General features: G+C 44.9%; 13 protein-coding genes and 4 non-coding genes across 31 annotated transcripts in view; 9 read left to right on the forward strand and 8 right to left on the reverse strand.

Annotated features, from left to right (window-relative positions):
• Positions 1–3119: 3119 nt before the first annotated feature.
• tmem38a (transmembrane protein 38A) lies at positions 3120–19831 on the forward strand. Its single transcript, XM_042342662.1, has 6 exons — positions 3120–3688; positions 13960–14116; positions 14554–14738; positions 15299–15386; positions 16825–16942; positions 17879–19831. The coding sequence occupies exons 1-6, from the start codon at positions 3565–3567 to the stop codon at positions 18107–18109; spliced, it is 903 nt and encodes a 300-aa protein (XP_042198596.1). The 5' UTR covers positions 3120–3564; the 3' UTR covers positions 18110–19831.
• A 1133-nt stretch (positions 19832–20964) lies between these two features.
• Positions 20965–35227, forward strand: LOC103183505 (zinc finger protein 462-like). Of its 3 annotated transcripts, none has more exons than XM_042342658.1 (10): positions 20965–20982; positions 24277–26693; positions 28585–28811; positions 29113–29162; positions 29586–29750; positions 30566–30794; positions 31239–31477; positions 32347–32570; positions 33323–33434; positions 33822–35227. In XM_042342658.1, exons 2-9 carry the CDS (start codon positions 24336–24338, stop codon positions 33410–33412), a joined length of 3582 nt encoding a protein of 1193 aa, XP_042198592.1. In that variant the 5' UTR covers positions 20965–20982; positions 24277–24335; the 3' UTR covers positions 33413–33434; positions 33822–35227. The 3 variants fall into 3 exon arrangements, with proteins under 3 accessions (XP_042198592.1, XP_007899223.2, XP_007899224.1); XM_007901033.2 differs by lacking the exon at positions 20965–20982 and having other exon boundaries at positions 26422–26570; positions 26666–26693; XM_007901032.2 differs by lacking the exon at positions 20965–20982 and having other exon boundaries at positions 24259–26693.
• A 7006-nt stretch (positions 35228–42233) lies between these two features.
• LOC103183504 (thiosulfate:glutathione sulfurtransferase) lies at positions 42234–46397 on the reverse strand. The gene is made up of 5 exons (XM_007901031.2): positions 46356–46397; positions 46095–46257; positions 44361–44486; positions 43528–43690; positions 42234–42486 (listed from the first exon to the last, which is right to left on the reverse strand). Exons 1-5 carry the CDS (start codon positions 46380–46382, stop codon positions 42441–42443), a joined length of 525 nt encoding a protein of 174 aa, XP_007899222.1. The 5' UTR covers positions 46383–46397; the 3' UTR covers positions 42234–42440.
• A 1224-nt stretch (positions 46398–47621) lies between these two features.
• On the reverse strand, positions 47622–77502 carry safb (scaffold attachment factor B). The gene is made up of 23 exons (XM_042342663.1): positions 77257–77502; positions 74847–74934; positions 74701–74762; positions 71679–71921; positions 69407–69487; positions 69039–69066; positions 66950–67454; positions 66392–66441; positions 65713–65822; positions 63372–63521; positions 62564–62691; positions 60956–61092; positions 60237–60328; positions 58448–58593; positions 55979–56135; positions 54218–54339; positions 53935–54096; positions 53019–53291; positions 51836–51869; positions 50834–50988; positions 50259–50377; positions 49087–49156; positions 47622–48025 (listed from the first exon to the last, which is right to left on the reverse strand). The coding sequence occupies exons 1-23, from the start codon at positions 77404–77406 to the stop codon at positions 47857–47859; spliced, it is 3231 nt and encodes a 1076-aa protein (XP_042198597.1). The 5' UTR covers positions 77407–77502; the 3' UTR covers positions 47622–47856.
• Positions 59543–59681, reverse strand: LOC121850562. Its single transcript, XR_006085656.1, has one exon. It is a non-coding gene; the product is annotated as a small nucleolar RNA SNORA42/SNORA80 family (small nucleolar RNA).
• Positions 60672–60810, reverse strand: LOC121850560. The gene has a single exon (XR_006085654.1). It is a non-coding gene; the product is annotated as a small nucleolar RNA SNORA42/SNORA80 family (small nucleolar RNA).
• Positions 61243–61381, reverse strand: LOC121850559. Its single transcript, XR_006085653.1, has one exon. It is a non-coding gene; the product is annotated as a small nucleolar RNA SNORA42/SNORA80 family (small nucleolar RNA).
• LOC121850561 lies at positions 64038–64175 on the reverse strand. The gene has a single exon (XR_006085655.1). It is a non-coding gene; the product is annotated as a small nucleolar RNA SNORA42/SNORA80 family (small nucleolar RNA).
• A 172-nt stretch (positions 77503–77674) lies between the features above and the next one.
• Positions 77675–95875, forward strand: LOC103183503 (scaffold attachment factor B2-like). 5 transcript variants are annotated; one of them, XM_007901027.2, is made up of 19 exons: positions 77824–77886; positions 79527–79595; positions 80607–80685; positions 81161–81210; positions 81685–81711; positions 82350–82377; positions 83829–84306; positions 84813–84859; positions 85002–85117; positions 86540–86689; positions 86967–87085; positions 87321–87457; positions 87927–87970; positions 88674–88810; positions 89954–90110; positions 92392–92492; positions 92717–92826; positions 93819–93888; positions 95058–95875. In XM_007901027.2, the coding sequence occupies exons 2-19, from the start codon at positions 79557–79559 to the stop codon at positions 95185–95187; spliced, it is 2019 nt and encodes a 672-aa protein (XP_007899218.1). In that variant the 5' UTR covers positions 77824–77886; positions 79527–79556; the 3' UTR covers positions 95188–95875. The 5 variants fall into 5 exon arrangements, with proteins under 5 accessions (XP_007899217.1, XP_042198593.1, XP_007899218.1 ...); XM_007901029.2 differs by lacking the exon at positions 77824–77886 and adding an exon at positions 78351–78495; XM_007901026.2 differs by lacking the exon at positions 79527–79595 and having other exon boundaries at positions 77675–77886.
• An 11538-nt stretch (positions 95876–107413) lies between these two features.
• si:ch1073-396h14.1 (disintegrin and metalloproteinase domain-containing protein 10) lies at positions 107414–139400 on the forward strand. The gene is made up of 16 exons (XM_042342849.1): positions 107414–107471; positions 110921–111071; positions 111153–111271; positions 112507–112665; positions 120046–120143; positions 121242–121364; positions 123057–123149; positions 123845–124013; positions 126955–127121; positions 127934–128114; positions 129683–129827; positions 134490–134673; positions 135507–135606; positions 137862–138082; positions 138568–138664; positions 139239–139400. The coding sequence occupies exons 1-16, from the start codon at positions 107414–107416 to the stop codon at positions 139271–139273; spliced, it is 2100 nt and encodes a 699-aa protein (XP_042198783.1). The 3' UTR covers positions 139274–139400.
• A 3364-nt stretch (positions 139401–142764) lies between these two features.
• LOC103183499 (lipoprotein lipase) lies at positions 142765–158045 on the forward strand. The gene is made up of 10 exons (XM_007901019.2): positions 142765–143128; positions 147732–147919; positions 149239–149418; positions 149899–150010; positions 150895–151128; positions 151747–151989; positions 154678–154798; positions 155459–155698; positions 156401–156496; positions 157073–158045. Exons 1-10 carry the CDS (start codon positions 143029–143031, stop codon positions 157104–157106), a joined length of 1548 nt encoding a protein of 515 aa, XP_007899210.1. The 5' UTR covers positions 142765–143028; the 3' UTR covers positions 157107–158045.
• A 1544-nt stretch (positions 158046–159589) lies between these two features.
• Positions 159590–171051, reverse strand: LOC103183498 (lipoprotein lipase). Of its 2 annotated transcripts, XM_007901018.2 has the most exons (10): positions 170412–171051; positions 167591–167766; positions 165633–165812; positions 164913–165024; positions 164333–164566; positions 163640–163882; positions 162998–163118; positions 162082–162315; positions 161608–161714; positions 159590–161227 (listed from the first exon to the last, which is right to left on the reverse strand). In XM_007901018.2, exons 1-9 carry the CDS (start codon positions 170494–170496, stop codon positions 161609–161611), a joined length of 1491 nt encoding a protein of 496 aa, XP_007899209.1. In that variant the 5' UTR covers positions 170497–171051; the 3' UTR covers positions 159590–161227; position 161608. The 2 variants fall into 2 exon arrangements, with proteins under 2 accessions (XP_007899209.1, XP_042198595.1); XM_042342661.1 differs by lacking the exon at positions 167591–167766 and having other exon boundaries at positions 170412–170430.
• Positions 171052–188253: 17202 nt separating this feature from the next.
• Positions 188254–223773, forward strand: LOC103183497 (tropomyosin alpha-1 chain). 4 transcript variants are annotated; one of them, XM_007901015.2, is made up of 9 exons: positions 188254–188640; positions 193527–193652; positions 212115–212248; positions 212758–212875; positions 213250–213320; positions 215787–215862; positions 217036–217098; positions 217290–217359; positions 223682–223773. In XM_007901015.2, the coding sequence occupies exons 1-9, from the start codon at positions 188527–188529 to the stop codon at positions 223762–223764; spliced, it is 855 nt and encodes a 284-aa protein (XP_007899206.1). In that variant the 5' UTR covers positions 188254–188526; the 3' UTR covers positions 223765–223773. The 4 variants fall into 4 exon arrangements, with proteins under 4 accessions (XP_007899206.1, XP_007899204.1, XP_007899208.1 ...); XM_007901013.2 differs by lacking the exon at positions 223682–223773 and adding an exon at positions 218463–218730 and having other exon boundaries at positions 188255–188640; XM_007901017.2 differs by lacking the exons at positions 188254–188640; positions 193527–193652 and adding an exon at positions 198503–198649.
• Positions 223774–232193: 8420 nt separating this feature from the next.
• LOC103183571 (E3 ubiquitin/ISG15 ligase TRIM25-like) lies at positions 232194–236944 on the forward strand. Its single transcript, XM_042342850.1, has 5 exons — positions 232194–232757; positions 233523–233618; positions 233971–234204; positions 235329–235479; positions 235864–236944. The coding sequence occupies exons 1-5, from the start codon at positions 232194–232196 to the stop codon at positions 236403–236405; spliced, it is 1587 nt and encodes a 528-aa protein (XP_042198784.1). The 3' UTR covers positions 236406–236944.
• Positions 236945–242912: 5968 nt separating this feature from the next.
• On the forward strand, positions 242913–264771 carry LOC103183495 (A-kinase anchor protein 2). 5 transcript variants are annotated; one of them, XM_007901009.2, is made up of 5 exons: positions 242913–243073; positions 246373–246562; positions 259882–262332; positions 262713–262870; positions 263130–263442. In XM_007901009.2, exons 3-5 carry the CDS (start codon positions 260253–260255, stop codon positions 263313–263315), a joined length of 2424 nt encoding a protein of 807 aa, XP_007899200.2. In that variant the 5' UTR covers positions 242913–243073; positions 246373–246562; positions 259882–260252; the 3' UTR covers positions 263316–263442. The 5 variants fall into 5 exon arrangements, with proteins under 5 accessions (XP_007899200.2, XP_042198714.1, XP_042198712.1 ...); XM_042342780.1 differs by lacking the exon at positions 263130–263442 and adding an exon at positions 264076–264771 and having other exon boundaries at positions 242917–243073; XM_042342778.1 differs by lacking the exons at positions 242913–243073; positions 246373–246562 and adding an exon at positions 249215–249462.
• A 4618-nt stretch (positions 264772–269389) lies between these two features.
• On the forward strand, positions 269390–275828 carry LOC103183496 (thymic stromal cotransporter homolog). The gene is made up of 4 exons (XM_007901012.2): positions 269390–270811; positions 273398–273481; positions 274309–274465; positions 275210–275828. Exons 1-4 carry the CDS (start codon positions 269848–269850, stop codon positions 275316–275318), a joined length of 1314 nt encoding a protein of 437 aa, XP_007899203.1. The 5' UTR covers positions 269390–269847; the 3' UTR covers positions 275319–275828.
• A 4492-nt stretch (positions 275829–280320) lies between these two features.
• Positions 280321–284380, reverse strand: part of LOC103183494 (ubiquitin domain-containing protein TINCR-like) — a 5689-nt gene continuing 1629 nt past the window's right edge. The window contains exons 2-4 of the mRNA XM_007901007.2: positions 283721–283961; positions 283127–283346; positions 280321–281479 (exon numbers count right to left, since the gene is read on the reverse strand). Of these exons, the coding sequence (XP_007899198.2) occupies positions 283333–283346; positions 283721–283961 (255 nt within the window). The 3' untranslated portion in view covers positions 280321–281479; positions 283127–283332. The remainder of the gene's footprint in view (positions 281480–283126; positions 283347–283720; positions 283962–284380) is intronic.

Here is a 284380-nt window from a genome sequence, read left to right on the forward strand (position 1 = left end):
CTCTCTTTCAAGCCCCACCTGAAAACCTTCCTCTTCTCTGAGACGCTACCCTGCATGGAGGGCACTATATGAGTTCAAGTTGTTGTTGTTGAAAGACAATGTACAAGTGTCAAGGTGTTGTGTGAGAGGGGGAAATTGGGAATGAAAGCAGACTTGGGTGCAAGCTCCTCACCCCTATGGCTAAACAGACTACCATACCCCCTGAGAAGATTTACACATGAGTAACAGCCACTCAGATGAGGCATACGTGGACCCTAGTAGGTGGATACACAGCCACCCGTGAGGAACTACCTTCCAGAGAAAAGGGTAGTGGAAATAAATGTAGCACTTACAGATGCAACCCGGCATTGTGCTGTATTAACCCGGACCTGCTGGTTGGTGAGGCTTAATCTCATTGACCAAATGTGGAGCAGAACATTTCCAACTCGTAAACTTGACACTGTATTTGTCACCCATAATTTTATATATAATAATAATAATAATAATCCTTGCATTTGATATAGCGCTTTTCACGTCGGGAGGACGTCCCAAAGCGCTTCACAGAATAGACTGTAAAGTGAATTGACTGTATATTTGTGGGCGAACGCAGCAGCCAATTGCGCACAGCAATGTCCCACAAACAGTCGTAGATTGAAAATGACCAATTTATTATTGTTTTTTTTGTTTTTGGAGGGATTATTAGTAGGCGTGTGGAGTAAGGAAACTTGCCCAAGGTTTCGCCCTCTGCCTGGAATTGAACTCAGGTCTCTCACTTGCAAAGCGAGTGCTCTAACCACTGAGCTACAGGACTCCACATATATTACATATACCACAAAATACACTTTACAATAAATTCTGTGAAGCTTTGAAATGTATCAACAACATGATAAAGCGCTATATCAAATCAAAGGATTATTATTATTAACACAACTCTACAACGACGACAACAAAATTACATTTGTATAGTGCCTTTCACGTCGGGAGGACATCCCAAGGCACTGGACAATCAGTGTTTCGGACCTGAGCTGGGGGTTGGGATTAGGCAGCGTGGAGGGAGGTTGATCGAAGGCACAGTTGAAGAGGCGGATCTTGAAGGAAACAAAGGAGTTGGCGAGGCAGAGGGACTGCGGGATGGAGTTACAGAGGGTGGGGGCAGAGTGGCTGAAGGTCTGCCTGCCACAATTGTGGGGCGGGTGAGGCAGAGGATGTGAAGCAGGCCGCAGAGGAGGGAGCCATGGAGGGCTTTGAAGGTGAGAACCAGGATCTTGAACTGTATCGTTTGTATGATGGGGAAGCCAGTGAAGTCAGACAAGGGTGGGGGTGATAGGGTCATTGAGCCTGGTGCGGTAGAGGATATAGGCTGCAGAGTTCAGGATGATCTGCAGCCTATGGAGGGAGGAGTTGGGGAGGCCGACAAACAAGGAGTTTGCGTCGTCAAATCTAGATGTTATGATTGCATGTATGAGGGTTTCAGTGGCCTGCAGTGTGAGACAGTGGCGGAGTCGGGCGATGTTGCGGAAGTGGGGGAAGGCAGAGCGGGTCATGGCACAGATGTGGGGTAGAAAGGATCGTTGATGGTCAAACAAGATGCTAAGGTTCCGGACTGGTTTAGTAAGGTGGAGTGTGTAACCATGAATGGTAATGCTATCAGCGCCTGAGGTGTAGAGGCACTGACGGGATCCAATTAGGAGAGCCTCAGTCTTGTTGACGTTCAACTGAAGAAAATTAGCTCTCATCCAGGACTTGATGTCTGACAGACATTCTGGAGACAAGGGTGGAGGCAGAGAGGTACAGTTGGGTGTCATCCATGTATACATGTGGCAGATGACCCCATGTCTGCGGATGACATCACCAAGAGGGAGCATATAATTGTTACAGAGGAGGGGACCAAGGACAGAGCCCTGAGGAACGCCGCATGAGACAGTGTGAGGGCTAGAGGAGAAACCGTTTGTGGAGATGAAGTGGAGGTAGTGTGAGAGGTACGATCTGAACCATTCAAGGACAGAGCCGTGAAGGTTGAGGTGAGAGGAGAGGTGTTGGAAGAGGATAAAAATGGTCAATGGTGTTGAAGGGAGCAGAGAGGTCAAAGAGGACGAGAAGGCAGAAGTCCTGGTCGTAGACGGACAAAATGTCATTTGTCACTTTGCCCAGGCCGTTTCTGTGCTGTGGGCGGCACGGAGACCCGATTGGAGGGGTTCATGAAGGGGGTCGCGGGAGAGGAGGGAGCGAAGCTGGGAAGCAATCACTCATTCCAGGACCTTGGAGAGGAAAAGGAGGTTGGAGATGGGACAGTAATTGGGAGAGTAGGAATGGGTCCAGGGAGGGTTTTTTTCGGATGTGAGTGATGACGGCCGTTTTTAAAGGGGTGGGAAGGGTATCAGCGGATAGGTTTATGATGTCTATGAGTAGAGGGATAAGGAGGTGGAGCTGGGAGGAAAGGAGAGGGGTAGGGATGGGGTCGAGAGAGCAATCAACAGAAAGCAATGGAGCTTGAGCTTGGTGGCTCCAACTCTATGCTGATCTTGTGTCGTCCTGCAGAAGGGTTTTGCTTCTTGGGTGGGTTGGAGTTTCCAGTATCCAGGGTGGGGGGTGGGGGGGGAGGGGGGGTCTGGTGTGCAATCCGTCCATCAGCGACTTCCAATTCTGGAGTCTTTTTAAAGTGGACCTTCACAACGAACGTGAAAAGCTGAGAACGCAACGAAAAGTGGCGACGTTTGGATTTTGACCGTTTTAGAACCACTCACGATTGGACCCTACTCTCTGGATTCGCACCGGTCACTCCTCTCCCTCCCTCTCTCTTCTCTCTTCTCTCTCTCTCTCTCGCTCTCTCTTCCACACTCAACTCAAACGATCCCCTGAAATGCGGAACTGGGGGCCAGTGTGGCTTTCTCAGGCGTCGGCATCATTGGGGAGTGAGTGAGTGAGTGTGTGAGTGAGAGTGAGTGTGTAAGTGAGAGAGAGTGTGTGAGTGAGAGTGAGTGTGTGAGTGAGAGTGAGTGTGTAAGTGAGAGAGTGTGTGAGAGTGAGTGTGAGAGTGAGTGAGAGAGTGAGTGAGTGAGAGAGTGGAGTGAGAGTGTGAGAGTCAGATTGAGTGAGTGTGTGTGTGAGTGAGAGAGAGTGGAGTGTGAGAGTGAGTGAGTGAGAGTGAGTGTGAGTGAGTGAGTGCTCTCCCAGCCTCGCCCTATTAGGGCCTGCAGCTTATTTACGTAAAATGCAGAGGATGTGCGGTGTCCAGTTTCAGGATTAGGGGCTCTGAGGTGTCTTTGCTCAGACGTTAGCGGTGCAATTATGTGTTATGCGCTTGACGTCAGGGGGCTATTTGTGATCACCCCCCAAGGGATGAGTTGGGAGTAGCTTTACCCCACTGTCAGCCTAACAGCCTGGTTAAAGCAGGGCAGGCGGAGAGACAGAAAGAGAGAGAGAGAGAGAGAGAGAGAGAAAGAGAGAGAGGTGGGGGGGGGAGGGAGAGAGAGAGAGTGAGAGAGAGAGACAAGACCTCTCAGAGCGATCTGAGCAGCAACACCAGTCACATCTTTGAGCAGCGACGCAGGAGGAACAGGTCCACCCCCCCACCACCCCATCAGTATGGATGTCCTGGCTCTGCTGAACCTGAGCGATGTGCCTCTGTACTGCTCAAAGATGTCCATGTTCCCGCTGTTTGACTTGGCGTATTACATCGTGTCCATCCTCTACCTCAAATACGAACCAGGTCAGTCCATGTCCCTCTCCTCCCCTCCCCTCCCCACCTTTTTATTATTATTTCTGCTCTGCCCGGGTTGCACCGTGAGGTCCTGCTGATAGGATCGCAGCAGCTGTGATGGAAACGCCAGGTTCAAGGGGGCTGTGGTGTTGTCTCCTCGGGTTGTTATTTATGATCATATTATGTTGTAATTGCAATTGTTATTGCGGGAACCGAAGCTCGCAAAGGCAGCACAGCTCAGAGGGGCTCTCTCTCTGTGTGTGTTGTGTGTGTGTGTGTGTGTGTTTGAATCGTTAATTTCCACTCATTTTGGGGTTTAAAGCTGCAGTGTGTATAACGCATCTGCCTGCCCTCCCTCGGTGGTTATTTTAAGGGCATTTCGTTGGCACAAGGACCACCACCACCACCACTCCAGAAATTCCCCAGTGCACCAGATACTGGGAGAATAAATAGAAACGTCTAAAAATAGTCCAGACCAGGCGGGATGGGGTGGGTGGGTTGTCACTGAGTGGGAAGCACTGTATTTATTTATTGTCGAGGTTTGCTGCTTCTGATATAAATGGTGGTTTTCTCCAGTGATTTCTTAAAAGGGTCCAGAGGGCGGTCTCGCTGCCTTCTTTTTTTTGTGTGTGTGTCTGGAGAAAAATGCAACTCCTGGCATTTGACAAAGCGCCTTTGGACGCTTCGCCTCGTGGGATTTTTAGAAGGATTGATAAAATGGCAAATTTGAACTTCTAACGAGGAAGGAAACACGATAGAACTTCCAGTGCATTGCTGGAGGAAATATTAACCAGGACGGGGAGAAATTCCCATTCTTTGAAATGCTTTGGAATCGTTAACATCCACTGGGACACCAGACAGAACATTGGTTTAGATTTCATTTGAAGGATGGCAGTGGAGTCAACAAGAACAACAAATTACACTTATACGGTGCCTTTCACGTTGGAAGGACGTCCCAAGGCACTGGGCAGTTAAGGGTTTGTACCCAAGCTGGGTATTGGAATCAAGAGGAGTGGGGGTGGGAGGGTGGGAGATGGCATGGCTAAAGAGGAAGGTCTAAATTTAAACCTTTACTGTCAGTGGAGATTATAAGCTTTAGTTCTGACGTGGGGCTTGAATCTGCAACCATTAGGACTCAGAGGTGAGAGTTCTATTCATGGAGCCAAACTGATATAGTTTGGGATATTGTTAATAAAAAAAACATATCTGCATAACAGTAAAGTGACTGGAATTGGGGAATTTATGTATTGTAATTTCTGTCTCTTTTTGAAGCTATTTCCTCCCCCTTTCCCTAGCCTCTCTGCATAAAACATAGCTGTGTCTGGTGGAGTAGGGGCAGGGAAGAAAATAATAGCTAACTCCATCTTCTGTTGGGAACACTTCTTATCTTCATTTGGGTTTTGCATAACATCTCTGACTGAATTATGGCATTCTTATGTGTTGATATCTACCACTATTGATTGTTCTTCAGGTAACCTGAAAGATCCCATGATATTATTTGAAAAGAGAGTTTCTTCTAGTGGTCTAACAATTCTCCAGATAAAATTAATTATTCACATCATAATAATAATAATAATCCTTGCATTTGAAAAAGCGCTTTTCATGTCTTCTAGACGTCCCAAAGCGCTTCACAGAACACACTGTAAAGTGAATTGACTATATATTTGTGGGTGAACGCGGCAGCCAATTGCGCACAGCAATGTCCCACAAACAGTCATGGATTGAAAATGACCAATTTATTATTGTTTTGTTTTTTTGGAGGGATTATTATTTGGCGTGTGGAGTAAGGAAACTTGCCCAAGGTATCATGGCTGCTTGTGGGACCATCCTGAGTGAAAAATGGTGCCTGCCAACAAAACCAGTCACTACTCTAAATAGCAATTATGTGTCAAGTGTTTTGAGATATTTCAGAATGATGAGGGGCTACACAATTCAAGTGCTTTTCTTTAGCATTCGGTGGTGCAGTTTGTCAACTCATCCCTACATTGCAGGGCCAATTTTGGATAAATTCCTTCAAACTATGAGCAACTGTAAAAGTTGGGTTGATGGAGCACATGCTGTTCACACTGTCTGTACCACAAGCACATTGCCTGGATCTTCCCACCAGAGGCATCCATCCAATAGGCCAACCAGCAATCCAGTACAGTTTCCTCACCCTCTCAATCCAAGTCATTATTTGGGCCCCATCCGCTCACCCCTTATTTCCCTTTTAAAGTCTTAAATCTACTAATTCTCACATTCTTTTTTCCCGTCATAACTCTTAAGCCTCATCTTATTTGGACTTCACTCATAGCACACCCGTGTCCCTAATTTTCCATCCAAGTGACCATGTTACCCATTGCGAGTTAGTTGTAAGTGGTGTTAAGTGCATAAAATAGGTTCTGCTCACTCTTTGAATATGAATTCTCAATGTAGCTTGTGGCCAGTCACTCTGTGCAAGTCCCTTTAAGATTCTTGGGGAATGGGCTCGGGTCAGTCAAACCATTCCTCTCTTTCACAATCGCTTGGACTTCTTTCTCGGTTCTTTTTCTTGTGTGTCTGCCGTGGCGCACGTATTTTTAATTGTGCCACTCACAGCGAGAATTCTCACTTGAGGTAGATCTTACCTGCAAGTTTAAACAAAGTTTTTACCACTTTGTGTTTTTGAGAAAGCAGAGAGTTGCTTGGCTTTCGTTGTACTGGTAATTCAGTTACTTTCTGCTGACATATTTGCATCAATCCATGTTTAAGTATATATAATATAATCCTTGCTTTTGAAATAGCGCCTTATCATGTCTTCGAGACATTTTAAAGTGATGCCATTGTCACTGGGTTATCCCAGCCACCATTAGCCATAGCTTCCTGACCCTTTCCCCTCCCCTTCATCGATTTCTTGCATAATCATGCAATAAACACCCTGCATTCCAACTCACTTTACGTCAGGTCTGGGACTCCCAACAGGAGTGCAATGATGGTGCTTCCCTGTGCGGTTCACATTTGGGTCAAGCCTCAGTCCTGATGAATTCACAATCTCTACGATATTTGTGATCTCTTAGAAACTGTCCCCATATCAACACTATCGCAAAATAACATTTTTTAAATTTATTTTTAAAAAAAAAAATATTTTATTTTATTGCACAATAACAAAGGCCCCAATGTGCCCCAAATATATTTAAAAGAAAAATCTTATTTCTGAGAATGCTTTTCCGAGTGTCTGGCACATGCAGAAAGCATCTCCGTATTTAAGAGTATTCAAGTCAGAATGAGGGTTCCACATACGTATGCCATCTACACACGGAAATTTCTATATATAGAATTTGCACTTTCTCCCTGGAGGAATGAACCCTGCTTCCCTAATTCCAGAGATTATTAGGCGCAGGTTGGCGAGTGCCAAGGTTTTGGGACTAGTGCATTGGTACTATCATACTGGAGATCAATCAACTAAAATCGCATGAATTGTCATTGAAAGCACTGTTTGGCAAGTTTCCCACTGCTTCTCCACCTACGCTACCCTACCCATTATGGCTTTGGCATGCAGAGTTAGCACGACATAACTGCTGAGGACAAATAATGATGGGATATAACAACAACAAAATTACATTTGTGTAGTGCCTTTCATGTCAGGAGGACGTCCCAAGGCACTGGACAATCAGTGTTTCGAACCTGAGGGTCGGGATCGGGCAGGGTGGAGGGCACAGGGTGAAAGAGGGTGATCAAAAGCACAGTCGAAGAGGAGGGTCTTGAGATGGGTCTTAAAGGAAGCAAGGGAGAGGGCAAGGCGGAGGGACTGCGGGATGGAGTTCAGAGGGTGGGGACAGAGTGGCTGAAGGCCAATGGTGGGGCGAGCGATGCAGGGGAACGTGAAGTGAAGCAGGCCGGAGCGCGCAAATTGATAGGGGGTAGGAGGTCGCAGAGGTAGAAGGAGCAAGACTATGGAGGGCTTTGAAGGTGAGGACCAGGATCTTGAACTGTATCCTCTGAGTGATGGAAAACCAGTGTAGTCGGGCGAGGAAGGGGGTCATCGGATCACGGAGCCTGGTGTGGGAGAGGACACGGGCTGCCGAGTTCCGGATGTTCTGCAGACTATGGAGGGAGGATTGGAGATTATAATAATCCTTGCATTTGATATGGCGCTTTTCATGTCTTCTCGACGTCTCAAAGCGCTTCACAGAATATACTGTAAAATGAATTGACTGTATATTTGTGGGTGAACGCGGCAGCCAATTATGCACAGCAATGTCCCACGAACAGTCGTGGATTGATAATGAACAATTTATTATTGTTTTGTTTTTGGAGGGATTATTATTAGATGTGTGGAGTAAGGAAACTTGCCCAAGGTTTCGACTCCAACAAGCAAGGAGTTTGCATAGTCAATCCTGGATGTTATGAATGCATGTATGAGGGTCTAAATAGGGGAGCAGAAACTGTGGTGCAATGCCAAGCTATAACAACAAGAAGATTACATTCACGTCGGGCCTTTTATAATGATTGAGGTCATAACATTTTAATTGTTAAGCTATTGAAGGCTATATCTGCTTCGGTACCACAACAGCCATATAGGGGCCAACTTAGGTCAAATATGAAACATTCAGGGTTGAAATATTTTTATGTTTATATCAGCTTACAGCTCCATTTCATTCTCATCTGATAATTCTATCACTCACATTTAAGCTCGATACTGCTACCAATTGACTAGTTTCTCTGGCTCTTTTTGGACTTAAGAGTTTCTCACTGAAGTGTTTCCCTTGTGTTCTTGTTTCTGAATCAGAAGGCACTGAATCAGTTGGTGTTCAACTCCCTTATTGGGACTTTGGGCTCATAGTCGAGGCTGACACTCCAAAGCAGTTGCATTATTGGAGGTGTTATCCTTTGAATGAGATGCTAAATCGAGTTCCTGTCTGTTCAGGTGGACTTTAAAGATCCCTTGCAAAAAGCGGTGTTTCTCTGGAGTTCCCTCAGATAAAATTGATCCTTCACTTCATGGCTGTTAGTGGCACTACACGCTACACAGTAAATCCTATAAAGCCCTTTATGATATTTTGATAATTTGAAAAGACGCTATATCAAAAGCAAGGATTATTACATTATTCTTTTATAATTAATCCCAGAATTTTGGCCCCAGAATTTTGTCTTGCATCATCTCCTCACATATGAAGCTGTAATCACCTGTTCTGCTCAAACTTCGCAGGGTCTGGTAATATTGGCTGATTTCCTGCTTCCTCATACCAATTGTGAGCTGTTTAACTATTGTCTTTATTATAATTAGGAATAAAAAAAATCATTGTGTAAGGAACAACCTGAGTGCACATCTGCTTAATGGATCATTTGCCATTGCTGCTGGGCTGTACAGCCAAGAAACAAAAGTTGGAAGCTTCACATATAAACAGTGCAGAATCTTGGCAACAGGCACCTCCTGCTATTTCAGAACAGGTTCAGCAGGATCCTCATACGTGAACAATAGTTGCCTGTGAGAAAATAGTCGGTTTATAATGAAAATGCTTGCTGGCAGATGGCTTTGTACGTTGTCGTGATAAGCAAATACATTGTAATGAAGTAATATTCACTTTTCCAACCCCTTTTAAAATTGTATATCTCTATAATGTTCCCTCTGAGACATCTGTGGAGTCCTGTAGCTCAGTGGTTAGAGCACTTGACTTGCAAGTGAGACACCTGGGTTCAATTCCAGGCAGGGCGAAACCTTGGGCAAGTTTCCTTATTCCACACGCATAATAATAATCCCTCCNAAAAACAAAACAATAATAAATTGGTCATTTTCAATCCACGACTGTTTGTGGGACACTGCTGTGCGCAATTGGCTGCCGCGTTTTGCCCACAAATATAGTCAATTCATTTTACATCATTCTGTGAAGCGCTTTGAGACGTCTAGAAGACGTGAAAAGCGCTATATCAAATGCAAGGATTATTATTATCTCCTTTCAGGACTTATCTCCTAACTTATCTAATTGTTGCTCATAGCTCATTATCATTAGCCTCGTTGCTCTCCTCTGCACTGCCTCTCGAGGGTTGGGTCACGGTTATCAGAATTGTACAACAATTTGCATTTATATAGCGCCCTAATCCAGAGTGCTTATGTATGCAGCAGAATGAATAAGGTGTGTGCTCGTTGTCAATTTAGTGATTCAGTGGGAGGACAAGCTGGGTGACAGAGTTTAACAGATTAAGAAAAGAGAGATTGAGTGGGGGAGGGAAGAAATAATATCAAGAGTATTTTCAGCATCCCAGTATCTTTTACATGTGAACTGCAGGCTCATCAGTCCCAGCACATGCAAGTGCGAACAGCTGCTCTGAGATTAATGTCCTTGCTCAGGGCACATTGAGATCCAGTGGAACCGATCTATAATAAACTAGGTTATTATTAGCAAGGCTGGATGGACTTTCAACCCTCAGAAGGAAATCTATCTTACCTTCATATAATTATATCCTGTATATCAAAATATTTCTATGTTAAAAGAGTAGTTCCATTTCAGCCGTACACGTGCGACCAATGACCCGAGAAATACCGAATAAACTGATTCAGTTACGTCACAGGCCCTTTGGAACCAAAACTGTGTTTAAAATATTTAAATAAATAAATAAAATTTTAAAAATGGATGCCAACTGTTACCTACAGCTGCTCAGTGTCAAAATGCTCTCTGCAGGGAATCTAGGTTAGAATTTCATATTAAAGAAGAGCTCACTCGCTCAAGGACTGTCACTGAAAGAGGAGATTATAATACGTTCATCACTCCCTCAGTCCGGTGGTCGAATCTTCAGGCACCAGGGCACTCTTCCAAAATCATCCTTCTTCAAAACATAAATTTATGCCCGTACCTTCAAGTAAAACCCTTAAATTGCACAGTCTTTCCTCCCCACTTGAGGATCATTGTTGTCTTTGTGAAGTGCTTTCAGATGTTCATGAAAGGCTTTTTAAGGAGAGAATACTATAGAGATTAAAGAGGGGGGCAATATGGTGACATATACAATAAAACATGAACTGCACTGGTAGCAGTCACAATCTTCTCTGAAAATCACACTGGCTACAGAAGCTTTGTGCCTGCTGTTTACAGCATATGAAACAGGGGCTGAAACATTATTCTTCACAACAACTGCTGGAGAGTCAATAGAGCTCCACAAAGTGAGTAACACAAGTGCACAGTGATAATATCTAGTTGGGACAGGGGGTGGGGGTGTACAAAGGGCCACATCTAACTGTATCTAACACCAAAGTTTTTTATATCTTTGGATTTAGGTGTCAAGATTCAGCCAGTGGCGCAGTGACCTCTACACATATGCACTATTGTCAAATGGAGCATTTCACCTGGTCTTAACCCAGGTGTTAACGCACAAAAAAATATTGGTAGAAGAATATTAGAAGTCACAGTATCCTAAAAGGGTGGCAATAACTTAATAATAATACTTGCATTTGATAAGAGCACTTTTCATGTCTTCTAGACTTCTCAAAGAGCTTTACAGAATATACTGTAAAGTGAACTGATTGTATGTTTGTGGGCGAAACGCGGCAGCCAATTGCGCACAGCAATGTCCCACAAACAGTTAATTAAATTTTTAACTTACATTAAAAATTGAATAAAAGATGAGGAAGTTTTTTTTATAGATTTTCAAAAAATAGAGGGATTAGGGGATATGGGGATAGGGCAGGTAATTAGAGTTAGGTCAGAAGATCAGCCATAATCTTATCGAATGGCGGGGCAGGGCTCGAGGGGCCGAATGGCCTACTCCTGCTCCTAATTCTCATGTTCTTATGTTCTAAGTGACCAACATTTTAATCAGTTGGAATTTGTAGTTCTCAATCGTTTGTTTCATTTTTAAATGCACCCAAAGGTACTGACATTTGCATGTGAATGGTGTGCTTAATGGTGGCATTGATCAGGTGATACCAATAATGCAGTACTGGTGCACACAATAAAGAGAAATGGTTGCAAAAGAGTTAAAATATTATAGATTCCTGAGATGAGTTTGTGAAAATACAAAAATGTTGTGGAGGAGCTTTATTCATCAAAGCATGGCATTTTCTCATGCCTCAATACATGTGCCCAAATTCACATCCATTGAAAGTATTGCTATCTTCATAGATCTAAGGCTAATGCAGGCTCAGCATAAATGCTAATCAAAATATAAATGGATAAAATTACTATTCCATTTCAGAGGCTAACATTGCATAAGTAATATTGACCAGGACAGCAGCAGCAAATGTGGAATGAAATTACTTCAGTTCTGATAAATTTGTGGGGGGGGGAAAAAAACAATGAGGGGGTACTGAATGCTTGAAGGATACATCTGTGAGGTGTTGCTCAATATTTGAAAAGAGTGTGACACCTTGTGTCAGTCAATGTGGGTCAGTCAATGTGCAAAGATTTGCACAACACCCCAGGAGATGAAAAGAAAATATTGGATCCCATATGTACATATACTGCTATCTGACACAGGAATTGTACTCTTCTGTGTACTGAGCATTTCTCCTGGTGTCCCTCCCAGTCAACAATCTCTCAGATTTTTAAAAAGATGGTCTCTCTCACTATTTCCCCTTTTAAGTCATTGCAGTTCCTCTCTGACTCCCTAAACTAATAATATAATGATGATAATAATCCTTGAATTTGATATAGTGCCTTATCACACCTTTGAGACGTCTCAAAGTGTTTCACAGAATATATACTGTAAATTGAAGTGACTGTACATTTTGTGGGTGAAACACGGCAGTCATTATAGTCAATGTTATGAAGCCCTGGCCATTTGCATTGGCCAGATGACATTTCCGTGACCCTACAGTGTTCCAGAGCATTGGGCCAACTAATTCTGCAATGTCTTCCATAAACCATATACCTTTCCAAGTTTATTTTAATTAAAAAAAAGTTTGAATCCACATAACATTTAATTGTTGTTTTTCTGTGAGCCTAATCCAATATCTAGAAATAAACACTTCTGATTTTTACTTAGCTTTGTATTTGTGTCGCTTTACGTTATATAATCAGCTGACATCCACACTCGTCATGCTGCTCAGGATTTCAAAGACCTGCATCACAACTCCATAAAAACTCAGCAAATGTGATATCATATATGAATATAGTGCAGAACATTTATGCCAAAAAGTGATAGATTCACAAACTACTGAAATCCTCATGTACCCCTTGGCAGTGAATCTTGACAGGCTATTAAACTTTCAAAAAAAGTATTGCAGAGAAATCCAATCCTGTCCAATGTGCATGTCCAGAAGAGGACGCTATTTAATAATTTGGAACAGGGGCAAGTGAATGTTTTTTTTCTCCTCCTTTAACCCAGGACTATTGAAGTGAATTTCTTACAGCTGGACCGGACTGAGATCAGATAACACAGCAGAGTCCAAAGATCAAACTTCAGATCTTGCCAGGTCCAGTCTGTTCACTGAACCAGCACAAGCCTTTGTTTATTTTTATTTGTCACAGAACCTGCAGGTTATATGAACTACATATTTGCATTGCACATATTACTAATCAAATTACCCAGCTGCCAAACAAAGCTGAAGATGAGTCAATGGAAGCTGTGTCTATTAATGGTCTTTCGGTTCTCTGCGTCTCAATCAGTGAGGCTTTCAAGGTCCTGCCAGGTTTCTGCCAATGTCAGTTGTATCAATAAGTCTCCCTCTCCTGGGAACCTTCCCTACAGATGGGCCCAGTGAACCACATGATGTACATGAAACCTCTATGATTCTAAGCTCACAATGGCTATTGGAAATGAAACATAGGACAGATATCGGTGCTGAACAAAGGATTTATTTAGACAATTTGTGGTTCAGGTTCTTCAGGCCTGAAGAGGGGTACATGGAACAGAGCTTGGGGGAGGAAAGAGGGTAAATTTAAGCTACAATGTCAGTAATGTTGGATAGCCAACATATCACGCACCAGTGATATGCCGATTCATATCCCTGATAAGCAACATCCTAAGTTCTCAAGCACAAAAGTAATGTCAGAAAGCAAGACCTGAGCAAGGGATCATTGCTTCCCTGGAGGGGTCTCCCCAGCTTCACTTTCCACAAAATCCAACTAATTCAAAACTCCAATGCATGTATACTCTAAACTCTGTATCCCCATCGCACCAGTCCTTGCCAAGCTCCACTGCCTCCCTATCACAGAATGGATCAACTTCAGAATACCCACACTCAACTACAAATCCTTTCATGGCCTGTTGAGCGCGATGAGATGCTGACCTGGGTGAAGAGCGCTATATAAATGCAAGTAGACGATTAATATACATTATATTAACCATTTGAAAGGTAAAGTGTATGACTGGCCTGTGTTCTTTTTCAGGTGCAGTGGAAGTGTCCAGGCGAAGTCCAATTGCCTCATGGATGAGTGCGATGCTTTACTGCTTTGCCAGTTATATAATGGCAGATGTTCTACTCGGGGAATCTCCTCTCCAATATTTTAGCAACACTTCCCACATCCTGCTGGCAACAGCTGTCTGGTGAGTGAACCTAGATTTTGACTTCCAAAATCTTTAATTTGAAAGTATCAAAGATTATTGCTGAGGAAGGACTTCAGTTTGGACAAAATCCAAAGAAGTTTAGTGCTGTGAATCGCTTGAAACTTGTTGATACACTTATTATCATTGTAATGCTCAGATAGTACAAAAATGATAATAATTTGGTATCTCAATCCACGACTGTTTGTGGGACACTGCTGTGTGCAATTGGCTGCTGCTTTTTGTCCACAAAAGTATAGTCAATTCACTTTGCAATGTATTCTGTGAAACAATTTGATACGTCTCAATGATGTGATAAGGCACTATATCAAATGCAAGGATTATTATTATTGGAAACTGCTTCTTAGATTATACTTTTTTAAACAATGGTATACGATGAAATAAATATTCACAAACTGATCCCTTGTTTTTCTGTTTAGGTACCTCACTTTTTATTGTCCACTCAATTTATTCTACAAGTGTGTGTCTTTCATGCCTGTGAAATTGGTCCTTGTCGCTATGAAGGAGGTGGTGCGGGTCCGTAAAATTAGTGTAGGCGTTGTACATGCTCATCATGCCTATCACCATGGATGGATCATCATGGCCTTGGTTGGATGGGCCAAAGGTAAGCCTTAGTTGAGATGAACTCCTTTTCACAGACCAGTCTGCTTGCTTACTAAAGAAGAAAGCGCTGCCTAAACTACCTTTAATAAAATTAGTTTCACCCACAAAATATACAGTCATTTCAATTTACACTATATTTTTTGAGACGTCTCAAAGATGCGATAAAGCGCTATATCAAATGCAAGGATTATTAGTATTATTATTACTAGTGAATCCAGGTATGTCTAAATGCCAAAAGTGTGCTTCAAAGTAGAATAGCAGAACCATTGTTTGTTTCTATGCTACAGGAGCCTGGAAATAATTCATCGGAAGACGTTAAAGTTTATATCACAATACATTCCAAATGTATACTTGGCATTCTAAGCTTCAAGTATCAAGAAATGCTGGGAATGATAGTCTGATTGTTTGCTTTGCTGCATCGGTGGAAATTGGAATGCTTTTGGCATCAGGGATTGCTGAATCTGTACAATGCCATTTGTAAAGATCTCAGAGGAATGACTGGTGATAGTAAAATAATTGAGGTTTGTGTCTTGTCAATCACTTGCTCTGTGTTCCTTGCAGGCGCTGGAGTTGCATTAATCTCCAACTTTGAACAGTTAGTTCGTGGAGTCTGGAAACCAGAAACAAATGAATTCCTCAACATGTCTTTGTAAGTAAAAATTGTAGCATGGTAGAGGTGTGCAGGAGAGAAATAACAACAGTTTTAAGTACTGAAGAATTTTAACATCAAATATCTGCCTGGTGTGGTTCAGTATGTATTTGAATTCGGAATCCCGAGACCTGGCTGAGACACGGGATGTGGCCCAAAGATTGCATAACACTATTGAGTTCTCCCCATTGCTGACATGGGCATTGGAGTCCAGAAGCCAGGAAGGAGACAACAACAACAAATTACATTTGTATCATGCCTTTCAGGTCAGGAGGACGTCGCAAGGCCCTGGACAGTCAGAGATCTGCACCCGAGCTGGTGGTTGGGTTCAGGAGGGGTGGAGGGCAGAGAGGGTGTGGGTAGGAGGGTGACCGAATGAAGGGTCGAAGAGGAGGGTCTTAAGACGGGTTTCAAGGGAGGCAACAGAGGGGGAGAGGCAGAGGGGCTGGGATGGAGTTTGAGAGGATGGGGGCAGAGAGGCTGAAGGCCCGCCCACCAATGGTGGGGCAGGCAAGGCAGAGGACATAAAGCAAGCCGGAGCCCGCTGAGTGGAGGGTCAGGTACCTTGGAGTAGCACCTAAAAAGTGATATTGGAGGAATTTAAGTTAGAGAATCTGAGGAGTATGCCACATATAGCACAATCAATAGTTGGATCAGTATAGCAGCACTACCAGTCAGTTGGTTTTGCAGCTCAGAAACTGCTGAAGCAGATTGACAGGTTGGGATTGTGGATGAAGCTATGAATAATGTAATCCACAAATTGAATATCAATGTTGCTATCCATGGATGTAGCAAATGGCACCATAAATTGAAAGATTCAGGTTTAACCCCTTTCCATTCCATTAAACTCCCATATTGAACAAGAGATATTGAGGATTTGCCAGGTCACTCTTCAAAGGGAAAGAAGATTGGAAGGAGCTGCACAACCATTCTCTTTGGAGCTGCTTGAAGACCAGAATTAATGGATGCTACATGGAGACTATAGAAACTTATATATCCCATATTTAGTAGGTTTTGGAATAACTCTGAACTATTGATCATTGTGGAGTCCTATAGCTTAGTTGTTAGAGCACTCGCCTCGCAAGCGAGAGGACCTGGGTTTGATTTCCTTCACAAACAAATAAATAATACAAATTTGGTCATTCAATCCATGATTGTGTGTGGGACACTGCTGTGTGCAATTGGCTGCTGCATTTTGCCCACAAAATATAGTCAATTCACTTTACAGTATATTGTGTGAATCGCTTTGAGATGTCTCAAAGACGTGCTAAGGCACTATATCAAATGCAAGGATTATTATTATTATCCCTGGATTAGGAAAAAAAGTAAAAGCATTTTGTTCCCTCACAAAAAAGCTATTGTGCAATGTAGAACATTGTACATTTGATGACAGGGTGGAATAATGTGATAACTACAGTTTTATCTTTACCTTTTGCAGCCCAACAAAGGCCAGTCTGGTTGGAGCAGTTCTCTTCACGTTACAGCAGGCTCGCTGGCTACCCATCTCTAAACATAACATCGTCTTCCTTTTCACTGCCTTCATGGTTGTCACTAAGGTAAATCAGGCAACAATTATTTATCATCAGTCAGGAGTTAAGGGAATTCGCTATATCAAATGCAAGGATTATTATTTTTGTTATTATTAAGTGGCACTCAATAGCGGATGTAGTGAGGTATCTGTTTCGCAATTACATGGTCATGAATTCTAGTGCTCAGTACTGTACTGGTAGAGATGGGCAAAATTGTGTCAGTTGATTGAGTTGGGATTGATTTTTTTTAGTCGAGGTAGATGATTCACATACATTGTTGGGATTCTGATCTGAGCTATGCCATAGATGGGATGCCATAGACTAATGTCTTGATGTCACCCCAAAGAAAGGGATGAAAAATCAAAGGGAGAGTCGCACCCTGGGTTTTGCTACTGGAACAAGTAGAGAGAAAAGGAGAAAAATACCTGATAATCAGCCAACATCTGCAATTCATTTGCTGTTTCAAATTTCAGGATATATATATATATTCCAGTAAAGAACTACCACCTACACGAATACATCCCAGTACAGGATTACTATAAATATTAATTCATACCACAGACACCAATACATTCTAATCTATTCCATAATATGTAGAAGGCAGAAACTGAATAGCAATACAATGTTTCAACAATATTTATATATTAATATCAATATTTCCCTTGCATTTGTTATGATGAGTCAGTAAAATTATATTTTAAAAAATTGTCAAGATCAGTCAAAACTAAAACATCCAAAGTCAAAGAGCAACCAGAACTGTACTGACAGCGTATATAAATATTGCAAATGTCTAGGAAATTGGCTCAGCAAAATCTGTACAACAACTTGCACTTATATAGCACCTTCCACGCAGGGTAGCGTCTGTACTACAACAAACAAAATTACATTTGTATAGTGCCTTTCACGTCGAGTAAATGAAAGAGATTTAATCCGATATTAATATTTTGTTTTATACTGTTTTAGGTATTCATGACAGCAAGACATTCGCATGGATCACCATTTGCTCCAATTGAAGCTGTTATCTGCCCCATCCTCTTTGGCGCTGCATCCTTTACCTCCGATGAACATGAGCATAGCCACTCCCGTGAAACTTCACAAAGTTATTCCCCTTCCAGCATATCTCCATATACGGCCAAGTCAAAGGAGGAACTGAACGAAGGGACAAGGAAGAAGAAGACCAAAAAAGTTGAATAAATAGCGCGACTCCCAAGACAGTTGCTAATATGTGTTGAAAGATCTCATCAAAGTGCAATTTCAGGATTTAAAGTAATCTGACTATGAGGAAAATGGACATAATTGTACTCATACACTATTCTAAGATTTGCGTTTGAGCTTGTCTGTCTCATTAAATGGAAAGGAAAAGTGTGAACAAATGCTGGTTAATCTGCCCATCCTAGGAATGCGACTGGTATTGAAAGAGTGTTACCAATCTCAAATCCTAGTGAGAAAAGGCAGATAAGTACTCTCACTGTCACAGATTTGTCAGTGTCTCTCAAAGAGGCCATCTGGATATAGTGTGTATAAGTAAATGGAAATATTCATCACGGATGTTCTGATGTGAAAATATTTGAGGCATAATTGTGGAACTATGTTAGAAGGAATCTCCTATATCAGTGGGTATCATGTTGTCACTGTTTACAAAGTTAAGTTTAATTCTTCAATACTAAGCATTACACACAGGAAAATCAAAATGCAAATAACCAGTTAGAGGCAAAATGGAATGGAACTATTATACTGCCTGCATTTTGCCACTTGGATTCACAGCAGATACTGAAACTGGCTCACTTTGGGCTCCATAAACTGAAAAGCATTGATATATAGGCACATTAGGACCCCAAAGTGCCTTGTGCCAATCCTTACACATAAGTGGCCGTACACACAGCACAATTCCCAAAATACCTAGAAGCTGTTTTTGTTAATAGTATGTTATTTCAAATTAGTATATTCAGATTAATATTCAGTATTAGTATTTTCTTCTTATACCACGTTTGGCTTGGAAATGTTTGTAGGTGGGGAGGATTGTGTTACTCACAATGGAATCAGATGGATTTTGATGACTGATATAACTAAATTTACAGGAAAAAGAAACAGGAGTGAAATTACAAGAGTAATGACAGTGATATCTTAAGTGCAGCACAATCCATGCTCAAAACTCCTCACATCTCATGATACCATAGGCAACTATGCACTTTTCCTAACTAAAAGAGTTTTAATTGTTTGCCCTTACACTAATTAATGGTGGTTGGTTGAAAAGTAAAATGGCAAAGACCTGTGAGCCAGTTAATCTCTCAGACCTATTCTCTCTCTCAACCAAAGGATGCTGTTTCGCAAAGAACTTGGGACTAGAGGACATGGATGACCTGAAAGGTCTTCTTTATCCAAATCTCTCTTGTACTCTGGAATTGGTTGAAAATACCAAAAATGAATTTAAAAAGTCGCTGATTTTTGTAACGATTTAAGTGGCCAGTTCTTTTTCATATACTCCTGTTTTTATACACAAAAAAATGACAGCATCTTCAGGGCAGTGGCTGACATACATTTTCCATATTATTTTCAACGTAATATAAATTTTTAGTTTCCACTTAGGTGCTCATATCTACTATTCACTGACACCTAAGCAATCACTCAGTTGGGCAAAGAGCCCTTTCACATCATAGCTTCGAAGGTGTGTATTATTTAACCGCAGAACGAACAAGTAGCAGAGTTCCAGCCATTTGAGAATAAGATAACCTTTGTGTAAAATAAAATGAATTTACAACAGAACACAATATTTGAGAATCAAGCCCTAAAAATGTTTACTGTACAATATGAAGTATAATAGTTTGTACCAAGATTACTCCCTAAAATTGCCAATACCAGAAACGTATAATATATTGATGTGCCTTTGTGAATTAAAAGCTATTTTCCTTCTTGTGATGAAACCTCTTCATATTTTATCAGTTTATCAGTCATTCTTTTCACACGACAATGCGGACATACTCAAGACATGGTAAGAACTACAATGTATGAAATGTTATACTTGTGGTCTTCCGAATAAAACTGATGCAACGTAATGCGACCAATCATGAACCAATCTTTGAGATGAAGCTCATCTCAGTCGGAGGCAAAATATATTGGTGATTACTTCCCAATAAGAGTCTCCTGCATATTCCGCGTTTAAGCAACACTCTGCGAAATTTTGCTCCGTGACCGTCGGTCATCTGGGAATAAATTGGATCGCTTTCCCGGGGGTACGGGGGGGCGGGGGGTAATAATAACTCCTTCGAAAATAAATAATAATTTGGTCACTCAATCCACGACCGCTTGTGGGGGCGCTGCTGTGGGCAATCGATCGGCCGCCGCGTTTCGCCCACGAAATATAATCAGTTCGCTTCACGGCGTATTCTTTGAGGCGTCTCGGAGACGTGATTGATAAGGCGCTGTATCAAATGCAAGGACTATTATTATCATTATTATTATTATCATCATCTGCGCCGTTCAGGTCAGGAGGACGTCCCAAAGCGCTTAACGGTAATGGCCGGGCACCCGAGCTGCAAGCGAGGGCGGGAGAAGGATGAACGAAAGCCTGGTCTGAATGCAGGACTTGAATAATACTAATAAAAAAACCTTTGCGTGTTATATATTTGCCTAAAAGCAGGAATGTGCACCTTTGATCGGCAGTTGAAGGCGAAGGCGAAGGCGCGTCGCGCGGACGACCGGATCGGACGGGGCCGCCTTTTCCCGCCCTTCCAGCGGGGGGGTCCCGCCCACCGCGCTGATTGGTCTCCCGACGGCCGGATGCCCGAGGCCTCGACCTCTGATTGGCCGCGGGCCTGTCGCTCAGGACCGGCGGCCGTTGGGCGGCGGCGGTTTGGAGCGAGGCGTGACGTAATTTGAAAAACGGCGAAAGAAAAATGGCGCCCGGAGGAGCGGGCGGACGGCGGCCCCGGACCTGGAGCCGGAGCCGAGAGGGCGTTTGACGCGCCCGGGCTGCGAGTGTGTGTGTGTTCAGCAGAAAAGAAAAAAGCCAAGTCAAATCGCGTACAATTAGTTGCCCCTTCTCTGTCCTTCCTGCTTGGATGTCGTAGGTTGGTGACGCCTTCCTCGGCCCTGGTTTTCCTCATGGCTGCCTTTCAGTGACTCCCCCATCCCCACCCACCGACCACCCACTCATCGCCCACCTCCCCCCCAACCCCACTCATCGCCCACCTCCCCCCCCAACCTCACTCATCGCCCACCTCCCCCAACCCACTCATCGCCCACCCCCCAACCCACTCATCGCCCACCCCCCAACCCCACTCATCGCCCACCCCCCCCACTCATCGCCCACCCCCCCAACCCCACTCATCGCCCCCCCCAACCCCACTCATCGCCCACCCCAACCCCACTCATCGCCCACCCCCCCCAACCCCACTCATCGCCCACCCCCCCAACCCCACTCATCGCCCACCTCGCCCCCAACCCCACTCATCGCCCAACCCCAACCCCACTCATCGCCCACCCCCCCAACCCCACTCATCGCCCACCCCCCAACCCCACTCATCGCCCACCCCCCCCAACCCCACTCATCGCCCACCCCCCCAACCCCACTCATCGCCCACCCCCCAACCCCACTCATCGCCCACCCCCCCAACCCCACTCATCGCCCACCCCCCCAACCCCACTCATCGCCACCCCCCCAACCCCACTCATCGCCCACCCCCCACCCACGAGGTAAAGGCAGAGAAGAGTAAGCTTATTTTCTGTCTTATAAGAAAATTTTGAAAATCTATATTCCTGTGAAGGGTAGGCTGTCACCTTTATGTGGGGTGTCTCTTAAGGATTGCTGAACGTTTTAATTCCTGAGTCGCCCCCACCCCCCCCCCCCCCCCCCTCAATTCAAATTAATTGAGTCGGCTGGTCATCCCGTTGGCATTCATCCTTGCATTTGATCCTGCGCTTTCGCACATTGTCAAAATGCCTCGAAGCGCTTCACAGGATTTACTGTAGAGTCTGGTGGCTGCATATTTGTAGGTGCACAGAGGAACGAATTTGCGCGCAGCGATGTCCCACCAACAGCCTTGAGTGACTAATTCTATCGGGAAATTATTGATCAAGGACACTGAGAGAAACTCCTTTCATTTTGAGCAGTGATCGGGCACCCGATCGGGCAGATTGGACCTTAATTTAACATCTCATCCGAAGGACAGCGCCTCTGACGATGCAGCACGTCCCCGGCATTGGATTGTCACATGTCGCATTTTGTTCCTGAATCTTAGGCGGAAAGGCTCAGAAATTAGACCCCTTGACTCCATAATGATATTTTAAAGTCATTTATTTGAAATGTGTTCTGTAAGATTGTGATGGACTGTGCTTCAACCATGGTTTGATAGCTTTTCCGATTATCTTATTTCCCATTATCTTTCTACTCTGTGGAGTCCTGTAGCTCAGTGGTTAGAGCACTCGCTTTGCAAGTGAGAGACCTGAGTTCAATTCCAGGCAGGTCAGGGCGAAACCTTGGGCAAGTTTCCTTACTCCACACAGAGCCTAATAATAATCCCTCCAAAAACCAAAAACAATAATAAAATTGGTCATTTTCAATCTACGACTGTTTGTGGGACATTGCTGTGCGCAATTGGCTGCCGCGTTCGCCCACAAATATACAGTCAATTCACTTTACAGTGTGTTCTGTGAAGCGCTTTGGGACGTCCTCCCGACGTGAAAAGCGCTATATCAATTGCAAGGATTATTATTATTATTATTATTACTATTTTATTAATATAGAGGTTGATAGATTTCTAATGTTTTTACTCCTACCCTAAAACATAGTTCAAAATCTATTGAACCGGATGCAATTGATCTGGGTGACCCAAAACTTAATAAACCTCTTCTAGAAATTGTTGAGGGGTAGGTCTAAGAATAAGAAATTTAGGGGGACTTCTTCAAGCAGTTTGGTGATAATGTGGAACTCGCTGATGGATGCTTGGTTTGAAGCAAAAAAATTAAACGTATTTAAGAGCACTCGATGCAGACAAGGGAATAGAAAGGGAATAGAAATGGTATAGGAGTGGTGGGGAGCTTGTGAAGTATAAACAATGGCATGGATTAATAATAATAATCTGCATTTGATATAGCGCCTTATCACGTTTTCAAGATTGGGCTGAATGGCCTATTAAAGTGTCATATGGGTCATGTCACTTAGAAAACTATATGGTCTGAAAATGTCTCCCATTTTGGAGGGGGAAAATGGTTTTCGAAATTGGATGCAGTCAGGGCAATCTTATTTTTACTCAACAAAATCAGTGGCCTAAATGGGTTAATGTATTTGCCATTTCTTGAAAGATTAAATGAACTCTACCCAGTTGGTTAATCCATTCAATTCGTTTGCAACTACTTATATTTTCAATATTTATTGAAAAATAATATGAAAATTGTGATGAGGGGCATTATTACTGTGTTATTTAGGTCATCAAGTGTTGGACGAGGGACAACTTTCTCCAACTGAACGTCAGCAAGACTGAGGCCCTCCTGATTGGCGCAGCGCCTCCGCACCTCGGCGCTAGCAGCATCAGCCTCCACGGCTGTACACTCAACCTCACTAAGCCAGTCAGGAACCTGGGTATCTTGTTTGACCCTGAACTGTCCTTTCTCCCCCATATCCATGCCATGACCGGGCACTACCTACCACCACCTCCGCAACATTGCCAGACTCCACCGCTGACGAAACCCTCACCCATGTATTTGTCACATCAAGGCTCGATTATGGAAACTCCCTCCTCATCGGCCTTCCCAACTCTTCCCTTCACAAGCTGCAGATCATCCAAAACTCTGCAGCTCGTGTACTCTCCTGCACCTGGCTCCGTGACCCCATCACTCCCACCTTCGCCTGACTCCACTGGCTCCCCATTCCCCAGAGGATCGAATTCAAAATCCTCGTCCTCACTTTCAAGGCTTTCCATGGCCTTGCCCCCTCCTACCTCTCTGACCTACTAACTCGCTATCAACCTGCCCACTCCCTCTGCTCAGCGGCTCCGGTCTGCTCCACGTCTCCAGCCCGACCCACCCTACCATTGGTGCCTGGGCTTTCATCCTCTCTGCCCCCACTCTCTGGAATTCCATCCCACAGTCCCTTCGCCTCGCTTCCTCCGTTGTCTCCTTCAAGACTAGTCTCAAGATCCTCCTCTTCGATCGTGCCTTCAGTCCCCCTCCCACCTCTCTGCCTTCCCTTACCCCACCCCTCCCCCATGCTCGGGTCCTGACCCCTGACTGTCCAGCGCCTTGGGATGTCCTCCCGACATGAAAGGCGTTCTATAAACTTAATTTTGTTATATTTTATTTATCTGAGACTGTTGGTAATGCAGTAGCTCATAATATTATGATAATCCAATTCTCTTTGTATGTAGGATAAGCGTGACCCATTGGAATTGCTGTGCCTTTATTGAGAATTTGATTCAATGTCAAAATGAACCCAGCTGCCATCAGTCACTTTGATAGTTTCCAAATCGACCGTGATTATTACCATGATGAACTTGGATATGAAATGGACAGTAGTACCATGAATGTTTGCTGCAAGTCTGTTGGAAAGTTAGGGTCTCCAAAAGATTCAAACAAAGTTGCTGTTTCCATTTGTACCTCTAGCCCCAACGTGAGTGACCACGTGATGGATGTGTGCCGTATGTCACATGATAATGAAACTATTGAGTGCCTATCCTTTGAGAATTCTGAGCTGGATAGTTCTCTGCTCAACGACAATATTAGTGTTGCTTCGTGTTTGAAAAGTAGTATTGAACTGGACACAGAATATTTGGATAACTCAAAGTTTAATGAAACTCTTTTGGAAATGACTGAGGAAACAGAATGGACTGAAGATTTGTTTTTTCTTACTACGGATGGAATCCAGAAAAGTACATCCAAAAAGAATATTCCTGATGAAATAACTAAAGCTCCTATTAGTGGGACTGGGCTAGACGTAGATGGAAAAACAGCAACCAGGACTGGTGAGAGACTATGCTGTATGGAACGTGGATATTGCACATTTAATAAACAGTGCTTTGAAGATCATACAAAGGAACTGCATAATTGTGTTCAATTTGGGAAAGATGCACCAAGGTCCCCAGTGGAGTTGAATTGCTCAAGATGTGTGGAGAATGACGTGAATTCTGATATGAATTTGTTTGAGTGTGAGCAGAAGCTTCCTCAGAATGAAGATGTATTAGTAAGAAAACGTGAATGTGTTGAAGGTGAAAATGCGGTTAGAAAACCTAATATGGATATAATCTCAAAAATATATGAGAGTAAACTAGAAAACCCATCAGCGTCGTCTCAAGGGCAATCTAATATTGGGCCAAAAAACAAGCGAAGAATATTAAAAGTTAAAAAGAAAATAGATATATTTTACATAAAATTGAATATGTTTCATTGCATTCTTTGTCCATTTTATACTTGGTACCGTCGATGTGTCTTACGCCATGTCAGAAATGTGCATGTCAGTCCAATTGGAAGTCGTAAACGTAAATGTTGCAATGTTTCTTGTAGCATAAGAAGACCAAAGCCCGGTACAACTGAACATGCTGCAAAAAAGGAGAGCACACAAAGCAAGACATTATCCATAGAACAAACCGACTTTACTACAATAAAACAATGTACTACCACGGATGAAATCGCAAATTTGACATCAAAGATTGAGAAGCAGTTGTCTTGCCCTAGTTGGCAACATTCACCTGGATCAAGCATCTGTATAATTAAACAGCACACAAGTTCAACCTGTGAGTCATCCTTGGCTCAGCAAAATACTGAGCAAGTAATGTTAGTGTCTTGCCTTTCAGCAACTGATTCAGATATGAAGTCAAACTCAAGAGTGTCTGTACAAAATGTGGATACTTCGTTACATTCTTCACACAATAAGATCACAATTGATGATGCTGTTGTTAAAGGGTCACTTACATCTAGTAAACGCCTAGCTTTAGAAACTATAGTAAACAAATTGAAAAGTCGAACCACATTAATCAAATGCAAACCAGCAGTCACCGTCCTGAATAATCAAAATACAAACCCCAGACATAGTATCCCATACTGTAGGATAACCAAGGAGGAGCAGGCCAAGGGGTTGATGGAGGCATACAACTTCTTAAACCAGCAGAAGATTGAAAGAGCGGCAGAATGTTTCGATTATAACAATGATGGAGAAGTTTTTGTTCCTAGTAGAATACCTGAAGTTGAAGTGGTGTTGTCTGGAGATGAGCCTGATGCTATACAGACATGGCCACAGACTTCTGGAGACAATGGATCAAACAAAACATCTCTGAAGTTAACCCAAGATGAAAGCAAAAATCTGAGTCTTCAGTCAAGTGTACAAAAGGAACCACGGAATATCTATACTGCACTATATCAGTGTGATACTTGTCATTTTGAAAGTTCTAATTTTATGTATCTTCTTTCACACTACGGTAAACAACATCCTGAAAAAAATATTTCCAGTAGCAGGATTCGAAAATATAGTCGTATGCTGAATGTAAAAACGGAGAGAGTTTTGCCAACGTTCATAAACACCATGTCTACATTAGATTCAGATTTTCCTGAAGTAGATGCATCTTGTTCTGAAGAAATTTCCGAGCTGTATTTCTGCAAACAGCGCTCAGCAAATGGAGAATCCATTTCCGTGTTTGATCATTGCCAAAAACAACAAACATGTAGAAAAGTAGGCAAAACATTTTTTCAGAAAACATTGGAGAGTGAATCTTGTGATGTTTTGCGAGTCAAGACACCATTGGAATCTTCATTTCTGTCTTGCAGTGCACCACAAGGAATATTTCAATACCAGGTCTGTAATTTTACATGCTCATCAAGGCGAGTTATTTGTAGGCATTATTGTCTCAGGCAGAGTGTTGTTGCATCTGCTCAAGTTAGGCTCTGATACTGTTTTTAAGTATGCTTATTTGTCTATACATAAATTTAATTCGGAAACGGCTTCTTAATCACTATGTCATGTACCATGACGTTGAGCTACATTCTGGCTCCCTTGCTTGAAGATTGGTGATATTGACTCAAAAATATCATCAGTACCCTGCAGTGAAGATCTGAAAGCTGCTATAGAAAAACGTATGTATGTTGTGCACATTTAAGACCATTAATCAAAAAGAACTTTCCTTCCATTACAAATTATGACACCCTATGTTTTTTTCCCAAAATAGGTGCATCATTGAGTGTAAAAATGTTACAAACTTACATAAAACTAATCTCGAGAAGCATTATTATGGAAAGATTACTTCTCGAGGAAATGAATATCAAAACTTTGTATTGAATTGGGATATGACCAAGAGGAATTTAACCTTTGGCAAAAGCAATGCATTGATTGGGAGTAATGGAGCTGAAAGCTTGGTTAAACCAGTGCAGGTTGCAGAGCACTTTAGTCATCAGAATAATACCCCTAGTCATTATAAAAGGAGAATTGACAATTCCTTAATGGATTTAAATCCAGTTGAAGTGGTGAAATTCTCATTTCATTAGGGAGATCAAGACTGGTACTCAGAATCTGCAAATACAATGTCAAAAAGACACAGAGTTGACTCCAGGGACAATTTCTGTGCAATTTCTGAATCCTTCAAGAAAATACATCAAACATAAAAGTAGAGTTCAAGATTGCATGTCTGGTACAGAAAATTTTTAGTTTTGTCACAGTTGTCAAATCAAATAATTTTTGTTTTGAATATAACTTTATAGTCGGAAATTGAACCTTCTGCTTAGCTTAATGTTGTATTTAACCTGAAATTTTTGGGGGTCTCATTTGTGCATTTGTGGAGCTGCTATTAAAAAAACATTAAAGTGGTGTACTTTCAATCTCAGTAATTTTGAACTTTTCGTGAAATAAAATATAGATTTTGACGTATTTATTATTTTGCTGTTATAGCAGGTAGTACTATAATTATGAATTTGTGAAATGAGCTGAAGTCCTTATCTTTTGTTTTATATTCCTTTGTACCTTGCCCTTTTTGAGGCATTCAGTTAGTAAAGGGAAGAAATTCTACCTGGTTTTACTTGATTTAATCCAGGTGCAGCCTACCTAGATCAGTTAAAGCTTGAGCATGTCTTCTGCAACCTAACTCAATAGATTTGAGAATGGAGTCCAGTAAGCACCTATTTGCCATGTTTTCTTACTGCCTTGCTCTATTTCTGAACACCTCGTCAAACAAATTTTAGCAAATTCCTTAATTCCTAGAAGGTCAAATTAATATGTTTTTCTTCAATATCAAGATTTTGTTTCATATTTGCACTGTAAACAAAACTGTCCTAACCAAACAGTCACTGTAGTGTCTATCCTGGAATTTATAATAGGGTATTAGGCAATGAGAGGTTATTCTTGCTTTTTCTATCCATTTTTGAGTATATACGTGAGTTGAATATATACACATATTCACTGACTGACCATAAAGCTCTGATGTTTGTGCGGTTATTCCTGAAAACTTCTAAGGAGACAAGTTACTGTCCCTAGCCTTCTCTTTTGCCACCTCTTCTAATCTCAACCCTCAGGTTTGATATAGTGCCTACTGATTTATGAGGTGTATGACATTTTTGAAGAATGATTGCTGCTTAGGTGAGAAATTTACTTTCTTAAATAAGTTCTCGGTTGTACAAAGTCCAGATTTTGTATTGTACTTTTAAAAAAAATGTTTTTTGACTGAATACTCAAAGTAATCCATTCTATTTATGTCCAGTCTCAGGTTAGGATTCCAGCAGGTAAGATGTTGAGTGGAGAGCAGGTTACCAAGGTGCAGGAAAAATATTCTGATATTAAAATGGAGCCTAGTACCATGGTGGAAGGGTACCGCTGTGATCACTGTGGGCGCCTGTTCAAAGCACTGTCAGGACTACGTACCCATGAAAAGACTCACTTTGTGTCCAAAACATGGCACAGCAGAGATGTTAGCCAGAGTTTGAACAGGTAATTTGGTAATTCACGCAAACCTTTGCTGCTTCAGTTTGTGGTAGTGTATGCACAATTTACACTGGTTCATTATTGTGACTGATCGTAGTATAGAATAGAATGTTTCTGTAATAAATCTAGCATATTGATGTTGGAAAACTTAACAGCCTGATCTTGCATTGGTTTATTTTTTTTATTTATAGGAAGTAGAAATTATTGAAAATGATGTTTCGCTATTGTATATTAAGAGACAGCAGAGAAAAGTCATTACGTGGCTTAAAAAAATCCACTAAGTGCTTAATTTTATTTTTATTTTCAGTCAAAACTGCAAGAGCAAATTGAAGAATGTAAACCAGCATGCTAGCTCAGGTACTACTACAATAAGTCATCACATTGTTGTCACTATTGCCAGAATCTATCATCCTGAAGAAAAGGGTTGACCCTTCAGGGGAATGTATTTAGTATTTTTATTTGGAAATAACTACTACACCTACTATGTTTATACTAGATATAATAATCCTTGCATTTGATATAATGCCTTATCACATCTTTGAGACATCTCAAAGTAATTCACAGAATATACTGCTAAGTGAATTAACTGTATATTTTGTGAGTGAAATATAGATGATCAGTAGCTGTTTTTCCAGCACTTTTTTCTTTTGCATCTCAAACAAGTATTTGCAACGGTCTGCTATATTTAGTGGAATGGAATGTTAACCTAACTAGGAGATTAAGTTATGAATAAATGTATGTTTTTTATAGAAACAAAATTTCTGTATAATTGTGTTACAGAGGGTAGACGTTACAGATGTCCCAGGTGTTCTTATTCTACTTCACTGATAGAACAATTAAGGTCCCATTCTCTCAAAGTACATGGAAGATTCCTCATGCCCAAATTACGTGCTTCAGTCTCAGATGCCAAAGGAAGTGGGGAATGTTTATACCAAACATATGATGGTAAGGGTTCTCTTTATGGATGGCAAAGAAAAGTTAGCCTGTAACTATCATATCCACATTTTAGAAGAGAGTGTGATGCACTTAAACTGTGTCACGTAATATCCTTTTTTAAAAAAAATCCTAGAAATTGGGAAGTTGAGCTTTATTCCCTCTTTATAGAATGTCATAAAGAACTTAAGAACTTTTTTAAACTCTATCACCATTCCACCACACAGCACCAACAATTTGCATTTTAATTGAGGAGAACATCTCAAAGCACTTTACAGAGACTGAGTGGGAGTCTGAGATTGGAGATGGGGGTGTTACGGCAAGAGGTGTCTGAAGGCACAGTCAAAAGGACTTTAGACTGGTTTTGAAACCAAAGAGGGAGGGAGTGATGTGAAGAGATTTAGGAGAGAGTTACAGAGAGCAAGTGTCTCCTTCACTGATAGGGGTAGGAGATGTGAAGCAAGCCAGAATTGGTTGAGGGAGTGGGTGGAGGAATGGGACTCCAGGAAATCAGACATACGGTGGGGCAAGGCAATGTTGCATTTGAAAGCAAGAATGTGGACCTTAGTAGATCTACTGGGGGATGGAGAGCCAATGGAGCCTAACGATAACAGGGATGATGGACTTGCAGAGCCTTGTGCAGGAAAGAATGTGGACAGTAGAGTCCTGGATGGTATAGTGCTTGCGGAGGGTATAGAGCTGGGAATTTGTGAACAAGATTTTGGAGAAGTTAAGTCTGGCGTTGTTGAAGTTGTGGATAAAACATTTTTTTTTCACCTAGCTATCAACTGTTAAATTAATTTGAATGTTATTTTGTGTTATTTCAGAGAATGTCTTCTTGGAGTTTCAACAGGATATCCTAGAGTCATATGGTCAGACCGCTGAGCTGGGATTAGAAGCACAGAGAAGCCCACCAATATCAGTTGAGAGCTATTCATGTGAATTCTGTGACTTTATCACTTATAGATTCCAGGATATGAAGAATCATTATAGTAGAGTGCACTGCGAATATCCGTATTTCGAATGCAGAAAGTGTTCTTTTTTTAGTGGCAAAAAGTAAGTTTCTTTGAGAACTTCATTAATTAAGAGAACACAAATAAGGCGTAAATATCCCTTTTCAAGGAGCAGAAGCAGTGAGGCAGCAGATGATCATGTTGCATGGCGAACGAGGTTATGTAACTGTTGAATGACATTGCTAACTGATAGTGGGGATAATGCTATTCAGTTAAGCCAGGTTTAGCAAGAGTAATGTCTTCCATTAATATTAAGTTAATCACAACTACACTCAGTGATATCCCATACAGAACGCTCTTTAGATTTCCGGCCTTTGCAAATTGATTACAAGTGCTTCCCCTAATACTATGTGACATGCTTTGCAGTTCCAAGGACTACTTGGAATTATATTCTCTGAACCATATTTTTTTTAATAAAGGGGAAGTTTAATTTTATTTGCTTTCCTATGTTATTTCAAAATTTATAAATTCTTTCAATTATTTTTAGGAATGCCCTTTCTCAGCATGCAGGATTATGTAAACTGGCAGTGGGTATGCAGAGATTTTCCACAGAGAAAATAGACCGAGATATTCTTGTGGAAGATTGTCGTGTCCAAGGAAAAGAGTGTGCAGTTCTATCTGGCTTAGCTTCAAATGAGGGAGCGTCTGAAACACTTCGGTGTCCTTTGTGCCTTTACAACACTAAGCACAAAAACAGCTTAGTCAATCACATTGTGGAGCACAAAAGTAAGTTTAGTGCTTAAGTCTAATTTACACAAGTTCTATAAGTTTCCTTACTGCACATGCCTCTGTTTGCCTAGCAGTAAGTAGGAACTCGGTTTCTAGTCTAATGGTGTATCGCTTTCCGTGGTAAAAAAAATTGGTCACTCGATCCATGACTGTTCATGGGACACTGCTGGTTTCACCCACAAAATGCACAGTCTATCCACTTTACAGTTTATTCTGTGAAGCACTTTGAGGCGTTTCAATGCGAGACATCAGGGACTTATATGGCATAACTTCTTATTGCAAAATTCAGTTTTATAATGGTTATAGAACAATAAGATATGGGGGACTTTCACCAAAACATTATTTCCCCTTTAATCACGTTTTACTAATTGTAAACTGCAATAATAAGTGATATTCATGATTATGGCTAATCTAAATATATATTAGTGCCTGGCTACATTGTGTTTGATCTAAACATATGTCCTTTGTGTAAATACACTTTCTGAATTTTTGTAAGTGCATTAAGTCCTGAATCTTTCACTTGGCAGCCTATGATCCATGTGGGTAACTTTGGGTTAGGATAATCTTTATTTCAGGTATTAGTTCAAATTAATCAAGACAGGAAGAATGAATCCTTTGAGTTTGGAGAATTTTAATCCTGTGGACTTGATTCCTTGGTGACATTGTAAAGTTTATATTTGTGAATTCATGTCCGTTAAGTGTTCTGTTTTTTTAAACCCTCAGCAAGTGTACAAATGTCTTTAATTGCAATATTTGATATATAGCATTTGTGTGCACAATTCCCTTTCAATACAATGTTGTACAATACGTTTCCCTTTCAATGTTACGATGCTGCACTTGACATTTCTTTTTGCTTTGGTCTTCAGATAAAGGTGTGCCTTCTTTGGAAAAGTATGAACCTGACATACTGCAATTCCCTTCAGGGAAGGCATTCTGCTGTGATCGGTGCTCATTTATCACAGATAGTCAGGACAAACTGATCTGTCATCTGAATTTTCACAGTCCACTGAAACCATACAAGTGTCGTCTCTGTTTCTTTGAAACTGCACTACAGACAGAACTAGAGACTCACCTAAAGGAGCTGCACAAGGTACTTTGCAATGTGTTGAGGAATTGTTTTGCCCTTTCAAGAGCATCCAAGAATGGATACTCTGTTTGGGATTTATCTAACAAGCAAAGTATTTCAGACAAAAGCATTTGGTTATTCTAATAGAAATAGTTTTAATTCTTTAAAATAATACGCGCCGCTTGTCATGTGGTTCACTTGGTAATAAATCATGTGTCAACCTGGCTAAGCTGGTAGCATTTTCGTCTCAGAGTCTGGAGGTTCTGAAGATTTGCTGTGTACAGAATGGGCAACAGCATTTCTCTACAACATACACATTCACTGTACACTTAGCCGGTTGGTATACCCTTTAGCTAGCTAGCTGCCCTAATGAGCTGAAATTTCCAGCTAAATGTAATTGCAATGTCGGTACATGCCGCAAGCAGAAGATAGCGAACAAGGTATTTTATGTTGACAGGATTCAGATGATTGAGTCAAAATTCAGATCCCTTATGAAGGCCATTGTGAAGGTCAGCAAGGCTAGCGAGGCTGCTCAGTGTGGCGATGGTACGCTAGGAGAGTTGGGCTGGCGGGAGTCTACACATGGGGCTGCGGAAATGTTTTTAATTTTTATGTTTCAAGCCCGGTCCAGCTAGGTTCAAATTCTAGATGCGTGAGCCGGGGGTTTACTGTCCTGCTGTAAACCCTGTGAAGAGTTTTAAGAAATCCTCCAGATGTGAAATGTACTTTCGCAAGCCTATTATTATTAATAATAAATGTGTTTATATTTTTAATAGGTGAAATGCAACCTGGATCTGGCTGGTGAGGTTAATTTAGACGAGGTCAATCTAGCTGCAGACTTTGCGTTGATAAAGAAGCAATGTTAGGAAACCTATGGCGAAGAGAAAAGTAAGTTGTGCCTGTACAGTGATAATAATAATAATCATTGCATTTGATATTTGATTTTAAATGCTCTGAGACGCTAACACTGCGTGGAGGGCGCTATATAAGTGCAAGTTGTTGTTGATATAGCACCTTATCACTGTGAAGTGAAATGACTATGTTTTGTGGGTGCCTATTTATGCATTGTTAGGATTCCAGCCATAAAGATTTCTGCAGGACAATTTGGACGCGACTTGTGGTATTAAAGGAACAATTTTCTTTCGTTCTTGTTTTAGTGAGTTTACCATTCTAGAGAAGATAAGCAACGTAGTTAGAAACTGCTTTGGGTGAAAGAATGTTTTTTGAAGTTGATTTGGTTTGTGTCTATCATTGATATTGTCTTGTAATTGCTAGATGGGAAATTGATGAGGACCAATTAAGAAAGCCTGAGCGAGGAGAAGGAATGTTTGATATCTTCAGAAAAAGGAAACCCTTTGTCTTCAGAAAACACTGTTCAGTATTGCATTCATTTACGTGATTCATTTCATCCCCTTAACTACAACAAATACAAATTTGTGTTTGTTTCTCGATTTTTTTTTATTTAAAGGTTAGTATAAGAATAATAGTGATGCTTAAACTATAACTTGGTATCCGACTACAAACAGTTATGTACTTGAATCGTAATTCTCTGCTTTTTTTTAATATATAATTTAAGGAGTGCTGGGCCTTGACTGGAACTTGCCTTAGTTATAATGTTAGTGCGAGGTAAATCAACATTGCTGTTGTTCCCTCTGGCTACCAGCATTGTTATGGAAAAGAAACAATAGACATTATAGTTGATGTATTGCACATGTTTACAATGTGTGACCTTGTTAAAAAGTCAATGTTTACTCAAATTCCGAGGCGGTGATGCGTTTCCCCCCTCCCCACCATTCAATGTAAATTTACCGTACCCCGAGTTTACTTTTTAAGATTAGAGATAGATTGCTAAAGTGTCTTCAGAGATTTGGACGTCTCCCTCCAGCTCCAAAGGAGTCTGGAGAAACTCGCAGCAAGACAACTCCTGAGCACCTTTTAACAGCTGTTCCAAGAACGGGTGTTAGTTTGTTAGCAGAAGTCTGGGAAATTATTGTCTATTTTTCCTCTGAGTTGTAAATGGAGCAAGGCAGTTGAACACCTGTAAAATATTTTTTGAAGCCTGGAATATTCCCTGATTTCTGAAGATGTTTGTTTAAACATGGGGGCAGGGAGAGTAATCAACTGAGTGATCAACTTTTCTACAGTTGGAAAAATGTCCAAGAGAAGCCCATTGAGGTTGATCTTGGTTTCTCGCGAAAGAGAAACTGTCCTGATTCATAGTGGGATTGTTGTTACTTGTACATCGGTGCTGCCACTGGGAATCTGAATGGCAGCACTGCAAAGAGGGTTTACATATCCCTTTAGCAACCCACCAAAAGAAACTTTAAAAAGTTATCTTTAGTGTTTGGAGGGTGTTCGTGATCTTAGATTCTTGTGTGCATGTTTTTGAGTTCTCAATGTGAATCCCACTATAAATCTGAATTCAAAGGAAAAGAGTACGAGTTATTAGACCAGATGCAAAACGTTCTGTTTGGATTGTATTTTATTGAATCGTTTGATGCAAATGTTCTGTTCTTGGATTTGGCTTCCAAAATGTGTTGGCTTTTGTATGAGTTTACACACTTTTTTAACAAGATGTGTAGATCATTAAGTCAGCAATAATGGGAAGAATGTCTTGATATTTAGCAGAGTTAGTCATCCTGCATTCTTTTGTTTGTTTAAATAAAGTGTTTTGGCATTTGATTTCCCACGTTCTCCATGTCTGTATAATTATTCTCTTCAACCGTGCCTTCAGCTCCCCTCTCGACTCTCTACCCCCTTCTCGCTCCCTCCCTCCACCCTGACCATTTCCCCCCAATGCTCGGGTCCTGACCCAACTGTCCAGCGCCTTGGGACGTCCTCCCGACGTGAAAGGCGCTCTATAAATGAAATCTTGTTGTATTGGCATTCCAAAGGAGGAGTTTCTCTTTCATTAACCTCTTTCTCTCTCTCAAGACCTGTTTGTGTAAAAACTGCAATTGCAGATTTCAATATTGCGAATTTGAACTTGAAGATAGACTCAATGTTTAAATTTGATCAATATGTATTTGGTTTCGCAAATGACATTAAGGTAGTGGCTGTCTTGAATGATGAAGAAAGACAGCAGAGAGTTAAAACCAAAATAGCCAGGTTAAGTTGCAGTTCAACATTGAGGTTTATGAGGTAGTTAGTGCCCTTTAGATGCAAGTGACACTTGAAAATACTGTACTTTCTTAATTGAAAAGCACTTGTGGAAGAGGAAGATGAACAGGGATATAGAAGTCCAGGTACATAACTTATTAAAAGCTAATTTTCAAGCGTAGCAATCAAAAAGGCTAATGGATGCCAAACTTTTATCAAACATAAAAGGAAAGAAATAATGCTGGAGTTGTGTAGAGAGGTGGTCAGAATTCAGCTGAAGAGTTTTTCCACTTTACCTTCGCATTCTGAACGATTTCACTATTCCACGAGGGTATGACTCCATAGGTCCGAGTAGTGCTTGAATGGCTATTGACACTGAGCGTTGAACACGAGTGTGATTCTATCTTAAATAAGTCAAGGTTTCAGCCTAGTTCATGTGCAGTCTAAGGTACAATGACACTGCATTAATATTCATACACACCAGTGTACTCAGACTCAGTTCTTTGTCAAAACCAACCTGTGCCTAAGGAGAACAGGCATAAAATGAAGCTGCCATCTAAAAAAGCCATGTATATGGGATATCAATTATTAAAGAAACCTTTGCTCCTTGAGCTTTGATTTCAGCACCAGCCGAAGTGCACCTGAACTTGCTGACAGATTAATCTTTTTCATTATTATTATTATTATTATCTTTCAAACCACGTAGATTTTTAAACCAGCTGGAGAGAGTGAACAACCTACCTGCCCCAGTCACCCAAGGAGTCGCGTGCAATTTTTTTTGTTTCCCTGTTCTTGGAAGATGGGACTCCTTTCAACCCTCGTCCATCCGCAAGAGATATTGAGGCCAGTGCCAACTTGGTACATATCTTATTCTACTTGTAAAATACAACTGTTGTTTACCATCCATGGGTCAAACAGTCACTGTTGGCAGCAGAATGGGTCAAAGCCATTCGTAACTGGTACAACATTCTAAAAGTATTTTAAAAAGCTCAAGATAAAATAAATGGACCTACTGGTAGGGTATTTTGATCGGTGATGTAATGGCAGAGAGAAAAAGTGTGCAAGGTAAATAGGTGATGGATATCACTTGAACGCAGTCTTGGGCTGCCGCGTTTCGCCCACAAAACCACACAGTCGCTGCGCTTTACAGTATTTTCTGTGAAGCACTTCAAGACGTCTTCAACGATGTGATAAGGTCGCTATTGCAAATGCAAGGATTATTATATTGCTGTAAGTACAGTACTCTATGTTTTTGACTGGGACTTTTTCAGTGACTTAAAACGTGAGCCACAAGAATCGATTGGGCACCACAGTGTTCTAACATCACAGTTGTGTATATTCACAGATAAGCTGTGATTGTTGGTTACACGACAGAGTTGTGGATCCCTGTGACATCACTGCAACATAATGGCTGTAAATACTATGGTTACTGGGATCTAGATCTTATGATGTCAACACTGTTTTACCAGTCAGTTTGCTGGAATAACCACTATTATCACAAAGACCAGACCAGTGAGTTTTGGATAGTTCATTTTAAAAACAACGTTGCGATCTGCAACCGAAACCACCAACATTTTGCATTCCATGGTTGGATTTTTATGTAAATTTAGGATTAAAAAGTGTAAAATCACTTATATTTTTTTAAACAGAAACATGTTTTACAACAGAGTTATTCCGTGTTTAGCTAATGGATACATTTACATTGCAAATGTCCCCTCCGCTTATAGCATCAGCGGCTGTGTTTCAGCCACCACACCCCGAAACTGCAATTCCCTGGCCTCAAGCCCTCTATCTTGTCCCCTCTTTACCCATCTTCAGATCGTACCTGAACAGCTTCCTTTTCGATTGTGCCTACTGTTGCCTCCCCTTTCTCGTGGGGTTTGGCATCAAACTCTGCCATTGTTTAGCTCTCTGAGACATTAAACTGTATGAAAGGTGCTACGTAAACGCAACCTGTCAGAATATCTGGCCTCCAGGACAATTCATGTTTTGTTTTTTGAATCCAGTAATTATAAGAGAATCACATGAATCTTATTTTTTTTAATCTTTAGTTTTTTGCAAATCCTTCAGCATTCGATCGGCGGTCGTCACGGTCCTCCGTTCCTCCTCATGGATACCCCAACAAATGTAAGTAGGGCAGTGACCTGAGTTATTTGGATAATATAGAATAAATTTAAATTAATAGAAGTTCGATAATCTGAGTTGTATCTGATTGAGAATGAGAAAAGTACCAGGAGGTTTTGGGCTGGCGGACTTAGGTGAGTGACTTGTTACTTTGTGAAAGCGATGATATAAAGAATAATAATAATCCTTGCATTCAATATAGCACTTTTCACGTCTTCGAGACGTCTCAAAAGCGCTTCACAGAATATACTTAAGATGTCAAAGTGAATTGACTGTATATTTGTAGGCCAATTGCGCACAGCAGTCGTGACCAAATTGAGTGACCAAATTATTATTATTTTGTTGAGGGATTATTATCTCCGGAAAAGCAATCCGCCAATCGACTATCAACCGGGTTCCTACTTAGTGCTAGGTAAACAGGTACGTGGAGTAAGGAAACTTGCCCAATATTTCGCCCTGTCGCTCAGGTGTCTCTCTTGCGAGGCGAGTGCTCTAACCACTAAGCTACGTGAATCCACGAATGAATGAGAAAGGCAAGGTAGTAATTTGTCTTGGGGGGAATGGTATAACCAGCCCAACATAACTTGCATTGGTGAAGTTGGCAGGACTATGAGCATGTCAATGCTGAGCACACTGCTCTGGGTACGGGGATACAAGTGGGAGAATGGGAGGTGGTTCATGTGGAGAAAAGCACGAGCACAAAATAGATTGGCCAAGTGTCTTGTTTCTGTGCTGACAAATTATTAAATGAGCTATAATAATAATCCTTGCATTTGATATAGCTCTTTTCACGTCTTCTAGACATCCCAAAGCGCTTCACAGAATAAACTGTAAAGTGAATTGACTGTATATTTGTGGGCGAACGTAGCAGCCAATTGCACACAGCAGCGTCCCAAAACAGTCGTGGATTGAAAATGACCAATTTATTATTGTTTTTGGTTTTGGAGGGATTATTATTAGGCTCTGTGTGGAGTAAGGAAACTTGCCCAAGGTTTCGCCCTCTGCCTGGAATTGAACTCAGGTCTCTCACTTGCAAAGCGAGTGCTCTAACCACTGAGCTACAGGACTCCACACGTGAGGACCTTCTTTGTCTGAACCTCTCCTGATGCTGCAGTAATATCCTGAGATGCAAAGAACGAACACACAATTAATACTTAATTTTTATTCTCCCTGCACTTCAGTGTGATAGTATGTCAGATGACTTGCACAGAGTCCTGAGTGAATTGAAGTTGGAGGAAAAGAAAACTTTGCTTCTGAAGGTAGGAATCAAACACACACCGAGACCCGGCTGAAAGGTGAGGTCTGCAATTCCTATTGGGGGTGAAAACTGCAATTATGTGATGCGAGAATTATCAAAAAATGTGGAATAAAGCAAACATCAGCTGATTATGGATGTGGATAATCAGCTGCCAACTGCCTTCTGGGCACATTGTTCCATGTTTAACTGTCCTCTGTGTAAGTTAGCTAAATCTAAACCATCTATTTACATTCTCCCCCGCCCCCTCCCTGGTTTTGGTATGGAAATCTTAAGCATGTGTTAGATACCCGGCGGGCTAAGAATTTAATTTTACATTTCTCCTTCTGTTAGAGAGGTTTCTCCGCATTGCAGGAATCTTATGCCATTCTCAGGAATGAACTTGAGCAGCTGGAAGCGGCTGTGGCAGAACAAAATAAACTATCAGGAGAACAGGCTTTTGTGGTATGTGTACAGTTCAGTCCACTCAAGTACTGCTGCTTATCTATAATTCTCCATCACATTAACTTATCACTCAGGATTGCTGTGTTAAGCAGTTTGATTTGACTTGATTCTGACATATTACAGTATAACCAATTAATACCTGCTGCTAAATTCAAGATGTCTGAGCAATATTGGTTTTTTTCCCCCCCCTAAATTTAAGTTTTGATCATAACTTAAGTGTTTTCTTGATTGACTGGATTTGGGTTACAGAATCATTCATGATTTAGCACGGAATCTGGCCATAGTCTCAGTTACTTTCGCTCCCCGTAGTTTTAATATTCTCATTTTCAGATATCAATCTGATTCCATTGTAAAATAATTTATGGGCTCTGTTTCGTTCATTTTGGTAAGTGATTCTACCTTAATTTGGCAATTTTTTGACATTATACATATTAGAGTTAATTTGCTTAATTTGAAATAATTGTGTGAGGTAGGACAGTTTGGGACATGTTTATTACGTTCGCGTTCATTTACTCATTTCATTTACTAACCTTCGTAAATGGCCAAAAGCGAACACTCATTTCCTCTGTGTAGAAATAGCAGTACAGAAGAAGGCCTATTGGCTGGACTCGTTGAAAGTTTGATGGTGCAATGGGAAGACACTAGGCTGGGTTTTCTGGAAAGATGCATTCAATGGTTCCCGATTGGGACTTGTCTTGTGACCTGGTGGATCTCAGTCTGTGCTGCTTGACATGCACATCCTGATCATCCCTTCAGAGTTGTCTAATGAGTTACTTATTACTTGGACTTAGATTACGCAACTTAGAACATGGCTAAAGGCCTTGAACGAAGAGACTGTTGAAGTTCAATCAAGGTTGGGACAGGTAAGCTGATTAACATCAACACAGCTGCATTATTATCCTACTTGGATAATACAAATGTTTTTGTGTGCAAGTTTTATAGAGATATATAGCATGTTAAATGGGATTGAAAAAGTAAACTCTGAACAACACTTTCAGTTACACCAGATCAGCAGTAGAAGGCGGTTGATAATTGCAAAGGGTAATTTCAGGCCAGGGACCAGGAAGTATTTATTTACCCACACAGTTATTAAAAACTGGAACAGGTTTCCAGGAAGGGTGATTGAGGCCATGACACTGGACTCGTTTAGGAAACTGCTTGATGCCATAATGGGAGGATAGTGGGGTTGATATTGTGGAAGGGTGAGATGAAAGGGACTTCTTCATCTGAACCCGTTTTGTGATCTTGTGTAACTTGGAATTTCAGGTAAGGACCGGCCTTGCAGAATGTCAACTGAAACTTGATTTCTTTGACGATCCGGGGGAAGGAAAACTGGGGCTAGAATAATGCCAGACAGAAGTACAACACTCTGCAAAACAACAACCGAGAATCTAATGAAGTTCGTGTTGCCCAGTGAAACTGAACTTGTTATTTTATCCGTTCTTCCGAACCATCTGGGTTTACTCTGGCAGTGTGATGCACAACCTCCCCAAAAGTAATAAAAGTATCGTGTGAAACAGAGTCAATAAAGTTAACTTATTATGATACAAGTCTTTGGCACTTTTCCCTCAAAAAAACAGTATTATAACCCCCACCATAACTAAAATATACTGTATTTTGGTCTACTTCAATGTCAAATTCCTTCCTCGTTGGTATGTATTGATCCCCGAAGAGCTTGTTGGCATTCATTACCTCAGCTGATTTTTGAAAAATGGCCATATTGTACATACATTTATCTCATACCTGATATTATTCTGGTGAATATGCCTGTGTCAGACATTCAGGGGAGAGGGAAGCTAGGATACTGTAAGAGAAAGAATGTGGGGTGGGGGAGTGTCAGAAGAGAGTGAGAGCATGCCAGAGAGGGAGGGAGAGGTTTTTTTTTTCTGTCAAAGGGAAGGAGAAAGTTTGTGTCGAGAGATACGTCGAGGCTCTGCATGATAGGCAGTGACAGACTGATAACAATCGCTGAATTGGAGGCAGCGAAAGAGAGCGGGAGAAAAATAGAGGAAGTGTGAAATTACACAGGAAGAAGTAATTAGATTTTGAAACCTTTCCTCCGTTCCAAATATGACCACATTTCCTACTGAAATATTGCAAGAATCTTAGAATCAGTTTGAAAGTTACAGGGCTCTAAGATATTTTACACATTCTCCCTTTCCTCCTCTCCTGCAGACCCTGGCATTTGTCGAGGGTACACTTGTACCCTTCCCGAGCATCCTTTCTCCAACTATACGTGCGCGCGTGTGTGTATGAGCTTTGATGATGACTGATGTTCAGAGGAGTCATTGCGGATCCTGCCCCCATGGTCCTCTGATCATGAGGAACAGAATGATGGAAAGTGGCTGGTTTCAGTAGATGGATGTTGGGACAGCCACTCTGTGGCTCAGTACTGTACTAAGGATGGGACCTGGAAATGTCACACTTTGCACAGCTCATTACCAGGGATGAGGTTTAGGACCACACTGCTTTAAGTGGCTCAGTTACCAGGGTTGGAGCCTGGGACTGTCCCAATCTGTGTGGGTCAGCAGCAAGTACGGAGGCTGGAAATGCCCTGCTCCGTGTGGGACAGCATTAAGATTGGAGCCTGGTCATGGATGGAGTCCTGGCACCAATCCTCCCAGTGTGGTTCAACACAGGGGTGGAGTCTGGTATTGTCCCTCTCTATGTATCATAGCACTGAGATGAAGCTCTCTCTCTCTCTCTGGTAGAACTTCCAAACTATGATTTGAACATGAGCATAAAATACACGCGAGGTAAGGCAATTTAGAGATCAGAATTTATTTGTGAAAGCCACATCATTCTGTTAATGAAGAAAAATTAGAATTGGTTTCAATTACACATCAACTAAAATGTCAGGATTAGCTCAGTGGTTGTGCTTATGTGACCAGCAGCAAACGCCTCTCCAACTCCTAACAGTGTGAACTTCAGCAGTAACTACTATCCTGGAAAGCTGACTCGCTCGGAGTATCTTACTTGCTTGCCCAGTCACCGTAACCTCCGATAAGATTCCTTGCCCTAGAAAAAAAAGTTCAATGAACAAATGGATGTTAAGAGAGGAAGTCTTATCATCAGCGAGAGAGAACTTGACTCTGGCTAGATGGACCTCTGCTCTACCTGACCTGAGAGAGAAGCAACCTCACGTGCGTGAGGTTACTAAACACAATTTACCTGCACGGTGCGACCATCAGTCGGTAGTGTGAAGGTAAATATTTATTTAGCAATCTATAGTGTAGGGTTAGAAAGGGAGAGAGAAAGTTAAAGACAACAACAAAATTACATTAGCGCCTTTCACGTAGGGAGGACGTCCCGAGGCGCTGGACAGACAAAGTTATGGACCCGAGCTGAGGGTCGGGGTGGGAGGGCAGGTGGGGAAGCAGAGAGATCGAAAGCACGGTCGAAGAGGGGTTCTTGAGGTGGGTCTTGAAGGTGGCGAGGGAGAGGATGAGACGGAGGGACTGCGGGATGGAGTTCCAGAGGGTGGGTGCAGAGTGGCGGAAGGCCCGCCCGCCGAAAGTGGGGCAAGCGAGGCGGGGGACAGGAAGCAGGCCGGAGCCCGCTGAGTGGAGGGAGCGAACGGGGTGGAAGGGGGTTAGGAGGTTGGAGAGGTAGAGTGGGGAGCAAGACTGTGGAGGGTTTTGAAGATAGACAGAAACAGAGAGTGACTCAGAAACAGAAGGACTGGCACAGTGTGGTACTTTGGTGACTTAGAGTTCTATAAGTGACTGAGAAGTATATACTATAATTCTCAATGGATGAATTCTTTAGTTACTGTATCGCAGTTCAGAACTCTGCTGCACTGACAGACAGTCTCTCACTCTTGCCCTCTCAAGCAAGTAGATCTCTCTCTCTCTCCTTTTGCATTCTCCTTACCGAAGCTTGGCAATGAAAGTTTGTGTATCACTTGTCTGATCATTGGGAGACTCTTGACAGTCCTTTGTTTCCTTGACATATTCTCATTTGAGAATTGTCACACGCTGTCTAACCTGCACCTGACATTCTGTGTCTAACTTGGCCTGGGAGTGTGTGACAGAAGGTGTAGAAGGTGCTGCTTGTTACCTGGTATATCCGAGTGAGATGGCTGTCTGAGTTGCTTTGTTTCCTCGCATTCCCTTCTGGCAGTGAAACACCAGATTCTCGGCCTCTGGCTTGGGTTTCTCCGCATTGTACTTTTTGCGAAAAGCTTCGGGATCCAAATTCAGAGCATCCAACACTTCGTCCACTGCGGCACGGAAAGGTAGACAATAGATACAGAGAGATAAATGGAAAGAGAGACAGTGAGAGAGAGGTAGAGACAGAGAGACAAACCAAGACAACAGAGTGAGTCAGAAAGAAAGAGAGAGGAATAGAAAAAAGGAAACAGACAGAGATACTTAGGAGGAGAGGGAGAGAAACAGAGGACAAAGGACAGAAAAAAAACGAGAGTCAAAGAGAAACAGAGACTAATATAAATGAATATTTATGCATCCTCTTCCCTCGGTCAGCAATGCTGAGGTCACTTGCAGCCTTTACCGCTGCCCCTACAGAGATCAACTAAGTCAGAGAAGGCATAGATGGAGTTTGCTTCCATCTGTGACCTTATTCTGTATTGGGTGCTCACTAGTCCATTGCAGAGCTCGAACCAAGTTTTCTGACCCAGAGGCCGGAAAAGCGAGTGGTGAGATCGAGGAAGGGAGAGGAGACCTCTAGAATTTAGGAGTAAGGGAAGAAGGAATCCTACAAAGGAAATGTAGGGAGGTAGAGAGGAATCCTGCTGACGGAAGGGTTGAGAGAGGCACAGTCCTGTATATATGAAGGCAAGACATTAAGAGTTAGAGCCCTAGGTCAGGGGCTGAAAGTACAACCTGCTATAGTGAGCCAAAGATGGAGTCTCCTAGTAATCAAATTCCTACCTGGAATATTAATGGATCCCTCGATTTTTCCTTTCTCCGCCACCTCTGCTGGGGTCCTGACATCAAAGATGTGAGCTGGTCCTTTCGCCATCATTTTCAGGAGTTCGTCTTTTGAAATCCCTTCCTCTGAAATTTCCCACAAAGAGTTTAATTTTCCCCCTTAAGCGGCCAAGTTCTGTCACTAAATCTAGTTACCTTTCACTGTAACCATCCATCAAATTTACATTTCAGTAGCGCCTGTCAGATGAGGAGAACGTCTCCAAATGTGTAACCCCTCTAGTGCCAAAATAATAAATAACTCTTGTGGCATTTCACCGTGAAACACCTCAAAGTGCTTTACTGGCAATTGTTGTTAATGTAGTGACTGTATTGGAAGGGAAAAGCTGTAATCATTTTACACTGTGCACTCCATTTCCTGCTCATTCCCAATTGCATCTGTGCACAGACTCCTCCACTGGACCTTTCTCTACATCAATCCCAAACAGTGTTCTTCCTTACTTTTATATTCCTCCTCTTCAAATACTTTTCACATGCACTTTCAATTATTAGGGTAGCCAAACATTCACCATACCAACAATCCCCTTGTGAAATAACCTTCCCCTCAACTCTGTCAGTGGCGCTTCTAAGTTTAGGCCTCAGGTTAATGATCCAATTTCCCTGCCTTTTCTACATAATTCTAATCAAATACAATTTACATTTATATAACGTCTTTCACGTTGGGAGGAAATTGCAAACCTACTTAGGTCTTGTTTTAAGATTAAGAAGGATCGCTTACAGTCTCGAGGTGCTGGGACTGAATCTGTTAAGAGGTGCCTTGGACTTGGTGCAGCAAAAACACCAGCAGGAGGTAGAGCTGACGAATGAGCGAATAGTGAACCTGTGGAACAGACTCCCCAGGGAGACGGTTGAAGCAGGAAATGTTGATTTCTTCAAACACAGATTGGATGGTTTTCTAGCGTTTTACAGATTAGATAGTTTTCTTTTAGGAAATAACATTGAGATATAGGACAATAATAATCCTTGCATTTTGCATAGCACTTTTCACGTCTTCAAGACTTCTCAAAGCGTTTCACAGAAGACTGTAAAATGAATTGACTGTATTTTTTTGTGGGTGAAATGCAGCAGCCAATTGCACACTGCAGCGTCCCACAAACAGTTTGAAATGACCAATTTATTACTGTTAGTTTTTTCTTGAGGGATTATTATCAGGCGTGTGGAGTAAGGAAACTTGCCCAAGATGTCACCTTGCTGGGAATCGAACCCAGGTCCCTCGCATGCAAAGCGAGTGCTCTAACCACCGAGCTACAGGACTCCACAGGTAGTTCCATATGTCACGAACTACAATAGGTAGTTCGGGCCATACAGAGTCCTGTAGCTCAGTGGTTAGAGCACTCACCTCACAGATATACAGTCAATTCACTTTATAGTATATTCTGTGAGGCCCTTTGAGACATCTAAAAGATGTGAAAAGCGCTATATCAAATGCAAGAATTATTATTATATGTGCATACAATCGCCAGGAAGGTGAACTAGCTGGACCTTGGTCTCTTTTTGTCCAGCATTTCTTATGTTCTTTAGAGCTTGGCCGGATGTGGGGGGGGTGGGGGGGGGATTGAGAAGGGTTCAGAAGTACAGGCACTAGAATTTTGATGAGATGTGGAATGGTTGGGACGCTGAGAAAAGAAAATGTCCTCGGAGAAACCCAAGGAGTGTGGAATGGAGAGAGTTAGTTACCTGTTCCACTCATTCTGAATCGCTGCTGGTCACGCTGAAGCGAATATATCGCAGTTGTTCTGCCAGCGTAGAGTGACGAACGGAGAAGAACGGAGAGTACACCCCAAGCCACAGTTGCCAGGGTGGAAGAGGGGAGGTGGAGCTCAGAAATACTGAGTACTTCCTGAAACCAGAGTGAGGCAGAAAAAGATCACAGATTAACGGGAACACACCTCTTTTGCTGAAGCACAGAATTACACAATTTACAGTTCAGAGGCTCACTGTGACAGCTTGTTCCAGGTTCCCCATTGGAGCATTCTACTTTAATCCCATTCCCCTGCCGTTTCCCCATGTTCGCTCCCACTGCTATCCCATTCCACTGTATGTGAAGGCAGGCACTTTCCACACACGCTGCATCTGACACACAGCCACAAAGGGAATGACTGATTAATTAAAACGGGTTGTAGGAATGACATCAGGAGTACCGTTTCCTCCCACCAATAGCACCACAAGATCTTTAATGCCTGTTTCACAACAGAGAGATGGACGACGTGCTCGTTGTCTTATCTGAGTGCAACCGAGACAGGCTGTTATCTACGTAGCCAGTGTCCCCTGGCAGTTGTAGGAACTTCAGATAATAATCATTTATCTTCATTTAACTCTTTAATATGTGACGATGCAACAACTGTGCAAAGGAATTCTAGTGACCCGATCACAGGGACCCCACATTTCTGAAGTTTACGTTCCTTGTTCACCCTAAATATGTTCTCCTTACCCCCACATCCACCGCAGGGCAAGACTGCCTGTTGAGAACCCAGTTAACCACTTCATCAGAAGTTGTGTTGTGTCCACCGTCGCTGAGCCATTGGCACACCAGCCAGTCTCAATATGTACCTCTTCGATCACGCCTTCAATCATCTTTACCCTTCCCACTCACTACATCTCTCATCCCAGCTTGGGGGCTCAGCCAGCAGTATCAAACATTTTGAGACATCCTCCTGACATGAAAGGCACAATATAAATGTACATTGTATTCATTTTTACATTATTAATCCTTGCATTTGATATAGCATCTTATCACATCGTTGAGACATCTCAAAGCGCTTCACAGAATATACTTAAAAAGTGAATTTTCTGTATATTTTGTGGGTGAAATGTTTATTATTTTACTTTAAAATCAATTATGCAAAAAGACACAAGGTAACTAAAATCAGTTAGGGTTTACTTCTGATTGTGGTCCAGTGCTCAGACCTACATTGGCAGAGAAGATGCTTTCAGTAGACTGTTAGAACTTACAATGAAGGATGGCCACTTTGGAAAGTATTGGAGGGATTCCAGTACCTGTGGAACAATACCTACTCAGCGTAAGCCAATACTTTCAGGGGATTTCAGTTTTTTATAAAAAAGGCTACCATATCACTCTTAAATCTATTCCTGGCAACGTTGCACCTCTCTAACCAAAGAAGCCGGCACATAATGCACATTAGAGTAAATACTCACATTAGTTAAAAAGCACATCAAAACATTCAAGTTAAACCAGACACCATGTTTGTTTTAAAATTTTATTTATGGAAAACCGAAGTGACTCTTCATCCGAGTCTAGTCTCATTACAAGTACTTTAACAATAAAGTAACCGTGAAATGATTAATTCCAAAATAATTCTGATGAAGTTTCAGAGGGGAGTAAACAAACAAAATACACAAAACATGGTACTGCAATTAGCACTAAGCACCACCATTGAAGACTTCCTTTACATTAAAATCAACTCTGTAAAAAGCACGTTTAGTAGCGACGCTGGAAGCGTGGGTCAGTGGAAGGTCTCTGTACTCGGTCCTGGTTGCCAAAACCACTTGCTCCTCCTTGCATCCCACCTCCAGGCATCATCTGGACTGATCGGTTGACCGGCGGAATGCTGCTCTGTTGGTTTCCTCCTTGCATAAAGCCTCCATGCCTGCGGAAGCAAAAGCGACGGTTTCTCTTAACTCAGTACATTGCAGACACGCTACAAATTAATCAAAGCTTTCACCAAACTTACTCCACACAGGAATTCCCATTAGAAATTAGACTATTACCGGGCAAGGAGTTATTTTATTTATGTGAATCCCACCTTATGTATAATCCTGACAAGTGAGTGTGACCTAATCTGCAGTCTCCAGCTGAGCCGCCAGCAGGAAAATAACTTCCAACTGTCACAAGCATCTGACAATTTTTAAAAAAAGGAATTATTACCCCTGGAAAAAACATACTATTCCCTAACCTCAAAACCTTGTACTGATTCAAACACTTTCCCGATGTTATATGGAAAGATGAATTATTTCATGACTTTTTTTGCTTGAATTGGCTCTGCTGGAAGCTGTGACAGATTTACTCTGCGGTCTCGAGCTCACATGACAAAGCATTTCAGGCTTTAACTGGTGGGACGCAATCGAAACATGTTTGAAGTCTCCACTGATTTTACGTGAAAGCCCCCCTTGATTTTCAGAGACGAGGCCGGACAACAGAATCCAGTTTAAAGTTTAAGTGTAAGAAAGCATTTCAATTATTAAAGCATTAATGAACGTACACACACCTGCAGGCAGAACCCAAAGGCAGGAATCAAAAAAGGAGCCCAGTTTACATGAAAGCACTTGTTTTGTTGGGTTTCACAAGTAAAGCTTTTGGAAAGTCACCATTTACATCAGAAAGTAGCGCAACGTAGCACAGATTCTGGTTTAAACAACGTTGGGCTTTGCACTTCCCTGAACTCTGTTGGCTCCAGATCGGCTTCCGAACAGGTCACAAGAGTGGCCGCCTCGCTCAACTAACTGGAGCAGCTCTAGGATGCTCCTATCTCCATAAATGTACTGAAGTAGTCTGGCCGGTAAGAAGAATCATTAAGACTTTCTGAAGTGCTGATTGACGCCTTGCGACAGATATGAAAATACTTTAGAAGTTCTATTACAGCTGTTTGGAGTAATTATAACAGAACATTCTCCTTGTGGACTTTCCCCATTAGGAAATGTTGCTCCTTACCCAGGCATGCCTCCTCCTCGCTGCATCATGTGCCCTTGTCCAGACTGGGCAGGAATGCTCCTGTCACCCCCTGCAACAGCAAAATACTTGGTTACTTCAAAAAACTGTAAATCCAAAGCCTCGACCCAAAAGCCATGCTACTCATGACTAATTGAAATAAATGCTTTTCTATGAGCTTTGTGAATCAGAGTCTGGAACACCCCAGGCCAGTGTTTATAACCATATATCACTTGTATCTTAAAACGGCCAAGTGTATAAAAGTGCTGTACGCACTGAAAGTCAGATCATGAACATCAGACAAATCCTACCACTTCCCAGAGTGATTAAAATGACTCCATAGGGCAGTCAGCTTTTACCTTAAAATGGTGTGAGTGGTGAATATTCAATGTACTGACTGTTCTGCCCATTTCAGTGAATGAGACCTATGGAGGCCCATCAATGGTTTGGACAGTATTTGATTTAGCATGAAGTATACTATGAGCGGATCACAGAATAGATACCACCCATAAATCCTAAGCCATGCCAGTGGAGTAGGTGTGGTGTTTGTCTATAAAATACAGTCGCTACACTTGACAGTAAATCCTGTGAAGCGCTTGCAGACTCCCTCCTAATGTAAAAGGCATTGTATCAAATACAAGGATTATTATTTATCGTGTGGGATAAGGAGCCTAACATAAGCAATTTCAGTCCCGATGTTTCTTGAATCACCCACTGAAAGGGTGGTGGAGGCCGATTTGATAACTACTTTTAAAAACGCGGTGGACAGATATTTGAGGAGGACGGGTTTGGAGGGTTATGGGGAGTGGGATTGACATTGCATTGCTCTTTTCAAAGAGCCGGTACAAACCTGATGGGCTGAATGGCCTCTTTTTGTGCTGTACGATTCTATGATTCTAAAACATGACAGGTATGACTTTATACATTTTTCCATAATACTAAGCAGTCATTAAGAGGTTTGGAGGCTTTGGCCCCAATGAGTTTACCACCAAACTAGTTTTCCAAGTTTACTAATTTGGGAAAAGCAGGGTAAACAACTCATGTGAATTTAGTCTTTCCCATATTTGTTAATTGGGGATGAAGTTCATATTCATCAAGTTTTAAGAAAAAACAAAAAACAGCCAAATAACTGACTGTAACCCCTAAAGAAACTACAGATTCCATTTACATTCTACCTTGCCAGCGGTCATGATCTCTTCCCATCATTCCTCCTCCGTCCATGCCACCCTGCCAGGGACGCTCTTGAGGACCGTCTATCTTACGCCCATGGTCACCGGCCCAATCCCTGTTCTCCCTATTGAGGAACAAGCACAATAAATGAACATGCAATAAAATTACAGATAGAATCTTCAAAAAGCTTCCTACCCTCGCGACACGCTGTTTAATGTTGTGGGAGCGCAGACGAATTTTCTAGCCAACACCCAACATGAACGTGTGGAATTTCCAACAGAGCAAAACTCACATTAGTCATATCAGTCGGGAACATAACGTTTAATACGACTTGTGCAAAGTCAGTTTACAGGTAAACTTGTAGATATTGGATAAAATCCGATTTAAACAATAATCTTCACTGGCCATGAGGTAATTCAATGCCTGCGGCATTTTGTCTCTGCAACTGATAAGTGCACACACGGCGATGGGTCAGGATGTCATTTCCCGACATCCAATGCAGCCAGTAAACACGGTGAGTAGGACAGCAGCGTTTTGAGTTAGGAGATGATTAAGCCGGGTGACCTTTCCTGCCGATTACCTGGACTGTTGAGGAACAACTCCCGCTCTGCTGTCTCCACCCATTCGTTTTATGTCAGGTGCATAGCCACCCCCGGAGCCGCCCCAAGCTTCCCGCTGTGATCCTGAATCCCGGCCGTGCCGATCGGGCCCTCCGTGTCTCACATCAGGGTAATGCTAAACCAACAGAGAAAGTCAATCCATTCACATGTTAGTTTAACTGGAATCTGAAGATAAATTGAACCTCTTTTCATCTAACTCCCTCCACTTGTAAACTTCTGGTTATGCTTTTCACTAAAATCTTCTTGTTTCAGCAGTAATCACTGCACAGAGGTGGTTACTATCAACACTACTGCTGAAAGTGGGATTTTATACATCACAAGGATCTCTCTTCAGGCTGTTAGTGAGACACTTTGTTGACCTAAGCCTCTGACCTACCTATCACTCTCACCGATTTACCCTCAATATAAGTTTCAACAGCACAATCCCAGACCAAAGGTGTCAGCTTGAAGGGCCCCTGAATTTGTTTCACAGAATTCACTGAAGCTGACATTTACATGCACTGTCTGGTTTAAGGAATTAAGAAAGTAAACCCACAACAATAATTTCAGATACACTAAAGTAACAGTAGTAGAAGATGTAAAGGGCAACTTCGGGACAGATGGCAGAAGTATTAAAAGGAGAAGTAGCAACTGCAAAACGTTTAGATATGATTGATCCTATAACAAATCAGACCAAACGGCTTTCACTATCTGACCCTTTTCTTGTCACGATAGAGATAACCCATTGCCTAAGCTCTGTTTACAATAATCTTTAGGAGTTCTTTCAAGCTGTATAATGGTGAATGTGCAATCTGATTTATTAATTCCCTATAAGTCTGAAGGACATTCATCTGGTTCAATATCCACCCTCGCTCCTCCCCCCTCACACCAACTAAAAAGAGAATCCTGGACTCCAAATCACCCAGGTCACTCGTATGTACAATCAATATAAGTGCCATTAATCCCCATCAGTAATTAGTTACCTGTCCATCTCGTTCACCAATTATTGCTCTGGAACTGTAAAAGAAAGAAAACAGGATTGTAATGTCAGATTTAACTGGCTATACAGCAAGTGCATTTCATTCCCTTTTTCCACCCAAATCAGTTGTAAGATATTTGAAATTGATTAATGAATCACTTTATTTGAGACCCATTTTTTCAAATTCTTCTCGCATTTTGCTTCTCTGTCAAGTAACTATCCTAGCTGAGATAACAGATCCTTCTGGTTGCTGCTATGAGACATTCGCCACAACAATGCTCACAAGATTTTAGCCAGAGGCAACGCACCCCAATTGAGTGAGGGATAGGAAAGAGCGGAGGAGAAAAAGACATGGAAAAAAAAAAGATGCTTTTGTATTACTCAGATACTTGGGGCCCACAAATTACATAGGTTACAGGAGTGGCTTTGCGCATCCTGCAACAATTGTGTTGATCTGTGTGAAAGTCTCTTTGGTTAGTGGTTCTACAATTAGCCAAATGGACCATTCTAATCAGAAAATAGTCAAGCTCATTTAAACTCCAACTTGGCAGAAACAAATCTGCCCATTCAAACCTAGTGTAAACAAGATTTTTAATTGCACGCTTTCAAGCGAGAAATCTCTTGTCAGAACATTAGTTGTTCAGTTGCAACATAAGCTGCCTTATACCGTTTCTAATATAAAACAGGCTCCCTTTCTTTCTGACTAACCGATCACCATTAATTAACACCTACCTTTCTGCTACTGGCAAAACAAAATCCAGTGGCACATGAGAGAGAATAGGGAAATTGTGACTGTGGGGAAATTGCCCTTGTAACCACACGCAGAACTGAATTTTTGGCAAGGACCTTACCCCACAGTTTCCTATTGTTTAAACAATAAATATCAGACAGCCTGATTGCCTGTGTCAGCTTAGTTCAACTGGTAGCACACTTGCCTCCGAGTCAGAAGGTTATGGGTTCAACTCATAGGGGAACAAAATTATGTAGATGATTACACCCTTCATTGTACTCAACCCTCATTATAATTCCTCTTCAATTTTGGATGTTATGTTATGCATAATTGGTCCCCTCTGATCTCACGTCCAGTAAACACATTCCTACTGTAGTGCACCTCCAGTCGCTCTCTGTGCAGTAGTTCCTGGTGTTGAATTGAGTAGAGTGTCTTGCTTTCGTGATTAGTCTCATACCCGACATCACGTCGTTCTGGAATCCGATCAGCTTTCCAGTCCCCACGTGGCGGTCCTCTCCGCGGAGATTCGTGTCGAGGACTGTGATTGCGATGGGAGCCGTGATCAAGTTGTCTGTCGTGTTCTCTGCCGGGTTTCATCATCATGTCCCGACCCCGGCTCCCACCTCTTCGGTCGTGCATTCCTTCAGGTCTCTTTTCAAATCTCCCTCCAAAGTGTGGCTCGTCTCTGCGTGGTGGGCCACCGTCCCTCCTCTCACACCGATCCATCCGTCTGCACAAGACACGGTAAACAAAGCAATGGTTAAGATTAACAGAGGGAAAAATTCTAATTTTTTTCTCTGAAGTAGAAATATCGGTATAAGGTCAAAGTGAGTCTGAAACAATCCTAGTTAACTGACAAGCTCACAAAATGAGCAATAATGGTGAAGCTGAGGCTGATGGCATTATGACTGCTAAAGGGAACAATTGTAAATATACAATCAATTTAACAGCTCAGAGGACTAGTCATCATTAGCAAGGCAGTGGTCACTTGTGAAAACAAACCCCGAGTAAATGAAACATAATAAATGAGAATCTTGTTTTTAAAACATTGTCTTTGATGGGAAAAGCATGTGTTTTTGCAGTTGAGCTGCTGACCACGAAGGCTCGACTTTCAACCGCCTACGAAGTGCTCGATAAATGTAAATTGCTATAACCCAACTATCAAGACCCTATTCCTGCATTTGATGGGAGCATCAATATACATAAAAATATCTTGAACTACAAACACCAGCATAAGTAGCTGCTTCAATAATTATGAAATGTTCTTAAATGCAATAGGTTTTTGTAAGTTTCATCAACCTCTACTGCGTATCCACCCGCTTAAAGCAGTGCACCTGTATGCAGGTCAGAGACTATTACCAAGTGTAACACACCTCTCCCCTGGCACAGAAGGCATGTCTGGGAACCTGCCCCGATCCCTGTGATCAAAATCATTGAACCGATCTGGACGACTAAACTCTGAACCATGGCTGCTGTACCGGGCATCGCTGTCCATGGCCATGCGTTTCTGATCAGGCCAGTATTGATCATCTCTCCTGGAACACAAACAACAAGCCCATTGTGTAGTGTAGCATTATTGCAAAATATTAAACAGGCAAACAATGCAGCAGTGATGGGAAAAAGGTAGTTTGGGTGAAAAGCAGGCTCCTCACATACCTATTATCATCGTAAGGCCTTTTTAAGCCACCGCGACGCTCGTGTTCATATCGCATTTGTTCATGCTGCCGTCGTAACTCTTCTCTCTCTCTGTTGATTCGCTCCTGCTCTCGCCGTCTCTCCTGTAGAGTGCAAGCGTTTTTAAGACGCGTTTATATTTTAAACATTAAAGGGATGAAATAAATGATCCTCCAACTAAAACCAACACACTTTGTTGGTCACATTTTATACCACCACATTTCGGAGTTAGCTTCCGGAATGTTTACAAGACAATCTAATGTTTCTGTTGTCTGATGATTAGTGCATTTGCTGCACGTTTATCTACTGTACATAACACACACTTATTTTCTCTGGATGTTGAAAGCCCAATAAGCATCATCTACTGTTCAACGAAAAGCAAAAAAAAAGTGTCATAGCAGAAATGCCTACTCCAGGGTGAGATTTTACAATAATTCTTGCATTCGTTATAGTGCCTTTTCATGTCTTGGAGACAGGATTCACTTTAAATACTAGTGTATATATTTGTAGGTGAACGCAAATTTGCAAAGCAATATATGACAAACACCCATCAAGTAAATGACCAATTTTATCTGGAGGATATACCCTCCCTTTCAGTTTTCAAAATCCATCCTTTTTTGAGTATGCCGTCAGCCATCTCCTTCCTACCCCCACCATTCTGTCACTGAGAAGTACATTGAAACGATTTTCTACATGAAAGGGACATACAAGTCCAAGGTTTTGGGTCCTGGGAAGGTACACGTCTGGTAATAACAGCAAAGCACATATCACAACTTGTATTAGATATCACAGTTCACATAGAACTTCTTTGCGGGACACTGAGAGAGGATGGGGGAGTTCGACCGTAGGCGCCTATGGTTGAAGTTAAGATTTGTAGGAGGCTTTTAAAGACTGATAGAGTGGGGGAAAACAGACGGATTTAGGCAGGGAATTCCAGAGGGTAGAATGATGGCTCATCCAAAAATGGTGGGACTGAGGAGCCTTGCAAACATTCAGCAGGCTCGAGTTTGCTGAGTGGAGGGAATGAGTGGGAGAGTAAGGCTGGAAGTCACAGAGGCAGGGACAGGGGTGGACATGCAAAGCTTAGTGTGGCTAAGTGTACAAGAGGATGAATTTTGGATAAACTTAAGATTATGACAGCTACGTAGGCCAGTGAGGAGAGCATTGGACAAGTCAACTCTGGAGGTGGGTGACATGGTGAAGACGAAAAACAGCCCTGTTCAGCATCCAGATGTGATGAAGGAGAGTTTGCTGAACAGAACTCCAAGGCTACACACTGGCTCTGAAGTGCAGTGAGCATATGACAGCTGAGGTAATCGGTGCCAGAGGCAAAGATGTGTTATTAAGAGTCAAGTAGGATGGAAAACACATCTAGGATGGCTCTAATAGAGTTTCATTTTTTTTCCTGAAGCCACCTGCACTCAAAACCCACGTTGTTTTAGCAGCTCCCCCAGAAAGAGCTGGTATTCCACCCCTAAAACATATAGCAAACTGCAACAAGGTAGAACTTGTTCAGCCTTTCTTTGGGGGGATGGGGGAACAGATAGGGAACAGCAACTATAATGAAGTACAAAAGTGTATCCCTACACACCCTTTTGCTGTAATTTGTTTTTGCTCAATCAACTGATGGAAGTTCAGCCGTGGTCAGATGTGGTTTCCACTTTGCATCAATTAAGAACTTCAGCAGCTGGAAGTTGCAATTTTCATTGTGACGTTCGTATGCATTTTCTGGTCTCCTTTTACCTGTTCTATTCGGATTCTCTCCCTCTCCAGTTTCTCTCGTTCCAACCTTTCCCTCTCAAGACGCTTTCTCTCAACCTCTAGTCGTTCACGCTCTCTCTGGAGCAGTTCTCGCTCCTCGCGCTCTCTCATACGCTCCCTCTCCCACTTCTCACGTTCCCTGTTAGAGAGAGAACATTACACTTTTTCAGGTAACGTCTCAAATCACAAGCAGGCAAAAATAAAACAGCAGTTCGTGGAATCGAAGATCTTTCACAGGCCGTTTCTTTTAATCAGGTGCAAATCAAATCTGACGTGACTACTTTCTGAGCAAAGAAACTCTTCCCCCCAATGGACGAATATAAGAAGTTAAATCTACATCAGTAGAAAGGAGATCCTCCTTCTTCACATAGACTATAAAACGCCATGCCATATGGAAGATGTCAACACTTGAATAATAAAGAAGCTACAAGCTAATCTCTCCTCTTCATTCACCATCCTTCACATACGGTTGGTCACCGGGATCAGAGGTTGACTTGGCAGAATAGAGACCTAGTTAGAAACAGATCTACCAAAAGCTACATCCCTTTGCAGTGAGTGGCACACGTCAAGTAAGTGATTGTTAAAGTGTGAGGCTACTCCACGTTTCTGCTTCCCATATAGACCAATGACTGATTGAAGTTCAGGAGAACAGTACAGTGAATGGAGAACATTGAGCATTACTTTGAGACAAAGGTTTTCTCTTGGTTACTCTGAATTCCCCGGTTGTGAAATTTCCAGAACATTTTGGTTCAGTTGATAATTCTCTGAAGCTAAAGCTCTTTCTGAATCCACACAATCTTTGTAGCTCAACTGTCTTCAACCGTGCTTGCTTCCACAAGCTCCTTCTTTTCACCTTGTTCGGTGTTCCACATGGTCCGTTGAAAGCACTTTTGAGAGATTTTCTACGTGAAAAGCACGATACAAGTGCAAGTTGTTCCTGTGAGAGCCATCAAACATTGACGGCAAGTAAGGATGGTACGGAACCCACAGGAAAGAGATAGGACTTTTGGGTCAAATTACTTCCGCTTAACATCGTTCCAAGAAGCCAGTTACGAGGCTCTACTACGATCGTCTCTTGTCTGCTGGTAGAACCACTATGTACCTGGGCTCTTTTGGCATATTTGAAAGGGAGCAAGACAAATTCTTTTAAATAGCAAGTTTCTAAATCAGCAATTTTTACTGTAACCATAACCAAGATCATGCTAACACATTTTATCTAAATATGGTCAGAAAGTACATTTGTTGGAAAGACAAATAAGCTTTTCAACCCATGTTCTCAGTGCAGTTGGCACCCAAAAAGGATCTCAAACTATTTCATGTATTATTTCCCCTGGGTAAAACTATCTTGCAAACTTGCAAGTGAAGAGCTAGGAAATATCAGAAATTTCAAAAAATAAATTTAAAATATTAGGAAGGCAAACATGCACACAATCCTAACGGCCTCTCCCTAGCCCCCTTTCATATCCCTCCTCTCTTCCCCGATTCACTTCTTCCTCAAACATCCATCCAGTTTCCTAACTGATGTTTTCTGCTTTAACTAGTTTCTAACAGTGAGTTCCACAATCTCACCACCCTCTATATAAAAGAGTTCTTCCTAACCCAATTTATGATACTTTATCAAACATCTTCATAACTTTAAAAGCCTCTGTAAAGTCTCCCCCTGAAACACCTCTTGCCTGGAACTGCGATACAGACTTCCTAATGCTAATGCTTTCATTTAAACTCATTTGATAACATTCAAGATGTTATTCTTTGTGAAGGCTGCTATATAAATACAAGATCTTGTTGATTGTGTCTATCTTATATTTAATCTTCCCTTGTTATGGACTCATTTCACCAACAAGTGGAAACAGCCAATTTATGTCACCTTATCAAACCCCTTCTTAACACCTCTATGAAGTCCTGTCGCAAACACCTCATCTCCAGAAAGAAAAAAGCTCCAACAAGACCAGTCATTCTCGCTAGTTGTATCCTCACATCCCTGGTAACATCTGAATAAATCTGTGCTGCACTAGCATCATTGCCTCTGCAACAGTGATGGCTGCACACAGCACTCACCAAGGTTTTATAAAAATATAACATTACTTTATACATTATATATACATTATAGATATCCATATACATTATATATAAAATCTAATGGAATGTACTGCACCCATCAGTGATCAAGGCCTACGGGATATTCAGGCCGGTCAATGGTTTGGTTCAGTGATTTGCTATAGAACGGAGTACACTATGAAAGGATCAGTGGACAAATCCAAACATAAATCCATTAGCCGTGCAATTCACGGTTTCTAGCCAGAACACAATGCATAACAAGCTGCTTTAGGGATATTTGTACTAAAATGAATTTAGACAGCTGTTAAGCAAATATTTAGCAGCATAATAAGAAATTGGAATAGAATTTTCTGACGTGTTGCAGTTTGTCTTGAGACGTGAAGCTGATTGTACCTGCGTCTTTCTATTTCCCGAATCTCCCGTTCACGTTGCCGCTGGCGTTCTCTCTCCCGCTGCTCTTTGATCTTGTCAAATGACAGAATGTCTTTTTTCTCCTTCTCTTTGTTGTCTGGTTTGCTCTCTTGAGTTTTGGCAGGTTGCTGTGAACAAGTAATTTTTAAACTTCAGATTCACACTGCAGTTAACATAACAGTGTTGATCCCTATAGGATTATAGAAACTGTAGATGTAGTCATTTGATAGTGAGATAAATTCATGTATTTTATTCCCCCACCAGCGACAGGTCTGTTGACCTTTTAAATTGAATCCCTGCTGCGCACAAGAAAATCCAAACATAAATCCATTAGCCGAGCAAATTCAAGTTTTCTAGCCAGAACACAATTACATAATACAATTACAGTGCTAGCTTTCCATTTCCCATACCAGCTATTCTTATCATTTCTCAGATTGCTGATTTGTGGGTAGTAGTACCCTTGGGTGGAGTCTAGGCCAAGAGAGCGAGGTTAAATCTGTGCTTACAAGAAAATGAAGTGTGATTGGTCCTGACACATTTCACTTAAGATCTTTAAACAAGAAACAAAAAGGAGACATAACCATTCCATCAGATGATTTGAAATCAGTTCCCAGATATGAAAGGAGATAACTTGCTGACCACTATGTTGCTCATCTCCATGTTCCATATTGGCCCCCCTGCACTGAATAAATGTCTTGGAATATGTTCATTTCATAGGTATAGTTCTAACAGCTTTAACACTATTTTGTCCAATCTTTTCCCATTTTTTTTTGGTTTATGCAATCAGTTTACTTAACTTGGAACTGATCTTGTATCCTTTTTATTCAATTTAATCTGCTATTTCTTTCTTGCCTCTATTCCCCGTTTGTTCACTATCCGTAACTCTGTCTGTCCAGCGCCTTGGGACGTCCTCCCGACGTGAAAGGCGCTTTACAAATGTAATTTTGTTGTTGTTGTATCCCTGCTCCCCATGACTCAAGCCTGAGCACAGATTCAGAACAGAAACTCTGCAGATTCTTTCAGATTAGGATGAAATTAGGCATACTTTCCCCACTGATCAAAACTTAAGTGTAACTGTCGTGTACTGCCCACATCAGTGAACATGACCTATGGAGGTTCCAGGCCTGTCAATGTTTTGGGGCAGCAGTTTGTTTTAGCATGGAGTACACTATGAGGGGATCATTGGACAGATTCCACCATAAATCCATAGCCATGCAATCTATATATTGGGGCAGAACCCTCAGGAGAACAAATTTTAAACCAATTTTTTTTTGAAAAAAGGTCCTGCTCTGCGCAAACCTAATAATTTCAGGCTTCATTTTCAAAAAATTCTTGTTTCTTTTGTATTTTATTTTGACAGTTTTGCTACATATTTTTCTTGAACTCGATTGTTAGGAAGTTTTAAATACCAATATGCAATTGAAGGGGAGTAAATTCAGAACAAATCTACAGAAACTACTTCAGTGAGCGAATAGTAAACCCTGTGAAACAGGCTCCCCAGAGAGACGCTTGAAGCAGGAGATGCTGATTCCTTCAATCACAGATTGGATAAGCTTTCTTTTAGGAAATAACATTATCGGATATAGGACACAGGTAGTTTGGGACGTATGTACATGCAACTGCCAGGAAGGTGGAAGGCGAACTAGATGGACCTTGGTCTTTTTATCGTCAAGCATTTATTTTACGTTCTAATGATCACAAACGGCTTACTCCCTCTTGTGCCACAGCAGTATAAATGTCACAGCTGAAGAGCATTGTAATATGGACCTACCGGTGCCTCGTCTTTAGACTTTGTTTTCACACTAATCACTGGTTCTCCTTTAGACTTGTCCATGACTACTATTCTCTCCGAACCCCGACTTCCTGAAGATAGGGCAAGAAAACGAAGCTTGTGTAAAGTTAGAGGTACAAGGACACTTTTTAACAAAAACATAAACCCTGTAATGAAGCAGTTGATTCAACCACAAGAAATAAAATTAATTTGCAGAGCCATACTTTGAAATCAGCTGGCCAAATAATAAATTATTATTATTATTATAAATCTAGCTCTCGGTTTGCTCATTATCTCCCCCCACCAACCCTCACCCCCACCCGCTGGCTCAAGCCTATGCACAAATTCAGAACAGAAACTCTGCACATTCTTCCAGATTCAGATGAAACTAGGTATACTTTCCCCACTGACTAAAACTTAAAACGCAAATCGTGTACATGTACTGCCCACATCAGTGAACATGACCTACGGAGGGTCCAGGCCTGTCAATGGTTTGGAGCAGCAGTTTGTTTTAGCATGGAGTACACTATGAGGGGATCATGGGACAGATTCCACCATAAATCCATAGCCATGCAATCTATATATCAGGGCAGAACCCTCAGGAGAGCAAATCATAGCTCAATTTTGTTTCTAAACCTGATAATTTCAGGCTTCAGATGTTGGGGACGTTAGCGCAATTTAATATTCCCACTTTTTACCCACTAACTCATATCCCTTACCCGCTCGGCTTCCACCCGTGTGAGATCCAGTTTTCCGCTCATCCTTTTTCAGATCTTTTTTGTCATCCTTTGCGTCTTTCTTTTTATCCTCCAGTTTCTTGGCCTCCTCTTTGCCATCTTTCTTTGCACCGACATTTCTAAAGTACATATCGCATTTGATTATTGATGCAGTTATGTTATACACATGCCAGCAAAAAAAAAGGCTAAAAGATATAAAAAGGAAAATAAACGTGCTACACAGCAAATGCTGGATTTGAGAGGCTAATTTGACAGTTAAAACTTAATTGTCGTGTGCAGCCCACATCAGTGAACAAGACCCACAGAGGTTCCAGGCCTGTCAATGGTTTGGGGCAGCAGTTTGTTTTAGCATGGAGTACACTATGAGGGGATCACAGGACAGATCCCACCATAAATCCATAGCCATGCAATCTACATATATGCTGGGGCATGGGATAACAACAAATTTATATAACGCCTTTCAGACCGGGAGGATGTCCCAAAGCGCTGGAACACATTAAAGTTTACAGTCGGCCAGATTTTTATGAATTGGACATTATTCAGCACGTGTCAGGTCAAAGACTATAAACTCATTCATACCACATATTGCCATTAAATAGTTGTCAAATATCAAGGCGATATGACTGAAGCATTATTTTTAACTGCTAGAATTATTTTTTTGTTTGTGCAAGATTGTGCATTCTGTACATTGTCCAACAGTGACTAGCATCATTCACCCCTTTCAACTAAAAACGTAAAAGGGGGAGAAGGAAAGAGAGACAAGGGAGGCATTTCAGTTTAATTTATTATTATTAGTTTAAATTACAGCCGAAAATATAACAAAATATAAACAGAACAAAAAATATAGTAAAACATTATCTTGGGATACACTTTCCTCAGCTACTGGACCAATTTAGTAATTTATATTAAACAAAGGAGACTGTGTGCATTTAGATAGCGCTGGAGCTTTGGTTTGGCATGCAGACTAACCCAAAGCCACATTGGCGCCAATCCATTCATTCACCCAATATAATAATCATTCCTAGGGGTCTGCCATTGCTACATTAAGTTCCAAGTAGGAAACAGTTTCTTTCCCCCCAAAAAAACACAAGAACAAAGGTGCAGTGTTTATATTTCACTTAGTAACCATACTTTGTTTCCCATCCACCTTCCACAGAATTCCTATTTTACCTGCGTTTCAACCTTGCTCAACCCTTCCCCAAAAACCCTTTCATGTTTTTAAGTTAGAACTAACTCTTTTCCCTGTGAGGATTCCTATATTATTCTTTTTTCCCCCCACTCTATTAAACACCTCTGTCATATCCGCTGCTCAATCTCCTCTGCTCCAGTGGAACCCCCAACATCCCCCCCCCAATTTAGCCAGCCTTTCTTCATGCGAATGCTACCTCATCCTATTAGTATCATCCTAGTCAATCGGCACTGCACACACTTCAATGTTTAAAAGGACAATAAACAGAAAAAATAAATCACGAGTGTGGCTAGTTAATGAGATTTTTAATGTTAGGATTAACATAAACTTAATTATGTTAATAATTATTGTAATCCAGTTTGGAAGCACGCGCAAGAAATTGTTACAAATATTCAACTCACTTGTCAGTTTTGGAGTCCGCAGAATGGCGCCGATCAACGCTGGCTTCTCGATTGCAAGCGGATTTGGGATCTTTTTTTGAATCTTCTTTCTTATCTGTTGGTTTCTTACCCGAAGGCTCATTTTTCGCCTAAAGATATAAATCATATAATAATAATCTTTGCATTTGATACAGAGCTTTTCACATATATCACACATCCATTCTAAATGCCTTAGAACCACAGCACACCCCCTACCAAACAGAGTCATGTTATATTGCTGTTTTACTATTTTGCTTCGTAGAAGAAAACCTCTGCCAATTACTCGCCATATTTCCAGGTTAAAAAAAAACAATTTCATACACTGAACATTATAAAGAATAATCCTTGCATTTGATATAGCGCCTTATCACATCGAGATGTCGCAAAGCACTTCACAGAACACTCTGTAAAGTGAATTAACTGTATTTTTTGGGGGGCGAAATGCAGCAGCCAATTGCGCACAGCAGTGTCCGTCCCACAAACAGTCGTGGATTGAAGTGACCAATTTATTCCTATTCTTTCTTTTGAAGGAATTATTATTCCTGGAAAAGCGATCTGCCAATTGATTAACAACTGGGTTCCTACTTACTGCTAGGTAAACAGAGGCGTGTGGACTAAAGAAACTTGCCCAACATTTCGCCCTGCTGGGAATCAAACCCAGGTCGCTCGCTCATGAGACGAATGCTCTTATCACTGTGCTACAGGACTCCATTAATGTCAGATATGAAAAGAATCTATCCACTGTACGTACTGTCCAAGTACTAACAACGTTTAACCGTTTGGTGCTCACCTTCTCCACTGAGATCATTCGTCCATGTAGCTCTGTTCTGTGCAGATTACTGATGCACTTTGTTGCCTCCTCACTAGTCGACATGGTTACAAACCCATAGCAGCGTGCTCCTGGACTACGGGCGTTAGTCACCACTTTGGCACCAACAACCTATACAGAAAGAGCAGGGTCCTAAATGAATAAGTAACAACGAAAGGGAATATGTTCAGACGAAGACCAATCACCAGTACCAGAAGCAGCTGACATTCCAATTTGTATGTCAAGTTTAAATATTTTTCACAGGCAAAATAGGAAGCCAATTATCTGAATATCCATCTATCTGCACTGGGTACTAACGTGCAAGTGGACACAGGAATGTGATGCCAGTAAAAAAAGTTCTGTGGTGCGATCTCACATGTGCACAACAGGGCCGTTTCTGATTGTAGCAGAAGAGTCTTGCAAAGGTAAGCTCTATGGATTTATAGCTGCTTGGTCTAACTGCTTTAATCAATTATTATCATAGGCACCCGGTATATCACTCAACACGACAACTACACAACAAGAGACTGAGGAGTTACCAATAGGTCATTGTGTTTATTTTACTGCAAACCAATGAACAATGGTGAACACATTAACTTTGCCACATAATTTTAATGATCACTCACAAGAAAGGTAATAAGAGAAACGCAATGTCCTGCTCCCATCAGTGAAGCCAGCCTATGGAGCATGCAGGCTGATCAATGGTTTGGAGCAGTGCTTTGATTTAGCATGGAGTACACTATGACAGGATCATGGGATTGATCCAACATAAATCCATTGTCATGCAACAGAAAAATATTACAGTGAAAATATTAAATAGGGTTTAGTGACATACCGCATGAAGTCACCCGTTAAAAAATGATCCTACAGACAGTTTTACCTTTGTCCCTGCTTTTATTTGTCCTCCAAATTAATGAACAAATGGCTAAATGAGAGGCACAGAGACAGGGGGGAATTTGGGCTGTGGGGAAAGAGTACAAGTTCTTGATATGAGATAACGTTTTACTGTATCCATCTGACAGCTCGTCTTCCTTCTACTAAATAGTTGTACGAACGGTAAGGTTTGTTATGAAGTATAAGATCAGTTGAACCAAGAAAAAAGCCACTGCTGTGAACTGACTCTGCCTTAGGTGAACCAGGTCAGGTTTCGAAATATTTGGTGAATATGTTATGCCCAACTTGTAACGACTCTTCTGGTAATTCATCTTCTACGTTTGATTCATGCTGGAGAGGAAGTGGGGAAGCCAATAAACAGTCTGTTCCATATATTATAGACCTGTCCCCAATTTCAAAATAGTGTTCAATATTGTAGATCCAATCCGTATTAAGAGGGACCAATATTAATCTGAATGAAATGCTTTGTTTACTGGAAATCCCTACATTCAGCACATACAACAAGAAGTTGCATTTATATAGCGCCCTCCATGCCGGGCGACATCTCAGAGCAAATACATCAGTACATTCTACATACATCAGGTGAGAACACCGTCAAAGGCCATGTAAATGTAGATGTGTTATCAAGTGGCCAAAGCAGAAAGGATAGTTACCCTCCACCTCATTGGAGAAACGTGAATGGCACTACATGAATACAAACAGTACTTGTTGTTTCTGATGGTCCGGTCTCCATTCCTAAGATACTGTGGGCGAGGGTGCATAAGATGCATTCAATACTGAGTCTGGCCAGAAGCCCTTTGGTATGTTTCCAGTGGAGCACTTTATACAGAGGCAGGGTGAGAACCCATGCAAGGTGGGGAAATAACAATAATCCTTGCATTTGATTGAGCTCCTTATCATGTCTTCTAGACGTCTCAAAGCGCTTCACAGAATATACTGTAAAGTGAATTGACTACGTTTTGTGGGTGAAACCCCAGGGGGGCCAATTGGGCACAGCAGTGTCCCACAAATAGTCAACAGATCAAGAGACCAAATTATTATTACTGAAGGGATTACACCCCCGGAAAAGCAATCCATCCACCAATCGACTAACATCTGAGTTCCTACTTACTGCTCGGTAAACAGAGATGTATGGAATAAGGAAATACGTTCAACGCTTCGTCCTGTCGGAAAGCGAGCTTGCAAGGCGAGTGCCCTAACCACTAAGCTACAGGACGCCCTGAAATGCAGTGGTGGGAGAGGCTTGATTAAAGGTCAGGCGAACAGTTACTTTTTTTTAAGGTTTTTTTTGAAAACAGAGCTGGGAGGACGCGATTTCGAAAGGATTCCAGAAACCAGAGAGAAGCATAATGGCTGAAAGGACTCCCATTAATGGCTTAGGACACGCAGCTGGTCTGAGTTCCTGGCAGGAGTGTAGTTTCAATCTCACCTTGCCATATTTACTGAAGAGGTTCTTCAAGTCGGTAGCTCTGGTGGCAGAGGACAGTCCGCTCACCCAAAGATTCTTGCCTGTAGTGTCTAAAGCAGCGACAAGTCGACCTGAATTACAGGGTATTCTCATCAGCAACAAGAGCACATTCATTATGGATTCACAATAACCAAAGGAAGGGATTGGGCTGTGTGGAGTGTTAATGGATTAAAAATGAAAATTCAAACTGGATTAATAAAAATTGCTCTATATTCAGGGTACATAACTATACTGTAGCTGTTCAAAGGGAAAGCAATAAAAAGTTAAGCATACATGTTTATTGTATTATCTCCCCCCTCGCACCATCACCACCAATTCAGAACATCTTCCATAAGCATATTGCTTTATACAGTTTTCAAACAATGACTGCTAAAACCTGCAGCTGATGTTAAATCCTGTTTTAAAATTGCTCTACAGAGGTTTAGGAATAAGACATTTTGATTATGAGGGCAGTGTCCATTTGCAAAAATATTCCCTGAAAACCTTGGCAGTCCAGTTCTCAGGCTAAGGGCAGAGAAACATTCATTCTTTACACCATCATGTTCTTAAAAATCATTGGTTATGACTCGTAACTAGAACAACTGAAAAGCCATGAAGCACTTTGTTAATGCCAAACATTGAGTAACATTGCACAGCTTACCTTTCTCATCCTTCACCGCACCTTTAGTATCTTTTCCATCCTTGACAGAGCTAAAGACACAAAATTGAATCTGTTAAAACATGGGGAAAGCGACTTCAGAAATAAAGGTACTTTATATCAAGTCTAAAGCAAAATCTCGAATACCTACCAATGGATACTGCTACTGTCAGTTATAGATCACCGTGAGAGCAATAAACTCAAACATTTTGGAGGTACTGGTGAGTTTCGATGGTATTTTAGATCCCAATTGGAAACAGAACTATACAAAAATTGCCTCAATTATATTTTTGGTACTGTCAGTGAAGAGTACACACAGAAGCAAAATATTCCAGTTTGTATACAACCTCTGCAGGTTGAAGGAGAGCAGAAAGAGTAAAAAGGAAGCAGCCACTAACGGTACGAGGGGGGAAAAAAATTATGTAGAGCTTTTAAACAAAAACAAAAAAAGGTCAAAATTAGCACCACTGTGCAGGCCAATTCATGAGACAAGTTTACTGGAATCGTCTTAATATGAATGAAAAAAGAAAGCTTCTGGTCTAGAACTGAGAAACAACAAACCTCTTGTTCTGATCACTGCCCTCTACAATCGAGGGCTCTTTCTTAGCTGCTTCATTAGAATCATCTTCATCTTCTGCTTTCATAGTTTCATCTTTGCTTTCCTCAGTTCCTGACTGCGGTTCTTTCTCCGCGCCCTCGAAGCCTGCCCCTTCTAACTCTCGACTCTGTTGTCTGCTTTCCACTTCACTGACAGTTTCTGCCGCGCTCGCTTCAGTCTCACACTTATTGCCACTTGGCGCTGCTTGATTGGCGGGTTTCTCGGATTGGTTCTCAGATGGTTTGGTTTCCCTCTTAAGGGCGTCCAGAATCAAATCGTTGTCCAGTTCCAGTGTTAGGGCGTCCTCCGCTTGCACGGTGACCGAGAGGTTGTCATCTTCCTCTTCTTTTTGGTAGGTGCCCGTATCATTCACTTCTCGCGAGGAGAGCTGCGCATCTTCAGGGGCCTCTTCCTCGATTGGGACTGAACTACAAGCTCCACCCGAACTCTCGGCTACATTCTCTTTTTCTACGGGATCAATAGGAATAGAATGGCACAAGGTTTAATTACCACTGAGACACAGAAAGAACATACACGGAGCTAACATGCCTGCCGTGTGAATACGCAGGACACCATCCCTAGCTATCACTAAAACCACAGGAAGATCGGAAAACTGAGGGGAGAACACCTCTACCTGAAAAAATGTAATTCATTCTCATTTCTTCACTAATTTACCATAATATAACCTCACAGATCAGGAGTCCACAGGGCTGGAAACTGATAGCTCCTCAGAAGCGGAAGAGTTGTTCATCTGAAAACTTGAAACGTCCAACTAATTCCAGAAGGTTGAATTCAGAAACTATTTTTCAGTTCACGGCGATGAGAAATAATTCAGTACGTGGTCCAAATTGCATCCATGAAAGTTCAATAAAGGTTTCCTTTTGATAGTCCCAAGTCTTCTGATAAGCTTCATTTCTTCCAAGTTAAGTAAGAGTCCAACAAAATGCAACGGAGATGTGTATGTAAGCCATTCAGCAGTCTTTAACATTCTTGCTCTTGTATTCGCTTTACCCTGTAACATTTCCTGAATTCACTCTAATTTGTATCGATTTCAGCTCTTTTGTGAAGAGAATATCTTAATCTAATCAGTTTCTTTCACTTTGACAATGGTTTAGTTTAGGGAGTCTAACATTTTCCTCCTAAGTAAAGAAACTGAGCTACTATTTTTATGATTCATAGAAGTCTGAACAGAATACATTGGTGTCCTCGTACACATCACCAGATCAATGTTTGAAAACCCAATTAGCTTGTATATAAGATGGTAACAGCACTAAAATGTGCTGAACTTATATATAAATGCTCACATGACACAACTGACTTCCTGACCAATCCCCACCACCCCCAGCCCAATTCCCCAGGCCAACAACTTCAATTCCAAAAAAGATTTTCTCTGGAAAAATTTATGAAAACAATTCTAACTGGAATGACAACAGTTCCAGAGCAAAGTTATATTAGTATCCAATGGAATACGAATTAGTCTAGAGAATCCTCCAGCCCACAATTTATATGAAACCAACTGTATTTATATTCATCATTTTGACAGTGCATGCAAATATCTTTTAGAAATAAAATTTAAATAAGTCTTGTTCAATATGTCCCAGATGTAAAGATCGAAGGTATATCTTTTAACTTTGTTACTTATACCTCTGTTACTTGGATCAAACACCATAGAAGCCCCTAGAATCCAATGCTGGAATGCAGCCTTCACTTTACTAGGCATCATGCTACATGTTAAATTCCCACCCCCCCAATTCAAAAACATGTGTTTAATGCATCACTAACTCTTCTGTCTGAAAAAGCTAATGAATGTGTTCCAAAGGTATTGGTCAGGGTGGGGTCAGCTGTGTGATTCAAGCTTTGTAGCAGATTGGATTAATCTCGTCGATCTGGGATATGCCTCAGTTTTCCAGTCTCCCTGTACCTGTGCTGTTCTGAACAACCACTGCTATTATATACTATACCAGAATACTTGAATGTGATCAAGTAAAAAAAAAGTGTGAGAAAAATTAAGTTGTGCTGGGAAACATGGTTGAAAGGAGGTTTTCTTAATACCTGAATCTTCAAACACGCCTTCAGTTGCCTAAAAAAACAAAAGAAATATTGTATACTTAAATGTTGATTCCATCTCATACTGTACAATTTGTGTTAACTGACGCAAAAACATTTTGAGCTGCTTTTATCTTAATTTTCACATTCTTGCAGTGTTTATGCCTTGGATAACAACAATGAAACAAAATTCCTGCCAAACCATATTCCTTAGCAGAAGATTCATTTATTTCCATTGCAAACTGCAGCAACTAAACTTGTATTTTGACAGAGACAACAGTTTGACTAAATAAGTACAGCAGTCTCTATTACAAAATGCATTCTCATTGATCAAACGAAAATAATCGAAGAGAATCTCAAAACGGCATCCCTACTTTTTTAACGATGATGGATTCCTCCTCTGTAGTACAAGGCCTCTTAGTGTCCTCTGTCGATTCATTGAGTGATTCGTCAATCTGAAAAATCACATTATGTATTAATATACTGCAGAGGTTGAAATTAAACATAAACACCAAATGCAAAAGGTGGTAGTATTTTTATTGTAAATCCAGCAGAAAGATGGAAGTTGTAGGATTTAGTCCATTCAGCCATCCCCTCCATCCAAACCTAACTGTCCTTCAAAAGTAATTCGCTGCATTACAAGTTTGATTTCCCCATACCACACTTTAAAGCATTTTAAACAGCAGAAGAACTAATTCTTCTATTCTCAAGACTTTTCCTGTACACCTGAACTCCCAATTTATACATTATCTAACAATCTGATTCTGGAACAAATTGATAGCAAAGTTGTTAATAATGGGGAATAAGCAGCCAGAATGTAGAGGGATTTGGATAGATTAGATAGTTGGTATGAAAAATGACAGATGTATTTTACTATGGATCAATGTAAAATTAGGAGACTGTGCAGTGGGGATATAGCAGGAGGGTAGATACTTATAAGGCATAAGCCAGGAAAAGGATCTGGAAGTACTAGTAACATAGTACATGGGACCCATAAATATGTTCAACAGCAGCAGCAAGAAAAGCAAAGACTGTTGGGTGTAATAGCTAGAGGGACAGAGCAGCAGTAATAGGACGCATTAATGGGTTTTTAATAAAGTCTGTGAAACTTTGGAGTATTGTGTGCAGCTCTGGTGTGTATTCTAAGAGTAGAGATATGTGGGTTACGAGAAGAGACATAAGCAAAGATGGTTAATCTCACTGAAGCTTCCCCCATCCCAAACTACACCTAAACTAGACTCCAATGTTTGATAATGGGTCTAAAAACTCTATTGGTGCAATATCAAGTGACTACCAGAAATAGGACCTTCACCTGCAGAGAATCCCCAATACAGAACTTGAATGCGAGTAATATGTGCTGACGATACTCCTAAAGCTAAAAAGGGATTATCTGCAAATGCAGGTAAAGTGCTTTTGATACCCCATAATTGTTGTCTATACTGAGGTTGGATACTAAGTGAGTATCTAAGATGTAACAGCATTAAAGGATACAGGAAAGACTGTATAATTAAAAGACTGCCTTTAAAAAACAGGTACCATTGATACAGTGATGATTGGCTGAATAGCCTCCTGGGACCAAAACGTCACCACTAAGGAGTTCACTTGGGACGAAGGTGAACAGTTTATTTCCCTGTTTACAGAATGTGGTGAATTCGTGAAGCCATTTTCACAGATTTACTAATTTAGAGAGGGAATTTGTTTGGTTAATGGTGATGAAGGAAGGTAGGGTTGGAGGAAGGGAAGGACGGGAGAAGAGAGAGATCAGTTGTATTTATAAAAACACAGTGCCAGTTGATGATCTTTTTCACTCTTGTACACATGTAATTTGGAGGTTAAAGTAAATTACTAACATGCCTACTAAAATAGGATTGTTATGCAAGGCATGGTCTGGTGAATGGCACTTGAAAATACATAGTACACTAGGAGCTCTCATTATTATTCCAGTAACTGCTCTAGGTTCACGCAGCCAATAAACCACTTTCGAATCACTCAGTTTACCATATTCCATAAACCCTTTGATACACTGCTGTCTTGTAACTCGCTCCCAGCCATCAATTTATAACACAGTATAACCACATCACAACACCAATAGGGATTTAACATACAAGCACTGCCTTGCTCTAAAAAAGCACACAGAAACAATTTCTAACTTCTTTTCAGCTCATCTAGTTGAGAGAACTGGAATTAAATACTTCTACATTTGGTATTGAGTGTCAAAGTTTACAGCATTCCCAGTTCAATATAGCATTGATTAAATGCAGAGTAAAGCTCCCTCAACTGCACCTTAACCCCAATCACAAAAGGTCCAGCGGACGTCTTCCCGTTTTTACATCACCCATTCTTGTGGCCAATTCGTAGGATTTGTGCTGTGGACCCAAACAGTAGTAACTGGGTGTAAAATGCAACACTTCATTCAAATTAAGGCTATTACTACCAACAAAGAGACTTTAGGTCATCGTCTGGACATTATTAGGTTCCAGAGGTTTTGTAAACTATTATGCTGCCTTCAGTTTCTTTCAAGTTTCTTAGCCAAATCTCGTCTCCCATCAAGGCTACAGTAATTCTAACCAACCTCTTGAATACTAGCTGAATACACTCATCCCCCCGACCCAATGGAGTGACTGAGTTTAATTAAACCCTTCGTACTTCATTTGGAAGATCTGTGGCTATCAGAGCTGACTCCATACGTTCTTCTGTGCCCATCTCCAAAGGCAACTCTACAGGTAGTGCTATGCGTTCAATATTCTTGGTTAGAGATGCTGTAATTTGTTCAATCTCATTTTCATCAGTACACTCTGCCACCGCACCCTCAAGGTCCGTTTCGTTCGCAAAGTTCACATCCAGCGCTGAAATATCCTGCAACTGGTCAACACTGGCTTCAATATCCTCCTGCAGTAAGAAATATGCACATTACCTTAGGCTGTGAATCTTATGTCAGGAAGCACTCATTGTATAGAGTTCCAAGATCTGCTTCCTTTGGCACAAAAGATCCATCCAAAACAGCCCACACCGTAGCTACAGGAAGATCAATTAACTTCCAGAATAGCAATCAACCTGTAAGTTACAACTTGTAGAGTTCTGTTTAAATTCTAACAAACTCTTAATTAGAAAGCTATCCAATGCACAATGGGGAATTAAGCCTATTCGTTCCAAGGTTCCCCGAAACAACATTGTGTGAATGAGAGAGTGTGTGTGCACATATGTATGTGCACATACAGGTAATTTGATTTCACTTCGGAAAGAAAGTAATCTAATAAATTTCATTAAGGTTTTGGTAATCCATAAATGCAGGCCAATGGCCAGGTTCATTTTCTTTTCCTACTGAGCATACAATTACCAGCAATTTCTCACTTCATTGTTTTGCAGTTATGTATTAAACTATTTCTACTTTTACAGGGAGCAAGTCAAGTCCTTGTGGGAATCTATTCAGGTGAGCTAGACAGTCATGTGTAGATCTTCAGAACAAGCATTTTATTTATATTAGTATTACTCCCAGTATTACAAAGTGAAAATAAGCTAAAACAAACATCAGGTCTATTTCAAAACTGCTAACAACTCATGTATGTTATTAATTGATGAAATGCTGCACATGTTGTACCAGGATCCAAATTGAGTATCGACAGGCATTTCCTACACGTTCCCAATAAACTTTGGATAGACGGTGCAAAAAGATTATAAATAGATTAATTTTCTGATAACTGTACTTGTACAACCAGATTTCTGTAAGGAATACTCGCCACTGAACCTGACCAATAAACAGTTCTGAACTGTAGTGCTGTGACAAGCCAGAGTGAGAGTGACAATTCACAGGCAGCCTGATTCTAAGCCACTTTTTATTTCTTTGGATAAGAAGCATCAGCTGAAAGGCCACATCCTGTGCTACACCAGTACACAGGTTAAGACTATCAGTCATTTGGACAATACAACAAAAAGGAGCTTCACTGAAAGGATTACGGTAGTGAAGCAGGGTGTTGGCTGCATCAAAGGAGACAAATTCAGTTTGAGTAGATTTAACTAATGCTTTTTCCCCCTCCTATAATCCATCTATTGTCTTTTGATGAAGATACTCGAGACAGTATTGCGCAGTTCCAGCAGGCCAGGGAAATGAGCGTTCCTTTGCAATAGCAATAAAAGGAATAACTGCAAATGCTGGTAATCATAGAAACAGGAGTAGGTTAATCAGCCCCTCAAGCCTGTTCCACCATTTTATAAGATTATGGCTGATCTGTACCTCAAATCCATACCTGCCCTCGCCCCATATCCCTTAATTCCATGACTTAACAAATATCTATCTATCTCCCATCTTGAAAATGTGAACAGATGCGGTATCCACAGCCTTTTGGGGAGAGAGTTCCAGATTTCCACTCCCCTTCGGGTGAAAAACGTCCTCCTAATTTCACTCCTAAATGGCCTAGCTCTAATGTTAATATTATGCCCCCTTGTTCTGGATTCCACTGTCAGAAACAATTAACAAAGATCAATTAACAAAGAGAAAGATGTCACTGGCCAAGCTGTGCTTCAGACCTGAAATTTGGGGAAACGAGTCCCTTAGCGGGATAGAGAACAGCAAGCCCAAAAAGAACATGAGGAAGAGGTTGCCAAAAAGGAGACATGGAATATTTGTCAAAAGATTGCCAGCTGCTTGTAACAGGTTAAGAAATAAACAAAAACAAAGAAAGTGTCAAGATGGTCCAGTAATGCTGCCTTTATAGAAGAACACCTGAGAAACCAACGGATTTGCTGACAATTAAGTGATGCGCATAGCTTTTACTTTTGGAACCCTGGGGGTTTTCCACTCTTTCCATTTGGTGCATGCTAGCATCACTTCTTCGAGATGTCTCAAAGCGCTTCACAAAATATACGGTGTAGTTAACTGACTGTATATTTTGTGGGTGAAACGCGGCAGCCAATGCAGCAAAGTACACGAGAGCCTTTAGAAGCTTTCCCCCACCCCAATTGATAAGATACCAAAACAACAGTAGCAAACACAGATGTGCCTGAATATCAGATGACCACATTTCAATATCTCATCAAAAAGCCAGTCCTTACAACAATGCAGCACTTCCCCAGCACAGCTGAAGTAGCACTCAAATCACTTACACATCATATACTTTTGACAAAGTTGTTCATGAAAAGTCTTAATTCAACTAAATGATATGAGAGTCTTGTGTGTGGGTGGTGAGGGGTCAGTCAGGGGGAAAAGAGGGAGATCGGAGGAGAGGAGCACTGAGCGTAGTTGTACAAGATTTAGAGCTTGGACCCTGGATTCTAATCTACATAAATGACTTCATTATCCAACTTAAGTGGGAACATGTCAAATAAGTGAAGGAAAAGCAGAGGATTGGCAAAAAGAATTTGGAGTGAGCCAGCTGACACTGAAATTATAAATGTTAAATCTTACAAACAGGTAAAAACAGGTAAGGCACAGTATATTGTATAACAAACTACATTGGAGTAATAACATAAAAGTGATCTGATAAGAGAGTAAGATAAGAATAATACAGAATGGCACCATTTGAAGCAATTTGCACCAGATGTTTACGTAGTTGTAAAATGTGAAACACCAAGCATCACAGTATGCACTGCACTGTGTAGTCCAAAGATGCAAACATGTTCGAGTAAGGGATTCCAAAAACAGTGTAGGCATAAATCTCATACTACCACCAACCTGTCCATCTCCTGAATCCTCTTCCAGACCATCATCTGTTCCATCATCCTCTGCTTTGCGCCCTAATCAGAAAACATACAAATGTCAAAGATCTGAATACCAAAAAAAATTAAAATCTTCAGCACGACTCTGGAAAAATACTTCACCTTTTCCTATTCGTTTTGGAGTTTTCCGCCCTGGAGTCTCTGATGCCACTAGAATTTCATCAGGATTCCCTCCTTCTTCTTCTATTGCCTGAAGACACAACAAGAATTTATAGTAAAATTCCCCTATATTTTTAACCAATTTTAGAGAGATTTATAATTAGTAGTTCAGTAATGAGAAATTACAAACGTTATGTATTTCTTAATTCATGGGTGCAAGGAACTTTTTTTTCTCAAAATCATGCACTTAAGATGTGAATTCTAGTTTTCTATTGCTCAGATGTAACAATGTGTACCTGGCCATCTTCCTGCTCAGAATCATAATTTGGTATTAATACTGGAATATTCTTCAATTCAGTACTTTATGCAGAAAAAAGTTTTCATTGCGATTCCAAGTCTGATTGTATTTTCAGACTGAAAACAGCCACAGCCTGGTAAAAATACAGTAAAGGAAACATTGAAAAAATATTGTTGTAAAACTTTGTAATAATTTAGTTAGTTCAGGGAAATTCTCCCAGTTTGCTCAGATTAAATTAGTCATTTATTTCATGGCTATTCATGTCACATTTGCTGTATACAAATTGGCTGCTGGTTTAGATTCAAAGTATTTCAATTCAACCAAATCTGACTGCCAACATTTATTGCACCACTTGAACTTTATGGTCAACATAAATGAATTAGCCCATTTTATCCTGAAGGTTGTTTTAATCTATTGTGTCCATCTATTACTTTAATTTTCAATTCAAACATTTTTAAACTTCTGCTACCCTGTCCGAGAATTTTCAAGTTGATACCAAAACTGTACAGTTTTGTGCTTGCTTTGCTTAGTTATCATATACAAGCCCCACATGGGCATGTTCAGGTACATCATGCCTGCTGGATTAGAGATGTATTGGGCAGTTTTAACTAATTTTTAACCCAATGACTAACATACTATTACAGTGTATGTTTCCTTCCAAGTGGTCATCCTTCAAGTGCAAGTCTACACAGTGAATTTGGCAGATTATAAAACCCAATCCTGTCCACACCCAATACAAATTTAAGATTTCTATCAGATTTCATTGGGTAGTGGCCAAAAACTTTCATTGATCTTCCTTTTCACTTGGTCAGGGGTGCTGAGTTGCATTGCTGCGCCCTTCAATGCTCCCCCAGAAAAATAAAACCTCAGCAGTTCAGGGATTAAGCCTGAGTATTCCCATTCTGTGTGGCTCAGATTTAATAATCGGTGTACCTTTTCAGTCGAGCATCTTTTAAAAACAACGTAACAAACATATAAGAGGCACAACTTCGCAAATCAAAACCGCATCTCACGTATCGTTATTGCGTATTGCATGCTAAAAAGAAATTAATTCCTACGGTGAATCGCTGTGTCATTTTAGCATGTTTTCATGTTAAAGCTAGTCAGGAACATCTGCTTCTTCAAAGAATAAGAGCCCCTGAATTAGACTGAGATGAAGTCTGTGCTGCCCGGCTGTTCAGAGAGACCACATGGCGCTCCAACTACCCCATCGAACACAGCAAAAGAGAACGAACGGGTTGATCAGCAATTTGCTTTCCTTGGGATCTAAAACGTGGTGCGCGGTGCAGCTTTGAAGCACAAAAAGAGCACGAGAAAAGTTAGCGCAACCGCACGCTTTGTTTGCATCGCTCTGGATTTGATGCATTTGTGTATATAGTGTAATGTATATAACATATATAATATATAAAAAGGAACTTCGCTGCACCGAAAACCTGACTGATTTTTATCTATCCGGCTGGTCCAAGCGGCGAGACACTCCACACCGGTGGAGTTGACAGCAGACGAGCAAAACAAATAAGAAGGGAATACGAGAAACAAGCAAAATAAACAGGAACGGGAGGGGATGTGTGAGGTGAGGAGAGGAGAGAGAGAGAGAGAAAGAGAAGCTTCAGCGCGGGAGAAGGTGGAGGCCGCAGTTCCCATTTTAAAGTTAAATTGGGAACATTTGTGTTCCACAAAGGAATTCCTGAATTAGACTGAAATGAAGTCGGCGGCGTTTAGAGACGGTGGTGATGATGATGATGATGATAATAATAATAATTAATAATAATGCACACGAGTTCCCCCCTTGGAAGCCTGAAATCACAAGAGAAGAGCTGGCAGAGGCACAGGCCAGGCCGCATTCACAGGCAAAAGGCCAAAGGGTCTGCAGGGGCACAGAGGGAGGGAGGGAGGGAAGGAAAGAAGGAGGAGGAGGAAGGGATGGGATACGCTTCATGGCTTATGTTATTAGTACTTTTCTGCCACCAAAACGCTCCGGGGTCGGGTTCCCTGGAAGCGGCTCCGGTGTGGGACTCGGGCGGGGGGATGGGGTGGGGGGGGGGGTGGTGGTGCTCCCTCTTCTCTCCTCTCCTGGCCTGGCCTCTCCTCTCCTCTCCCTCCTCTTGCCCTCACCTTGCGGAGCCGCTCCACCAACACGCTCTTGTTGCCGCCGGTGTCGAGGTTCCTCTTCCTCAGCTGCGCTTTCAGGTCCACCACCCGGAGCTCGGTGATCCTGCGCAGCTCTTCCGCGATCGGGGCCGCGGCCGGACTCTCGGCTGTCATCCTGTTCTCCGCTGGCGGTGGTGGGGGGGGGGGGGGAATCCGTTAGACTCGGGAGACCGAAACGCAACGCAACGGAAAAAAAAAGGCCAACAAAATGGCGCCGGTTGCCTCGGGTGGGGGGTGTAAGGATGCCGCTGGGCGACTGCGCCTGCGCAGCAGCCAAGCGCGGCGGGACGACCGACGCATACTGCGCATGTGCGGCGGCGGGCGGCGGGCGGGAGGGGAGGAAACCGTTACGCGCGCGCAGGAGCGGCCGCCCAGACGCTGACTACTGCGCATGCGATAGAGAGAGAGGGGGGCGCGGGGGGGGGGGGAAAGAGAAAAAAAAAAGCCCGCGTAAACCTGAGCCTTGTGCTGACACTCAGGGCCTGGAAATCCAGGCCGCAAACAGGGCCGAAATCCAGGCCGCAGGCCTTTACATACATGGGGTGCACTGACATACGGGTGTGCCAGAGTGTGAGCAAGGCGCGGCAGAGCCCGGTGAGTGCCGATAAACGGTAATAATCACCGTGTGTCCTCGCGTCTGGTCTCTCTCTCTCCTCACCTCTTCCGAGACGCCTCAAAAGCGCTCCGCGGGACGCACAGCGAAGTAAAGTGACTGGGCTCCATTTTGCGTGTGGGCGGAACGCGGTGGCCGACTGCGCACTGTCGCCGTCGTCGTCCCCCCCCCCCCCCGGCGCCCGGCGCCCGCGCGCAGCCGCGGATTGAAGTTGACCAAATTATTGCTGTCGTCGTCGTCGGGAGTAAAAGCCGCGGCGAAGACCGACTGTGAGGCACGAGTTCGACAACAACGACAACAGCAGCAACAACAAGATTACGTTTGTGTATCGCGCCTTTCACGTCGGGAGGACGTCCCGAGGCGCCGGACGGTGTACGGCGTTTCAGAGTTCAGGAGGAAAGCAGGAGAGACGATTCAGGGATTTTTTTCCCCCCCCCCCCCCTTTTTTACGTGACCAGAGGCCGTCTTGTCTGTTGCACTTTGCTCGTCTCGCTCCAGTAAATGCGACTTAAGCGAAAGGGGGACTGGTTATCAGCGGAGGAAAGGCTCGAAAGGAGATGCAGATGAGCATTCCGGAGGTTTTGCAAATTGTAAATGCATGTTCTTTCCCCCCCTCCCCCCCCACACACACCCCGATAATTAGCCACCGTAGTATCTATTCCAGAAATATACCCGGGAGATAAATTGGAGTCAGTAATGCTGGAGGTGTTGAATGTTTCGGGCAAAGAGCAGGCTGGGTGCACTGATAAACAGCTTAGGGGTTACCAATATGGAACTTAAGATTGCAATTGCTTCAGCGCCAATCCTTCACATCAGAAAGTCGGATCTCAAATATGCAAGGGGCAACGTGAATGTTTGGATCGAGTCGAAATTAGTTGGATAGGGTTTTCTCCCAAATCTGGCGCCAGAAAAACAAGCCGGTTTTCATTACAAGCTGTATCCAGAGAATTGTGGAGTCCTGTAGCTCAGTGGTTAGAGCACTCGCTTTGCAAGTGAGAGACCTGAGTTCAATTCCAGGCAGAGGGCGAAACCTTGGGCAAGTTTCCTTACTCCACACAGAGCCTAATAATAATCCCTCCAAAACAAAACAATAATAAATTGGTCATCTTTAATCTATGACTGTTTGTGGGACATTGCTGTGCGCAATTGGCTGCCGCGTTCGCCCACAAATATACAGTCAATTCACTTTACAGTGTGTTCTGTGAAGCGCTTTGGGACGTCCTCCCGACGTGAAAAGCGCTATATCAAATGCAAGGATTATTATTATTATTATATTATTAATTGGCTTACTCGTGGGCACAAATTTGTAATAGAAACGCAGCACTAGAAAATATAACCGTCGAATGGGTCGATATAATTATTAAACAACAGTGATCCTAAACAATACTAGAATACTAGCATCACCAAACACGTAGATTGTGCCTTGTAACCAATACAACTTCAACAACAACAACAACAACAAGATGACATTTGTGCAGTGCCTTTCATGTCAGGAGGACCAATATGTGACATCGAGATCAACACTAACTGAAATTTTACCTTAAACATCATCAAACTACTGTGACATCATGACAACAAACAATAGACTTTCACGTCCAACTTGTTCCACCTTTTTTTTTAGGCATTAGAAAAGTGGAATATTTAACCCACAATGAAGAGCACTTGCATTTGCTGCTCAGTGGAATATGTGGTAATGATCATTTATTTATTTTTATATACATATACATATATATACATGTCTATATATCCCGGCCTGGGTGGTTTGCGTTCTATTTCTGTTCGTCAGTTGACGGGGTAAAATAGCTCTTTTCTATTCTCAAATGGACCACCCCCCCCCTTTTGAGGTGGCTTCTGTTATTATAACAGCAAGGCAAGGGAGTTGGTGCAGCTTCAGTGTTGTTGGTGCAACAGAACAGGATAAGTAGTGCTGCAGTGAGTGAGTGATACTGAGCCAGTAACTGATATATTATATATATATATATATATATATGTGTGTGTGTGGATATAAAAACACACACTGTAGCACAACACTGTGGGTTTGAAGCTCGTCGTGGTGCAAGGTTTGCTGGAGGAGTTGCAGACAGTCCTCGCACTGTTTACTCACTCGCCAACGGTTCCATCCCACACACGTCTGTCTGCACAGTGTCAGGTGGGCAGAGGGTTCTCTCCCCCCCCCCCCCCCTCCTCGTGGGTGGGGTGGGGGGGGGGGGAGGCGACGCCGCCATCTTGCTGGGGCTTCAGTGCGAGAGGGAGGGAGGGAGAGAGAGAGGGGGGTGGATAGATAGATAGATAGAAAGAGAGAGGTAGAGGAGAGAGATGGATGGCCCACCACCTTCCTGTGGACCTTCCCTGCGCAGGTTCACGAGCTCAGGGTGGTGGACCTGAAAGCCCAGCTTAGAAAGAGAAACCTGGATGCCAGTGGCAACAAGAGTGTGCTGATGGAGAGGCTGTCCAAGGTGAGGAGCAGGACTGTAATGTACAGTGTATGTAATAATAATAATAATAATAATCCTGGCGATCGATATAGTGCGTTATCTCATCGTCAAGACATTCCAAAGCTCTCCGCGGGGCTTGCTGTCGAGTGTAGTGACTGTATCCTTTGTGGACTAAGGGTGGACCAGGGGCTGGAATGGAACAGGGGCAATGGGATGGAACTGTCAGTACAGTAGTTGTGTAATAACTTTGAACTTCCTCTCTCCAGGCAGTAAAAGAGGAAGGAGGAAATTCTGGTGAAACTTCAGAAACGCCAAAGAATAGGACATCACAGAGGATGGGAAGAGGTAGAAAAATATTTTTATGGAAACAGATTTTCTGTTATTGTTTTTGGGTGCGTTTACCGTGGTGTCGTTGTTGGGAAAATGAAGATTGTTAAATACCACTTGTTGAGGTACAGTTTGGATCAGACTCTGTCTCCGAATCATATTCCATCCACGTTTACCAGTGTGGCAATTCGATTTCCCACACAAACCATCCTTTTGATTTCACAATAAATAAGATAGTCAGTTAGTGTACAGTTTTATAGTATGTATTCTCTTCTCAAAGCCACAATCGCAGACTTTTTGGATAGGATCCATCCATCCAGCAACAAAGAATATACTATACTATCAATACAAAGCATTCAGCATCTCTCGCTTGGTTGAGTTTCTTTTTCTCACTGATTTGAATCCACACTCCAGATGTGAAAGGACAGTTCAGTACTTTCTACAAATATGGGTTAAATGGAATGTCATTTACATTTCTCCTTTTATTCTTTAGGATACAAGATTGAGGACAGTGGTACTGAAGAGGATATTGGAGATGGGCAGGTAGATTCTTGCACAAGACTAACTTCTAGAATAATTCTTCAATGGTATGTTTAGCCACAGTCATCAGGCAAGGGCTCTGTTCCTCCACTATTTGATTCCTGAAGATATGTTTTTGCTGTGGCCCCTCCACAGATTTTGTAGTTGCCATTGGTTTCTGCTCACAATAAGTATAATTGACTGATAAAATTGTTTGACTGTTTGACAACCAGACAGGTCTGCAGTAACGCAGGCAGACTTGGAGGTGTGGGCATGTCCATTTCTGTGACATCAAAGTTAGACTGGACATGTGCTGTATGGTTACCTATTTTTATCCTCCCTTGTCAGAAATTGGGAGCATGAGAGGAATATTTTTAACTTAAATCGATATCCATCGATCCAGTGCAGGAGTTTAGGATCTGAATGTACTGTTCCATTGTGTAGTAAGTATGATGGGTACTTGGCTTGGTGTAATCCTTTTTTTCTTCTTCATTATAGGAGGATATTGAAGCTACTGCTGATCAGGTACAGGATACTAAAGTAGTATGTGTACACACTTCAGACAAAGAGGAGATGCTAGGAGTGCAGTGGTTAAGTGTGGCAAGGAAAAGATCACAGAGCATGTTACTGCATCATTTTCACATGCCACTATAACTGATAAATTATGAAAGCTTTAATAATTAACAGTCAAAGAGCTATGGGGGAGGGAGAATTGCTTTGTATGTAGCTCTGAACTGTCAGTGGTGTTAAAATGATTTGAATTAGCTGAGAGTAAGTCTAACCTCAAACATATTCTTGGTTTGAATTTTGTAACGCATTTTTCCCAAGTCAATTGATAATTAGTGTTATCATTACTGTTTTTTAAAAACCCGTTCGGATCAAAAAAGGCAGATTCATAACCGTGGTAGCCCCTTGAATTTGCATTTTAAAACCCTTTTGCTATGCATACCAAAGTATTGATTTGTACAGTGAATCTTGATCATTCAGGCAAGCAATTAAATACCTACAGTTCATTTGCTCTGCCTACCCTCCACCTACGTTTCGAGTCTTTTACACAGTTTCATGCCATGGTTTGTGTCAAGCTGTAAATAATACACAATACTTAATATATGAGACTTACTGTGCTATGGTTTCAAATGCTTTTTATTTTCTCCCCCCTTTAGGAACCTAGAGTTACACTAGCAGATACAGGTACTGTTGAAGATAACCTTGGAAGCTTGTGTCCCAAACTTGCTCACTCTCAAGTTTTAACAGTATTTAGTAGCGCGATTTAATCGGAATAAACAGCTGAAGAAAGCATAAAAAACTGAGCATATTCGAAATTGGCTAAATTGCGAAAGCACAAATAGGGTCGAGAGTATATAAGTGCGTGATAGTGTACCATTGAGTACTTCTAATACTCTCAATCCTATTTATGCTTTTAAGTAGTTTTTATTTTCAACCCTTTGCCTCTTTTGTGCAGAAATGCAAGTTGAAAATGGTACTCTTGTACCACTTGTAGCAAAGTCAATTATTATGTTGAAGTATATGAGTTTAGAGGAAAAAATACAGTGAGATAAAATCTACATAAAACCTATGGAACCATATGATTTCCTTCCATTCCCCTCCCATTTCAGTTTTAAGCCCCATCTTATCAATGCTGGAGTTGGTTTCATTACACAGGACATCCTCTGGTACCTTGCCTGAATGGCATTTTCACTCATGAGCCCATGAGCCTAAGAAATGAATGCTGGCAGGGTAGTTCACTGAAAGGAAAGAGGAGTCACTGCAAGTTGTACATATTAGAAATGGAAAAAAATCTGGATTGATAGTGCATACAATAGTGCTTTGTGTGAGGTGTACTTAAATGCTCTGAGACGCCGTTCGACTTGAAGAGCGCTATATAAATGCAAGTTGTTGCCGAGGTTTAGAATCTGATGAATGTGCTGCATCAATATGCTTCACATTGAATGAATGAGGACAATCTGAGACAGCTGTGAAACTCTAACTGTGCATCAGTAGCACTTTCATGCTTTCCATCCCAGCCTTTAAATGCAGCACAGTGAATTAGCTATGTTAGCCTGTCATAGTATTTCATATTAAAACATTCATGAAATAGGGGTACAATTTATTTATCTCGGTGATCTAACTTACAAAGGGGAAAGTTTCAATTTTTTTTCAATGGCTTCAAAATGGTTTCAATAGAGTGCTTCAGGAGTCATCAAAAGTAATAAAGTTGATGGGTGTGGGTTGCTAATTTTCAGCCCCAATTTGAAATTAGAAAGTTGATTGGGCGAGGGTGTGGGCCTCGGTGTGTAAATGCGTGTCACAATCCAAATCTTGATGTAAATACGTCAGCATTCGCTAAAGAATTTGAATGTTGAACCTCTTGAAACTGAATTCACGCTCCATTTTGGGGTTTACAGTAGTTGGAAGATCAGTGAAGAGCTACTTTTAGCACCGGAGTCAGTGTTGCTTAGTGACTGTACTCATCAGGTAGAAAGGAAACTATATATTTTCTGTGATAGCTCCTTCTGTACTACCTCAGCTATCTATGCTCCTTTAGTTTTCCAAGATTGTTTTAACATGGCAGGAATACTAACTTCTGGGATATATTTGCTCCGTCTGTAATTAAACCTTGTACTACTCTATTAATCCCATAGAAAAAGAGAATGTAGCTGGGAGTTCAGGGAAAGCTTGTAGTTCCGTCCCTACAGAGGAGGAGCCGCCTGAGAAGCTACAACTATTGATGCAATATATGATAGATATGGATGCCTGTCAAAAAGAAGAGGAGACTGCCAAGGTCGGGAGTTGTGTAGAGGACATGCTTACGATGGACGTGGACTGTGATGTACATCTAGATGGACCGAAGATGGGAGAAGACACCAGCCTGTTTGTTAAGGCAAAGGTGAGGAACGAGAAGATGGAAGATGAAACGGCTGCATCCGAAAACCTTAGTGAGGTGGAAAGTAGTCAACAGGATCAAGAAGTGGAAGGGGCAGGCTGTCAGAGTACAGAGAGAGTGCACCTTGGAACTGAAGAAAGCCCGGACGAAACAATAAACTTGGAAGATGAGGGTGTTCCTAAAGAAGCAGCTAAGAAAGAGCCCACATTTGTAGAGGGAGGTGATCAGAATAAGAGGTTTGTTTATTAGTTTTAGACCAGAAGGTTTCTTTTTTTAAATGAATACCGAGATGATTCCAGTAAACGTGTGCCATGAATCGTCTGTGCAATGGTGGTAACCTTGTTGAAAAGCTCTTTATTCCCTATTCTGTGAGTAGTTGCTGCACCTTCTCCACTCTACAGGATAATACTTTGTAATACTTTGCTGTTAGATGCACTCGTTTGACAGTACCAGAAATACAATTGGGGCAATTTATTTGCCAGTGGTTTACGAATCTGGCTTCTGAAATGCCATTGATAATTAACCCTCTATCCAATTTGTTTCATTTTATTACACTAGTAGTGGTGAGAGCTAGTTTGGTAGGTATTGAAGTTTGCTTTCGACCGAAAGAGTTTTTGGCAATACCTATTTTTAATGTATGATTTTGAAAACTATTTGTGGAGCTTGCATTAGAAGTACTGAAATATCTCAAAGCCATTTATGTAAATTTCTCAATGTCTAACAAATAGTTTTGTGTATTCAGCTCCACTGAAGATGAAAAAGGTGCTAAGAATGGGGCGGAAGAGAAAGGTAGGTTCTAGAAAACACAGTACATCTGTAATCATCTAATTTCATGGATATACTTGTCAGTGAAACACGTGTGAGGTTCTGGCATGAATGCGCACACTTAAATGAATCGTTTCATCATTAATGTCAATTCCCTATGATTCAGGTCAATCCTGCAATAGTAGCACTTCAGGCAATGCTGGCAAGAACCTTTGGGTGAGCGAATTGTCTGCAGCAACCAGAGCTACTGACCTGAAGAACCTCTTTAGTGAATATGGCAAGGTAATAATCATTTCAGTTCCTCTGCTATTGCAGTTAATGATCAACTGAGTGAGCAAATGAGATGTAAACGGCGAGTGGAGTCCTCCTCAAGTGCTCCGAGACGAGACCCTGAGAGAAGGGCTTTATATAAATGCAACTTGTTGTTGTTGGAGTGGTTTGTGATGCATTTTGCTTTTTAAATGTATTTAAAGTCGACCTGCATTTATTTCCACGGTTGATAGTGCATTGGCAAATCCAAAGTACTGCTTCAAGCCATTGAACGCCCTGAATGCTCTGTAGGGTTAATTCACTGATGATAGCAATACGTAGATTTAAGGAAAGAAGCAATACAGTGAAATACACTTGACTACTGCACATTTGCCTTTATCTAAGTATCGTCAACCATGTCAGAGCATGTTCTTTCTACCTATGCATACTTGAAGACATAAAACCATGCCTAATACTGTCACTAGCACTAACAATATTGTCGCAAGTATTTCAGTGAAATAATAATCCCTCCAAAACCAAAAACAATAATAAATTGGTCATTTTCAATCTACGACTGTTTGTGGGACATTGCTGTGCGCAATTGGCTGCCGCGTTCGCCCACAAATATACAGTCAATTCACTTTACAGTGTGTTCTGTGAAGCGCTTTGGGACGTCCTCCGACGTGAAAAGCGCTATATCAAATGCAAGGATTATTATTAAATGTAGTGGTGAGTGTGCACTTCGAAAAACAGCTACCAGTATATTTGTTGATTCTATTCTTCCAAGCTTGGATCGTGCCTGGAGAGAGCATTTTGAGATGTAGAGATTACCAGAGGGAAGAATTGCTGATTACAGGTCAACAGTAGTACTGGGAATAGCTATACGAATTGGCTTGATTATAGGAGGCTATAATTATGCTAGTTATGAATGGAGCTGCATTGGCATGGAAGGAAATAATATACAAAGAGCTTCAGGGCTCATTGGAAGGAATTTAGGAGAGGAGGTTAGAAAAGTTGAAGAGGGAGGGGCCAATATACACTCTGCCAGCAAAACAGCTTCTATGTGAGCTATGTAAAATTGTGTAAAAATATCCTGCTGATTTATGTGTATGACTGGTAATTGATTTCTGTACTTATTTACGCTGTACAAAATGATTTGGTGGTGGCGACATAAGCCTAATTGCACTAAACGGTGATGTCTCTTTCCCCCACGCATCTGTCGTTGTCACTGAAACTGATGACTATAATAATAATATGAAGAATGGCCATTTTGGGTGATGCGTCAGAAAGTAATTGGTCCATGTGAAGTTTTAGGAGAGGAGGTTAGAGAAGTTGAAGAGGGAGAGACCAATATACACTCTATCAGCAAAACAACTTGTATGTGAGCAATGTAAAAATAGGTGACAATATGCTGCTGATTTCTATGTATGACTGGTAATCGATTCCTTTGTTTAGGTGGTGTGTGCCAAAGTGGTAACTGATGCCCATAATCCTGGTGCCCGATGCTACGGGTTTATAACTATGTCAACACTCAAAGAGGCAGCAGAATGCATCAGTTTCTTAAATCACTCTGAGCTAAGTGGACAAATCATCACTGTGGAAATGGTAATCGCAAAGGGGGTAGTGATGTGTACTGATAAATAAGTTTGGGGATGTTTTTTAAATAAACATGCAGCAAATTGCAGAGATATTTTATGGGGAGTGCGTTGCGTGTTTATGGATAGCCCATTTACATCTAGTATCCTGCCTGGGCTCCTGGGTGCTACTTGCAAACTCGAATAATGAATTATTGATTGATTTGGGCAAAGGGTGATTGTGTCTACATTTATTGTGGTCACAGCTCTATGCTCAGTACAGGTACAGAGTGTGTTTGTGTCTTCAGGCTTCAAATGAATCTGGCAGTAAGAAACATTCAGTTCTGAAGGGAGGAGATATGAAGAAGGACTGCAAATCAACTTTCACTCGTAAAACAGGAAATGATAGACGACATTCTCGAGAGAAGTAAGTGATGATGTAGGCATAATGTGGCCTGTTTTGGTTTGGTTGGAAGTGCTGCAATAAAGCTCTTAATGGTTACTAATTTGGTTTATTCTCAAGGTACACTAGGCAAGGAGTAACAGGACAATAAAAGGACTAACAGTTCATCAGATCTTGTGATCTTTTTATCTTGTTAGCAGAAACTTGAACTATCCCAATTTTAATACTTCTCTTTCAAATGTATTTAATACTAATTCAGATCATCTGCTAGCAGAAAGGGGGATGATAGGAAAGATGGCCAAGAAGATTCCAGGAAGACGGATGATAAAAGAGATAGAAAGAGGGGAAAGTATGGACATCGACATAGATCTTCACATTCAAGGGAATCTAGAAGAAGTGAGTATGGGAATAGATGGCTCAGTGAAGTGGTTTGGCACGTTGCCCTCTGGGACTGGGGTTTCAATTCAGCTGAGTCTGTTGAGATGAAAGTCTTCTGTGTCAAGGCTGTCAGAGAAAAGATCTTAAGTGAGCTGGATTTGGATAGTGTCCATCAAGTTTTAAGTTTCGAGTGAACATGAGCTTATACCGAAAAGGGGCCTTAAAATGAGACCCAATTATATTTGGAGATTACTGCAGGACTCGAAGGATGCTAGTATTCTAGATGCAGTTTTGAAGACTAACTTCTGATTTACTTCACTTTGGTTTGTGAATAGAATGTGTGAAGCATTGCAGGGATCTGGGAGCTGATATTGCAGGTCACAATTTGAAGCAGCAGGTCACATTTAATTGAATAATACATTGTGGAACACATTGAGTAATATCAGCAGTTACTGACCTGTGTCCATTATTTTCTGTTTCTTTCTAGGAAGTCGAGATTCAGATAGGAGGAGAAGTAGAGATAGGGTGAGAGTAAGTTCCCAATCAGAACAATACCTTTCGTAACCCCAGTAGTTATTACAGCTGAATTTGCAAGTGATACATATTCATATTAAAGGAGAAGTTAGAAACATTTCTTGGAGAAACAGTGAGTGCTTGGAGTGTGGCACTCTCTGCCACAAACGATTGTTGAGGCAGAGTCATACATTATTTTAAAAGGAATTTAATAGATGCTTGAGAAAGACTATGTGGGAGTGAGCAGTAGAGTGAGTTTAAATTAGTGGCTTGTGGGGAAAAAAACACTAATGCAATATTAATGGTTCAAATGACTTGTTTTTTGCTACGAAATATTGATGCATTGTCATTTTATGAATCGTATACCATTCTATGAATTGCCTATAACTTGTGTATGTTCTGTGATCTAATTTGACATAGTTGCTGCTGCAGATGTTGAATAATTGGCACAATTGGCACAGCATTTATATATAGTGCCCATCGTCTCGGAGCGCTTCAAAAGCACAAAATCCCACAAAAGCCCCTAAAATGTCCAGTTTAACTGGGCTTTCGTACGGTGGCTTCGTTCACCCTCCTACCCTTCCCCACTCTCTACCCAACCATCAGGTGACTGTCCAGCACCTTGGGACATCCTGACATGAAAGGCGCTATACAAATGTAATTTGTTGCTGCGTGGTCGTTGTAAAATTCCAAGTTATTTTCCTTTTTGTGGGGAAAAAAGAGATCAGAGAGCAGGAGGAGATCTCGCAGCAGAGACGGGCGAAGAGACGTCGTATCGTTCGAGAAACTCATTGCGCTAAGACAGCGGAAGCGGCAATGGGACCACAAAAGGGAACTGTGGGAAATCGAAAGGCAGAGGCGAGTACAGCATGGTGCATCCCGGCAAAACTGCTGGTTTTAATATGTTTTTCAGTGTTTATTCAGTGTTTAGAAAATAGATTTGACACTTGTCCGGATGCTTTTGTCTCTATTCTCAAACTTTTACAACCTTAGAAGAATGACTAGCTCTCAGTAGACTGTCAAATGGTTTCACCAGCTAATGACATGACGACTGTCCAGTTCAAACACTTTTGTACCATTATTTAGCTGGATGTAAGTGCAGACATTCTATTCCCTCTCCTTGCTGTGATTTGTGCAGGGCGATTAATGCAGAGAATCCTGCCCTCTGGTGACATGTCACATTGAATGAAGATTTCAAAGGCCTGAAGTTCTGCCGAGTCTTAGCCATTTTGCCTTAAATTTCTGACAAGAGGGAACGGTGAAAAAATCTTCAATTCAGTGTCAATTTACAAACCGCTTCTTTTTGGGAACTTGCAGAAAACCAAACTGACTGGAATTGAATTGACTGGTGTTGAAAGACGATACAGTCTTAAATTGACTGGATTGAAGAGTTGGCTGCAATTCTCTCTGATCGTAAAATCGTAGGTAAAATAATCTTACAAGCTAAGGTTTGGTGCAATTTCAACTATTGTAGGTATTCAAGGAATGAGTCGGAATTTGGGGACTTTTAAAAATGAGAGCCTGTTTTTCACTATCGGGAAGGTTAATAATGCCTGCTTTTGAGAGTGAATATCTTCTCATTTTAAGCTTTTTGTCTCTCATCTTGGTCATCCAGTAAGCACTTGATTTCAAAGCCAGTGAAGATGATACTTTAATGTGCAACGTGTGTTGCCAGCTGGAGCCTGATCTGTACTTAAATCAGAATTAAGCCTTTGATAACACCAACAACTGGCAAGTAAGTGGTCTTTCATGAAGGATAACCTCTGAATGAGCTTTATAGAGGTCTGAGCAAGGTGGGAGGTGGGGGGAGGAAAATTATCATAGGTGCACATCGGAGCTCACAGAGCCTGGTACAGGAGAGGATACGTGTTGCAGAATTATGAATTAACTGGATTTCTAGATTGAAATTAGGATGACACGAGGGTTGCGATTGCCGGGTTACCCGATTTGTTTTTTGACCTCCTGTTGAATCGTGAAACATTGGTTTTGTTTTCCCACCAGAGAACGTGGAGCGTGGGAGCAAGAAAGCCGTCGGGAGCAGGAATCTCGAGATCTGCTGGAAAGGGAACGGGAGCGCCTGCAGCTTGAGAGGATGCGCCTTGAAAGGGAGAGAATGGAGCGAGAGGCACTGGAGAGAGAGCGATTGCTGATAGAAGGGGTAAAGGGAGAATCCAGGGAAGGGATGAGATTAAAGTACTTGGCCCTTATCAAACAGATTAATTGGTCACTTCTTCACTGCTAATTGTGAGATATAGCTGGCCTACACGAGCTGCTATGTTGGCAAACGACTATATAAAGTACTTAATATTTCAATATGGTGAGGTGCTACTTTACATGCAAGTCTTATTTGTATATTATTGCGAGGACGGGAACCCAGGGAAGGTTGGAATATTATCTGGAGGAATGAACGAAAGAAGGTCACCATAAGCAATAACACAAACACATTAGTTATGTGCCAATACATTGCTAAAGTGGCACTTTAGTGCCGGGGGAACAGTACACTGCTTTATCCTTCAGGTAACACATTTTTAAAAAAAAGTCTTTCCATAGGTAAAGATCCCATGACAATATTGAAGAGGAGAGCTTCTCCTGGTGTCCTGGCCAACAATCTTACAGATTATAATAATCCTTGCATTTGATGTAGTATGTCCTCTCAATGACATCTTAACTTAATTGGTCTTTCACCTCATGGTTGTTTGTGGAGGCCTGACGACATATATTTCTGCCTCATTTACTTACAATAAATAATTAGTACATTTGACAATTACGTGTTTTGAGACTTTAATAATAATAATAATCCTTGCATTTGATATAGCGCTTTTCACGTCTTCTTGACGTCTCAAAGCGCTTCACAGAATATACTGGAGTCCTGTAGCTCAGTGGTTAGAGCACTCGCTTTGCAAGTGAGAGACCTGAGTTCAATTCCAGGCAGGGGGCGAAACCTTGGGCAAGTTTCCTTACTCCACACAGAGCCTAATAATAATCCCTCCAAAAAACCAAAAACAATAATAAATTGGTCATTTTCAATCTACGACTGTTTGTGGGACATTGCTGTTCGCAATTGGCTGCCGCGTTCGCCCACAAATATACAGTCAATTCACTTTACAGTGTGTTCTGTGAAGCGCTTTGGGACGTCCTCCCGACGTGAAAAGCGCTATATCAAATGCAAGGATTATTATTATTATTATTACTGTAAAGTGAATTGACTGTATATTTGTGGGCAAAACGTGGCAGCCAATTGTGCACAGCAGCGTCCCAAAACAGTCGTAGATTGAAAATGGCCAATTTATTATTGTTTTTGTTTTTTGGATGGATTATTATTAGGAGTGTGGAGTAAGGAAACTTGCCCAAGGTTTCGCAATGCTTCAACACGGGCGCAATAGAGAGAAAAAATGTGTTAATTAACAGTGACGACAATGAGCACATTATTGAAACTTACACCCAGTCAACAAATTGACTGCTCTATGGGTGTGCGATCCTTCCCCCACCCCCACTCCACTATACACTGCAATGGTAGAGCCCAAAGCCAGTTAGAGTGCTTTTGGTGCTTAATTCCAATTAGCAGGATATCAGCTTTACGTTGGGTTTCATGTCAACATGGAGAGACGGAGAATAAAAAGATTTTCTTTTCTTTTAAGGGTTTTCTATCCCAATTGCATAAACTGCCATTTAAAACAAACACAAAAGATTTGAAAATCTCCTGAGCAATACTATGGAGTAATGTTTCAGCAAAGGTAGTACCGCTATTATTAGATTTAAACAGGAAACAATGCAGAATGGTTGACAGTAACTAAAACATAATCCTTGCATTTGACATAGTGCTTTGTCGTGTCATTGACATGTTTTAAAGAACTTCACATGAATTTACTGCAAAGTACTGTGTAATTGTAGGCAAGTTTCCTTACTCCACACACCTCTGTTTACCTAGTAGTAAGTAGGAACCCGGTTGCTAGTCAATTGGCCGATTGCTTTTCTGTGGGTAATCATTCCTTCAAAAAAAATTGGTCACTCAATCCACAACTGTTTGTGGGACACTGCTGTGCGCAATTAGCTGCTGCGTTTCGCCCATAAATATTCAGCCAATTCACTTTACAGTATATTCTGTGAAGCACTTTGAGATGTGTTGAAGACGTGACAAGTTGCTATATTAACTGCAAGGATTATTTGACATGATGAGGCACGAAACAAATGTATTTTCTTTTTTTAAATGTTGGTTTGAGCTTTCCCACTGGGCTCATCCTAAATCTCTTTCCAAATATGGCTAATATCCAGAGCCAGAATAAATAACCAAAAGTCATAAAGGTGGCATTCTTGCTTATTAAAATAAAATGTACAAGTTTGAGGTACTGGATGTGTAGTAGTAATTTTTGTTTTCATAGAGATAAAAATGTCTTAGTCTCCAACAGCTTGTAGCAATCTACTGTGTTACTTCTGCACAGGAGAGGAGGAGAGAACAGGAGCGAATTTACCGGGAAAAGGAAGAGTTATTCCGTGAGATGTGCTTCGATCGAACTCTAAAAAGACCTTGTAATGATGTTAGGTAAAGATTGTTACTTGGATGCAGGTTGTGCAGGTTTTGTTGCTGGGGCTGAACTAACATTGAAGAGGTCTAAAATGTGCAGATTGTAAGGGAAAGGGAAGACTAAAGGCAGTAAGAAGTTTCATAGAACAAAATTAAGAAGTGTAAAAATATAAAAACATAAAAGTCTTGCCTTAATTGTCTTGTATTTACTAAAGAGTTATTTTATGGCTTCTTTTCATCAGGTACGGCCAGGGTTGGAACAATAATCAATGCTGGAAGATGGAGGGATTTCCTGATCATTCGCAGCAAGGCGGCATGGAAGTAGGAATAATGGGCAGGGATTATTGGAAAGGTAAACCTTACTAGGCTGCATTTCCATACCGTGGTTTTAAAAAAAGTGAAAATAGACAATTGGTATTTTAAGCAAAGATATTTGCTCTCTCTTGTGAACCTCGTGTCTGACTGTAATTAAGGTGTCCAGCTCTTTAGGACGTCCTCCTGACGTGAAAGGCGCTCTATATATGTAATTATGTTGTTGTTGTTGTTGTGTGTCAGGTGTCAGCCTGGCTCAGTTGGTAGCCATCTTGCCTCTGAGTTAGAAGGTTGTTGGTTCAAAGTCCCCATGTTGGGACTTTGAGGTCATCTAGCCAATGCAGTGATAATAATAATAATAATAATAATCCTTGCATTTGATATAGCGCTTTTCACGTCGGGAGGACGTCCCAAAGCGCTTCACAGAACACACTGTAAAATGAATTGACTGTATATTTGTGGGCGATTGCGGCAGCCAATTGCGCACAGCAATGTCCCACAAACAGTCGTAGATTGAAAATGACCAATTTATTATTGTTTTTGGTTTTGGAGGGATTATTATTTGTGATGGGGCTGTGCTGCATTGTTGGGACTATCCATCAGATGAGGTTCATTCGAGATCTTGTTTCCAACTTTATGTTAAGGTTTAGTTTATAAAATATTGGTATTTACAATTCATTTGCAGCTTCTAATAGAAGTAAAAACTAGTCAAATGTTTCCAGGGGGAAGGAACAAAATTGGTGAAGAAAAACAAATAAATTGACATGATGTGCAAACAGGCACGTGATGGACACAAATAGTTAATTCTCAGCAGGTACCAAAGTAACTATAACACATAAGTTGCCTAATGGTGCAAAAATGTTGAGAATTTTATAGGCATGCGTTGGGGCTCGTTTGCTGATGGTGTTATTAATGAATAAATGGGCTGTCTTTTCTCTAAAATGCTTTTGAAATATTTGTATGTGCATTGATTTGTATTGTTAATGACACATCATGAACTGAGGATTAACCAGAAGTGTATTGCTGTTGCAGGTGGTGACAGAGGCATGCACAGCCAGTCTGGGCAGGACTTTATGATGCAGAGAAGAGCTGGAATTCCTAAGTAAGCGGCACAAATATTTCCTTTAATAAAATAATTCAATAACCTTCAAACTTGTTAGAATGAATATAGTTTGTACATCTGCTAAATAAAGGAAGGGCTTGCATTTTATTTGGTGCTTTGTCCAGTCAAAGTACTTCACAGATAAAAATGTCAGTGGTGTAACTGGTTTTGTAGGCAAACTTGATGACCAGTTTGCACGCAGCAAGGTCCCACATACAGTCATAAGGTGGATGACCATTTCATAGGGATAGTTTTTGTTAAGGACACCGAAAGGGGAAAAAAAACCTCCCTTCTCTTTTGCTATGTTTTGCAGGATCTTTAATGGGGATGTGTGCATTGGAGTGTTAGCCCAGCAAACTCACCTCACCATCCAGTTCTCCTTATTTTCGTTAGTTATTCTAATTAACATCTTGCACATTCCCTTTGTTAGCTCACTCCATGCTTCACAAAAACACCCTTAGTCTTAAATGAATTTTAAAGGTACTATCAGTGGCATTGAATACAACAAAATATCCTTACAGCGTCATATTAACATGCAATACAGCCTCAGGAATGGATGATTGAGACAACTGCTCTAAAGCCTCTACTTGATGCTCCAAATGTGGGATTATCCCTGATTTTTTTAAAAAAAAACTATTAAAAAAACAGTTTATTCGTAAATCAACTTCCTACTTCACTTCCAACTTACCTCGTATAGTGATTCAAAGGTTGAAACTTGTTGCGGGCTGAGGTGAGGGGGGCAGGCAAGAGAGACCAGGCAAGTTGCTTGAGGATTTTAATGCTTTGTACTGTTCTCCTGATTCGTGAAATGTTGAATTTCTGCCGTTAGAGACTGCTGTTGAGCTATGAAAGCACTTCAAGTGTTAGGGTCAAATAGTGAGGCTCCGGGTTTAGTTAAGTGCTGCAGCAGCCAGCTTCTGGGGTTAGTGACCTTGTTTTAATGAGAACTGCATGGAACGTTACAGCATGGAAACGCCATTTGGCCCAACTAGTCTGAGCTGTTTTATACTCCATCCATCCCTCTTAAATGCTTCATATTTCCTTAAACTGGTGAATTTTTCAAAGCACGGAATTTAAATTACTGGTCCTGCAATCCTCAGTATTTGGATAAATTTGTGTTTTGTGTTTTTTTTATGTGTGTAAATTACCTTGTTGCTGTCCTTTTTCAGTCAAGGAAACTTCATCCAAGGGGGTTATCAGCATGGCCCTAATCCACTTGATAACCGTTCAGGCCAGATGATGCCAGGAATAAATAGATCAGGAGGAAATCCTTCAGGAGGTTACCGGTGTCCGTATTAAATATGTATATATTTTGATGCTTTTTTTTTATTATTATTAGCTGTGTTTCAAAGCCAAGTAATAGTTTGTTCTGTGTTTGTGTTTCCATGATTGTTCCTGCATTAGCTTCTCACTATTCTTCGTGGCCGTACTGCACCCAATTGATCTAATTAGGCTTTCCAGGACCCTATCCCGCGTGAAGGGTGCTATATAATTGCAAGCTGTTGTTGTTGATCTGCAACTACATTTCTGATGGTTTTCAGTCTCCACTGATGGAATTGGGGCATTTGTTGAGGAAAACTTTTGTTAAGAAAACTGAAGCTGAATTTAAATTTTTATCGTATCCCCCCCCTCGGCACCAATTTTCAGATTATTTCTTGCTCAGACGCCTCCTGCTGCCGCATTTGGTTAGTTGCAGCTTTATAGGCAATACAGTAACTAATGGACCTGCTAATTAATGGGCACCCTGACAATAGGAATGTTTAAAGATATTTGCCTGAGGAGACTCAGTATCTTTGTGAACTCAAAGTGGTAATTTCTCGGATTCTCTGCGATGTGAGAGCCAGTTTTAAGATGGCGGTTGGCACATTGTAATATTTTTGTTTTAAAACTCAAGTCAAGTTGAGTACCTTAACCTATACGATGGATAGTGCATACATTTAGGTGTATGTGTGTATACATATATATATAATATAGCAACAACAACAAATTACATTTATAGAGTATCTTTCACGTCAGAAGGATGTCCCAGAACGCTGGACAGTTAAGGGTTTGTACTCAAGTTGGGAGTTGGAATGAAGAGGGTTGGAGGGTGGGGGTGGGGGAGAAAGGTAGCCGATGTATAGAAAGAATACATGAATACATTTGAATAAACTTAACTGAGGTCCCCGACTAAATGCAGCAAGAGTAGAAGAACCACACGACCACTTTGTATGGTGTGGGATAGGTTGTCTCTTGTTATTGTTTTTCTTTTGATATTTGAATGATTATTTGTAGAGTTTATATCCTTCATTTGACCTTTCTGATTTCCTAAATAGCCGATGGAACTTCTTTTTCCATGATCTTTTTCTTTTCCATTCCTATCTTTTCCCCATCCCGTAATGCTTAACTTTCTAAGGTTTCTTGGAATATCGTGGTACGTTCTGTAATCAGATTTTACAGCAGGGAAAATAGGTTGCTCATCAACAATTTTAATACCAATATCTGACTTATCAGGTCAACTATAATAACGTGGGTAATTATTGCATAATAAAACTTTCTGTATTATGCCAACAAGGCCTGTGTTTATTCATCTTTGCGTGAAGATACGTGTGTAAAATATGAGTGTTGAGGTTAGTGTTAATGGAAGATTTGTCTGTGTTTAGCTCATTTCAGTGTTGTGGCCTTTCAGCTTAGCTTTTTGAGTCCTTGTTAAAGATTATTGAGGAACCCTTGCAGCATTTGTTCTGAACACCCATCAAAAAGGTGGTTAACTCATGATCAGGCATGGCCAGTGTGTGAGATTAATAAAAGGGAAGGTTTTGATACTTTATACCATAGCCATGAAAGCCTGATATAGTGGCTATTGGGTGCATGCATCCCAGATGAGTAGGAAAAGGAGATGATGATGTCCTTTTGGCACAGAGGAGAGAAGAGATCACAGTCAGTTCCTGATGTGGAAATACTTGAGAAGGAGAAACGCAAGGAGTTGCTGCCAGATTAAATTGAGTAACAGCTTTATTATTTATTGTAAAATTCAAGGCACTGGATGCTTCACCTTGCAACCTCATTTCAAATCAAGACCAGATTGATAGGATGAACTTTCGTAAGAACACTGGACTATGTACAATTACTGCTGTTATTAAATCTTTGTTTGTTTAAGCTCCCAAAAGAGCCAAACAAAAAGCTGCATTGACAATTTTCCTTTTTCTTGGTAAGGGTGGAGAAGTAAGAATATGAATCTTATTATTTCATTGCGTACTTGATGAAATTTGTGTCCAGTTCCTTTTTGAAGTTACCAATCATGAGCAGTTAACTTGTTTTAATGACTCGTTTCAAATGTCTGCCACTTGCCGAAGCTGAAAAGAAATATAAAATCCTCTTGTTTCAAGGCTTATTCAAAGGCATATCTCTTTACCAGCTAAGGAATTTAAATAGAATGAGACTGGGGAGGCTCAATCAAGTTTCTAAAGGATGTGAAGTGCAGCACTTGAGAATTAATTGGGGTGATGAGAATTAATTAATTCCAAACGTATTTCACAGTGTACCTGACCTGGGAGTATTTAATATTGATAGGGAGAGGTGGAAATAAATGTTCTGTTTCCCAGCACTATTCAGGAAAAATTCCAGCACTCTTTCACTATTTTACACTTACCTTTGTTTAAGTTCCTGTCTTGCTGAGCCCCCTTTTCAAACATCAGTAAATTCAAACAGAATTGCTTTCGGCCACAAATTAATGAATTGATCTAATTTATATTGCTTTTTATTAACATGTCAACTTGAGCTGCTAAGGATAACAGATGAACGAGATGCAGTTGAACCCTCTCCGCATCCTGGCCTGGATCCTATTTTTCTGATGAGATTAAAAAATAATAATTCTTGCTTTTGATATAGCGCCTTATGACGTCTTTGAGACATCTCAAAGCGAATCACAGAATATATATTCAATATATGAATTGACTATATTTTGTGGGCGAAAAACAACAGCTAATTATGGAGTCCTGTAGCTCAGTGGTTAGAGTACTCGCCTTTTAAGCAATTCCAGGCAGAGGGCGAAACCTTGGGCAAGTTTCCTTACTCCACACAGAGCCTAATAATAATCCCTCCAAAACAATAATAAATTGGTCATTTTCAATCCACGACTATTTATGAGACATTGCTGTGAGCAATTGGCTGCCGCGTTTCGCCCACAAATATACAGTCCATTCACTTTACAGCATATTCTGTGAAGCGCTTGGAGTCGTCTAGAAGACATGAAAAGCGCTATATCAAATGCAAGGATTATTATTATATTATTGTGCACAGCAGCGTCCACAAACAGTCGTGGATTAAGTGACCAATTTTATTATTATAATTTGAAAAGATGGAATTGCTCAGATGGCTGAAGTATTGGTTAGGTAGAGGGTTACTGGTTTGGTTTCTAAGAGACACTGGTTGACACTTGAAACAATCCAGTCCTACAAGTATGGAATTGTTTTTTTAAAAAAAAACATTCATGTCCAAAGCTGACTTATACATCTAACCTGACTTGATACTAAACATCAGCTCTGCACTGTCGATGACATTTGACATCAAATAAAAACAATGTGGGTCTGTTGAGGTTTTTCAGCCAAATGTATTACTTGCACTTAACTGAGACGGATGTGGGCTGGACAGAGAACTGGAATTAACATTCTCCTGGGTCGGATTTGGAAGTTAGTTATGATTTATATACAGGACTATCTTCAATCCCCCGGCCAAATATCCTGTTTCTATCCTATGACATTCTAAGATTACCTCAGTGGTGAATGCAAATGTCAGTAGGTAGGTTATATGAAATGCATCGCGTCGCAGCCAAACCCAATCTGCCCTCATCCACACTTGCACGCGTTTCATCTAAGACCTGGCCTAGATCCACCCATGTTATTACAGACCGATGTTTTGCTTCCCAACTTGGAGCCTTCAATTAGTGACTGAGATCAGGTGGATTGAAACCTGTGACTTTCTGGCTTTGCGCTGCAGTGTCCACACACTGTCACTGCTGGAGCTGTGATCTGCTTCTTGGAAACCTCAAGCCGATTGCTGTGGGGACCATGTACTCAGCAAGCGTACACTTCAAAAAATCAACATGGCCTTGCCATGACGGGTGTTTCACAATGTTCCTTAAAGAACAAGAACACAGACTTCAGGTCAGCTATAGCTGACTTCATCCAAACCAAGATTTGGATTGCGGATTTGTTTATAAAAGAAATGGGATTGCTGTGGTTTTTAGTTCTTTTTCTCGCATTTGTCAGTGACTGGCCCAACATTGTTATTGGGACAGCTACACATGCTATTGAACATAAAAAAGAACAACAAATCTGAACTCGTTCACGCAAACAATCCAATTTTAGATTTACATTGTGGTCAGGGGTCAGTCACTATGTCACTCATCCTGTGTGTTCTGCAAAGTATGAAAAACGATCAAATCTGTTGTATGAAAGCTCAACAAATGATTCAGTCTTCAAAACCACTGGAAGACCCACATAATGTCGATGCACTCGGCCGCTCAACTTGAACGGGTGCAGTGCTTCATCGAAAAGTGTTTTAATTGTGTTTAATTGTACGCTAAGACTCGCTTAAGTCTAATCTGTATAAATCACCTAAGTTGTACATCTGCTCAAGTCCTGTTCAAGAGTTTAATTCTATGCAAGTGTGACATAACTCATACGTTGTATTGTAAATCCAATCCAGCGCCTTGGGATGTCCTCCTGACATGAAAGTTTAGTGTATTCCAAATGCATCGTAGCTTCTTTCATGTGTGATATCACCAGCAAAGCTGAGGCATTCGTGGCTGCTAAGAGTTGCTCTTCCTCTGAGTAATTGGATAAATTGGGACTGAGATCTCAGATCGGTGAATGTTGTCCGCATTAACTGATCCACGTGTTGCCCGCTTTTATCCCAACCTCACTTTCTCCACAGTTGAAACTCTCAAACATGTTTTTATTACCCGAAGACTAGATTTCCCATCTTCCAGTCCCCAAATAACCAATCCAGCCAGCTGTCAACTGCACATTGGAGCCATCTTGCTAATCCCATTTACATGATCTTCCACCCTTAGCTCTTACTTCTATTGATGTTAGATAATTAGCTACACTTTTACAACAATAATAATCCTTGCTTTTGATCTTGTGCCTTTTCACGTCATTGAGACATCTCAAAACGGTTTACAGTTCGTGTGACTGTATTTTGTGGGCGTAACACGGCAGCCAATTGTGCACAGGAGTGTCCCACAGACAGTCGAGGACTGAGTGACCAAATTTTCTTTTTTTGGAGGGATTGTTACATCCGGAGAGCGATCCGCCAATTGACTAACGACCGCGTTCTTAGTGACTACAATGGAGGGAGGATATGTGAAATTTCATAACATTTTAGATTTGTTTCTTAACTTGCCCTCCTCTTCCCCGATGTTCTCCTTGGGGCTATCTTTTGTCTTATCCTCCTACAGCTGTGAGTTCAGCTTCTTCAGTTCTCAGTAATTCTCAGTACTACTCAGAGTTAAGAAGTCATTTCCCAGAGTAAATTTTGATGAACTTTGAGGAATGTTGTGCAGATGTCCGTAAGCAGTTTTTTTTTGCATCTTTATTGTTGATGAGCATCTAGAGATTTCCCACAGCGTGGGCTCATTTCCAAGAAAAGGCTTCATATTTCTTACTGTTCCGATTGACTGGATTAAGTGTTGAGTTCAAAAGTTTGAAGTGCTTGTTCTGGATTATTCTGGGCTGTTTACTTAAAGTATCACATCCCATTAGGAAAGTAGATGTAAGTAGGTTTCCTGGAATTATGGTTCGGTATGTCAAGCCCGACCAGACCCTTCAGAAGGAGATGGGAGAGTTAGTGGTAAGTGGTTCAGCAGTCTGAACAATCCTCTCTGCAAAATATATTTCTGACCTAACTTGCTCTTTATTTTTATCTCTTGGTGATAATTCCAGGAAGGAATACATGTGAGGGGATGTTTCACAAGGTCACCAGAGAATTTCAAGTCATTTGATCCCATCTTTCCAGAGTATATTAATAATAATCCTTGGATTTGATATAGCACCTTATCGTGTCATTGAGATGTCTTGAAACGCTTCACAAAATATATAGTAAAATGGATTGACTGTGTATTTTGTGGGCGAAATCCCCATCCTACCATCCTCCCATTGCAGCATCCAGCTGTTTCAGGACCCTACCCCGAGTGAAGGGCGTATATAAATGAAAGTTGTTCTTGTTTCTTAAATGAGTCCAGTGTCTTGTCCTTTACCGTCCTTTTGTGGTCGCCTGTTCCAGCTGTCAGTTACATTCTGCAAGAAAAGTGTTGTCCTAAGCTTGCCCTCCACGCCCCTGCGTCTGAACTCTCTTATCTGCTCCCTCAGTATAAATAAATACCGGTCTTACCCTCTATCCCGTTTACCATCCTTATGTCTCCCTAAAGTCTAGCAGCATAATCATTGTGGAATTATTGGAACATTTTAGACTAATTTCTGTATATATCCCTATAACATTCAGTCCCACAGTCAATTGCTTATTCCCTTTTTTTTCCTGAAGGAAATAACATGGCATCAGTGGCTTTTGCTGAGAGTCTGTTTGCTGTGGGAATTTTTTTTGACATCAATTCCCATTTAAGGCTTATGATTTCAGACCAGTGGCTTTCCAGTTGTTACCCTGTACGTCGGATATTCTCTCACCCTCTCCCAGCAAAAGTTGCAACAGGAAAGATATGTTTTCGTGCCCATCAGACATGATAATAACTATTATTCCCTCTTTTGTAACTGTGATCTATTTGTCCCGGAAGAGTTTCCTTCAGGCCTTTCAGAATGTTGTTTCTCTGGAGGTGTCGGAGGGGCAGGAGTTTGGGAAAGTATTTTGGATTTTGATTTCTTTCCCATACCAAAGTGAATTCCTGTCGCTTTGTGGTTAGAGCAAACGAGAGGTCCCAGGTTCAATTCAATTGCAGGGTGAAATCTTAAGCAAGTTTCCTTACTCTGCACACCTCTATTTACCCAGCATTAAGCAGGAACCCAGTTGTTAAGTCAATTGGTGGATTGCTTTCCAGGGTTAATAACCCGTTCAAAAATACATAAATAATAATACTTTTGTTACTCGATTCACGGCTGGTTGTGGGACACTGCTGTGCGCAGTCGGCTGCCCACAAAATACACAATCAATTCGCTTTACAGTGTATTGTGTGAAGCACTTTTGAGACATCTCGAAGAAGTGATAAGGTGCCGTATCAAACGCGAGGATTATTAATATTAAAACCCCTCAATGGAAGAATGGCAAACCGCTGCAGGACCTGTCCGTGTCTCCAGGGGGAGCTGCTCCCTAACGGCTGCCAAACACGAGCACGGACTTTGCTCAGATCAGTCGCTCAGATAAATAATAATAATCCTTGCGTTTGATGTAGCGCCTTATCACGTCTTCGAGACGCCTCAAAGCGCCTCGCAGAGTATGCTGCAACGTGACTTGACTGCGTATTTTGCGGGTGAAACGCGGCAGATCCTTTTGAGACTGTTTTCACGTCAAAAAGGCAGCACAGTTAGGAATATTAAGCACCGTGTCCTCACGAAATCCACTGGGAAACGCGGGCCGGGTGAGGGAGCTCTGCGGGGCCATAAAAGGATATGAAATGCCCATCAAATGCACGGGTTGAAGAAATGTTACAACATGATAATACCAGGTCCTGGCACTGCATTCAGTGGAAAGGGTACAGAACAAGGACAAATTTCACAGTGAACAAGTATCTTAATGAGCCGATTAAAGGATTGGGTTTGTTCAAAGTGCTAATGCAGCATTGGCTCGGCGCACTGGATAGTGTAATTATAATGATGTGTCTCACGTGTGGTGCTTTTACAATGTAACACCAATGGTGTGTAACAGCTTAGTGACGTCTCTGGGTGTATTTCACAGCAGTCGAAAAGGTCGGTTGGTTTCGCCCACAAAATATAAAGTCACTACACTTCACAGCATATCTTGTGAAGCGCTTTGAGGCGTCTCAATGACGTGATGAGGGGCTATATCAAGTACTAGGATTATTATTATTATTGTAGATGCTGCCGATGCAAAGGAGGTTGGTTACACATGAATTGAATTGTGTCTGTTGAAAAGCGGGGGTCTAGCACCAGTGGGCGGATGGGGGGTTGGTGGGGTGGGGGGTAGCTGGGAAGAGGGATGGTGTGCAGATACTGATTTGGGAGCAACGTCCAAGTGCTTTACACTCACCTTCTCAGCCCCAGGAGACGACAGGATTTCAATATCGCTTATTATTATTATATATAATACCCCATACACCATTCGAAAAGAGAACGGAGTTTCTCCCTTTCTTATATATAATATATACATAATAATAATACTTGCATTTGATATGACTCCTTATCACATCTTTGAGATGCTTCAAAGCGCTTCGCTGCAAAGTGAATTGACTGTATATTTTGTGGGCGAAACGAATACTGTATGTACAGCGAAGCGTAGTTTCCAATTTCCATACAGTACTGGGTATGTGAGTGGCACCAGCTCTGGTTGGAAGGGGCCTGGTTGTAGCTTTACGAAGGGGTGGGTCCTCCTCACCGCCCAGGGCAACACATGATACGTACAAGCTGCTTGGCTCCTAATAACCTAATGTAACCCCTCTGTTCTGAACTCACTGAACTGGGGGTGGGTTGTGGGTTGTGTGTTGCCTGTGCCTTCCGAGGCGGTGCTCGCTCATTGCTGACACAGAAATAGGGGTGGTCCTGGGAGTGCAAGGCACGGAATCAGGAGACCTCATGGCGAACAAAAAAACAGCATGATCATATTAAAGGAAAACTCCCCCAGAGCAGCCAATCAGATCAGAAAGTTAGCACGGACCACGGCAAGTCTGCTTAACCAATTGCACCCTAGACTTTTAGTCTGGGATTGAAGAAGGTGTGGGGGTTGGTGGTGGTGGGGGAGTGGGTGGGGGGGGGGGGGGTTTGGGGGGTGATGGGGTCGACTGGGAAGAAATGCACTTTCTAAACTAGGGAAACTTTATTGCTGTGTCAAAGGGAATTCAATTGGAATAAATACAGAGAGAACTTTTACACCTAGTACACACAGTATATTATGCTGAGACGCTCAAACGCGAGGATTACTCATCTTGAGTTTTATGTCCCAGTACTACACAGCAAATTGTGTAATTTTACACCCCAGCAACACCGCATGTTATACAATACAGAGGAGTAGAATAACACACGTATTATTAGATAAAATGTACAGGGTTGTTATACCCTAGGAAGATGCAATGTATTACATAAAGGAGTGTCACGCACTGTAATACACTCTTATTATTAGATAATATGCAGCTGAGTGTTCTTTATAACACAATATTTATATATTTTGAATGCAAGGATTATTATCAGTATTATCTGTCTCTCTTTACATCCCGACTGATTCTGTCCCTGGAGTCTTCTTGGGCAGAGTGTTCCAGATTTTCACATCCCTCTGTGAAGAAATGTTTTTTGATCATTTGATTTTATCGTTTCATCGTATTGTTTTCCCATTGTAGCACTAAACTGTTTATTAAGTGAGTTCAGTGTCCTGACTTGTATCACCATTCCTCATTACATGTTTGGATGTTCTTAAGGGGGTGATCAGGGTTTCAGCATGTGTCAGACACCTGGCTGAGCAAAAGGAAATGGTCGCGGTGTTAAGAAAATAAATAAATAAATAAAATAAAACAAATGCTCTCCTCTGCACTGCCTGTAAGGATCAGATTGAACGGGATGTTCGGGCCTTGTCATGAGTACTTCAGTTGATGTTGCATGTTGCATGTTGATGTTGCATGTTGCATGTTGATGTTGCATGTTATAATAACTTGCCAAGACGCAGACTGAGCTGTTACCATAATTGCTCTCCCTTGTGGAATTCTACATTACCTCATACCTCTTGTAGCTCAGTGGTTAGAGCACTCGCCTCGCAAGCGAGAGACCTGGGTTTGATTCCTAGCAGTAAGTAGGAACTCGGTTGTTAGTCGATTGGCGGATCACTTTTCTGGGGGTAATAAATTCCTTTTTAAAAAGAATTGGTCACTTCAATTCACCACTGTTTGTGGGACGCTGCTGTGCTTTGCCCAAAAAAGTATACAGTCAATCAATTTACAGTATATTCTGTGAAGCGTTTTGAGACGTCTCGGAAGATGTGATAAGGTGCTGTATCAAATGCAAGGATTATCATGACCTCATACTCTTGTCTGGATGATTACAGTCAATCTGTAGAAACAGTCAGTCAGATGGAAGGAGAGATGACATCTTCTGCTGTGACCTGAACTTGAGAAATTGTGTGCAATATAAACCTCATCAGAGCCCACAGAAAGAAAGTGGGTTTTGCCGCAGATTGTCATAAAACTGTCAGATACAAAATAAATGATTGTGCTCTTTAGCAATGAAGGGAACGCCTGTTTGTTCCCCACCCTGTATCTTCCTGTTCCCTCCACATAATTCTTTTGGATTATCGGAATGATGTTGATACAAAGCTCTGCGTGTGTTGAACTGCGGCAGCTGTTGGCAGCCACAGATTTGCCACAAGCTCTCTAGATATCATCTGTGTCGGTCATTCAGACAGATAATAATAATAATAATAATAATCCTTGCATTTGATATAGCGCTTTTCACGTCGGGAGGACGTCCCAAAGCGCTTCACAGAATAGACTGTAAAGTGAATTGACTGTATATTTGTGGGCGAACGCGGCAGCCAATTGCGCACAGCAATGTCCCACAAACAGTCGTAGATTGAAAATGACCAATTTATTATTGTTTTTTTTTTTTTTGAGGATTATTATTAGGCTCTGTGTGGAGTAAGGAAACTTGCCCAAGGTTTCGCCCTCTGCCTGGAATTGAACCCAGGTGTCTCACTTGCAAAGCGAGTGCTCTAACCACTGAGCTACAGGACTCCACAGGGTCAGCTAACTCCGTCCACTCTGCGGTGCTCAATTGACTGCCGCGTTTCACCCACACAATTTACAGTCAATTCACTTTACAGTATATTCTGTGAAGCGCTTTGAGACGTCTCAAGGGTTATTATCATTATTATTCCTCAAAAGAGGGAGGCCATTCGGCCCATCTTGTCTCTGCTGGTGCTCGCTCCCTTACTGGAGCTGTCATCTCCAGTCCTATACCCTCATTCTTCTGCCATTCCCTTTGATATTTTTCTTTAAGTTAAGTATTCGGTTACCTTTGAAATGCTGTCATTGACTCAGCTTTACAGCCTCGTGTTGTGAAACTTCTCTGACAAGACCTTGTGTGTAAAAAGTCTAACCTTCCCACTTTTTACTTCCATTTTAACTGACCCTGTCGACACCATTCAAGACAATTCGAACAGCAATCTTGAGAGGTGGACTGGGAGGGAGGAACTATTCCTGATCCACGTCAATGAACATGGATCCCCGTTGCTTAATCGTAGACCTGCCAGAGGAAAGAGCTGTTTTATGCAGTGATAGTGAATCCATCCAGCTGACCTCAGGGGTTTCAGCTTTCTGGTCCATATCAAGATCAGCCACGTCTAGTGACAGCTGTCGATGTCTGGCAGCTGGCACTTCAGTGTAAAGTTCAGATGGTCTCATTCTGACGTACCTGCCCAGGGCTCGCTCGCCTGACATTGCTTTGGGATCTGCGATTGGTTGAACGGAGTATCTCCACTCTCTGGTGATGTGTTGCCAGGCTCCCAGACAGAGTCCACCGACCGTCCGGCAAGAGAAAAAGGAATGAACTTGAATCTGTTTTCCCGTCGGTTACATCAAAACATCTCAAAGTGCTTTTCCTGAAATTGCGAGCACAGTGTATTAACCTATTGCGTGTAGGACAGTGCAGCAAGTGTTTTGCGCAGGGCATGACGTGAATGACAATTAACCTGGGGAGGATTGTTGTCCAGGACACAAAGAGAAACTTTCTCTCTCTCTCTTTTCCTTCCAGTTGTGTCGTGGAATCTTTAATGTCCCCCCCCCCCCTTTGAAAAACTAGGCAGCCACGTGCAACCTTTGGTTTAACGTGTCACCACCTGAAAGACAGCACCTCTGGCAATGTAGCGTTCCTCCATCACAGCACGCTGTTGTCAGGCTCGACCGTGACCTTAAATCCTGTATGGGCCTTGAACTCGCAACTTCCTTGACCTGCTGATGCACTGCAAACCGGGCAACAGGAACATAGGAACATTTATAGCCGTGCGTGGTAAAACACACCCCACAACGACCCTTGTAGAGGTGACATGTCCCTTTGTGAGGCTTTAACCAAATTTCTTACAGTCTTGGCAAGTGCCTTTGGGGGAGGGAACATAGAAAAAGGAGTAGCCATTCAGCCCCTCAAGCCTGTTCCGCCATTCTCTTCGATCATGGCTGATCTGTCCCTCAACTCCAATTACTCGCCTTTCTTTGCCCCATGTCCTTTGATACCCTGACCTAACAAAACCTGAAACAATAATGAGAAAATGTAAAGCACGATGTCCCGAGGCCTTCGCATTGTAAAGCCTACCCTCTGGGCACTTAAAGTCAGTCCATTTTTGCTAATGTGGAGAGATGTTAAGGCCAGAGTCTTGTTACAGCATGTCGGAGATCAAATTGCATAAAGGAGAGATTAAAAATGTCAATGAGCTAATGAGAGGTAATGTTTCAGAGAAATACACTGAGGTAAACAGTCACATGTTTCCATTCCTTATTCGGAACAGCCTGAGATTAACACTTTGCTTGCTAGAAGATTCCACTTGCTGGAGTGAGCAAAACACAAGTGAACCGCTGCTATAACATGGCCCAATATAGCATAGGTTTACTGCGAATTGGGCCATCATTAGAACATAAGAAATGCTCGACAAAAAAAGACCAAGGTCTATCTAGTTCGCCTTCCACCTTCCTGGCGGTTGCATGCACATATGTCCCAAACTACCTATGTACTGTATCCCATAATGTACCCCTAAAAGAAAACTAATCTGTGTTTGAAAGAATCAACACTTCCTGCTTCGACCGACTCTAGGGAGCTATTCCACAGGTTCACTATTCGCTCCCTGAAATAGGGTAAATTTGAATTTACCCCCCTTCAATCGCGGGCCGTGTCCTCTGGTTTTACTGCTCTGGACAAGTTGAAACAGCCTGTCACGATCTATGTTGTCTTGCCCCTTTAGAATCTTAAAGACAGCAATCATGTTGTCTCTCAATCTTCTCTTTTCCAGTGTGAATATGCCCAATTTACTTAGTCGCTCCCCATAGTCCAGTCCTCCCTCGATCATTTTGGTTGCCCTCCTCTGTATCTTCTCGATTTCTCCATTATCCTTTTTGTTCTGCGGTGACCAGAGCTGTACACATAATAATAATAATAATAATCCTCGCATTTGATATAGAGCTTTTCACATCTTCAAGGATTATTTATTATTATTTATTAACTTTCTCCAAACTAATGTTAATTGTTGAAGGTTTGATAAATGAAGGTACTCACTTCGGCCACAGGTTTGACTGTCCCTCTATGTTCTCCGGCTTCTCCACAATAGCCACCCACAGGCAGCCCTGTGGGGTTTCAGCTCAATCACTGTGACAGATTCATGGGGGAAATCACATCCACGGACCAGTTTTCAGCAGGGTTGGAATTTGTGTTGATTGTCACATCATAAGTCATAAATTTTAATCTAATACTGTTTCGAACACACATTACCAATGAGTTATGCAGCACTAGAATAGCTGCGTTGTCTTATATATTAAATGCCCTTAGGATTGCATCTTATTACTTGAGTGGTCTTGTTAATAAATGGCCTAAAAATTGACTGCATATTTTCAAAGACAGCTTCTTAAACACGCCCAAATCCTCTTACTTTGAATGTTGTTAATCTTCTTTACACTTGGCTACATTCCTTTTTGCCCTTGGTAAATACTGCAATATTGCAATCATTTATAAATACTGTGATACACGGTATTTATGGTCAAATGCTTGTCTTTTTTTGAAACCACCACAACATAATAATAATAATCCTTGCATTTGATATAGCGCCTTATCACGACGTTGAGACGTCTCAAAGTGCTTCACGGGATATACCATATAGTGGGTTGACTGTGAATTTTGTGGGCGAAATATATAGTCAATTTATATAAGAACGTTACATATAAAATGTGTACAATTGGCTGCCGCGTTTCACCCACAAAATATACAGTCAATTGACTTTACAGTATATTCTGTGAAGCGTTTTGAGACGTCTCGAAAATGTGATAAGGCGCTATATATAAAGCGCTATATCAAATGCAAGGATTATTATTATTATTATTATTATTATTATATCAAATGCAACTGAGGTAGCATCTGGGAATGTTGAGAACACAAAATTCTTGAATACTCTGAATCCATTGCACAGAAGTACCGTATTTGCAAAGCACATCCAGATTGACTGATTTATCAATGGCTTGCACTGGTACAGACTGCTCAACTACCAAAGCTGGACGCTTTGCGAAGGCACTAGTCATGGGCCTGAGCGTGTGTTTGTGTCTCCATCTCCGACTGCAAGGAGAAAAACTGATCTTGTGTAGGTAGGTCCTGGAGAGACTCCAGAAATACAGCATCAACTCCAATGAAGAGCAATACAGTGCGCTCGGTCTGGACAGGTTGGTGCAAACCATTGGCAACAGATATTATTCTGATGATTAAAAAAAAAATTCCTTCTGGCTTCGTCATTACCCAGCCCCAAGCTGGAAAGCAGAAGGAACTGGATGTGTTTTGAGCTCTGCTTAAAGGAGCCTCTGGGTCTGGAGAACATGAGCGCATCTTTCTCTTTAACCTTTCTGATTGTCCAGATTGTTGTGCGTTGTGCAGGTAAGGCCCGTCTCACTATTGCTACGCTGTTATCCTAAAGATTTCAGCCATACTACCTTACAACGCCCTTCACCTTCAAGCTCTCCACAGAGAGAGAACGTGAGAGAGAGAGAGAGAGAGCTGTGCAGACCTGCTCTTTATAAAAAGGTCTATTTGTGTGTTTAGGCATAAACTTCCAGGATTGCAATAAGATCACTAAGCCGCAGGAACACCTGGATGACTCCTCTTTTTGTTTAGGTTTTTGGTGACAACGTTTTGTTTTGCTGACTTTTGCACACATCAAGACGAGAAGGACAATCTTTTGGATAGCGAGTACAGTGTGTGTAAAAACCCTCACCATATCTAGTGATAGACTTCCCAATTGGCTCCACGGCGCATGCTGTGAATAGTTTGTTTGTGGCCTTTTCCCTTCATTCCTCCCCCAACGTCAGGCTCTGTATATTAGGGATTCTGTGTTTTCTCGGTATGAGTTTGGCTCAGTTGGTAACACTCTCACCTCCAGCTCAGAAGGTTGTGAGCTACAATATTATTTGCATTTGGGGAATGAGAGAGCAATGATTCTGGGTCTTGCCAAGGTGCTTTTTCACGTCAGGAGGGCACATCTCCAAATGCTTCACAAGATTTACTGTGGCGTAAATGTGTATGTTTTGGGTCAAGTTGAGTGCAGCAATAGCCCACAGACAGCTGTGAAGTGAAGGACCAGATTTTTGATCTGAGGTTTTCAAGCACTGTGTTGGGACTTGAGTTCATGGGGCATATATAGAAGATAGTAGACGAAAAGGGAGTTTGGGAGGAACNTTTTTTTATGCAGATGGTGATAAGGACATAAAACTCACTGGCGGAAGCCATGTTTGAAGTAGAAACCCATCAATGTATTTAAGAGGAAACTCGATGCAGACATGAGGGCGAAGGGAATAGGAGGATATAATGCAAGGAAGAATACTGTTAGATGAAGATTTGATGCGAAGAAGTTACTTTTGGGGAGAAAAATGTAAACAAACAGGGTTGATTCTGTCTGGAGGTCATCCCACTTGTATGGAAAACAAAGAAAAGGTTTTCATCTCATCTCTAGAGGCTGCATTTCTCTCCATAACAACATTACCATTATTAGTAATTCATTCATTACTCTCCTTCTGTAAAGCCAAGAAAGGTTGCTTTTACATGAAAGGAGCCGTATGAATGTACAGTACGTTGTTGGTCAATGTAGACCCAGGTCTATCTTTCACCTTCTGACCAACATCGGTGTCTGTTTCTGCACTGTTTAGGGTCTGAGGGAGGAAGCCTCAGTCCATTTATCAAGCAGTATGAGGGGCTGTCTTACAGCAGAAATGCGGTCCACCAGCAGCATCAACGAGTGAGAAGATCCGTCTGCAAGGAGGACGCCCTCATTCACTTGCAATTCTCCACTCGGCAAAGGTACAGCACTTGGTGTATCATCACAGCAGTAAGTCTGGGAGTAAAGTTGCAACAAACAATTCTCATTTATTTTTCTTAAAGGCAGTTTTGGCTTCGACTGAAAAGGGATTCTAGCATGTTCACTGAAGATTTTATAATGAAAGGCAAAAATCTCCCAGGAAATGGTGACTTATCGCATATCTATTCTGGGGAACTCCAAGGTAATTTCCTAATAGACTATTATAGCAATGAACGACAAGACAACATCAATCTCTGTCTGTCCAAGAAAGGATGTTCGAAGAGTGATGTTCCATTGTCTTTGCCATAAAAGTACTCCTTGATATCTCACAGAGTCAAAGTACTCATAGTCTTAGCCTTAAAGATATAAACTTAAACTCCAAGATCATACCAAAATTTACCAAACATCTTTTTACAAATTGCAGAAAACCAGCCTCTAAGACTGATTTCATAATTTTCCAAAATGCTGCACAGTTTTAAAATGCAAGACTATGGCCTTAAGGTTAGGACCATGAGGAATTTCTGGCCTCTGAAGGAGTCCCACGAGGTCTGCAAATACCCACGTTGTCTCATTTTTAATTAAATTCTAACGGTTTGTTGCCTTTCCAATTCGTTTTCCTGTAAATTCCAAAGACGATCAGTCTCGGATCTCAATAGAATATCAAATAGCTCCAGAATTTCCCAATATCTGGGAAGAATTGGCAACCAAAGATGTGTTAATTATCTCTTTGTTGATATTTAATTTGGCCACAAGTGTATCCCAATTCCCCCCCCGACGCCGCCTTACTCCAACGCAATGGTAGGCCTGGAATCCAGCTATAGCCACCACTGGGGCACCAGCTTCTGTGATTCCAGTTGAACTCAGACTGTTTTTTCCTTTGGTTAAACTGGTGTCTCACAAACTGGGATTCCAATTGCAAGTCGGCAGATCCTCTGGCTGCCACTTGCTGGCTTCAGTCTCGATAGTCATTATTTTGAGGTCCGCCTGTTCTGGTGGATGTTAAAGTTCCCGCGGCGCTCTTTGAAATGAGAAAGGAGTTTCTCTCTCCCGGTGTCCTCGCCAATAATCCCACAAATAAAATTGGTCACTCACTCCTTGGCTGTTTGCGGGACATTGCCGTGTGCAACTGGCTGCCAAGTTTTGCCCACAAAATACACAGTCAATCCACTTTACAGTATATCCCGTGAAGTGCTTTGAGACGTCTCAACGACGTGATAAGGCGCTATATCAAATGCAAGGATCATTATTATTATTTTTAAGTCGGAGGGGAGAGGTTGCTAGTTTTTCATACTGGAAACCAGATGATAAGTATAGATTGGTTTGGACCAAAATTTTCATCATGTCACATATTCCATTTTTCAACCTGTAATCAATCCATTGCTGAAATACATCGAGAGATGCAGAAATCACTTGATTCCATTTACTTTCTGTGCACAGATGAGGCTGCATCCTATTGCCATGGGTCAATAATTGACGGACGATTCGAAGGATTTATTCAAACGCAGACGGGCAGATATTATGTGGAACCCATTGAACGGTACAGCAAGGGAGAGGACTTTGCCTTTCACTCGCTCATTTACCACCAGGACGACATCGGTGAGTCCTGACACTGCCGTGCGCGATTGGCTGCCACGTTTCGCCCACAAAATATACAGTCAATTAATTTTACAATATATTCTGTGAAGCGCTTTGAGATGTCTCGAAGATGTGATAAGGTGCTACATCAAATGCAAGCTTCGTAGGATTACTATGCACCTCCTGATCAGTTGATGTGGTTAAACTGAAGTAATAACCTGCCACAATCTGGCTCGACCCCAACATACTCACTTTGTGGAGATTAATGCTTTTGACAAGCAAACGGGGCAACCTGAGTTCAGGTGTCATGTGACTGCAGTTCCTATCAAGGAGATTCAGATGGGTTTCCGCTTGATTTGCAGTTCCCACTCCTGTTCAAAGAGAAGAAACGCAATTTCAAATGAAATGTGTTTTGAGCACAATGGGGTTCTCCAACTAGAAACTCGGCTCATTCTAAATTCAATCTGAAACTTGTGAGAAATGCATTGAGCTCAGTGGAACCCAATCTAAATCCCACCTGAAACTCAAAGACGTGCATTGCAGTTGGCTGTGGTCAGATCTATTTGAAAATGGTCCAAATGTGGGTAGACTTCACTCATTTTTTGCCTCACTCCTTCGAGGATTGATGAATACTGATGATACGCACAAAGGATAACTGGCTCGGGTGACATGAGAGAATGACGGATAGAAACGATGCACCCGACAGTAATTGACCTGTTGTATTATTGCCGAGGTCGCATGAAATGTGCATTTCTAAGGTACTGTACAGCTATTTTGCGATGAAACATCAACACAAGCAAGTTTGGAACCAATATAGGAATCTCACTGCTTTTTTTTTCACAAGGGGTTTGATAGGGAGGTTTTCTCTTTCAAAGTAAGGCGCTCTTTCTGTCAAAGGGATCCGAATGGCAAACCTTGTTATGTTTATATAGAACCGTAGACACTTACAGCATAGATGGAGGGCAGTTGGCCCAATGTGCATGTGCTAGCTCTCTGAAAGATCATCCATTTAGTCCTGTTCTCCTGGCTTTTTACCCCGTTCCCTTTTATATTTCTTCCAGAAACAGAATGACTTTATTAGGTTTCAGCGCTACTCCATCCCACCTAGTATACAGTAACAACTCGCATTTATTATAGCGCTCTGCACACAGTTAGTATCGTGGGTCGCTTAACAGTGGCGGAGCTTAACGTGAAGCTAGGGAGAAAGGCACAATCATATAACATCCAGCTCTCCTTCTCCCCCGCACACATTTTGGTGCACAGCCAGCTGTGTAAAGCACTTTGAGACACCCTCCGGGCAAGAAAGGCGCTATATAAATATAAATTGTATTGTAATTCTATAACTCTGCTTTGTTCCGATTGCCTCTGATCCTATGTTGCTTAAGTCGATTATTCTTTGTGTGTATGTATATCAATAAACCTTTCCTTAACCATTGGTCGATCATTTGAGACTTCTTCAATGAGAAAGGTCTTGCCAATATCAAACGGTTCTCTACTTGATTTTAATTTCAAGCCCTGTGGTTCTGGAACTCACTGCCTGAAGCGGTGGATGAATCAGATAGTGGACCCATTCAAGTGGAAGCTAAACCTTCACACGAGGCAGAGGGGAATAGAAGCTTATGGGAGGGAGTAAGGAATGAAGACTCATGTTTGGAGTATAAACTCCGACACAGACTAGTTTGAGTGGGCTGAATGGTCTTTGTGCTGTACGTTCTTCTTTGTAAATACTCTCTTGATTTAATTTGTATTAATATTCCAGGTTTATCTGGTTTAATAGTTTTTTTTTACGTATTGTGGGATTTATAATAATCCTAATAACGCTCCTTGCATTTGATAGAGCGCCTTACCACGTCTTCGAGACGTCTCAAAGCGCTTCACAGGATACACTGTAACGTGAATTGCCAGTGTATTTTGTGGGCGAAGCGCGGCAGCCGAGTGCGCACGGCAGCGTCCCACAAACAGACGTGGGATTGAAGTGACCAAATTCAGGATTACTTTTTTTTCGAAGGGATTATTTACGTGGTGGATGTGCCCAGCCTCACACACACGCGCACACACACGATCTGAGGGGCACTTGGATGGCGCTGCTAACAGACACTGCTGTAAAGTGGTTGCTGTGGGCTGTGGGAACTCTCGTCACTGAAGGCAAAGCAAGTGAGAGAACATTTGCTGTCTTCGGTGGCCTGAGCCCTGTGTGAATGGCGGATTGTTATCCAGGCGTCAATGTGTTTCAGGCAACTGACCGCTGGTAACCTTCCTATTCACAGCCCCTTCAGCCAATGAAATCCTCCATCGCAGCCACTGCCCTCAATGCATCCATTTACGCTTAACTCTTTCACACCCGAATGGGTCTCCTGCGCTTTGTGTAGCAACAATACTTTGGGAAAGCTTTTTCAAACAATAAGTTTCGCCCCACAAAATCCGCAGTCGCTACACTTTACAGTATCTCCTGCGAAGCGCTTTGAGACGTCTCGATCGACGTGATAAGGTGCTGCATCATTATTATTATTGTTATAATGATCGATGCATTTGATGTGGTGGCTTACCTGGTCATCCAAAGGTCTCGAACCACTTCACAGGATTTGCTGTAGAGTGGAGTGACTGTGTATTTTGCAGGTGAACGCAGCAGCTGATTTGCGTACGTCAATCTTATTGTGTGTGGAAGTGGGGGGTGGCGGGTGCAGGGAGATTGTAGGCCGGGGTAATGGGAGAAATTGCCCGCTCTGAGTCCCGCCTGCCTGTTCAGGCGAACGTCAAAGATCCCCACGGGTTCTCCCGGTGTCTTAGCCAACAATCCCTCGAATAAAACTGCTCACTCACTTCATGGCTGGTTGTGGGGTATTGCTGCGTGCAAAATTTGCTGCCATTCAGTCACTACGTTGTACAGTATATCCTGGGAAGCACTTTCAAATGTCCTCGTGGCGTGAAAGCCATGATATCAAACGGAAGGATTATTAGGATTGTTATTTTTAAATATTATTACAGGCTCGGCTACAGTACAGGGTGGGCAGGGCCGATGATTCCTTTCATATCGAAGCTGTTTGAATATACTACTGGGCAGCTGTTGGGGTAGTTTGCACCGTGGCGTGTGCAATGAGCAGCTGCACAACCGAAAAGCAAATGAATTCAGCTTCTTTCAATATCAAGTCACCGCCAGGTGCAGCAGAAGATAAAACGTACACGCTGCATTAACTTCTCCGCAAAGCAAGAACATGAATACAAGTTCCTACGTGTCGATGGAGGAGTTTCAATCGCGTCAGCCTGGCTCAGTTGGCAGCACTCTCGCCTTTGAGTCAGAAGGTTACGGGTTCAAGCCCTGCATCAGGATTTTAGTCCGGGCTGCCACTACAAGTAGAGGAGCCGAGCATTGTTGGAGGTGCCATCCTTCAGATGAGTCATTAAACTGAGGTGCTGTCTACCTGTTCAGGAGATTCCCATGACACTGTTCGTAAAGAGTGTCCGAGCCAACAAACTCCCCCAAATAAAATTGGTCACTCATTCCATGGCTGTCGCCATTGAACATTAAAATATCATGCCATGAAACATCACGGACATTGCTGTGGGTAATTGTGCTCCCGCGTTTGCCTACGAATACACAGTCACTTCATTTCAGAGTAAATCCTGTGAAGCGATGAATGTCGTGGGTTCGGTCTTCGAACTTAACTGAACTAGATTTACCTCATGGCTGTTAATGGGCCTTTTGTTGTGTGAAAATTGGCTGCTGTGTTTGCCTAAAAATACACTTAGCAGCAATTACTTGTAAAAGGCTTTTTGGGAATGTTTGCTGTTACAGGCATTATATCTAATGCAAGGATCATTCTAATAAGAATAATAATCCTTCCATTCGAATGCCAAATATAGTGCCTTATCAAGTCAGAAATATGTCTCATAGCGTTTCATAAGCATTACTGTGAAATGAAGTGACTGTGTATTTCTAGGCAAACACGGCAGCACAATTGCACACAATTGATGTCCCCCAAACAGCCATGAAATGAATAACCAATTTTATTTGGTGGATTGTTGGCCAGGACACTAGGAGAAACTCCCTTCTCTTTTTGAATATCACCACGGGATCTTTAACGTCCACCTGCACAGGCACACGGGACCTTGGTTTAACATCTCATTCGAAAGACGGCACCTCCAACAATGCAACACCCCCCCACTACAGCATTGCATTGGAGCGTCATCTTAGGCTCTGTGAGTTCAAGTCCCGACATGGGATTTGAACCCACAGCCTTCTGACTCAACGGCAAGGGTGAGCCAAGCTGTCATTCGAATATTATTATTATTACTATTGTTATAAGAAGCAGAGGGAAGAGAGAGTGCAATGCTGCCAAAGAGATACTGAAACCAAGTGATGACTGCCTATTTACTTTAAAGACCTCACGGCACTATTCCAAAAGAGAAGGAAGTTTCTCCTGGTGTCGTGCCTCCAGGCAGAGGGCGAAACCTTGGGCAAGTTTCCTTACTCCACACAGAGCCTAATAATAATCCCTCCAAAACAAAAAACAATAATAAATTGGTCATTTTCAATCTACGACTGTTTGTGGGACATTGCTGTGCGCAATTGGCTGCCGCGTTCGCCCACAAATATACAGTCAATTTACTTTACAGTGTGTTCTGTGAAGCGCTTTGGGACATCCTCCCGACTTGAAAAGCGCTATATCAAATGCAAGGATTATTATTATTATTGGCCACGTAGATATGTTTGTCAATCACTTGCACGATGGGCCGAATGGCCTCCTTCTGTGCTGTAGTATTCTATGACTTTGTAACGTGTCCTTACAAAGGACAGCGATGTCAGCAGAAGTGATATCATTAGAGCCGATGGATTTGTTTTTGTTTGATAGAAAGTTGAAACGTTCAGCATTATCTAATTGTCAGCTACGTTCTCCCCGTCTCTTGAGCTCCCCAAAGGTTGCGGTGGTTAAGTTGATCTGAGGCTCTGTGTTGTTGTACTCGCTGCGAAGTGAACAAGGGAGAGCGTAGAATAACAGAATACCGAAGCACAGAAACAACAACGTCTAGCATTTATATAGCCCCCTTTACGAAGGGTAGCGTCTCGGAGTGCTGAGCAAAAACAAGCCATTCAGGCCATCAAGTCCGCACTGGTGTTTTCCCGCACATGTGCCGCCTAAGATTAACCTCACTCTCTGCTTGCTCCCCCTCACCCATAAATATTCCTCCAAAGCTTCAAGCGTCCTTTGCAGCAGAGAATTCCACATTCCAAGCACCCTCCAACCTCCTGATTTCTTTCTTCTCCCTCTGCAAATCACCTCACGTCAATTCGAATGCAATTGAAACCTCTCCCACTCCTGCACATTCACCGAGCCACCACTTCTCACGTCGCGACTGAGGTCCAGGCTCCGCTCGCTGCCTCTGGCTCCATACCAGAATTGGCCCCCATTGTTCTGGAGCAACGTGCTGCAAGACAAGGGCTCCATCGCCCAGTCTGGTCCGTGCCTCACTGCTGGTGGTCTCGAGCTACTCAAGCTTGAATGAATACATCGGAGTCAAAGGTAAACGAGCAGGACTCGCTGTGTGGAAGGGGCTTAAAGTGGAGAGCGAGAATTATTTCCAATCAAATCACGGCGTCTAAATCGCGGCGGTATTCCTAAATGCGTTCCATTCCTAAATTAAGGAACAATGTGGAAATGTGTTTTGAAATACCTTCCCTCGCTCCTTCTCAATAACAGTAGAGCCCGAAGTCAACAGGAAATGGCGGGTGCAACCAGCATGGATTCTCGCCGAGTAAAATTGCTGTTCAAAATAGTGCCCACTTTCAGGTACCCCAGTTCCCCCCACACCCACCACCCCAATTAGAGTGTCCCTTAGTTGCTACCGGCCACCGTGTAACATCTCACTGACAAGTGAAGGAGAGATTGGGCTTTGCCAAGGTGGCATCAGAGTTATGCCCACAGTCAGCGGATGTCAATAGTGAGCTGCCTTGGCATCAATGCCCACTTTATGATTAAATGGAATTAACTAGTGATACGCTAGCTACAGTGAAGTGTAAGGCCAGCAGGCGGTGAGTAACAATCTTTCCACCAACAGCCACTGGAGCTTTTTAACGATAGATAAACATCACCGGGCAGGACCTCACGGGTTATACAGTGGGCGCCACTTAGTGATATCTGTGCTCCCGGCACGTATACTCCCCATGGATCTAAATTCAGCCAAACGCAGTGGGAGGGGGTGGGAGGGAGGGAAGGGGCTGGTTCCATTGTGTTATTTGAAACTTTCATACAGAACAAACTGTGAACTCGGCAGAACTTGGCCACGGTTGAGAAAACAACACAGGACTGGAGCTGACGTTCCCATAGCCTTGTGAGAAGTGTCGAATGGGTGTCGGGAGTGGGGGGGTTGGGGGGGGTGTTCGTGGGGGTGGGGGGGATGGGAGAGGGTGAAGGTGCGAGGGAGATGGGGGGTGCAGTGGAGGACGGGGTTGGTGTCAATGCACGAGAGTAATCCCTGACCCTCTCCAGAGGGAGGAGCAGCCTCGGGGATTGGCTGAAACTGCACGGCTGGTAGTCGGGTGATGTTTGGGGATGGGGGAGGCCGAGTGACTGTTTTTGAGTCGTCATTTGTTAACTGTTCCCATTCCGAACCAGCAACCAGTCGGTGCTCAACGGGGTCACATTATATTTATTAAGAGAAAACCCATTAATCCTCACTGGAATGGCATTCCTTCACTCAGCAACGCAACAAGATTAGCTCGGCTTCAGTGACCAGAATGCTGTTAACTCTTGCCTTCCCTGTGCTTTGCACTCGTATTTAGCTCAGTTATTTTTCCAGGTCTCTCTTTCTCCTTTGGTACTTCCTACTCGGGGTGAGGGGGGCAATAAGCAGCATACCACCTGCCAATGATACTCTGTTACTCTCCCTCCGAATCCGATGCCACAATAATAGTATTAATAATAATGAATAATAACAATAATCATAATCCTTGCATTCGATGTAGTTGCCTATTGCGCACAGCCGTGTCTCACAAACAGTCATGGATTGAGTGACCAAATTTTCTTTTGTTGGAGGGATTATTATTACCCCTGGAAAGCGATCCATCCACCGATCGACTAACAAGCGGATTCATCTCATTGTGAGTAAAGGCTACCCATAGACCTGCTGAACAGCCTTGTGGTGCCATATTGATCAATAACTTGATGGTGGCTTTACCTGTCGGCCCCTCGCTCAGATTTGAGGCACAAGAGGATCTTTACTGTGTGTTATTTTTGAACAGGATTCCTCAATGAAGAATCCGAGTTCCTTCCGTACATACGCTGTGCACACTGGAATGCCATGCTGATGCAATCCGGTTCCAGAACGGAGGGAATTTTAACCTGGATTCCTTATTAAGGAATCCCCTTTAAGAACTACCCAGTTTATGTGTTGTTCCGTTTGCAGTTTACACCAATCTGACCGGTCAGAGAGAGTGGTGCCTGAATGAGTCAGCATTTGGTGCGCCACATCAGTATCAACACGGCTTCCAAGAAGAGAATCAGGTCAGTGACCATCACAGCACCAGCATCATCGTTACTGGAATCTAGAGTAAGGCGGAGAAATGGAGAGTCAATGTCAACCTGTTGGCATTACAGTGAGAAATTACACCTAGCCTTAAGACCATTTGGTCCAAGAATCCTACATTGAAGCCATAAGCTTGTGTTGACCACACTTCCTATTGATATTAATCCTTGCATTTCATGTAGCAGCTTATCAAGTCACCGAGACGTCTCAAAGCGCTTCACAGGATACACTGTAAAGTGGATTGACTGTGTATTTTGTGGGCGAAACACCCACATACACAAAACACTTTTGATCATATCTGGTATATGAACCACAGCCTGGTAATTTGGTTTTATGATGATATATTCGGGCAGCAATCAATGAATAAATGGCGTTCAGTGGATTGGGCTATTTGGCCCTTCGTTTGCCTTCAAAAACACAGTCATTACACCTGGCAACAATTCCCTCTGAAACATTTTGAGCCATTCTGACATTATAGGCGCTGTTTCAAGCAGCGAAACGATTATTATTCAAGCGCTCTGAGACGCTACCCTGCATGAGGGGCACTACATAAATGCAAGTTGTTGTTGTTGTGATTTTTTTGGTGTGAAGCCGAGAACAAGCACTCTGTTACAATGATCTCCTCCCTAGTTGCTGTGTTCAAAGCCGCCGATACTGCTCCCACACTCAGGTGCAGCGAGGCAGTCAGTGAATGAAGGTGAAGTGTCCCTGTGGGCACTTGCGGTGCCAGTGTTAAATTGCTTTGAGTTAATGGGGTCGGAGCATGCAACAATTCTCAGACCCTTCACGACACCCTCGTTAATTAACACACTTAACATCCAGTCTTCTAGGTGTGAGACTCACTGTTGTGTTCATCCCTCCTTCTTCCCTGTGGCCGATAAATCACAGAATGTCTAAACTGGCAGGTGCCCTAGTATTGCAATTCTTGACAGTTCCGGGACACTACCCCTTGTCAAGGGGGCTATATAAATGCAAGTTGTTGTTGTTGTTGACAGACTGCAGCTGTAGTCTTGAGTCTCTGAACTGAGAGTTCAACGACCTGAAAACTCCTAATACTTATATTCTCTTCTGGACAGAAAGCAGTGAGCACGAGAGCGAAGCGAGAGGTTGACTACTCACGGACCACGTGTTTGTTGCACCTACACGCGGACTACCAGTACTTCAGGCGAATGGGAAGCACAGAGGCCGTCACTGCGCAGGTCACTTACTCTCTTTAACAACCCAGACCCACCCGCCAACATGTGGCAGTCCGACTGGATCCAAGGACTGAAATCTCTCATGGTTTTAGCCTTAAGAACATTCTTAAAATTCAAGGTTACACAGAGAGACAGACGTAGACAATTTGTTTCGCCCACCAAATACACAGTCAATTCACCTTATAATATATTCTGTCGTCTCAACGACTTAATAAGGGGCTATAGCAAATGTGAGGATTATTGTTATAAAGTGGAAGCAGTCTATCAACAACCAGTGTATTGAATCCTTACATAATTATGACCACATTGTAAAACCTTTATCATGTCCCATCTAGTATGAAAAAGGGAGGAAATTAGAAACATAATTGGACGTACTACATTTATTTTTATTTACTTGAAACAAACCTGTGCTCACTGGTTTGGTTTAGTGTGGGAATCCTTATCACTGGCACAATTGTGAATGGTGGGGAACGCTATAAAAAGCCCTTAGTCAAACAAACCTCACCTTTACGTTCCATGGGAATAAATGGGAACAGTGTTTAACCAGCTGTCAGCGAGGCCTTCAGCCCACAGGAATCACAGATCCTGGAGTTTTTTTCTTATTTGCACTAAACACACATTTATTGGTCAAGGCACAAAAGGATAGACCACAGCTCAGCTTTAACAGCCTCCGTCCAACGCAGACACTCGGCGCTGACTGATCAAGCGCTCTGGTGCACAATTGGAAAACGATTTGAGGCAGCGCATCAGTATAACACGCACAGCTCGCTATGATTCAAACATCAGTTATGTTGGAGGAAAATCCACCACAAAAGAAGAATGTAGTGGATTGTTAGAAAGGTCAGCTCCCTCTCTGTAGTGTCTAGTCCAGGGAGGCCCTGCTCCCCTCCCCTTTTAACCGGATCTGAATGGGATATTGGAGAGGAATAGGTACAAAAGGCATCTGTTTATCACACAGTATTCTGAATCTCCAGCGGGAGCTGTTTCCATCAAGTCTTTTCTGGTCAATTGATCATAACATTCACCTGTAAATAATAATAATAATAATCCTTGCATTTGATACAGCGCCTTATCACTTCGTTGAGACTTCGTCTCGAAGCGCTTCACAGAATATACTGTAAAGTGAATTGACTGTGTATTTTGAGGGCGAAACAGATGCGTAGATAAAAATAAAATAAAAAGTAAATTAAAAAAATGCAACTCGTGGTTATCACCGGTGGTAGTGATCACATCGCCCTGCTGACAGGCTTGTGTGGGAACTACCCGCCTGCCCATTCCCAGCAAGGTAGCTTGATCCAGGTTTGGCTACTGGCGTTTGGGTTTCCATTCGCAGAGGATGCGTGTTTCAAAAGTCTTTTAATGCTTAAAGACACCCCATCTCATTCCTCTCCCTCCCTCCCTCCCTCCCTCACCCAAATTAACCAAACTAACCAAGGCAATTCAATATTTATCGGTGCCAAATTAATGCACAGTGAAAGGTGCGTTGAATTACGATAACATTTATATTTATACAGCGCCTTTCATGTCGGAAGGATGTCTCAAAGCCCTTGAATTTGCTGGCTGTGCTCCCTAACTGGGTGGGTGGTGGGGGGAGTGACAGAAAGCACAATCAGAGAGGTTCGTCCTGAAAACCTCTTTGACCTCTTTGCTCCATGAACATGTTGTGGGGTTTCACCAACGTCTCTGTCCCTCTAGATCGCAAACTACCTGAAGGCGGTGAATGATATCTATCAGTTTGTTGACTTTGAGGGTATTCGCTTCATCAACTTTAGAGTTAAAGCTCTGACTGTGAGTACGGCGTCTCTTAAACCTCAGCAAACAAGTGCAAACCAGACTTCGGATATTAAGAACCCTCTTTGCCAGCAAGTGCCAATCCCAACCTTCATAACAATACAGAATAATACTCCTTACATTTGGTATAATGGCTTTCATGTTGGAAGGACGTCCCAAAGTGCTTCGCAGGATATACTGTAAAGTACAGTGACCGTGTATTGTGTGGGCAAACACGGCAGTTGATTTGCGTGCATCGACGTCCCACAAACAGATATGGAGTGGATGGACCACTCTCTCAAAGATTTTGCTCTCAAAGTGCACACGGTCACACCACTTAACAGCATATCCAGTGAAGCGCTTTGAAACATCTCGACGACGTGATAAGGCGCTGTATCAAATGCAAGGATTAGCATCGTATTATTACTAAGGGGCTGAGAGAGTGGTCCCAAGCTTCTGTTTATGCCATCCTGAAATATACTGCCGTGATGGACACAAAATCATTGCCCCATTCTTTCCTCTAACATTGTGGGAAATCCCAAGGTCAGCAGTGATTTCCTTCTTGCCCAGTACACCACTTCACTGTCCGCATTCACCTACACTTCCTCACACAGATCCCTTGTGTTTGCCGGTGCAGTTCCGCACTGAGGACATCTGACAGTTTATTTATTTGTTTTTCGAGGCACTTCGTGTAACACGACCCTTGATTTCAGATCGACTCTGAGGAAGATAACTTGAACCCAATGCACGCCCGCTTCATTGGCGTGGAGAAGCTGCTGATTTTACACTCGGAGCACAACTGGAACGAGTACTGCCTGTCATACCTACTGACAGCCCGAGACTTCGGGAAGACGTTAGGAATCGCGTGGGTAGGGTCCCCTGGTAAGGACTTTTACCGGCTCACGGCTAGAGCGAGATAAGCAGTCATTTCCTGTGTCCCCTTCTGTCCCTAAAGACGGGTTGTAGGAGACCTGTGTAAGCCAGGTAGAGAGATACGGTTACCACAGGGTCCAACCAAAGACGGTCTCATCCTGACAAGATATGGTTACAAAGCTCACGGAAGGAATCAATCACGGACTGAGATCGCATGATTTGGGAGGATGAGATGAGTGTATTCTGTGAAGCGCTTTGAGACGTCTCGAAGACGTGATAAGGCGCTTATATCAAATGCAAGGATTGTTATTATTATATTATTACTATTCATTCGAACCCATCTTGCGATCGTGCCCAGGATTGTTTTTCAGCGAATGATGATAATAATAATCCATGTACTTGAGATAGCGCCTTTCACGTCAGGGGGACGTCCCGGGTCGCTTCACAGGACACGTTGTAAAGCAGAGAGAACGTGCGGTTGGTGGGTGAAACATGGCAGCCGGTCTAACATTACTTAGGCGCACGTAGCAGGAGCTCTGTAGCTCAGTTCAATGGTTTCTATTCCTTGAGCAGATTGGGTGCATTTGTGAGTGCCTTTGTTCAAGTGACATCTGTGTGTGATGAGGCGGAAAAAAGGAACGGAGAGGAGAATTCCTAGCAGAGAACACTTCCCCCCGCCACCCACCCCTTCCACCCCTCCCCTCCCCCCTCCCCGGCTAAACCCGCCTGCATTCCTGGAGCTGTGGGTCTCCCCTTTCTCACACAGCCCCTTTTGTTTGTCCATCAAGTCCACGCTGAGTATAATCTCGACAATCTCTTTTTGAGAAAAAGGCAACATTGTGCGAAGCCCAACATACTGGATTTGCTTTGGCAAAAGTTACAGGTTTCTTATATTTCTCTACATATTTACTTATTCTTTAAATTAAAGAGCGCCTTCAATGTTTCCAGGGAAATGCTGGCTCTTGGCGCTCGATAAAAGCTGGGTTCGTTTTTTATTTTTCCTCCGACGAGTTTTTACATCAAAACGTGTTTAAAGTAAATCTCTGTGTCCACATCTCGCTGTAGCCCAGCTCTTTTTTGCAGGCATTTCCAAAATAACAGCACCCAATGGTCGTGTCAGTAAGTCAAACAGAACTACTGTATTCATAAAAGAATATCCTCTCATGGCTGTTTGTGGGACACTGCTGTGCGCAATTGGCTGCCGTGTTTTGCCCACAAGACAGACAGTCGAACGACTTTACAGTAGATTCTGTGAAGCGCTATATCAAATGCAAGGATTATTATTATTACGAGGAGAGAAGAAAAAGGCTGGTTTGTGCCCGAAACAACCTTTATATGCGTTACATTGAAGTGGCCGACTCAGCAGATACACATGCCCACGCACACCGACATACACACTCGCATATGCTCACACATTCACACTCGCGCGCACACCCACCCACACACCCACAAAGACGCACACACTCCTCCACTCCGACACCCAACACTCGCCGGACTGTAGGCAACAGCCAGCACTATGCTTGTGTCAGCGTTCAGATTGGGACGTGTGCGTCTATGATACGACGAAGTCAATCACATGAGGCGTCCTGTAAACAAAGCCAATATGAATTTGAATTGACATTCCGTGTTTACGACACGCGTGTGACTTTGCATGCAATCTGAGCAGACATGCATTCTTCCTTCTCCATCAAATTGACGTCCGGTTATATTCAGTATCCGCATTTCCCTTTTATTATTAATAATCCTTACATTTGATATAGCGCCTTATCGCGTCTTCGAGACATCTCAAAGCGCTTCACAGAATATACGGTCAAGTGAATTGACTGTATATATTGTGGGCGAAACGTGGCAGCCAATTGTGCACAGCAGCGGCCCACAAACAGTTGTGGATTGAGTGACCAAATGATTATTATTTCATTTGCGAGGCGAGCGCTCTAGGCTTTTCTTTCCTGCTCTTCTGTTGAATGAGTTTATAAACTGACCTTCACACTGTGGTGCCTGAGAAGCATCTAATAGTGATTTTGTTTCTTGTACAAATGCTTCAAAAGATAGCACCAGGCATTCCAGCCCCCTCCTAGTTTTGTTTGTTACTCGCAGTGCGTGACCACTAAAAATAGCCGCCAGATCTTTACGCAGTCTCTGGAAATCCCATTAAACAGCCTCAGTGAAAACAGTCGCTACTTAGAGAGAGCTGGAAAGAAAGACCTTGTGCTTTGATGCCACCTTACCAAGTCAAAGCATCTCAAAGCACTTCACATTGCATAGTGTTGAGTATACTGAGTGCGTTTGTAGGCAAGCATGGCAACCAATTTGCCCACAGGGAGGTCCCGCACACAGCCATGAGGCGAATAATTAATCAATCGGGAGGATTGTTGCCAGGGTACAGATTTCAGCATCTGTTACTGCTGTTTTGATGCTGATACCTTCGATGTCATTTGGAATGGTTTCACGGCTACATTGGGGATAAAATTTGCTGTGGACCTTAACCCATCCCAGGGAATCCCGTAGTGGTTAGTGAATTCGCCTCACAAGTGAGAGGACCTGGATTCGATTCCCGGGCAGGGTGAAACCTTTAGGCATGCTTCCTTACTCTGTTTACCTAAGCAGTAAACAGGAACCTCTTTGTTAGTCGATTGACAGATCGCTTTCCCTAAAAGAAATCCACAACTGTTTGTGGGACACTGCTGTGCACAACTGGCTGTCGTGTTTCACCTAAAAAATACACAGTCAATCCTCTTTACATTATACCCTGTGAAACGCTTTGAGACGTCTCAACGACACCATAACAAATGCAAAGATCTTTATTATTATTAACATTTTCCCTGTGTTAAATAGCACAAGGAACAACATCAGAAGGGATTTGTGGACGATGGAGGTGGGTTCAGCCCATTTGGTTGAACTGTGCCACTGTGCAATCGCTGAAAAATACAACACCTTCTCTTGTCTGCAGGGAATTACGGTGGGATTTGTTCCCGATACGGACCCAGTGACAAAAGCGCATTTGAGGTTACGCTGAACACAGGCCTGATCACGCTGCAGAGATTCGCATACTATCTCCCTCTGCGGCTAGTTCACATTGTCCTGGCTCACGAATTGGGCCACAGTCTGGGATCACTGGTGAGTACCCGTGTGACAATAACAGCAGGTTATTGTCAGCCCGATTCGGGGGGGAGTGGGGGGTGGAATATTGTATGTGATTAATCCTTAAAGGTTTGCGGAGATTGGCTGTGGTGATTCATCGCTACTTCAACACATGTTTGGGGGAGAAATTCCATCTGAGTCTCTAGACTTGATTTATTCTTATCTTCTTAGCATTTTAGAGTCTCCAGAATTGTGAAATAAATATGGGTTGAACTTTGAAGACGTATTTTCAGCAACTTTTTTTAAGAAGCCGGTTTAGCAGGGACCTGGGATGCCCCTTAAGTCAGCCATTTCAGCTTCCTGCGCTAAAGACTTGCCTCCTTCAAGATCTGTCTGAAGACCCTCCTCTTTGACCACGCCTTCAATCATTGTCCTACCCCTACCCTCCCCGCCCTCCACTCCTCCTGATCCCTGACTGTCCAGCGCCTTGGGACGTCCTCCTGACGTGAAAGGCGCCATACAAATGTAATTTGTCGTTGTTGTTGTTAAACGAATGGTTGACATTCCGGGTCGTCAGGCACTGCCAATGTCGCTTCCTGTTTTGCGTAGTACAAGAAATGATATCGGAGCCAACCTGAAGACCCGGAAGGCGGCTATATAGCGGGGGAGCTGTGTGACTGTGCTCAGGGAACAAGCCAATTGGCTGTTGGGCACGTGCACTGAATTCCAGCTATCGCCCCTCGGTGTTGGGATTCCAATCTTCCCATTACACGTCGGGTCTGGCTTCGGTTTGTCTCCCCTGTAATAAGATCGGTCCTGGTCACACAGTCAACTGCTATCTTTTCAAGCACGACCTGGGCGAGGAGTGCATCCCACCGGAATCGTCGAGCCTCCAAGGGAAAGGTGGTAACTTCCTGATGTTCCCTCATGCGTCTGATGGCCGGCAATACAACAACAACAGGTTCTCTCCCTGCAGCATCCGGAGCATCAGCAAACTCCTGAAGGCAAAGAAAGACGAGTGCTTCTCGGGTGAGAAGGAAGCGCGCGCTCAATCAGTCCGAGTGCTCACCTCGGGCAAACCTCTGCCCGCGACAGAAATCCAATCAGCCCAACTCATTCATGCCAGTGTTTACACTCCATATAAATCTTGAGAGAGGTATTGGAGAGACTGATAAGACGGTGAAAGGCGGAGGATAATAATAATCCTTGCATTTGCTATAGCGCCTTATCACGTCTTCAGGATGTCTCAAAGCGCTTCACGGAATATACTGTAAAGTGCAATGACTGTATATTTTGTGGTCGAAATGCGGCAGATAATTGCACACAGCAGTGTCACACAAACAGTCGTGGATTGAGTTTATTATTATAATTATTATTATTATTATAAATGTTCTTTTGAAGGGATTATTACCTCCGAAAAACAATCCGCCAATCGACTAACAAGCGAGTCCCTATTTACTGCTAGGTAAATAGAGACATATGGAGTAGGGAAACTTGCCTAAGGCTTTGCGCCACCAGGATGGCTTTAGGTCTTGCCTGAGACAATAATCATTGGAAGGAATGAAAAATGGGGTCCGTGGTAAAACAGATTGGAGCCAAAGAGGGGTGATGTCTGCCAAGATGAGTTAAAGGAGCTAAAGGATGTTGAGTTTGCCAGAAGCCAACTTTCTGTTAGAAGGACTGGACCTTCTAGGGAGAAAAGTGAATGAAGGTTTCTCAGAGGTTCTGAGAGAAACACCTTAGCAAACAGTTGCCGGAGGGCAAGGAAACTGATGAGAATTTATCTCTGAAACGAACTCTGTTTTCATCACTGTTGAAATCACATGTACAGTAGAGAAAAATGTGCTGATGGAGAAACTGTGGAACACTAGGTGGCAATGTATAGCATGGGACAAAGCATGATTCCCACCGGGTTTTGGAAAGTTCCAATGATATGTGCAGCACAATAGATGCATTGCTTGATAGGCACAGAAATATTTTTATGATTGAACATGAGCTGGATTGCTAGATCCTCGAGATCACTCTTGTGGATGCGATGGATGAATTTGTCCAATTGAATCATGTTGGGCGTGAGGGAGAAGGGAAGAGAGGGGTTTGCAATGGTGCTAGCCACACAAGGGGGAGGCTTCCTGTAGGCTGTAGAAGCCTGTTGGCTGAAGACTTTCAACAACAACAACTTGCATTGATATAGCGCCCCTCACACAGGGTAGCACCCCAGAACACCCTCCTCTTCGACCGTGCCTTTGGTCATCTCACGTTTCTTCCCGGTTTTGCATCAAACTTCCCCATTGATCAACGCTCCAAGACGCTACCCCACGTGAAGAGCTCTACATAAATGCAAGCCGTTGTTCTCGTATGGGAGGGAGATAGGGAAAGGGGATTGAGTTGGGTGGAGGAACACGTGGAGTGTAAATACCGGCAGGGACTAATTGGCCGAACGGCTTGTTTCGATGCAGCAGTTGTAATCAATGTCATTGTAAGTAATGCATCACTTGGGAAGGGCAAGGGGGGAGGACCAGATACCACTGAAGTCAAACACAAATTATTATTATTATTATTAATAATAAAAAGACAACCTTTTGATCCCTGCTCCGCAGAAAACGACAGCCCGATCTGCGGGAACCGGATCGTCGAGGAGGGGGAACAGTGCGACGTCGGGGAGAATAGAGATGACCCGTGTTGTTTCGGCGCTGGCCACATGCAGGGGGCTTCCTGTCGACTGAAGCCAGGGAAGCGATGCAGGTAAGGAACCCGGCATCAGAAACCCAACCCATCGGGAAACTTTCATATCAACTCTTTAAATAATCGCTTCGCGTGGACTCTTGCGTGGAATTAAAGAAAACCTGGTCGGGATCAGCCAGGAATTCTGATCATTATTATTATAATAATAATAATAATAACACAAATGCATTCACATACAGATCTAATCAACCAGGCACACAAAATTTACGATGAGGGTGAAAATATCAGTGTTCCAGTGAGAGGTGCAGAGAATATCAGACGATTACAATAGTAATCCTTGCATTTGACACAGCGCCTTATCACGTCTTCGAGACGTCTCAAAGCGCTTCACAGAGTATACTGTGAAGTGAATCGACTGTATATTTTGTGGGCGATTCCTTTCCATAGTGGGAAACCAGCGAGTTGCATCAACTGAGGCTGGAGAGGACTGATCAGTTCTAAATGCAGGTCTTGCTGCTGACTCCCACACTCAGTTTCTTCCCTGCTGACTGCCGTTCACTGGCCTGCAGCCCAGATCTCCTGTGATTCCCAGCTGCTTTCCTCCCATCCTTACAGCACTGTCCAGGCTCAATTATCGCCCTCCCTTGCATTTGGTGGGAATCTGACAAGTTCAATCATTCCATTCCCTCTCTGGCATTCCCATTTCTGCGTTGCGATTTTATGTTATTCCCAGTGATGTGGGTTTCCGTAGTGCAGGGTTTCGCCTCGCAAGCGAGAGGACTTGGGTTTGACTTTCCCAGGCGGGGCGAAACCTTAGGCAAGTTTCCTTACTTCACACGCAACTGTTTGTGGGACACTGCTCTGTGTTTCACCCACAAATTAGAGACAACTTTACAGTATATTCTGTGAAGCCCTTTGGGACCTCTCAACAATGTGATAAGGCGCTACATCAAATGTGAGGATTATTATTATTATTATTAACCCCCAGCTTCGCAGTCGTTTAATGATCTTTTCTCTCGCTCGCCAGTGGAAGGACACAAAGAGATGGGCACTGATGTGGAGCCTTTGTGGCAGCGGTGAAGGTGCCTATCACAACGTACAGGTCCTGTAGTTCTAACATGGCCTTTTCACTCCTGATGGGAATGTTGGGATAACCCCATCGAGGTAAAGCTCTCTTTCTCTCTCCAGATGGAGAATGAGAGAAAAGCAGTTGACATGGAAGGGTCCAATGGGACTGAGTTCAGGGAGCTTTGCTCTTAATTGGTGGGAACCAGAGCCAGAGATACATCTGCACATATGACAATGATTATAATGAAGTTATGAGATATTCCAATGTTATGCGGCGTATGAAAATGCAAATTCTTTCTTCTTTCTAACTGGGATATTAATAATAAATTATAATCCTTGCATTTGATACAGCGCTTTTCACTTCTTCTAGACGTCTTAAAGCGCTTCACGGAATATCCTGTAAAGTGAATTGACTGTAGATTTGTGGGCGAAACGCGGCAGCCAATTGGGTACAGCAGCGTCCCACAAACAGCCGTGGATTGACTGACCAAATTGTTATGTTATTTATTTATTTCCTTGAGGGATTATTATCAGGAGCGTGGAGTAAGGAAACTTGCCCAAGGTTTCGCTCTGCCGGGAATCGAACCCAGGTCTCTCGCTTGCGAGGCGAGTGCTCTAACCACTGAGCTACAGGACTCCCCGTTCGCAGTGGATTAGGCAGCCTGACAGCAGATTGCGAGAGTTTGGCAATGGGAGTATCACGAGTTTTATTCCCGCCACGCAGAATGGCGTCATCATGGTCTATCTGCTGCTGACGTTTGCTGTTCTGCACTGCAGGGAAAAGTAGTCAGTACTTGCGGCAGCAACTCAGACGGACAAGCGGGAGGGGAGCAATGAGAGAGAAAAGAAACAGCCAAAGCTACTGCGTTTTTACCCGAGAAAAAGCGAGACAGGACGTTATACACAGATAGGGAGAGATAGAAAGTCAGAGTGACAGAGAAAGTCATGCGCAGACAGGGATAGGAAGTTCGAGCGAGCGAAAGAAGATGAGAAAGAGTTAGAGAAGAGAGAGCAAAGGAGAAAGATATACTGTACATAGAGAACGTTAGAGGGACAGAGAGAGAGGCAGAACGATTCTGAGCAAGCGTCAGAGAGAGAAAGAGGGAAGGGCTGATATACTATCATGTAATAATAGCCAGGGGGAATGCTCTAAATTGCCATTATTTTAGAAATGTGTTATCACCGTTACTCAATGTACTGCAACATTATTCTAAGATAATATGAAACATGTGTTTTCTGACTGCGCTATAATTAGTAGATTGCACTTTTTACTTTTATTCCCCCCAAATAGATCCATGAAAATGATGGGGGAGGGGAGAGATTTACTACCACTTCCCCTCCCCACCTTCACCGAAGTCTTCTTATTTTGGAACAATACGGTAATTCCTTTCAAACCGACAGCATCTTCATGAGAGCATTTCACAAATTCATGAGGAAACAAAAGGTCCTGGTTGTGTTTTTTCTTGGATGATATGGAATACAGGGACGGGCAGAGAACATTCAGTCCATTTCATTACTTATAGCAGATCAAAGAATCTTACAGCACAAAAGGAGGCCATTCAGCCCATCGTGCCTGTGCCATGCTCTTTGAAAGAGCTACCGCCTAATCCCACTCCCTCGCTCTTACCCCATAGCCCTGCAAATAGTTCCTTTTCAAGTACCTATCCAATTCCCTTTTGAAAGCTTGTTATTCCAGTCCAATTCCTTTCCCTTTTCTTCATCCCCCCCTTTAATTCCCCTTTAATGATTTTCTAACTTCCCATCTATCTCCATTTCGATCACCTCAAACCGCCCATCAGAGGGAGAGACTCTGGCTCCACACAGAACTGGGGGAGATTATCATCGCGGCTATTAACTTATCTTGATTTTTATGCAGGAAGAATTGAATTAATCACTGCTTCAAAGCCGCAGGAAGGCAACAGACCATGGGGCTAATCTGTGTTGAGAGAAAACGGTCAGGCCAGAGTATCTCAAGTCAAGTTCATTCGCCCACAGAATACAATTGCAATCCACTTTACAATGTATTCTGTGAAGCGCTTTGAGACATTTGAGACATTTATCGATGTGGATAAGGCGCTATATGAAATGCAAGGATTATTATTTATTCTAGGCATTTGAGGTGAACGCACATTCCTTGATTTTTGGCTCGATTTCAAACCTGGTCGGGTTTCGCCCATAAAACACAGTCCATAAAATATCCATAAAATAGACACTTTAGTCTTTAATAGACACAGTCTATTCCATGAAAGGTTTTGAGACGTCTCAATGACGTGATAAGGCACTATATCAAATGCAAGGATTATCACTATTATAATTAAAGACAGGCTTAGATCAGTGCTTTTTGGCACGTGATGATTATCACACCACGTACCGCATTTTTGCACCCATTGTAGCTGTCCTGTCTATCGCTAACAAAACTCGCCATCGTTCAGAAAAATATCTAGTTTCAAAGTATTACGAGTCTCAAATGGCTGTGTCTTCCGTGCAGTGAAGGTGAGAGAGAAAGAGAAGGAAAGAGCGGGTGGTGCAGTCTGACTCCAGTTGCTAAGAGCCTGTTTGTTGTTGAGTGAGGGCTATTTCTTCCGTGTACGTCTGAAGACAATGAGCCACAAGGGATTTTGTTGTGTGAGTGTTTATGCCTATAAAACGGGATGACTATACAGTACCTCGCGTTTTTGCTGGCAGTTTCACTGCAGTTCACGTCATCTAATGGAGCGACAGGTTAAAAAGATAAATGCATTTTTGTTAATGTAGAGAAAAGGGTTAGCATCTGTATCCGTGGTAACTGAGCTCTTTGCTTACACGCAGAGGGGAGGCACATCACAAGTGGTGTAATGAAGCAAGCACCCGGATCGTTTAAAGGGGTCAGCGCAGTCTCCGTTCACGTTCTGAAAAGTTCCGCTCGGAACTCAAAAATTGGTGTGGTTTTAAAAGGGAATAGATAAGGCATCGGGATGTTTCTCCATAACAGGGCATGGAGAAAAGATGGAGAAGTGAATGACCTGCTTTAATCTAATAGGTTGTCGGAATTACGCTCAAGGCTTCCTCTTTTCCTGTGTTCCTCAGGCAGAAGAACCCGAACTTGCCCGTTGGTTCCTCAATGCTCATCCTCCAACACTGGGGAAAATCAGCTGCATTGCTCTCTTTTGCATTGCCCCTAGGGATTCAGAAACATTTTGTCCTTGTGTCATGTTGACCAGAGGATGGTAGTTTGGCCACATGAACTCACTTGATTTGGCAATGCAGCCCAGCATCTTGTTTGTGCCGGTTATTATTATTATTATTGCTGCCTTCTTACTGTTTGAACATGTTGGGCCTTTCTCACATAGGATGAACATCTAAAACTGCTTCAATTACGTGGGGTGATAATCCCTCCAAAAAAAAGTTTGGTCACTTCAATCCCCGATTGTTTGTGGGAACGCCGCTGTGCGCAATGGGCTGCTGCGTTTCATCCACAAAATACGCAGTCAATTCACTCTATAAAATATTCTGTAAAGCGCTTTGAGACGTCTCAACGGCTTGATAAGGCGTTATATCGAATGCAAGGATTATTATGATTATTATTATTAGTTTCCCCCCCCCCTCCCCCAATCTGCTGCACAGGCAACCAGTGATATTAAACCTGATGTTATGGTTTACCCCTCTTATTCTAAGTCCGACCCAGGGTCCCTGTTGCAGCCACGAGTGCGTCCTGAAGGCTCGCCACCGACAGTGCAGAAAGGAGACCGAGTGTGCTTCCGACAGTTACTGTGACGGAGTGTCAGCCACGTGCCCGGACTCTCCTCCCAAAGCCAACCACACCCCGTGTCTAAAGGGAAAACGCCTGTGTCTGGACGGGGTAGGTTATCACATCTCGTGCTGATGTCCATCACACTGAGAGCCCTATTCACTTATTATAGCACGTGCCCCTTGCGTACGTGTCGATGACTTGCAACTTGTAAGGCTTTTTGAGACGAGAACGTTTGGTACCAGGTTGGTTGCCCAGGTGGGGACAAACACTGAACCAATTTAGTTCAGGTGGATTTAGGGGTTCATTCAGGGTACGTCCAAGAATTTTAAGGGCTGGTGTAAAGTTGTAAGATTTTCAACTTGACGATGGTGGGGTGTCGATTCGTGCAAAACGTGATCCAGTCTCTTCAAACCGTTTCCCCTTCAGAGGGTTTGTGATTGTTAATTTGTTTTCGGTCAGCCGGGTGTCCGACACATGCGGAAACCCATCACCGTGCTTAAGAGCCTCCAAACCAAACTGAGAATTCCATGCATCGCATCGACATGTGGAAATTCCACAGATGTTTATTGGAATGGAAATGCGCACTCACTCTCTCTCGCTCTCGCTCTCTCGCTCTCTCTCTCTCTCTCTCCCTGGAGGGACACTTCCTGCTTTCCTAATTCGAGAAAGTATTAGGCGCAGGTTGGCAGGAGCCAAGGCTTGGTGATCCCAGAGTGTGCGTTGGGGTAACTGCTGGAGTCTAACCAGCTGAGACTGCATAACTTGCCATTGATAACACTGTCTGGCAAGCTTTCCCGCTGCTTGTCCAAGCTCGGACCCATACCCATTGGGGCTTTAGCTTGCAAGGTTAGCAGGAGCTGAGTGGGATAACAGGAGTCAACAGTAATGGGGGGGGAGGATTCCCTGCTCCAGTGACTGGCCTTTTTGTTCATCTCTCGCAGCAATGTTCCGAGTCGCTGTGTGTAAAGCATGGGCTGGAGGAATGCAACTGTGGGACTGTGTTCATGCAGGAGAAATGCTATCTTTGCTGCAGCACACCAGGTGGGTTCATAGAAAATTCACAACTTTATACAAACATGGACTTCTTAATATGCAATCTGCTCATCAGAGAGAGGCGGAAAGAGAGGCTAGCACAATAAAATGTAAGAACAGACATGGACACACTAAAACATAGAAAACATGTTAGTACTGTCATTAGGGTAATTTTAATGTATTGTAATATTGTAAAATTAAATGAAGGGTATTTTCAGACTGCTCTACGGCTGCCCTATTACATTTTATTACAGCCTCTCCCCCCAAATAATGTTAAACCAAGATCCCGTCTGTCTGTTCAGGTGAATCGTAACAATTTACAGCGCTAATTGAAAACTGACGGTAATTTCTCCTGGACAACAATCCCCCAGATAAGATTGCCCTTTCATTGTTTGTGGGACATTGCTGTGTGCAAATTAGCTGCTGTGTTTGCCTACTAATGCACAGTCATTACACTTTTCAGTAAATCCTGTGCAGCACTTCGAGAGGTTGCGATGATATGGGAAAGAACAAAATCAAATGCCAGGATTATTTTTATTATTCTATGTAATGCCATCCGGTGTCGTCTGAATGACTCTTTGTGCCCTCTCTGTGGCCTCACTCAATTTTTGCTTAATAAAACTGGTGGCAGGATGTAAGATAGTGTGAGTGGGCGATCAGTGCACTATCCTGATCGCCCACTCACAGCGGTTCTGGGTTGATGTCCAGCTTAGACTGAAGGGATGAATGTCTTCCATGCAGATAGTAACGCTGATTAACGGAAACAAACTTAATTTCCCTGTTGTGGCGGCCTCACCTTGATAAGCACAGCGCCCTCCGACAAAATTACTGGCGCCTCTACTTTTTCCTCAAAACAATTCCAAAGCAAATCTCCGAGCAACCCCGGGAGTGATATTGTAAGCGCAAATGTGGAAACGGAGAATGGCTTAAATGTAAATTACGATACAGAGATGAAGGTTGATAGAAAATACAGTACAAAAGAGATTCGATCTAATGAGTTTCCTGAACCGTTTGGAAAGGAAATGCATGTTAATGCCTGTGGTGAGTGAACAGCATTCCACAGCGATGAAACCTTCAACAATTCTCTGCGGATTGAAGCAGCTTAACGTTTAAAGGCACCAGCGCTGTTAAAACTGATGGCAAAATCCTGATTTTATCCTGTCTCCCAGGGATGCCCGTGCCAGTAGGTCAACATGCACGAACAATGGGGGGGGAAACCTAGCGGAGAATTAGGCCACTCTGATTTATTAATAATAATAATCCTTGCATTTGATATAGCGCCTTATCATGTTGTTGAGACGTCTCAAAGCGCATCACAGAATATACTCTAAAGTGAAGTGATTGTGTATTTTGTGGGTGAAACGTAGCAGCCAATTGCACACAGCAGTGTCCCACAAACAGTCGTGGATTGAATGACCAAATTATTATTTTCTTATTTTTTTTGAAGGGATTATTATTCCCGGAAAGCTATCCACCATTCGACTAACAACCGGGTTCCTATTTACTGCTAGGTAAACAGGGGTGTGTGGAATAGGGAAACATGCCTGGAGGATTATTGTGGATTACCCTGAGCTCCTTGTGGTTTGACATTGATGCCAGGATCCCTTTTGGGGAGCAAAACAACTTATGTTGATGCAGAGCTTTGCACGTCAAACTTCACCTCAAAAGCTTGACATGTATTAACGGTGGGCGCCGAACAAGGGAATGAAAGATTTAAGATGAGGAAACTCTGGAACTCTATCCTGGAACCCCTCCACCTCGCCCCCTCCCTTGCTTTCCTCAAGACTCATCTCAAGACCTTCCTTTGCGACCATGCCTTCGGCCGTTTTTTCACCTCACCCCTCTCTGATGGGTGCAGTTCTGCAGTTCGGGTCCAATCCTCTCATTGTCCAGTGTCTCAAGATGTTGCATTTTTCGCTCCTTGTGTTTTTGGGAGGTTTTTGAAGGCAGGTAGAGAGACACCGGGGCAAAGTGGCTTTAGAAGAAAGTTGGAGGTGTAATGGCTGAAGAGTTGTACAGGATCATTTTTTGTTTGCAGAATCAGGTAGACTGACATGCATCTGAACAAGCAATTGAGCCTTTGCTTTAATGACGGTCCCAAGGATGGTGCCAATGACAATCCAGCACTCTCTCCCAGCAATACACTGGAATGTCTCGTCTCTCGAGTGCCAGAGTGGAGCTGGAATCCTCAACCTTCTGACTCTGATTGACCACTGTGTGCTGAGGTTGGAGCTCAGTCCTGATGAGCACTGTTGCATTTGCAGGAGATCCTGGCACGTGTGCCAGCACTTCATCTGTCCTGTTGGCTGAGTACTTCAACAGGAGCTTGCTGACGCTGCCGCCTGGCGCCCCCTGCAGGAACAAGCAGGGTTACTGTGACGTGTTCAGTGTCTGCCGGCTTGTGGACGACGATGGGCCCATCGCCAAACTGAAGAACGCCATCTTCGACCCTGAGGACTTTGAGGGTGTAGCGGAGTGGATGAAGGTCGGTGGTTTGGACAGAGAGGTTCGCGTTGAACGCGAAATCTTCTGATTTAATTAGGCATTTGCTGCACATGGTTTGAAGCGCTCAGTTGGTAGCACTTGTGTCTCTGGCTCTGACGTTGTGGGCTTATGCTCCACACTGGGACTAGAGTTCACAGTCTAGGCTAACCATACTGTGTAGTACTGGGAGGAGTGCTACATTGCCCGTAGGTGCCGTACTTTAGATGACACGTTAAACCAAGATCCTATCCCGTGACACTGTTGGGAAAGAGAAGAAGGGAGTTTTTCCCAGTGTCCTGGGAATTACCCAAATTAATAGATGTTTCATCTCATGGCTGGGGTGTCAATTTACGAATTTTAGCTCAATGTTCCACAATCTTTTGACCCTCCGTCTTAATGGTTTATCCAGATTTGACCGGGCGGAAAATTAACAGTTGGGGTGAATATCGTGTTCTTTCACTGTGCTTGTCTATGTCTCTCCTGCAGACTCATTGGTGGGCCATTCTCTTAGCCATCCTGACCCTGGGCGGCATGATGGCCAGCACAGTGTTTATACTCGGGAGGACACTGGATAGTAAGCAAGGTAATGTTGGCTTTATTCATTGGGTGTCTGGGTCTATCCTATGTTAAACCTTGTACCCCAAACAACAACAACAAATTACATTTGTATAGCGCCTTTCACGTCGCAAGGACGTCTCAAAGGGCTGGACAGTCAATGATTTGCACCTGAGCTGGGCTTTGAAGATCGGAGGCGGTAGAGGGCAAGGAGGGTGGGGATAGGAGGGATAAAGGTGTACAAAGTTATGAAGGGCTATGATTGACGGTGTAAACAGTAAGAGTAAAAGAATGTATCCACTAGTGGGTTAATTGGTAATGAGAGGCCATTAATAAAAGCAATTAAAGGTTGGAAAAATATCTTTTCACAGAGGGAGGGAAAGTGAGATTAGATTATACATATACACCTTATATAGAGGGTGACCAAAAACTTGTGATGCCATTACAATATCTAATAAGTCTTAAAGATATGTTTTTTTGTTTTGTTCTGGATAATAGGGTAGATATCATGACTTTTTGGTCACCCCGTACATCTTAAACTGATGGGCCGAATGGCTTGATTCTGTGACTTTCCTTGACGGCTTCTGTTCTTTCTGTACCAGGGGAGCAGGGGATGGAGCTGCAAGTTTGGGAATGACAAGCAGCTCTTGGTGACCTATGAGACATTCCAGAGTCCAACTGAACAGAAGCAGATGGATGGAGGCTACAGGCTCTTAAACACCGACGTGCCCAGCCGGCATTGTCAAGCGCCTTGAGACGTGCTCCTGACATGAAAGGCACTATGTGTATATGTGTAAATTATATTGTAACCGTGAACAGCGATTGTTGGTCTCATACTTCATGTCTCCGGTCTCCAGAGGCACAGCAGTGAGTCTGCATCTCTCCCTATCTAGGGAGCATCATATGACACATGTTTGTGCTGACTGATGTTCTGGCCGTTTGCCTTGTGCTACTAATGTTGTTCAGGGAGTAACCTTTGGTAAACCTCTGTTTGCAAATACTTGACAAGGTGACGTGAATCCAGGCATTGGACAATAAGCTCATGATATTGTTATGACCGAAATTACGCATCGCTTCCGGCACTTGACCCAATTCGGTGGCCGGTGCTGAGTGTTGGGCGTTCAACGACAACAACAACAACGTATATAGGGCCCTGGTATCATCCCAGGGCGCTTAAGCAACAACAACAGCAAACAACTTGCATTTATATAGCGCCCTTTATGTGAGGTAGCGTCTCGGAGCGCTTAATATTCAACGTTCGCTTCTCAGTGGGCGCAAAATTCCCATGTCCGGTCACTTTGCGTTCGGCACTTTTCATTATTTAAATGGTCCCTTTTTTCCGGACGCAATAGCAGATCCGACTCGGGATTGCGTTGGAGAAGTTCAGCACTGGGGGAGATAAAATACAACCATTCTCAATGAAGATTGGTCTCCTCCAGCAATCGGTTTGCCTAACAAAGGAAGCTCTTAATATAAAAGCTGCGTTCGAGAACCAAAAGGACTGTTAGCCTATTATCTGTTGAGAAGGTTGCTGCCAGCAGCAGTAAAGCTGCTCACTGATAGAAGGCTGGTTGTTGTGTCTTGTTGATGCCATTTGTAAACTAGTTGAAACAAACCCTCAACAAGGAATTGATCAAAGGGGAGGATGAGACATAGAGACCCGGAGCATAACGTTTCATCTTGTTTTTTTTTTGTGTTATATATTCTTTACTTTGAGACCAATCAAATGGACCACTATTGTCATTTCTGGTCCTGACGTTCGTTTGTTTCTAACCATTGTTATCTTTAACTTCCACCAAAAGAACAGCCAGACGGGACCTTGGCTTAATGTCTTATCCGAAGGTCACACCTCTGATAATACCCGTTGCTGCAGGGGCATGTCAGCCTAGATTGTGAGCTCGAGTCCTAATTTAAAGCTTGAAGCCAAAACCTGCTAGACAACCTTCACAGGCAAGCCCATAATTTCTTTAGCTGGACTCTGTTTTGGGAGAATTGTCCCCCAGACAGCAACAGCAACAACTTGCATTTATTCAGTGCCTTTCATGTCGGGAGGATGTCCCAAGGCGCTGGACAGTGAAGGGTTTGCACCCAAGCTGTGGGTTGGAATCAGGATGGTTGGAAAGCAAGGGTTTGTTCCAGAGGATGGGGGCAGAAAGGCTGAAGGCCTGACCACCGATGGTAGGGGAATATGGTAGGGAGGGAACGTGGAGCAGGCCAATGCCTGCCGAGTGAGATACGAAAAGTTCCAGCAGGTCAGGTACCCAAAGCTGCCATCACACACCTCCACCTTGGCAAGGGCATCTCATCATCCCGCAATCGTTAGAGAGAGGTGGCCAGGCTGAGAAAGTAAAATGGAATAAAAGTATTGGAATAAAATGAAGAGTTACAATTCTGTCCAGATAAATTGATGGATGAACAGTTACAACTTAATAGGAAGGTATATGTTGTGACCGAGTAGCATTGAGTCAAGTGATTCATTCTTATGCAGAATGGCGGTGTATTGAGAAGGGAGATCGTCAGGATGCAGAATGTAGATCAAAGAGAGCAGAGGACCCCATGGAGCATCTATCAGGCTTTGCTTCGAGGTGCCAGCAGTGGTGTGCCCGTGAACAAGATCTAATTCATTCCTCACGGCTTGTTGGAATTGGCACGATCTCGGGGAAACATTTGAGCTAACTGGTGTTTTCTCGGCCGCCGTCGGCTGCCAAGTAGAACACAATGTGAGAGTCACTCGCTCTGCCAGCCCCTCTCTGGCACACGGACCCAAATACAGTATGGGGCCATGGAGCATTGCCTTGCATTGGCTTGAACTTGGCGACAACACAGAGCCTGCTGTTGTTACTGGCTGAGTCGTCAAGGTCATGTCGTCATTGTGCATGACAATGGTCAGATGTCATCGCCGGGCGTAACGTTCCCCGCCTGCTCAATGTGCTGGTGACCTTGGCTCACCACAGGGTCTTGCCACGTCCCCATTGTGGACACTGGCTTCACCGAAGCCCGTGAAATTTATGGGCCGACGAAGAAGATGTGCTCGCTGACAAGGTTCGTAAATCTTGCCCTCCTTCTGAGAGTCGCCCTCCCATGCCAATGATGCCAAGTCGTTTCGCACCGTGATCCAAATGGCTAATGGCTAAATGCAGTTTGCTGGCCGTGTGTTTTGTGGGTGAATCCAGCAGTTCGATCTGCACACAGCAAACGTCCCGCAAACAGCCACGGAGTGAACAAACAGTTTTCACTTAAGAGAAGTAATACGGAACGAAAGTGTTGGAACAAATTGCGGAGCGACGATTCTGCAGGAACTTGTATATCGTGTTTCTCCTCTCCACATTCTCGTGTCTCCTCTCTTGTGACTCCTTCTTCCCCACCCCACAGTCTCATGCTCGTTCCTCACGCCCCTAAATATTGTTCTATTGCAAATATCCATCGTATCTTACATCAGTCGCTGAAATCATCAACTCAGTACTTAATAATAATAATAATAATCCTTGCATTTGATATAGCGCTTTTCACGTCGGGAGGACATCCCAAAGCGCTTCACAGAACACACTGTAAAGTGAATTGACTGTATATTTGTGGGCGAACGCGGCAGCCAATTGCGCACAGCAATGTCCCACAAACAGTCGTGGATTGAAAATGACCAATTTATTATTGTTTTTGGTTTTGGAGGGATTATTATTAGGCTCTGTGTGGAGTTAGGAAACTTGCCCGAGGTTTCGCCCTCTGCCTGGAATTGAACTCAGGTCTCTCACTTGCAAAGCGAGTGCTCTAACCACTGAGCTACAGGACTCCCTACTTGGAGAAAATCACAACAATAATAACTGCTGCTTGCAAAATTGCCTGCCCGCAAAATACACAGCCAATTCGTTTTACAGTAATATTCCGTGAAGCGCTTTGAGACGTCTCGAAGACGTGACAAGGCGTGACATGAAAGGCAAGGATTATTGCGATGATTATTAACAAATAGAACAAGGAAAACAGCAATTGGCGATTGATTCCCTGGTGACTTGCGAGCAAGGAGCGAGCAAGGAGTGAGGAGCAGAGTACGGTTGAGGATTTGGGACCTGGACTGCATTGAGTGGCAATGGCTCAGAGCCAATCAATGAAGGCAGAAGTTATTTAAGGCGAGAACAGAGAGCAAGTGCAACACTCACAGCACAGAAACTTCCCAACTACAGTGCAACTCACTCCCATTTCCAAGGCACAGGGTGGGGGGGCAAGACAGACAGACACACACACACACACACACACACCACACACACCAGTCTGGTGCAGTACACTGCAGACAGTCTAGTCTCTCCACCTTCCTCACTGGTGGAGGAAGCATTCATCTGCATCCAACCCTTTTCTGATCATTTGTTTTGCTGCTGCAGATCAACACAGAGCAGGGAAGAGATGCGCCTGTGTCTTTGTGCAAAGTCTATCCTCTTGTTCCTCTCTCTCAGCCTCCTCCCAGCCTCTGCCCACGAAGCCAACACCAACACCAACACAACAGGTGAGTTGAGTGAGTGAGTGAGTGAGTTGAGTGAGTGAGTTGAGTGAGTGAGTGAGTGTCCCTTTCCCCAGCAAAAAGTTTTTTTTTCTGCAAAAGTTTTTTTTTTCCTCCATCCATACCCCCCCCCCCATCCCCACCCAAAAAAAAACATTCGATAACTTGGACTTCATCTTCAAACTTTTTTTGAGTGTGTTTTTTTTGGGGGGGAACACAGGACATTATGTTAAAGGGTGGTGTGAGCAAAACTTTTGTGGGGAATTGCACTGCGTAAAGTACTGCTCGAATAACCGTTTTCTTTGCAAAAGGGATTAATGAGATCCAGAAAATTGCCTTTTTTTTTGTGTGTGTGTGTGTGTGTGTGTGTGTGTCAGTGATGTGCATTTTAGATTAAGAAATGCATTGAATGGTTTTTGATTGTGATATAAATGCTCTTTATATAGTTTTCTGATGCGTATTTTCTTGGGGTTCATTTGCAAAGGTTTCCCTGGACTCCCCAGAGAATGAGTGTGTGTGTGTGTGCGTGTGTATATATATATAATATATTTACAGAGTGACCAAAAAAGTAGTGATACCATTACAATATCTAACAAGTCTCAAAGAAACGATGATACTTTTTGTTTTAGATGATAGGGTGGATATCAGGGACTTTTTTTGGGGGTTCAACCTGAATAGAAATATCTCCTCCTTGTAGGTTCTCAATGAATGACATTTAAATGGGGCTGAAGAGGTCTGACTGGCTTCATAGACTGATGCTTACCCACTGCTGGGCTCCTGTCTTGGAATTTGAATGAGAGCATTTGCAGTCCAGCCTGTGTTCTGTGTTCTTTCAGCCTGTCAGCAGTCTGCCCTGCAGCAGAGAAGCTCTCTTCCCAAGGTATTAACCCCCCCCACCCCTCCTTTGCCAGCGGCGAATTCCTTTTTTTTTCGATGAGCGACACTGCCCTGGAGGAAAGGTTGGGACGGGGGGGGTGGGCGACACTGCGAGTAGGACACACGAACCCAACCCGAGTCTCTATCTCGGACAAGGTGCGACCACACTCCTGGCCTGACCCATGAGAACAAAGGAAGCCAATAGCCCACCCGCACCCCACGCTCTGAGTGTACCGTAGTGTTCAATGAGTTTGACCTTCTGTGTCCTCCTCCTCCTCCTCCTCCTCCTCCTCCCAGGGTTTTCCCCCTCCCCCTGCCTTCAAGTATGTGGCGGTGTGACTGTTGATGTGTGAGACTTCACGTGTGTGTGTGTGTGTGTGTGTGTGCTTGAGACTTCATGTGTGTCTGTGTGTCTGTGAGACTTCACGCGCGTGTGTGAGATTTCATGTGTGTGAGACTTCACGCGTGCGTGTGTGAGACATCGCGCGCGTGTGTGAGACTTCATGTGGGCGTGACTTCACGTGTGTGTGTGTGTGTGTGACTTCACGTGTGTGGGTGTGTGTGACTTCACGTGTGGGTGTGTGAGACTTCACGTGCGTGTGGGTGTGAGACACTTGTGTGTGACTCTGCCTTTGTGTGTGTGTGTGTGTGATGCTGTGTGAGTGTGATGCACTCTGAGTAGCCACGCGCGTGTGTGTGGGCAGTGGGTATCATAATCTAATTGCTAAATATAGAGATATTTTTGTTGTCTTCAGAGTTTTCCATTAGAAGGATGTAGTGAAAGCCGCTATATTTAGTGTGGTGTGCAGTGGATGCTAATGTGTGTGAGGCAATGTGTGTATGAGTGTGCGATACTGTATGGATGAGTGTGTCAGTTCTTGCTCCCCGCTTCACCTGTTGTAAGACAATTACACGAATGGGAAAGGTGTGCAGTGTCAAGGTCGAGTCTTTGCTGCTTTGACAGTGTTGATATATTATCCGAAACTCCGCGCCAGTGAAGAGGGTGGGTGTGTAGCCTGTTGTACGTCACTGATGGTGGTTTAGAATAAGTCGGACGCCCGCGAGAAAACAGTCCTGTAGCTGGAGGAGAACGACTTTGTGATTGAGATGCGATAAATAGCTGCGGGACGGAAACAAAACCAATAACCTTGGACTCCCCCCATCTCGTTATCTCTGCTCAGTGAGTCTCAAGACCCTCCTCTTTGACCGTGCTTTCGATCTCCCTGCTTCCCCACACCTGCTCGGGTCCGAAACTCTGTCTGTCCAGCGCCTTGGGACGTTCTCCCGACGTGAAAGGCGCTATACAAATGTAATGTTGTTGTTGAGTCGCTCTGAGACGTTTGCTTTACATGAAAGGTGCTGTAATATAAGTGCAAATTATATCAAATGCAACAACAACTTGCAGTTTATATAGCGGCCGCTCACACAGGAGGAGGAGGGAGGGAGATGACCGTTGCACAGTCGAAGAGGAAGGTCTTCAGGCGCGGACCTAAAGACGGCAAAGGATTACGATCAATTTATTGATAATAACTGCACTAGTGAATGTGTGTTTCTCAGGGCACTCGGGACCTGGGTCACTCAAGTTGGAAAAACCTTTTTAGGAACTACATTTATGCTTTTCCGACCTTCGGCATCATGTGGCGTTAGGATATGATAAAGACCCACGTGAGGAGACTGTTCGTTGGCTGCTCTGAGCTGACGTGTGAAAGCGAACCTCAGTGGGCTGAGGCCAGGTGACCGGCAGTAACCCTGGCGTTGCTTCTGCTGTGTTGCGGATTGCGAAGGGGGCAAACTCTACGTTACTGTGGCCAGAGCGCACAAAGTGTTGAGTCTTTCGAGCACGAACGAGATCGATTTCTGTTAGGAAACAACATCTCGGTATAGTTTGTATATAGTTTGTATATAGTGTATAGTTTGAGCCGTGACGCGCGCAGACGACTGGCAGGACGGTGGAAGGCGAACTGGATGGACCTTGGTCCTCCTTCGCCCAGCAAATTCTTACGTCGGGTCATTCAGTTGCCGCAGCTCAGTGGACGGCTGGAACGCACAGGCTGCGGCTCATTGCTCGCCGGCACAGTTTCCCCCGATGCTGCTCGCAGGCTCTTAAAGGGACAGGCAGCCTCTGCTGCGGGTAAATTCCAACTCCTTCCCACTGGCACGGCGGTGGGAATGATCGCCAGAGAGGGAGGGCGCAAACGAACGAATAGTCGTACGAGGAACTGTAGCTTCAGACGGAGGGCGGCTCGAACGCGGAATTCCCCGTCGCAAACTGCGTAACAGGAGGCAAAGTCCGTTGCTTTTGTTTCGAGATAGATGCTCGAAGAGGAGGGAACATTAATGAGGAGGGAGCGGGGGAGCGGGGGTCTGGTTAAATAAGAGTGCTCACACTTGCTGTAGCGTCTGTCGGGAGGATGTCTCGAAGCGCAGCGCTGGATATGCTGTGTAGCGTAGTGACCGTGTATTTTTATGGGCAAACACGGCAGCCAATTTTGCTCACAGCAACGACACCACCAACAGCCATAAATGGCTGTCAGTGACCCTGGGGTTAGGGAAGGGGAAATCAGACAGGGTACCTGCTCCGGATTGCTGTCCAGCTTTATATGGGAGATGGGGGGGGGGGATGGATTAGGGTTAGAGTTTGTGGCTCCAGCCCCAGGTTCCGTCACACTCACCCACCCCCAAACCCTCCCACCCTCCGGGCCTCCACCCCACCCATCCCCGGCCATGCTTCTTCCCTGGTCTGTCAGTGTGGCGAACAGCAACTGCCTTTGAGAAGGTTTCCTCGGCACCTGTTGAATTAACTCTCTCAGCGCTAGTTTTCCCTCCCACGCAAAACAATCCCCTGGCCTGGCCAACAATCCCTCAAATAAAATCGCTCACTCGTTCCGTGGCTGCTTCTTGGGACATTTCTGTGTGCAAACTGGCTGCCGCATTTCGCCCACAAATGCACAGTCACTGCACTTAACAGTATATCCAGTATATTACGATGCCCTGAGTTGCTGTGTCTTGCGGTGGGCCCTCAGTACCAAGCTCCTCACGTCACTAACACAAACCTGAGACCGTGTATCTATACACTGAACAAGCTGGGGATCTGCGGAACGGGTTCTGGTGGCACTGAACTTGAACTGACTTCACTGTAGTCTAATGTACGATGATCACTAAAAGTAGAGATTAGTGTCTCCACGAAAGCTTTGCAACGAGAAACTCCACTGAAAGGAACTGGTAACAAAATCACTCTCTTAGCGATCGGTGTAGTTTAATCATTAAAATATCATTTACTGTTGTGCTTCTGACATTGAACAACGCCTACGGTATGTGGTCGGGTATTTGTAATAAAAGTGGCAGCCAGTTTGCGCAGAGCAGCCGCTCACAAACAGCCACGAAGTGACAAAATGACCAATTTTATCTGGAGGTGTGTTGGCCGGGACACCAGGAGAAACTCGGAAATGTTTTAAGGTCCACCTGAACAGACAGGCGGGATCTGGGCTTAATTGAAGGATGGTGACACTGAGAGTACAGCCCTCTCCCTGAGACTGAAGTCTCAGCCTTTGTCTATGAGCTCAACTGTCCCAATGTGAGATCTACAGTGCATATAACCTGGACAAAGTGCTGCCAACCAGGTTGACCCGTGAGCTCCTGCTGTGTGAAGCGTGTTGAGATTTTCCACTGCGCTGAGTTTGCGAGATCTTGACACCGTTTCCAGTAGCTGACGCTCTGATGATCTTATCTCCAGATACCGTTCCCCGGACTCAGGGCAACTCCATCGAAGACCTGACCTCGGTCCGAACCCGGTTCTCGCTGCGGGTCCCGTCGCAGCCCGACGAGGATGTGTGCCATGTCATCCCAGGGCGAGCGGAGTCGCTGGCGGAATGTGGCTTCAACGCCACCAGCAAATCCTTCCTGATCATCCACGGCTGGAGCGTGAGTGCCTTCGATTGATGTTTCCGGGCGGGCGCTATCGATTACATTACAAAAACCCAATACACAATGACATTTACACAGCGCCTGTCACGTCGGGAGGACGTCCAGAGGCGCTGGACAGTCAGGGATTCGGACCCGAGCTGGGAGGTTGGGATCAAGCAAGGTGGAGGGCAGGAGGGTGACCGAAGAGCGGAGGGTCTTGAGACAAACCTTGAAGGAGACGAGAGGAAGCGAGGCAAAGGGAATGTCTTATCGAATTCCAAAGGATGGGGGCAGAGAGCCTGAAGCCCCAACCACACTCACGCGCTCACACATACCAATCCTCTGGACGTCTAAACACAGTTAAGCACTTGTACTGAATATAATTAAGTACTTCTAAATGCAATTAGTATCATTCTTCTACGTGTTTCTGGTGTTGCCCGGCGCATTGCAGAGAAAGAGAACGCACACGTGGGTGGTGGGGGTGGGTGGGTGGGGGGGGGGGGGTGGGGTGGTAGCAGGACTTTGTGGACACCCTGTGCAGCCTTCAACTGCTATTCTGCAAAATTCCTCACATTTTCTAAATTCTCTTCCTCTTAAACCTCGATAACAATGATCTTTTGTGACTGCAGGAAGATAGTGCGGAAAGTGGCGCGATGTGTGTGGGGAGGGGCAGGGTTTATGATGCCAACTCTGCTTTTAAGATTAACTCCAAAACTCCCGGGTGCAACAACGACGACGACGAATTACATTCGTATAGAACCTCCCACGTCGCCCGGCTTCCTCTTACAATCCTTCATTCCAAATGTTGTAAATCAACTCGGTGAAAAGTTAATCAACACACGCGACGACAGAGGCTTTTCATGTAAAAATAAACGGCTTTACAAAACATAATTGATCAGAAATCTGCCAAGCTCTGTTATGTAGGCAAATGGGGCAGCTAATATGCCTCCCCCCCCACTCCTCCCACCCCACCAGCAATGTCCCATAAACAATAATGAGATCATGTAACTGAGAGCTTCTGTTACCAGTGAATGTGAGTGTGTCCCTCCGACGTGAAAGGCATTCTATACAAATGTCATTTGGTGGTTCCCGTTGTTGTTGTTGCCTTGCCCACTCTTTGAGATCTTCTTCAGATCGCAACTGAAGGCTTAGGGTCACCTCCCCTTTCTCAACCGGCTCGGCGTTAAATTAGGTCATTATTCAGCGCTCCGAGACCCCTGTCCGCGTGAAGGGCGCTGTATGTGCAAGTTCTTGTTGTTGACGTACGTAACATGCTCCTCATTTGTCGCCGCTGTACCTCGATACAACGTAATGACTCCTGCATTTCACATTGACAGGTGAGCGGGATGTTTGAGAGCTGGATTCACAAGTTAGTGACTGCCCTGTACCAGAGGGAGCCTGCTGCCAATGTCCTGGTTGTGGACTGGCTCAATCGCGCCCACCAGCATTACCCAATTGCTGCTCAAAACACCGTGCTGGTCGGTGAAGACATTGCAAAGTTCCTCAACTGGATAAAGGTAAGGACTTGAAGTAGAGATCCTGCATTTCTATAGGACTTTATCACTTTGAGTTGTATTTTACAATAATTACAATCAAGTGTGGTGACTGTATTTTTGTTGGGGAAATGTGGCAACCATTACGCACGAACTCACGCATGCACACGCACACACACATGCATACAGAAAGACACTACATCAAATGCAAGAGTTATTCATTTATTCTCATTACTAGTAATATTGCTGTAGGATTGTTAATGTCCATCCGTGCAGACAGAAGGGACCTTGATTGGAATTGCTAACTGATAATGTCAGCCGAGATTGTGAGCTCAAGTCACAGATGGAGCTTGAACCCACATCCTTCTGACTTAGAGGCGGGAATGCTGAAGAGTCAGCCAGGCATCCTTTGGTAGATGCTAGCCCCGGCTAAATCATTGCTTCGTGTTGCCTCAATCTCTTACTCCTTTACCTAATTGGACCAATGCTTTTGTGCTTCCACAGGAACTGGTGAACGTTACACTCGATAATGTCCACCTCATCGGGTACAGCCTTGGAGCTCACGTGGCCGGTTTTGCAGGGAGTCACGTAGCCAATAAGATAGGCAGGATTACAGGTAATAATGCTGAAGATATGAATGTCTCATGTTGGCTTGTCGGACGTATTTACTGAAGATGTATCACTCTGGACAGAGTAACTTTGTCTTTCAAGATCATCGGACTTTGAAATTCCTGCCGTTTTAGTTCAACAATGTGCCATTATGCACTCGTCTGTCTCCATTCCCTGAGCGACTAGAAGTTGCTTTGGTGAGGTTTGGTATCTTATTACACGTACAAGGACATTCCAGCCACAAGGACGTTCTGGCTGTGTTGGGCAGCCTGGTGGCAGAACGTGGAGCTGTGGGAACCGACCCTCACTAAACACAATCAGCAGAACGGTCTTGCCACAGGCACCGTAGAATCATGGAATCTTACAGCACAGAAGGAGGCCATTCGGCCCATCGTGCTTGTGCTGGCTGTTTGAAAGAGCGACCCAATGAAGCCCACTCCCTGCTTTTTCCCCGTATCCTTGCAATTTTTTTTTCTTTTCAAGTAAATAACCAATTCCCTCTTGAAAGAATTTACTTCCATGTCCAACAATGAGGAGCTTTTTCCGAACGGCTACCATCCCTGCTCTCCTTAGTCAGGTTGTGGTTGGCGATCTGAATTTGCTGTTGTTGCTGCTGCTGCTGCTGCTGCTGCTGCTGTTGTTGTTGTTGTTGTGCTTGTGGCCACGATGCTCAATTAAAGTGAGTTCCTATTTTTGGCTGAGATTTGCCATTGCGTGAGACTGGTCGAGACCTGTAAGCAAGTCACAGAGATGTGAAAGATGCAGACTCCATGACGGAAGAAGCTAACTTTTAAATGTGGCAAATGAAATGTGTACTTAAAAAAAAAATTAAAAGTGTGAGGGTGGGGGGGCAATGTGATAATTATTTTATGAGAATGTGATTGGTTTCAGGACTGGATCCGGCCGGTCCGGTGTTTGAAGGTGTCCACGCTCACAGCCGACTTTCTCCTGACGATGCTGCCTTTGTGGACGTGCTCCACACTTTCACCCGAGAATCCCTGGGGATGAGCATCGGGATCCGGCAGCCGATTGGACACGTGGACATCTACCCCAACGGGGGCAGCTTCCAGCCTGGATGTGACCTCCAAAAGGCAGTGAACAACATTGCCACCTATGGCATCTACGGTAAGAGAGTGGGCATGGAGACTGGTGTGGTATCTCTGGGCTACGGGTTCTGATCCTGTCTGGACCTGATTGAACGAAATGATTTCTTACGAGGATGTAAATCGAGTTTGGTTCAAACCTGACCTTGATTCTTTACACAAACTGTCGCAATGTTGCACGTCTCTTGTCAGAGAGACCATCGCAGTGAGAAATATCGCACTGATGTAGAAGGGATGTGCGTTCTGACCTCAACTGTTGGCAAATGGGCCAGAGAAAGAGTAGCTTTGCTATGCACCTAATTTGAGCTCCAAACTAAGCACACAGTTGAAAGGGGCTCCTTAACGTAGTGGTTAGTGCCCTTTCTCCACACGCCTCTCTGTTTGCCTCGCAGTAAGTAGGAACCCGGTTCTTAATCGATTGGTGGATCACTTTCCGGAGGTAATAATCCCTTCAAAAAAAAATTAAAAATTGGTCACTCAATCCACGACTGTTTGTGACAATTGGGTGCACAGTCAATCTACTTTACAATGTATTCTGTGAAGCTCTTTGAGATGTTTTCGCGACGGGGTAAGTCGCTGTATCAAATGCATATTCTTATTCTTATTAGTGTTCAGCATTTGTTCGTGTTTTGTTTCACAGCGTTCTCGGAGGCTGTGAAGTGCGAGCACGAACGGTCGATCCACCTGTTCATCGATTCGCTGCTCTACATGGACCAGCCCTGCACAGCCTATCGCTGCAGCAGCCACAGCGCATTTGAGAAGGGAATGTGTCTGAACTGCCGTAAGAACCGCTGCAACACACTGGGCTACAACGCCAACCCTGTCCGCAGTGTCAGGCACAACAGGATGTATCTGAAGACCCGGGCGGACATGCCCTTCCGAGGTGGGCAAACCCGCAGCTCTCTTGACTTTGAGTGATCGGTAATTGGACAGAACCGAAATAGGTCATTATCCATTTGAGAGGTTATCTTGAAATGGACAACGATAATAATAATAATAATAATACTTGCATTTGATACAGCGCCTGATCAAGTGTTCGAGACGTCTCAAAGCGCTCCGCAGGGTATACTGTAAAGTGAATCACCTGCGTACTTTGTGGGCGAAACGAACAATCTGATGGTTGGGAGAATCTCTTGCTATGTTATTGCATCTTTGCAGTCTTCAGAACCGTTCTGAAAATCAAACGTAATTTACACTTGCACGGGCGACTTACACATCAGGAGGACAGCTCAAAGCGCTTTGCACCGCTAAAAAAAAAAGAAAAAAAATCTCGACGACTGTGTTTTTTCTCCCCCTTTCATCTGCTGGCTTCTTCCCACCTTGCTCAGTCTAAGCAACTTACCACAATCCATGCGAAGAGCTTTGAGGCTTCCTCTTGCGTACGCGTGAGATGTTGTGTTGATTTTTCTCCCGTCTCCTCGGTGGGGGGACCGTTAGAATTTCTTTGAGCTCTGCTGGGAACAAGCACCTGGCAATGCAAGTGCTGTTTGGTTAAGTCGCAGCCACAGAAGCCAAGCAATCCCCCAGATAAAATCGGTCACTCGTCTCATAGCTATTTGTGGGACATCGCTTTGCGCACATTCGCTGCCCTGTTCGCTTACGAAATACACAGTCACTCCACTCTATTGGAATGAACACGCGAGATGTTTTAACATTACAGGTGCCATATCAATTACAAGGGTTATTGTTATATCAGCTAACTCAGCCCAGACCATGGATTGACCCTGGGACCTTCCCTGTCTCAATGGCACAGTGCAGTGTACTTTGGGGAGAACGATGGAATTTAAACTATTTGCCTTTTTCATTCATGTCTGGCTAGCGCTTTGCTGGAACTTACAGCGTATCAGTTACACAGTAAATCACTTTCCCATGAAACTCCACTGTGCTAAAATGCTTCATGCAAGATCATTGGTCTGAGCCAAGTTGCAATGTATTAATACCACAGAGAACATGTCGGAATGTGTGTAATTGTATAGAGTATATGCCGCACAAAATTGTACATCAGTGAATTACACACCAGACTCTATTATATAGAACACTGAACATGGTTCTTATGCTGTGGAATACATACCCAACATAGACTAGATATTCAGACAGACGTTTTGTTCACTGGGAGGACCCCACAAACATAACTGATTAATCTGGAGAATCATTGGCCCCCACGACGGGAAAATCTCCCTTTCCAAACAGCGTCATGAATAGTCCATGTTTTTATCGTCTCGCCCGATGGACAGTCTCCACAATAGTACAGTTCTATTTCCCCCACCCACCCCACTCCCAATGCTGCACTGGAGCGTCAGCCAGGACTGTGAGCTGAAGTACAAACATCGGGCTTGAACCCATAGCCCAGAGGCCAGAGTGCACCTCTGACATTGAGCGAGACTGACACTGCCTCTGTTGTATGGAGGATTCACCTCGTTGCCCATGGCTGCCTCGCTGCTCTCAACGGGTTTGAATGCAGAACTTGAGGTCCGGAAACATTTCCTTGCACAGAAAGATTTGTGAATATGTGGAATAGTCTGGTCCAGGAAGCTGTGATAATAATAATAATAATAATAATAATAATAATAATGCTTGCATTTGATATAGCGCCTTATCAGTTCATTGAGACGTCTCAAAGTGCTTCCCAGAATATACTGTAAAGTGGCTTTTGTGGATGAGGGTGTTTAGTGGACCAGGCTTGATATGGAGTGAATGGCCTCGTCCTGTGCCTGGGTTCCTATGTTCCTAAGCTCACTGAGTGCAGGCTCGGAGCAAATCTGATTGTGTTTCCTTCAGACTGTTGTGTGCTTCCATCAATCTCGGAGCTGGTGGTTGTGGAGGGACAAATGAGAGGGGAAACCAAAAGATTTGCACAGCCTCATTAGAAGGCAACGTACCCTCAAAATCACAAAGAACCCCCGTGAGATGTCTTTACCCGATAACATTGTCCAGTTACAGCTAGTCCCGTAGCTGGCAAGCAAGAGACCTGGGTTCGATTCTCAGCAGGGTGCAACCTTGGGCAAGTTTCCTTACTCCACACGCCTGATAATAATCCCTCAAGAAAGAACAATAATAATAATTTGGTCACTTCAATCCACGACTGTTTGTGGGATGCTACTGTGCGCAATTGGCTGCCGTGTTTCGCCCACAAAAATACAGTCAATTCACTTTACAGTGTATTCTGTGAAGCGCTTTGAGACGTCTCGAAGATGTGAAAAGCGTTTGGAGTCCTGTAGCTCAGTGGTTAGAGCACTCGCATTGCAATTCCAGGCAGAGGGCGAAACCTTGGGCAAGTTTCCTTACTCCACACAGAGCCTAATAGTAATCTCTACAAAACAAAAAACAATAATAAAATTGGTCATTTTCAATCTACGACTCTTTGTGGGACATTGCTGTGGGCAATTGGCTGCCGCGTTCGCCCAAAAATATTCAGTCAATTCACTTTACAGTGTGTTCTGTGAAGCGCTTTGGGACGTCCTCCCGACGTGAAAAGCGCTATATCAAATGCAAGGATTATTATTATTATTATATCAAACACAAGGATTATTATTATTATTATTCCCTGCTAACGAACTCTTTTCCTTTCCAGTTTACCACTACCAGCTGAAGATTCACTTCTCCAGCAAAATCAACCACTCCGACATCAATCCCCGACTATCTGTATCCCTGTACGGCACCAAGGACGAGGTGGAGAACCTTCACATTGACATGTGAGTATGTGTCTGTGTCACCCTGTAGCAAGGATAGCTGGAGGGGTGCCCCAGCTCCAGTGGTGAAAGGCCACTGATAATCCACTGTGACACCGAGTATCTCTCAGGCGGCTCACAAGGCCTAATTCCTCATGGTTTTAGGTTTAAGGCTGAAAGATTTTACAGGCTAAGACCAGGTGGAAATTTAGGCCTCAGGTGTGTAATAGAGCAGTCGTTCCAATCCAATTGTGATAAACCACTACCAATTCTGAATGGAAATATTGTGGAGTCCCGTAGCATAGGGGTCAGAACGCTCGCCTCGCAAGCGAGAGGACCTGGGCTCGATTCCTGGGCAGGACCAAGCCTTAGGCAAGATTCCTTACTCCACACGTCTCTGTTTACCCAGCAGTAATTAGGAACCCGGTTACTAGTCGATTGGCGGATCACTTTCCAGGAGCAGTAATGCCTCAAAAAAAGAGAAAAAAAAGTGGTCGTTCAATCCACGACTGTTTGCGGGACGCTGCTGTGCGCAACTGGCTGCCGCGTTTCGCCCACAAAATACACAGTCAATCGACCTTGCAGTGTATTCTGTGAAGCGCTTTGAGGCGTCTCAATGACGTGATAAGGCGCTATAGCAAATGCAAGGATTATATTTATAACATTTCTTCCCGACGCCATTAGAAAAGAGAAGTTTGCACCAAACAAGACCCATTCCTTCCTGGTCGTGACGGAGACGGACATTGGGGATCTGCTGTTGATTAAGTTCAAGTGGGAGACATCCAGTTCCTGGGACTCGCTGTGGGAACAGGTAAAAAATTCCATCTCCTGGGCCAAGCTGCCGTTCTGGACGTCTTCAGTGGTTTCCAGTTCCGATATCCATGTTCGCAGGATCCGAGTGAAGTCTGGAGAGATGCAGAAAAAGTGAGTATGCGCTGGGTCAGAGGCACAACTGTTACAAAGCCAATTTGTGCTGTTAAGAAATGTGTTACGATGGGGTTTCACTGTGCAAAAGGATATGGCGATTGAGCAAAGAGAGTGTGATCGGACTGGTTCATGTGGAGAGAAGCACTAGACAGACTTGGGGCCAGTTTCTGTGCTCCGATGTTCTGGGATTCCTTGCAAGCGAGACCTGGGTTTGATTCCCGGCAGGTCAGGGCGAAACCTTGGGCAAGTTTCCTTACTCCACACGCCTGATAATAATCCCTCAAGAAAAAAAATAATAATAATTTGGTCACTTCAATCCACGACTGTTTGTGGGACACTGCTGTGCGCAATTGGCTGCCACGTTCCGCCTATGAAATATGCAGTCAATTCACTTTCTAGTCTGTGAAGCGCTTTGAGACGTCTGGAAGACGTGAAAAGCGCTATATCAAATGCAAGGATTGTTACTGTTATTTATTATTATCAAGCGCTCCGAGACGCTGCCCTGTGGGAAGGGCGCTATACTAATGCAAGTTGTTGTTGTTGAGTTAGGAGCAGTGTGTACTGCCTGGACAACAAGGGTGGGAAGGTGCAAAGAAGTGGAAAACACTTGAATTGGTGTTAAAAGCAAGTTCTGTTTAATTGTGGGAAATGACGACTCAACCTGTGATATTTATTTTCCCCCTCACTTTGCTCCTGCAGGATGGTTTTCTGTTTGAAGGATGTATCCGCAGCGATCATTCAGTCTCAGGAAGTCATCTTTATCAAATGTCCACCAAAGGTGGAGCAAGTGCTCAGGTAATTACCTCGATCCATAGATATCCCCAGCACAGAATCAGGCCATTCAGCCCATCGTGTCTGTGTCTTTCCCTCAAAAGTAAATCCTTTCAGTCCTCCTTACCTTCCCTTTCACCATACCCCTCTAGCTGACTCTTTTTACGATACCTGTCTATCCCTCCCATCCTCCCATATTTATTGTCTTATAATTCCTGCCTTATATTTTATATTGAATCCTACAGCACAGAAGGAGGTCATTCGGCCCATCGTGCCTGTGCCGGCTCTTTGAAAGAGCTACCAACTAGTCCCACTCCCCTGCTTTGACCCACAGCCCTTTTTAAAAAATTCCTTTACAAGTGTATATCCAATTCCCTTTTGAAACTTACTATTGAATCTGCTTCCACCACTCTTTCCGGCTGTGTATTCCAGATTGTGACAACTCGCTGGGGGGAAAAAAATGTCTCCTCATCTCCCCTCTGGTTCTTTTGCTAATTATCTTAAAGCGGTGTCCTCTGGTTACCGACCCACCAGTTTCTCCTTAGTTGCTCTCGCAAAACCCCTTTATAATCGAGAACACCTTTTGTCATGTACTTTTAGAGCACCAAACCAAACCATCGCAGGACATTACTGAGCGACTGTTTACTGGACTCGTGGGAAGCCAACATTCTGTTCCTGTGACGGGGAGACTAATCCTTTCGATTTCTGTGTATACTTTTCTTTGGAGAGAAAATATTTATTTGTACATAATGTATTAAAAAAACAGTGTAAATATTCTGTACGATAGTTGCACCTGAAGCTGTTGCAACTCATCAAATGCCTATTTTGTGATATTGTGTGATGTACAAATAAGAGATTTTATACATGTGTGTATGTGTGTATAGATATATATATTATAGAGAATGGCAGCCAAAGATGTGCACAGGTCGTGCGTTTTCCCGAGTGCTGCGTATTTTTATAGCGGATTTCACCGTCATATTTTTGTTTCAGTGTCAGGTTGAGCAATGTTTTTTGTTTGTAAGATAAATCTCCAAAACATGGCAACCATTTGTGTACAGCTCGGTCCTACCAACAGTGAAGAATGATTCATCTGCTGGAAGGTTGGCCACAACACTAGGAGATACCCACACGCACACACACACATGCGCGCGCACACACGCTCCCTTTTCCCTACAGTGTCACAGTCGGTCTTAACCCAAGGGCAGCAGCTCCACCCATTTACCCCTAGAATTGCCAGCCGCAACAAAAACCTCGAGCCCACCACCTTCTGAGCATAGAGGCGAGAGACCAGAGTGTCGCTCACTGAGCCAAGCTGACACCTGTCGTCAGATATCCAAGCAGTTGAGGTCAAAGAGTCGTTTTGCACTATTTTACTGTGCTGCAAATGAGCAGTGCAGGAGCATTACACTGATACCTTTCACTCCCCCAGTTACTTAAGACTACATCACGTGACACAATGTGATATTTATGGACGGTCATAAAGTCTGATATGCTTTTACCTTTGGGTGAGAGCAGTGAGACTGGGTGTAAATATGTACAGGTGCTATTTTATTTCAATAAATTTCTGATCTAATCCACTGCTGCCGGCCTGTGATATCTAACTGGGAGCAGGATTGAAAGTTCCTCACGGATCCAGAGGAGAGCTGCGGGGCGGGATGGGGGCAGCAGGGAGTGAGAGGACGTGCCCAGCTTTAAATCGGAAGCTATAAAGTGCATGAATCTCCCCTGAATACTTTCTGGAATCGGGCAACCAGTGGCCATTTCTCCGCGGCGCTGGGTTGCAGACATAGACAGACGTGCACACATGCACACTCACACACGTGTGCCTAGACGTACTACAGACACGTACATCCCTCTCACGTACAAGCGCAGATACACCTGTGCAACCCTCCCCACGCTCACACACAAACAACATTGACTTGCATTTATGTAGCGCCTCTTCACTCGGAGCGCTGACGCACAAGCCAACGCACACACGCACACACCATTGCTGATAAGTATTGCTTTGGGAGGCAACAGGCTCATGTTCCTCCACCCCCCACCACCCACCCACCACCACCCCTGGGGTGGGGGAATTTCTCAAGTTGCTTGTGCTGAGCCATTGCCCCACTCTTCACCTGTTAACGACGTGATGCTGAAAAGCCCCTCGACAAAAACTGCCGGCAATAAATCACCAACCTTTACAACCCATCAGCACCATAAAGCATTCCCAGAGCCTCCGTCCTTTTTCCTGCTCAGTCGCTCATTTGTGGGGACATTTGAAAACTTAATCATTAATTTCCCGTAGCCTTGGTGTGCGAGTTTCTTTTTTTACTGCTTGTACAGGTGATATCTCAGTCAGACAGACATTGGGCTGTGCTTTCCTTCTGGCCTCCTGCCAAACAGCTCCATTTAAGCATCGCAGTTTCCTCTGAAGATCCTCGATTGACACTACAATTCCCATGTATTGAGAGGGGTTGATGAACTACAGTGACCTGAATGATTCATAACAGTATACCAATTGTTCCATTCAAGGCATCCGATAAGATTGCTTTTGGCGGTAGTCGATGTGTTTCTCAGGTCAGCTTGATCTTGCTGGGGTGATATCCTGAAATGGGACGGTGATGGGAGGGGAGTTGGGGGTGGGGGGGGGGGGAGAATGGGAGCGGGGAGGCTTCTTCAATCTTCCCCAACCTGTCTCGTGAGCCGTGGTGGTGTGGAAAGTGGACGGCGCTTGCGGTGTGAAGGAGTGATTTTGTTGTGTGCGTCAAAGTGCGTGTTTGGAGCAATTTATCTTGTTCAATTATATGTTACAAAACAGATCAATAAAGTTGTGTCATCAGTAAAGAAAATAACAACTAGATTTCTTAAGGTGGCTATTAATGTTTCTAAGATATGACTAAGCCCAATAACCGTAATGGACTCTGCCTGAACTCGGGGCCCCTCTTCCTCTGAGCAATAGATTTTGCCCGCAAAATATACAGTCACTCCACTTTACAATACATTCTGTGAAGCACTTTGAGACGTCTCAACGTCGTGATAAGGCGCTATATCAAATGCAACCGTCATTGGAAAGGCGGAACGAGCTGTCGATTTACCTTGTGATTAATTGAGAACTTCAGAACACGAGCCAGTCTCTTTGCTCTCTTGGCCTTTCTCAGGAACTTTATTACGCATGAAAGTTATATTCACAAAACACAAGGCAGAGGCAATAAAGGTTTCAGTAATACACAGAACAGTGATAACACAGAATTCCAGTTGCAGGCCAGAGCTCTTAAAGCTTTTCCAATTACAGAAGGTAAGCGAGATTACTCTGTACAGGGTCTAAAGGGAGTTCAAATATACATTATTTTGGGGCCGATATTGCAGGCTTTCCTAACAGATTTCTTAATTAAGAAAGACGTACGTTTGTGACTCCCAACTTGCCACTTCATTCAATCTATATTAGGAGCTGGGAAAGGACACAGAATCAACCAGGGTGTACAGTACAGTCAGTATGTACAGAATATACAGTGTGTGGAGAGTGTATAGGATCTACAGTGTAGATGGTGTGTGGGTGTTAGATATTCATTGTATACAGTATGTACAGGGCATTTAGAAGGTACAGGGTTTGTAAGGTGTACAGGATATACTGTGTAGACCACATACAGCAGAGAATAATTTGGATGTGTTTCATTTTACATTTGGAAATGCAGGGGTAAGGAACAGCCGTGAGCAGTGGGAGCGTTGCGTGCGCTATCAGCAAGGTCACAAGCGAATTAACGTGCAGATTGTAGGCAACTGAACATAACCTCAATGCCTCAGCCTATTGGGACAGTCTCGAGAGAACTTTAGTAAAAATATCTTATATACAATAGTGTATATTTATGTACATTTATACATTCAATAAATAGTTTGGTCAATAGCAGTTGGAACAGACAGCATAAATCTCTCCTGCTGACCCCACGTGGCAGGAATAGCCTGGGATAACTTTGGGAACAATGTCATCCGATCTCTCCCCATCCAGTTCACGAAGGTTGTAAAGTGTTGTGAGAGAAAGTCCAGAACAAGATACTCACAAGAGCCTGTGTGAGCACAGCTCTGATTTCTACTTAGCGGAAGCCACTTGTTGATGCTTCGGAAAGCTCTGATGGACGATAATGGTGGACGAGGAGACATGCTGTAGATTGTAACCGAGCAGAAGCAATGGAACAATATCACCATTGTCAGGCAGACACCATGGTTCACGGAGTGAGGATGCAAGTCCAGTGAGGTGCTCATCTCCGCCAAATACACGGTGGGCGCCTGTTGTATTGGCCGGGACAAGGTGTGATTAAACACAACCGGTCACAATGCCTTCGGTCTGTGAGGGTCCTTCACGCTTGGATCCAAGAAGCCCACGTTCCCGAACTAGACAATCTGCCAATCCTGAGAGCAGCAGTGAATCTCTCGAGATAATACATAAGAATTTGTTGGATGAAAGAAGACCAAGGTCCATGCAGTTCGACTTCCACCATCCTGGCAGTCGCATTGACGTGTCGTGTCCCGAATGATATCCTGTATCCCGAGATATTATTTCCTAACAGAAATCTCTCTCATTTGTTCTTGAAAGAATCGACACTTTCTGCTTGATGCCTTTGCTCTTTTCTGCAAGTCGTCCAGATGTGCGTTGTTTATTCCCAGCGGGCGGGGGAAATTTGTATATTTCTTTGCTTTTCTTAACCAATCGTCCAATTTCATAGGAAGTCCAAAAGGCGAGAGAAAAAACCTTGGGAAGAGGGAACGCGGGTGGAACATCTGTGGAGAAATGAAGACCGTCAGTGAGGCCACTCCCTATGAGAATGCCTCTCAAGACTGTCGCTGCTTTTGAGCAACAGCTGCAGAATTTCACCAACAGCTGCAGAGCCCATTAAAGCAACACAGCTTCTTCACTCCGATCGCACCAGAACTGTGATTAATTAATTATCATTAATTACAGCGGGACATGGTCCAGATGCCCTTAATCGTGGTGTTGGGTTTCTGCGTGTCACACATGGCTGACCCCCCCCCCCCCCCCCCAAATATATCTCCAAATCATGATCAGTTAATTGCCTGAAGGATTCGCAGGAGATCTGTGTTAAGTCAGATCAGCAATGCGACAAGCACTGTGACTATTGAAAAGGCTTCCCCAACCGCACCTCATCGACGACTGTTGCTCATCCATCCACTTGGACACTTTACAAAAATGACCTCCTCCGTGGGCTGGATCTTTACAAAAGCAGCGCCTTTCGGACAGAACACAATCCTGTATGAATAAAAGAGAAAAAAAACGTCTCAGTGCTCAAGAACATAAGAATTACCAAGGCAAAAGAAGACCAAGGTCCATCCAGTTTGCCTTCCACCATCCTGGCAGTCGCTTGCACATGTCATGTCTCAAACCATATACTGTCTCCTGAGATTCCTAACAGAAATCTCTCTAACTTATTCTTGAAAGAATAGGCACTTACTGCTTCCAAAACATTTGTTTTTCAAGATCTGGGCTCGCAAAAAAGAGGAAAAGCCTTCAGCCCATCGTGTCAGTGCTGTGCTGGTTAATGTTATGGAGCTGGTGAAATCCACTGACTCTGGAGACATGACAAGCAGTACTCTGGACTAACCAAGAGATCTCTTACTTTTTCTGAGTTTCCCCAGATTTCACTCGGATTTTCCGGATTTCCAGGTCTTTGCTGCTCTCTTCTCTGCTGTTCCAGAAGTCCCACACGGACCAGGGATTGGTCACTGTTCCCACGATGGTGGACCACACGGAGGAGGCGGTCTCCCACTGCAGTTTGACTATTAGCAGCTCTCCAATATCAACATCTGTGTGCACCAAGAACGAGTAGGTCTGGTTTGACGAGATCTGTGGTCTGTGGAGGAACACCAAGTATTACAGCAAAAACAGCGAGGCCAAAGGCACAGTCAGTGACATAGGAACACGAGGCTGTTCTTCCAATCAAGTTCGTTCCATGAGTTTATTGGATCACAGCCCATCTTTTAGCAGTAAGTAGGCACCCAGTTGTTAGTCAGTTGGCGGATCGCTTTCCAGGGGTAATAATCCTGTCCCCCCAAAAAATTTGGTCGCTCAATCCACGACTGTTTGTGGGCCACTATTGCGCGCAATTGGCTGTCACATTTCGCCCACAAAGTACTCACATCACAATATATTCCGTGAAGCGCTTTGAGATGTCGCAACACTGTGGTAAGGCGCTATATCAACTGCAAGGATTATTATTATCTTTTAATTCCAATTTCCTGCCACACCTGCCCTAATGGCAAAAGTGACTTTGCTGTTTTACCGGTCCCGGGAGAGGCAGAGGAGGGGAGAGCAAACCAGTTACTCTCGTAGGCATTCCTGAGTTATTAGTAATACAATTGTAATTTTGAATGATGTGGTAATTTTCACGCGGCCCAATATTCATCCCATTGTGTTTAATAGAATAACCGTAACCTCCCTGTGGCACAGAAGGCAGCTCTGTCGCTGTGACAGAAACCTACACAGTGGGAACTCCTGTTACCACGAAATACCTCCCGGCCCCCGCGGATACTCACACTTCAACAGCGAGAGCTCCTGTCTCGTTTCTGGTGCCAAAGAGCGAGATGAGAAACGTTGTACCCTTCTCGGTCCGGTTGATGGTCCTGAAGAAATGGATCTTCAGCTGATAGTGATAAACTGAGAAGAAACCACATCAAGCTATACTGAGCATGTAATAATAATAATAATAGTCCTTGCATTTGATATATGGAGCTTTTCACGTCTTCTAGACATCTCAAAGCGCTTCACAGAATAGACTGTAAAGCGAACTGACTGCATACTTTGTGGGTGAAACGCGGCAGCCATTTGCGCACAGCAGCGTCCCCCACAAACAGTCGTGGATTGAAGCGACCAATTCATTATTGGTATTTTTTTCTTGAGGGATTATTATCAGATGTGTTATGTGGAGTAATATATCGTGTACTACAATCAGTCATCATGCAATTGACTGTCACGTGTCTCCCACAAAATACGCGGTCGATCCACTTTACAATATATTCCGTGTAGCGCTTTGAGACGTGTCAATGGGGACCGGGACGAGGGAACGTGTGTGTGTGTGTAGAGTGGCGGGGGGGGGGTTAAAGAGCGTTCAGCTCATAAGCGCTCCGAGACGCTGCCTCACGTGAAGAGCGCTCTATAAGTACAAGTTCTTGTTGTACCTCGGAAGGGCATGTCCGCTCGTGTCTTCAGGTACATTCTGCCGCTCCGTTTGCTGCGGACTCGGTTCACGTCGTAGCCCATGGTGTTGCAGCGATTCTTCCTGCAGCTCAGGCACATACCTTTCTCGAAGGTCTCCTTGTTGCTGCAGCGGTATGCCATGCTGGGGTACTTTTCGTTGACGAGGGAATCGATGAAGAGGTGGACCGCCCGCTCGTGCTGGCACTTGATGGCTTCGGCCACGGCTGTGTGGAGATTGAATAGCAGCCGTCAAGCTCCCTTTGGCCAAATAAAAGCCTTTAAAGATTGTAATAGGTTTCGAGATCACAGACATTGGGTTGGGCAGTTTACAGTAATTGGTGAGTGCAAGATACGGGACATAAACAGCGTATAAAATAAAGAGTAGTTATTTTAGTTAGTAATTGGGTAATTGCACTTGAGGTACAGATCAGCCATGATCTTATAGAATGGCAGAATAGGCTCGAGGGGCTGAATGGCCTCCTCCTGTTTCTGTGGTGGAGTCAATAATTATTGACTGAAAATTTCACTGCACCCTAATGGATTCAATGCGCCATTCAATGTGCTAATTACGAAACATCGCATTTTCACTGCATCTGAACACCGCAATCACAAAAACAACAAATTGCCTTTCTCAAGCAACTTCAATCGCCCCCAAGTAACAGGTTTTCGCTAACCGTAAACTCCTTGGGATCTCATATTCCCAAACACTCTTCCCAGGTTACATCCGGGCTGGAAGTTGCCTCCGTTGGGATAGATGTCCACGTGGCCCACAGGCTGCTGTATGCCGATACTTCGGCCCAGAGACCCGCGTGTGAACGTGTGGAGGGCGTCCACAAACTCTGCGTCGTCGGGAGAGAGACGATAAGGAGCTTCAGTCCCTTCAAACGCCGGACCGGCCGGGTCCAGACCTGACGACACAGAGGGGGAAAAGGAGTAACATGTCAGACAAGAAACCCAACACCATAGACAACATTCGCTCTTCGGTAATAACTGCCGTAATAGTAAATAACAACAATAATAAATAATAAATACAAATAATAATAAATAATAATAATAAATAATAAATACAAATAATAATAAATGATGATAAATAAAAATAATAATAAATGATGATAAATAAAAATAATAATAAATGATGATAAATAAAAATAATAATAAATGATGATAAGTAAAAATAATAATAAATAATAATCCTTGCATTTGATATAGGGCCTTATCAGAAAAAAAAACCTTTCACCCCGACATGACATTTACCTGTAATTCTGCCCACTTTGTTTGTGCCGTGACTTCCAGCAAATCCAGCCACATGTGCTCCCAGGCTGTAGCCCAGCATGTGAATACGTTCAGAGGGAAAGTTTGAATATTCCTGGAGAAAAGTAAAGACACAACGCACGTAGCAAATAAGACGGCAGTGTAACCTGTTGAATAACCCTTCAAGAGACAGTTAAATATGACAATTAACTGGGAACCAATGAAGGAAGACTAGGAAGCATAATAATAATAATAATAATCCTTGCATTTGATATAGCGCTTTTCACGTCGGGAGGACGTCCCAAAGCGCTTCACAGAACACACTGTAAAGTGAATTGACTGTATATTTGTGGGCGAACGCGGCAGCCAATTGCGCACAGCAATGTCCCACAGACAGTCGTAGATTGAAAATGACCAATTTATTATTGTTTTTGGTTTTGGAGGGATTATTATTAGGCTCTGTGTGGAGTATATACAAAGTATACAAATTCTGGGAGAAGAATTGGGGTGGATTTATGATATTGGATTATGGATTTATGGAATTGGATCCACTCCAAATCCTTGACTGTCCAGCACCTTGGGATGTCCTCCCCGCACAGTCACCTCCAACTAGTGTGTTAGATTCCATTACGTGCACGCTCCCCCGGACTTCCCTCTCCCCCCGCCCACTCCACCCTCCTCCCCATCTCCAAACAGACTGGGCCGCAAATGTTCAGTACTCACCTCCAGCCACTCAACGAATTGGGCGATGTCTTGGCCGACCAGCCTGGTGTTATCGGCTGCCACGGTGTAGTGTTGGTGAGCCCGGCTGAGCCAGTCCACCACAATCACGTTGGAGTTCCGTTCCCTCTCGTAAAGCGCGGAGACCAACTTCGGAATCCAGCTTTCAAACATGCCCATGACCTGCCGAGCAAAGCATCAAAAAAATACAACAGCCATCACTTTCTATACCGCACGCAGCACGTAGCAAAGGGACAAGCCACAAAAGGGGGTGGGAGGTGGGGGGAGGGAGGAAATGTTCGGCTTGTTTTTAAATGAAGAATCAATGGCAGAATTAGAAACGGACCTGTCGACTCTCTCACAATAACAATAGTCATAATTTGGTCGCTCAATCCACGACTGTTTGTGGGGACGCTGCTGTGCGCAATTGGCTGCCGCGTTTCGCCCACAAAATACACAGTCAATTCACTTCACAGTATATTCTGTGAAGCGCTCGGAGGTGTCTCGAAGACGTGATAAGTCGCTACATCAAATGCAAGGATCGTTAGTATTATTGATTATAATCATCCTTGGATTATTGGTAATAATTATTATTATTATTATTAAAGTCAGCAGAGTCTCTTTCCAACTGCGCTTAGTTCTTGTTCCTTGAACGAGGCCTATATATATACGTTAAGCTCCGCAGAGATTAACAGTGTCCTGTGCAAACATCAAACCCCAGTGGATAGTTTAGAATACCGACTAGTGCAGGGGTTCTCTGCTGGAGCTGCCTCTCAGGTAGAAACCTGTGGGAGGTCTCCATGTCTCCATAAACATCTCTCAAACAGGGAGACACACTACTCTGAGGCCTCTCAGCTGGACTCCATCTAGAAGGAAATTTGACGGGAAATTTGATAAAAGCCACCTTTTATAGGCGATCAGAGGAGGAACTTCGGAGTTAACGTGGGTCTTGATCTTGTAATGGAGCTTTTAAACCTGGATGCGTCTTTATAGAGCTTCTATATTAATAGGAGTTCCTGATGGAATAATTCCTCTCTCCGGGGGAGTTCTGACAGCAAGACCCTTCCATATAATGTAACCAGACGATTGGCATTTGATGTGAAGCAGGGCCAGGCTTGCAATCACTGCCGATCTTTTGCACCAGATCGTTCCCGTTTGTTCCCGAACAAATCTGCAGCATTTGCTTCAAATCCGCAGAATTTGCTTCAAATCCAAGGCCCCCAAAATTCTGTACCTTCTCAGGCTTAAGGCCACGGTCTCAAAATTTAGGCCATGCGGAATTTGTGGTGGGAGGATAATAATAATAATCCTTGCATTTGATATAGCGCCTTGTGGAGTCCTGTAGCTCAGTGGTTAGAGCACTCGCTTTGCAAGTGAGAGACCTGAGTTCAATTCCAGGCAGAGGGCGAAACCTTGGGCAAGTTTCCTTACTCCACACAGAGCCTAATAATAATCCCTCCAAAACCAAAAACAATAATAAATTGGTCATTTTCAATCTACGACTGTTTGTGGGACATTGCTGTGCGCAATTGGCTGCCGCGTTCGCCCACAAATATACAGTTAATTCACTTTACAGTGTGTTCTGTGAAGCGCTTTGGGACGTCCTCCTGACGTGAAAAGCGCTATATCAAATGCAAGGATTATTATTATTATTATCACGTTGTGTGTTGCGACGTCTCAAAGCTCTTCGTAGAACGTATTGTAAAGTGGATGGACTGTGTGTTTCGTGGGCGAAACGCGGCCGCCGATTGCGCACGGCAGCGTTCCAGAAACAGTCGTGGAGTGAGTGACCAATTTGCTTTCAAAGGGATTACTACCCCTGACAGGGATTATTATTATTGTCCTTAAAATTGTTCAGGGTCTGTTAACCAGCGGTGGGTGGGTGGGTGGGTGGGGGGGAAACAGAGAGACAAGCGCTGGGGCTGGGATAGGAACCGGCTTCTTGTGTGCCTGGTACTCACCGTCCAGCCGTGGATGATGAGGAAGGTCTTGGTGCTGATGTTGAAGCCGCACTGAGCCACGGATTCCACGCGGCCGGGGGTTAGGAAACAGGAATCGCCCTCGGGGTCTTGTGGGGTGCGGAGAGAGAACCGAGTCTGGATTCCACTGAAGTCTCTCCCTGGTGTGGGGCTGTGGTCTGCGGAACGTCAAGCAACCATTACTGTAGCCCCGCGAGGCACGACAGCCCCTCACCACCAGACACCCACCTTCAAAGCCCACGATAAGACCTTAATCTTTTTGACCGCGCTTTTGGTCACCCTTCCTTCCCCTCCTTCCTCAGCTCCTCCGACCCCGAGCTTTGAAAGGCACGATACAAATGTAAGCTTGTGGTGGTGTTGTGTTGTTGCTGTTGTTGTTACAGTGCCTTTCACGTGGGGTGGGGTGACGGAGAAGGTTTAACGGTCCTTCCCGCTTCTAATACTTTAAGAAGTTTTCCCCACAATTACTTCACGTCTTCCAAATAAAAATGTCAATGAAGGGCAAGGCGCTCTTAAAGTAACTCAGAGCAAGACCGGGGGCAACTTGGGGTTCCGGTGTCTCGGAGTGAGAACGATTTAAACGCTCGAGCAGTGGCAGACCTGCACTGCATCCCACCCAGTCCAGGACCTGCAGACTCCTGAAAACCTCCATGACTTGATCTGCTCCGAGAGGCTCCAAACATTTGCACGATCGTGGGGAGGATTATACTCCGTCTCGTTGATTTATTTTCATATAGAAACAGTCCAATCAAAAATACCTTTTAACCCACTGCCTCACCCAACATTATTAAATGATAATTAGATCATTACTCATTGTTAAATAACAATAATTTGGGTCACTCAATCCACGACTGTTTGTGGGGACGCTACTGTGCGCAATCGGCTGCCGCGTTTTGTCCACAAAATATAGTCAATTCACTTTACAGTATATGCTGTGAAGTGCTTTGAGATGACTCGAAGACGTGATAAGGCACTACATCAACAGTAAGGATTATTATTATTATTACTATTATTAACAACGTTTGAGTAACTCCTACTCGTCACTCGTGCCAGTACCCAGGACCGAAAAAAAGTGTTTTACCTCTGAACCTCAAGCCTGCGTCCCTTTATGTTAGAGCCTGCTGTTCAATAAATAACCCGTGCGCACCCTCCATCCTCCTTGTTCCCAGTAACAGTTACCCCAACGCACACTCTGGGGTTCCCCCCAAGCCTTGGCTCCTGCCAACCTGTGCCTCATACTCTCCAGAATGCGTCACTCCAGGACGAGAGAGAGAGAGAGAGCACATTCCATTCTGACGATCTGTCTCTGGGATTTCCACGTGTAGTTGGGACTCATGGAATTATAATAATAATAATAATAATAATAATAATCCTTGCATTTGATATAGCGCTTTTCACGTCGGGAGGACGTCCCAAAGCGCTTCACAGAACACACTGTAAAGTGAATTGACTGTATATTTGTGGGCGAACGCGGCAGCCAATTGCGCACAGCAATGTCCCACAAACAGTCGTAGATTGAAAATGACCAATTTTATTATTGTTTTTGCTTTTTTTGGAGGGTTTATTATTAGGCTCTGTGTGGAGTAAGGAAACTTGCCCAAGGTTTCGCCCTCTGCCTGGAATTGAACTCAGGTCTCTCGCTTGCAAAGCGAGTGCTCTAACCACTGAGCTACAGGACTCCACTGAATTCTCAGTTTGGTTTGGATTCTACTAACAACAACAACAACTTGCTTTTATACAGTTCACAATGGAGATGGATGCACATGTCTGTGTGAGTCAGTGAATGTGTGTCTCTGTGTGTGTGTCTGTGTGTGTGTCTGTGTGTCTGTCTGTATGTGTGTGTCTGTGTGTGTGTCTGTGTGTCTGTGTGTGTGTGTGTGTTTGTGTGTGTGTCTGTGTGTGTCTGTGTGTGTGTCTGTCTGTATGTGTTTGTGTGTCTGTATGTGTGTGTGTGTCTGTGTATGTGTGTGTGTGTCTGTGTGTGTGTATGTGTGTCTGTGTGTGTGTGTGTGTGTCTGTGTGTGTGTTTGTGCACTTGTATATTGGGCGATTGAAATTGTCAACTGAAACAAATCAACTGATGGGTGGAGGATAAAAGTGACAGCATTTCCTCTCCTCTGAAAGCAAACAGAGTTTGAGCAGCTTTTGTGTTCATTTCAGCCTCACCTCCACAGTGCATTAATGTAATAGCAAAGGTGGATCCCACACACTGTCTGTCCCAGGACAGAATGGGTCATTTTATCCCCACAAAATTACTGCTAACTTTACTGTATATATATATAAATAAAAATACACACACAAAACATAATGAGTCTTACAATAAAGTAATCTATGTGTTTAAACAGCAGCACAGTCGAAGTTCCAGCAATTCCCAAGGGATTTAAACCCCACCTCACATTTAATAATATATAAAGAATAATAATACAGTATATAAATGGTATAAGTGTCTGAGTTATTGCCCAAATAAATGCACCCTAGTCACACCTTCCTTAAAAAAGTAATAAAAAAAACTCTCTCCCTCCCCCCAGCAAATAAATAAAACCACGATGACAAAAAAAAACTTTTCAGTCCATTTAACATAACCCAAACTCATTTAAAAAGTTTTTCTTTAACCCCCTTATGAAAAAAAGTAATAAAAAAAACCTCCCCTTCCCTCCCCACCCCCAAAAAAGAAGCATAAAACCACTCACAGGAGCCTATAAATAATTGAAACACTATCGATGTCCAGTTAATTTCATTTCACTTAAATAATGAAACCCCCTCCCCCCCCTAAAAAAAAAGAAAGTTCAAACTTTTCTTTTACCAGAGTCACTTTGCAGATCTGTTGCAGATGTGTTGGAGAAAGAGACTAAAGAGAGTAAGCAAATGATCCACACAGCTCCTGTCATATCTCCAGTGCTGGGGTGACTAGTATTTTAATAAATAACACACACATATATCTATATATATATGAATATATATGAATATATATGTATGTGTATATCAAACAAGCTGCTGTTAGTAGATTTAAAGTGCTTTAGCCCTGTTGTTCATTAAGCTGCTCTTTCCTCTCTGCTTATAATATCCTGATCACTCTCTTTTTGTAGCTCTCAAACTGCCCTATGCTAATCTCAGCTCCTCTATTGGTCGTTTATTGACTCGAGATTTTTTTGTTGGGGTGGTGGCTTTTCCCTCTTCCCACTCTTCAATCAATGCTAACATTTTTGTTTGCAATTATAGTTCAAAATCAACTCTCCCTCTCTCTCTCTCTCTCTCTCCTCTCTCCCTCCCTCCCTCCCTCTCTTACTCACTCACTCACTCACTCTCACTCACCTAATTCATTCAAAGTGGACACGTAGACCGATTGCCCAAACTTGCCCACTTCCCCCCTACGCTGAACTGCGATTTCAAAGAAGCTTTGAAATAAGATCAGTCAGTCCCCAGCCGGTCAAAGAGACGCAGACTCAATCAGCTCATTATACGCACTCAGGGCAAGTAAGGAGCGAGGGCGGGAGGAGTGAGAGAGAGAGAGAGAGAGAGAGAGAGAGAGAGCGAAGTGGTGATTAGCTTTAATCTAAAAGTAGATGAGTAAGATGCGAAGGACTTAATATTGTGTCGGAGCCCCTGTAGCGCAGTGGTTAGAGCACTCGCCTCGCAAGCGAGAGGTCCTGGGCAGGGCGAAACCTTTGGCAAGTTTCCACAGCCTCTGTTTACCTAGCAGTGAATAGGAACCCGCTTGTTAGTCGATTGGCGGATCTCTTTCCGGAGGTAATAAGAAAAGTAAATAAGTAAAATAATAATAACTTGGTCACTTCAATCCGCGACTGTTGGCGGGGACGCTGCTGTGCGCAATCGGCTGCCGCGTTTCGCCCTCAAAATATCCAGTCAATTCACTTTACAGTATATTCTGTGAAGCGCTTTGAGACGTCTCGAAGACATGATAAGGCGCTATATCAAATGCAAGGATTATTATTATTATTAATGCCTGTAGTGTAGTGACTGTGCATATTTTGCAAGCAAATGCAGCAGCCAATTTGCGCACAGCGATGTCCCCACAAAAAGCAGTGAAGCGAGTGACCAATTTTCATCTGAGGGGTTGTTGGCTTGGACACTGGGTGGGCACATTCTCTTCTCTTTTCGACTGGTTTCACAGGATCTTTAACGTCCACCCGAATGGGCAGATTTTGGTTCAACGTCTCATCTGAAAAATGGCGTCTCTGCCAATGCAGAATGTCAGCCGAGACCGTGAGCTCAAAGAACGTGGCTTACATTACCTTGGGTTAATATAAGTGAGCGCCAGCACAGATATGATGGGCTGAAAGTCGCAGTGACACACAATCAGCTAACGTCTCCAAGCATATCGGTAGGTAGAGGAAATTCCTGATAACTTGACCTTGGCTTAATTTGTCATAGAAACATAGAAACATCTAAATAGGAGGAGCCCATTCAGCCCCTCGAGCCTGTTCCGCCATTCTATAAGATAATGACCGATCTCCACCTCAACCCCAATAACCTGCTCTTTCTGTGTGTCCCTTATATCATACTGTCACTATCCAGGCCGTGTTTATTTACATATTTATACAGGTGGCTAACTCCTCGCTCTAGTTAACTCGTCACTGAGTCCTTTACCCTCGGAGTGACGGGTTATCAGGAGTTTACTGAACTGTTTCAAGCTTCTCCCCATGATTTCCAATTCCCCAACTGCCAGCGAATGAGGAAGAAGATGAAAGCTAAGCTCCCGTGCTGTATCGTGTGCTGTTCGGTTGCGCGCACTGACAACAACAATAAAACAACAACAACAAGATCACATTTGTATAGCGCCTTTCACGTCGGGAGGACGTCCCAATCCTGACGATAATAAACCAACCCCGGGACTCGAGACCTGAGCATATAGTCTGCATTTCCTCTGCCTCTCGTTTCGCAGCAGTGACTCCAACAGAGAACAGTGAAGGACTGTAAAGCTGGCTCGAAGGACACTTTGATTCTAGGGCTTTGCTTGAGTTGCTGTTAACCAGAAGGAAACCCATAATCAGATCGGTAATGGACGTCTGCGAGGAAACGTCTCTGCTTAGGTTCACTGGCACACCACCAATCCCTCCTTCTCTTTGGAAGCTTGAGAAACGCTGAGGAACATGGGGTCCGCTTAAAAGGACTCCAGCAAAATAAATGCTTAAGAAAAAAATCCACCAAATGAATAGCCAACTCCAGACGTGCTCGAGACAAGGCGAATGCAGCAGAATGCTTGAAATGGCTGTAATTATCCTGGCTTGAGGTTCATTCCCGTTACATGCGAGACCGTTGTCGGATGTGCCATCTTTCGGTGGAGACGTTACACCAAGCCGTGCTTTCAGACGCTATGCCCTGAAACTTTGGATCCATCTCCCCTCAGTCGCTCCGCCCTGCCCCCTCCATCCCCTTCTTTTAGATCACGACTTAAGTCCTTCCCCCTTGACAGTGTTTACGGCCACTTCCTCCCTCCCCCGGGTTCGGAGTCAGCCTCCGCTATTGTTTAAAGCGCTCTGAGACTCTGTCCGGCGTGGAGGGTGCTATATAAATCCAAGTTGTTGTTGTTGTTGTTGTTGTTAAGAAACAACAACAAGAGCAACAGTTTGCACTTGTGTAGCGCTGATCTCCCTGACCTGTTTGTCAGGCTACATCCGTCATGAGCGTCACACACAAACTCTGTCGCATGTCCCTCAGACTGTTATTGAGTTGAATAGGAAAGCAAACACTGAACTTTATATTCAAACAGTTTCTGAGGCACAAGTGGTTGCAGACACACCTCCCAGCTCATCCAATTCTGGGGGCAGGGAGTGGGTATTGACATATGGGATTAGCACAGAATTGACATGGATTCAATTCATCACCGATCAGACGTTCAGCCTCTCTACTCCCATCCTTTGGAACTCCATCCCACAGTCTCTTCGCCTCACCCCCACTCTCACTTGCCTCCTTCAAGGTATGCCTCAAGATCCTCCTGTTTGATCGCACCTTCGGTCACCCTCCTACCATTCATCCTCCACACTCCCTGCCCTCTACCCCTGTTGATCCCAACCCCCAAGCTCGGGTGCAAATCCTCGACTGATCAGAGCTTTGGGACGTCCTCCCGACGTGAAGGACACTGTATAAATGTAATTTGTTGTTCTTCTTGCCTCTTCCTCCCACCCCTCCCACATTACTCAGGAGAGCTACCTGTCCTGCATGTTATAACAAGTGGCTTCCTATCATGTGTCAAGAGATCATCCGTCCGTGTAGGACCAACACAGGAGAGAGGAGGGACACGGTGATAAGAGAATTGATTTTTATTGTAGCGTCTCATCATGTCACTTGGAAACATACAGCGACTACACTTTGCAGTAATTCCTGTGAAGCACTTTGAGAGCATCGCGACGAGGGGATCAGGCGCCATATCAAGTGCAAGCATTATTATTAATAATAATAATAAATATTTAATAATAATACTTAAAATAACGTTGGGGTAATTACTGTCAAATGTACTGACTACTTTTGTGGGCAAATGCGGGTGATCCCACAGAGATAAATGCCCATTTTATTTGGGGGAACCGTTGGCTAGGACATTGGGACTAAGTACCTAACCTCGTCTTTCCCAACAGTGTTGTGGCATCTTGATCAATTTCATTCAGGCTGGAGTGCTGGGGAGGGGCCAACTGTACAGCGCCTTGGGACGTCCTCCTGACGTGAAAGGCGCTCTATAAATGGAATCTTGTTGTTGCTGTTGTTGTTGTTGTTGCATGTTGGCGCCTCTGGCAACCGGTGCTCGAGCGCCGCAGATGTTAGGCAGCTCGTCGAGTTCGGGTTAAGGTTGTCTGTAAAATTGCCGAGCTTTGGCAGAGAGCGTGTTCGATGAGCGTCTCAGGTCAGCGCTGTGCTGAATAAGAGGCCTCACCTCGTCAACATGTAGAACAGGCTGCCACCCAGTGGATAGAGTGGAGGCTGATGGTACATTCACACACACACGCGCACACACACACACGCTCTCAAACACCTCTCAAGATCACAGGATTGGTTTGGATGAAGAAAGTCCTACGGGCCATCCGATCTCAACCCTCCAGAACCCCCGCCTTGGAGCGGCAAAGCTGCGGGAATCTCCATTGTTCCCCTTAATGATGGAACGAGCTGAGCCGAACCCACATTCAAGAACTCACTGCAGGAGCTCATTGCCACCCAAACAGTCAGACAGTAGCCCACACTGCCTCTCAAAGCTCCGGTGGTTTCAGCAGTCTTAACAACAACAACTTGCATTTATCTAGCGCCCTTCATGTGGGGTCTCGTCCGCTTTAACCATGAAATAAACATGGTTTATATCCAGACTGATCTCCACACCCCCTCCCCCCCCCCACTGATTCTCGTCTCAGGTGTCAGCTCGCCTCAGACAGTAGCCTCCGTGCCAGAAGATTGTGGGTTTCAAACCCCACGTCAGGAGACTTTGAGCTCACAATCTCGGCTGTCGCTCTGGGGTGGGGGGGGGGGGGAGCACTGGATTGTTACAGGTGACGCCCGTCGGGTGTAGACGTTATAAACCGAGGTCCCGTCTGTGACCGTTCAGGCGGACGTCGAAGATCACACAACACTGTACGGAAGGAGAAGGGCGATTCTCTCGGTGTCCTGGCCTGATATTATAAAATCAATCATTCACGTCTGTGGCTTTTGGCAGGACATTGCTGTGCACAAATTGGCTGCCATGTTTCCCTACAATATATAGAGTCATTGCACTTTACAGTAAATCCTGTGAAGCTTTTGGAGGTATTTTGACAACATAATGAGGTATCAAAATGCAATGATTATTATTATTATTATTCCTGAGACCCAGGAAGACAGGAATGGTCAGGTCTGGAAGAGAACATCTGGCTGGTCCTAAAGTATAGGGAATGCTTGTATCTCAGCACATTGCGACGTCCTCCTGATGCAAAAGGTGCTACAAAATGCAATTTGTTGTTGTTGTTGTGTCTCACACTCAGTGACGTACTGTGCCACTGTGACATACATACAGGGGCTTATGGTAACATGCATACTGAGACATACACAGCGTGATACACCCTGTCACACATACATTGACACACAGTAACACACATACAGTGACCCTGTAATGCACATACAATGACGTGCAAAGAGTAACATACAGCGAAACATACAGTGACACCATCAAACACACACACACACACACACACACACCGTGACACACAGTTTCCGCTGCCTTGGATCCAATGATTGTGAAAATCTATCGACCTTAGTCTTGAAAATTCACTGCGAGAGCGTCACTGAGCCAGTCAGTGCTGTGTGAACGGACGCTGGCAATCGTATAGCAATGCACGGAGTTGAGTGCCGTGTGAGGAGGCGGGCTCCCTTTAGCAGCCTGCTCGCTTACTGACGCTCTCAGTGTCTCTGCGTGAGACCTGCTTACATCTGGAGTTAACTACAGCTCAGAGCAGTCCTGGGAAGGATTTCCCGCTGCACCAGGCGTTCAGACATTTGGACGGAGCAAATTAAAATGAAACACTGGCCATGTGCTCGGCTGATTTATTTTTCCCACCGATGTGTAAAAATGTTTTCAGAATGTTTCAGTGAAACGTCAAATAGCATTTCCTGTCGTTTGCGTTTTATTGAATCCAGACCTTGTTAAGAGGGTTCAGAATGTGGCTCCGGCAATCTCAACCTCAGTAAAACCGCCTTTGATCCACAATCTCCTTTCTCTCCCTGCCAACAAAACAACATCAATGGGTCCGACACTTGGTTCCAGCCAGGCTGAAGGTTTCGGGGGGGAAGAGGGCTAAGATAGAGGCTTTTAGCTCGCACTCGCCTCGCAAGCGAGAGGACTCGGGTTTGATTCTCCGGCTGGGCGAAACCCTCGGCAAGTTTCCTTACTCCACGCGCCTCTGCTTACCTCGCAGTAAGTGGCAACCCAGTTGTTAGTCGATTGGCGGATCGCTTCATCCAGGGATAATAATCCCTTCAAAATTAATAATAATTTGGTCACTCAACCCAGGACCGTTTGTGGGACACTGCTGTGCGCAATTGGCTGCCACGTCTCGCCGTGTGGAGAGGGTAGGAGCTGCAGAGTTTGGGGTGAGATGGAGCTTGTGGAAGGCAAAGCTGGGGAGACTTTTCACCTTGGGGTGCTGATGAGTTCAGCTGTCTTGGGGGTGAGATAGGAAACGTAGATGGGCAACGTTCCCGCGACGGTGGGAAGCAGTAAAATAAAACGCACTCACAGAACAGTAGAGCACAAGATGTCAGAGGTTTCCCAGATCACCGGTGGCTTTGGGTCTGCGTGGGGTCAAACATGTACAGTGTATGGTTATGTGACGGCGTGCTGCACCCTAGCGGTATGACGAAACACTGCAAGCTGCATTTCAACTAAGATTTTGTGTTGTTTGGTATCCAAGTCACAAAGGTCACTACATCTAAATTGTAAAGCTGGACCAGCAGCGGCAAAGCTTGAGACGGTGCTTTCAATGGCAAGCTATGCCACAGCCTTTGGCAGAGACGCTCAACTGAGGTCTCGCCTGCTTGTTCCTCAACGGGATGTCAAGACCCCATGGCACGATCGTAAAAGAGAAGGAGTTTCTCTTGGTGTTTTCCGGCCAACAACCCCCCGAGTAAAGTTGGTCGTTCGCCTCACAGCTACTCGTGTGACTTTGCTGAGGTGCAAAATAGCTGTTGCGTGTTTTCCCCCAAAACAGTCACTGCATTTGACAATAATTAAACAAAGCAATAAGATAATAATAATCCTTGCATTTGATATAGTGTCTGATCACGTCGTTGAGACGCCTCAAAGCGGTTCACAGAATAAATTGCAAAGTGTATTTTGTGGGCGAAACACAGCACTGTCCCACAAACAGTCGTGAATTGAGTGATCAAATTATTTTTTGGGGGGTGGGTGGGGGTGGGGGTTGGATTATGACCCCGGAAAGTGATCCACCACTACGCAACAGGGCTTTACAAGATAGTGTGACCTGTGGGAGCGTTCTCTCCTTTTCATGTCAATAACTGAGACCCACCAGAGGGTCGTGTTGGTGAGGGTTACGTACGAGTGATGTGGAGCTGTTAAAATTGAAAGTTCTTTCTCGTTTTGATATTGAGGACTTCAAGGTTTTGTGCGGAATCGAACGCACAAACTCAGCCCGTGTCCAACCCCCCCCCCCCCACCCCACCCTCCCTCAGCAGCGCACTTCATCTCAACGTCCAGTAGGTGGCAGGACATGGTTGGTTGAAATGGTCCAACGCAGGAGAAGGGGAGGAGGGGAAGGTCAAAGATGTCTCTGTCAATGTTTGTTGGGAGGAAATTCCAGAGGGCTCCATTTACTCCCTCCCGTTTGTGCAGCATTTTTTGGAGCATTTAGGATTTGGCCGATTCTTAAAGACAGCCTTAATTTTGAAGCGGGAACTTTCTGTGAATTCTTTTAAAAAAACTAAACCGTTTTTCAAAGTCAAGACAGTCGCCTCTGCACAGCCCCGATGGGTAGGATGCAGACGGACAAGCAGTGGGAAACTTGCCAGGCCAGCGCTCTCGATGGCAAGCTGTGCGGTTTTACCTGGATAAACTCCAGCAGTTACCCCAACGCGCTCTCTGACATCTTCAAACCTCGGCTCTTGCCAATCTCCGCCTAATACTCTCCGGAATCAGTTAAGCAGGATACGTTCCTCCAGAGAGAGAGAGTGCCATTCCAGACATAGGGTCATTTCCATGTGTAAGTGGCGCACATATATGGAACTCTGTCTGGTTTGGATCCTCTTAAACACAGCGATGGGTTTCTGTGTGTGTCAGACAAAAAGGGAAAGGCGGTAGATGATTGACTGGAACGTTGCCATTCACTATTTTTCACTCTGCGAGCTCTTACAAACAGTGATGATTGATTGTCGGCCAGGACACCGGGAGAAACTCCCTTCTCTTTCGCAATCGTGCAGCGGGATGTTTAACGTCCACCCGCTGAAATGCCGGGTGGCTCCCAACAAAGCAGCGTCCACAAAATAGTCACAGATTCAAGACGCCAATTAAGAAATACTCAATCAATTAAATCAAGAAACATTTATTTTAGATGGGACCTCGGTTTTAACGTGTCGTCCGAAAGACGGCACCTCCGGCATTGCAACACCCCCCCCACCCTCCCCAGCGCTGTGCTGGAGCATCAGCTTGGAGATCTGACGTGGGGGTTTGAACCCACAACCTTCTGACTCACAGGCGAGAGCGCTACCAGTGCGCAACAGGCTGACACACGATGGGCGGTTGGTTGGTGGGAATGTTCCAGTGATGCGGAGTTGGAGTCTCGGACTACCTCGCTCCTGGGGTCCCATGGGGCTATTTCTGACCATTAATGGCTCCCTACACTTCAGTCGATACTAATTCATTTATAAGCCCCTTCAGTTGGGAATGTTAACACTCCTCGTTGAAGGAAGGTCCCGGCATTTACTTTAATAACTAAAAATAATCCGCCCCGGGGAGCGCTGGGGGGGAAGTGGGGGGGGGCCTTCGCTATGCCTTGTATGGTGCCTTTTCCCCCGCCAGCTCCCAGGAGCAGCCTAAACTATGGTGATGTTTATCACTGATGGAGACGCAGAGCTGAGTGTGTGATATAAGAAGCAGGCAGCGGGCAGGCAGCTGTGCTTGTGCAGTAACCTAAGCGCTGTCTTGGGAGTTCAAATGCGGCTCGCTTAACACAGACCTTCCCAGAAAATGTAAATCCTCCGATCCCGAAGATTATATTGAGCGCCGGCACAAACAAGGTGGAGGAAAGGGCAGGAGGATGGGATTAGGGTAAAGAGCCCCAGTGGAGAAGAGAGAGAGAGAGCACCAGCACAGATATAATAATAATAATAATAATCCTTGAATTTGAATCAGCGCCTTATCACGTCGTTGAGACGTTTCAAAGCGCTTTGCAGGATATACTGTGAAGTGCATTGACGGTACAGGGGAATGGGATTGAAGAAGTCAGATGGTACCAACACAGACGTGATAGGGAAAGAGCAGGGAGATGGGATTAGTTGACGTAGCACCTTATCAAGCCGTCGAGACGTCTCAAAGCGCTTCAAAGGACTTCAAAGGATTTAGTGACTTCCTATTTGTTGGCAATGACGACAGCCACTTTGCACACAGCAAAGTCCCACAAACAGCCATGGAGGGAGTAACTAATTTTATCGGGGGGGGGGGGGGATTGTTAACCAGGACACCAGGAGAAATAGTCCCTATAGTGTCAGATACACTGTGGATGGAGTGTATCTGGTTAGATGCAGAGTAAATGCTACCTTTTACAGTGTCCATCCAGCATGGGTTCGGTATACAGTAAAGCTCCCTCTACACTATCCCTCCAGTGTACCGAGCGGGTGGGGAGTGTGGGGGAAGGAAGCACAAGCAGTCGCGTTGAACAGACACCGCTACTGTTAGCCTGGCTGCCGTGGGACTCCCAAAATTACGCTTACTTTCCACAGCCACCAGCCTATTTATAGACTCGCTCCTGCTCGGAGCGGCTTCAGATTTGCCAAGAAAATAAAAAAAAATCTGCTGGGCTCAGGAATTCCCTCAATCGCTTTTACTGAGCACATCCCAGCCCTGCACCCGCTCCGAGCTGGCCTTTCTGGCAAAGGAACGACTTGCAAAATCCCGGCTTTGCTTCCTGCTTTTCCAGAGGGACGTCCTGTCCAACGTGTGTTTTGTCTTCTGTCTTTTAAGCCTTGTTTCCTCCTCCCAGAGGTGCCTTCTACCTTGAGATTCGCCCCCCCCCCCCCCCGCACCCGGCACATCTGGCTTGCCTTTATTTGAGGTTCTTCGGCCTCCCCACCCACCACCACTCACACATTCCATCATATTTCCTCTCCTCCTCTCCTGAAGCCACTGGCAGCCCTCCCCTGCCCCCATCCAATCATCTGCTATTCGCCTACAAAATCAAGAGTTACTACACGTTGTGCTAGAATCATAGAATATTACAGCACAGAAGGAGGCCATTCGGCCCATCGTGCCTCTGCCGGCTCTTTGGAAGAGTTACCCAATCAGTCCAACTCCCCCGTTCTTTCCCCATTACTCCTACAAATTTTTTCCTCTTTAAGTACTGATCTAATTCCCTTATGGAGTCCTGTAGCTCAGTGGTTAGAGCACTCGCTTTGCAAGTTCAATTCCAGGCAGAGGGCGAAACCTTGGGCAAGTTTCCTTACTCCACACAGAGCCTAATAATAATTCTTCCAAAACCAAAACCAATAATAAATTGGTCATTTTCAATCTCCGACTGTTTGTGGGACATTGCTGTGCGCAATTGGCTGCCGCGTTCGCCCACAAATATACAGTCAATTTACTTTACAGTGCGTTCTGTGAAGCGCTTTGGGACGTCCTCCCGACGTGAAAAGCGCTATATCAAATGCAAGGATTATTATTATTATTATTATTATTGTTACTAAACGTGTTTCCACCACCCTTTCGGGCAGTGCATTCCAGATCGTAATACTCTGAGGCATCCTCCTGACCTAGAAAGGCGCAATACCAAGTAACAAGGAGTCCTCTTCAAGCCATGGCTTGGTGGGCGTGGGTGAGGGGAGAGAGAGGAACATCACTGCTCACTTTGATTCTGTTCACCTGACCTCTACGTGCTCTGATGGTTTTACCCTTAGCACTGNTTTTACGACTTTAAGGTTGTGCAGAAGTTTAAAAGACTCTTAAATCCAGTTCGGATTTGGAAGGCATGTGTCTTTCCGCAGTTCTTAAAAATAAACTGGCTCACATACGTACACATATGCATGTATATTACTACTCATATACATACACACTCACCCACACACTTATTCGCGCACACATATGCATGCACAAGGGCACACAAACACACATGTACACTCGCAGACACACACTCGCACACAGCCTTACACACACATACAACCGCTCACACACCTTCATGCATGCACATACTAATATACACATTCACACACACAAATGCAGACACACACACACACAGACGCATAACTCACTCAAACATGCCTGTGCACACTCATACTCTCACACTGAACTCTCCCTCTCAACCTTTCTCAGTCTCTCTCTCTCTCTCTCTCTCTCTGTCACACACACACACACACACACACGAACACAAATCAAAGAGCATTAGACTGATCATTAGACAGATGGGACGCATTTGCTTATCCTTCGGGTTAAAGATATATTTTGGCACAAGTCGCTTTGTGAAGCAGCCCAGAGTGTGTTCCAAGGAGAGCCTGTGGGAGATCAGGCTGCCAAGCTTCTCTATCTGCACTCTGCCTCGGGTCCCAGTCCCAGCTCACTCACTCATCCACCTCTCTTTTGCCATGCGATGAGCCAATAACCTATATGCTGCTCATTCACTCAGCGAGCACTGGCCTGCTTTGTGTCCTCCGTTAGTATCCACCCCACCCCCTACCATCGGCAGACGGGCTTTCAGCCATTCTGTCCCCCCTCTCCCTCCCTTCGACGCTGCCACGATCGCCCACAAAATACACAGTCACTCCACTTAATTGTATATCCTTTGAAGCGCTTGGAGATGTCTCGAAGACGTGATAAGGCGCTGTATCAAACGCAAGGATTATTATTATAAGAATTTTTCTTCATTTATGTCTCTTGCTCCCTTTTCCTTGCACGTCAGTATAACCGGCTCGACAGTGGTTTCCGATCTGCTCTCACCATTGGTTGTCATTGTTGAGATGTCACAGCAAAATAAGTGCTAATAAATATGTCACTACCACAGCCCTGAAAAAGCACCAGTCATTCAGTCTCTTGTATTCAACAGCCTGGTGCCAGGGCAGTCAGCTGTGGGGGACACAAGCTTTGTACTGTTGTGGCAACGCTATCATACACAGGTGACATAGACCAGAGAATAATGGAATAATTACATCTGATACAGCGCCTTTCATCTCAAAAGGACTTCTCAAAGTGTTTTGACAGGATCCCCTCTAAAGCACAATGATTGTATTTTATAGGCACCCAGTGCGTGCACAGCAATGTCCCACGAACAGCTATGAAGTGAATGACCAATTTTATTTGGGGGGAACTGTTGGCCAGGAAACCGGGATGAGCACTGAGCCCTGGAGTCCTGATCGTGACCTGCTCTTTGCTCTCGCTTCCCAGCTAACGTTATGCAACACAAGGTGCCGTTTCTTCTGCTCTGACATGCAGGGCGCTGCTCAGAGGAAAGTGCCGAGGGCAAGCCGTGACCTGAGGCACAGCGGAGGGTGCGATCGGCTGAGCCAAGCTGACACTTACCTGGATACGTACTTTACAATAACAATCCGTATAGTGGCATTCGTGGCAGCGCTTTGGGAGGTTTCAACGACGTGATAAGACTCTGTCTCAAATGCCAGGATTATTATTATAACAACAACAACAAATTGCACTTGTACTTGCAGTGCCCTTCACGTCGAAAAGACCACCCAGGGCACTGGACAGTCAGGGTTTTTTGAACCCGAGCTGGGAATTGGGGTCAGGAGGGATGGAGGGCAGGGGGAAGGTGAGGGTGGGCGGGTAGCCCAAGGCACAGTCGAATGGGGAAGGTTTTTAGATGGGACTTGAAGGAGGCAGGCGAGGGGGTGAGGCGGAGGGATTGCGGGGTAGAGTTCCAGGACGGCACAGTGAGTGACCGCCACACAGAGTGGTCATCACACGTTGCCGCTACAAGTTAGCGCCCGCTCGAACCTCCCACGTCCTCTGGGTCCCGGGCGCTATTCTGTTCAGGTGAAGCTTTCAGAAGTCCCTTGCAACGGCTGTCTGGTTGCAAGCATGCAAATCGCTCTCCCTCCCCCTCCCAGCCCTTTAAGAGCAAATTTCTTCTTGCTGAGGAATTTCAGGAATATTACGTTCGAACAAGTTAATCCCCGGATACTGTTCTGCGGCCCAACTGCTTGTCAGAACCTGGCATTCCGTTACACATTTTTTTCAGCACTGAACGAGTAAGGAGATTACAATCGAAAACAAAAGCAAGTTGGCTGTGTATCAAACCCTTTCCCCCACCCCACCCCACCGCTCCCCCACCACCCACCAAAGCCCCCCCACCTCTCCCCCCCCCCCCCATTCCTCTCTCCAATTTAGGTAAAGGTCAAATGTTAGTTTGGCTCACTGCGAGCAATATCTCTATATGACCTAAAAAGGCGTAAATGTCAGTGAGGAGGCAGTCAATCCACATAGTTTGAGGATGGCATCATTTACAGTCTATCAGCCCGAGGGGTCAGGCTGCAGTGAGTGTGTTCATTACCAATACATCGGGCGGGCTTTGAAGGGAAGAAACGCTCATCGTCATAGCCTGTGGCACGGCTCAGGAAACGCTGTCACGCCCCCGGGTCCTCTGTTGTCGCTTCCACACCGCCCCCCTTCCCTCCCGTGTCCCGGCAGGCCTGACGCCGCCATTCCCGATGGGAAGGGTTTACTCGCGACGCGGGAGAGCGACTCTGCTCGAACCTCCTTCCTCGAACCTGTGACAGAAGGCAACCCCGTTCCTGCCCGTAACCCCCTTTGGCCTTTCATTCTGTACAATGCGGTTCACTCTTACACGGCGCAGGGTCTTTCACGCCCGGGAGGATGTCTCAAAGCGCTCGCTCTAACCCCCCTGCCCCTCCCCTCCCGCCCTCCACCCCTCCTGATCCCAATCACCAGCTCGGGTGAGGATCCCTGACTGTCCAGAGCCTTGAGACGTGACGGGACACAAAAGGCACTTTACAAATGTAATTTGTTGTTGTTGTTGTTGGAGAGGAAAGGGGGCAGTGCTATTGGTCCAGCTGACCCATCACTGAAAACCGTTATGAAGTTGTCTCCACAGAGTGATGTAAACTGTAACAACATTATAATGACAGTTAAACCAAATGTTTTTAATCGGGGATTGCTGTAGCGTATTGGTTAGATCACTCGCCTCGCAAGCGAGAGGACCTGGGTTCGATCCCCAGACAGGGCAAAACGTTAGACAAGTTTCCTTACTCCACACGCCTCTATTTACCTAGCAGTAAGCAGGAACCCATTGGTTAGTCGATTGGTGGATCGCTTTTCTGGGGGTAATCATCCCCTAAAAAAAAGTGTGGTCACTCAATCCACGATTGTTTATGGGACGCTGCTGTGCGCAATTAGTTCCCGCGTTTCGCCCACAAAATATAAGGTCAGTTCACTTTACAGTATATTCTGTGAAGCGCTTTGAGGCATCTCGAAGACGTGATAAGGCTCATGGTAATATTCCCCTGCTTCTTCTTTCGCCCTGACACCTCCAGTTAATGTCTGGCATGGGGAGACGTCCGTCCAGGGCAGATAAACAAAATAAAATCGAACAGGAATGTACAAAACTCTCTGAGTTGCACATTTTTATTGCCAAACTGCCTGCAGGAATGAGATGGTGGTGCTCTTCCTGTTTTGTGGCGAGAGCTGGCTGCCTGGGTTATTATTACCCTACAAGGCTATGTGCGGGTTGCAGAATGAGTGTCTTTTCCTATGGGAATGATCGAGTTTCCACACAGAAAGCAGGAGAGAGAGACTAGAACGCTCATTGCTCCTCGCCATCTCGTCCCGGCACTGAGTAATGTGCTAATGAGTGTGAACCAACCTGGGTCTGAACCAATCTCTTCCACTCCCTGCTGTGTGGCAACTTCAGTTGACACTCCTGTGCAGAAGAAAAAGAGAGGAGAGAAAGAAGTTGCAGCTTAATAGCGCTTTATCAGTTTGAGACATCTCTATAAAGTCTTTCACGGTCAATACGGTTAAGTGTAGTCAAAGGTAAGGCAGAGCGAAACCTGAGGCGAGTTTCCTTACTCCACATGCCTCTGTTTACCGAGCAGTAAGTAGGAACCCTGTTGTCAATCGATTGGAGGATCCCTTTTTCCAGGAGGTAAATTAATCCCTTCAAAAAAATAATAATAATTTGGTCACTTCAATCCACGGCTGCTTGTGGGGACGCTGCTGTGCGTTATTGGCTGCCACGTTTCGCCCACAGAATGATACCCAGTCAATTCACTTCACCGTATATTCCCGTGAAGCGCTTTGATACGTCTCGAGGACGTGATGAGGCGCTGCATCAAATGCGAGGTCTATTATTATTAGAGTCACCGCGACAGTTTGTATTGATATAGAGTACATCGCGCGGGGTGGCGTGAGAGGTAGAATGCTCTCCCAGGAACCCAGCGCCAATGTAGATCGTGAGCTCAAGCCTCGGAATGCGACCCTATACCCAGCGCAACTGACTGAGCCAGACCGTGGCTAACGCTGACCCCAACCTTGTCAGCACGTAAAATATAAAAGATGCCAAGAAATGTTCCCGGACCTCCACGTGCGAAGCCCCGGTGTGTGTCTGGCCAGACCCCAGCATGTTCCCACATCCGTTGCGGTGGGCCTGATGTTAAGACACTTTGCCAATGAAGTGTTGTCACACGTTAGAGCCACTCAGCCCTCAGCCCTGATCTCTCCCCTTGTAACGAGGTGACACCCTCTCTGTCAAGCTCCTGGTGTTGACAGGAACAGTGAAGTGCCATTGCTGACATGTCAGGGGAATGATTAATGGATGGCTCTGCTAAGTCCCTTTCGCTGCTGAGTCTCAGGAATGTCACTAACCAGCCACAAGTCAAAGAGTTACAGCAGAGTCCTGCGATATAATGGTTAGAGCACTCGCCTTGCAAGCGAGGGGACCCAAGTTCAATTCCCCAGCGGGGCGAAACTTTAGGCAAGTTTCCTTAACTCCACACGCCTCTGTTTACCCAGCAGTAAGTAGGAACTCGGTTGTTAGTCGATTGGAGGAAAGCTTTCCGGAGGCAGTAATCCCTTTTAAAAAATATTATGCCCACAAAATACACTGTCAATTCAGTTTATTGTATATTCTGTGAAGCGCTTTGAAACGTCAGCCTGAAGTGATAAAGCGCTGTATCAAAGGCAAGGATTATTATTATGTCATTATAACATGCCCGAGAGCTGCGTCTTTATCTGGTTCAAGGCTGAGTTACTGCATTGGGCCCCACGAAGCTCGGAGCGAGTTTCTGACAGTCTTATCCAAAGTCCAGCTGCATCCCACTTACAATTCCTGCCGGTCGCTCACGCAGGAAATCGTCAAGAACCACCGACCGCAAGGGTCCGAAAAAAGCGAAAAGGAACGTTGCATTTCAATAGAATTCACGCGCATTGCTGTACGATAATTAGAGAGAAGGAGGTCTGATGAGTAAATGAATCGGGCGCGACCCACTCTGGACGGTGCACAAGAACCTCAAGGAATTCTCGAACGCTACAGCACAGAAATGGTCCGTTCGGCCCATGGGGTCTGCACTGGTGACTTTCTATAAGCTCAAGGAGGTTGAGTTCGAGGGAATGTCGGTCAGCCTGGCCTGTGAGCTCATGTATGGGACTTCAACGAACCCGCCAGCTTCTGGGTCACAGGAGAGGCAGGGACCTGAGCCATGGGGGGGGTGCAGAGAAAGAAACAAATCAAAGGAGAGTCACAAGCAAACGACCATCTCCCTCATTCTGGACATTAAACGTCGGGCGTCAGAGTTTCTATGAAGAAGTAGTTGGGTAGTGACAATGCTCACTCCTCGATGGAAGCAATGCTGTCAATGTGAATTAGATAACCCAATAATTCCTGGTCTTGAGCTAAACCAGCCTTGTGACAGGCTCTCTCTCTAGGGCTAGATTCGTTGATGTCACCCACCACAGAGAGAGCGGGTAATGGCTGCTTGGAGATAGTCAGAAGAGGAGGAAACGTGCGGTCTGTGACTGAGAATTATCACAAAACGCAAAATTTGCAGTCACTTGATGAGTTTTGTGCTGAATTTCTCTCCAAGTTCAAGCGTTTCGAGAACGCTGCCCTTCTTACTTGAAAGGTGCTAGAAAATTGCGAGTTGCTGTTGTAATTCCGATCAGTTTTCTTTTAAAAAAGCGCGAGTTTTTCCTAAAAGAAACCTAGCATCCATCACGTCTTTCTACCTCGGATTCTTGCGTTTTAGGTCGACTTTTACAACCGCTATCGAGTCCCAGCCAGGCTCAGTTGGTGGCAACTGGGGCCGAAGCTTGTTACTTCAAACCCAATGTCGGGGATTTGAACTCACGTAGTCTCAGCTGACGCTCACTCCAACGCAGTGCTATGGGGAGCGCTGAATTATCAGAGGTGCCATCCGTCGATTGAGATGCTAAACCGAGGTCCCGTCTGTGCCGGTTTCAGACGTGACGTTAAAGATCCCACTGCACTATTCGAAAAGAGGAGGGAGTGTTTATCTCTCTCCCGGTGTGTTGGCCAACAATCCCCTGAGGTGAAGTCAGTCACTCACTTCACTTCATGACTGTTGGTAGGACATTGCTGTGTGCCAAATTGGCCTGCAAAATACGCAGTCAACCTACGCTTTACAGGCGGCCCACTGACCTGAAAGGGACGCTGTATTAAACGCGAGGATTAAAACTCGTTGATTATTACCATCACCAAGATTCTGTGTTTGGAGCCGTTTGTTTTAAAGCACTCGGGGGAAGGGGCGAGTTGCTGAGCACAGCTGTGCAGATGTCAACACTTTCTTCCCTCTCCGAACCTGTCGATAGTGGTTGGGGGGGGGGGGGTGGGGGGGGGGGTGGATGGCGCTGGGGGTTTAAAAACGGCAACATGATCTTTTTCTTTGGAAATAAACCTCAGCCCCAAATACGGGCATTGGCCAGGTCCAGTTGATTACAACACCTCATTCCAAAGACGAGTCCACAAATCAGACGACCTAAGGCCGTCAGGGGGAAAACGGGAAGCTCTCCAAAAAAGCAATTCCTTTTCTTTAAGGAATTTAAAGCTGTGTGGGCTGAGCCGCAGTGGCTTAGTGTGTCTCACACTCTCTCCCTCTGAGCCACGCTCTCTCCCTCGCTCCTTCGTTCCTTTGCTTCACTGTCTTCTTCACCTTCCACCTTCCTCTATCTCTCTCTCTCTCTCTCTCTCTCTTTCTCTCTCTTCCTTTGTGAGTGCTTCGGGCTCCTCTCCTCTACCGCCGCAACCATGGAAGCCATCAAGAAGAAGATGCAGATGCTGAAGCTGGACAAGGAGAACGCCATCGACAGGGCGGAGCAGGCGGAGGCTGATAAGAAGGCGGCGGAGAACAAGGCCAAAATGGTCAGTGAAATGGTCAAATGGGGGGAATTCTGTGGAATCATAGAATATTACAGCACAGAAGGAGGCCATTCGGCCCATCCTGCCTGTGTTGGCTCTTTGGAAGAGCTGCCCAATCAGTCCCACTCCCCCGCTCTCTCTCCCCCACATCGTTGCAAATTTAAGGAAGGAATAAATACCCGAACAAATAGCAAAAAACAATGACAACTTGCATTTATAGAGCGCCCCTCACTCATGGCAGCGTCCCAGAGAGCTCGACAAGCGGGAGAACACAAAGTCGAGCCGGGTGGGAGGTGGGTGGGGGGGTGGGTGGATGACCGTAAGCATGATCGAAGAAAGAGTCAAGTAGATTTATAACCTTGCACATGCAGGTCATTGATACCCAGTTATTTATTTAGGTCCTTTTTGCCTCGTGCTTTGGCTTATCTGCCTCCATCCCTGAAGCTATTTTGAAGGAACTTGGTATTTCTCTCCCAATTGTCCAGGGCTAAATTACCCCCCTCCTCATCCAAGTTCACCCCAGTATTTAACGGGTTGCTCGTCTCTTTGTTGCTTGTGTTTGGGAGTGAGGGGTTTGATCGGTGTAGGGTAACTGGCGGGTTTGTCTCCATGTCAACTCATTGCCTGGCCTCGCACATGAGGGATTGGCAAGTGATTTCTTCAGGGGATTTGGTCGAAGGGCAGAAAAGGGTTTACTTTAACAAAGGTGTGAAACGGGGAATTAAGAGAAGGAACCAATAATATCCAGGGACAGAGGAAATTGCCAGATCTCTGGGAGGTGTGTCTGGAGTCAGGTTGAGCGAGGAGGTAGAGTAACCCTACTGGTATTGATGACGTTAGTGATGAAATAGGGAGAGAGAGAAAGAGAGAGAGAGAGAGAGAAAAAGGAAGGAAGGAGAAAGTAAAGTAAAGTAAAGAGAAAGGTTTTCAATGGAGATAGAGAAAGGTGGTGAAGGGGGTGGGGGGGGGGGGAGTTTGAAAAGAAAGCAAAATGGGAGAGCAGCAAAGAGGAAGCCTTCTGACACGGGGCTGACATTTAAACGCTCCGGGACCCTACCCTGTCTGTATCAATGCATGTTGTTAATGCGAGCGTATAAAGAGATGTTACGCTTAAATCCGCATTGATAGCTAGCAAGGGTTTGACCAGATCGAGGGTGAAGAATTCCCTCATACGAGAAGAGGGAGGTGGAGACGTAGAGACGGGTTCCTGACACGCCGCGCTTTAGAGCATGGAAACCAGACCAAGAGTTCCACACGTGTATGGAAGTTTCCCCGTGGAGTGTGCCCTCTTCTCCCCCCGTCCTCTTCCTCAAGGGACTGTTCATCTAATCTCAGAAAATATCAGAGGAGAGCCAAGGTTTGGGGACCCCAGAATGTGTAGGGGGGTGGTGGGGGTGGGGGGGTGGGGAAGGGGGGGGTGTTGCTGGGGTTTAACCAGCTAAGATCACAGCACTTGTCATTGAGAGCACTGTCTGGTAAGCTTTCCCACTGCTTGTCCAAGCTAGTTCCCCCACACCCATTTGGGCTTTGACTTGCAAGGCTAACACAAGCCAATCAGACAGAATTTTGGAGGGGTAGACCAGTCCGTTTCAGTGATTATTTTGCCCCTCTAAGTCCTGTTGATGAGGCAGTCTGGCTGGTCTGTCATCAGCAGTGCCCTGCGATACTGCCCGACTCAGGAATAAGACAGCCAACACTGCCACAGAGGTTTTGCTAGGGACGTCACCTTGGAGCCAGCTCAGCTGCAAGGAAAATTCCACTTATCTTTATCCTCAAGGAGTGTAGTCACCAGTTGACCGTTAAGATATCTAGCAGCAGAACAGCAGACACCAGCCTCTTGGTGAGAAGCACAGCTCAGGGTGAGGTGGGTGAGAGCAGTGTCCCAAAGCGATCCCAACTACTGCTCAGAAATGGGAATAAAAAAGCTGGAATTCAGTTCATAGAATCATAGAATCCCATAGCACAGAAGGAGCCCATTCGGTCCATTGTGCCTGTGACGGCTCTTTGAAAGAGGTCAGTCCCACTCCCCCGCTCTTTTCCCCGTAGCCATGCAGATTTTTCCCTTTCAAGTATATATATTTTCCCTTTCAAGTTTCGGCTGCAAAACGTACATTCAATTCATTCCACGGTGTGTATTCTGTGAAGCGCTCTGAGGCGTCTCGAAGATGTGATAAGGAGCTATATCAATTGCAAGGATTATTATTATTCTCATCATTATTATTACTATTATATCCAATACGCCTTTGAGAGTTATTATTGAATCTGCTTCCGCCGGCCTTTCAGGCTGTGCATTCCAGATGGTAACGAATAGCGATCATAAATCAATGGGGTTTTATCAACAATACGGCATTCCACTCAGTATCTGTAAAGATAAGGGACAAGACAATGTCCATGGCGAGGGAGGGGGGCAGGGAGAGGAGAGATAGGGAGAGACGTAATTTGCTCAAACAAATACTAAAGAGCAAACAGCTAAGATTCATTCACCAGTAGGAATCTATCGCTGAGCTTCACTCAATAATTTGGAGAGAGAGATTAGGTAAGGCGCAATGTAGCCCACTGGAACCCACTCCCTTTTAAGGAGTTGTTGTTTCAAGGGGAAGAGGGTTTGGCCTTTTCCATCTGATTTACCCTTTATTATTGTATAGAACTCTATGCTGAAGAAATGAAACCATCATTGCAAGTGGTTAACTCATCAGGAATATTCCTCAAAACAAGAGTGTGTTACAATATCATGGCCTGATCCGGTTTAATCTAAGGTTTTATGCTGCTAGTTACCAGGGCTGGATTACGAAGTCAGATCTACGTGCGTTATCATTCTGACATTCCAGTGTGTTTGGACTGAAAATTCTTACAGCAAGACAAGACAGAGAGTAGCAGTGATCTGCAGTCATGATAACTATCTGGAGCCTTATCTCTGACCAGATTAAGCCTTCTCTGAATTACAGATATTCAGTGGAGGCAATTAATATGAGGTGGAGTGACATTAAATTCCTTTGTGTGATAAGGAGACTTGAGTTTAGATCTGGATGAGGCAGGAAGGGGAGATGGACTCACGTTAGGAAGACAGAAAGGCGAATGGGCAGATCAGATTGAATGATATCACACAGAGAGCAGTGAATATGCGGGAAGGTGACCTGATGAAGGCTGTGCCTCCAACACCCCTCGCTCCCTGGTTAGGCATCAAGTTCTGTTAAGTGTTCTGAGACGCTACTCCATTGTGAAAGGGGCCCTACATCAATACAAGTTGCTGTTGTTATTTCACCAGAGGGATGATTATATACACAAGTTTAAAAGAGGCTGAGCAAATCAACTTCTTTGTCTCATCACAGAAGTGACAGACTTTTTTATCAAGTTGTCTCCACTTCAGAATGATTGTTTAAGTAGGTTCTAAGTGTCTATTTTGGTTAATGGTTTTTTTTGGCCAGCCGGGTGTCTGACACATGCGGAAACCCATCACCGTTGCTTAAGAGCCTCCAAAGCAAGCTGAGAATTCCATGCATCCCACCGACACATGGAAATCCCAGAGATAGATCGCTGGAACGGAATGCGCAGTCTCTCTCCCTGGAGGGACGCATCCTGCTTACCGAATTCCGGAAGGTATTAGGCGCAGGTCGGCAAGAGCCAAGGCTTGGGGGACCCCAGTGTGTGCGTTGGGTTAGTTGTTTAATCAGCTAAAGCCGCACAGTTTGCCATTGTCGCAGCGGCTGCCACTTGAGATGTGTTAGTCATGAATATAGATTTCAGTTCCCCTGGAGGGTTAATTCACTTCCCTCACTGGGGCTGACCAGAGAATCTTCTTCCCATCTGGTTGTGCAGACTGTGGATGAGTTTCAAAGCTTCGGTGCACGAGAGCAGCTGAGCGAAGGGAGTGAGCACAGTCTCCGTAATAAACATTATGAACTACTTGTGAATTGCTGGGCAGGAAAGGGGTTAATCTGCCAGTTTGTGTTTGAGAGTCTGCGAGCTCTGTGAGGACAGAAAGGCTTCAGCGGCGTCAGGTTACACGGTAAATCTCTGCCGACCACACACGCCGCAGTCACACACGCTGCCGGCCACTCTCACACTGTTTCACAGTCAGGAAACGGTGAGGATTCTCCACATTCCCAACCCCAACTTCACCAGCAAAACCTGCAATGTACAGGGAATCGCGTTACATTCCACAGTGAATAACAGGGAGTGGGGCTATCCCACTGTACAGTGTATAATACAGTGTCCCACTGTACAGTGTATAATAGTGTCCCACTGTACAGTGTATAATACAGTGTCCCACTGTACAGTGTATAATAGTGTCCCACTGTACAGTGTATAATAGTGTCCCACTGTACAGTGTATAATAGTGTCCCACTGTACAGTGTATAATACAGTGTCCCACTGTACAGTGTATAATACAGTGTCCCACTGTACAGTGTATAATAGTGTCCCACTGTACAGTGTCTAATAGTGTCCCACTGTACAGTGTATAATAGTGTCCCACTGTACAGTGTATAATACAGTGTCCCACTGTACAGTGTATAATAGTGTCCCACTGTACAGTGTATAATACAGTGTCCCACTGTACAGTGTATAACAACCACAACAAACAACAACTTGCATTTATATAGCGCCCTTCACGTGGGGCAGAATCTATGAGCAGTTAAGCAATGTATAGACATTGTACAGAGAGAAACTCTGTACTTAACACACAGTGTTTAACAGTAGTGTTCATCTGTACAGTTACTGTACGTGACAGTGTAATGGAGGAAGCTGCTCCTATCCGAAGTACTGTCATGTTCAATATTGTGTTGGGCAATGTGGACAAGGGGTTCCCTATAAAGCCAGATGGGATGGGTGTTGGTTTGGGTGAGTCTGGGCCTGGGTGTTTCTGACTCTCCCCATGTCTGACTCTCCAGGTGGAAGAGGAGTTGCTTACTCAGGGAAAGAAGCTGAAGAACACTGAGGATGAACTGGATAAATTCTCCGAGGCCCTGAAAGAGGCCCAAGAAAAACTGGAAATGGCGGAGAAGAAAGCTTCGGACGTGAGTATTTCAAACGCTTTGATCCTTCTCTGTCCGGGTCGGCTGATAGAGTGACCATCTACACTTGCCCGTCTACCCATATGGGCACACATATATATGTGTGTGCACGCAGACACAATATCATGTACACACACACACACACACACTGGCACATGCACACGCATACACATGCAAACAATCCTACGCATACGTAGAGGCATGTATGCGTACAGACACACACGTGTGTGTGCGTCGTTGTGCACACACGCACTGGCACGCGTATGCAGAAAGCACCCCCAAACACAGCAAGAGTTAGCATTGGGTACGAGATGATCTGAAGCTCGGGCTATTCCCCTTTGGTCTGCATTCAGGCCCTGACTGTACAATGACAGTGGAGTGCAGTTGGTGCCTCAGACACTGACATCCCAGGCGGCTTTGTTATTAATGTCTTGCCTCAACATCGTGGGGTTAACATTTCTCTCTCTCTCTCTCGCTCGCTGTACAACACCAATGGCCTTTGGACTGAAGGACAGTGGGGCCAGGGCCTTGAGCAGGAAATGTGCGAGGTTCACTGCTGGCTAACAGCACATCGCCTACGTGTAGCTTAAATCTCTCTCACACAGGCTGTAACGTTACTGGGCTACACACTTGTGCAACTCCTCTACTAGTGGAACAGTGTAAGAACATCATCACAGACTCAGACAGTGCGGTTTGCCTCGCACACTGGGTTACTGCGAGGCCCAGTTCTATGCGACGCAAAAATGTAAGTTCTTTCTTTCCGACGTGGGGACAAGAGGTGCCGTTGGGTGGCGCATCTGGGCAGCACATCTGTCCACCTCTGGCAGCCGTCACACCCAAAGCGGGCGGCTCTTGCTGCTGACCTGGAGCTCAAACAAACAGGGACGTTATGCTGAAGAAATCTGTTTTTAGCCATCCCCAAAAAGTCTCACAGTCCGAGATCCGAAACGTCTAACAGTCCGAGCCTTGAGATCGTTGTCTTAACAAAGTTAACGTCCCGTTCAAACTTCGGAAAACTTTGGAAAGTCTTCATTCGGAAACTGAACCGCGGAAAACGGGCTTCCAAATTAGGATTGTGTTACAGAGTTTTGCGATTCCTCAGCATGACAGCAGAACAGTGCTACACTCTGACAGAGCGACCATCTACCCTTACCTATAACTACCCCTGCCTGTGTGTGTGTGTGCGTGCACACACGTGTCTGTGCGCGTACATGTCTCCGTGTATGAACATGAACGTTTGTGTACGCGTAGATTTGTGTGTGCACGTGTGGGTGTGTGTGTGTGTGTGCACACGTATGTATATCTTAAGGCTTGTACGGGTCGATAGTAGCGAACGAGTCGATCGTGCTTCAGGACAGGTCATTGTCTTGCTATTGCAGTGCGTGTCAGTGCTAGTCCTGCAGTAGATGGACTCAAGTTGTGAATGATTTTGTCTTGAAACATTGAATAAAATGGTTGCATTTTGCGGCCAATTCAAGAAGAAATGAGAGGGACAATCACACCCATAGTGTAGTCAGTCTGTTGAGGGGTGGGGGGTGTGGGTGGGGGTAGAGAGAGAGAGAGAGGGGGGGTGGGGGGGGGGTACAGCAGGTTAGGAAGGAGATAGGATAAAGTGAAAATAATAGTTTTTAATAACAATAACCCTTGCATTTGATAAAGAGCTTTTCACGTCAGGAGGACACCTCAAATCGCTTCGCAGGATTTACTGCGAAGCGTAGTGACTGTGTATTTCTGTCGGCCAATTTCAGAACAAGAGGGGGTGGATTATTCAGCTTGGTGGGGGGGTGGTGGCCTGTCTCCCTTAGGCCAGGTTACAGGTGTGAGTGACGTCACCTCATTGAGTCGGGCTGAGTCACATAGGAAGTGTCTGATTAGTGACTCACAGCCCTGACAAATGCATTCAGTGATAGTGTCTGAGTACACAACCCGGCTCAGCTTCACCTGCCAACGCTCGCTCACACGTGGACAATCGTACATACTCCTGTTGAGATGGACTCTAAAGTAGGGAATTTCTCCCGGGATCCCGGCCAACAATCCTCCCGATCAAAACATAAATGGTCATTCACTTCTTGGCTGTTTGTGGGAGGTTGCTGTGCACAGTCACTAAATAAAAGTCACAGCAGAACTCTGTTACGTGCTCCTGACGTGAAAGCCGCTGTATCAAGTGGAAGGAGTATTATTATAATCCGTGCATTTGATCTCCTCATTAAGTTGTTACAGCTCCTTGTCCTTTCTCCCCCATATCCATGCCATGACCCAGTCCGCCTTCCCCCCCACCACCTCCGCAACATTGCCCGACTCCGCCAGTGCCTCACCCCTCAGGCCGCCGAAATGCTCATACAAGCATTCATCACCTCGAGGCTCGACTATGGAAATCCCATCCATGTCGGCAACTCTTCCCTCCACAAGGCTGTAGGTCATCCAGAACTCTGCGGCTCGTGTCCTCTCCCGCACCAGGCTCCGTGACTCCCATCACCCCCAACCTCGCGCAACTCCACTGGCTCCCCATCACTAACAGGAGAGAATTCTCGTCCTCACTTTCAAGGCACTCCACGACCTTGCCCCCTCCAAAAAAAAAAAATTGGTTGCTTCAACTCACAACCGTTTGTGGGACGCTGCTGTGCGCAATTGGCTGCCGCGTTTCGCCCACAAATGTACAGTCAATTCACTTTACAGTATATTCTGTGGAGCGCTTTGAGGCGTCTCGAAGACGTAAAAAGCACTACATCAAATGCAAGGATTATTATTATTATTACATCTCTGACCTGCTGAGCCCCTATCAACCTATCCGCTCCCTCCGCTCAGCAGGCTCCAGCCTTCTCCAGGTCTCCTGCCCAATCCGCCCTACCATCGGCGGCTGGATTTTCGGCCTCTCTGCCCTCACCCTCTGGAACTCCCTCCCAACAATCCCTTCGCCTCGCTCTCTCCCTTGCCTCCTTCAAGGCACGACTCAAGAGCTTCCCTTTCGACCGTGCCTTCAGCCGCCCTCCTATCTTCCTGCCCTCCCTCACCCCAACCCTGCCCACCCCCCAGCCCCACGCTCGGGTCCTAATCGCCGATTGTTCAGCGCCTTGAGATGTTCCCCCCGACGTGAAAGGCGCTTTACAAATGTAATTTTGTTGTTGTTGTTGTTGAGACGTCTTTAAGTGCTTCACAGAATATATGGTGAATTGATTCTATTTTGTGGGTGAAACTTGGCAGCTAATTGTGCGCAGCAGTGTCCCACAAACAGTCGTGGATTGAGTGACCAAATTATTATTTCTTATTTTTTGGAGCAATTATTACCCCCCGGAAAAGCGATCTGCCAATTGACTAACATCCAGGTTCCTACTTACTGCTAGTTGAACAGAGGCGTGTGTTACATTACACTTGCCTAAAGTTTCACCCTGCATGGGAATTGAACCCGGGTCCTCTCGCTTCCAAGGCGAGTGCTCTGACTAATATGCTACTGGAGTATCTGAATATCATCTCTGACTTCCGTAACCAATGTAGTTAAAAACTCCACTTGCTTTTTGAGCAGTAGATAATGGCGCTGTGGGGTGTTTCCTATTGGAATGGTATCATTCCATCTCTTTGCCAAGTGAGGATGATGCCATTCGATTCGGAAGCACAGTGCTTGGCAAGCTTTCCCGCTGCTTGTCCAGCTCGGACCACCCTATCTGTTAGGGCTTTTGGCTAACAGTAGCTGAGTGGGACGCTTCCCTGCCTCCTGCGACTGCTCTTCCCTTCCAAGTTCTGCTGTTGAGCCAGGCTGAGCTGTGCTACCACCATCAGTGGCCTGGAATACCGCGGACCCGTCTGGCTCAGGAACCGGACTACCAAGACCGCCGCAGAGGGCTGTCACCCTGGAGCCATACCAAAAAAAAAAGAAGCACAAAACGGTACCCAACGCCGAGGGCAGACACGAAGACGACGCTTGCAGCGCCCCGTAATTACATTCCTAAGATCAGGCACAGCGCCAGATCCGTGCAGAAGCGCATCACCAGCGACGAGAGCATTGTCACGAGCCTTTCAAGAAACGAACGCCCCCCCCCCCCAAAAAAATTCCTGCAATTTGTCCATTTCCGCCTTAAAACACACAGGCGCTGGAAGCGGCCTCTGAACCGTTTCCATTTCATTCCCAAATAAGTCCAAAAAAAAAATTGCTGGTGAGTTTTACACCCAAACCCACCCTTTTTTTTTAGAACGAAGTGACATCAGTCTGTCTGTGCCCTCCCACTCAGGAAAAGATTTACGTAATGCCATTCAGAAACCCACCTCCCATTGGGTGCTTTTCATAAGCTTTTCTTCCTTTTTCCACCCCCCACCCCCTCCCCCCCCCCCCCCCCACACACACACACACCCCACCCCACTTCCCCAGTAAAAATCCTGACTTTGTGTGGTTGTGTGTGAATGAGTGAGTGAGTGAGTGAGAGATACAAAGTTTCCTCTCTTTCAGATGTTCAATTGATGAGACATCTCAGCAGATCCACACACACAGAGAGAGAGAGAGAGAGAGAGAGTGAGTGAGAGTGAGTGAGTGAGTGAGGAAGGGAACTAGTTAAAGAAGTCCTAACAGCACACAGCAAAGGCATTCTTTTTCCCCCCCTACCCACCCCCCACACACAACCCTCTCCACTTAACTTTGCAACCAACTTGCATTTGGTGAGTGTGAGTGTGAGTGAGTTGAGAGTGAGTGAGTGAGAGAGAGAGAGAGAGAAAGTGTAGTGTGTGTGTCCTGTGCTTTTATTTCTTCCACTCTCAATTTTTTTTAAAAAAAATTGTTTTATCATTGCATTCATTTTTTTTATATATAGCCACATCACACACACGTACATATATATTATATATATATAAAAAAAAAAAATTAATTTAAAACCCCCTGAGCCATGGCAGGAGCCACATCTCTGGAGTCTGTGAAGAGGAAGATCCAAACCCTGCAACAGCAAGCGGATGGGGCAGAGGACAGAGCCGAGATGTTGCAGCGAGAGCTGGACACAGAGCGACAGCTGCGTGAGAAAGTCAGTGAGAAAAGTGTTGTTTTTTTGTTTTGCCAAAAAAAAAAGTTTCAAAAAAAGTTTGAAAGTTTTTCAGCGAAAAAAAAGTTGCTTCTTAAAGGGGAAGGCGCGCCCTCCCTTCACCTCTCGTCGCTGACTGACGTCTGTCCTCCGACATTTATTTCCCTGCGCTCTTCCCATTTACTTTATGTATTGTTTTTTTTTTTAATTTTTTTTTCGGGGGAAAAAAAAAGGGACTTCAGATCCTGTTTTTTTCTCTCTCTCTCTCTGTGTCTCTCTCTACAAAGAAAGGCGTTGGCAAAACCCACTTCCCTCTTTTAGCAAATGGGAGGAGGGGGAGAGGGGGGGAGAGGGGGTCCCAATGTCTTGATCTTTGGGTTAGTTTTTGTTTTTTCTTTAGGGTTAAGAATTTAAAACAGTAAAAGTGTTTTCCACGTGTTTTACACCCGCGCTGCGAAGCTGCAAAAAGTACGACGTGAGACGGTTTTATATTTGCAAAGGCAGGAAGTTGGGGCGTTAGATAACTGCTTCTTAATGATGACTTGTTCTGTTACGTGGACTTGTGTGTGTGTCTGTCTGTCTGTCTGGGTGTGTGTCTGGGGGTGTGTGTCTGTGTGTGTCTGGGTGTGTGTCTGTGTGTGTCTGGGTGTGTGTGTGTGTGTCTGGGGGTGTGTGTCTGGGTGTGTCTGGGGGGGTGTGTGTCTGGGGGTGTGTGTCTGTGTGTGTCTGTGTGTGTGTGTGTCTGGGGATATGTGTGTGTGTGTGTGTGTGTCTGTGTATGTCTGTGTGTGTCTGGGGGTGTGTGTATGTCTGTGTGTGTGTGTGTCTGGGGGTGTGTATATGTCTGTGTGTGTGTGTCTGGGTGTGTGTATGTCTGTGTGTGTGTCTGGGTGTGTGTGTATGTCTGTGTGTGTCTGTGTGTGTGTATGTCTGTGTGTGTGTCTGGGTATGTGTGTATGTCTGTGTGTGTGTGTCTGGGGGCATGTGTGTGTGTATGTCTGTGTGTGTGTGTATGTCTGTGTGTGTTTGTGTACTATACTTGGAAATATTTCAAATGTTTTTAAGTACGAAATTCCTCTCTGGCCCCCAAATTGGGAGGGAGAAGCTTAAAACCCCCTACGAGTGGGGGTTCTTGTGAGTGATCAAATCCCTGGGCAGTTAGTTGTTGGTTAGTTAGTTGGTTAGTGAGAGAGTCTGTTGTCTGCCAAAAGCCTTGCACACTCGGGGCTGTATTTTGGGGGCATTTGACACAGGAATGTGCCCTTCTCAGCCATGGTTCTGCTCTGTGTGTCTTTTAAGTTAGAACCTGTAGTTTTGCAATAAGTTTTGGGCTGCAATGTTGTGGTGGAAGGTGTAATACACAGTGTAATGTAGATGCCCTGATATCAGATATGTGCTGCTTACTTGTGAGGACTGCAAACTCTTCCCCCACCCCTCCCCACCCCCCCCATCTTTAAAGACTTAACAGGGAGTTAGTTAGACTGGCATCCTGGGGTTAGAAATGGCTCCCTACAGATGTGGAGGCTTTGCAGTGGTGGAGCTCTGTGTACAGATGCGGAGGCTTTGCAGTGGTGGAGCTCTGTGCACAGATGTGGAGGCTTTGCAGTGGTGGAGCTCTGTGTACAGATGTGGAGGCTCTGCAGTGGTGGAGCTCTGTGTCTGGGGTGGGGGAGGGAGAGCGAGAGAGAGAGAGAGAGAGAGAGAGAGAGAGAACTGCCCCTCCCTGCTCAGCTCAGCCTATTTTCTTGACAGCTGGATTCGGCATTGCTGGAAATTGCTCTGGAGGACTCGGGTCCTTTTTACGCCCAGTGCGGAAAGCTTGGAAGCATTAAAGAGAAGGAGAGGGGGAGAGTATTCGGGAGGGACAATATCAAATGTAGTTCTTTGTGCCTTTCCAGTCTCGGTTCATGCTTGTTCTTATTCTGCAACATGAGGAGCCAATCGCTCTGTAATCTCGTCATCTTTCTCCTTCTGTCCTCCTTTCAAAATCCTTGTAATAATGATAATCCTTGCATTTGATACAGCACCTTATCACCTCCTTGAGACTTCTCCAGGCGCTCCACATGATATACTGTAAAGTGAATTGACTGTATTGTGTGGGCAAAACGTGGCAACCAATTGCGCACAGGAGTAACCCCCAGTTGTGGATTGAGTAATCAAATTACTTTTCTTTTGAAGGGATTATTACCCCCTGAAAGCAATCCAGCCAATCGATCAAACAGCGGGTTCCTGTTTACTGCTAGGTAAATAGACGTGTGGAGTAAGGTTTCTCCTCACCCAGGATATTGTTATTGTTATAACAGGGTGGAAATGTCTCATCGGTTCCATTGGAGATCAATGATGTTTCCTTAAAAGTAAACCAAAGAAGTGATAGCATTGGGTGCTAATGAGATGAGTGGTGCTATCTCTGCCTGGCACCATTCTCTCATTAAAGGGATGTAATAACTATTAGAGAAAGATGTTTCTCTCGGCTAAATGATCCCCCAGATGGAAAAAAATCATTCACTTCACAACTGTTTGTATTTTCGCTGCTACATTGGCCTACAAAATGCATAATAATTCATGTGAAATGCCTTGAGATGCAATATCAGATGTAAGTATTATTATTATTACTTTATTCTGATATTTATTCCTCTCTGAATGGGCTGGATGAGAAACTAGTTGGGGTTGAGGTGTTGAGAAGACACGTGCTGCGTTAGAACCTGGTTGTGTTGAGGTGTGAATGAAGCAGAGCTGAATGGTGTCCTGGGTTGAGATGCCATGTCTTGCTGTGTTGGCAAGCAGACTTTGAGGAGGAGGAGGAGGAAGAGAGAGAAGAGGAAGATGACTTTCTCCGAGAAGCGAGTAAAGCAGAATGAGACTATTGCCGTACCAGCCTCCTTCTGGCTCTGGTGGAAGGATTTGGTCCTATTGATCATTAGCCTTCAGTTGGACATTTGTGCCAACCTAACCAGTACCCCCCCCCCTCCTCCCCCACCCCATTCAGAGTCTGTGACCTGACATTTCTCACGCTTTTAGCCCTTAAGGCCGTTTTGCCGACAAAGCACACAATCCCTTCACTTTACCTATATCCTGTGAAAGCGCTTTGAGACGTCTTCCCGACGTGAAAGGCTCTATACTAAACGTAAGGATTATTATTATTATTATTATTTGTCCTTAAAATTTTAAGGTTGCCCCAAATTAGGAAAACTCTTAAAACCCGGTCTTAACTTGGCGGCCAGTTTGCTGCAGTTGAAAAGAATCTGGCTTCCCCTCCCGCTTCACGCCCTCGCCCTGCCCCCTCCCAAGCTCGGGGCTCAGTCAGCCTTGTGAAATGCTTTGAGACGTCCTCCCGACTCAAAAAGACGCCATAAATCGCAAACTCTACTTGTTCCAAATTAACTGAACTGAATTTAAGAATTTTCCAGATTTTCTTTTGAATGTCAAGAATTTGGTATCTTAAGGCTCGGGCCGCGGTGAATTTCAGGCCACAAAGCAGCACTCTTGGCTGATGGTTTCTTGGCTGTGCTGAAAACCTCGCTCAGTGCGATTCAGCTTGGTTTATAAAAGGCATCTTTATCCCAGCGTGGCACGTTGCACACAGGGGACAGGATGCCCTGTTTTCCAGCCTGTGAATGGTTGCTGCAGGGTTTGACAAGATCAGCCTCGGGTGTGTGTGTGTGTGTGTGTGTGTGTGTGTGAGACCGTCTTGAGTCCCCCTCCCTCACACAGCGTGTATCTGACCTCGGCTAAGACCCTCGCCGTGTTAATGTGCTCGAGATTGGTCACCGTGTACGTGATACCATATGCATGTGAAAGGAGTGCCATGGGACCTTTAACGTCTGCCCGAATGGGGATACGAGCGACTGATCACCCATAAAATACACACAGTCACACCACTTTCCAGTACATCCCGTGAAGTGCTTCGAGACGTCTCGACCGACGTGATTAGGTGCGGTATTATTATAATTATTATGTACCTGGAGCACCACCCAATTCTTGTGAACACATTCGGGAATCACTAACTAGCAGAATTTAAGCAGCACAAACTCCCGGTGAACTCCCAGGCTGAATTCCAGGGCATTAAGCCTGGAGCAATAGATTCTTGATAGCATTCAGTAATTAGGTTGGAGTCGTTAACCTTAGTCCCTCAGTGTAAAGCAGATCCCTCAATTATTAAAGAGCCCCCTCCCACCCCCAGATACAGCAACGGGTCGATTCCAGTAACTGGGATCGAGGTACAATGCACAAGGTTCGCTCACACCACGCCAGCACCGTTAAGACAGGGAAAACAACCAACTTGTCCAACTTCCCGCAGCTTGAGAAACGTCAGAGTGAGGGAATGTGACTGATCGTCACTGGCTGAGATTGCGGGTCACGCCATAGCCAAGCAGACACCAGCAATGATAGATCAGTCCCCAGTGCACAGCCCAGAATCGGTTTCTCAGTGTCTGTGTGTACTCGCATGCACAAAAGAAAGTTTTTTTTCACAAATATTTTTCAGTGGATCTGCAGAGAAAATCTGCATGGCTGCCCTGCCAAAAATGCACAGTCACTACACTTTACAGTCTGTCCTGTGAAGTGCTTTGAGATGTCGTCCCGACGTGAAAGACGCTTGAATAATAATCCCTCAAGAATAAAAACAAATAATAAATTGGTCACTTCAGTCCATGACTGTTTGTGGGACGCTGCTGTGCGCAATTGGCTGCCGCGTTTTTGCCCACAAATATACAGTCGATTCACTTTAGAGTCTATTCTGTGAAGGGCTTTGAGATCAAATGCAAGGATTATTATTATTTTAAATGTAAGGATTATCTTCATCGAGCAGCAATAACCACAACAACGTGTGATTATTATCCAGCGCCCTTCACTGGGTAGGGACTCAGAACTCCAGTGCTGTGCTCTGAGTTCACTCACTAGAGGAAGGTCAGCAATGCGTAGGTTCGTGGCTGGGGTCTGGGGCAGATACAGTTGACCATTGCCTAGCATGACAACGACAACTTGCCTTCATATAGCACCCTTCAATGTAGGGTAACGTTCTCGGGAGTGCTTTACAAGAATGGGGTCGGGTCCTTAAGTGAGGGGAGGTGTTCAAGGAGATTGGTTTTAAGGCAGGAACGCAAGGCAGATAAAGTGGGGAGCAAACAAATGCGTAGAGGGAAAGCGTTCCAGTGATCAAGGGCATAGAAAGTGTAGGCTTGACCACCGAGAGGGTGGGGGAGGTACAGGAAACGGGAGTAGACTGAGCAGAGGAGTAGAATAGGAGAGATGAGGAGGTGTGGATGGGTTTGTGGTTGAGGATCTTGAAATTGATCTGTTGGTAGATGGGGGAGTGATCAGCTCTGCGTCTGCTCAGCGAGTTGGAAGGAAGCTTAGGCCACCAGCTGTGATGAATCTTTGCTGCTTCTGCCTTTAGCTCCCATGTTGCTTCCCATTCTGTAGCTGACTCTGCTTTGTTCCTCAGCTATTTGGAAACCTGCCCACAGGGAGGTCTCTGGCTTATACAACAACAACAATAACAAAGTTACATTTGTATGGCGCCTTTCACGTTGGGAGGATGTCCCAAGACCCTGAACAGTCGGGGATCAGGACCCGATCGTGGGTTGTGGGGCAGGGTTGGGGTGAGGGAGGGCAGAGAGGTAGGAGGGCGGCTGAAGGCACGGTCGAATAGGAGGGTCCTGAGTTGTGCCTTGAAGGAGGCAAGAGAGCGAGCAAGACGAAGGGATCGTGGGATGGAGTTCCAGAGGTAGAAAGGCTGCAGCATTGGCACATTAATAGTACACACTAAGTTCAAAACGAGATGGCATAAATATAAGAGTGACAATTGGACAGTAGATCTAAGAGGGAATTTTAGGGGGAACTTCTTCACACGGAGGCTGGTGAGAAATATGGCACTCATTGTCAGAAGCTGTGGTTGAAGCAAAGTAGCGTTGATGTCTTTAAGAGAGAACGTGATGTATTGATGAGGCAGAAGGGAATAGGAGGGTACAGGAGGGGTGAAGGGGCTCGTGTGGAGTACAAACGTGGACTAAGAGAAAGTTGCCTGGGGTCAGGAAGTCTTGAGGGCGAGGGAAGTGATCTGGGTTATATTGATGCTTTGAACAAAGGTTAATTCTTCAAGTCTTTCTTGAAATGGAAATTTTAGGGAATTTCAGTCTCTCTTGAAAGGGGATTCGCCACTCTTTTCAGCGAGCGAATAGTAAACGTATGGAACAGACTCCCTGAGGAGGGAGACGATGAAAGCAAAAAGTGTTGATTCTTTTGAAAGCAAATGAGACAGATTATTTTAGGAAATAATATCTTGGGATACAGTGTATAGTTTGGGACATGACTTGTCCCTGTGACTGCCAGGATGGTGGAAGGCGAACTGGATGGACCTTTTTTCTGTGTTCTTTTGTTTAGCAATTCCTATGTTCTTACGGAATCAACGCAGCCTCGGGCTTACTGTCCGAATGCAGTAGCTGCTCAGTCGGTGCCAGCTGGCGTGTGGAGTCCTGTAGCGTAGTGGTTAGAGCAGTCGCCTCGCAAGCGAGAGGACCCGGGTTCGATTCCTGGGCAGGGCGAAACATTAGGTGAGTCTCCTGACTCCTCAGGGCTCTGTTTAACTAACAGTAAGTTGGAACTCCGTTGTCAGTCGATTGGCGGATCGCTTTTCTGCGGGTAATAATTCCTTTTTTTAAAAAAAATTGGTCACTTCAATCCACGACTGTTTGTTGGGATGCTGTTGTGCGCAATTGGCTGCCATGGTATAACCACAAAATATACAGTCAATTCACTTTACCGTGTATTCTGTGAAGCGCTTTGAGACGTCTCAAAGACATGATAGGGCGCTGTATCAAATGCAAGGATTATTAGTAGTAATAGAGGTAGTAACGTGTTAATAATGTTGTTGAGAGCTGGTAAGACTGGCGACTTCTCCCTTCACTGTGAGCGTTAAACGGCCCCTGATATCAGCCGAGCTGATTGATGTGGCGAGCGTCAGGAATGTGTTCCCTGAAGGGGCCTCTGATAAGCTGTGGTCTGGTCTGGGGGTTTGTGGTGAGACGCTGACCTGCCTGGGAATTGGCGTGTTTGTGAATTCCAAACCCAAGTTTGTGTTTTAAACGCCCCCCTCTCCCTCGAGTCCGCTCCCAGCATCGGCCGAGGGCAGGGCAGACCTTGAAATAACAATAATAATCCTTGCATTTGATACTGCGCCTTATCATGTCTTCGAGACGTCTCAAAGGGCTTCACAGAATACACTGTAAAGTGAATTGACTGAATATCTTGTGGGCGAAATCATTCGGGGTCTCGGCCCTTAAGACCTTAAGAGCGTTGCCTTCAAATTTTCAGATGGTGTGAGAGTTTTGCAAAATTCTTATACTGGATCCAGCAGTGAGTTAGACGGATTTAAGAATTTTGCATAATTCTGCACAGCCTTAAATGTTAAGGCTCAGACATAGAAAACATAGAAACAGGAGTAGGCCATTCAACCCTTGAGCCTGTTCCACCATTCTATAAGATCATGGCTGATCTGTACTTCAGGTCCAATTACCTGCCCTTGCCCCGTATCGCGTAATACCCTGACCTAACGTGAGCGATGTTGGTTCTGTGTTTGTCTAATGATGAGATATTCTTTGGTGCTTAATTCTGCTGCTTTCTATCTCCAGGCTAGAGAGACTGGCTCATATTCCCTAGCGCAGCAGAGCTTAAGGGGTGATGTGGGTGAGGCATTTAAAACAATCAAGAGACTCGACGGTTTAGATAGTGGGTGACTCTTGGCATCTGGTCGAGAGATCTGTTTGTTGCAAGGGGGCGCAGCCTTCAAATCAGAGCCAAGTTAGAGCTGAGGTCTGGAGACGTTTCTTCTCACAAGAGTGTTGTGGAACCCTCTGCCCCAGAAAGCTGTAGAGATGGAATCAACAGAGTTGTTTAAAAGAGAGATGGACAGGTAAAGAAAGGTGCTACGTAAATGCAATTGTTGTACTTGGGTAGCAGACGATGGGATTAAAAGATCTGAGAAGTTGTAATAAACCCATGGAACAGGCTCAATGGGCTGAATGGCCTCCTCCTGTACCTGTTTTCCATTTTACCGAGTGGAGGACAGGGCGGATTTCATCTTCCTGTCTCTTTTCTCCCCTCCTCCAACCACCCCCGCACACGCAAAAGAAAACTTTGCTCAACAACAACAAAATTACATTTATACAGCGCCTTTCACGTCGAATGGACGTCCAAGGTACTGGACAGTTAAGGGTTTGTTTCCGAGCTGGGGGTTGGAATCAAAACGGGTGTGTGGGTGTTGGGGGAGGGTGAAAGCACAATCAAAGAGGGAAGTCTTGAGACGAGCCTTGAAGGAGGCAAAGGAGGGGACGAGGCAGAGGGATTCTGAGTTGGAAATCCAAAGGGTGGGGGTAGAAAAGCTGAAACACTGAAGAAATTAGCTCTAAATAGTCAAGACTAGGGCTCTTAACCTTAACCTTCCTCTCTTGGGAGCTTGAGGGCTCTGGAAACTCAGTTGACCTACTGGAATTCCTGGGTTTGGATTAAATGGTTTATCTCCAACCTCAGGCCCTGTTCTGTCAGTCACCATATTTAGATTAGATTTTATAACCACTGGTTGGGAGTTCACTAACAATTCTAGTCTTGGCCTGCCTATGGGGGAAAAAAATCTCCCCGTTCAGATGGGCATATCCTAAAATGGAACAGAAATGCATGACTTGACTAGGGACGAGTGGGAGTGTGGTTGGTGGTGGGCAAAGTTCATGTGAAACATTTCTCCAATGTCTGTCTTAGGTCTTAAACCGTGCGCCGGGTCGAAGTTTGTAAAATTCCTATTGAGGAGGGAAGGAAAGGAGGGAGGGTTCAAAAGAGTACATTAATCCTTCCAATTTAATATTTCGCCGCCATTCTTCTGCTTTACAAGCTGTCGAAAGAACGATCTCACTCATAGACCCGAATGGTTTGCTATTTATAATGTATCTGAGAAGAGAATAAAGTCAACTTGTGGTGTGTGTGTGTGTGTGTGTGTGCGTGTGTGTGAAGGGGGCAGAGGGTTAGTTAACCAGCACAATCCTTGTAAGATTAAAGCATTGCTTATTGCAAATAAGTGCTGGAATTTGAGATATCTTGAGGTTTTTTTCCGCTCCCTTCCCCCCGCCCCCCGCCCCCACCCTGGTTCCCCCTGTGACTGCAGACGGAAGCTTTCAGTCTGCTTCAGCTCTGCTTAGTGCAAACTGTCTTCCTGTTTCTCTCTCTCTCTGCTCCGCTCTGCGTGTTGTTGCCTTTTCTCCGGCCTCTGGGTTTTACCTTATAAGGAAAGCGAGTGCGGCGCTGTCAAGAGTGAGCGAGCGGGCGGGCGGACGGACGAGGGAGGGAGGAAAAGGTGGGGTCTGAGCTCTACAAACTGACCCTGAAGCTCCACACGCTCAGCCAGGGACTTGCTTCCCTCTTAAAGAGGGAGCGTTGACTAATCCTGTCAAACTGCTGACATCCTTTCATTGCCGCTGTTGTGAAGGGGATGGGGTGCGGGGAGGGGAACGAGACGGTTGGGGTGGGGGGAGACTTCCCTGCTCGTTCCCCGGTGCAGTTAATAAACGAGGTGAGGGGTTTCCAGGTTGAGGCTGACAGTTGGCACCGGAAGCAGTTTGTAACGTGTGGTGTCGCCACGTGTACAGCTGAGTAATCCATCAATCGATTGGGCTGACACCGTTCCATCGATCAGATCAGATCCCGGGATCTTTAACATCCACCTGAACAAGCGGAGGGAACCTCGGCTTAACTTTTCATCCAAGGGTGGCGCTTCTAACCCCCAGCACCGCACTGGAGCGTCAACCTAGACCGTGCGAGTCCAAAGCCCTGACGTGGGGCTTGAACTCACAACGTTCTGCCTCCGAGGCGAGAGCGCTACCAACTGAGTCTATCCGATCACCCTGATAGCAATAATAACCCTTGCATGTGATATAGCACCTTATCACATCGTTGGGACGCCTCAAAGAGCTTCACAGTATATGTCGCAAAGTGAAGTGACTGCGTGCTTTTTGGGTGAAATGGTGTCCGCGCTCTTGTCTCTGCATCAAATTAAAGGAGGCCGATACATAGATATTGGCCTCCCTGAGTCTCGATGGTGCTTTCTCATCTCTGGTCGGGCTCGTGAGACCCAGGGATGTTTGTGGAATTTTATGAATTCAAACAGGAAGCCTCGAGGTGGGTCAAAGGTCCTTTGCTTGTTGGAGTGATCGGCATTCAGTGTTTATCTGGGGAACGTCCCAGTTCCCAGCTCTCTTAAGTACGTTTTATTTATTGATTTGAGCTCTTAAGTGCTTGGGAAGTAAGGGGACGTGAGATTAAAAACCTGAAGAGTTGACGGACTGAGCTCCTCTGTGTTGGATATGTGCCCAACAATCCCCCTCTCACCCCCCCCCCCCACCTACCCCCCACCTACCCCCCTGCCCCTTCATGTTGTGGGTTCCTAAAATGACCACCTGAACAAGCCAAATTCTGTTTAATGTCTCATTCCGAAGGGCAGCACCTCCTGACCATATAGCATTCCCACTGCTCTACATTGGACTACGAGGGAGCTCAAGTGCTGACGTGGGGCTTGAACCTACAACCTTCTGACCCAGGATGGAGAGTGCTAGAAACTGAGGGTGATATTCGACTCCCTGCCCCTTCCCCTTTGAGACTGTTCTCAGTCAATTGGAATGTTTTTCTTTCTCGTGATGTTTTTTCAGGATAATTAGTAACTTGGGGAGGTTGGGGTGGGGGGAGGATGCTACATGGGCTGTGTGTGAGGACCTTTCGGATGGGAACTGGAGGCTGTTTCACACAGGCTCAGTGCTCTGCCCCTGACACATCCTCTTGTTCGTTCAAGTCATTCTGTTTGATTCAACAATTTACATTGTGCTTTTCACTTAAAAATAAACATCTCAAGCTGCTCGGTCCACAGTATTCCAGGACACTGAGGCTGACAGAACCAGAATGGTCAGCCTGGCTCGTTGGCAGGACTTGGCTATTTCCAATTCATCTCCTATTATCCCTGCAAACCAAAGCCCTAATCCTGGCTGGACAAGCTTGACAAACAGTCCTCTTAATAGCAAGCTATGCAAGCTATTTTAGTTACCCCAACGCACACGCCGAGCTCCTCAAGCCTTGGCTCTCGCCAGCCTGTGCTTAATACTATCTGGAATTGGGTAAGCAGATGCACATCCCGTTCCACACAGAGGACATGTCCACACATGGTACATATGTGGAACTCTGTCTGGATTGGAGACTCTGATACATACGGAAACCCTGATACATACGGAAACCCTTCACCGCGCTTAAGACACCTGGCTGACCAGGAAAAGGTGCTTCACAAATTGCAGTGGATCAGAGTTGAAGTGAATGACAAATGTGGCTAATTCATTGGAATGTAACTGGGATGGGATTGATTCCCCTAATGGCCTGTGTGACCCTATCTCAGGGACACCTACCCCTCTGCCCAGTGACTACAGGTCTTTGGGGTGTGCGGGGTAGACGTGTGGTGGGGGGAAGAAGAACAAGAGATAGACCTCACAGTACCAAGCCACATTTGGAAGGTCACTGGCTTTAGCCCTCGCCTGAATTGCTGGTTCTCTCTCGTTGGTGCTCTGCCTGTGAGCTCTGTGTCAAGCTGACTCCGTGTAAAGTCAAGCGGTGGGCAGGGAGATGAACCAGAACTGAGAGGTAGAAAAGTAGTGAGAACTTGTCCCTTTGTAGCACCTTTATACTGTCAATTTCTCAACGTGCTTTATGACTCTCTATTGATGTTAGTCCAACTCCCTCGTGCTGTCAGAGAACCCCCCAACCCCCCAAATACACACACACAAGCCTTAACACACGCACATGTACGCACACACACACACACACACACACAAAAGAGCCTTATCGCATTGCCTCAGTAATTGCCGTCAAGCATAGCGATCGGTTTTGTTGGCCAATGCATCGGCCAATTCGCGCTAACATTACACTGGGCATTGCTCAGAATTTTGAGCTCAAGTCATGACCATCCCACACCCCCACATCCCCTCGCTGGAGGTGAGAAGGCTGCTGAGCTCGTTCTGGTGTCAGAAATGTGGCTTGACGCGTTTCAAAAATATTTTCGGCGTAAGCGAAATTTTTTCGGCCAAAATGGCTGCCCACTTTGAATGAATGAGGAGCAGTTTATGGTAACGTTTCGGAGATCAGCAAAGCCTGAGCTCCTCTGCTCTGTCAGTAGAGGATGTGGTCTGTTCTTGGGTGAAATATTCATTTCCTGTCTTGAAAGCCCCACAGGAAGAGGAAGAAATCTGGGATGTAGTGACAGAGGAAGCTGCAGAAGTGGAATGCTCTCCCGGTGACCAAACGACTAAACAATCACGCTTTTTTTTGTATAAGAAACTGTTTTACATTCAAGCGCATCACTGACCTCTACTCACACCCCCGCCTCCCCCCCCCCACCTCCATCCTGCCTATCTGTGAACTGGAGGAGATTGGGTACAACTGTACCCTATGAGTAGAAAAGCTTCGTGTTGCATTAATATTCATAATCATCCTTGCATTTGGCGTCGGGAGGACATATTTAAGCGCTTCATGGGATTCACTGTAAAGTGCAGTGACTCTTATTTTAGAGACGAATGCAGCCGCCAATTTGCGCTCAGAAATGTGCCACAAACGGCCACAAAGTGAATCGCACAGCGCAGTTGTGAGCTTTCGGCCACCGGGACACCAGACCAGCAAGGACTGAAAGTCTCACCCTTGTTACTGTTGGCCAGAAGATCCAATAACATTGACCAGAATTGATCCGCTCTGATCCCGTTTGCCAAGCACCGTGCCTCCTGCAGTGGTGAGGCTCCCGAGCCGTTCACTTGCTGGAGCTGGTGCTGTGCGCGATCATTCAGAAGAGGTGATGTGCAAAGACTGGTTATTATTATTATTATTACTGGTGACTGAGGACTGCTGTCAGCTGGTCTTTGTTTGGACTGTGGGGCACGAGGATATTTCTCAGGCTGTCGAGGGTACAAGGAAAGGGGTGGTCCTCGCCTCTGCCAAGCTTACTCTCTGGGCTGAGATCATTGGGCTCTGTAGTAATAATAATAATAATCCTCGTTATTTCACATTTCGTATAACGCCTTATCACAAACGGGGGACGCCTCAAAGCGCTTCACAGGATTTACAGCAAAATGGAATTGCTCTGTATTTGTCGGCAAACACAAGCAGCATAATTGCACATAGCAATGTCTTACAAACATACATTGAGTAATGATTTTGGGGTTTGTTGGTCAGCACATTGAGAGCAACTCCCTTCTCTTTTCGATTGGGTTTCTTTAATGTCCACCTGAACAGGCAGACTTGACCTCGGTTTAACGTCTCATCTGAAGGACCGCACTCCTAACGAGGGACTTGAACCCACAACCTTCTGGCTCGGAGGCGAGAGTGCTACCAACTGAGCCAGGGTGACACACTCAATGGTTAGGTGTAAAGATCTCACCTCTTGTCCTCTTGTCTTCTCTAGGCAGAGGGTGATGTCGCTGGACTCAACAGACGGATCCAGCTGGTTGAGGAGGAGTTGGACCGGGCACAGGAACGTTTGGCCACCGCCCTGCAGAAGCTAGAGGAGGCGGAAAAGGCAGCGGACGAGAGTGAGAGGTGAGCCACGTTTGGGAGACTTGGCTTGACTCGACCCAACATAATAATTCTTCTATATAACGTACAGTACGGATCCTTGCATTTGGTACAGCACCTTTCACATCGGGAAGATCTCCCTAAGCTCTTCATGGGATTTACTGTAAAGTGTAGTGACTGTACATCAGGCAGCATATTTTGCATGTGGCAATGTCCCCTAAATGGACAACTTTATTTGGGTGGGTGGTGGGGGTTGTTGGCGGGTAGGGTATAATTCGTTGGGTATAATGTTTGCAGACTCAGGGAGTTCCCTACAGCAGTGGTTTGCCTGCATGTGCCCTGTGTTGTACTGTGGGCCAGTTTGGGGGATGGGTGTTAGATATGGTGTGTGGTACTCTAGATTCCTGACCCTTGGGCACATATTCAAACTGCCCTACAATTTCCCATTCAGTCACCTTGTTTGGGGGTTTGGGAGGGAAGCCGATTGCTGTGAGGCACAACGCTAATGTCTCTTGTACTTGTCTGTTCGACAGAGGCATGAAAGTCATTGAGAACCGCGCGATGAAGGACGAGGAGAGAATGGAAATCCAAGAGTTGCAGCTGAAGGAGGCGAAACACATTGCGGAGGAGGCTGATCGCAAGTATGAAGAGGTGAGCAATGATTTGCAGCGTCCGTTATCGGCAAACCATTCAGGAACAACGCCAGGGTCCCTGTTCCGTAACCATCGCCTTTCCACATGCGTCCGTTAGGTCGCCCTCTGGGTTAGAAGTGCGCGAGTTCAAGCCCCATTTGAGCGGGTTATTTGTACAAATAGTGTCAGGTTGTCAATGTCTCTAAAGCACTTCACGGGATCGTCGCTATAAGGGGTAAGGACTAGCGTGCACACAGAAGAGTTCCACCTTGTTGAGTTGAAGCTGGAGAGGATGCAGGAGTCCTGCGACGGTGTGAGCGGTGGTCCCGGGGCTGCTACTGGCTCCTGCCTTGCTTGCTGGGTTCTGACTTGGGTTCTCTTTGCTCCGCGTAGGTTGCCCGTAAACTCGTCATCCTGGAGGGGGAGCTGGAGCGCGCCGAGGAGCGGGCTGAGGTCTCGGAGATGTAAGTCGCCGCTTGCGTGAGCTCAACATTTACCGAAACTCCAACCCATGATCTAAATATGGAAAAAAAAACCTCCATTATTATTTCAGGGCGTTGGCTCGGGGAGCCAGGGAATAATGAATCATTTTTTTCTATTTTTATTGTAAAAAAAAGTTTAAAAAATCCTCAGTTCCTTTTTAAATATAAGAGTTGGGTTAGTTAGTTCCTGAAACCAATGGCACCTGCTACCAAACTGTTCCTTTGCCAAAAAATGGACTAACCGAAACAGTGCATTCTCTAAAGTGCTTTTTTTCCTCCGCTTTCATTTCCTTTCTTCATTCCCCACCCCTTCCCTTTTTTTCTCCCACTTTTTCCCACTCCCACCTTCTTCTCATCCCCCGGTCTTCAAATTACTGAGACGGTTCTTAAGATTTTCAATCAATTGCTGCTGCCGTCCGGGTTTGGGAAGGGGGAAGAGCCCTGATCGGGTGCGCACCTTGGTTTATGACTGGCAAATGAGTTTCAGTACCGATAGATAAAGCTGCATCCAGGAAGTAAAACTGGGGAGGTCTGCAATAAACAGTTTGAACTTACCAAGGAGGAAGCTGAAATAGACGCAGAGGGTTAGTTGACTCAGGGCTCGTTATATCAAAACTGTGTGAGGCAGCAATGACCGAGGCAAACGGGATCCTGGGCAATCTCGTCACACCAGTTGAGCTCCCAATCACCCAGAAATATGCTCATAAGGTGTACAGTGCTCAGGTCTGGCCACATCTACAACAACAACAAGATTACATTTGCATAGGGCCTTTCACGTTGGGAGGACATCCCAAGGCGCTGGACGGAGTACAGCATTTCAGAACCGAGCTGGGGTTGGGGGGGGGTGTAAGTGGAGGGGGGGGGGCGATGATATGGTCGAAGAGGAGGGTCTTGAGGCGGGACTTGAAGGAGGCTCAGGAGGGGGTGAGGCGGAGTGACTGGGGGATGGAATTCCAGAGGTTGGGGGCAAAGTGGCTGAAGGCTCTCCCGCCAATGGTGGTGTGGGTGGGTCGGGGGACATGGAGCAGGCCGGAGCCGGCTGAGCGGTGGGAGCGGGCGGGTTGGTAGGGAGTTAGGAGATCGCAGAGGTAGGGTGGGGTGAGGCCATGGAGAGCTTTGTATGTGAGGACCAGGATCTTGAACTGGATCTCTGAAGGATAGGGAGCCAGTGGAGTCGGGCGAGAATGGGGGAGATGGGGTCCTGGAGTTTGGTGCGGGAGAGGACAAGGGCTGCAGAGTTCTGGATTATCTGCAGCCTGTGGAGGGAGGAGTTGGGAAGGCCGACAAGCAGGGTGTTTGCGTTGTTGAGTCTGGAGGTGATGAAGGCATGAACACGAGTTTCAGCGGCCTGAGGGGTGAGGCAGTGGTGGAGTCGGGCGATGTTATGGAGGTGAGGGAAGGCAGAGCGGGTCATGGCTTGAACGTGGGGGAGAAAAGACAGTTGAGTGTCGAACAAGACACCCAGGTTCCTGACTGGCTGGTGAGTTGTAGTGTGCAACCATGGAGGTTGATGTTGCCAGAGCCCAAGATGCTGAGGCGCTGGCGCGACCCAATCAGGAGGGCCTCAGTCTTGTTCACATTCAACTGTAGGAAATTTGCCCTCATCCAGGACTTGATGTCCGACAGGCAGTCTGTCAGCACAGCAGTGGTCCTGGAGTTGAGGGTACTACAGTACTGTATACAATTCTGGTCACCATAACAGGGCTATCCAGCCCCTAGAGACAGTGTAGAAGAGAGCAAAGGGGATGATCTCAAGTGTTGGAGGGATGAGCTGTGAGTAATGATTGGATTAGGTAGCGCTCTTCAGCTTTGAAGAGTCGTCTCAGAGAAGACCATACAGAAGTACTTAAGGTTCTAAAAGAGTAAACCCAGAATAATGCTTCCAGTTAGGTCAAGATAATCGGACAAGAGAGCACATCTTTGGGTTATGGAGAGTGGATTTAGGACAGTAAATTCAAAACACGTAAACGGTATTTCCTTACATAGTAGTTAACAGCTGGAATGGGTTAGCAGGAAGGATGTGCAGGACTTGTGTATGAAACTGTACAAGATGAGATGTACAAGATGAGTTTATAGAGTTCAGAATGTGAGAGGTCTGCAGAGTTGTAACACATTTGAAGAGGTGTCATTGGGTAACCACGAGAAAAATATCCAGATTAGTAATTGGTTCACGGGTGGGGGGCACGGGGAGGTGAAGAGAGAGGAGGCGGGTTAGTAATACTGGGGTAGAAAAAGGGTGAGAGGAATGCGGAGGAGGAAAGAAAAGGTGGGTTAGTAACGGAGGGGAGGAGGTGCATGAGAAAGAGAGGCAAGTGTTGGTCCTTTAATTCCACACCAATCTGGATCTAAACGGAGCTGCAATTTGCGGACCTTGTTGGCAGTTGTGGGCGTTGATGTTGCTGAGCGTGTGACATCTCCTGTCTAACCCCAACTCCTCTCTGTACATAGGAAGTGCGGCGACTTGGAAGAGGAGCTGAAAAACGTTACCAACAACCTCAAATCCTTGGAGGCTCAGTCTGACAAGGTGAGGGTGTTGCACGTCTGCAGTGACTTGTAATAAATGCGTGACCATGGCAATGTGTGTTGACTTGCTGTTGGCTTGGGATTCCCCGTTGGAGCCCCTGCATGTATATGTTTAAGCTCCGGGGCACTACCCTACGTGAAGGACTCTATATAAATGGTGTTGTTATATGTGGATATGGCCGAGAGCCTGATAAACAGGGCAGTGATGAGAGACGTCTCCCACCCCTGCACTCCTATTGCTAAACACAACAGCCGCCAAGGCTTCCTATCCAGTGATTATCCCAAAGATCCAAAGATCAGTTCAGGTGAAGAGGATCCTTCAAGCCTCCCCGATCTCAGATTTCCAGAGCGCTCACCTCACAGCATTGAACCGTTTACTTCCTTTCCGATTAAGCTGCTCGGTTCATCCAGCCAATTTCCACTGGTGGTTGATTTGAGAGCACGATTTTAATTTAAAACTAAAATGGGGGTGGGTAGGAGTGGAAATTCCAGAGGAATTTGATGCCTTGCTGTGGGTTAGGCATTTCTGTGGTTCTGTCTGGCTACCGTCAAGTTACTGAGCTGGTTTCGTGCTACACGGTGATGGCTTTTGAAGTTGGTGATAGGTCTGCCCACACCCACATCTTACCTCCTGTCTCAGCGACACCATCTCACACTTCTCCTTTCCCTGCGCAGATTTGGGGAACTCTTATGCTGACGTAGGAGGGAAGAAAGACTAATTTTTCCAAAAGAGTGGTTTTGGGGATGGTTGGCGGTGGTGGGGAGAGAGCTTTATATATGAGGAAATGAAAGTTAGATCGGTTTTCACGTTGGGAGGATGTCTCAAAGCACTTCACAGGATTTACTGTATGTTTATAGGAAAACGTGGCAGTCAATTTGCACACAGCAATGTCCCACAAACAGCCATGAAACCAATGACTAGATTTATTTGGGGGATTGTTGCCTAGGACACCGGGGGGAACTCTCTTCTCTTGACGAGTATTGCCATGGGATCTTTAACATCCCCTTAAACCGAGGTCCTATTTGCCTGTTCAATGTCTCATCTGAAGGATGGTGCCTCCTACAATCCAATGCTCTGGCTTCACCAACCAGGGCAGGAGTTAGTTCATCTGTGCGCTGTGCGTTCTCGGTAGGGTTGTGTTTCCGACTAACATTGGTGTTTGTGTGTTGACAGTACTCTGAAAAGGAAGACAAGTATGAAGATGAGATCAAGGTTCTGTCTGACAAGCTGAAGGAGGCAAGTATTAATAAAAGAGCTTTACTCCTCCTCTTCTGCCCCCTCCCCCCGCCACCCTGAGTGCTGACTTCTGTGCCCACCACCCCCCGCACACACCCATCACCAGTTTGTCTCCGCTCATCACTGACTGTAGGCAATGTTGACCCCTTCAGTGTTCCAGGCTTTGTCTGAATTCTGGGTTTGGTTTGCAGGCTGAGACTCGCGCTGAGTTTGCTGAAAGGACAGTAACCAAATTGGAAAAGACGATTGATGACCTGGAAGGTATGAAATTTGTCTCTAGATTTACTGAGTCAGGAGTGTGTGTGTATGTCTTTTCTCTATTGGTCTCCCTCTTGGTTCTACCCCTCCCCCCCACTTATAATCTCTATTTCTATCTCTAGGGGAACAGCCAGTTATACTACACTGAGTCAATAAAGTGTAATAATCTGATTGAAAACAGTCCCTTCATTTACTTTTTACGCCCCTTCCTTCTTCCCCTCCCACCCCCCCACCGAAAAAATCCAAATTTGAGTCCTAACTGTCCCATGAACATCTCGTGTCTGTAACTTGGGCAAACTGGCCTTGGTATCTCCAAATTGGTGCTATTGTCATCCCAGCACCTACGTCTCCTATGGGACATGATGAGCTCAAGTGGGCTGCAGTGGTCAATTCCGGTCTTGTATGATCCCCAAGGTCGTGGGACGTGGGACTGTTGTGTGGAATTTGCTATTACACGCAGACTCTCCCAGTGACCAGCACCAGGAGAGATGTATAGGGGTGCATTGTGAGCCAGGTTGAAGAGAAAGGTATTCAGCATTATCTGCAAATGGGGAAGGAGGGGGCAAGGCAGAGGGATTGAGGGAGGGAGTTGTAAAGTTTCAGGGTGTAGTGGCTGAAAGAAAGCACGGCAACCGATGGTGGAGCGGAGGGGATGAGGGACAAGCAGGAGGCTGGAGCCACTTTTACAGCCAGAGGTGGTGGGTGTTGCCGTGGGGAGTAAGCAGGTAAAGTGTAGTGACTGTGTTTTGTAGACGGACGGTAGGTTTAATACCAAACACGATTCCCTCAAACAGGGCAGCAATCTGCATGAACCTCAGAGCAGCTTTTGACTCATAACTTTTTCGAACCAAAATCGAATTATTTTTATGTTTGTTTGAAGTGTTTTGAATTTCTATTTATTTTAAATTTCTCTTTCCCCTTGACTTTTGCTTCCCCAATAATCTCTTTGCTTTTTTTTTTCCACTTGTCACCTTTCGCTCATTTTTCCTTTTCCGACCCACATCTTTTGTCATTTCCATCACATAATTCTTGTTGTGTCACAATTTTACGTTCGTTTCCTCCGGAACCTCTGGCTGCCTGCCTGCCCCTTGTTCTTCAATCTCCAGATGAACTCTATGCCCAGAAGCTGAAGTACAAAGCTATCAGTGAGGAACTAGACCATGCCCTCAATGACATAACCTCCTTGTAAATGCCCTTCATTCTCCTTCCCGTCAACTTTGGCCCTAGTGCATTTCACTCGTCTTAATTTTACTTCCTTTAAACCTCTGCTAATCTGTACCATTTTAGCATTCAGCTCTTTACATCAGCGTCCTCTCCTGTTGACCTTGCTGTCCATTCTCTCTTGTATGAAAATAAAATAATACTTGGAACTTTCTTCTTCACTCTCGTCTGTTTCTCCTCTGTACTTTGCCTGCTTTGTACTTGCTCACAATCTACATCTGATGCAAACACTAGTCAAAGGGAAGGGTAGGTTGGGCTTGTCGGCCTTTGCACCTCTCTCAACCACCTTTACAGATAGTGCATACCAATCCCTGGGTCTCTCTGCTCTTCTACTCCTAACGTGCTTTTTCTATATCCCCTCTCCTTATTTTTCCTTGGAAAATGTTTCACTTCACACCTTGCTGTATCACATTTAATCTGCCATCTAAATAATAATAATCCTTGCATTTGATATAGTGCTTTTCACGTCATCTAGACGTCCCAAAGCGCTTCACAGAATATACTGTATATTTGTGGGCGAACGCGGCAGCCAATTGCGCACAGCAGTGTCCCACAAACAGTCATGGATTGAAAATGACCAATTTATTATTGTTTTGTTTTGTTTTTTTGGAGGGATTATTATTAGGCTCTGTGTGGAGTAAGGAAACTTGCCCAAGGTTTCGCCCTCTGCCGGGAATTGAACCCAGGTCTCTCACTTGCAAAGCGAGTGCTCTAACCACTGAGCTACAGGACTCCACAGGACTCTGTTGTGCACACACCATTAGTCGCTCTGGATCCTCCTAAAGTTGCTTACAATCCTCTCAGCATTTGGTAGCTGAGAGAAGACTCAAATCATGACTGGGAGCTAGGATTCTTCCCAAAACAAAACTTTAATGGGTAGGATGGTCCTAGCTGGACCAGCAGCGAGAAGCTTGCTAGACAGTGCTCTCAAAATTTACCTGGTTAAGCTCTAGCAATACCACAACGCGCACCTAATACTCTCTGGAATTACATGAGCAGGGTGCATCCCTCCAAGGAGAGAGTGCGCATTCCATTCCGGACATGGAAATTTCCACGTGTAGGTTACATACATATTTGGAACTCTGTCTGGTTTGGATACGCTTCAGCAGGGTGATGGGTTTCTGAATGTGTCAAGACATCCAGCCGATCCCCCCCAAAAATCATCCATTTGTCGTACCCTCTGTAACATTTCTGTTAAGATCACGTAACAACAAAAACTCTTTGACACTTATACGGCACCTTTCACACCAGGAGAATGTGCTTCACGGAGCTGTGTAGGAGACACTACCACCCTTTAATTACTTTAACAAACGGGAAATGCACTTGATTTTCTGAAATAATTTCTATTCCCCAATACAATGCTGTCCCTTGGTTCTCTTTCTCTTTGCCCCCTCATCTAAAGTGTTTCGGAGCCTCACCAACTCCATTTATTGCCTATCTAGACACTGTGTAACACACCAAGGAGCTCCCATTGCGATGAGGATGCTCAGCTCTCAGCCACACAGCGTGAAGTGAAAGTGAGCTGATCTTTCAAAGTGTGAATCGTGCACAGTTCGGAAAGACTTGGACTCCCAATGCAAAACAAGTTTACATTTATGTAGCCACTTTCATCTTGAGGATGTCCCAAAGGGCTTAACAATAATGGCTGGGCACCTGAGCTGGGTGGCGTCCGCCAATGTTGGGAAGGGGGGGGTGACATGTAGAGGGGAGGGGAGGGACCTGCTGAGCAATTACAGAGTGATTGATTCATGATGGGGTGACAATGTGTGGTACCTGCCATCTTTATACTCCTAATGAATGATTCATTGGAGGTTGGGGAGAGGGTAGGTGGGTGGGGTGGGGGGGTTGCAGAGAGAGGGACAGATGGGTTACCTTCCTCTTTCTTGCTATTAGATGAACGTCACACCAGAGATAAAGGAGTTGTACGTCAAGTGAATAGCAACATCTCTGTGCGCTCTCTCCTCTCCAGCACTCTGCCTGTATCTGCTCCAGAACTCTCTCGCTCTTTCTCTTTCTTTCTGGACCTGAACACACCATCTCCTGTTTTTGCGATGTCCTGTTGGGACTAAAGGGTCTCTCTCTCTCCCTTTACGGAATTAATTTGTCTGTTTTGCTCTGTTTCCATGCTGAAGGTAAGCCTTTTCTTTCTGTCTTTCATCTTCAAAAGCTATTTTCTCTCCTCTGTTCCCCTTTCCTTTCCCCTCTTGACCAGTATATTCTGTGAAGCGCTTTGAGACGTCTCGAAGACATGATGATAATAATCCTTGCATTTTATAGAGCGCTTTTCACATCTCAAAGCATTTCACAGAATATACTGTAAAGTGAATTGACTGTATATTTGTGGGCGAAACGCGGCAGCCAATTGCGCGCAGCAGCGTCCACACAAACAATCGTCCAGTGAAGTGACCAATTTATTATTTTTTTTAAAAGGCGCTACATCAAATGTAAGGATGTTATTACGGGTGTGTGATCTGATCTGTCTTGACCTCACAGTGTAGGCCGATGGTTGTGGAGAGATGCATTATTATTTAGGATGAGATGTGAAACTGAGCTCCTGAGTGTCTTCTTCAAGTGGATGTTTTTTAAAAAAAAATCTCAGACCAGCCCGGCTGGAGCTCCAGATTAATTGACCGCTCTTCCCCTATGACTGCGTGTAGGACCTAACTGCGTCCAAAATGGCTGCGGAGCTTGCCGACAGTCGCTGACACTTGATGCGATGAGGTGCTGTAACAATGTAGGGTCTCTTGTGGTGAATGGACGTCTTGTGTGTGGAGCTGTAATTGATGCGAGGTTCGCACGGCCTGGCTGACTGAGGCTGGGCGCGTTCCTGAGTGAGCTCCATTCTTACAGACAGTGGGCGTGGTTGGTGCCCTGGTCTGACCTGCCTACTCCGCTTCCCATAGCGTCAGCCGAGTTCGGACACATTGCACGTTTAGCACAGGCGTCGCTGACTGTAACGGCCACAGTTCTGCCTCACTTCACTCAGTTCCCAACCAGGGTCCGATTTACTGTCTGTGTCCTCTGAACCTCTATCCTCCTTCCCCCCCCAACCCCACCCACCACCACCACCACCACACACACAAAACAACAACAAGTTGTGTTTATATAGCGCCCTTCATGCAGGGTAGCGTCCCGGAGCGCTTGTCAGAGATCCCGAGCCAGAGGAAGGTGACCGTAAGCAAAAAAAAATGCTTCAGAGGGGTATTCAATTTGTATTTGTTCAGCGTTTTCTCTCAAACCCTTTACCGTCAAGTGCAGAAGTGACTGTTAAAGTAGTGGCAAGCATTTGTGCACACAGCAAGGTCACCACAAAACAACCGTGAGGTTTTGGAAAAATTAATTCTGGGGAGAGGAAGGTGGGGGGAGGAATTGTGGTCAAGACACTGGGAGAAACTCTCTTCTCTTAAGGTAGAATCGTAAGATCTTTAGTGTCCACCTGACGGCTAGGTAGACAAAGCCTCAGTTTAAGGTCTGACCCCCACCCCCCCACACCTTTCTCCCCACCACCCCGTCCCCAGGGAAACGAGGGGAGTATTTGAAACGAGGGGAGTATTTGTCAGCAGGATGTGTGAGCGGCTGCTGGCTAAAGATTGGGAACTGAGACAGGATCCTACAGGAAATGCTTTGGTTTCATTACTGGAGTCTGTTGACTGGCTACTGTAAACATGTAATCTTCAGTTGGCAAAAAAGAGCTGGGCTGGAATGTGTGACATTCTCTGAGGAATGGAGGCATTGTGCTGTGCTCCCCTTCCCTAGGCACAGTGCCTGGGACTGGTGATGTTGACTCTGGTTACCTCTGACTAAGTTTCTACCTATTCCCTCCCCCCCCCCCCCCCCCCCCCCCCCCCACACACACACACAGTCCCCCTCATCTCTATCAAGTCTCCTCTCAATCTTCTCAGTTCTAGCTGAAAACAGCCCAAATTTTGCTAGTCTCCCACCAGTAAAGCCTACCATCCACATCTGCCTGCGGTCTCAAAAACTGCAAAGAATATTTTATTTGGATTTGTCATTATCCTACAAAGAAACCCCGCTAAATAGCTGTCTAAATCCATTTGTCCAGAAATCTCCCTAAAGCAGCTTGTTATGTCTTTATGTATTGGCTAGAAACCTTGAATTGCATGGCTAATGGATTTATGTTTGGATTTGTCCTGTGATCCCTTCATAGTGTACTCCGTGCTACAGCAAATCACTGAACCAAACCATTGACTGGCCCGAATATCCTGTAGGCCTTGTTCACTGATGGGTGCAGTACATTCCATTAGATTTTCATATAAATACAATATGTAGGGATATTTATTATACCTTAGATTTCAAGAAGTAATGAGAGCTTTTTTTTGGTCTGGAGATTACTACAACAGCAAATCACATTTGCATAAGCGCCTTTCATGTCGAGAGAACGTCCCAAGGTACTGATTAGGTGTTTGAGAGGAGATCTGATAGAGGTGTTTGACGTTATGAAACAGTTTGATAAAGTGAACATTAAATTACTGTTTCCACTTGTCAGTGAGCCCACAGCAACAACTTGCATTAATTTACTCGCATAGAGGCTAACATCTTGGGAGTACTTGACACTGGCGGGTAGAAGAGTTTAGCAGGAACTTCTTTACACAGTGGATAGTGAGAATGTGGAACTAACTGCCGGAAGCTGTAGTTGAAATGAGTTTTAAGAGGAAACTCGATGGGTACATGAGTGAGAAGGAAATACTATAAATATTTACAGTACAATAAATATTACAGTTCGAGGCGTATAGAAGAGGGAGTTAGGAGCGGTGGAGGCTTGTGTAGAGTATAAACACTAGCACTAACTAGTTGGGCCAAATTGCTGAGAACAGTCTGAACAGTTCACTTTAGTTCTGTGGAACATGTATGCGAGAAGGCCGTAGAGAGATTCAATAAAAAAGATGTAAAACAATCTCTGTAGTTCGGAGGCCTACGTGCGACTTTTTGGTTGGAGTAAGTGGGGCTGATCCCCTCTCGTACTGGGAGGGGGCAATGTTTTGTGAACCCCCCCTTTTTTATTTTCTTTTTTCAATCCCATTTGGGGCATTGACCCACATCGACCACAGTAAATGCTGATCCGTTTATTCCTTTCTCTCCGCAGCACAAGTGGCTCAAGCGAAAGAGGAGCATGTGGGAATGCAACAAGTGCTGAACGATACCCTGCTGGAACTCAACAGCTTATAAGGAGGAAAATACTAAGGACCGAAAGTGCCAGCCATCGACTGCCCGTGTGCAATGCAACATTCCATGCCCGGCCTTGCCCGTGGCCCCTTCCCACCCCCTCCCCCCCACCCCTCGCTCCCTTTTCGCGAGGCAGACGGTCGCCATGTATTACGTACTGAATATTGACCAAAGTTTTTAACTCTGTATTTGTAGAACTCTTTTATTGCTCCTTCCTTTCTTTCTCTCTTTCACCCGTTCTTAACACTCGCCCCCCCCCCCACCACCCCACTCCCTTCCACCACGCTCCCCGGTCTCCCCCCCACCCCCAACCTCACACGCACACGTTACCCTTTCTCTCTAGAATAGCCACTTGCTCTGAATGTTGCTCTCCCCCCATCGTGACAAGCGGGTGTACTGGGGGGAAGTTTGTCATGGGCTGTGTGGGGTCTTCGGTTAGGCACCCACCATTTTGAGGGCCAGCCCCCCCCACTCCCCCCCTGCCCCCTGCTCTTCTCCACCCCACCCGAAGATCCCGGATATCGGGCTAACATTTGTTCTACACATTTATTTTGCTATTAACTAATGTATCCGTTGCCTTTGCGTTCAGCGTGTGACATCACTGGTGGCCATGTGCAATCTTAGAATGGAGTCAGGTCTCCAGTTCTTTCATAACCAGAATAGTCCTCTCTTTCTTCCCCTCCTCCACTGTGTGTGTGTGTTGTGTGTGTGTGTGTGAGTCCCTTCCCCTCACCGGCACCCAGGTGTGTAGCCCCTAACACCCGGATGTGTTGTTAATTCTCTCCTCCCCCCCCGACACCCACAAACCTATTGGTGCTTTCTCAAGGGCTGTTCTGTTCTGCAGGGCTGTCTGGCCAGTTGCCCTGTGTGTTAAGGCTTCCCCTGATCAAGGAATCCATCTGATCCTCCAGACGCTTGTACATATTCACTCCTAGGATTTTAAAAGGTTGACAGTATTATTTTTGAAGCGTCCTTGTTTTTTTTAAGGAAGAGTCGTGTGGGAGTGAAGGTGGTTCTCTCGTCTTATCTGGGTGGGGGTTCAGATAGATTTGGACGCAATATCATTGTCGGTTTCAATCCTCAGTTTGTCTCCTGGGACATGTTCTTTCTTTGTGTGTGTGTGTGTGTGGGTTGGTGGGGTATCAGGGTATCAGGAACATCTGTTTGTCAGCTGCCTCTTGATTTACTATATTCCAGGTCCACAGGGGGATTTGGCATTGGGGGAGTAGGTAGGGGGGAGGAGAGAAGGAGAGGGGGACATTGCAGTTGACCATTGAGTCACAGATTCACGTGGAACTTTCACACGACTAAACTGCAGAGCTTAGGCTTTCCTGAGCTGAGCTTGGCGACTGTGACCCAGCAACTCATCCTGGCTCTCTCTTTCTTTTTTCTTCCTTCCTTCCTTCCTTCCTTCTCCCCCAAATCATGTGAAAAGATTCCACGTTTCCGATCTCCTCCTCCCCCCCCCCCATCCTCAGTCCACACATACGGAGCGGCACATCCAGCGCATTTCATCAGTTACTTTCACCTTGATGGTTCAGTAATACAGTAAACCTCGCATAAGTCGTATCAGTTGGGACCAAACATTTAATATGACTTATGCAAAGTATGAGTGATGTCAAACTTGCATAGAATATAAACTCTTGAAAGAGACTTAGGCGAGTTATACAAATCGGACTTATGCGAGTTTTATTGTAATCACTTTAGGAAGCGCTTTGCACCCGCAGAAGGGGGGGGGTCTGTGGTGGATATTGTTTTAAGAAGAGGGTAGAAATTTAACTTAAGGTCACAGGAAGTGGAGTGTGTGTTCCCGGGTCGCAAGAAGTAGAATGTATTCCCGGCTCATGGCAAGAGGAACGTAGCAACAGCGGCACATTCCCAGCGCTACCATGTTGGGTGTCTGTTCCCTACAAAGAACATTGTATTGCATCCATGCAACGTTTGGCGAACTTTGGTTCCATCTTCGACAGACTCGGGTGCTGTTACCATCTTGTGTATTCCTCAGTGGGTGGGTGGGTGGTGGACACAAAGCCTGAGGGATTGTGATTGTCCATGATGAGTGCCTGGAAACTACACTAACTTGCACCATCTGTAGCGTATAAGTGCTATCCTGTGGTAAAGTTAAATGGATTTTGTTTTTGTTTTGAGTGGCCTGTTCTGATGAAAATATCGCAACTGCTGGACGCAAGAGAGATCTTTGATTTGGAGGGGATTTTTGGGGGTTGCTGTTACCGTTGACGTGGAGAATTGTGACTTGCTCTAATGTTTGCACTGGTGATGTTGACTCATTGTGAAATAAAATGACTCGCCGCTGAATACACTACTAGATTTGCAGCTTTCGTTCTGTCTCACACATCCACGCGCATTATTAATAGGAATAATCCTCACATTGGGTCCTCACGGCGCCTTTAATGTCGAGAGGACGCCCTCGAGGCGTTTTGCAGGCTTCACAACAAATGCCCGCAAAATACACACAGTCGCTACATGTTATAATCCTCTGTAATGTGATCCAGACCCATCCAGTGTTACTAAAGCGGGATTCCCCTCATTTTACCAAGCAATACGGCACGGAAACAGACCAGTCGGGGTCAATTCGTCTGCGCGCAGCCTAACTAATCCATTCAGTTTGAATTTACCACCGTGCCAACTAGGAAGGTTTGGCCAATGCTGACTGACAAGTTTTGTGAGCAACACCGAAAGCAAAGCAGTGGCTTCGATCCATTATTATCCAACAGATAACATGCCTCACAAGGGCGCTTTAAAGAGTGTTTCAAAGTATCAATGACAAAAGTCTCACTCAACATGTTTCTCTATTACAGCGAGGACTCAAAAGTATACCAGGATATCTTGACTTCATTACTGAGGGTTTCTGGATTATGAAAGTAATGGATTAGTTGCACGTGTCGGTAACCAGACCCGCACAAATTGAAGATAATCGTAAAAAGAATTGATGGGCAGGTTAGAAAGGAAGAGTTCTTTTCACAGGGGCCGGTTGGGATTCACGACAGACTCGGGAGGACGTCCCAAAGCGCTGGACAGTTATCCGTCCAGTTCATCCGTCGTCCAGAAATTCTTTCAAATGGGGATGAGATGGAATCTTGAGAAAGAAGAATATTATTCATTAATAAACCCTTACATTTGATATGTTGGCTTTCGCGTCAGGAGAACGTCTCAAAAAGTGCTTCACGAGATTTACTGTAAAGGCTAGTGACTGGGTATTTTGTAGGTGGGTGCGGCAGCTGATCTGTGCACAAACAGCCATGTAGAGGTGGAGGACAGGGAGGGTAGGGGTAGGACAGTGGCCGAAGGCAGGGTCGAAGAGGAGGGTCTTGAGATGAGCCTTGAAGGAGGCAAGAGAGGGGGTGAGGTGAGGGGACTGTGGGATGGAGTTCCAATGGATGGGGCCAGAAAGGCTGAAGGTGATGATCTCTGCCTTCAAATGAGGGATTATTCTCAGGGCTTGTGACTGGATGGTCGGCACTGACACTACAAAGTCTTGACGTGGGGTCTCGAACCCACAACCCTCTGACACAGAGGTGCGGGTGCTACCAGCTGAGCCAGCCTGGCATCCTAATGGTTTTGCGGGGCGAGCAGGAGAGGGGGTGAGGTTAGATTTGGAGGCTTGTGTGGAGAGAAACAGCAGCCTGTGTGTGTGCAGTATCTGTTAGGTCAGAGTATAAAGGGATATGGGGCAAGGGCGGGTAACCAGACGTATGGTACAGATCAGCCATGATCTTATAAAAGGCGAAACAGGCCTCGAGGGGCTGAATGGCCTACTCCTGTTTCTACGTTTCCAGTAATGTCCTGTTTTGTGATTCCCTGGGGCAATATGACACTGGCTTGGTTTCAGAGTCTGTGTGTCACGATGACACCGGAGCGGTGGAATTAGTGGAAATGTAAACCCTCCAAAATTGTTTCAGCTCCATTAAAATCGCTTTGGATTAATAATCAACGTTTAATTTCCCCGATATTCTGCCTTCGCTATGCTTGTTGTCCAGCAAATTGGCATTTCGTCTGATGGGGGCTGACCTTAATTTCAACCCGTATAAGCAATCACTCACCAGCCAGCGATGATCCCTGCCTTTAAACAAGGGATTATTCACGGGGCTTGTGACTGGACAGTTGGCAGGGACACTACAAAGGCAATGCACTGTAACGGGTAGACTGCTTAATGCTCCAGCCCCTCACTGTATCTCTGATATATCTTTGCACACTCACTGTGACACTGATATGTGTGTCGCTGTGGAATTTCGTCTGCGCTTGCCTAGCTCTGTATGTGTGCATGTGCATGTGTCTGCCTGCCTACATGAGTGTGCGCATGTGTGTGTGCGTGACAGTTATGTGGCAATCCAGATATAATAATAATAATAATCCTTGCATTTGATATAGCGCTTTTCAAGTCGGGAGGACGTCCCAAAGCGCTTCACAGAACACGCTGTAAAGTGAATTGACTGTATATTTGTGGGCGAACGCGGCAGCCAATTGCGCACAGCAATGTCCCACAAACAGTCGTGGATTGAAAATGACCAATTTATTATTGTTTTTGGTTTTGGAGGGATTATTATTGCAGATGCAGTGAATGACCGGACCAATTGCGTCCAGTTACAGCTGAAAAACAAAGGAGGGAATCTGATCTGATGCTTTAGGATCTATTCAATTATTTTTGTGTGTTGCGCAGGATTCGGTATTCCCACCCTGGGGGAGAGCTTTGCTTGCTCCTCTCCAGGTCGGAAAACCGCAGAAACTAAAACTAAATCAAAATAGTAATCCTAGCATTTGATGTAGCGCCTTGTTACATGGTTGGGACGTCTCAAAGCGCTTATAGCATCATAGAATCATAGCACATTACATCTCAGAAAGGAGCCTGTGCCGGCTCTTTGGAAGAGCTACCCTATCAGTCTATTGTATCAGTGTATTATGCGCTATGTGTAAAGCCAACGTGTGCAAAGCCACAACGAGTGGGAGTTCGCTGCCTCAGGCCATCCTGGATGATGAGTGTGTGCCACGCACTGTCTGAGGAATGACCTTATAAAGACATATTAACTGCTGCAGCGGGAGAGGAATTTAGCGGCAAGGCATCTTTTTGCGTCTGGATTCACTCCAGAAAAAAAAATGCCGGGAGATCCAGATGGGGGGGTGGGGTGGTGGGGGGATGGGATATGGGATGGGGGAAGGGGAGTGGGGTGGGAGTAGAGGCAGAGAGATAGGAGGAGGAGATGGCTGAGACATTTCACCAGTCCCTCTGGGGTTAGCTAGTTAATGACTGTGACCAATCACTGTGGTTTCAGAGTATGAGAAAAGTTTGACTTTCCGAGCAGGCGTTGTTCCAAAAATGTGTTTTATTATTTTATAGAATCACGTAACTGCATAGCTTAGAAACAAGACATTTGGCCCAACTACTACATGTCGGTATTTTACACACCACATGAGCCTCCGCCCCATTTCCCTCTCTCCCCTTCTTCCTCCTGTACATACCAGTTCCTCTTAAATACATTAAGCAAAAACATAGCTTCCGCTCTCGCCAAGAAGGTTGCCCTCTGCTGTACCAGAATGATATTTCTCTCACTGTCCTCCCTCGCCAGACATCCTCTCGTCTCTCCTTGGGGGAGATTGCCAGTTAAGTGTCAGTTTGTGAGCAGTTATCGTGCTGATGCCTGGCTCTCATTGGGCTAGGTTTTACGTCACACATTTCACCCTTTAGATTTCAGAGAAGAGTGTAAAACTTTGGGCTTGGGCTGTGTTAAGCAACGACAACAACACATTCCATTCATACAGCGCCTTTCACGTCAGGAGGACATGCGAAGGGTGCTGGACAGTCAGGGATCTGCGCCCGAGCTGGTGGTTGGGATCATGAGGGGTGGAGGGCGGGGAGGGTAGGGGCAGGAGGGTGACCGAAGGCATAGTCGAAGAGGAGGGTCTCGAGACGGGTCTTGAAGGAGGCAAGGGAGGCGGCGAGGCGGAGGGACTATGCGATGGAGTTCCAGAGGGTGGTGTCAGAGAAGCTGAAGCACTATATAATGTGCGAGCATGTGTGTGTGTGTGTGTGTATATCAAGGCTGGAAAAGGTTTCCTCTGTGAGTTTTACACATTACGGAGGTTATTTTTGGAACACAAGAACCATTCTCAGCCAGAGCGAAGCTCGGGAAAGTCTCAAACAGGTGTGGCTCAAAATGAAGGCAGCCCTTGTGCTGTGTAAATGGGGTGTAAATAGTTTCCCTAAAAAAAACTCTGTTTTTTTTGCCACGTTTTAAACCAAAGTGAAATGAAGAGAGATTGTGCCTGGATCTGGTCCTACTTTCAGCCACAAAGTGGCACGAACCGAGGGGGGAATTGTGTTGCTGGGAGACAAAACCGTTGGGAGGAACTGACCAGTTGGTCAGAGTTGCTAACAATTTGTGTATCTGCTGTTTCCATGCCAGTGACCACAAAATGTTCTCATCAGTGAAAAATTGTGAAGCATTTGACCCACTGAAAGGGACACAAATTATTTGCTCCTTTGAAATTGCCCACAGGGTGAATTCTTATTTCTCTGTATATTTGACCCAGAATTTAGAGACTGATATTGTGTATACCCGACCCCTCCAACCCTCTCCCACCCAACCACCAAAGTCTGTTCAACTAAGGCTTTATTTATTGATTTATAAATCAAACAAAGTGATATTAAAAAGCAGGCTTTTGGCCTGTTTGATCTCATCTTTCAGAATACCCACCCTATTGTCTTCCCATCACAGCATCCAGCATTTTCTTAAAGAAGTCTGGTTTCCTGACCTTAGCTACCTTATCGCTATCCCATTCCAGCAGTAGATTACTTTCGGTGTAAAGCAATACTTCCTGGTGTCTGTCCAAGATGTTGCCTTTAAAAACTGTGCACTCTTAACCCACTCGTAAAGAAAGGTCGATAGGGTGGCCTGCGCATGGGCTGATGAGTGGCAAAGGAAGTTCGATACAAATAAATGCAAGTTACTGCCTATAGAAAGCACATGTACTCCATGGGTGGGGTAGAACTTGCTGAGGGGAACGCTGGGAGAGAAAAAGACACGTGTGCACGCACACAAAGGCCGAGAAGTGAGAGGGTGAAATCTGTGTAGATCTCACATGGGAGAGGTTACCCAGCCTATAAACGCCGCGATATCACACAGATCGCAGTAACCACAAGCCGATGAACGCCGTTAAAGTTGCGTTGATGTCACAGGATCCCACTGTGGTGTCAGCGCAACCAATAATCAATAACACAGCGGCTTGTGAATGGATGAGAGGTCCTGATGTCACAACACTGTGCGTGCCTTGTCACAGTTTCCCCCACTACGGCTCATTGTGGTTGAAATCACTGAGACAGTCACAGAGAAGAATGACGAGTACAGTGCCTTGTGGAGGCTTTACATCACAGGCTGCATTGTTCAGCTCAGCTCCCCAGGTAATATTTATCTCCTATTCACCGCGCACGCTTTCTTTCCTGCATGCTTCCGCATTGAAATAACCTGCAGGTAGATCCGCTCGTGTTTATCAGGACAGTTTCATTTCTTTAACACTGAATAGAGGTTTAAACTTTGGTTTGTTCCATGTCCGGACATTGAGCTCGCAGTGCAGGATGTCATTCCAATACAGTACTGGGGGCTGGGGGGAGTACTGCACTGTCAGAGGTGCCGCCCTTTTGATAAGATGTTAAACCGAGGTCCCGTCTGCCTGTTAAAGATCCCGTTGCATGATTCCCAAAGTCCAGGCAGGGAGTGTCTCCCGGTGACCTGGTCAACAATCCCCATTCACTTTGTGGCTGTTCGTGGGACTTTTGCTGTGTGCAAATTAGCTACCGGGTTCTCCTACAAAAAAATACAGAGTTACTACACTTTACTGTATGCGCAGTAAGAAGCTGTGTGATTCGGTGGAATTCAGGCCTCGGGGTCCTTCTGGTACCTTGGCGAAATAATAATAATAATAATAATCCTTGCATTTGATATAGCGTTTTTCACGTCGGGAGGACGTCCCAAAGCGCTTCAAAGCTTCCATTCTTCAGCTAATATTTTTAGGTCATTTTTGATCACAGATCATCACCGCCCAACCTAACCCTAACCCTAACCACAACATATACACCCAATCTGCACACCCAGCCCTGCTCACGTCAAAATGTCTTGGACTGACTTTCAGATTAAGGCTAAATTTAGAAATTTTTCACAATTCTGTGAAATTATTACACTTTAAAAGCAACAAAACAGTCCTGCAGGCTAAAACTAGGTAGAATTTTGCAGACTAAAACTAGGCGGAATGCTGGCCATTAATTACTCTAATTAGTCACGGATTTGCGCTGTTAAAAGTCGAAGGGAAAAAACCCGGAGAAGAGAAAGCTTCATTGCGAGACATTCTGCAAACACTGTGTTATTGCAACGTCCCCCTGGAAACACTTTAACTTTCAGCTTCTTTTCCTTTCTGGTTAAGGCATGGCAGCTGCTTCATCTCAAGAGGGCTTAGAAGAGGAGCTAACCTGCCCCATCTGCCTCCAGATTTTCAGCGATCCAGTGATACTGGGCTGTAATCACAGCTTCTGTCGTGACTGCATTGAGAAAACCTGGAAAGAGTTGAACTCAGAGATTTACTCCTGCCCAGAATGTGAAGCCGAATTCCTGGAGAAGCCCTGTCTGGAGGACAATGTGAAGCTAGCGAATATAGCTCAGATATACAGGAACCACGATATCTCCCTGGATCCTCTACCCTGTAACTACTGCACTGATGATCCGCAGCCGGCTGTTAAAACCTGCCTCAAGTGCGAAGCCTCCATGTGTCTGCAACACCTGAAACCTCACACCGAGAACCCCGTGTTTAAAAATCACCCTCTTGTGGACGCAGCAGAAGACATCGCCCTGTGGAAGTGCAACGAACATAACAAGCTGCTGGAGATTTACTGCATGGATGATGAGGTCTGCATCTGTACCTTCTGCACGGTGGTGGGGCAACACAAGAAGCACAACTGCACCAGCATCGATGAAGGAGAGAAGGAACTCAGGGTATGTGTTATACAATTCTCTCGCTGACACTCTGCTTACCTGAGTTCGATCTCCGGGCAGGGCGAAATGTTGGACAACTTTCTTTACTCCGCACGCCTCTGTTTACCTAGCAGTAAGTAGGAACCCGGTTGTTAGTCGATTGGCAGATCGCTTTTCAGGGAGTAATAATCCCTTCAAAAATTAAAATAATAATAATAATTTGGTCACTTCAATCCACGACTGTTTGTGGGACACTGCTGTGCTCAATTGGCTGCCGCGTTTCGCCCACAAATATACAGTCAATTCGCTTAACAATATATTCTGTGAAGCTTTTTGAGACGTCTCAAAGACGTGATAAGGTACTATATCAAGTGCCAGGATTATTATTATTATTATTATTTCACATCACTCTTCTACCCGTACCCTTTGCGGAAGATGGTAGGGTGGGTGTTCTGGAAGGATTAGATCAAATGGGCCGTAGGGCCTTCTTCACCCGAACCAATCTTGTGGACGCAGAACTGTTGGAGAACCTTCGGTCTTTTGCTCCTTAACAAAGTTTTATTGTGAGGATCCCCGTAATTCTGACTGGTGGCCAGCAGGTTGCAATGCTGCTTCGAGTGAAAGATTAAATCAGAGGGTTGAAATTTTACAAGGTCTTAGCCTTAAGGCCATTAATATTGAATGCTATACTAGAGGCAAACTAGGCAGCCAGTCTGCGTCTGCAGATTCCATTTGTGCTTCGTAACCTTTTATTGCAGCGCAGAGCTGTGTACGTTTGTATTTCAGGCTCGTTTACAGCAGAGAATGGATATGATGCAGCAAAATTTGGACGCTGCAAAGGTCTGCCTTAGTCATTTTCAAGATGAAAAGCAGAAAGCTGAGGTTGGTTTCAATCCCGCAGTGGGAACAGGTTACGTCACTGTAAGATATCTGAGACAATGTGCGCAGAAGGTCTCATTGTAAACTTCTGGAAACGCTCTGTACGTTTACCCTGGTGAAGGGCGCTATATAAACGCAAGTTGATGTTGTTGTTATTGATGTTGGTTCAGAGTAGAAGGAGCCATATTCTACATCTAACCATGTTATACCTAACCCCGAAACACTTTCATATTAGTGTCAGCCTGGCTCTGTTGCTAGCAGTCTTAATAAACGTGATAAGGCGCTGTATCAAATGCAAGGATTATTATTATTATTATTTATTATTGTTTTTTTTTTGACACTTCTACTTCTGAAGGACACGATAAAAGACGTGAAAGGAAACATCCGGGAGAAATACGATGGATTGAGAAAGATGATTAGGAGAGAAGAGAAAGATGCATTTCAGTTCCTGGACCAGCAGGAGAGTCGGGTGACAGGAAGCATCGACAACCAGCTCTCCATGCTGGAAAGTAGAATAGAAACCTTCAAGATGTTTTTGAATGACTTGACCAAACTCGCCGACGAGAAAGAAGAAGTTATATTTATTCAGGTAATCAGTCCAGTTTCCTTCCCCCTTCTCATTTCACAGAAAGACACAATGAGCTGAAGGATCTCCTATAAAGCTCTGCGGACACTTCTGGCTCTAATTAGTATGTAAATGTATTATATTGTTCGCATGCTTTCTAATTTAGTAAAGTGCACCCAGCTGTTTCTCTTTACCTGAAAGGCGCTGTACAAATGTAAGTCACTGCTACACTTTTTTTCATCTTTCATTCCAGGCGTTTCATTCAATAGCAAACAAGTAAGTCTCTTTTCTGTGATTGATTGAAACAGCGCAGATGCGAGCTAATCTGTTTGAAAGGGTTGATTCAGATAGGTTAGGTCCCGATCAAACTCTACCCAATTAGTAGGTAGCAAGGTTATAATTGTAAAATGGGCACATTCAGGGAGAAATTCCACCTGAGTCGAGATTTGCTCAGTTTTTTGGTAGTATTTTAGAGCGTCCAATACACTGTATGGCAAAATTGTTGGATTCAATCTGAACTTTCAAGTCATTTATTTCTGGTTGTAGAGAGAGAAAAAAAACAGCTTCAAAATTAACACTGTGTTAAAGAATTTGCCAACTTCTGGATGCTTTGAAAAGCCACAGAAAGGGAATAAACTTTGAAACCAGGTGAAATTCCTCCCCAAATTGTCTGTAATAAATTCTTAAGTGCAGTTTTGTGATGCTCCACGCGCCTTGTTAATGTGTCAGCTTGGCTCAGTTGGTATCACTTTCAGTTATAATAATAATAATAATAATAATAATAATAATTGATTCAGAATCATCATCATGGTCTGTCATCAGCCGTGCCCTGGAGTACTGTGGACCTGCCTGATTCAGGCACCTACCGAGCCCACCGCAAAGGCGGTCTCAGTTCCGGTATTCTGTTGCCGACCACATCACCTTGGAGCCAGTTCAGTTCCGCTCACCTCCCCGCACCCAATAATAATAATAATAATCCTCGTATTGGATACGGCGCCTTATCACGTCTTCGCGACGTCTCTAAGCGCTTCTCAGGACGCACTGTAAAGTGTAGCGACTGTGTATTTTGCGGGCGAAACGCGGCAGCGAGTTGCGCAACGGGTGAAATATTTGCTTTAAACGTCTCCGTGTAATGTCTGCAATTGATCAGATTGAGTGAATGGTCCGAACCCTTCTCGTCTCCCCCGCCTCCACCTACCCTGGAGACCCCAAAGCTAGAGGAGCTGTCAAGGTGGATACAGAGGCACTGCATGGAGTGCTTGCAGAAGGAGAAGAACAGAAACCTAATGATTACATTGTGTAAGTACAACAGATTACGCTTGCGCAGGGACCTTCACATCAGAAAGACGTCCCAGGTACAGCGCTAAAGGCACATTAACATTGACTTCAAGCTTCTATGCTTTGCAACACTCTTGGTAAACCATGTGACAGCTTGGCTCAGTTGCTATCTCTCTCATTTTTGCTCTCGCTCGATATTTTTCTATACAAAGTAGAGAAAGAGATGATAATTATAATAATAATAATAGTACCAATAGTAGTCCTTATATTTGTTACAGCGCCTTTCACCTCAGGTGGACATCTCAAAGTGCTTCATAGGGTATACTGTAAAATGTGCGTTCTGTAGGGTGCCTTATTCAATGGGATTCTATTTAGTGTACTTTGGATTTCTCCTGCTATTCACAGATGGATCCTCCCCGATTCTGGATCCCAACACGGCCTTTCCCAACCTCATCCTGTCCGACAACAACAAGACAGTGCAGAGAACCGAGGAGAAGCAACTGTATCCCGACAACCCAGACAGATTTGACTTCTTCCCGCAGGTTCTGTGCAGCGAGGGAGTGAGCATGGGCCGTTGTTACTGGGAGGTGCAGATCAAAGGAGACGGGCGGTGGGGGCTGGGGGTCTGTTACAAGAGCCTGAACCGAAGGGGACGAGACATCGCCTACTCCCTAGGCATGAATGAGAAGTCCTGGAGCATCTACTCTTGGTCCCGATCCCTGACAGGTTGGCACAACCGTAACGGAATCAAACTGACTTCAGCACAACCCTCCAGAGTGGGGGTGTTTGTGGATTTTGAGGCTGGAATCATCTCGTTTTACAACGTGTCATGCAACAACCTGACCCTGTTACACACCTTCCAGCAGCAGACATTCATCGAACCTCTCTGTCCAACTCTGGGCAGCTATGACAATGACATCTTGCTGTCTCTGTGTGAGCTGAACTGATAGTTATTTTTCATTTGTAAATACCTCTCCATACTGTTCCACCAAGCAAACCCTTTAGCGCCTGTTTATAGACCTCTCCAGCTCCTGGTTCTATTTTTCTCGTTCCCCTCTCATCCCGCGTTCTCTTCCTTCTTTGTGTCTTTCATCATCGCCTCTCGCTTCCTTTCCTCTCACCTTTCTCCCTCCCTCTTTCTGTCTCTCAAAGGCCCACCCGTCCACCTCCACCCCAGCCCTCCTCTCAAACCACTTCCTGTTGTCCTCCCTGCCATCACTGGAAACAAAAGTAAGATGTGTTTGGAAAAAGGAACAACCCATTCTTCTCGGAAACCGATCAGGGGAAGAAGAGTCTCGCACAGAACAAAGTGCTTGTTACCCTGAGCGGAACAATAATATTTTGGGATACAGCATATAGTTTTATAGTCACATGTACCTGTGACTGCCAGGATGGTGGAAGGTGAACTGGATACTCTGAAGTAACTGGGTTTCACCGTGTATGGTAAAGATTGCCTTTGATCGCACCCTCAGTTCCTCGAGTGATTTGTGGGAGTCTGTGAGCATTTCACAGTTTAACCTGTGGGGGGGGGGGGGGGGGGGAGAGGGGGAGGTGGGGGGGGGGGAGTGGGGGGAGAGGGGAAACGATTTGTGATTCAGCAAATTAAAGATTGCCTTAGATTTTTAACCAGTTTGGCTGGGAGTTTATTTTGACGTTCAAGGTCCCGATCAGGATTTAAGATTGTACAAAATTTTGGAAGTATCTGAAATTCAGTCTTGATTCTGAAGCCGTGGTTTGAAAAGACTCGCAGAAAACTGGCTTCGAAATTAACGCTGAATTAAACACTTAAAAGTTTCCCCAAATTCTGCCCCAGTCTTCCATTTCAAATTTCAGAGACAATAATAATAATAATTCTGGCATTTGATACAGCACCTTATCATGTTATTGAGACTCTCCACAGAATCTACTATAAAATGAATTGACTGTATTTTAATAATAATAATAATAATAATCCTTGCACTTGATATAGCACCTGATCATATCTTCGAGATGCCTCAAAGCGCTTCAAGAATATACTGTAAAGTATTTTGTGGGAGAAACGTGGCAACCAATTGCGCACAATGATCTGAATACTATGACTGTGGAAATTTGGAACCGCGAGGGTTTACTTTGTTTACTGGTGCTGCAAGAGTCTCCCAAAATGACTGCTTATAGCCTGAGTTTTAGCGCTGCACACAATACAATCCAAAATTACATTTGTATAGCGTCTTTCACGTCAAGGTGCTACACACAGCCAAAATTTAACTGATGTCAGCCACGGCAAATACTCATCGCCCAAAGGATCCACCGTAAGGACAGACTATCGCTGAAGGAGTTAGGGGGAGTGGATTCAAAACTATTATTAAGTGTGAAAAACGTTACCCCTTTCCTTTATCTCTGTGCCTCATTGCCCTTCTGTACCTCATCACCTTGTGTATATTTCTTAAAGGAGACTTATAGAAAACTGGCTTCTACATTAATAATAATACTAATAATGATAATCCTTGCATTTGATATAGTGCCTTATCACATCTTCCAGATGTTCCAAAGTGCTTCTCAGTATATATTTAAGAATTTGCTACATTCTGGACACTCTGAAATGCTAAGAAGGTCGATTAAATCTTGACCCAGTTAAAAATAACCACCTCTACGTTCCACAGAATTATATAAACTCATACATAAATAGGCCATTTGGCCCAATCCAAGCCAGGGTTTATACTCCACATGAGTCTCCACCTCTCCTGAACCCATACCCCTCTCTTCCATTCTCCTTTCTGTGCGCATCGCGTTTCCTCTGAAATGCTTTTGTGCTTTCTGCTTCAACCACAGCTTCCATCCTGTGAGTTTGGCCCAACAAGTCTGTGCCTGTGTTTATACTTCACACGACTCTCCAGCCCTCCCATTCCCCTCAGCTAAAGCCCCCTATTCCTTTCTCCGTTATATGTTCATAAAGTTTTCTCTTAAATATTTTGATGTTTTTTACTTTTTGCTTCAACCAGTTTCCACCAATGAGTTCCACGTTCTCACCACTCTCTGCATGAAGAAGTTCCTCCGAACTTCGCATTAGGTCTACTATATTAAACTGTATTAAATTTATGCCCTTTTGGTTTGGACTCATCAACGAGTATTTGAATCCCCACGTCAGGAACTTGAACTCTTAGTTAAGTTGACTTTCAAAGCCAACTTTCAGCCATTCTGAGCCATCCCCTCTCTCTTGGAACTCCATCCCTGAGTCCCTCCATTTCTCCCCTTGTCTTTCCACCTTTGAAACTCGTCCAGACATTTTTGGTCATCTTTGGGTTACCTCTCCTCCCTCGCCACCCAGCTTTCTTTACGTTAGCTTGAGCCCCCAGCCAATTCCGTGAAGCACTTTGAAATGTCAGTGGAGTCCTGTAGCTCAGTGGTTAGGGCACTCGCCTCACAAACGAGAGACCTGGGTTTGATTCCCGGCAGGTCAGGGCGAAACCTTGGCTAAGTTTCCTTACTCCACACGTCTGATAATAATCCCTCAAGAAAAAAAATAATAATAATTTGGTCACTTCAATCCACAACTGATTGTGGGACACTACTGTGCGCAATTGGCTGCCGCGTTTCGCCCACAAAAAAAATGCAGTCAATTCACTTTACAGTGTATTCTGTGAAGCGCTTTGAGACGTCTAGAAAATGTGAAAAGCGCTATATCAAATTCAAGGATTATTAATATTATGATGTCCTCCCAACGTGAGAGGAACTATCTCAATGTAAAATTGTTGTTGTTGTTCTTCCCGCAATTGGTACATGATACCGAGGTCCTATTTGCCTGTTCAGGTGGATACTAAAAGATCTCAGGCCTGCTGGAACAGAAAGAGGAGTTTCTCATGGGGTCCTGGCCAACAATCCTCCAGATCACCGGAAAACAATTCCCCTAAAACTGCTCTTGGTGTGATAACGTGCTATAAAAATACAAATTATTTCTTTATAACCTGCAGGCTCCATGAGAGTAATCCTTGAACTTCTTTGCAAAGTGTGTGGCAAGTCTAAGGGCAACTTATACCTTTAAGATAAAGTTTTAATCTGGCTGATAAAAGTTAATAAAAGGCACTATTTCCTGCTGATAGCATGTCGGCCAGAGAGCAATGGGGATGCGTGACTCTCATCAAAGTTTTGAAGGTATCTATAATATAATAATATAATAATAATCCTTGAATTTGACATAGCGCCTTATCACGTCGTTGAGACGCCACAAAGCACTTCACAGAATATACTGTAAAGTGAATTTGCTATATTTTGTGAGCGAAACACGGCAGCCAATTGCGCACATCAGCTCCCACAAACAGTCGCGGGTTGAAGTGACCAATTTTATTATTATTTTTCTTGAAGGAATCATTACCCGCGGGAAAAGGCAATCAATATCTGGACGCGCACAACTCACAGAGAATAACAGCTGCTCCATCTAACGTTCCAAATTAGAACCAGGGGAGGAAATAGCATTGATGGCTTTCCCAGCCCACCGTCAATGATTTTTGTTACTATTAAGCCCACACGAGCACGGACTAAGCTCTCAGTCACCCACGGACACTCTGCAAAGCACCTCCGCACCTGATATGGAGTCATTGTTAAAGTGTGGCAAGGACAGAACTTGAGGTTGGGGTATGTGGCTGTATCACAGGACCGTGGAAGGTATTATAATACCTGGGAGTGGAGGTGAAATTCCTCTTCGCACTAAATGAGCGACTTTGACCACATGTGTTGAGAAAGACAAAGTCCCAGCAATATAACAATAATGACCCTTTCCATTTGACATATCACACGCCTTATCACATCATCGAGACGTCTCAAAGCGCTTCACAGAATATATTGCAAAGTGAATTGACCGTGTATTTTGTGGGAGAAATAACCCACAAAGTTACTACAAGTATCATCAGCGAGATAACCTTCATTCCGAGCTGTAGGAGAATGTGTAGCTTTGCATCGTTGAGGCAGCACTGAAATAATTCTGAATTTCACTTTGATCCTCTCTTGACACTTGTACTGTTGCGCTTTCATTTAGTTCAGCACCTTTCACGTCCGGAGTTCATCTTTAAATCACTTCACCGGATTTTACCGTGAAGTGTAGTGACTGTACATTGTGTAGGCGAACGCGGCAGCCAATTTACACACAGCAACGTCCCACAAACAGCCGTGAAGTGAGCGACCAATTTTATCTGGGGGATTGTTGGGCAAGGACTCCGGGAGAGAGAAACTGCCCTCTCTTTTCGAATGGTGCCATGGGATCCTTAACTTCCACCTGAACCAGCAAAGAAGGGACCTTGGTTGAATGGCTCACCTGAATATGACGTCTCCTAAAGTACAGCCAGGTGTGACCTTCACCCAAATCCCCCTCCCCTCACAGCCACCTAGAATCATGCCATCCACACCTAATCTTAGAATCTTAACATTAGAGCTTGGCCATTTAGGAGTGAAACCAAAAAAAAGTATTTTTTCCCGCATAGGGGTAGTGGAAATCTGGAACTCTCTCCCACAAAAGGTTGTGAACGCTGGATCCACTCAAATTTTCCAGATGGAGGTGGATGGATTGTTGTTAGGTAATGGTACGAAGGGATATGGGGCAAAGGCAGGTATATGGAGTCGAGGTACAGATCAGCCACGATCTAATAGAATTGGCGGAAAAGGCTCGAGGGGCTGAATGGCTTACTCCTGCTCCTTCGTGCCTATGGGCCCTTGTTGAAAAGCGGGGATCTTTCGTACTCGGTGAGAACGTCACAGGTCCCAGCCCTGCCACCGTGACCAGCCTGCAGGACTACAGTGAGGACACAGTGTTTTAGTAACAGTTACACAAACAGGCTCCAGGCGAGCATCGGGCTCACATTCCAACCCATTCTTTTGGTTGAATGAGCCACCACACGCATCAGCAACAATCACCAGGAATTCGACCTCGTCAGCATTGGCCGACCAGTGTAAACCAGGCTGAGCGCTCCCCGCCCCCCCTCCCCACCCCCACCACCCACACATCTCCCCTCCCCCCCACACACACATTCCCCCCGCCCCGCCCCCGCCGTAGTAAACAATGGCGGATCGCGCTCATTCTCCTCCCTATGGTCAGTCGCCCGTCACTTTTTGTTCCAGTTAATTCCACCCAAATCCACAGCTTTCAACCATCTCCATCGGAAACGGGGCGATCGGTTGGTTGTTCCTTGGGCATGTGTTTTCTGGATATTTCACTGACGTGAGTGGCAGCTATCTCCTCAGGTCAGTGCTGGGGCGGGTTTTGTGTGCACCCCCCACCCCACCCACCCTTGCCCCGTGCATTTTGTGTTTACATTGGCATTCTGCCCCCGCCCCACCTCCACCCCAATCTCTGGAACTGTGTCCCCGAGACCTTCCGCCTCGACCCACACTCTTTGAAACTGCCTTTAAACCTTTTTTAAATCTTTTCGCCCTTGCTTTCCATTACCGTCTCCCCACTACTTCAACCACCTCTGCCCACCTTACGAGCCATATCATCCGTATAAACAATGATAATCCTTGCATTTGATATAGCGCCGTATCACGTCGTTGCGACGTCTCGAAGCGCTTCACAGAATATACTCTAAAGTGAATTGACTATATAACTGTGGGTGAAACGTGGCAGCCAATTGCGCACAGCAGCGTCCCACAAACAGTTGTGGATTGACTCACCAGATTATTACTTAGTTATTTGATAATTTAATCCTAAACTATTTACGATATAAATGTAATCGTTATTGTTGCCGCGTGAGTCTACTTTTTATTTCTGATGAGAATTTTTATGTTGACTATGTTTATTCTGTATTTGGCTTGAGAGTCTGTATGTGAGACTGCGGATTTTTCTGTTCCTACCCATCAATATCTCTCTCCAAGCCAGAGATGGGAATGGACCCAATCTCTGCCCTCACTCTTAGAGTAATAATAATCCTTGCATTTGATACAGCTCCTTTAACGTTGAAACATCTCAAAGCGTTTTACAGTGTATTTTATTTGGGCGAAGGCAGCAGCCAATATGCATCCACCCAGCATATATTCCACAAACACCCCGGAGATGAACGACCAAATTTATCAGGGCGGCGGTAGGGGGGGGAAGGATTGTTGGCCAGGACACCGGGAGGAGAGAAAATCCCTTCGCTTTTCGAGTTGCGCCAACAGAATCGTTAACGTCCACCTAAAGAGGCGAAGGCTGGACTTCGATTTAACCGTCTCATCCAAAGGACAGCACCTCTGACAATGCCGTGTAAACCCTTAGCGCTGCATTGGTGCGTCAGTCTAGACTGTGAGCTCAAAGTCCCAAGGTCGCTGGAGAAGTCAGAGCTCAGGCAGTTTCTAATCAAGCCATTGGTTTCGATAATATTTGTTCCTCATTCTGAAATTGTTCACTTTTCTTTGCCCAAGGGATATTCTTTGTGGATGACACCTTCACGTGTCCGTTGTTGTTGTTGCCTGGCAGGGTTTTTATAGTTTCCTAGGGCAATTTTTTTTGGGGGGGGTGGTGGGTGGGGGGGATTACAATGTTTGTTTTTAAACGGCGCAAAGTTCTCGGGGCCAAAGTACGATTTTACAACGATTTTACGTTTATACAGTGACTCAAAAGTGCTTCGCTGAGACGACTGGGAGCCAGAGCTGGTGGGGGGAGGAGCTGAGGAAGGTACGTGCGTGTGTGTTTGTGTTGGGGGGAGGGAGGTGACAGGAAGCTTAGTGCAAAAGGATGGTCTTAAGGCAAGTCTTAAAGGTGGGAAGGAGGGAGCAAGGAGGAGGGACTCACAGCATTGTACCACAAACAGCCATGGAGTGGATGAACAATTTTATTTGGGGGAATGTTGGCCTCTCAAAGTCCTGCTGATGAGCAGAGCCCTGGAATACTGTGGACCCTTCTAGAGAGACCGCCACAGAGGGTGGGCTCGATGCTGACTATTGCCAAGCAGGTCGCCTTGAAATCAACTGAGCTCCAAGGAGATCCCCCCCACCCCACCCCACCCCTCACACACACACATCCAACCGACACCCCACCCTGCAACGATCAAGGAAGCTGCTGTAAACATTTATGAGGCTGAAACCAGCCCAGCAATGCTGAATGACAGAGCTATTCATTCGCACCACACAATAGAGGGATCAGCCAGGTATGCGTGTGAGTGCAACAGGAACCTTTCATCATGTTGCTGGAATTTGTACGTCAGGAGCACCCCTGAGCTATGGATTTAACAAAACTTTAATCCTTGCCCTTCCCCCCCACCCCGCCCCCAGCCGATGAGAATACCAACATTTTCCTTATCACAGCAAAATACAGCCAAACAAACGTATATTTGGATTTTTTGCTGGTGACTAATAGTTTCTAGCTCTTGTTCAAACTATTCTGAGAATGTTTTCGAAATTGCTGTGTTGGGTGTGTGCCCGCTATGTCGCCAGCAATAATAATAATAATAATAATAATAATCCTTGCGTTGATATAGCTCCTTATCCTGCTGTTGAAGCATCTCAAAACGCTTGAGAGGATTTTACTGATATTTATAGTAGAGTCTGCGTATTTGTAGGCCAACTCGGCAGCCAATTTGCGTACAGCAATGTCCATCGAACAGCCATAAAGTGAACGATCAATTTTGTCTTGTCCAGGACAACAGGAGAAACTCACTTTTCTTTTCAAGGGGATCTTTAACATCCATCTGAACAGGCAGACATTGGCTTAATGTATGTCTCTTTTGAAGCACGGCATCCCCAACACTGCGCTAGAGTGTCAGCTTAGACTGTGAGCTCAATGTTGTGACATGGGGCTTTTACTCAAGAAAAAAAAGTTCGCCACCGCCAGGTGTGTGTGTGTGAGAGTGTCGTATCAACACACACCTGCTGCACCAACTACAGCGTAACTCTCAGTCATGAAAATAATAATAATCCTTGCATTTGACTTGGCGTCTTTGTACATCATTGTAACATCTCAAAGCGTCTTATCACGTCGTTGAGACGACTCAAAGCGCTTCGCGTGATGTACTTTAAAGTGGAGTGACTGTATATTTTGTGAGTGAAACACCAACGCATTTTGGGAGCGAAACACAACTGCGCCAGTGAGAGAAACTCCCTACTCTTTTCGAATAGCGTCATGGGATCTTTAACATCCACCTGATTTAACGTCTAATCTGAAGGACGGCACCTCCGACAATGCAACACACCCCCAGCATTGCGTTGGAGTGTCAGCTTAGACTGTGTGATTCCAAATCCCGACGTGGGGCTTGAACCCACAGCCTTCTGACTCAGAGGCGAGATCGTTACCACTGCACCAGACAGATGAAGAGAGAATGCAGAGGCCTTGGGAAATTGGTGAATGAAGTCAGAACACCAAGGCTAGTGGCCATCTCGGCTACTGGAAGGGTTGATTCCTTTGCCTGACCAGGACCAGCCCAGCAGTGGAGAGGAATCAGGTCAGGTCAGGTCAGGTCAGCGCTGCCTCGTGCCTTATCGCATTGTAACATCTCAAAGCGCTTCACAGACACTGCTTTTGAAAGCCAAACGAAGCAGCCATTTTACACTCAACGAAGGATCCTGCAAACAGCCATTGGGTGAGTGGCCAACGCATCAGGAGGGTTGTCAGACAGGACAACGGGAGAAACTCCTTACATTTTTTTTCCCCAACAGCGTGACGAGATCCACATTAACTTTTCACCTGAATGCTGCTATGACAGCGAAGCGTCAGCCTAGAGCTGGGGATCTGGTGTGGAGACTTTGAACACTGACCCAGAGGTGAGCGCCCTGCCTGCTAGCCAAGCCATCAGCGTCCCAGCACCATTGCGTCAGAGAATAAACAAAATTCTCGTCCCTCTGTGTTGGTGGCAGCTCTCACGGTAGCCAGACCTCAGGTTTCATTTGCTGAACTTTGCGAAATGGCAGAGTTACCGACTGGGCTGTTGTTTTTGTTGGCGCTAAAAAAAAAAATGAGCGGTTTGTGGCTTTTCAGGGAAATTCAAATCGAGCAGACGGAATAATGTGGAACTTTCTGATTCACGTCAGATCTGATTACTCGCTAATATTCCATCCCTGAATCAGCATTATTTACCCCCGTTTTGCAGGACCTTCTGGGTTTCAACGGCTCCAGCTACTTTTCTTCACAGTTCTCAGGCATCATCACGCTTTTGTAATGAACGACACGGTGTCACACTTGGTAACAGAATGGAATCGAGCCCACCCTCTATGCCGGTCTTCAGTCCGTTCCTGAGCCTGGCTGATGCGCAGTATTCCAGGGCAATACTGACAACCCCCCCCCCCCCCCAGCCTGGCTCATCGGCAGGTCATGGAGGGGAAAGGCTGTCTAGTCACTGGGGGTAGGAATTCTTTCCACTGAGCTCCCGTGTATATCTCTATCTTCTGGCTGCTCCTTTCCTACGAAACAACTGGGGGCCTTTTGACCCATTATCTTAGTGTTGAAGCTATTGTTGCTTTTTTCCCTTATTTATTTCACCCACTAAACGCAACCGATCCACTTTACAATGTATCCTGTGAAGCGCTTCGAGACGTCTCAACAACTTCTAATGCAAGGATTATTTTTAATATTATTAAGTCTCTGTTAAGTGCCACATCACAAACTTTCCCCCTGTCCTCTCTGTTGGGAGTGCTCTTCTCTTTCACTCTGTCACGCATATTTCTCTCTCTATTGCTCCTCCCCGCCCAGTATTGGAATGAGTTGAGAAAACAGGTGTAACACTTCCTCTGTTAAGTTCCACCTTGCGTCGCTGACTTTAGGGTAAGAAGTCATCCAACAAGTTTTTGTATTGACCTAATGGACGTTAGGGGGAGGGCGGAATGGGGGTTGGGGGGGGGGGGAAGGAGGGAGGGATTGAGTGAATAGAAAACGAAAATGAATGGGAGTGAATCCGAAAGCAGATTGGCTGTGAGTGTACAAGACAACTGGGCGCAACTCAATCTGCATCCAGAGTATAACGTCCTCCTTTGAACCTTGTGCAGGTTAGATCAATGGAAATACCAGAGACTGTGACACACGGAGCTGTCAGGAGTTACTCGCCTGCTGTGAGAGATACTTGGGAGCTCTGATAGCCAAGAGGAGCTGAGACGAGAGAAGGAGTGGAGAAAGATGTTTAAGTATACTCCGCCATGGATGGTCATGTGTCAAACGATGGACCAGGGGAATAATAAGGTGAGCGTGTGAGGTGCACTGTCTCCTGCCCTCTCGATTTGCTGGGGGTGGGGGGGGTTTGTTTTTCTCTCTTATTTAGAAGTCAGCCGGGTTTCTGACGCGTGCGGAAACCCATCACCTCGCTTAAGAGTATCCAAATCAGACTGGGAATTCCATACATGTCACCTACAGGTGGATACTCCCATGTTTTGGAATGGAATGCGCACTCTCTCTCCCCAGGGGGATGCATCTTACTTAGCCAACTCCAGAGAGTATTAGGCGCAGGGCAAGGGCCAGCCAAGGCTTGGGGCCCCCAGAGTGTGTGTTGGAGTAACTGCTGGAATTTAACCAGTCTTTGCTCTTGAGTGAGTGATTGTGGACTGGGACTCAATGCATACTGCTTTGGGATGTTCTCTCCGCTTGAAAGGCGCTATACAAATGTAAGTTGTTGTTGTTGGGAGGTAGGAGGGTGGACAAATAGAGTAAGTCTATTGCCCTGCCTTTTGATGCACTCCACTTTACAGTATATTCTATAAAGCATTTTGAGACATCTCGAAGACGTGATAAGGCGCTACATCAAATGCAAGGGAGGTTTTGCCCAGGAATCGAACCCGGGTCCTCTTGCTTGCGAGCTTTAGAGCAGTAATGAGGAGGTTGAGGAATGTGAGGGGCAGGGAGTAAAGACTTTCTGACTGGAGGACAGGTTCTCTACTGAACTACTGAACACGTCAAGTCAGCTTGTGCGTGTGTGTAGGGACGAACAGGAATGGGAATTTCATGTTACCAATTGAATAAGAACAGGAATGCAATTGGTTCTGTAGCTCCACTCTGGGTATATTTGTTGTGCTCCAGGGTGAGGGAAATGGAGACAATGGGATTTTGAATTGCGGAATGGAAACTTTTATTTCTTACTCCCTGGGCTATGTCCTCTGACCCGACCAAAAGGGTTCCCAGACACCTGGCTGTTAGCTTGTGAGAGCAGCTTGTGATGCTCCTCACTCCAGGTTTCCGTGGGCAGCCCTGATGCTGTGGTGGATGGAGCTCCAGCTTAACATCTCAACCATCAGGTCACGCTTTAAACCGAGGTCCCTTCTGCCTTCCCGTGAAACTGTCAGAAAAGAGAAGGGACTTCTCCCAATGTCCTGGCCCAGATAAGATCAATCATTGACTGTGTATTTTGTGGACGAAACGTGGGACATTTGCTAAAATGTGAAAATCAGTTGCCACGTTGCTTACAAACACTCAGTGACGACACTTGACAGCTACTCCCTGCGAAATGCTGTGAGATATTTTGTCAGTATAGGCTCTGTATCAGTTGTAAAGATCGTTATTTTGTTTGTAGGTCAAAGGCCTTTTTAGAATCAAATAAAAGACAGCCCATCACTGCGTGTTTTATTAGGACTGTAAAAAGCAACCTTGCCATTTAGCTCTGTTATCATGGTTAATTATACATCGGGGTCTAACGTGCAATATTGCTTATCAGGATTTCTTAGTAAGGAATCTGAACTATGCCAATGGGGATGTACTTTGCATTTGCCTCCAAATACAATCACTACACATTACACCAAAACCCTGTGAATCACTTTTGAGATGTCTTGACCATTTGATAAGATGCTGTATCAAATGCAAGGATTTTTATTACTATTATTATTTCCCACTTGCGTGGGTTCCCACTTATAATAACAATATAATAATCCTTGCATTTGACATAGCACCTTATCATGTCGCTGAGACGTCTCAAAGAGCTTCACAGAATGCACTATAAAGTGAATTGACTCTATATTTTCTGCACTTGTGCAATTGCGCAGAGCAGCGTGCCCTAAACAGTTGAGGATTGATTGACCAAATTATTATTTTTTTTATTTTTTTTTGATTGGATTGAAAGGGTTCCACCAGTCGACTAACAATCAGGCTCCTACTTACTGCTAGGTAACCGGAGGCGTGTGATGTAAGGAAACTTGCCTAAGGTTTCACCTCATCCCCGTAAAGTGCTTTGAGACGTCACTCTATGTCACAGACGCTATAGATACTAAGATTGTTCCTGTTGTTGTGTAACTCACACAATTGAAGAGCAGAAACCGGCTAAACCGGTGCTGAAGCATTGCATTCTTTTAAATGACAATTTGTTTTGCAGAAGATCTGGGGGTGTGAGAGTGGGATCGGATTAACAGTCAATTCATTTTACAGTCTATCCTGTGAAGCGCTTTGAGATGTCTCGAAGTTATGATAAAGCGCTATATCGAATGCAAAGATTATTATTCTTAATAACATCTAGAGGCTGTCCCTTTGAAGAGAGCCAGTTTATTATACTGTACCTCCTTCAGGCCTCACTTAGAGGTAGGAACAGGTGACAACTGTTGCACATCCAATTTACTCCCTCCCCCAAGAGCCTGCAACACACCTTTAATTAGGAAGCTCCTTTCACTCTCTTGCAATGAGTAGATTGATTAGCTCGGCTGACCGTAAGGTTATTTAAATAGGCTGAGGGGTCATTAAGTAGTGGTTAAGTAAGTGGGTGGGGCGGTTGATAGGGGTAGTAGGTAAAGGTGGGTGAGTGAGTAATAAGTAAGTACGTACGTATGTACGTACATACGTAAGAAAGAGGTTGTTGAGTGTGTATTGAATCTGCCCTCTCTAGAGACAGGATCTTTAACTAGTTTCTCTTTTCCAGTATAACAAGCAATCCTGTTCTTGATCTAACCCCGTAAATTGTGTGAGTGAAGTTATGGACAGTGATAGAGCTCAGTAAATGAGAGGTTGCCAAGTACTGTAGTTGTGAAGGAGGCGACTGGAACACTGTGGGACCTGTTTGGTGATCTGAGACAAAAACATTTAGTGTGCTTCCTTCAAACAATTTATTTCAAAGAACACTTTATCTCTGGGAGGTAGTTGATTTGGAATAGCTCCTGAGCCGAACAAGGGTGAGTAACCTGCAAGAAAGAGCTTGTGTTGAAACGGATGAACACTCTGGTCTGTTCTCACAGTCTGGGACATGATGCCTCTCTCCTCTCTGTTTGGAGTCACTGATCAAAGCTTAACTAGTCCACAATTAGATCTAATTCTGAAGTTGCAACCGTTCATTATATTGCCTGGTCTACGCCTACGAGTTTGCTAACCACTTGATCCAGACACATGTTAGGTGTTTGACTTGTTTGACTCCTTTAGCACCTTAGCCATGATCATTCTGTTCTGTATTGAGTTGAGTTATTTAGGGTATTACCTCTCAACCGTTGCTGCTCTATAGGAAAGAGTCTTAACAGCTCTTCGTAGCCATATCTAAAAAAAAATGTGGTCACTCGCTCCATGACTGTTTGTGGGAGGATGTCTCAAAGCCCTTGACACTGTTGGCTGGGTACCTGAGTAGGTGGGAGGGAGGGAGCAGAAGGAAATGGGGAGAACAGAAAGCATAAAGGACACGTAACCAAACTGAGACAAGAAATGTTAGTATATATTATAACAGCTGAATAGTTTTCAGACATTCAGAGTTGTCCTGTGGCTGTAATGTTCTTGTGAAGTGCAGATAACTGGAAAGCACTGAAGCTTCACATGACTTGATTTGACCTTATCCGCTTTTTCAAATGATACAACTATATAACTTCCTCCCCCTCCCTCTCTCTCTCTCTATTTCCCCTTCCCATCTCCCTGGTATTCTCTACTATAAAGTCTCGCTCTGTCCCTGCTATTGTCCACCCAGGAGTTTGGCTAATCACAGCCGTGGTATTTTGCTGAAGGACTTGCACAGTAACAAGGACATCGAGGGTGTGTAAAGTGCCTGCGAGGATGTAATGCAGCCAAAAGTTACAGACATTATATAATCAGGCTTGGATTTAGACAATACAAATTGTCCATGTTTCGTCCTCTATTGTTTGACCCTGTGTGTCTCTGGCTCACTGTCTTGTGTCTCTGTGTGGATAGGAAAGCACAGCTTTGTTATTCTTTCTGTTGTAAAATAGTTAATTCTGTGGAAAACCACCTTCTTTCTGCAGCTAGTTCGGTTTAGTCCTTTTTAAATATAGAAAATCTTTCCTCTACCCACGGCATGGGCGGGGTGAGCAATTTGCTGTGTTAATAATCCTTGCATGTAGCGCCTTATCGTGTCGTCAATATGTCTCAAAGCGCTTCACGGGATTTACTGTGCAGTTGGGTGACTATGTATTTTGGGGGCGAAACCCGGCAGCTAATTTGTACAAAGTAATGAACCACAACCAGCTCTATAGTGAGTGACCAATTTTATTTGAGGGATTGTTGGCCAGAACATCGGGGGAGAGAGAAACTTCCTTTTTTTGAATAGCGCCATGGGATCTTTAACATCCACCTGAGCTGGCAGACAGGGCCTGGGATTAACATCTCATCCGAAAGACGACACCTCCGACAATGCAACCCACCCCCAGCGCTGCATTGGAGCATCAGTTTAGACTATGTGATTTCAAATCCCGAGGTGGGGCATCAATCCACAACCTCCTGACTCGAAGGCGAGAGCGCTACCAACTGAACCAGTCTAACACTTGCCAAGAAGTATTAACCGAGTAATATTAAAGAGTGTGGGGAGCGAGCACGAGAGTGTAGTTAGAATCAACAGCTCGGATAAAGGTGGGGGCAGGGGGGGGGGGGGGAACGCGCTAGTGTTTGACTTGGTGGGTGGAATGGCCAGGTTCTGCGGTGTAGCATTCCATCAGATGCCCGCAATGCACTCTGCGAGGGTGGCTCCACGCTGACGGAAGGTAAATCAGTCTGTGCATCTCGGCGTGTCTGCACCGTTCTGCCTCATTGCTTGAAACGGCTGAAAATAAAAGCGCAATGGCATCATTTCCCTTTAGATGTATCCTGTCCATTGGATTCCTTGCCAGAAGCAAACCACAGCCCCTCCCTTTCTCCAGGGTGGGTGGGGGGGGGGGAAGGCGCGGTAGTGAGTCATGGTAATGTACTCTGTGTGTGTGTGTGAGAGAGAGAGAGAGAGCAAAACTCTAATCTCGGCAGCCCGTGAGCACATACTGGCCAGACTGCTCGCAGGTGCAGCTCTCTGCTCAGAAACGACAGGCCAGGTAAGTTTTGTGCAAGTGTTGGAAACCAGAGCAAAATGACCGAGGGTGCTATTGGGCGGCCGATCGAACCTCAGGGTCTCTCTGAGTGCTGCGGTCAGTGAGTTGAAACGGAATCAGTGTTTACCTCTGTTCTCCCAAACTGCCTGCGAACACCACTTCCTTGATCTTTTAGAACCAGCAACGCTGATTCTTTCCAGTATGCAGTGCAGTCGGCAAATCATTAAAGACGGCGGCTGTCTGTGATTCGTGATGTTAACTGAAGAGGGAATGTTTAGTGAGAGGCAGGGAACGTTGCAAAGGGTTTGAACTTGTTACTGTTGATAGCTGTCAATTGGAGCCACAACTCTCTGCTCCCAGTGCTGTCAAGAGTAACTTTTTTTAAACCAGCGGTAAATTTCAAGACTTGGCACGTATCCAGCAAAGGCCACTCGACCTGAATAAGAAAACAAAAAGAGAGCATGCACTTCTGCGATGCCTTAACGCGTCTAAAGTGTTTTATGGATAATTACTGCCAAGAGCTAGTGAATAATGCCGTGGGATTTTTAACGTCCACCTGAACAGGCAGACGGAATCGTTTCATCCATAAGCACCTATGACAATGCAGTGAAGTGTCTCCCTGTGTGATGAGCTCTCAAGGCCTGGCTTGGGGTCTTGAACCCACAATCTACTGACCCAAAGATGTGAGGGCAACCAACCTAGCCAGATGAACATCAGTGCTTTGGCTTGTTGGACTAAGAACGTACTGTATCTACATCTCCCAATTCTCATTGATACGCCAGATACAAATAATAATAATGATATAATAATCCTGGCGTTTGATATAGCGCCTTATCACGTCGTTGAGATATCTCAAAACACTGTAAAGTGGATTGACTGTATTTTGTGGGTGAAACACGGCAGCCAATTGCACACAGCAGCATCCCACAAACAGTCGTGGAGTGAGAGACCAATTTTATTTTGAGAGATTGTTGGCCAGGACACTGGGAAGAGACAAACACCCTTCCCTTTTTGAATCCTGCCATTGGATCTTTAGCAACCACCTGAACAGGCAGACTGGACCGCAGTTTAACATCTCATCCAAATGGTGGAATAGACCCTTCACGTATTGCCAATGCCTTGCATGTATCAATTGGCCTGGCTTTTTGTGTGTGTTTCCCAGCGTGTCTCCTCAGTGCCAGGTCAGCCCTTCTGACCTTCTCCCAACCTCAGCACAATGCAGGATCTCAAACCACTTTCTGCACTAAAATGGCATCTATTGTTTACGGTTAAACCCGATCTTTGAACACTTTGTTAGAAATCAGGTGAGTATCGTGAATCTCAAGAAGGCAGGGGATCAGTCTTGCTGGTCGGACACAATGAAGCCTTTGCTAGGGTTGTACTCGGGATTGACTGGCTCTCTGTAAACCTCTAGCTCAGACCAGGCTTGCTTGGAACCATCACTCTGTTGAACCAACAAAATGTTGCACTGTGAAGCACAGCTGGAACCTCACCTTCTCCATGATTTTATTGACCCAAAATAAGCCCTGAAAGCCCAGGAGCTGAACTCCAACACACTCACTTTCCATCACGAGAACGGAGGAGCAGGTTGTCGTAACTAGAAGTTATTTTGCCCACAAAATACACAGTCAATCCACTTTACAGTATATCCTGTGACGGGAGCCAAACAGTTGAAAGAAGTTGAGATTTTCAGAACTTGTCTGATAGTTGTTCTAAAACTCTATATAGTCCTGGAACCTAGGGTAGGAGCAGAGACGTTTTGAGACATCTCAATGACTTGGTAAGGGGCTATGTCAAATGCAAGGATTATTATAATTAAAGTGCTTGAATAAAAAATATGTTGCCATTACTAATCAGAACTTTAATTGCTGCTGGACAGTCTCATGCTACCATTCATTTCTTATCTGGTGAATTGTTTTTTTACTCTTAGCAAAGCAGGGTGGCTAGTCCTGAGGGTAAAATGGAAGCCATGTTTGTTTTTTCAGCTTCCAAGTTCTCCCCCTCCTCCACCCTCCAAAAGAAATTGGGTTGCGATCAAGCGCTCCGGGATGCTACCCTGCATGGAGGGCGCTATATAAATGCACCTTGTTGTGGTTGTTGATGTTAGACTATCACTGCACTTGTTTGTCTTTTGGCTCTTTGAGGTACAAGTAGATTTTGACCTGCTCATACCCCACTCCTAGTAAAGTTGCAATAAGACTGGAAGTTGGGACTAATAATTGGTAAGATGGGCTGAAGAGCCTCCTTCGTTGCTGAAATAGTCTGTTTCTATGATGAAACTGACCCTAATGTCTGCCGATGTCACCATGTGCGGGGTGGGGTGGGGGGGAGGGAAGATAAGGATGGGGGTTGGAGGGGAAGGGGGAAAGGCAAAGATGATACAAAAAGGAAGGGGGAAGGATCCAACAAAACTTATGAGGGCTAATTGGAAAGGAAATGGGCAGAAACTGCCTAGTTACTGACAGCCTCATATCTTTTACATCCTGTTCGGCCTTGTTACAATAAAAGTGTAATAATTAACAGTACTTCCATTTAATACAACTTCATTGCATCGTAATGTCTCAAACCTCGTCAGTTAAAGTGCAATGACTATTTATCGGCGAAGGCAGCAGCAATTTGGGCACAGCAATGTCCCACAAACAGCCATGAAGTGAATGCTAATTGTTGTTTTAAATCTGGGAAACTGTTGGCCTTGACACTGGGAAGGAGCTCAATTTACCATTCAAATAGTGCCATGGGAGCCTTAACGTCTACTTGAAGTGGCAGACAGGACCTCAGCTTAATGTTTCATCCTAAGAATGGTACAATGCAGCACTTCCCCACTGGAATGTCAGCCTCACAGCCTTTCGAACTCCATCCCACATTCCTTTTTCCTCACTCCCTCCGTTGCCTCCTTCAAAGTGCATCTCAAAACCCTCCTCTTCGGCTTGCCCTCCCCGATCCCAACCTCCAGCTCGGGTCCAAATCCCTGACTGTCCAGCGCCTTGGGAAGTCCTCCTGACGTCAAAGGCGCTGTGTAAATGTCGTTTGGTATTGTGTTGTATGAGCTCAAAGACCCACCATTGGAGCTTGCAACCACAACCTTCTGAATCACCAGTGGCGAGAGTGCTACCAACTGAGCCAGGTGGACAAAATTATTACTTAAGTCGAATTCTAGAAAATTCTGAGGCATTTCGACTAGCTCCACCTATTTCTGATGGGGTTGGGAGGTGGGGGGTCCCTTAAAAAGTGATTGCGTGACTTGAGGGAGTGGTGTCGTCCTTACACGGCAAAGCTTTTATTTGTTTATGTTGATTGCACTTTGCTTTTCAAGCGTGTGTTAATTCTCGGAGCAGGAAGCTCCCATGTTGAAACGAAAGAGATATTTCCTCTCTCTGTTGGAAAAAAAATTGATTTGTTTTTCCCTGCTGTAAAGAGTGTGGACAGAAGTGCAAAGCTTCCTGTTCAGCGTTCTCTGAATATAATCTAATACAAAGGCTTTTTTCCTTTCGCCCCCCCCCCCAGCCCACCACCCGCCTCCCCCACACTTTCTTTTGGGTTGAGATGGAAATGTAATAGATGTGATGATCTCTAAATAAACAATGCGGACAGTTGTCACCTTTCGCTTCAACCCGGAGGCCACTGTCGGGGTTGGAAGAGTAGCGAGTTGGCCAACAGCCTCGCTCATCTGGATGAATTCCTGGAATTACTGTAGCCTCTTCTGCTTATCAGGGGTGCACAGTCCACACGGGCGTGCCTTGTCACACTGAGAGCGTCCAGGTTCAGAGCGCAGCACCGCAGTTTGACGCTTTAAGGCCCATCTTGGAGGGATTATACCCATTTCCATCCCCACACCCCCACCTACCACCACCCCCCAACCCCCTCCCCCCACTTCCATTAAATTTCTGGATCTGTCGATTTCCGAAGCGGATGTGAGTAATGATCCAAACTGCATTACCTTGTGTTAATCTCTCTGTATTGTGCTCGTGAAGGGTTTCTTTTTGTAAGGTATCTGGCCGCGGATGTAATATTTTAGCCTTAAACTAATTGTGTGTCTTTTTGTTTCCGTTGGGATTGGCTGAGCAGCTGCTTTGTGGAGGTGAGGACTCGGTGTTGCAATATAAGCATATTGCTATGTGTTCCGATGTAGTTATGACAGAGAATAAAAAGTGTGAGCAGAAGGAGTGCTTGTGGGGAGAGACTGTTGGCACAGTAACTACCTCGTGGAAACCGTTAATGCTTCGTTTGGAAACTCACTCAGAATATGGTCGTGCATCAAACCTGCTTTGGAAATGGGATTCTACAGTTGTGCTAATTGTATTTAGCAAGCGAGGGGCTGAGGCACACAGAAACATTATATTCCTTGCATTTTGATGCAGTGCCTTATCACATCGTTGAGACGTCTCAAAGCGCTTCACAGAATATATTATAAAGTGGATTGATTGTGTATTTTGTGGGCACAATGTGGCAGGACCCTTGGAAAGCCTCGTTGACCACAACAGCTGATTCAGATGAGTTTTACCCAAATGGCTTAAGATGCTGTCCATTGACTACTTCAAATTTAATTCTGGTCCACCTCGCCAAGGGCAGCAATTAGCTGCTGCGTTTCACCCATAAAATACACAGTCAATTCACTTTGCAGAATATTCTGTGAAGAGCTTTGAGACGTCTTAAGAACTTGATAGGGTGCTCTATCAAATGCAAGTTGTTATTATTATTTGGGATGTTCCTATTGGCTTTGGTGCCTTGTTTTAGGCAGGAGAATGTCGGTTACTGGTTGTTTTATCCAGAGATCTCTGTTGGAAAATCCAGTGTAGTGTTTGGCGTGGACAGGTTGGGGTTTGCTAAGATGTTTCTCATGAATGAAATCCGTGCTGGGCCTAGCAGTGAGTCTGACGTGAATGCTGCACAGGTCAGGGAAGAGTTGAGTGTTTAAGTCATATAGGAATCCAGAAAGAGAACCTTTTCCACCTTCCCTAAGAATGCCATAAGCAAGTCTATGTCCTACTGCCTCCAGGCAGAGATCAATTCAGCACAGATCAGGCATGATTGCTGGGTTATTCTCTCTCTGGTCATAGTTGTGGCTATACTGATGGATTCTTTTACCGTCGAGGTCTCTGGAAAATCTCATGCTAATAAAAGTTTTGACCTTTGAGCAAATCCAACGAAACTACACTCTAAATTGGTTTCTAGTTACTCTCTGTTACGCACAGAGCTCTTTGTAGCTGATTTTGCTTTAGATATTGTCTACTCCAGGGCCATAAGTAATGTGCTGATTCAGACAGCATAGTCTTGAAGTGGTTTAGTGGGTACCGTGCATTTCTTTGTAACTTTGCTGAGTTAATGCCAATTACCTTCACTCCCATCTCTTTTGGTCTGTCTTCAACTTGGCACAAATCCCAACTCTCTTGAAACTTGGTAAAGTCATCGTATTATTGATTCTTTATCACTGTCCCTCCCCACCCAAATCACTGTCATTTTTCTATCTTATTATTATTTCAGTCTGTGCTGGAACGTGGCTGGGGATTGGAAGGAGAATAGAGGCTAGAACTGGGGAAAAGGGAGTTCTCTCTGGACCTGGAGAAGGGGATAAGGAAGTACACGTGTCGAGCTCTCCCTGGACTAGATATTGGGTGAAACTGCCTTCTCTTTTCAAATACTGCAGTGTTGTGGGATCTTCAATGTCCACCCAAACGTGCAGTTGGGACTTTGGTTTAACACTGGAGTGTCAGCTTAGGCTGAGTTCAGAGTCCTGACGTGGGGAGTTGCACCCACAACCTTCTGACTCGTCTGAGGCGATACTGAGCCAGCCTAGCGGATGGGGAGGGAAGTGATCTTTCACGTGTGTGTGTGTGTGTGTGTGTGTATGAGAGACTGTTCATTTTCTCAGAATTGTTCCTCACCTTTATCAGGTTGGATAGGTGTTGGCAAGATGCCACTAACTTTTTTTTACGACATTCTCAGTGTCTTGTTGCACGCTACCAACTTTAGCTTCACCCACTTCGATTGGAAAATCCAAGGGTCAGATTTGTTCTTCTCAAGTCAGAAATCTTTATAAGGAGATTGGAATCTGATTTTGCTTACTCAGGGTTGGGTAGAAAGGTTTCCTGGTGCTGAGCTGTGTTTCTAGTTGCACGATTTGCTGTTAAGTGCAGAGTCACCTGCTGAAACCTTGATGTTGATCAGCTCAAGGGCTTTGGCCTTTGGAATCTTGTAAATTTCATAAAAATTCCATGAATGCTTTGCAATCATAGCTCATTGATTGTTGCAATAAAATAGAATAAGAACATAAGGATTTGCTGGGCAAAAGAAGACCGACGTCCATCTCGTTTGCCTTCCAGCATCCTGGCAGTCGCTTGACATGTTGTGTCCCAAACTATATACTGTATCCCACTATATTATTTTCTAGCAGAAAAATCACACCTTATCATGTTGTTGAGAGAATTCTCAAAGATGCGTTTCACTATCCAATTCACTATTCAATCCACGACTGTTTGCGGGACGCTGCTGTGCGCAATTGGCTGCCGCGTTCTGCTCACAAAATATACAGTATGTTCTGTGAAATGCTATGAGACGTCTCGGAGACGTGATAAGGCGCTATATCAAATGCAAGGTTTATTATTATTATTATTATTCACAGAATATATTGTAAAGTATGTATTTTGTGGGGGAAATCCGGCCCCCAGATAGGCACAGAAAAAACTCGGGGTTTCATTTTGGCTCCTGCCGGCAGCAATCTTGCTCTGGGTCTGAAGGCTACGAGATCGAGTTCCACGGCAGGACTTGAGCAAATTTGTAGGGCAAATTTCCTACAGTTGAACGTGAACAAGACTGGGCCCTCCTGATTGGGTCGCGCCAGCGCCTCTGCACCTCAGGCTCTGGCCGCAGCAACCTCCATGGTTGCACACTACAACTCACCAGCCAGTCAGGAAGCTGGGCGTCTTGTTCGACCCTCAACTGTCTTTTCTTCCCCACATCCAAACCATGACCCGCTCTGCCTTCCCTCACCTCCATAACATGGCCCGACTCTGCCACTACCTCACCCCTCAGGCCGCTGAAACTCTTCTTCATGCATTCATCACCTCCAGGCTCGACTATGCAAACCCCCTGCTTGTCCCCCTTCCCAACTCCTCCCTCCACAGGCTGCAGATCATCCAGAACTCTGCAGCCCATTTCCTCTCCTGCAACAAACTCTGTGACCCCATTTCCCCCCCTCTCGCCCAACTCTATTGGCTCCCTAACCTTCAGAGGATCCAGTTCAAGATCCTGGTCCTCACCTACAAAGCCCTCCATGGCCTCGCCCCACCCTACCTTTGCGACCTCCTAACCCCCTACCAACCCACCCGTTCCCTCCGCTCAGCCGGCTCTGGCCTGCTCCATGTCCTCCGACCCACCCGCCCCACCATTGGTGGGAGAGCCTTCAGCCATTCTGCCCCAACTGCTGGAATTCCATCCCCCAGTCACTCCGCCTCGCCCCTTCTTAGCCTCCTTCAAGTCCCGCCTCAAAAGCCTCCTCTTCGACCATGCCATCGGCCACCCCGCTTCCCCTCCCCTCCCTTCTTCCCCCCCTCCCCGCCCGACCCCAACTCGGGTCTGTAATGTTGTACAATGTCCAGCGACTTGAGACAATTTCCTGATGTGAAAGGTGCAAATGTAATCTTGTTTTTGTTGTTGAACTCATAAGCTTGTGCTGGACTGGAGAGGTGTTGGAGGTACTATCATTGAGCGAGACTGAGACTAAGTTGTACCCAACTCCTCTATGGGCTAAGATGGAGCCAAGCCTCTCTGAGCACCAATGAGCCATTTAGACCAGGTGTTGGCATGTTTCAATGCCAGCTTGCACTGAGGTAGCTGATATTAGTGCTCGAACTCCTGTCCGAGCTAACAATGGCTTCTGTGCCAAGTGCATGGAGGAGGAGGTAAAATCAGTCATGTTTTAAGCTCCAAATTATCATCACCATCTGACCTGCTGGAGCCTGATCCACATTCACATGTGAATGTCCGATGAAGGAGGATTAGGCTCAATTGTGCAGTCGTACATTCATCCAATGTTTGGACAAAGCTTGTATTAAAAGGGAAGTTATTTGGAAACCCATGGAACGTGGCTGTCAGTCTGATTTAGTTTGGTAGCACTCTGGTCTCTGTGTCAGAAGGCTGTGGGTTTTAAGCCACCACGTCAGGTCTTGGAATTTGCATGGTCCAGGCTGACACTCCACTGCAGTGTTGTAAAGCCTTCTCCGCCTGAACCAGTACAACTCAAGAAGGACCAGAACGTTTCTGCCCCTTAATGTAACCCAAACTGTTTCTCTTTCTGCTCGACAGAAATTACAGGTTTCTGGGATCCCGGTAAAGGAATCTGAAGAGAAGGCAACGGGAATTGAGCAGCAACGCAGCAGCTCCGAAGAATCGTTACAGAGCGAGCGGCACTTGGAAGAGGAACTTCCAGGAACAGCAGAAGACGACAAGGCATCGGGGAAGGGGTGGCACAAGTCAGATTTTGGGTCTCTAGGGAAGGAGGTGCCCAGAATCCTGCGGAGACTGAAGATTGCCAAAAGGAAAAGAAGTTGCCCAAACTTCTGGAGGATGATCTTGTGTTCTGTGAAGAAGTACTGAAGGAAGAAACTGTGGCCTCTGAGACCCCAACATACACCCCAGCGCAAGTGGATCTGCTGCTCGAAGAGCCTTTGATACCAATGGAAAGAAGTAATGGAAGCTTGTACACCTCGCCTCCCAGGGTGATGGGGCAGAAGATTGGCCCCTATGATCTCATTGACTTGAGCCCATCGTGCATCAAGTCAGAGAATCCCAGAAATGAGTCGTTCGACAAACACAAGGTGACTTTGGTCAACGTTGATGGGGATGGACATCCTGCCCTTGAAAACAGCTTTGTGCTCGATACGAGTCCGGGCACGCTGATCGATCTGAGGCCGTCCGTCTCGGTCATGCCAATGTCTCCCATTAACAGCGGCGACGGTGAAGACGTCATCATCCAGGCAAAGAAAGTTGCCGTCGCACCAGATGAGCATTTGGGAACTTCGAGAGGTTTTTTCGCCACCAAGGCAGACGGCAGAGAAGTCTGGATCCCCTCGCCCGACCGAGACTCCAAGCTGGCCACGATCAGGAAAGAGAACAACCACGACCTGAGGGCTTACGAGCTGGAGAATAAACCAACGAAGCTCTTCACTGCCGACGAGGAAGAGAAATACCAGGTTAAAGGTGCTGCCAAAGTTCTGGAGAACGCAGAGTTGCTTGAACTGGATAGAAGAAAGCTCATTAAAAGCCAGGTCGTCAAGAGGAACTCGGCCATGGCGGACAGGTGGGGTTCAGTGGAACAGCTGGACTGGGAGGAAAAGCCAGCGCTCGTCAGGCTCGACGACTTCTTACAGAAGCCGGACCAGGACGTGAGGAGCAGCCCTTTGCCGTTCTCCGCCGAGCCGGCTGCGGCCGATGCTGAGAGGGTAGACACTGTGCAAATAAACTTTAACGTAGCTCGCCAGCAGTTCCTCAGGATGGAAAAGACCCACCAAAGCTCTCCTCCTCAGAGTCCCCGCCTGTTCTCTCCTTCTTATAGGGCTTCAACCAGTTCCTTCAGATTCTCTGAGGTGCCCAAGCCGCTTCCCAGCAAAGAGGACCAGAGGCTGGAGACCAGCCCAGGGAGTGTTGTAAAGGCTGTTAAAGTTAATTATAATCCCTCCGAAGTAAGGAAAGATCTCACTAAAGCCTCTGTGAGTGATAGGGCGTTCCCTGCGACTAGTCTGGAGAGCAATCACTCCAGAAAGCTGTCTCACACCCGTCCCAATCTGACCATGTCCTCTTCCATAGATGATCTGGATTCTGGGTTGGGCGAGATGTCTACTGACTGCGGTTTAGGGTACAGCAGTGATGGGGGAGCATCCAATGAGATATTGACCGCTGACGCCGATGTTTTTGAACCACCGGAGCAGAAGTCTGGGGAAACGCCGATTGAGAAGGAGATCCGCTTGATGATGGAAAGGGAAGAGAGCCTGCGTAGGGAGCGAGGGATTAAGTCTGTAAGCAGCGAGGAGATGGTGGAAATCAAGAGCAAACCTCTTCTGCGCCAACTCCCGCCCGTGTCCCCGTTCTCCAAGGGTAAAGACAAAAATCGCATGGTCTTCTTCGTTCAACGAGAAATCGAGAAGGAGTCCAAGAGGGAGGAGGACCTGAGGCAAGAGGGGAAGGTGAAGGGGATGTACGACAAAGGAACCCCGAAAGAGCTGGACGAACGCAAGAAGATCTTTGAGCAGCAAGTGGATGACGTGCCAGTGATGCCACAGAAGAGGCGATCGATGTTGGTCAGTTTCGCCTCGCAGGAGTCTCTCGATATGGATTTAATCCTGGAAGAGAGTCGTGGCTCAGCTAGCGAGAGTGGCCCAGTCCTGGCTAGCTCCACAGCAAACCTCAAAATGGTCATAAAAGAAAGCCCAGAGTATGGGTTGCACAGTACAAGGCCTTCTCAGTCTGAGGCCAGGAAACCAAACGAGGCCAACAAAGCAAACAACGCCTCCAGAGGAAACGACCCCAGAGGAAATAAGCAAGTGGAGACAATCTCTCGTGAGGTGGGCAGCGAGTCGCCCGGGGATCCATGCGCTGTGCGGCCCCTGAAGCACAGAACTGCGTTTTTAATCGATCGGGAAATCGAGGAAGAACAGCGTAGAGAGGAAGAACTTCAGACACTGAGGCAGAAATACCAGAGCGCCAAGAACTCCTTCACCAACAACCTTGACCATCACCCACTTCCTCCAAACCTATATGGTAAACGGCCTTGACAAGAACACGTTTGCACTCGTACATTACAGCGTCTTTCACGTCAGGGGGAATGTCTCAAAGCGCTTCACAGAATGGGCTGCGGGGTGGGGGGGTCTGGGCTGGGGGGGGGTCTGGGCTGGGGGGGGGGTCTGGGCTGGAGGGTCTGGGCTGGGCATTGGGGGAGCTGGGAAGGGAGAGGGAAAGGTGAGATAAAGAAAAGTCTTAAGGGCTGGCTTTTAAAGGTTTGGAGGGAGCAAGGCACAGTTCGGCACTAATGTTGACCTCCCGCATTCTGTAAACTGATTTCATCCATTGTTCAAAAGAGTTATTGTCTGTTGTTACTTTGACATTTAATCTTTCTTCAACGTTCTCGTCTTTCTCCACAGCATCAAAAAGTGCTTCCGTTTCATCAGAGTCTCACGTCCCTGAACTCCCAGCCTTGACCAGACAGACCTCACGACCTGGGGCTCCAGACAGCAAGCGAGGCACATGGGGGGATGAGGAACGGAGAGGGAAAGTTCAGGAGAAAAAAGAGGAAACTTCGGTAAGTGTTTTGGCTTTTTTTTGTTTGTTTGTTTGTTTGTGTTCTGCACCCAATCCAAGAGAAGGGACAAGGCTCCGCGAGGTAAGGATTTGAGTAGTATTTGCCGCTTGTGTTTTAATGTCTGCTGCTCCCTTCCAAAGACATTCTGGAGGTGGCGCATTTTGCCTTAAGATGTGTGGTCAACCTTGTAAAGCCATAACCAGAGCGGCGTTCAACACGTTGCACAGCTTCTAATGAGGTTTCTTTTAAACTTTCCCAGTACGCTGGTATTGAACTTTCTGATGACGTGAACACTGAGGTACCTGGCCTTCCTTTGGCATGCTTGCCTATCGTAACAGCTGCTGTGCATCCTCGACCTGCTTCGTGCATGGTTCTCACTAACCACCTGGCTGCCCGGAGTCCCGAGCCGGGAATGAACCTTGTCCCGCACGCGCACCCCGATTGACTCTGTTGTGAACGGTTGTGAAATGCAATCTCGCTTTCAAAACCGTTCTGTGTTGAATCCAAAGCAAGAGGTTTTCCCCTCTGGAAATGTAACCTCTTTCTCTCTCTCTCTCTCTATCTCCCCGTGTACAGACAGAGCACGCAGTGGGGTGGGGGGTGTTGCAGTGTCAGGGGTTCCGTCCTTCGGATGAGACGTTAAACCAAGGTCCCATCTGCCTGCGCGGGTGGCTGTTAAAGAAACCCATGATATTATTCGGAAAGGGAAGGGAGTTTCTCTTAAAATGTGTTGTTCCCCCCACCCACCCCTGCTGCCTGTTAACTTATTAACACAAACTATTATTAACTTTAATATTAATACTTAATATTAGTATAATATATAATAATATTTATATATAATATTTATATATAATAGTCATATATAATGAGAGTTATATATACTATAAAATAATAGTTATATATGGTTAATAATATTATTATTATTATCATTAACTGTTAGCTTATTAACACTAAGTTGCATTAACGACCAGACCCAGTGTTGCTGGGAGACTGACCTCCGGTTGCTCAGCTTTTACTAACCTGCTTTCGTTTTGAAACCACTGACAATAAATTGCCGGCGCGTTCAGAGAGAGCCTGGCCATCAAACCCGCTAACCAGTGAGAGACCGGCTTGACATCCACCTCCCATGAAAAGTTATCGAGCCATCGGATCCTGACTCTCTCTCTCCTCTCTCTCTCTCTCTCTCTCTCTCTCTATTCCTGTAGGTGGTCGAGTCTACCAGAGTAGCGCGACGAAAGAACGACATGGCGTTGCGTTGGGAAGCCGGCCTGTACTCCAACAATGAAGAGTGAAGCCGCCTCGTGCCTCTTCCTATTTAAAGCACAGATAGATGTATATTGGCCTTCGGAAAAGCACTGCCCTTGTGAATAGAATTGAACAGTTTCTTGCAGTTTTGTTAACTGATTAAGAGATTATAATATATGCAGTATAAATATATATATATATGTGTGTGTGTGCGCGCGTGCGCGAGAGTTTGTACATCTCTGTTTATTTACTTCTGACCTGGGAATGTTTTGGCGCTCCATAGTCTCTGAATGCTGCGTATTACTTTAGGGAGAATGATTCTCCCACCCTGCTTCCCCACCCACACACACGGATGAAGGAAACGAATGTCAGTTCCTTCGCCCGGGGCTTCTTCCTGTAAAGATTTCATGAGAGATTTCTGGTGGTAAATTGAAGTGCGTTGTTATTGCCGGGATTAAAAAAAAAGCCTACCTTTTTTGGCGAGCTTTTATTTCGAAGCGAATGTTTTGAATCTCGTTCTGAATTATCTTGAATTGGCTTTTTTTTCTCTTTTTTTTTCTCTCTCTCTCGAGTAAGCGATCTCTTGCTTGTGTGCCATGATGCATTATATTTAATAATCAATGAATAAATAAAGTGGTGTCTGGCATTTGATGGAACAACACTGACTTGTACCATTAATTTGTGTGTGTGTATTATTTATACATATATTGATTAATATGGGGAGCTGAGTCCTGTAGCGTAGTGTTTAAAGCGCTAGTTTCGCAAGTAAGAGGACCCGGGTTCGATTCCCAGACAGGATGAAACGTTAGGCAAATTTCCTTACTCCACACGCCTCTGTTTACCTCGCAGTAAGTAGGAACCCATTTGTTAGTCAATTGGCGGATCGCTTTCCCTGCGTAACAATAATCCCATCAAAACAAATTTGGTCACTTAATCCAGGACCGTGCGGGGACACGGCTGTGTGCAAAGTGGTTGCCACGTTTCGCCCACAAAACACGCAGTCAACTTCGCTTTACAATATATTCTGCGGTGCGCTTTGAGACGTCTCAACGACGTGATAAGGCGCTGTATCAAATGCAAGGATTATTATTAATATGTGTGTGTTTGTGTACGTGCACAGAAGTATCTGAGTGTGGGTTTCTATTGATGGCTGACTAGCTGTTGGTGTCTGACTGTGTATAAGTTTCTGCTGCCCTCTGCTGATCCCCGGGCGCTGTAGCTGCTCTTGCATTTCGCGTTCAAATGTCTCGTTGCAACCACTTCTGCTGCTACTGTCTTTGCATAGGGCGGAGGAGCTCAGGCCAGGATGTAATGCTCGAATTGCCCACGAGGTGTCGCAGTAATCAGCCTCCGCGCTGGGAGGATCAGCACCACGTCAGACACCAACAACAATTTGCATTTACGTAGCAAACACTGAGAAGCAGGGAGGAGTGCCCAGGTGTCCGCAGGGGAGCGGGGGTAACTGTCCGGCCAGCTTTCCCGCTGCTTGTCCAGCTAGGAACACCCGACCCGCTGGGGCTGGGGCTTGTAGGGTTAACAGGAGCTGAGTGGGAAGACTCCCTGCCCCCAGTGACTGGTCTGCCCTTCCAGGTCCTGCCCATGAACCAGGCTGAGCTGTGCTGCCATCAGCAATGAGTGCCCTGGAATACTGCGGACCCGCCCGGCTCAGGAAACCGGACTAATATTTGTTGGTATCGAGGGCGGGTAATTGAACTTGATGTACAGATCATCCATTGACAGTATAGAATGGAGGGACAGTCTCGCGGGGCTGAATGGAACTACTCCTGATTCTACATTTCTACCAAAACCACCACAGAGGGCTGACTCGATTCTGACATCTCTAACCCCCCCCACCACCCACCCAAGGAGAGTAACAAGTGGATAAATGGGCAGAGGATAAGCTCTGGGCGTGTTGTAGCACAACCTCCTGGCAGCAGGTCAAAATAATAATAATCCTTGCATTTGATAAAATATTATTCACTATTTTAAAAAAAAAGTATTCACTGTAAACCCTCCAAGATGTGCTGTATAAATTGAAGTATTGTAATTGTAGTGGCAGAGAGAGCCCACACTTTGGAGTCAGGAAAGAGCCAAGGACGCAAACAGGATAGCTGACGGACGTGGATAGACACTGGTCGGAGATCCAATAAGTCCTTAAAACCTCGAAGCCAATCGGTGGTGGCCAGTGGATCCTGGTGAGGATAGAGTTACAAATACACAGTCACTACATATTGCATTACATGAAATGTTGCGAAGCGCTTTCAGATGTCCTCCTGACATGAAAGGCGCCGTATCAGATGCAACAGTCATCATCAACGACGACTGGTATTTATATTAAAAAAATTAGAACCGGTCATTGACTTCATGGCTGTTTGTGGGCGTTGCCGGGTGTAAATTGGTTGATGAATTTTGCCCACAAAACACACGGTCACTGCACTTTACAGCAAATCCAGTGAAATGTCTTCCTGCCATGCAAGACACTATGTCAAAGGTGAGGATGGCTACTTATTAGAATGCCCTTCATGCAGTGTATCAGAAGTGCTGATAATATTAATATTAATACCCCTTTGGGCACTCGAAGGATGTCAAGGCCATGGAGAGGGTAGAGAGGAGAATCTCTAGGATGATGCCAGGGAGAAAGGAAATTGATTTTGAGCAGAGACTAACTAAGGTAGGTTTGTTTTCATTAAAACAGAGAACATTAGACCTTAACCCCCTCCCGCTCCCCCCACCTCAAAGCTAAACGTGGTCAAAATTATTCTAAGAGGAAGAAAAATAAGTGGAAGTGATTTCCAACGGTTGATGAGTCAGTCACCAGAGGGCATTCATTTAAGATCGTTATCAAGGAAAACAGCAGGAGAGGTTCAGAGAATTTTCTTACTCACACGGAAGGGTTATTACGACATGGATTGCTCGGGGCTAAAAGTGTTGTTGAACCAGACTTCGCAGTAACTTTTTGAAACGGGGGAAATAGAGAAATATTTGAAAAGGGAAAATCATGAAAGAGTTTGGGAAAAATTCAAGGGTACAATAATCGTAATGCTTGCATTTAGTATAGCGCCTTATCACGTCGTTGAGACGTCTCAAAGGGCTTCACGGAATATAATAAACTCGAGTAAACTGGATTGATTGATTCTGTATTTTGGGGGCGAAACCCGGCAGCAATGTCCCACAAACAGTTGTGGATTGGAGGGGTTATTACCCCTGGAAAGCGATCCGCCGATCAGCTAACGGCCGGGTTCATATGTTGAGACGCCTCGAAACACTTCACAAAGCAATTGGCTGCCGTGTTTCGCCTACGAAATTTGCAGTCAATTCACTTTACGGTATATCCTGTGAGGCGCTTTGAGACGTCTCAACAATGCGATACGATGCTACATCAAATGGAATGACGATGATGATTATCATTTACAGAATATGCTGTAGAGAAACTTGACTGTATATTCTGTGGGTGAAACGTGCATCTGAAACTTTGTCAGACGACCAGCACGCAGCAGGCAAGCTGAGCTGAATGACTGATTTCTGTGCTACAAAATCCTTTCACTATGATTCTGTCTCAGCTGCTCAGCTCCTGCAGAACGAGATCCTCTTTATTCCCCACCCGAGTCTCTGTCTTCAAGTGAAACTTTGCAATAACTTTTGTGAAGCAGAAACCAACACTGAGTCCCTCTCTGGATGGAAACCCTTTAGCTCATAATAAACCCACATCCAGATTAGGAATAAACGAGCTCTGAGGCTAGTTATAAACCGAACACTGAGCTTAGTAATAAGCTATTATTGACGTTAATAATAAACCATAGTGGAGTCCTGCAGCTTAGTGGTTGGACTTGCAAGTGAAAGGATCTAGGTTCAATTCCTGAGCAGGGCGAAATGTTAGGCAAGTTTCCTTACTCCACAAACCTCTGTTTACTTAGCACTAAATCGGAATCCGGTTGTTAGCCGATTGGCGGATTGTTTTCCAGGGATAATCATCCCTTCCCCCCACCCCCCACCAAAAAAAATAATATTTTGGTCACTTCAATTCACGACTGTTGTGTGGGACACTGCTGCGTGGCTGCCAGTCAATGCACTTTCCAGTATATTCTGTGAAGGGTTTTGAGACGTCTCGAAGACGTGATAAGGCGCTGAATCAAATGCAAGGATTGTTATTATTATAATAAACTAGTACTAAGGTTAGTAATAAACTCTAAAACTGAGATTAGTAATAAACTAGTACTAAGGTTACTAATAAACTATAAGATTGAGGTTAGCAGTGCAGTGAGGAGAGGTAATTGCTTAATTGAGAACATTCATCTGAAATTGAAGTAATCCTTAAAGTGATCCTTGTGTAAATTTAGACAAAGTTCACCCAGTATTAAGCAATCCCAAGCTTTTTCCCCAGAAACTCAGTGGATGAGTAACACTAACATTGGTTCAATGGGTAAAATGGTCTTTTCCTGTGCTGTCATGTCTCTGACTGTGTGATGAGCTATAAAACCGCTCGCAGTAATGAACTAGGATTCATTCAGTGGGAAATGCCAACACAAACAACCTGATCTGAACTCACAGAGCTTCAATTCGACCACAAACTATACAGTCAATTCACTTCACAGTATATTCTGTGAAGCGCTTTGAGATGTCTAGAAGGCAAGGATTATTAGTATTATTATTAGTCAATTGATGCTCCTATATAGCGCCTTATCACATTGGAACGTCTCAAAGCGCTTCACAGGATTTATCGTGGAGTATAGTGACTATGTATTTGCGAGCAAACTTGGCAGCTCATTTGCGCACAGCAATGTCCCACAAACAGCCATGAAATGAAACGTCATTTTTTTGTTTGGTGGGGGATTGTTGGCCAGGAAACCGGGAGAGACTCCCTTCTTTAGCAGGCAGGCGGGAACGCCACTTAACATCTCATCAGAAGGTCGGCGCCTGCGACATTGCTGCGCACTCCCCCATCACTGCATTAGAGTGAGGGCTTGATGTGGGGCTCGATCTGGGGGATTGTGGGCCAGGACCCCGGGAGAGACTTCCGTCCTCTCTTGGGACAGCGCCTCGGGACCTTTAACGGCCGCCTGAACAGGCAGACGGGACCTCGGTGTGTAAGGGTGCATGCACGGTGTGGTGTGTCCTGTCCTAAGAAACAGTCGTGATCTTAAAGAGTTGTTGAGCGGAGAAAGTTAATCATTAGCAGTGATATAGTTTGAAAATATAACGCGTTCCTTTACACCAGTGCCATGGAAGTTGAAATACCTCCAGATAACCCTCGAGCCATGCCGTTTGTCTGATGCAAGTTTCTTCAACCTAACCTCAAAGTTTCATACCAGAGTAGTTCCTCATTCATGAAACTTAATACGGCTGCCTCAGGGGCAGCGTTGAGGAGTTTCCTGTGTTTACTCGGGGGACTTAAAGAGAGTGGGCTGCGGAGGTGGGAAGCTTTAAAAAGGTTGGGCTTCAGTGTGTGATCAGCAGGTGTCTAGCACAAAATCCCGAGTGTGTGTGTGTGTGTGTGTGTGTGTGTGCGCGCGCGAGTGAGACAGTATATATAGCTGAGATTCAGCACAGAATCGCGAGTGTGTGTGTGAATATACAGTAATATCTGGGCTCCAGTTCAGAACTCTGTGTGTGTGGCTTTGGTTGAGTTTCAGCTCAGAGTCTGCTTTCCGTCAGTGTACAGTAGAGCTCCAGCTGCTCTGCCCTGTATAATCGAGGGGATCGGACTAAGCCAAACCAGTCCAGCCTGCTGTGACATGGAGACCTTGCTGTCCTGCGTGGAACCTGTGGTGGTGGTCACCAATGTGGCCAACTCTCTGTTTGACACGGCGATGCTGATGGTGGTGTACGGTCGTCTGAACGAGACCTCGCATGGCAACAGTGATGAGACCCAGAAGGAAGCGGCCAGGTTCTACATGATCTACAACATGATCTACTCTCTGGCCCCCTTGTTGTCCACGGTGCCCTTGGGTAAGTTGGCCGACCGGCGAGGTCAGAAGATCCTGGTGGTGGTGCCGTTGGTCGGGTATCTCCTGGGTAGGAGCTTGCTCCTCTTCACCGAAGTCTTTCAGCTCCCGGTCAGCGTGATGTACGGCTCTGCCATCATCAACGGATTGACGGGAGGATTCCCGGCCTACTGGAGCGGAATCAACGCCATCGCTGCTCTCAGGTCGGGGACGGAGAAGCGCAGCCTGAGGCTGAACATGCTGTCGGTCACGTCCGGGATGGCCGGGCTGCTGGGCAGCATCGTGTCCGGGCATTTCTTCCTCCTGAAGGTGCAAAACCAAGACGGGCTCCTGCTGATCATCATCTGCCTGTCCCTCTACACGATCAGCCTGCTGTACTCCGCCACCATCCTCAGATACCCAGCCGTGCCGCCCACCAGCCCGGCTCCCGCAGAGAGGCCAATGACCGGCCGCAGCAAATACAGCACCGAGGTCATCCTCCTCTTCATCTGCTACATCCTGTATGACTTCAGCGTGACCGGTGGCGCCAATGTCGTCTCGCTCTTCGTCCTGAAACCTCCTCTGAGCTGGGACTCTGTGTGGGTGGGCTACGGCAAGGCAGCGTCCTACGTGCTGTTCCTGACCAGCTTCCTGGGGGTGCTGATCTTCTCCCGGTGGATGAGTGACACCTCGCTGGTGCTGATGGGCATCATTTCGAACACCATCGGGTTCACCACGATGGCTTTCGTGACGCGGACCCCATTATACTTTGTTGGTGAGTAGCTTTTACCCGTTTCGCCCCCCCCCCCGCCCCCACCACCCCCAAAATACACAGTCCATTCACTTTACGGTAGATTCTGTGAAGCGCTTTGAGAACGCCTTTCTGCTGTACAGCAGCCATGTTGCTCTGAAATTGGAAGCTGTGTCGTGTGGGTGAACAGTGTTGGTTTGGTGGTGGAGCATAGGAGAGGGGAACAAGACCTCAATGAGGGACAATGTGGTCTGCGCTCTGGGATACCACCCTGTGTGAGAGGCGCTATGTAAGTGCAAGTTATAATAATAATAATAATAATAATAATCCTTGCATTTGATATAGCGCTTTTCACGTCGGGAGGACGTCCCAAAGCGCTTCACAGAACACACTGTAAAGTGAATTGACTGTATATTTGTGGGCGAACGCGGCAGCCAATTGCGCACAGCAGTGTCCCACAAACAGTCGTAGTTGTTGTTGCTGTTGAAATGGGAGCTGGGATATGGCTCTGTAAATTTCTGCAGGCTGGTAAACATCAGCAGTGTCTCAAACAGTCAATGACTGAACTTGCTCTGGCTCTGTTCCTCCAACAACGTTTATCTAATTGCCCAGCATTGTAATTATCAACTCATCCTTTCAGTCAGTCAGTCAATGCAGGCAGTGGAAGGAAGGGCTGTTCCCATGGTTATCTTTTCTAAAGAAAACCCTGTGGATTGATGTCACAATATTCTGTTGTTGCCATCACTGCAGTTTAATAAAAAAAAAACCCAAGACAATTACCAGATCCCAATTTCGACCTGAACCCCAGCTTGGTTCATCCACGCAACATCCTGTCCTCTGGGTCAGAAGATTGTGCCTTCAAGACAAGACCTGCATTAGGACCTGTGCTCGCAGTCCGACCGCAATAACAACAACAACTTGCATTCACACAGTGCCGGTCACACAGGGCAGCGTCCCAGAGCCGCTTGACAGTGGCGGAGCGTATCGCCGAGCCGGGGGGGAAGGGGGAGGTGACCCTAGGCGCGGTCGAAGAGGAAGAATCTTTTACATTCTGGGTCAGAAGTTCGTGCCATTGAAGATGAAAGATTTGATCTGAAAGGAGAAGGGAGTTTATCCCGGTCGGTGTCTCTCCGCCAAACGATTCTCCCGATAAACCCGCTCAGTCACTTCACGGCCTCTCGTGGGATATCGCTGAGCGCAAACTTGGCTGTCGTGTTTGTCTACAAAACTACTCAATACATGCCGCAGTCGTTGTAGGGCTTTGACGAGTTCCTCTGTGATAAAGTGCTTCAAAAAATACAAGATCTTGTTTTCAGCTCCTCCGATGCTGTTGTTGTTGATATTGCAGGGACTGACGTCACTGCTTCCTGCTCGGAAATTCCATGCTCTTCCCCTTGGACTCTAATCGTACACCCCCACGTCCGCTCTTCACCCCTCCCCCCCCCCCCCCACCCTCACTCCTCACAGATTGTACTCCTCAACTGAGCCAGGCTGGATTCACAATAGTGTGTCATGGATGGTTCTTGAATAGTGTCATGGGATGTTTAACACCCACCAGGTATTCAGGACCTAGTTTTCGTCTCATCTGAAGATTGACACTTCTCACAATCCTGTACCGAACTGGAGCTTCACCCTACACTGTGGGCTCACAACAGTGATAGCGACAGAGCCAAACTGACACCCCCCTTATTACACCTCAATGTAATCATTTAATAATAATAGTAACTTTGCCCACAAAATACACAGTCAATTCACTTTACAGTATATCCCGTGAAGAGCTTTGAGACGTCTCAACAATGTGATAAGGCACTGAATCAAATGCAAGGATTATTATTAATATTATTATGGATATGAATGTGACCGCACAGAAGGAGCCAGTGACATTACAATCATGGTCTGTTCCTTATTTGTTAACTGTTTTCTCCTCTTACTCGGCCTCTCTTGTAGTTGACAGCTTGCACGAGGCTTCACTGTCGTTTCACAAGTGCTGACAGTTCCATTAACTCACACAAGTGACAGATCTTCAATGGAGAGCCGGAACAGTGCCCACTTATGCCCTATCTCCCCGCACCCCCACCCCACCATCTTTATCTAAGCCTTCTTCACCTCGAGATTAGCCTTCTCCATTTCTCACCTCGCTGGCCTCACCAGCTCCACCCTTCCCTGAGCTACAACCCATCCAACAGTTTGCAACACATAAAACAAGAGGCAAAATGCTGCCGCTGCTGGGATTCTGAAGTAAAAACAGAAGTCGCTGGGAACACTCAGCAGGTCCAGGCAGCATCTACGGAGAGAGGAAAGCGAGTTAATGTTTCAGGCCGATGACCTTTCGTCAGAACATGCTGAGCGTTCCCAGCGACTTCTATTTTTAGTTTGCAACTCTCGTATTGTCTCCCACACCAGGCTCCGTGCACCCATCACCCCCATCCTCACCAGTCTCCGTTGGCTCCCAGTAGCACAGTGTATGAAATCCCAGATGCTGGAGTTAAATGCCTTTGATCTTGCTCTGGCTTCTCTCTCTCTCTCTCTCTCTCTCTCTCGCTCTGTGTGTGGTTTCCTCCTGCCCGTGTCACCCTGCCCGGCTGATGCTGTGAATCTTTCTTTTCGCAGCTCGCTCTTTGATGATGTTCTCGTGCATTCCGCTGCCCACCATCAGAGCTCAGCTGTCTAAGGAAATGGACAAAGGGAGCTACGGTAAGTGTACTCTAAGGGTACAGCGCAGTGTTTCCGTAGTGGGTCTCAGAAACCTTTCACCTCTCAGGAGAAGCGATGGTGCCCACGCTGACTCACACTTAGGTTTGCCCTGAGGCCTGGGCTAGACAGCTCACAAGAGTTTCGATGGAGTCTCATTTAAGGTGTTTCTTAAAAGGATTCCTTAATAGGGAACTTGCTGCACACAAATGGGGAACTTCACACAAGACCACAAGATTGGTTAGGATGAAGAAGGTCCTTTGGTCCATTGATTTGATCTTTGTAGAACGCAACAACAACCACAAATTACATTTGAATAGTTTCATGTCGGGAGAACGGGATTGCAACGGCCTTGCGCAGCCTGGCTCAGTCGTAGCCCTCTCGCCCCTGAGGTTTGTCATAAGTTTGCGGGTTTGAAGCCCCACGTGAGCTGACAGTACAGTTGCTCAACCTCCCCCCACACACTCATCTGACTCATATATTCTTCGAGTACAGGAATCCCTTCCCCTCCTAATGCACTGGACAGTCAGGGATTTGGACCGAGCTGGGTGTTGGGATCAGGAGCGGTAGAGGGCGGGGAGGGCAGTAGGGAGATCCCATTAGAATCTACCTCCGGAGCAGAGTTTCTGTGGCTTGACGGGAATTGTAATCCCAGACTCTCCGTTAACTAAAAGCATCTCAGGCTCTCAGTCTCAGTGCCAGAGCCATTGTCGCCTTTGGGCGTCCATCCGACATGAAAGGAGCCCTATAAATGTAATTTGTTGTTGTTTGGGTGTGCTGACTCTTTCTGCTTCACGGGCTGTGTCTGACTCTGTCACCTTTGCTCTCAGGATCGATCTTTGCCTGGCTCCAGTCAATTATGGCTCTGACAGATGTGATTGCCACCGTCGTGTTCAACAATATCTACCCCGCCACACTGGAGTGGTACAGTGGTTTCTCCCTGCTCCTGGCTGCAGCTATTTCCCTGATCAGCCTCACGCCTATCGTGTGAGTATACGATATCACTGCTCTATCTCTGCCGTCAGATACACACTGATCCCTCTACACCACACACTACTATAGCACGACTTGCCTCAATGCTCCGTCACTGTGTGCCACCTGCTCCAGCACCTTTTTACACTAAGGTTCTTGAGGGCTCGGGGTTCCCAAAACCTGGATTGAAACGGCCTTGCGCAGCCTGGCTTAGTCGTAGCCCCCTCGTCCCCGAGGTTTGTCATAAGTTTGCGGGTTTGAAGCCCCACGTGAGCTCACAGTACAGTTACTCAACCTCCCCCCACACACTCATGTACACTCTGATATATCCCTCGAGTACAGGAATCCCTTTCCCTCCCAAAAAGCCTAGTACAGGGTGACCAAAAAGTCACGATGCTACTCTTATTATCAAACCCTATGTAATATATATATATATCATCATTTCTTTAAGATTTATTAGACATTATAATGGTATCATAACTTTTTGGACACCCTGTAATTTCCGGAATTAGAATAGTGTGAGAGAGAGAGCGCATTCCATTCCAACGATCTCTCTCTCTGGGATTTCCATGTGTAGGGGGGACGCACGGAATTCTCAGTTGGGTTTGTAGACTCTTCAGCAACGGTGATGGGTTTCCGCATGTGTCAGACACCCGGTTGGCCAAATAACACTGGGCTGCTCACAGACCCTGTGGTGTACGAAAGGGAAATTGCACTGACTCGCAATCAAATCTGTCATTACGTCGGTTTGTTTTTCAGGGTTTATAGCTGCAAGCAAAGCCGGGAAAGTTACAACGAGGTTCCTGGCTTGGATTCAGCCCAGACTCTGGGAACTGTGGAATGTCCCGAGAGGCCAGTCAAGCTCTAAACTGTGCAAACTGACAATTGTTGACAGTACTGAGGGGGGTGGGGGGGGGGGGAGGGAAGGGAAGGGAGGGAGCGAAGCGTCAAGTTTCTGCAACCGTGTTGTTAGTGCCATCAACAGAAAGAACGATAAGGGAACTAGAGGCTAAAGTTCAAGGGAGGAATGTTCCAAGACAAACAATCGGAACCATCACCAATTCTCACACCGTCGTTGTCAGGAAGCGATTGCAGCCGATCTCAGAGGGAGAGACGGTACGACTCTCTGGGGCGGACGAAATGCCACCGGGACGTAAAGGTGGATAGAATCCTGGGCGCTCACAGCACTGAGAACTACAACAACAACAAGCCCACTGAGCCCACTGAACTCCTCGCTCACGCCTGAGAGACGTCACAGAGTGTAACAGCTTGGAACGCTGTACAGAGACAGTGCTGGACACTGGTCATGGAGGCTTAATTAATGGTTGAAAAGGTAGTTTTTTTTTAGGCCGTTTATAAAGATAGATAGAGAAGGTGGGGGGGGGGGGGAGACATAGCCCCTTATCACGTCGTCGAGTCGTCTCAAAGCGCTTCACAGAACATACTGTAAAGTGAATTGACTGTATATTTTGTGGGTGAAATGTGTTCCGTGAAGCGCTTTGAGTCGTCTGGACGACGTGATAAGGCTCTGTATCAAATACAAAGATTATTATTATAATAAGGCTCAGACGCTGATGGTGTTAGGGTGGGAGTGGGGGACAGAGTTAAGAGACACATTGGAGGTCTGAGCTGGGGGGGGGGGGGGGGGAAGCAGGAGACTGGAGCTCGAGCAGATGTCATCACACTGGAGCCGACAACATGCCTCTCAATAGGCTAGGATCTGCCTCCCTCTCGGTCCCACCATAAATCCCCACTGCCTGTAATTTGCGAGACTGACAGGTCAGAGTTTACATCGCAGGTCGCTGTTTAAACTGCGTGCAAGCTGTTTTGAAATAAATATTTACGTGAGCATCTCCGTCACTTGAGTTTCCTGTGGTTTGTTTTCTCTCTTCTCCTCCTCGGTCTTGGAGGCTTTTTCCTTTCCAACCATTCATAGGGTTTAATGCAATTTAATATCTCTGCATAGACAGTGGAGCAAAGCTTTACAGCCAACTACGCTCTGAAGAGCCAGACCCCTGGGGGGAGAGCTTGTGTTTTCTCATCTGCGAAACAGACCCCCTTTAAAGAAGCCGATCTTATCATCATCATCAAAGAAATGGTAACATGATCTGCCAGAGGAAGCCTTTCAGAACAAGCACAGACTCAGGAATAGTTATTTCCTGGTATTAAAGGGAGTGAAGTGGCCTCTGGAGTTGAAGGATAACACGTCAAACCCTTCACGGCAGATTTCACCCCTCTCTGAAATTCTACCCGTAGCATCATTTCGGGTTTAAAATTCAAGAACTGTGCAGAACCACGGCAAATTGGTGGATTTCACCCCAAACCGTACCCTGTTTACCCAGCAGTAAGTAGGAGCCCGGTTGTTAGTCGATTGGCAGATCGCTTTTCTGGGGGTAATAATCCCTTCCAAAAAATGTTTTCATTTAAAAAATGGTCACTCAATCCACGACTGTTTGTGGGACGTTGCCGTGCGCAATTGGCTGTCGCGTTTCGCCCACAAAATATACAGCCAATTCACTTCACGGTGTATCCTGTGAAGCGCTTTGAGACGTCTCGAAGACGGGATGAGGTGCTATATCAAATGCAAGGATTATTATTATTATTGCCTGTGTTTAGCGACTCTGATCCCGAATGAAAAGTGGGAGTTCTTGTTGCTCAACTATTAGGTGGGACAGAGTTTCCCACGATGAAAATTGCTCAATGGAGTGCGATATTGCACAACTGCCAGGAACCTGTGGGAACACACCTCAGTGAGAGTCACGCCCGAAGAGTGAAAAAAAATCAGACGTTTAACTGGAAAACACAAACTCAGAAGCAGGTGAACGTGTCAGAGCAAAAACCTTCCATTGTAATAAATAATGCGGCGGCTTGGCTCAATAATAATAAATAATAATAATCCTCACATTTGGTATAGAGCCTTATCATGTCTTTGAGATGTCTCAAAGTGCTTCGCGGGAATATACTATCAAGTGAATTGACCGTATGTTTGGTGGGCGAAACGCGGCAGCCAATTGCGCACAGCAGCGTCCCACAGGCCGTCGTGGATTGAATGATCACATTATTATTGTTAACAACAATCAATGAACAATTCTGCCTCGCCCCTGAGTCAGACCCCCACATCGAGACTTGGAACATATATAGTCTACGCTGTCGCTCCAGTGCATTAGTGGGGGTGTACTGTGTTGTTCCAGACGTCAGCACAATGTTCCTAAGACCGAGAACGTGAGATATTTCAGGTCCCCGGATTCTTGGTTGTTGCGCTGAGCTTGCAATCTGTCTCTTTAAGGGGGAAATGCAGTGTAACCGGTGATAAATAAAACACCACATGCCACTACTCCCACCCCTCCCCCCACCCCACCCCCCTACCCCCACCCCACAGTCCATATGTTCTCAGCTTGGGCTTGTTTGCCTTAAAAGATATTATACTCAGCCTGAATTTCCAGATGTTTGGAGTGAAACAGGATCCACAGGTTCCCCCGGCCACCCCTACACCACCAACCCCCTTCCCCCACCCCTCCCACACACACACACAGCCAGACCCCCATTTGCTAATAAGCAAATTCAGATGGAGCAACAACAGACACTTTTGAGAGAGACAAAAAGCTATTTGTTTTGGGCAGCGTTCCAGGTCCACAAAGCAATATGGCAGCTGTAATGTCAATAAGTATCCTTGCATTTAATACAGCGCCTGGTCATGACGTCTTAAAGTTAATTGCAAAGTGCAGTGGCTGTGTACTCCGTAGGGCTCGCCCGGCAGGCATTTTGCGCACAGCAATGTCCCACGCACGGCCATGAAGTGAACGCTCATTTTATTCCTCTCTGCAGTACTGCTGACCAGGACACCGGGAGAAGCTCCCTTCTCTTTTCGGATAGCGACATAGGATTTGTGACATCCCACCCGAACAAGCAGACTCGACCTTGGGTTTGATGTCTCGTCCAAAGGACGGCACAGTGTGACGAGGTGGAGCATTACCTTAGACTGGGAGCTCAAGGCCCCCAACGTTGGGGCTTGAACCCATAAACGTCAGAGGCGAGAGCGCTACCGACTGAGCCAGACTGAATCACAATTCCTCTCTAACAGCTACCCCCCGCCAACCCCCGCCTCCACCCCCCCCGCGCACACACCCACATTCATCAACGCAGGAAACGTCTACCCTTCAATTATGTGGTAACTTTGCCCGGAATATTATGCGCTTGAGTGCGGTCGATGTGTTTTTGTTCTGGAAGTTTCTTTTGTTGTCATCAGCTCCTTTATCTCGTGGCTACCAGAGGGAGAGGGGAGGTGGGGGCGGGGAGGGGAGAGGGAGAGGAAATGAGAATTGGGCAGGAAGCTTAAGCTGCTATTTCCAAATATCCTCGCAGCGCAAGGAATGTTCTGGAATGCCACGAGATCTGATTAATGCTGTCCTGGGGCCACAATGAACGAAGCTTGAAACCACCCCCCCCCACCCCCCACCACACACACACACACACACACACACACACGCACGCACCTCCCCCCTCGACCCTGTGATGAGCAAACAGAAAACTGCCAATGCAGAGATGAAGGAGAGTGGGGGGTGGGAGCGGGAGTGGGGGAGGAATCAGGGAGGGACCCTGAAAGCTCCCAGTGGAGCAACTGCGGAGTGAGTCAGTGTGGGAAGGGATTATGTTACCCATTTTTTTTTCTCTCTCCTGCCCTGAACTCTCAGCCCAGTGAGCTTCCCGTCAGTACAGGCTCTGCCAAGGTTTACAGGAAACCACGGCACCAAACCTGGCAGGAGGGCAGTGCCTTCGGCTCCTGAGTAGCAATCCAAACCGCAAACTTTGCCTCGGCGCGCGTGTGTGCGCAAGCGCTCGGAGACTCTGCCCCTTGCGAAGGGCGCTGTATAAATACAATTGTTGTTGCTGTTGATGCCTGTGTCCCCTTCACGTGCGCATGCGTGCGTGTGTACCTGGTTTGAATGCATGTGTTTCTGTGCGCGAGTGCCCTCCGCTTCGACCGTGCCATCGTTCACCCTCCTTCCCCCCCTCACTGCCCTCCACCCTCCCCGATTCCGACCACCAGCTCGAGTCCGAAACACTGACTGCCCAGCGCCTCGGGACGTCCTCCCGCATGTGAAAGGCGCTATCCAAATGTAATTTTTGTTCTTGCTGTTAAGCTAAAGAGCATCACCTTAAAATCAAACCATGTAAGATCTTGTGGAATTTAGGAAACCAGAGAAAGAAAGGAGAGATAGAATTTGTAGGGACACAAATAGGAACGTGTCTGTGTGTGTCTGTCTGTTAGGTAACTCAATCACGGTTCTCTTAGGGTTAAAATATAAATCTCTGGCTCAAGTGGCACTGAATGAGGAAGTACTGTCTGTACAATTGCAAAATCTGTGCCAAAAATATTAATTTAGAGCATGAACCCAGGCCTCTCAGTTCCCTTCTTACATGGTTTCCTTACAGTAAAGGCTTAAAGTTTCGCCCTTTCCCAGAGCCTTAAACCCCACCTTCCGTCCGTCCGAATATTGAACACTGTGCAGGATTTTGGAATGTTCTGGCGTTCAGCCTTAATTTATAAGCCGGTTTTATAGTAGGTTTTGTTCTGGAGAAACTGCTTGCGAAATTAATACTGTATTTCAGAATAATCAAAAGCTCCGCACAATTTTACATTTTCGGGGTTCAAAACGGCTGCATTTCTAAATCCATTCCGTTGAATTACTCTCGAATCCTACCAAAGCCAACACCTGACCCAACCCGTTTTTCTGAAGGGCGGCAGAATGGACTCCCGGGCACCTGGCTCGCAAGTGGCAAACATCTTGGGAGCGCTTAAAAAAAAATAAAGGTGAGGAAAGAGAAAGAACGGGCAGTTGGTGCGGAAAGAAAGTCAAAACTCCCCGGAATGATTCACAGATTGACTTTACTTTGCTGGTGAAATCAAACAGCCATCTCATACAAAATTCACAGTCATTACACTTCACAGTAAAATCCCGTGAAGCGCTTCAAGACTAAGTTTATCCCGGAGTCTTGGCTAACGTTTTCCCCTGATACAAATGATCATTCACTTTGAGGTTGTTTATGGGACATTGCCATGTGCAAATTGGCTTCCATCGTCCGCTACAAATTACACACAGTCACCTCACGTCACATTAAATGCTATGAAACATTTCGAGAATTCCTCCAGATGCGACGGGCGCTGTATCAAAATGCCAGCTGTTTTTTTAAAAGCAACAGGAGCTGTTATTCTGCGAGGATTATTTCACATTAAAGTGCCTTTCACCTAAGAGGAAGCGCATTACAGAACATGATGAGTTAGAAATTAAATGAAAGCTGGTCTGGAGGCAAATCTGAGAGCTGATTTGCACCCACTACATCCTCAAAGCGTAGCCGTCTACGAGAGTAGTCAGTTCATTTGGACCTGGGGCCTGAATTTGGAATGAGGAAGGAAGGCAAACCAGGAAACAGGAGGAAAAATTCATCACTCTCTTTCGCCCACAAAATATACAGTCAATTCATGCCACAGTATATTCTGTGAAGCACTTTGAGACATCTCAATGATGTGATAAGTTTCTACATCAAATGCAAGGATTATTATTATTATTATGGCAGTAGTTTTCCCTCAATGTACGCCTTAATCACCACGTCAGATGGGACCTAAACCAAAGACTGAATTGAATGAACAAAATAAATAAGACATCGGTGTTTAAAATGCCACATTATTTAGGTCAAATGAGGCAGTCGTTCAGCAGGGTCCCATAAACAGCGATGAAGTGAGGAATCAGCTGAACTCTTTTGGGGGGGTAGGAATGTTCGCCAGTACACGTTATGTTGATGATTCAGGTCACACAACAGCAACATTTGTGTAGTGCCTTTCACGTCAGGAAGACGTCCCAAGGTGCTGGACAGTCAGGGATCTGCACCCGAGCTGGTGGACGAACAATGATCCGATGGTTCCCGAAGCGGGTCTCCCGGGTCATGTGCTCTGCGCTGTAGCTCAAGCAGACGCTCGTGTCACAAAAGTTCCCATTTCAGGTTGCGCTGCTTCCTCCCTTCCTCCGAGCCCTGCAGCGAGAGAGAGAGAGAGAGAAAAAAAAAAATCAGATTTCATCGAATCTCTGGGGAGGTGTCATCTCGAGTACGACAGGAAAGGGCTCGACTGTGTTTCCATCATCCACCCCTCCCAACCCAACCCGCCCCTGGTGAGAGAACCTGCCGGAACTCAGGTTAAACGCTGTTGGACGTTATGCTGTGTAAGGGGCGCTATGTAAATGCAAATTGTTGTTGAGCTCAGGAGTGAAGACTTCGTACAGGGGTTGTCTGTCCTGCCAGCCTCTGATGAACTGCAACTCAACAAGTCATTCAGCACAGCACAGGGGAATCAGGGGCATTGAGTGACTTCTCTGCCCACCTCCCCCTGGCCGCAACATCCCAGGTCACTGGAACCCCTGACAAGGAGACCTTTGAAAACTCAATTCTGCAGATCTCAAGATGCAATCTCACTTCGGAGCAGCCTTTCCTCAACACCACCATGTCGAGATTTTCATAGATTGCACAGCACGGAAACAAGCCATTAGACTCAACAGGTCCGTGCAAATGTTTATGCTCCACACAAGTCTGACATACCAAACTTGCATTTAATCGCAGAGAAAATACTTGCTGATTGGAACTGGGTACGGGACAGGGAAGTAAAACTGGGAGTTCCTTACACAACCACAATCACCACCACCACAACAACAACATTACATTTACGTCGGTAGGACGTCCCAAGGCGCTGGACAATCAGTGTTTCGGACCCGAGCTGGGGGTTGGGATGGGGGAGGGTGGAGGGCAGTGGGGGAAGGAGGGTGACTGAAGGCATGGTCAAAGAGGAGGGTCTTGAGGTCTTGAAGGAGGCAAGGGAGGGGCAAGGCGAAGGGACTGTGAGATGGAGTTCCAGAGGGTGGGGGTAAAGTGGCAGAAGGCCTGCCCACCGATGGTGCGGGAGAGGACACGGGCCGCAGAATTCTGGATGATCTGCAGCCTATGGAGGGAGGAGTTGGGGAGGCCGATAAGCAGAGAGTTTGTGCAGTCGAGCCTGGATGTTACGAATGCAATGCAAACGTAATTTTGTTGTTCTTGTTGTCTCGGCGGCCTGCGCTGTGAGACAGTGGCGGAGCCGGGCGATGTTGCGGATGTGGGGGAAGGCAGAGCCGGGCTTGGCATGGCATGGATGGGTGGGAGAAAGAATGGTTGAGGATCAAACAAGAAGCCAAGGTTCCTGACTGGCTTAGTGAGATAGAGTTAACCACATTACCTTCCTGACTAATATGGATGGCCTTCATGATGTGACACTATACAATATATTGTGGAGTCACGTAGCATAGCGGTTAGAGCACTCGCCTCGCAAGCAAGAGGACCTGGGTTCGATTCCCGGGCGGGGCGAAACCCGAGGTAACTCTCGTTGCTCCTCACGCCTCTGTTTTCCTACCAGTAAGTAAGAACCCGGTTGTTAGTCGATCGGCGGATTGCTTTCCGGGGGTAATAATCCCTCCAATCCACAACTGTTTGTGGGACATTGCTGTACGCAACTGGATGCCGTTTCGCTCCCAAAATACACAATCAATCCAGTTTACAACACATATATATTCTGTGGAGCCCTTTGAGACGTCTCAGCGACGTGATAAGGCGCTATATCAAATGCAAGGATTATGATGATTAATCATCTCTTACCAGTGATAGCTGCCGCAACCTTTGTTGGAAGGGGACAGCTTGGTTGGTTGGTGCTCAATAGACGCAGCCTTCATTGCATTGAACAGTCACCTCAGAGCGATTTGCCTTCCACACCCACGGCCACCCTCTGCCACTCTGATAGAGGCTCCATCACCCACGCAGATGGGTCACAGGGCTTGAATGGGATTTTCGTCACACCTCCCGTTTCATGGGGACACATCTAAAGTTAATCCAGAAAGACAAACTCTTTGACCAACACTTTCCAATTACTAAGTACAGAGTTTACATTTGCAGATCCTTCCCCCCCCCCACACCCCGATGGAAACCTTTTACCTCTTTGCTGGGATTTTGTGCGCATTTCGCCCACAAAATACACAATCACTTCACTTCACAGTATATTCTGTGAAGCGCTTGAGATGTCTCGAAGATGCGATAAGGCGCCATATCTAATGCAGGGAATATTATTATTCAGCTCCAATGGAACCAGCCACCATCCATCATCTCTCACCCGAAGGGGCCATTGCTCGCCTTTATGACTCAACCTTGGGGGAGGACAACAGTTGTGAACACCCAACCCAGAGGCAAAACACTCACCTTTCTTCACCAGCATCAGCACTGATCCAGTTCTGATCTTCTTTACTTCCAGCGTCTCGTTTTCTCCCAGTTGTTTCCCTTTGTAAGTGAAGACCATCTTCCAGGAGGTGATTCCTTGTTTCACTAAATGGACTCGAATGTGCTTCATGTTGTCATTGGGCCTCACCTTCAGTTTCACAGTCTGCCCACTTTCAGGCAACTGCACCTGGATCTCGTGCCTCTCAAAGTGGGACAGCAGCTTCTGCACCGATTCCATCGGAGACCAAAAGGTTGTGAGAATCAGACAGACTGAGTGGGGACTGAGAGAGAGACAGAGCGAGAAGCTGAGAAGGAGGGAGCAAGTGACTGAAAACAGGGGAGCGAAAAGCTGAGCCTGCGAGAGAGAGAGAGAGAGGGAGAAGCTCACACCAAGACAGCCAGAAGGTGTGACTGACGCACTGCACTGATTGTCATCAGTGTTTTGTAGCTTTCTATCCCTGACTGGTTTGAGAACAGGTTCCGCAGTATTTTCAGGGAGTGACCTACATCCACCCACTTCTCAGCAACACAGCATTACCTAAATAACAAGGAAGAAATTTCCTTTCAGCTACCCGTCTGCTTTCCCAGCATTTGGGTTGGAATGCAGCACCTCATCATGTCAAAACATTGTCGAGATTTGCA

This window comes from Callorhinchus milii, unplaced genomic scaffold (genome assembly GCF_018977255.1).
Source record: "Callorhinchus milii isolate IMCB2004 unplaced genomic scaffold, IMCB_Cmil_1.0 Scaffold21, whole genome shotgun sequence".
In the NCBI taxonomy this organism is placed as follows: Eukaryota; Metazoa; Chordata; class Chondrichthyes; order Chimaeriformes; family Callorhinchidae; genus Callorhinchus; species Callorhinchus milii.

Bases quoted from the DNA above. Each gene is read 5' to 3' on its own strand.
- LOC103183496 (XM_007901012.2), top strand. From the start codon at position 269,848: ATGGAGACCTTGCTGTCCTGCGTGGAACCTGTGGTGGTGGTCACCAAT. The intron at 273,482-274,308 runs GTAAGTGTACTC...CTTTGCTCTCAG, and splicing joins AATGGACAAAGGGAGCTACG to GATCGATCTTTGCCTGGCTC. The intron at 274,466-275,209 runs GTGAGTATACGA...TTTGTTTTTCAG, and splicing joins ATCAGCCTCACGCCTATCGT to GGTTTATAGCTGCAAGCAAA.
- LOC103183571 (XM_042342850.1), top strand. From the start codon at position 232,194: ATGGCAGCTGCTTCATCTCAAGAGGGCTTAGAAGAGGAGCTAACCTGC. The intron at 234,205-235,328 runs GTAATCAGTCCA...CTGCAATTGATC, and splicing joins AAGAAGTTATATTTATTCAG to AGATTGAGTGAATGGTCCGA. The intron at 235,480-235,863 runs GTAAGTACAACA...TGCTATTCACAG, and splicing joins AAACCTAATGATTACATTGT to ATGGATCCTCCCCGATTCTG.
- LOC103183498 (XM_007901018.2), bottom strand. From the start codon at position 170,496: ATGACAGGAGCTGTGTGGATCATTTGCTTACTCTCTTTAGTCTCTTTC. The intron at 165,025-165,632 runs GTGAGTACTGAA...ACTTTTCTCCAG, and splicing joins AATTCGTTGAGTGGCTGGAG to GAATATTCAAACTTTCCCTC. The intron at 162,316-162,997 runs GTGAGTATCCGC...GTTCCTCCACAG, and splicing joins GGAGCTCTCGCTGTTGAAGT to ACCACAGATCTCGTCAAACC.
- LOC103183504 (XM_007901031.2), bottom strand. From the start codon at position 46,382: ATGGGGAACCTGGAACAAGCTGTCACA. The intron at 46,258-46,355 runs GTGAGCCTCTGA...CTCTGGTTTCAG, and splicing joins ACCTGGAACAAGCTGTCACA to GAAGTACTCAGTATTTCTGA. The intron at 42,487-43,527 runs GTAACAAGCAGC...TTTTTTTTCTAG, and splicing joins ATCTCACTCGGATATACCAG to GGCAAGGAATCTTATCGGAG.
- LOC103183503 (XM_007901026.2), top strand. From the start codon at position 77,830: ATGGGGTGCACTGACATACGGGTGTGCCAGAGTGTGAGCAAGGCGCGG. The intron at 84,860-85,001 runs GTAGGTTCTAGA...CCTATGATTCAG, and splicing joins GAATGGGGCGGAAGAGAAAG to GTCAATCCTGCAATAGTAGC. The intron at 92,827-93,818 runs GTAAACCTTACT...TTGCTGTTGCAG, and splicing joins GGGCAGGGATTATTGGAAAG to GTGGTGACAGAGGCATGCAC.
- safb (XM_042342663.1), bottom strand. From the start codon at position 77,406: ATGACAGCCGAGAGTCCGGCCGCGGCCCCGATCGCGGAAGAGCTGCGC. The intron at 63,522-65,712 runs GTGAGATTGAAA...CTTTCTGTATAG, and splicing joins TCTTCAGTAAATATGGCAAG to GTTGTTGGTGCCAAAGTGGT. The intron at 56,136-58,447 runs GTACAATCAGCT...TCTCTCTAACAG, and splicing joins CGGGAAATAGAAAGACGCAG to GGAACGTGAGAAGTGGGAGA.
- si:ch1073-396h14.1 (XM_042342849.1), top strand. From the start codon at position 107,414: ATGTCGGAGATCAAATTGCATAAAGGAGAGATTAAAAATGTCAATGAG. The intron at 107,472-110,920 runs GTAATGTTTCAG...TGCACTGTTTAG, and splicing joins TGTCAATGAGCTAATGAGAG to GGTCTGAGGGAGGAAGCCTC. The intron at 138,665-139,238 runs GTAATGTTGGCT...TTTCTGTACCAG, and splicing joins GACACTGGATAGTAAGCAAG to GGGAGCAGGGGATGGAGCTG.
- LOC103183497 (XM_007901015.2), top strand. From the start codon at position 188,527: ATGGAAGCCATCAAGAAGAAGATGCAGATGCTGAAGCTGGACAAGGAG. The intron at 188,641-193,526 runs GTCAGTGAAATG...CTGACTCTCCAG, and splicing joins CGGAGAACAAGGCCAAAATG to GTGGAAGAGGAGTTGCTTAC. The intron at 217,099-217,289 runs GCAAGTATTAAT...TTTGGTTTGCAG, and splicing joins TGTCTGACAAGCTGAAGGAG to GCTGAGACTCGCGCTGAGTT.
- LOC103183499 (XM_007901019.2), top strand. From the start codon at position 143,029: ATGCGCCTGTGTCTTTGTGCAAAGTCTATCCTCTTGTTCCTCTCTCTC. The intron at 143,129-147,731 runs GTGAGTTGAGTG...TCTTATCTCCAG, and splicing joins CACCAACACCAACACAACAG to ATACCGTTCCCCGGACTCAG. The intron at 151,129-151,746 runs GTAAGAGAGTGG...TTTGTTTCACAG, and splicing joins TGCCACCTATGGCATCTACG to CGTTCTCGGAGGCTGTGAAG.
- LOC103183505 (XM_042342658.1), top strand. From the start codon at position 24,336: ATGAACCCAGCTGCCATCAGTCACTTTGATAGTTTCCAAATCGACCGT. The intron at 28,812-29,112 runs GTAATTTGGTAA...TTTTATTTTCAG, and splicing joins GTTAGCCAGAGTTTGAACAG to TCAAAACTGCAAGAGCAAAT. The intron at 29,751-30,565 runs GTAAGGGTTCTC...GTGTTATTTCAG, and splicing joins TTTATACCAAACATATGATG to AGAATGTCTTCTTGGAGTTT.
- LOC103183495 (XM_007901009.2), top strand. From the start codon at position 260,253: ATGGAAAGAAGTAATGGAAGCTTGTACACCTCGCCTCCCAGGGTGATG. The intron at 262,333-262,712 runs GTAAACGGCCTT...CTTTCTCCACAG, and splicing joins ACTTCCTCCAAACCTATATG to CATCAAAAAGTGCTTCCGTT. The intron at 262,871-263,129 runs GTAAGTGTTTTG...AAACTTTCCCAG, and splicing joins AGAAAAAAGAGGAAACTTCG to TACGCTGGTATTGAACTTTC.
- tmem38a (XM_042342662.1), top strand. From the start codon at position 3,565: ATGGATGTCCTGGCTCTGCTGAACCTGAGCGATGTGCCTCTGTACTGC. The intron at 14,117-14,553 runs GTGAGTGAACCT...TTTTCTGTTTAG, and splicing joins CTGCTGGCAACAGCTGTCTG to GTACCTCACTTTTTATTGTC. The intron at 15,387-16,824 runs GTAAGTAAAAAT...TACCTTTTGCAG, and splicing joins GAATTCCTCAACATGTCTTT to CCCAACAAAGGCCAGTCTGG.